The sequence below is a fragment of the Manis pentadactyla genome, chromosome 2, assembly GCF_030020395.1.
Source record: "Manis pentadactyla isolate mManPen7 chromosome 2, mManPen7.hap1, whole genome shotgun sequence".
In the NCBI taxonomy this organism is placed as follows: domain Eukaryota; kingdom Metazoa; phylum Chordata; class Mammalia; order Pholidota; family Manidae; genus Manis; species Manis pentadactyla.
Window position 1 is genome coordinate 92,067,075 of NC_080020.1, and position 288,358 is coordinate 92,355,432.

The 288,358-nt window shown below is 36.5% G+C and overlaps 1 protein-coding gene across 3 annotated transcripts; it reads right to left on the reverse strand.

Moving 5' to 3' along the window:
* Positions 1-9,446: 9,446 nt before the first annotated feature.
* On the reverse strand, positions 9,447-183,460 carry RNF180 (ring finger protein 180). 3 transcript variants are annotated; one of them, XM_036887897.2, is made up of 8 exons: positions 183,273-183,457; positions 155,846-155,976; positions 143,619-143,718; positions 132,935-133,879; positions 130,150-130,185; positions 75,013-75,238; positions 54,185-54,310; positions 9,447-12,766 (listed from the first exon to the last, which is right to left on the reverse strand). In XM_036887897.2, the coding sequence occupies exons 2-8, from the start codon at positions 155,974-155,976 to the stop codon at positions 12,570-12,572; spliced, it is 1,761 nt and encodes a 586-aa protein (XP_036743792.2). In that variant the 5' UTR covers positions 183,273-183,457; the 3' UTR covers positions 9,447-12,569. The 3 variants fall into 3 exon arrangements, with proteins under 3 accessions (XP_036743792.2, XP_057350874.1, XP_057350875.1); XM_057494891.1 differs by having other exon boundaries at positions 155,842-155,976; positions 183,273-183,455; XM_057494892.1 differs by lacking the exon at positions 9,447-12,766 and adding an exon at positions 35,623-36,677 and having other exon boundaries at positions 155,842-155,976; positions 183,273-183,460.
* Positions 183,461-288,358: the final 104,898 nt, after the last annotated feature.

The following is a 288,358-nucleotide window of genomic DNA, read 5'->3' on the forward strand; positions in this document are numbered from 1 at the left end:
GAGAAAAAAGCAGGAGTTGCAGTACTCAAATGAGACAAAATAGACTTCAAAACAAAGAAAGTCACAAGAGACAAAGAAGGACATTACATAATGATTAAGGGGTCAATCCAACAAGAAGATATAACCATTATAAATATCTATGTGCCTAACACAGGAGCACCTACATATGTGAAACAAATACTAACAGAATTAAAAGGGGAAATAGAATATAATTCATTCATTCTAGACTTCAACACTCCACTCTCTCTGAAGGACAGATCAACCAGGCAGAAAATAAGTAAGGAGACAGAGGCACTGAACAACACATTAGAACAATGGACCTAACAGACATCTACAGAACTCTACACCCAAAAGCAGCAGAATACACATTTATCCCAAATGCACATGGAACATTTTCAAGAATAGATCATATACTAGGCCACAAAAAGAGCCTCAGTGAATTCAAAAAGACTGAAATTGTACCAACCAGTTTCTTAGACCACAAAGATATGAAACTAGAAATAAAATATGCAAAAAAAAAGAAAAATCCCACAAACACATGGAGGCTTCACAACATGCTCCTAAATAACCAGTGAATCAATGACCAAATAAAAACAGAGATCAAGCAATATATGGAGGCAAATGACAACAATAATTCAACACCGCAAAATCTGTGACATGCAGCGAAGGCCATGCTAAGAGGAAAGTATATTGCAATACAGGCCTACCTCAGGAAAGAACAATCCCATATGAGCAGTCTTAACTCACAATTAATGAAACTAGAAAAGGAAGAACAAATTAAGCCCAAAGTCAGTAGAAAGAGGTACATAATAAAGATTAGAGCAGAAATAAATAAAATCGAGAAGAATAAAACAATAGAAAGAATCAATGAAAGCAAGAGCTATTTCTTTGAGAAAATAAACAAAATAGATAACCCCCTAGCCAGACTTATCAAGAAAAAAAGAGAGTCTACTCACATAAAGAGAATCAGAAATGAGAAAGGAAAAATCACTATGCACACCACAGAAAAAGAAAGAATTATTAGAGAATACTATGAAAAATGATATGTTAACAAACTGGATAACCTAGAAGAAATGGACAACTTTCTACAAAAATACAACCATCCAAGGTGACCCATAAAGAAGCAGAAAATCTGAACAGACCAATGATCAACAATGAAATTGAACTGGTTATCAAAAAACTACCTAAGAACAAAACCGCTGGACCAGATGGCTTCACCGCTGAATTTTATCAAACATTTAGTGAAGACCTAATACCCGTCCTCCTTAAAGTTTCCAAAGAGAAGAGGGAATACTTCCAAACTCAATCTATGAGGCCAGCATCACTCTCATGCCAAAACCAGGGAAAGACACCACAAAAAAAGAAAATTAGAGACCAATATTGCTGATGAACATAGATGCAAAAATACTCAACAAAATACTAGCAAATCAAATTAAAAAATACATCAAAAAGGTCATCCACCATGATCAAATAGGATTTATTTCTGGGATGCAAAGATGGTACAACATTTGAAAATCCATCAACATCATCCACTAAGTCAACAAAAAGGACAAAAACCACATGATCATCTCCATAGATGCTGAAAAAGCATTTGACAAAATTCAACATCCATTCATGATAAAAACTCTCAACAAAATGGGTATAGAGGGCAAATACCTCAACATAATAAAGGCCATATATGACAACCCCACAGCCAACATTATACTTAACAGCAAGAAGCTGAAAGCTTTTCCTTTAAGATCAGGAACAAGACAAGGATGCCAACTCTTTCTACTTCTATTCAACATAGTACTGGAGGTCCTAGCCATGGCAATCAGACAACACAAAGAAATAAAAGGCACCCAGACTGGTAAGGAAGAACTGTCCCTGTTTGCAGATGACATGATATTGTACATAAAAAACCCTAAGGAATCCACTCCAAAACTACTACATCTAATATCTTAATTCAGCAAAGTTGCAGGATACAAAATTAATACACAGAAATCTGTTGCATTCCTATGCACTAACAATGAACTAGCCAAAAGAGAAATCAGGAAAACCATTCCATTTACAGTTGCATCAAAAAGAATAAAATACCCAGGAATAAACCTAACCAAGGAAGTGAAAGACTTATACTCTGAAAACTACAAGACACTTTTAAGAGAAATTAAAGAGGACACTAACAAATGGAAACTCATTCCATGCTCTTGGCTAGGAAGAATTAATATTGTCAAAATGGCCATCCTGGCTAAAGCAATACACAGATTCAATGCAATTCCTATCAAAATACCAACAGATATTCTTCAGTGAGCTAGAGCAAATCGTTCTAAAATTCATGTGGAACCATAAAATACCCCAAATAGCCAAAGCAATCATAAGAAAGAAGAATAAAGCTGGGGGAATTATGCTCTCCAACTTGAAGCTCTACTACAAAGCCACAGTAAGTAAGACAATTTGGTACTGGCACAAGAACAGACCCATAGACCAATGGAACAGACTAGAGAGTCCTGATATAAACCCAACCATATATGGTCAATTAATATATGATAAAGGAGCTATGGACATACAATTGGGAAATGACAGCCTCTTCAACAGCTGGTGTTGGCAAAACTGGACAGCTACATGCAAGAGAATGAAACTGGATTATTGTGTAACTCTATACACAAAAATAAACTTGAAATGGATCAAGGATCTGAATGTAAGTCATGAAACCATAAAACTCTTAGAAGACAACATAGGCAAAAATCTCCTGACTATAAGGATGAGCAACTTCTTCCTGAATGCATTTCCTTGAGCAAGGGAAACAAAAGCAAAAATGAACAAATTGGACTACATTAAACTAAAAAGTTTCTGTACAGCAAAGGACACCATCAACAGAACAAAAAGGCATCCTACAGTATGGGAGAATATATTTGTAAATGAAATATCCGAAAAGGGGTTAACATCCAGAATATATAAAGAACTCACATGTCTCAACACCAAAAAAGGAAATAACCCAATTTAAAAATGGGCAGTGGATATGAAGAGGCAATTGTTGAAAGAAGAAATTCAGATGGCCAACAGACACATGGAAAGATGCTCCACATCACTAATCATCAGGGAAATGCAAATTAAAACCACAGTGAGATATCACCTCACACCAGTGGATGGCCAGCATCGAAAAGACTAAGAACAACAAATGCTGGTAAGGATGTGGAGAAAACGGAACCCTCATAACACTACGGGTGGGAATGTAAGCTAGTTCAACCATTGTGTAAAGAAATATGGAGGTTCCTCAAAAAGCTAAAAATAGAAATACCATTTGACCTGGAGTCCCACTCTTTAGAATTTACCCAAAGAGTACAACTTCTCAGACTCAAAAAGACTTATGCACCCCTATGTTTATTGCAGCACTATTGAGAATAGCAAAGATATAGAAGCAATTAAGTGTCCATCAGTAGATAAATGGATAAAGAAGAGGTGGTACATATACACAATGGAATACTATTCAGCCATAAGAAAGAAAGAAACCCTACCATTTGCAACAACATGGATGGAACTGGAGGATATTATGCTCAGTGAAATAAGCCAGCCAAAGACAAGTGCCAAATGATTTCCCATATTTGTGGAGTGTAACAATGAAGTAAAACTGAAGGAACAAAATAGCAGGAGACTCACAGACTCCAAGAAGGGACTAGTTTTTACCAAAGGGGAGGGGTGTGGGAGGGTGGGTGGGGAGGGAGATGGGGATTGAGGGGTATTATGTTTAGTACACATGGTGTGGGTGGGTCACGGGGACAACAGTGTAGCACAGAGAAGGCAAACAGTGAATCTGTGGCATCTTACTACACTGATGGACACTGACTGCATTGGGGTATCAGTTGGGACTTAATAATATGGGTAAATGTAGTAACCACACTATTTTTTCATGTGAAACCTTCATAAGAATGTATATCAATAATACCTTAAAAAAACGCATTTCACAGTCTCTGTCTCTTCTTTTGTATTTTTAGAGTATTTGCATCTAATCTATTTATTGACATGTTTGAAGTATGTCTAAAATGTTAGTAGTATTTTGTCTTATGTGTTTGTCATTCCTTTGTTTTGCTTTTCCTGTCTGATTTTTGGTTAGTTAATTTTTTTAGTGTTCTGTTTTCAAGTGTGGTGTCTTCACTGTATCTCTTTATGATTTTTAGTGGTTGCTTTAGGGCTTAATATATGCATATTTAACTTCTTAAAGACAATTTAGAATCAGTATTTTGCCACTTAAAGAGGAATGAAGAAACCTTACCACCCATTTATTACTATATACACTCTCCTGTTAATGTTATAGTTGTCTTATGTATTATATCTAGTTATGAACTAGTTATAAATCTCATCAACATTTTTACAATTTTTGCTTTCAGCTGTTATATATATTTTAAAGAACTCAAGAGGAGAAGAATCGTCTATTTCTCCAGATAGTTTCCATTTCTATTACTTTTCCTTCATTGTTGATATTCCACATTTACATTCTGGTATCATTCCCCTTTTGTCTAGGTAAGTTCTTCTAGCATTCCTTTGAAAGTTTTATGCTGGTAATAAATTCCCTTAGTTTTCCTTATATTTGAGAATGGCTTTATTTTACCTTCATTCCCCAAAAAATAGTTTGGCTGAATATAGAATTCTTAGTTCACAGTTCTTTTCTTTCAGCTCTCTAAAATGTTGTTCCACACTCTTTTGGACTCCAGGGTTTCTGATGAGAAATTCCAGTCTTTCAAATTACTTTTATATGAAGCATTGCTTTTCTCTGGTTGTTTTTCTTTGTATTTTATTTTTAGCCATTTGATTGTGATGTGCATGGACATAATTTTTATGGATTTCTCCGTTTGGGTTTTGTTGAGCTTTTCGATTCTCGCTGTCTTTCATGAAATTTGCGAAGCTTCCAGTCATTATTTCTTTAAAATACTTTTTTTTTTTTTTTTAGCACTACACTCCGCTCTCTTTCTAGAAGTCAGATAACACAAATGTTTGATCTTTTGTTATAGTCTCAGAGGATGCTGGGGGTTCATTCTTTTAAAAAAATGTTTTTCTCTCTTTGTTGTTCAGATTGACTAATTTCTATTGATGTATTTTGTAGTTCACGGACTCATCTTCCTATCATCTATATTCTGCTGTTGAAGCTATCCAGTGAGTTTTACATTTTGATTATTTTGTCTTCAGTGCAAAATTTTCATTTTTTTTGTATTGTTCCAGTGCTGAGACTTCTTATTTTCCCATTGGCTTGAAGATTTGTTTTTATTGTTTCCTGGGTTATTTTTTATTTTTTTTATTTTGGTATCATAAATCTACAACTTCATGAGGAACATTATGTTTACTAGGCTCCCCCCATCACCAAGTTCCCCCACATACCCCATTATAGTCATTGTCCATCAGTGTAGTAAGATGTTGTAGAATCACTACTTGTCTTCTCTGTGTTGTACAGCCCTCCCTGTGCCCACCCCCATATTATACATGCTAATCATAATGCCCCCTTTCTTTTTTCCATCTCCCTTATCCTCCCTTCCCACCCCTCCTCCCCAGTCCCTTTCTCTTTGGTAACTGTTAGTCCATTCTTAGGTTCTGTGAGTCTGCTGCTGTTTTGTTCTTTCAGTTTTTTCTTTGTTCTTACTCTCCACAGATGAGTGAAATCATTTGATACTTGTCTTTCTCCGCCTGGCTTATTTCACTGAGCATAATAGCCTCTAGCTCTGTCCATGTTGTTGCAAATGGTAGGATTTGTTTACTTCTTATGGCTGAATAATATTCCATTGTGTATATATACCACATCTTTATGCATTCATCTACTGATGGACAATTAGGTTGCTTCCATTTCTTGGCTATTGTGAATAGTGCTGTGATAAACATAGGGGTGCATATGTCTTTTTCAAACTGGGCTGCTGCATTCTTAGGGTAAATTCCTAGGAGTGGAATTCCTGGGTCAAATGGTATTTCTATTTTGAGTTTTTTGAGGAACCTCCATACTGCTTTCCACAATGGTTGGACTAATTTACATTCCCACCAGCAGTGTAGAAGGGTTCCCCTTTCTCCACATCCTCGCCAACATTTGTTGTTGTTTGTCTTTTGGATGGTAGCCATCCTTACTGGTGTGAGGTGATATCTCATTGTGGTTTTAATTTGCATTTCTCTGATAACTAGTGATGTGGAGCACCTTTTCATGTGTCTTTTGACCATCTGAATTTCTTCTTTGGAGAAGTGTCTGTTCAGCTCCTCTGACCATTTTTTTATTGGATTATTTGCTTTTTTTTGTTGAGGTGCTTGAGCTCTCTATATATTTTGGATGTCAACCCTTTATTGGATCTGTCATTTATGAATATATTCTCCCATACTGTAGGATGCCTTTTTGTTCTATTGGTGGTGTCCTTTGCTGTACAGAAGCTTTTCAGCTTGATATAGTCCCACTTTTTCATTTCTGCTTTTGTTTCCCTTGCCCAGTGAGATATGTTCATGAAGAAGTCACTCATGTTTATGTCCTAGAGATTTTTGCCTATGTTTTTTTCTAAGAGTTTGATGGTTTCATGACTTCCATTCAGGTCTTTGATCCATTTCGAATTTACTTTTGTGTATGGGGTTAGACAGTGATCCAGTTTCATTCTCTTACATGTAGCTGTCCAGTTTGGCAACACCAGCTGTTGAAGAGGCTCTCATTTCTCCATTGTATGTCTATGGCTCCTTTATCATATATTAATTGACCATATATGTTTGGTTTAATATCTGGACTCTCTATTCTGTTCCACTGGTCTGTGGGTCTGTTCTTGTGCCAGTACCAAATTGTCTTGCTTACTGTGGCTTTGTAGTAGAGCTTGAATTAGGGTACCGAGGTCCCCCCTGCATCCTGGGTTATTTTTACAATACTACTTTAAAATCTTTGACAATTTCAACCTCTTTGTCATCTCTGTATTGGCATCCTTTGAATATCTTTCCCATGCACTTTGAGATTTAGCTAGTTATTCATATTTTTGGCTAGTAGTCTAGACATCTTGAATTTTATCTTAAAAGACTATGTCATTTCAGTTTTGTGGAGAATGTTAATAGTTTTGTTTTAGCAGGTAGTCAACCTGGTTAGGCTCAGGCAGTTGGTTCCAGCTTTCCTCTTTAGGCTGTGCTTTAAACGTCAGTTCATTTCACAGTCTCTGTAGCGCAATGTAGCTTTCCTTCGTGTGTGCCATCCAGTGGCCTGTCTTGGACCTGAGCTCTGCTGTATAGGCTGAGTTTTCACAGTAATCGTTATACTGAATAGGATCAGTTCCACACTGAGCAGGAAGTAGGTGAGCCTTGGAATTCATAAACAACTATGTGGCTTGTCCTGAGCTTCTACCTCTCCACAGTTTCCCTCAGACTTTGCAGTTCCTTGAGGCTCTCCTTCTTAGTTGTCCATTGAGAAAACTAGGACTTTAGTTACCATATATTGCTGTGCACTTCTGCAAGTGCCTCTGCATCTATGGCCAAGAAGCAGAGGAGAGGGGTGTGAGGGAAGAAAATGGCAGTGGGCATTTTCCCATTAAAGCACAGCTCCTCTAAACAGAAAAGACTCCTCTCTCTCAGGATTTTGATTTTCGCATGCTCCTGTTGCTACCACCACTGAATTACATGGGGGCTGGGGGACCAGAGCATACTTTCTGAGCATGAGTTCCCTTTTCACTCCTTGGGCAAGAACTAAAAGGTGTCTCCTGGAACTCACTCTGCCTGTACTCTGGTGTCTACTTCCAGTATATAGAGTTTAGGCTGGGAGATGTTTGAGTTAAAAAATAGTAAACTCACTGCCAGTGTGGCAGTTATTTAAAATTTTGTTTTTTCCCAGAATCTGCCTGCTACCATTTTCAGAGTTTTCAAATACCTGTTCCATTCAATTTGTCCAGGTTTTACTGCTTATTCAATAGGCTAGACAGAGGAGAGTGCTAATATTTACCAGAACTGGAACCTTCTCCCTTAGATTATAGAAATGTACTAGTTGGTATGCCATTGATACATTGAAAATTATGATTGTGTGACCGTGATTGGTCAACCTAAGTTATTTTATGCTGTCAAGGTCTTTTTTTCCTCATTTTTTCCCCCTTCCTTTCTTCTCTCTTTCTTTCCCTTTCCTAATTTCTTCCTTCCCTGCCTTCCTCCCATCTTTCTTTCTTTTCTTGAGTCTGGTTTCTTTTGGTCTCTCTTTTTACATAAACTGGAAGAGGGAAAGTAGAAAGGTATGTGTAGCTTTGTTTCTTCTCTCCACCTTATTGCAGAAGCCCTGTTTTCTTTATTTCTGGCATCCTTCCATTAGGTGAACCTTCTCCTTGTAGTCTCTGTTACCACTGCTGATCCCCACATCATCGCTGCCAGCAGATAGCCGCATAGTCAGTCCTATGTGCCTCTCATTTAATTTTCCCTCTTTTTAAAAAATATCTTCAGACTAATATTGCTTTTATAATACTTCTCTATTTTAATGCAAAATACTACATGCCAGCCTAGTTTTTCCTTTCTGCCAATGTACCAATTACAATGATAAATCAAGTGTAATTTTTTTTTCATTGTATGTGTCGGTTTGTGTCTTTGATCAGGACCATTTGTGGGAAGTGTGTGTATGTGTATATAGTATCAGGGGAATTGGTTACCATGTTAGTGATCTGGAGACATACTGGAGGCCTGAGATTTTGCATAATTTGATTTTTTTTGTTTTTTAAGATAAAAAAAGTATGTATTGCTAGTTTTCTTTCTTTATGTTAGCTAACTTTATGAGTAACTCTATCTTAATCTTGATGCTGGACTTAGAACTTTTCCACTGCATCAAAGCTTAGAAGGAGAGTATTCTGTTATTTAGGAGACCTGTATCTAATCATGGTTTTAGTACTAATTAGATAATGTTGAATACTAATTTTACTATATATTCATTACATTTTATTTATGAATTAAGTAATAATGATGGGCTAATCCTAACTATAAATCTGAGTGCCAAACAGGTCAGGTCTTTTACTCTGAAACCTCAAGGGGAATGGGGAAAGAGAGGAAAACAGACAGCAAGTACTGGAACCAAAGTACAGTCCTTCAGGAAGGTCATGCAAGACTGAGTTGTGAATTTAGAAGGCAAACTCTTAAGGAATAAAACTCATTGTTTTTTCCTTTTCCCATCTTTTCAGCTTTACCTCAAAATTACAAAAAGGCTAAAGGGAATACAGGAAATATCTATAATCAGATTATTGGAGTAAAATGAAAGATTGTTTAGGATTTAGATTTAGAGATGAGAAAGGACTTTTCTCCTCAAGGCCTGGATTTAGTAAAGTTGTTTTTTGCTCTCATAGCACCATGTACTAATTTTTCTCCTAATTTTTATCCCTCTGTGTGGTCATTTCCTATTTAACTATTCTTCAAACTAGATGAAAATATTCTTGATGGTGGAGTTTTAATTTTGTTCATTAGATATTTCTAGTACAAACACAATTCCTGACAAGGAAGGTGCTTGGTGATTATTTTTTTAATAATGTGTTTTAAAGCTATTAAAAAAATAGCAAATTCATCATAAGGAAAGGAAAACTGGTAAAAAAATTTTTATGTATTCTAATTGTGAAAGATTGAATAACACAGGAAATGCTTGTTAAAAATGTGAAAAACTGTATCTTGCCCATACTGTATGTTATTCAGTAGAATATAATACAAATTAAAAAATTTCTGCTGTATTCATTTAAGCACATTATATAGAGTTGCCCATATGAGTTGCAGTTTGATGTTTTTAATTTAACATTCGATTTAGTAGTCTTGTTTGGATGCATTTTTTTTCTCTGCCACCGTGTCTTAAATTTATAATATACCTTAAAATTCCAGCTTCTTATACCTTGGTTACCTTACAATGAATGAGTTTCTTATACTTTGGTTTCAGTTACTCTGGAGAATTTCTGCTTGCCTCTTTTAAATTGCTCTCCTGGAAACCTCCAAAGTAAAATTCACATTTGCTGCAGAGCATATATTTTAAGCCGAATCATCCACTAATGCCCTATATATTTGGTAAAAGTATTTTTAGTTATTTGTTCATGTTGACCTAATAGCCTAGCAGAAGCTAGGTATTGTTTCCATTTCTAGTAAAGTCTGCATAGATAACCAAAGTTGTTAGAAAAGTTTTAAAAAGATTTATACAGTACACTGTCACACACATACAAATAGTCTATTCTACCACTGTATTCTTTTAGGAACTAAGGACGGAAACTAAGATGGTAGAAATCTCAGAGTAGTTGGAAGTTGTAGAATAGAAATTCTTGAAATTCTCTTTGAGTGGAGAAAAATTAGGATAAAATTTACTCTCATTCATTTATTTCTTGAAGACATAGGCCATTTGGACTGGTTTCTATTCATTTTCAGGCTTTATCTAGCTTTTCATGAACTGGTAGCTCTTGGAAATGCTCTACTTATTAATATTATATTTAGCAGCTTTTAGCTAGCTTTATTTGCATGAAGTTTTAAAAATATTTTAAAGTAAAATTAGAAATTTATAATTATTTTCCATATTTACCTTTAATTTTTATATGCCAAATGATGTAATTCTCAGATAGTTATCAATCATGATGCATGTAGTCAATGCATTTAGGATTCTCCAGATTATTCTTTTTTTTAAGGGAATTTTATATTTAAGGGTATTGCCTTTATTTAAGGGTACTATATATCTTTGTATTAAGTTTATAGATAAACATTTATAAACTGATATGTATCACTAGCATAAATATAACTGGGAATCAACTTTATTTCTCAGAAATCTATATCTATAATGCTACTTATTTTACTTTACTTGATGTGTAGTTGTAATCAACTTTTTAAGTAATTTAAAAATGAATGAAGGCATATTTGCTAGAGCTTATTAGCCTGGAGTTGCCTAGGAAATGGCTGCTATTTATTTTAAAGTTCTTAAAATATGCCTCCTCCCATATATGTGTTAATTTTTCAGTCATGGCATATATTTTAGGTGATATTTTACTTATATTATGTTTCCTTTGAGCAATAAATTAGTGATATTTTATTTCTCTAAGGTAATACCAAGCTTTGCTGACAATATTGTTTCACCATGGTATCAGTTACATGTCACTAGACTTCAAGCATAATTTATTTATATATTTTATTATCACATATGAGCAAAAATTTATCTCTGTGCTTCTAAAATGTATTTAGTTTTCTGCTTTCTGGATTTGATGATTTCTATGCTATTGTTTTCCTTTACAGATGTAATTTTAAATACTATAACAACAGTATTAGAATAAAAATCTGTACCATTCTTCCATATTTCTTAGAACACCACATACTGTCAGTTAAGTGTTTTTATTCAAATACAGTCAGAAGTAATTAGGCCAAGTCTGGACTTATCATAGACTGAAATGTTGAAGCCTGATTAATCCCAATTTGTTTAGATGGCGATAAAATTTTTAGTGCCATGAGAGGTTCAGTTAATTTATGAAAAGATATGCCTATTACATTATCAGATATGACATTATAGTGTAGAAATGGATGAATAGTTCATAATCAAAACTTTTGTCGAGTTACACAAAGACCATCTTGAGTGACTGAAATAAATAAGCTTAATTCTCTCTGTTTTAATTTTTTTACTCTTAAAGTTGGGATACCTGGCCCAATTCCTTCCCATTTGAGATAATTCAGATTTCCTATTTTTTTATTAAGATAAAAACTAATTCCAAGGATTACTATAATAATAAACAAAAATTTCATGTTTCCTTTCTGTAAACCATAAGCCTATTTCTTATTCCATGCATTAAATCATTTGATAACAATTAAAAAAATTCAGAAGTCATTCTTTATTGTGCATGTACAATATACTTGATAACCTTGAGTTAAATGAATTACTAAATTAATTACATTTTGGACATGCATTGCTCTTGTTAGACTACTGAAAGTTAGTTAACTTTTTATTTCTTTAGGTGAGTAATCCTGAAGTTCAAAAAGTTTTAATATATTTCTGTATGTGTCTACTGGTGGGGGCTAGTCTCAGTTTTTGTTCTGTATTTACTATTCTGTTCTTATAGTAATTAAAATTATTGCACTAACACAATTATTAGGTCTGTAAAAAAAGGACAGTCAGCTTTCTTGGTAATAGAAGATATAAGTAGAGATAATTAGAAACCAAAACTGAATATACCCTGCTAGATTAATTCCCAGAGAATATTGTTTATCTTTAATGCACATAATTTGCCTGAGAATAAGTGGTAGTTGACTAAATATGTTAGCAATAAAGATACTATATGTTCAGATTATTTCATTTTGTATTTTGACTATTTTTAAGTAGAGGGAAAATCTCAGTCTTTACAATCAAGATAAGCATAAAAGTGATGTAAAATTAGAGCCCACAAATCCTAAACCAAGAACTACGAAATCAGTAGTGCTTTGTTGCCAGGTGCTAGATATATTACCTCTTGAATAGAGTTTAGTTTATTACATTAAAAACATAATAAATAAGTCCATTACTCTCAGACTTTCTATAAACACCACAATTTATATAATGCAACATTATAAAAACTTCAAAGACATTTAGAAAATGTTTAAGTAATGGTTATCTACATCATTTGTGATTGTTCAACTATAGTAAGGTATGAAAATTCCTAAAACGGAAAGAAAAAATAGCAAAGAAAGCAGAAAACAATGAATCCAATGACCCAGTTCACTGAATAAATATAGATGATCACCATATCCATGTCAAACCACCATCCACGGCTATCATCCTCAAAGTGCAGATAATCCATCCTATGTGCACCATGTGGGAACTGCCTTGTAACTGGAGCTGCACGTCTGTGGAAACCTAGAAGATGTATGAACATATTATTTGAAGCTCATTAAATTCAGATACATGCTCAGAAAGGAGGCTTTATTCTGAACACAGGTACCGTGAACACAGTGTATCTTGATTTCACTGAGTAATGTTTTATGTCTGATTGTTTTTTTTTTCAATGATAAGCAACTATCAGAAGTCTCTCTTAGTTAGGAATTTTAAGGACAGAGACAATAAAATTATCAAAGACCATGAGAGACGGAGTCAGGAGACTATCCTTGTTATGTTACTTGCGCCAATTTATTGTCTGTTTGGGACTTAGATGTCTCATCTATGCCATCTGATTACTTAATTAAACATTATGTGGAGATCAAATGTAATTATTTTCAAATGAGAGCATTTTCTAAATTTAAACATTCATGTTTTATTTTTATGACTATTGTTAATAACTACTGTTCATAACTTCTGATTGCCAACTTAACCTTATATCTTATATCTCAAGAAGTTTTTTCAGTTGTTTGAGCAAAATTCTATGAGAAAAATGTCTTATTTTGTTTGAGCACTGAATAAACTAGATAAGGTATTCCTTTGAAAAAAATTTCAAAGCAAGGGCCTACTTAAGGATATTGGTTGGTATGTAAAAAGCAAATCTCCAAAGTAAGAAATTGTCCATTTGTGACTAAATTAATATGACATTAGAGAAATATTACATCTTGTGAAATTCTGTTTTTTTCTTTGAGACACATATGCTAATTATTTAGAGCTTGAGTATAAACTTTCCTGAGGGCAACCCATTTTTGTTGGCTGACCAATGTATAATTTCAAAGACCTCTAAGAAATAAATTTAATTTTCTAAAGACTGATAACCTAATATTAATCTTTGCTTTTTATCTACTGTCTATTTTAAGTATCTGTGTTTATTAGTGTTAGAACAATACAATAAACTGAGCAGAAAAGATGTAATTCTGGTACTTGCTAGTAATTCTAGTGATGAAAATTCTGTGAGGCTCAAGCTTGGAAGCAGATTCTGGTTCAACCATGTCAAAAGTTCAGTAATTTTTGACATTATGCTCTAGATCAGACTGCTATTCTGATGGCAAGGTAATATGCATTCACCTGGATATTAGTATTTTATTTAAAGTCAACTTCTTTGATCAAGAACAATCACAAATTGTGATGTCTCTTTTGTATATATTTAAGGTATAAAACAATGATTTCACGTACATATATATAGTGAGGTGATTATTTCATCAAGCTAATTAACATATCCATCTCAAATAATTACCTTTGTTGTTGTGAGAGTACCTGAGGTCTATTCTCTTAGTAAGTTTCTAGTATTTCTTATCAGATACATGATTTGCATATTTTCCTTTCAGTCTGTGGGTTGTCTTCTCATTTTGTTTCCTTTGCTGTGCTGAAGCTTTTAGTTTGATATAATTCCACTTGTTTATTGCCTGAGCTTTTGTGGTCATTTCCAAAAAATCACTGGCCAGTGTCAAGGAGCTTACCTTTTATGTTTTCTTGTAGAGTATTATGGTTTCAGTTCTTATAGTTAAAACTTTAATCTATATTGAGTAGACTTTTGGGTATGTTGTAAGATAAGGGTCTGATTTCATTTTTTTATATCTAGCAAACCAGTTTTTCCAGTATAATTTATTGTGTATTCTTGGCAATTTTATTGGGAGTTAGTTGATTGTTTATATGTGGGTTTATTTCTGGGCTTTCTATTGTGTTCTGTTGGTCTATGAGTTTGTTTTTATGCTATTTGACACTGATTTGATCACTATGGTTTTGCAGTATAATTTGAAATCAGGAAGTGTGATGTATTCCATTCTGCTCTTTCTCAAAATTCTTTAGCTATTTGGGGTCTTTTGTGGTCCCATATGAAATTTTAGAATTTTTTCTATTTCTGTAAAAAATGCCACTGGTATTTTAGGGATTGCATTGAATCTTTGTATTGCTTTATAATGCTTTTTATTGGACATCTTAACAATATTAATTCTTCTAATCAATGAACATAAAATAGTTTTTTATTTAGTTGTGTCTTCTTCAAATTATTTCATCAATATTTAATATTTTTCAGTGTTTATTTGTAGATTGTTTACTTGTATTATATAGATTTAAAACATGTAAGAAGGATGGGATAAAGATAAAATTTTATTTTAGAACAAACTAGCCACCCATATTTCAAATAGGTTTTTGATGAATTTCTAATGTTTTTGGCTGACTTCCTATACTATTTCCTTTTTTAATTACTGATTTTTATAGCTTACAGAAAGCTTATATTATGATATGTTGGCTCCTCTATTTTTTTGTTTAGTTTTGTTTCCTCTTCAATCTGATTTATTTTTAGATTGTTTAATTAGGTCCCTAGTCTATTTTATACTGGTAGTTTATTTAAAACTAGATAATATAATCCAGAATCTGTTTAACTGGGCTTATGTTAACTTCTGTATATGTCAACATATGGACAAGAAACAAATGAAATCAGTCCTTCTGTATTGTCACATTTCTAGTTTTCCAGCTAACATTACATACCATCTTAACACATAAGAATGCCAGTGTCCAAGTCCTCATTAAATATTAGTAAAGCTTATAAACTTTAATGTTACCTAAACAGAAGAAAATTAATCCCATTTATCTTCCCTCATTCCAATGGACTGCCTGGAACCAAACTTGTGGGCATTCTATTACAGAGAGGATAATAAAAGAATTTCAGTGCCAACAGCTTTTTAAGACTAACTGTCAGTATTTTAAGAGCAAAGGGCCTTTCTGTTTGTATAGGAGAGAAGGGGAAGTGGGAATAATTTTTTTCATGTTCAAATATTACCCTAATATATAAGCACAAATATTCCCAAAAAGAGTTTATATGCCTTTTCAAAAATGTCTTAACAAATATAGACTGGGAATAGGTAAGTTTGTTATTGGAAATAGTTAATATTACTATTTTAAAAATATGTGGGTTATTTTGTTCAAAAGGATTTATTTATTACTTATAGGCCTTAGTTTCTTCAGATTAAAAAATTTCAGTTGTTTGGGTCAAAGAAGTAATGGTATTAACAGCCTAGTTGTAGAAGACAGTAGAGCTGAGAGTACACATGGCACAAAAGATGAAGTATTATGAGCAGGGAGATCATACACACTGGTTTCTCCAGTTCACTCTTGGTGTCCTGATATGATTACTAATAGTGTCCCTTTACTCTAAAAGTGTCCTCATTAATGCTAATTTCCTTTATTGGTGGAAGAATGGAAAAAGACAGCAGTGTAGGAAGATACTGGATTACAAAATTTCTAGCTTTGAACTCCTGAAGGCTATGTTGACGCCAGGTGGCTTAAGAAAGAAGTTTTTATAGGTAAAGTGGATAATGATCATTACTCAATAAGTTAACTTAAAAAACTTTTTTTAAGTGGGGAGGGAATGAATAGATGTTTACAATAAATGGGATGGGATGATTATAATTTCTAATCAAAATCAGATGAAAAATCATCTCACTGATACTGTTACTTGATAAAGTATTAAATAGATTATGCATTAGAAAAACTGACAAATTCCATTGTAAAATGATAATGCAAGTATCTAATTCATTGGGCTTTTATGAGGATTAGATTAATTAATACATGTAAATTACTGGTCTATAGTAAAAGTTTGATAAATATTAGATTCCTTTTTTTAAATTTATTTTTATTTTTTAACTGAAGTATTGTTGATATACAATCCTACATTGGTTTCAATTATACAACACAGTGGTTCAACAGTTACCCATATTATTAGATCCTTACCCCTACTACTGCAGTTACTATCTGTCAACATAGAAATATGATACAGAATCACTGACTGTATTCTCCATGCTGTACTACCATCCCCACAAACAACTTATATTATAATTGAGAAATTTTGTGCTCATTCATCCCCCTTCTCCTTCCTCTCCAACCCCAACCCCTTCTCCATGGTAACCACCAGTCACTTGTCAGTGTCTTGTGAGTCTACTATTTTGTTCATTTTGTTTTGTTTTGTTTTTAGATTACACAAATAAGAGAAATCATATGGTATTTGTCTTTCTCCACCTGGCTTATTCCACTTAGTGTAATACCCTCTAGGTCCATTCATGTCACAAATGGCAGGATTTCTTTCTTTTTATGACTGAATAATATTCCATTGTGTATATGTATCACCTCTTCTTTATCCCTTCACCTATTGATGGGCACTTTAGCTGCTTCCATTCTTTGGCTGTTGTGAATAATGTGGCAATAGACACAGGGGAGCATATATCTTTTCAAATCAGTGCTTTAATTTTCTTCAAGTAAATTCCTAGTTGTATGGTACTTCCACTTTTAGTTTTTTGAGGAACTCCATGCTGCTGTTCATAGTGGCTGCACCAATTTACATTGCCACCAACAGTGTAGGAGGGTTCCCTTTTTCCCACATCCTCATTAACACTTGAAATTTCTTGTCTTTGGATAATGGCTATTCTGACTGGTGTGAGGTGATAACTCATTGTTGTTTGATTTGCCTTTCCCTGATGATTAGCAATATGGCATCTTTTCATGTGCCTGTTGACCAACTGTATTTCTTTCCTGGAAAAATGTCTGTTCAGGTACTACACCCTATTTTTTAATCAGGTTTTTGTTTTGTTGGTGCTGAGGCATATGAGTTCTTTATATATTTTGGATGTTAACCTCTTATTGGATAAATCATTTAAAATATATTCTCCATACTGTAGGTTGCCTTTTGTTTTGCTGATGATGTTCTTTACAGAGGCTTTTTAGTTTGATGTAGTCCAACATGTTCATTTTTGATTTTGCTTCCCTTGCCCAAGGAGATGTGTCCAGGAAAAAAATTGCTTACCCTTATGTTCAACAGATTTTTGCCTACTTTTTTTCTAAGACATTTATGGTTTCATGTCTTATTCATGTGTTTGATCCGTTTGGAGTTTACTTTTGAGTATGGAGTTAGGCAGTAATTCATTTCATTCTCTTGCATGTAGCTGTTCAGTTTTCCCAACACCAGTGGTTGCCTTTTCCCCACTGTATATTCATGGCTCCTTTATAGTATAGTAATTGACCATAAATGCATAGGTTTATATCTGGGCTCTCTCTTCTATTCCATCAATCTATGGGTCTTTCTTGTGCCAGTACTGTACTGTTTCAATTACTGTAGCTCTGTAGTCTACCTTGAAGTCAGGGAGCCTAACACACCCAGCTTTGTTGTTCTGTCTCAGGATTGCTTTGGCTATTTGGGGTCTTTTTGTGGTTCCGTACAAATTTTAGGATTATTTTCTCAAGTTCATTGAAAAATGCTTGGTATTTTGAAAGGGATTTCATTGACTCTGTAAAATGCTTTGCACAGGATGACCATTTTGACAATATTAATTCTTCCTATTCATGAGCATGGGATAGATTTTCATTTACTTGTGTGTTCTTGAATTTCTCTTATGAGTGTCTTATAGTTTCAGAGCACAGGTCTTTCACCTCCTTGGTTAGGTTTATTCCTAGGTATTTTATTCTTTTGGATGCAATTGTAAATGTAATTGTTTTCCTGATTTCTCTTTCTGCTAGTTCATTGTTAGTATATAAGAATGTAACAGATTTCTGTGTATTAATTTTGTATCCTCTAACTTTGCTGAATCTAGTTATTAGTTCTAATAGTTTCTTCGTGGAATCTTCAGGTTTTCTATATATAATATCATGTCATCTGCAAATAGTGACAGTTTAACTTCTTCCTTACTGGTTTGAATGCCTTTTCTCTCTTTATCTTGTCTGACTGCTGTGGCTAAGATTCCAGTACTGTGTTGAACAAAAGTGGTGAGAGTGGGCATCTTTGTCTTATTAAGTATGTTAGCTGTGGGTTTGTTCAGTATGGACTTGATTATGTTGAGGTATGTACCCTCTATACCCATTTTGTTGAGAGTTTTTACTGTGAATGGATGTTGAATTTTGTCAAATGCTTTTTCAGCATCTACTGAGATAGTCATATGGTTTTTATCCTTTTGGTTAATGTGGTGTATGATGTTGACTGACTTATTAATATTGTAGCATCCTTGAATCCCTGGGTTAAACCCTACTTGGTGTGATGGATAATCCTTTTGATGTATTTTTGAATTTGGTTTGCTAATATTTTCTTGAGGATTTTTGTATCTATGTTCATCAGGGATATTGGTCTGTAATTTTCTTTCTTTGTGGTGTCTTTGCCTGATTTTCAGTTTAGAGTGATGCTGGCCTCATAGAATGAGTTTGGAAGTATTCCCTACTCCTCTTTTTGGAATACTTTAAGAAGAATAGGTATTAGGTGTTCTTTAAATGTTTGGTAGAATTCAGTGGTGAAGCCATCTGGTAATGGATTTTGTTTGTTGGGAATTTTTTGACTACCAGTTCAATTTCATTATTGGTAATTGGACTGTTCAGATTTTCTGTTTCTTCCTGGGTCAATCTTGGAAGGTTGTATTTTTCTAGGAATTTGTCCATTTATTTTAGGTTGCCCAATTTATTGGTATATAATTTTTCACAATAGTCTCTTATAATTCTGTGTATTTCTGTGATATCAATTGTGATTCCTTTTTCATTTCTGATTTTATTTGTGTACTCTTTATTTCTTAATAAGTCTGGCTAGGGGTTTGTCTATTTTATTTATTGTCTCAAAGAACTAGCTCTTGTTTTCATTTTTTTCTATTGTTTTTATTCTACTCTATCTTATTTATTTCTATCCTGATCTTTATTATGTCCTTTCTTCTACTAACTTTGGGTTTCATTTGTTCTTTTTTTAGTTTCTTTAATTTTGAGTTGACTATTTGTTTGTGATTGTTCTTGTTTCATAAGTAGGTCTGTATTACTATGTACTTCCCTCATAGAACTGCTTTTGCAGGATCCTACAAATTTCGGACTATTGTATTTTTGTTTTCATTTTTCTCCATGTATTTCCTGATTTCTATTTTGATTTGTTCATTGATCCCTTAATTATGTAGAAGCATATTGTTTAGCTTCTATGTGTTTGTGGGCTTTATTATTTTGTGTAATTTATTTAGTGTCATACCACTGTGGCCTGAGAAATTGTTTGGGACAATTTCAATCTTTTTAAATTTATTGAGGCTCTTCTGTGGCCTTATATGTGATCTATTCTGGAAAATATTCCATGTGGACTTGAGAAAAATGTGTACCCTGCTGCTTTTGAGTGGAGTGTTCTGTAGACATCTGTTAAGTTCCATCTGCTCTAACATGTTTTTCAGTGCCTGTTTACTTATTTATTTTCTGTCTGGTTGATCTGCCTATTGATGTATGTGTTAAGGTCTCCTAAAATGAATGAGTTACTGTCTGTTTCCTCCTTTAATTCTGTTAGTATCTGTTTTATGTATTTAGGTGCTCCTATGTTGGGTACATAGATATTAATAGCTATATTCTCTTGTTGGACTGCTACCTTTATCATTACATAATGTACTTTTACTTTCTTTGTTTTGAAGTCTATTTTGTCTGATATAAGTACTGCTACATATGCTTTTTTTTTCTCCCTATTATTTGCATGAAATATCTCTTTCCATCCTTTCACTTTGAGTGTCTTTAGGTTTGAAATGAGTCTCTTGTAGGCAGCATATTTATGCATCTGGTTTCTTTATTCATTCTGCCACTCTATGGTTTTTGATTGGTGCACTCAGTCCATTTACTCTTAAGGTGATTATTGATATGTATGTACTTATTGCCATTTTATTAATTTTTTTTCTGGTTGTTTTTGTAGTTCCTCTCAGTTGCTTTCTTCCTTTTTTATTCTTGTTACTTGATAGTTTTGTTTGGTGTTGTGACTTGATTTCTCTGTCTTTGTTTTTGTGTATCTATTATAGGATTTCAGTTTGTGGTTACTATAAGGTTCACGCATAGCTTCCTAAGTATATAACAATCTATATTAACTAGATGATTGCTGTATTTTAAACACAGTCTAAAAGTCATTTTTTTCTTCTTCGAATTCCCCCTTTGCACTTTATGTATTAGATGTCATAATCTGCATTTTTTGTGTACCATTTAACTGATTTTGTGTACAGTTGGCTTTATGACTTTATTTTTTTTTTAAACTTTATACTTGCCTGGTAAATAATTGGTCTATTACTTTTACTGTGGTTTATTTTCACCAGTGAAGTCTACATTTGCATCTACAGAAGTCCTTTTTACATGTTCTGTAATGCCATATTAGTGGTTATAAATTCCTTCAGCCTTTATTTATCTGGGAAATGTTTAATCTCTCCTTCAAATTGGAATGATAATCTTGCTGGGTAGAGTATTCTTGGTTCAAGCTCCTTCATTTTCAATACATTAACTATTTCATGCCACTCCTTTCTGGCCTGTAAAGTTTCTGCTGAGAAGTCTGTTGTAGACTGATGGTATTTCTCTTATAAGTAATCTTTTTTCCCTGGCTTCTTTCAATACTCTCTCCTTATCTTTAATCTTTGTCATTTTAATTATTATATGTCTTGGTGTTGTCTTCCTGGGTTGCTTTTCTTAGGGGCTTTCTGTGCTTCCATGACCTGACTGTCTATTTCATTACCCAGATTGGGGAAGTTTTCAACAATTATTACCTCGGAGCAACTTTCTATCCCTTTGTCTCTCTCTTCTACTTTTGATACCCCTATTCTGTGAATACTTTGTTTTTACTTGTGTTATCACATAGCTCTCTTAGCATTCTTTTGTTCCTAGAGATTCTTTCTTCTCTGTTACTCAGTTTCATTTTTTTTCTGTTCTCTAATTTACATCTCATTCATTATCTCTTGCATCACTTTATTATAGATTCTCTCCATTGTATATTTCATTTCAGTTACTATATTTGTCATCTTGGAGTGGCTCTTTTTCAAATCCTCTCTGTTGAAGTCCTCCCTGAGATCATCAATACATTTTGCAAATTAGTGAGCATATTTATGACTGTTACTTTGAAATCTTTATCAAGAAGACTGGTCATCTCCATTTCATTTAACCCTCTTTCTGGTGTCTTGTCCTGTACTTTTGTTTGGAACAAATTCCTCTGCTTCATTTTTCAGGGTTTCTGTGTTTCTTCCTTTGTATTAGATGGATCTGTTATGCTTCTTGATCTAGAGAGTAATGTCTTTATGAAGAAGGCATATGTGGTGCCCAGAAGCTTAAGACTCTTTACTCTCTAGTGCCTGGTTCTCCTTTGTGGTGGAACCCCAGTTGCTTTGGTGCACTATGGGTGGTGTCGTCTTTCTGTCTGTTGCAGTCAGTGGGTATTTCAGTCTCCTCTAGATAGAAGTTTGCTTCAGCCAGCCGTTTGTGAGCAGAGCAGTGGGGCTTCTGCTGGGATTGTTGTGGGTGGGGCTGCCCTCTGACTGCCCTGCAGCAGTGGCAGGGAGCACAGCACCTGGCTGGGCCATACACAAGGAGGAAAGGCCCCTCAGAGCTTGCTCCCACAGGCACCTCCCCAGTTGGGCTGAGAAAGCTGGGAAAGCTTCCTTCTGCCTGGCAGGCAGAAAAGTCTAATGCTTCTGGTCCAAGTGGGTGGGTAGTCAGGGAAGCACCTCAGGGCTGAGCCCCAAGTGAGGGGGATGGAAAGTTTTGGGCTCCCATAAGTGCCAGAACTATTGGGCCATGGGAGTGCTGTGGAAGTGTCCAACTGCCCTTTCTCCTGTGGAGAAAGCTCTGTCCATCCTTCACCTCTCTGGCACTCCCCACTGCCGCTGGCAAGTCTTTCAAACTGCCACCTCTGTGTTGGGTATCAGCAAGACCCACAGAGCATACCTGTTCTCTATTAGCAATGGGAGTTATCAGCCTCTCAGAGTGCTCCAGCTCTTTCTGGTGTCCAGCCCCACTAATCACCAAAGCCTGATGCAATGTGGACTCATTCCCAGAGCAGATCTTCAGGGCCAGATGTGCAGAGTTCCTGGATGCTTATCCCTTCCTTGCTGTGTTCCTGTTTCCTGCTTGTGGAATGGGATGGAGGAAGGCTCAGTCCTGATTGATCATGGCTCTCCCACTTTACCTTTCCCTGTGTGGTCTTCTCTTCTTCACCAGGTATAGGTGGTCTGTTCTGCAAACTTCAGGTCATTTTCACGGTTAGATGTACATGGTTCCTGTCTTAAAAAATTTAGTCTAGAAAAGTGTTTTTCAATCTTTCTTAAAATTATCACCCTCATAAATAGAAAAAATAAGGTTAAATGTATTTTAAATTAAGTATTCTATGCAATAAATTAACTTAAATCTAATTTCTCCCTAGTGAGATAAATTAAATAGCAAGGAATAATATTTTATCAAGTAGGGTTGAGCTTTTGAGAGACACAAACCAATGTATGTGTATATATATAAGATTTTTTGGTGTCCCAAGAACAAATTTTTACCCTCTTTGGAGTCATATTATTCTTTTTCAAATGCATGATCTAGGAGACAGTACACTTAAAACCACTGTGTTAACAGTCACTGTAGATACTGTATTATATATAACCACTTCATTCCAGCAAAGGATTTGTGTTGGAGTTAATGGAGTAAGAATCTTCTGCACCAGAAACTTGCTATTACACAACCACAACCTACTACTGGTAACAAACTGATAATAATTTGTTTGGCATTAGAACATGGTTTAAAGGGTGTCCAATATTAGTAGTATACTTTAGCTATGCTATTTTAACAAAAAGAACACAGTAAAACACAAACCCCATGCTTTTATATATATATATATATATATATATATATATATATATATATATATATATATAGTGAAAAAGAAGTATAGTGCAATGAAAATCATATTCATGAGGGAATCAGAAAATCTGGATTCTTTTACCAATATTAACTATACTCATTATTTGTCAAGTCCAAATAGTTTCTCTGTATCTCTTGAGATGTTCATATGACTTCCTTGTTTGATCCATTAAAATGATTAATTCAAATGGATTTTTAAAAAAGATCAGTTAAAGTGATTAAAGTGATAGATTTTCTGATTTTTTCAGTGTGTTCTAATTTACTTCATACCTAGGATAAATTCCATGAGTTCATGACATTGGTTTTTATATACTGATGAATTCAGCCTTAAATATTTCATGTGGTGTTTTTATGCCTATATTTATAATAAGAATGATCTATAATTTTGTTTTATGCTATTTTTGCCTGGCTTGTATGTCATGATTTTATTGGCTCCATAAAATATGTTGGCAGGTGACAATTCTCTGTGGATCTCTGTGTGTCTGCATATCTTGCAAACAGAGGCACTGATTGCCTTTGTTCTGTACTATTTGTTTAAAAGACATTCCTATAGCAAACAGTCTTAGGAGATAGTCTTCCTGTGGAAAGGCTTGCTTATAGCCTTAGGACATAGCATATTTAATGCCTGTTATAAAAGATTTAAGTTTAGAAAGGTCAGCACTCTCTGTTTAACACACCCCACTGTATGTGTAGATATTATCTGGCCCTACTTTTAGTGCCCTATAAACAATGGGGTTCAGGTATCCACCACAAATGCTGCTGGTCTGGCTACTGCTGTGAGTATTAAACTATCCTTTTGCTTTGACCTAGGAATCTTGTGTCTTCTGCAAGCATCCACAGAACTGGCAGACTGTCAGCTTGCAAATAGGGTAAATCTCAGACCCTTAAGAGTTCTCGATGTTGGCAATCTTGTGTTCTTTTGACTCTCTGAAACAGTTTGTATAAAATTAGAAACCTTGATTATTTGGGTAAATCAAACATATGAAAACTATTTGGGTCTGTTGTCTTTTCAAGTATGGAGGTATATTTTTAAATACAAACTCTTTAATAGTTGCATCACTTTCTTTAATAGGTGTTCGTCTATCCATGTTTTCTAGTTCTTCTTTAGTTTGGTAATTTTTATACAACATTATCCATTCTAACCAAGTTCTCAAAATTGTCGTAGTTGTGGTACATTTAGGGTTCTTCAGAAATATTCTGGTCTACTTCTAAGTACATGGTTTATTTTGTACTTCCCTGCCCTTTAGAAGTTAGACATGGCCATGAGACTTGACTAGTGAAAACGACTAGACAATGCAAATACTCTGTGATGCTTCTGGGTAGAACATTTACAGTCTGAGATGGTGAAGCAGTTTCTTCCTTCTCTACAACAACCAGCAATGTATGGACAGCAGCTATTCTCTCATTGTGGATTCTAAAGCTAAGGATGGTAAAGAGCAGAGTACTAAGGAGTTAAAGGGAAAAAATCTCAGTGTTACTATGAACTCTGACTGAAAATAATGAAATGACTTATGAAACTATTAAAGGGAAGAGTGATAATCACTTAAGTTGAATCTGACTTGTTTTCCTACATGAAAAATAGAGAGAAGGAGTGAGTGAGTGCTGGCTGCTGGAGAAACTCAGTGTGTTAAATCAAAGAGTGAGGAAGAACTGTGAAGATAATCTCCAAGTCACTATCAGGTTTGGAAGGAATAAAGAAGACCCAGCATTCCGGAATCTCAAACAGGGACTTCTGCTTCTTCATAAACTCTATTGTGTAAAAACAGTTTTACCTCAGAAGGATTTCTCTCCTACCCTGGAAAACAAGGCTATGACATATCCCCCACCCCCAGATTATGGTTCAAATTTACATTCACCATCAAAAGCCATAAACTAGGCTCCATTATTTTGAAGATGCTTTCTGAAACAGAAAGATCATCAACAATTATCTCACTCATTTCTGTAGCTTTAGTAACTTGCATAGTGCCTACACTTAGTACTAAATATGTGTTTGAAGTCTATCCTTTTATACAGGCACTCACCCATCCACTCATCAGAGAATAGAATGAACAATTAGCAAATCTTAAACAATGTCCCAAATCAAGCCTCTCAAATGTATTTTCAGCAGGAATTAAATATTATTATGAATATATTTGAGATATAGTTTATAATTCTTATGAAAAAATATCCTTTGGAGGTTAATTTAGAGAGCCCTGAAATCAGTATTAAAAAGGAAGTATGCCTATCCTTCACATATGATGGGTCAGACAAAAGGTTGAAACAGTGTTTTACTGCTTTCTATTCTTCATATTACATAAGAAGTTTGTTGTGTCAAAAAATTGACTGACATAAGTAGGCCTTAGCAGAGGTGGAGTGATATTTTTATAGTAACAAGTAGATACAGAATTACTCTGTTAATGTACTTGAAAAGTTAACATAAAATGGATTTCAAATTCATCTTCATCTCCTATATCTTTAGGATTCTAGGGTATTATTTCTGCTAAATTAATATTTTTATACTAAACAAAGTAAGTTACAGATTACTTATAATTCTGTAACACCTGCTTACTTTTCAATATAGTTTATCAGGCTAAATTACAAAATTTATTAATTTTCTTCTAACCTAATAAGTACCATGTCCTTTAAAAAAGATTTATTGTGATGAAATACGTGTAACATACAGTTTGCCATTTTAACCATTTTTAGTATGCAATTCAGTGGAATTAATTATACTCACAAAGTTGTGCAACTATCAGCACTATTTCCAAAAAATTATTTCACTATCACAAAGACAAACTCTGTAGCTATTAACTAATAGTTTCCCAATTCCTCACTTCCCCCAGTGCCTAGTAATCTACTTTTTGTCTCTATGAATCTGTCTATTCTAGTTATCTTATATAAGTGGGATCATACAATATTCATGCTTTAGTGTCTGGCTTATTTCACTTAATGTTTTCAAGGTTTAGTGACAATTCAGCATGTTATCATAACTTCACTTCTTTTTATGGCTGAATAATTTGACATTACATATTTACATTTTGTTTATCCATTAATTTGTTAGTAGATATATTTGGATTATTTCTATCTTTTGGCTATGGTGAACTATGCTGCAATGAACATTTGCATACAAGTATCTGAGTCAGTTCTTTGGGGTATATGCCCTGGAGCATTGTTAAGTTAAATGGTTTAGATGTAAACATAAATTTCTATGTTTAGCTTTTTTGAGGAAACTCCAAACATTTTCACAGTAGGATGCATCATTTTACATCCCTACCAGCAATGTATGAAGGTTCCAATTTCTCCACATCTTTGCTAACACTTGTTATTAAAAAAATTTTAGTAGGTGTGAAGCTCATTGTGGGCTCCATTCTAATTTCCCTGATGTGATGTTGAACATATTTTCATGTGCCTATTGGTCATTTTGATGTTATCTTTGGAAAATGTCTATTTAATTAGATTGTCTTTTTGTTAAGTTATATGGGCTCTTTAATATTTTTTGGATATTAACACCTTATTTGACATATGGTTGTAAAGTTTTCTCCAATTCTGTAGATTGTCTTTTCACTTTGTTAATTTTCTTTTGCTGTTGAGTTTGATGTAGTCCCATTTGTTGATTTTTGCTTCTGTTGTTTGTGCTTTTGGTGTCCTATCACAAAATCACTGCCTATACCAATGTTGAGGAGCTTCTTCCCTATGATTTCTTCTAGGATTTGTTAATTTTTGTGTGGTATGAGATAGGCATCCAATTTCATTGTTCTGCATGTTTCTCCAGTTTTCCCAGAACCATTTGTTAAAGAGACTGTACTTATCCCATTGGGTGTTTTTGGCTCTTTTGTCAACCATTAGTTGATGACATGTGCTGGTATTTAATTCCAGGCTCTCTATTCTGTTCCATTGGTCTGTGTGTCTTTTTGCGTGTGTGTGCACCAGTACCATAATGTTTTTTATTACTATCATTTTGAAGTAGAGCTTGAAATCAGGAAGCATGGTATCTCTAATTTGTTCTTTTTTTCTTGGGATCACTTTGGCTGTTTTGGGTTTTTTGTGGTTCCACACTAATTTTAAGATTGTTTTATTTCTCTGAAGAATGTATTTGGGTAGTATGGCTACTTTAATATACTAATTCTTCCAATCCGTGAACATAGGATGTCTTCCCACTTGTTTGATAATTCTTTTAGTTTCAATTGTACAGGTCTCTGACTTCCTTGGTTAAATTTATTTCTATTTTTTTGCTTTATTTTTTATTGAAATATATACAATATTACATTGGTTTCAGATAAACAACTTAGTGATTTATCTATACTTCCATCCCTATAACTAAATTATAATTTGAAGTTTGTACCTCTTTATCCCAGTCACCTATTTCACCTGTCCCTGACCCTGAACTCCCATAGTAACCAACTGACCATTCTCTGTGTTTATTAGGCTGTTTTTTTTTTTTTAGATTCCACATGTAAGTAAAATCATATATGGTGTTTGTCTTTCTCTGTCTATTTCATTTAGCATAATAGCCTCTAGGTCCATCCATGTTATTGCAAATGTCAGGACTTCTTTTTTTTATGGCTAAGTAATCTGTTGAATGGATAAAGCATGCATTACATATATATATCAACTGATGGACATTTAGGTTGTTTCTATATTTTGGCCATTGTAAATAATGCTGCAGTATACATAGCAGTTCATATATCTTTTGGGATTAGTGATTTTATTTTCATTAGGTACGTTCTCAGAAGTGGAAATGCTATGTCATATGGTATTTCTAATTTTTTGAGAAACCTCCATACTGATTTTCATAACAGATTAAAACTCTTGAATTTAACCTAATCTCTAATATATTTCAAATAGCTTAAGTTGTGAAACAGTGTATTGAATCATTATAGTTATCAGTAAGTCCTTCATGATAGATATCCCCATTTTACAGATTAACAATACAAAAAAAGTTTGAAGCTTTGACAACATTTAGTTGATTTGCCATGGGTCACATCATAAGTGATGGAGCTGGGTCAGGAAGAGTTTCTTTTTTACGTATCTATTATAGTACATTAAATTTCAGGTATTTCAAAGCTATAAGAGAATGAAAAAATCTCATTATTCTGACATTTTATATTGAAAGTACTTCAAATAACTGCCTTTTGAAAGATAGTTATTTTTTAAAATCATTTTATCTATTTTTGCTGGATATATATAATCTTTTCTTTGACACTGAAAGAATGAGCAACTTGATTCCTTAGATAAGACACTGAGAAGGAGTTAACTAAAATGGAGACATAGAAGGCTCCTAAGCACCTCTCCTCCCACAGAAACACCAATTGTATAGTTATACATGGAGCAACTCATTCTGAAAGAGATCCAGAAACTAGCTGAAGGAGTCCTATTCATCAGATGAATGAGGAAATACCCACATCTAAAAGGGTAGGAAAGGCTGAGACACACTTTTGCCATAAATGCCAATCACAACACAGGGCCATAAAATCATGAGAGAAGATGCAAATCCAAGCTTCTCCCTGGGGAACAAAGAGTTTAGACCCTACATTTAGTACTCCTCCCACCAAAAGAAGTTGCAAAACACATAGCTCAGAAACCCAACAGGGTTTGTGTCTAGAAGACCTACATGACTATAGCAAATAAAGGAAAAGTTCTTAACAGGTGTGTGGGTACTGCCATGGCTATCCACCCAATGGCTTAGCACAGACAGACCAGGCACCAGGGGCTGGTTGTGATCCTCTGCAGAGAACAGGGAAGCTGATAGACACCTCTCTCACCTTCTCTGTGTAACCTGCTCCGAGTCTCCATTACTTCCTTGGAAGGAGCTTGTACATACTACTTTTCCTTAGATTTGGGCTGTCCCCAGTGTATGGGTTCCCAGATCGCTTGGCTCTGATACCAAAGGAGCTTCCATTCACAAGTATCACAGGACTGTAGCAAACAAAGAAGCAGCTCTTAATTGGCTATCCCACCAGGCAGATGGAGCAGGCCAAATTGCCCATATTTGAATGAGGGGTTTATCTGCATACTTTAAAAGGTGCCACAGAAAAATGGGCCCCAGATTACCTGGCTTTAAGTGCCAATGGGCTTGCCTTCACAAATCCCAGAGGACTCTGAAATAAAGTATAGTTCTTAATGGACACAGAAGCACCTCTTCCCCTGTGGCTGTAAACCTGGGCCCAGCACAGAGGTGGTAGAGAAAAAAAATGTCCATTTCCCAGTTTCTCCCTGTAAGTGGCTTATATACTTTCCCAATTGTTGCTGCAAGTCCAGCTTCTAATCAGTGTGCTCACTGTGATCCTCTGCCTGGGACACTGATGGGTTTTGGCATGTCCTCAACTACTGGGAGCCACTAAGAATAAAGAAGAAGGCCTTTGAATCACAAAAGTTTGAGGGAGAATTAGGTACTTTAACTGGGATGATTGACAAGGTTCATTTCATACATGAGACCACTCAGTCAAGACTAAGAGAGGTTGTTATTTCATCTAATGCACAGAAACCAATACAGTCAAGGAAATGAAGAAACAAAGGAATATGTTCCAAGCAAAAGAACAAGATAAATGTACAGAAATAAATCATGAAATGGTGATAAGTGGTTTATTTGATAATGGACATAAAGATGATCACAGAGGTTAGGAAAGCAATGCTTGAACATAGTGAGAATTTCAACAAAGAGAAAGTATCTTTTAAAAGTACCAAACATTAATAGTAGAGCTGAAATCAGTAATTGAACTGGAAAATTCAAGAGGGGTTCAAGCAGACTAGGAAAGTAGAAGAAAGGATCATTAAGCTAGAAGATATGGGGGTGGAAATCATCCAATTAGAGGAGCAAAAAGAAAAAAGAATGAAAAAAAGTGAAGATAAGGGACTTATGGGATACCACCAAATAAACTGATATATACATTATAAGAGTCACAAAAGGAGAAGAGAGAGAGGGGCACAAAGCTTATTCAAGGAAATAATCACTGAAAACTTTCCTAACCTGGGTTAAAAAACACACATTCAGATCCAGGAATCCCAGAAAATTCCAAATAAGGGAAATCCTAAGAAACCCACACTGAAACACATTATAATTAAATTGCCAAAGATTAAAGACAAGGAAACTTTAAAGTTAACCTTAAAAATTATGTCCATTTATTATATACAAATGATCCCCCAGAAGACTATAAGCAGATTTTTCAGCAGAATCTGATATATCACATTACTACTTCCTGGCTTGTAAAGTGCTGAAAGAAAAAAACCCCTGCAAGAATACTCTACCTAGCAAAGGTGTTTTATAGAACTGAAGGGGGAGAAAGACTTTCCCAGACAAAGCTTACAGTTTATAGCCACTAGACCAGCCTTACAGAAATGTTAAAGGGTGTTCTAGCTAAAATGAAAGGGCACTAATTACTAACAGGATAACATATGAAAGTAGAAAACTTACTTGTAACTCCAGTATGAAGGTTAAAAGACAAAAGTATTAAAGTAACTTTAAGTACAGTAACTTGTAAATGGATACACAATATAAAAAGATACAAATTGTGACATCAAAAACAAAATATTTGGGAGGGCTTTTGTATGCATTGGAATTTAAGTTACTATCAGTTTAAACAAACTGTTGTAAACAAAAGATATTCTTTGCAAGCCTCATGGTAACCACAAAACCAAAGCATATGATAGATACACAAAAGAAAAAGACAAAGCAATCAAAGCATACCACTGCAGAAAATTATCAAATTAAAAAGGAAGATAGAAGAGAGGAAAAAGGAATAAAACAGTAACAACACAAACAGAAAACAGAATGGCAATAATATAATAAGTCTGTCCTTAGCAACATTTACTTTAAGTATAAATGGACTAAATTCTTCAATGACAGAGAATGTCTGAATGAATTAAAAAACATGATCCAACTATATGCTACCTACAAGAGGCTCATTTCTGCTTTAAGGACACACATAGGATGAAAATGAAGGGATGGAAAAAGATATTACATGCAAATAAAAAAGAGTAAGCAGGGGTAGCTATATTTACATTAGACTACAAGCCAAAGACTATAAGAGACAAAGTCATTATACAATGATAAAGAGGTTAGTTCATCAAGAGGATATAACATTATTAAGTATTTATATATCCAATATAGGAACACTTAGGTATATACAGCACATATTAGAAGAACTTTAGTGAGAAATAGACAGCAATGCAATAATAACAGGGAACTTTAACACCCAACTTTGAATAATGGATAGATGATACAGACAGAAAATCAATAAGGAAACACTGAATTTACACTACACATTAGACCAGATAGACTTAAGACACACATTATTCTCAAATGCTCATGGAACATTCTCTAGGATAATTCATATGTTAGGTCACAAAAGCATTCTTAATAAACTTAAGACTGAAATCATATAAAGCATCTTTTCATATCATAATGGTATGAATTTAGAAATCAATTACAGGAAGAAAACAGGACAATTCACAAATATGTGGAGATTAAACAACATGCTCTTGAAAAACCAAAGGGTCAAAGAACTCAAAAGAGAAATCAGGTATTTTGAGACAAATGAAAATGGAAACACAACATATCAGAATTTATGGGATGCAACAAAAGGAATTCTAAGAGGGAAGTTTATAGTAAAAAATGCCTACATTAAAAAAAAGAAAGACCTCAAATTAATTATACATCTCAAGGAACTAGAAAAAGAAGAACAAACTAGGCCTAAAGTTAGTAGGAGGAAGGCAGTAACAAAGATTAGAGCAGAAATAAGTGAGACTAAAAAGAAAATAGGAAATATCAGTGAAACTAAGAGCTGGTCTTTAAAAAAAGATAAACAAAATAGATAAACCTTTAGCTAGATTTACCAAGAAAAAAAGACAGGGGACTCACAATGTAAAATTAGAAATGAAAGATAAACATTACAACCGATTGCACACAAACACAAATGATCATAAAAGACTATTATGAATAATTATATTGTTCAAATTGAACAAAATGGGCAACTTAGATAGAATGCATTAATTTCTAGGGACATACAGCCTAGCAAATCTGAATCAATGCAGAAATAGAAAATCTGAATAGCCCAAATAGTAGTAGTAAGAAGATCTCCCATCAAGGAAAAATCTAGAATATATGGCTTCACTGGTGAATTCTAACAAATATTTAAAAGAAAATTAATACCAATCCTTTTCAAACTCTTCCAAAAAGTTGGAGAACACTTCCAAATTCATTGTATAAGGCCAGCATTACTGTGCTTCCGTAAACAAGGACACCACAAGATAAAATATTTGTAAGCCAGTATCCCTGATGAGCACAGATGCAAAAATTATCATCAAAATATTAGGAACCAAATTCAATAACACATTAGAAGGATCACACACCATGACCAAATAGGATTTATTCCAGGTATGAAAGGATGTTTCAACATCTGTAAGTCAATCAGTGTGATGCACATTAACAAGATCAAAGATAAATACATGATCATCTCAAAAGAGGCAGAAAAAACATTTTACAAAATTCAAGATCCCTTTGTGATAAAAAGTCTCAGCAGACTGGGTATAAAGCATCATATTCCATGAACAAAGCAGCAAGGTTTTCCTTTGAGAATTGTAACAAAACAATCATGTCCAATCTCATCACTTTTCACATAGTTTGGAAGTCCTAGCCAGAGCAATTAGGCAAGAAATGAAATAAAAGGCACCCAAATGAGAAAGACAGAAGTAAAAATGTATTTGCAGATGACATGATATTAGATATAGTAAATCCTGAAGACTCAACCAATGAACTGCTAGATCTAATCAACAATTTCAGTAAAGATGTAGGATACAAAACAATATATAAAAAGTAGTATACACCGATGATGAACTATCAGGAAGAAATTAAGAAAACAATCCCATTTACAACTGCATCAAGAGGAATATAATAGGTATAAATTTAAGCAAAGAGATGAAAGATCTGTACACTGAAACTATAAGGCACTGATGAAAGAAACTGAAGAAGATACAAATAAATAGAATGATACTTGGTGTTCATGGATTGGAAAAATTAATATTGTTAAAATGTCTAACCTATCCAAAATTATCTACAGATTCAATATAATCTTTACCAAAATTCCTAAAGCATTTTTCATGGAAAAAGAAAAAGCAATCCTAAAGTTAATTTGGAAACAAAAAAGACCCCAAACAGAAAAAACAATATTGAGAAAGAACAGACTGGAAGGCATCACACTTCCTGATTTCAAAGTATACTGCAAAACCATAGTAATCACATCAGTGTGGTACTGATGTAAGAGTAGACACATAGATCAATGGGACCATAAAGCCCAGAAATAAACCACATATATATGGTCAGTTAATTTTCAACAAAGGATCCAAGAATAAACAATGGCAAAAGGATAGTCTCTTTGGTAAATTATAGTAGGAAAGCTGACTGCCACATGCAAAGGAATGAATCTGGACCCATATCTTATACTATATACAAAAAAATCAATTCAAAATGAATGAAAGACTTGAACATAAGACCAAAAACGATAAAACTCTAGTAGAAAATATAGCGGGTGCAGTAAGCTCCTTGACACATATATTGGCAATGAGTTTTTGGATTTGACACCAAAAGCAAAGGCAGCAAAAGGAAAAAGAAACAAGTGGGATAGTATTAAACTAAAAAGTTGCTGCTCTTCAGAGGAAACTATCAATAAAATGAAAAGGCAACCAATGAACTGGGAGAAGATATTTGCAAACCACATATCTGATAAGGGGTTAATATCCAAAATGTACAAGGAACTGATATAACTCAATAGTAGAATTAAAAGTTGCTCAACATCACTAGTTATCAGAGAACTGCAAATCACCTCACACCTGTTAGTATGGCTATTATTGAAAATATAAGAGATAAGCAGTTCTGGGGAGGATGTGGAGGAAAGGGAACCTGTGTACATTGCCGGTGGGACTGTAAACTGATATAGCCACTGTGGAAAACAGAATGGAGGTTCCTCAAAAAATTAACAATAGAACTACCATATGATCCAGCAGTGATCTTTCTAAAGGAAACAAAATTATCTTAAAGAGATATATGTATTCCCATGTTTGCTATAGCACTGTTCACAATAACCAAGGTGTAGGAATGACCTAAGTGCCATTGACAGATAAATGGATAAAGAAAAGGTTATTTAGCCTCAAAAAAAAAAAAAAAAAGAAAGAAAATCCTTCCATTTGTGACATGGATAAACCTGGAGAGCATTATACTATATGAAATAAGCCAGAGAAAGAAATACTGCATGCTATCAGTTATTCTTGGGACCTAAAAAAAACAAAACAAAACAAAGAAACAGAGTAGAAAAGTGGCTGTCAGGGGCTAAGCAGTGGAGGACATTGGGAGAGGTTGTTAAAGGCTACAACCTTTCCGTTATAAGATGAATGAAGTCTAAAGAACTAATATAAAACATGGTGATGACAGTTGATGACAATGTATTATATAACTGAAATTTGCTTAGAGAGTAGAACTTAAATGTTCTTACCAAAAAAAAGAAAAAAAATGGTTGTGTTAATGTACTGGTGGGGGAGGAAATCCTTTCACAATGTATACATTTATCAAATTATCACATTGTGCAGTTTTTGTTCAGCGATTCTGTCAATAGAACTGGAAAAAGAAAGAACAAAAATTAACCTTCATTAATGTTTGAATCTATATGTAACTTCCATGGGTGATATTGGGAGATATTTAGAAATAAATGGGGGCATTTTTTGTTTATTACAATAAATGGGTGTCTGCTTCTGGTCAGGTATGCTAAATGTTCAGCAGTGCCGGGGTAGACTCATACAATGAATAACTACCCTGGCCTAAAGACCAATAAAAGTACTTTTGAGAAACGCTGTAGGGGCCACTATTTGACAATCTTAATTTTTTGAAACAATAAAGAATTAAGAAAATGATCCATGGGTGGTTAAATTCATAACTAAAGCTTGTTATTATTTAAGCCTACCTCAAAACATGGCTCAGATAGGGCATTATTTAAGTAGCAATATCTGTATTGAACAAAAATTTTTTTCTTATCACTTATAAGGCTACAAATAGCAATTACTGGAATGATTTGGTGAATATAGTCAATTTTATAAATAGGTATGGTCACTTAAGTGAATGAAAATACTTTAAAAATTTTGATTTATATAAAAATATTATGCTACTACTTGTTATATATTTTGAAAATTGTCCTGATAGAAAAAGTTCAAAAAAGTCAGATTCCATTAATGTAATCACAACTCAGTTTAAGAAAAAGTATTTTATTTGCTTGGAAAATTATTTTCCTCTTGAGAGTTAAATAATGCACTATTGCTTCAGAGTCATCTTATCTTTTCAAAGCTCTGCTAGTATTCCTGACAAATCAGCATCCACTTGACCAGAAGTCATATAAAATCAACTTGAAAAGCCTCATATTTGGCCACCAGTTGTTTGTGTAAGCTCTTTTAAAAGTGATGTAGTAACTTGCTTCATTTTTGTTCTATGTGAACTCTTTAAGGCATACCACATCAGCTGTGTAGAATAAAATAACTTGATTTTCATTTTCTCAGACCAAAAAAGTAACAAAAGAAAAAGCAGTACTGTGCCACATATTACTGTTTTCTTTCTTTGCTATTTAAGGAAAGAGGATATTTAAATGTAGTATGGAAGAAAAAATTAATGGGATATAAACTAAGTGTTTTAAGATAGGATATATCTTCAGACTGTACTACAAAATCTATTATGTAGAAACAACCTTGTATATCCAGTCTACCTATACAATATTTCATCCCATCAGAAATGTGGTAGAGCATGTATTTTAGTGATAATGTAACACAGTAGCACCTCTACTGTATTACTCAAATAATACAGTTGTTCACAAAAACAGTAGTACCAAAATTTCTCAACCAAACCTTGAATTATTATAATACAACCTTAGAAAAGTTAAAACATGTAGAGAGTAGGACTTAGTTAACAAAAACCATTTCATTGTCAGCACAGTGATGAAGTTTTTCTGTTTTAAGCTTTAAGCTGCTTTGGTTAATGATAACACAGTTGATACTGGTGAAGGTAAAGATTTGAAGTTTTAAACTGTACAGGTGTTTGCAAGTTTTCAATACCAAATTATAAATCTAGAAACAAAAACATTTCATATTATCGTATTAATTTTAATGAGCTAATACTCTAACAGTTGTTGAGATTTGTGAGTATACACCTCATTTAACATTCATTTTAGTAAGCCCTCCTTAATTTGCACTGTAAAAACGGAAGATGCAGCCATGCTGTGGTGTGGTAAATGATGGCCAGTAGCTCCACCTGTTGGCAAAAAAGGTACGGAACTTTCAGCGCATCAGATTATGAGCCTGCCCCTCATGTCCCGCAAGGAAAGAGACTGGGACTGTCTCTCCTCTCTTCCCTAGAAATTCCTCACCTTTTTGGGGCTGACTTCTTTTCCTTTTCTGAGACTACCTTAATAATCATTTCAACTCACTTTCCTCTTTTAAAAGATTTTTTTTTTACAGATGAACAAACAAGCAAATAGATATAGTGCCTTGAACACAATATGGAAGTACTAAGTGCTTTGCGGTTTTCCAAATCCCATGGCATTTTCCCTAGAGACGTGTTGTTCTGAGCATATTGGCTAAACTCTAATTTGTACAATTACTTGCAGATTTCTTAAATTTGCACTGTAGTTTTAATTGAATTTGGATTTGCTATCCAAAACAGACAATGGCCATGCACTGTTAACATATCACTATACTAGGTCAGAGTTCACTTCACTTCAGTGTGAGACAAACATCTCCTTTATTCATAGAATTGTATTCTGTCTAACTCATTCATTCTTCATAATAATTCACATATGTTACTGCCTGGAAGCCAGAGGGTAAAAGGGGTTTTCAAGGTCACTTTCCATTCTGACTAAACATTCTGTTCTGCTATATAGTCATAAGTTCTAGCAGCCATTAGTGAAATCTATCTTATCCTTGGTACTGTGGTGGCATGCTGGAATCTCCTGAGGAGCTGTAACTACTACTGATATTTGGGACCCATCTCCAGAGATTCCAATTTAATTGGTCTGGGATAGGACCAGGGCATTGGGATTCATTCAGGTAATTGTGTGAAATAACAGAAACTAATACTCAGAACTGTTTTGCTTGCAAAACATAACAAAACCCTGCTGTTCTCTTTGCTCATGCAAAAAAAATATTATTAATTTTTTTTTTCACCTGTCCAAGTTCATTGAGGACCTTGGAATTTTCCAAATGAGATGAAAAGCTGTTTTATAATAATGGTTTTACTTTGTAGTTGCTCTATTTTAGGAAGCCTAATTCCTGAAATTCTAGATTGAGATTGTGAATGCTGAGTTGGGAATTCTTTCTCACTTTATTAATATCATCAAGCTAAATGCTCACTTGATTGAAATGAATCTGAGTAGTTCACATTTTACTTTCCCTAAGGAATAAATGATGAAAATGTAAATTCTCTAAAAGCTAGTTATTTTATGTCATTTTGAAAAATATTTTAACTATGCAAATATAATCATGCTCTGTAAAAAAACCCAAAAAACAAAAAACAAATCCCTTCCATACTTAGATTTTTTTGAGTCTAAAATAAATTTATAAGATTTATGTAAATTAAAAATAATAGCTTTTGAAAAATAGAAGGCTTCTGTTACTAATATGAAAGATAAATATCCAGTCTTTATGAGGAATAGTAAATTGTGTATAATTTGTTCCTTTTTGAATCTGTCATGGCAGGTGTTATGAGTGTTCTTGGCTGGAAGTGACCCAGACTTCAAAGAGAAAGTCTAGTTTTCAAATACTTCATATCTGAACATTGAGGAAAATTTTACTAAGAAATTGCTGACTGTATATTGCATTTCTTCAATCCATCTACAATTCATAAATTTTTAATTCATTTAATGAGCACTTCCTGTTACTTTTATTTTTCTCTTGTTTAAATGCTGGGGTTACAATAGTGCTTTCTGATAAAATTATGCAGGGAGGTATATGTAACAAGTGGCATGAAACACTCTTACGGATAAGTTACCTTTCCCAATGGAAAACCTGTCCTCATGGTCAAGTATCCAGAACTCTAAATGAGGCCTATTTATCAGAAAAGAACCAAGATGCGGAGTGACCATATATGGTCACTTATGCTGTACACTGCGGAATTCCAGAGAGAACCCTTCTACAACACAGCTATATAAAAGGTGCTTCCTGGAGTTGTGCAGTGTGGCACCCCCAACTTCAGAGTGCTCACTGCTTTCCTAACTTGGAAGAGTCTAGGAAGTAAACCCAGGTGGATAATCCTCTATGATGAGGCAGGCTAACTGCCCCTTAAGGGGTTGTATGTTGAGGATGAGTAGTCTATACTTTCAAACATATCATCTAGATTCTGGCAAATTGATCACTAGCCAAATGAGAAACATTGCTTCATTAATACAATCACCAGGTAATTTCAAAGCTCCAAGGTTTGTGGTAAACTGGCTTGAAGAATAAGGGGCTTTTTTCTCTCCTCTAGTCTTCATCTTGGGATGCATATACATACTAAGAGATAAAACTAGTAAGCATGCAGAAAGGACTTTCAGTCCACTTCCTCAATCAGTCCAGCTACATGGATGAAGTAGAACTCAGAGAAGTATGCCAGAGAATGGGAACAGAGGATCGGCTAAAAAGTCTCTGCTTGGATTCTGAGAGAGAAGTGTGAGGGCACCTGCTGTACTTGAGTACAGAAAGTGAAAGTGGGAGGAAAACGGCATATCCCTCCTACACGACTTTCAACAGAGATGCAAGTCACTAATAACGTATGTCCCAGTGATTATCAAGTCCCCCAGTGTCCTTGTTAGTCCTTTAAATAGCTTATATTTTCAACTGACATGGTCCATTCCTTTGTCTGGTTTGCCCATCTTTTTCTCTGTTTTAATTAGCATTTTTTCCCTAATAGTTATTTTTAAGTCCTAGTCAGCTAACTCCAACATCTGGATCATATGGAGATCTGCTATTTTTTGCTTCTCTCTTGGTTATTGGTTATATCTCTCTAACCTTCATAAGTCTCAATTTTTTATTGTATGAATGATCCATGGAGATTGAACTAGATATTATTTCCCTCCAAAGAGGGCTGGCCCTTTGTTATGTCAGGCAGATAGGGTGAGAGGCTTATCACCTCAATCCAATAATTAATAAGTTGTGTGGAGACTGAAGTTATGTTGCAGCTTCTGTTAGACTCAGTCAACCTCTGGTTTGAAAGGCTTAAGGGCATGACCTGTGCTGTATCTGTGGCAGGCTCATCTCCTAAATTCTATGTAGTTCAAATGGGACTACAGATTTATCCTGTTTCTCAGGTCTTGACTTCTCCTTGAGCAGGTCCTCTGGGATTTTTGAGTAAGAGTTTAGTGTGTCTCTCTCTCTAACCTGAAAGTTCACAGGTTTAAAACATGGAAGATGTCTGAAGGAGGACTGTTCCTATGTATATGTTGTAGGCCCCTCTCTATAACATGACTTGATTCTTAAACTCTTTGAGATTGCGGGCGATTTAATTTTTTTGTTTGTTTATTTCATTTTATTTAGCCTCTTGTATTGCCACAGGTGTCAGCAGATCTTTTGCCACTGTATCTCAAATATCTAACAGGTCTACAGTAAAGTGGAGATCTGCTATACTTTTTCACATTTTCTTATCATTTGGGATAAAAGTGTAACACAAAACAAAAAATAACGTGCAGCCATTGCACACATCCAGAATAATCCTTCAGTAGCTTTATACCCCCTGTCTGCCTCTGTATGTTGGGGTGAGTGTTCACCATCACCCATGAGGGTTCACTACAGTTAGACGATAGAATAAAGTGACCACAGGGACTCTCAGAGATGGAGTGAGTTTTCCATTACCCGTCTTAAAGCCTACCCCCTCAATCTTCATTTTTTTTTCTCTAAGATTGACCACAATTTCCCAGGATGATTCACAGTGAATATACATATTGCCCATTGCCTCAACAAAGCAGTCCTACGGTGGTCAAACAGTAGAACATTTGAACATTTCTGAAGTCTTTTAAAAAAAATATAACATGACTTATTAGACATTGGCAGTCCAGTTTGAGTTTGGCTATGCTGAATTCCTTCACTTCTTTTCAAGCCTTTCTTAACCAAAGGTTAAAGAAAATCCAGTGATCAGTAGCAGAGTCATCTTATTACATGTTTCAACATTTTAACTTTGTGTCTCTTCCACAAGATAGTTAGGGAAAGTATTAGGGAAAGCACAGTAAGGCCAAAGTCAGGTGCAGCCATTCTCAGCCACCACGAAAGTTTGTTTTCAGTGCTAATTTCAGAGGTCCTGTGGCTAGAGGGTAGTTTTTAAATGTATGTGCATATGTTGAATTTGTTATAAATGCAAGCGTTTATAAATTAGTTTAGCATTTCCTACCACATTTAACTTCATATAGAATTAGTAAAGCGACTTCTGTATATATGTGAAGTAATGAAAGGGATGGAATTTGTGTGTATGTAAGAGAAAGAATAAACTGGTAGTTTTTAAAATAAGTTACGGAGTGCTGATATTTGAACAAAATGTATAATTTGTATTATAATTAATTTGGATCATAAACTTAATATAGAAGCAAAGCTGTTTTAATTTTTAGTCCATTGTTCAATTTTGAACTATTCAGCCTTAGACAGAGACCATGGATTAGTGACCCAATACTGGAACATAACACTGGTCATATGAAAAGGAATGGAAATATTCTAAGTTCCTGTCATTGCATGTGATAAGCAGTCTTGAAGGCCATCACTGGGTGTGAATGTTGAGGCTGTTCTTATATTACATTATGTATCTAACTCTTTAGAATTCATGATTTTACATTTAGTGGGATTGCATGTAACTACTTGTTTTTAAAGTAGTTTATGATTTATAGGGCTTGTTACTACATGAGATACCGAAAAAAATTTAAATTCATAAGTACATTCTACAGCAAAAACAGCCTGATTTTGCCACTGGAAAATATATAGAAGAAAAATGAAACCTTAGAATTCATGGACTCTTTCAAAATATTATCTTGTGAAAATTGTTTCAGTTTCAGAGGAAATGTAAAGGCTAATGCACTTTCTGCTAAAAGGCAGCACCAAGTCTACAGCATATTTAAAAAATCTCTCTGACTTAAATTGGACTTTCAGAGAAGGCAGACTTCTGGGTTCTATTCAAACTCCTGCTGTTTGAGCATGTACTGCTTTGTTTTCTACTACAGATAAGCATTCCTTTTCATGTGGATATTCCTTAATTTATATTGAGCATGTTTAAACTTGCAGAATCAATCTAACACCTTCAGATAAACTAATGGCCAAGTGAAACAATTTCCCAAGCTGTTAGAAGAAATTGATGGATGTGTCACAAGCATATCTCAGACACCTCCATTTCAGCTGCATATGTTTTTGTTATAGCCAGAAAATTTAGAACATGGAATTTTAAATTATGTCTTTTGTTTAATTTATTTGATTTGAGTATATTTAGAAAAAAAAATCAACAATGTGGAACTTTTTTTTTTGGCAAAAAGATCTTAGTAAAACCTCTTACCTCATTAGCTTTAAATATATATTTGTATAAAATTGGTTTCTTAGTTAACCAGCTAACATGGCATGGCTTACAATCATGTCAGTTGGATACTGATTAAGGATGCAGTGTAAATCATAGATACTTCATGGGAAAGAACTAAGCTTGACAGAGTCATCAGTGCAACTAGTAACAGATAAGATGTAAAATGCTAGCTCACATTTACCTAGAATATTTCTATTCCTTTTCATATTACCCATTTAAACATAAAATATGTTATCCCTATGAAGAAAAATCTAAAATATATCTGCCTACTCATTGATAGCTCCAAGACACTACCTGATAGGGTGAAAGGGAAGAGTTTATTCTAGGTAGTGTGAGCTAGCTTTATGACTGAATATATTTAAGAAGAGTTTACATGAGTTTCATTGGTTAGGAAATGTAAGACTATGTTAAAATGTTCCGTTTTGTTTTTGTGGAAAGAACACTGATTTTGTGTATCCAAAGATGTCTATGGGAATGCCTATTCCTTCCTGTAAAATATCCCTCTCCACCTTACTTTTTCCTGACAATCTCAGAAAATGAAGCTGAAAAGAAACTTTTCTCAGTGAAACAACATGGCATGAATGGCGTGGTTTGTTGAGTAGTGTGGTGTGACTGTGGGAATCACAGATCCCTATTTTCAAATATGATCCTAATTTTTTACAGTTTTATTATTTGTAATCAAGATGATTCAATTAATATCTAATTAAATGTGGCTTATCTATGAAAATTAGAAATGAATAACAAAAATACTACATGTAATGTATAAGATTACTGAGAGAAATTTATGGTCTTAAATGATATATTTAATTAAATTCAATTATAATAAAATATAATTATCACTTTTTCTATTCAAGAAGCCCCAGCTCAGAAAGTATAGCAAGAAAAAAGCATACATCTTAGAGTAAAAGGTATAAAATTATATTTACAAATAAGACAGATATGAAATCTTCATTAAAAGTCTCCCCAAGCTCCATAAATACTGAAGACAACTTAGATTACATTCATATACAATAATTAGAAAATTATTTTTAAAAACCCCAGCATCATTGTGTAACTATTCAGAAAAGTGGGCTTTAATCTGAAGAAAGATAGACATGAACTCTCTGTAACACAACATAAGAGGTGGATTCTAAATAAAGACCTAAATGAGAAGGTAAAACTATGAAGTATAAAAAAAAATCGAAGAGGAAACCTTTGTGACCTGGGAATAGGGAAGCAGTTCTTAAACTTCAAAACACAATAAGGCAAAAATAAGGTGGGTTTAATTACATCAAAATTAAAATTTTTCAATGATGGACACAATGGACAATGTATGGATGATAAAATGGGTAAGAAATTTGTAATGTCTAAAGTTGACAAGAGGTTAATACCTAGAATATATAAGAAATTCTGGAAAATTTATTAGGACAGAAAAACCCCTTAGAAAAATGAGGAAAGCAGTTACAAAAGAAGCATCCAAAAGACTAACAAGCAATTTGAGGGGATCTCAAACTATTAGACATCAGATAAATGCAAATTAAAACAATAATGAGGTTTCCTAATTCCTATTCTCTGCCACCATTTGCCATTTTCTATAGTTCTAATTTTTCCCAGCCCTCATGCTTGTTCCTGGCATCTATATTAGTCACTGGTAGAACTGTTGGCACCATTTAGTCAAGTATATTCGTATTCTATGATCCTGTCATTCTCCTGAGTTTATACACCAAATAAATATTCACATGGTCCACACTAGGATATCCATTAGTTATACAGAATGGGGAGGAGTTAAAGGTATTCTGTATTCCAATCAGTGAATAGATAGATGAAATGTGGTTGATGCACACCTTAGTACAGCCTTAATTTAATGAACCCACAGATTAGTGGTGCACATAGCTACCTGGTTGGATTTAAAAGCCTGGTGCTGGGTGAAAAAGGTAAGAAAGAGAGTGTAGTATATAACACCATTTCCATAAATTAAAAATATATGCATAGAGAACAATAGTATACATTATATAACAACACAAACAAAGAGATACACATCAAATTAACCCAACATAATGGAAAACAGGATATGGGAATAAAAGGAAATAGATGGATGTGTAGACCAGTGATGATGGTATGTCAGAAACTAAGAAGCAGGACTGGTTCAACTCTCTGTACTCAAAGTTCAGGAAAGGAGAAAAGGGGACAACAACATAGCAAGTACAATCTAATCAAAAGATGTGTAAGACTTAAGAAAATTACATAATTATATAAGATATAAAGAAAATTACAAAATTTTAAAGATTTAGATTTCAATAAAAGAAGAGAAAAAACAATTAGTGGATAGGAGAAGTTATTACTGTAAGGTATCAATCCTTCCCAAAGTAGTTGACTTGCACATTGAATAGGACCTCTCTCCCTCAAATACAACATAATTTATCATAGAACTTAAAAAGATGATTCTGAAATTCAAAGGCCAAAAATATAAAAGACAAGACACTCTTACAGTAAAACAAGTTTGAAAAGGGACAGTAACACTTATAATAAAGCTTTAATAATTAACACAGTATGGTATTGGCAAACGGTTAGACAAGTAGACCAATGGAACCAAATAAAGACCTCAGAAATAGACCCACAAACAAAAATTTTAAATATGATGGATTAGAACTGTGGATCAGTGGGGAAATGAATTATTTTCAGTAAATGGTTGGCTGTAAAAAATTAAATAGGAGTACAATACCCAAAGTAATTGTATCACTCTCTACAACACAACACAAAAAAACAAAAATACTCAAATAACCCACAAACCCAGAAAACAACACAAATCAATTCCAAAGACCTTTAAACTATTTGAAAAATACACAGGAAAATATCTTTGTGACACTGGGGATAAAGAAGGATTTGTTAAGGCAGGTAATACCGAAAAGATGATGGAGAAAATGAAGAACTACGATTCATTAAAAGATATCTTAAAGTGAAAAGACAAACCACAACTGGGAGAACATAGATGCCATTTATATAATAGAAGGGGTCACCAGAAAATATTTGAAAACTCTAAAAAGTCAACAAGAAGAGTTTCTCAAGATGGCGGCATGAGTATGGCAGCAGAAATGTCCTTCCCAAACCATACATATTTTGGAAAACACAGCAAATACAACTATTCCTAAAAGAGAGACCAGAAGATACAGTGAAACAGCCAGGCTACATCTACATCTGCAAGAACTCAGCATCTCATGAAAAGGGTAAGATACAAAGCCATGACCCAGCGGGACCCAAGCACTCCCCCCACCGGCAGGAGGAAAACAATCAGAGTGGGGAGGGAGTAGAAGCACAGGACTGCTAATTAACCAACCCTAGTAATCTGCACTGGGAGCACAGACACACAGTGCATGGTGTACTGGATATCAGAGAAATGGAAAAGTAAAATCTGAGACTGAGACTGTGAACAGGTCCCCACAACTGGATGCCCTGGGACAAAAGAAATGCGGTGCTTTAAAAGTCTTAAAGGGACAATGGTTTAACAGGTGGACAAAATTATCCTGGCACACTCAGTCTAGAGGGATGGGAATTTTAAGGAACTTCAGGTGCCCTAACCCCCTGGGTGGCAACGCAGCTCTGAAGCCCCTCACAGTGATAAACAGCCTGCTGTTCATTCCCCCACACTGGCAATGCAAGCAAACTGGCTGACCCACCATTGCTGCGGACCAGCTGGGGAGCAGCCCCACCCACAGTAACCACACAGAGTCTTCTCCCAGCACGCAGCTAACTGGGCCAGACCCAGAGACTTCCCCATGCACACAGCTACCCAGTACAGGCAGGGGAAGCCTGTGCAAAATATGGAAGGTACGAAGGGGTGCTGTTCTCGCAGAAGACACATTGCCTGCCTGCGACCCCCAGCAGTGCTCTAGGCTATCCCAAGGACCACCTGCCCACGGAAGCTTAGGGGATTAATCCAGAGACTACTCACTGTGTGCGGTTAACCAGCACAGGCAGCGGAGAAGGGTAAGGTGACCAGCAAGCAGGAAGGGACTTTGTTCTCCCAGCTGACACATGTGCCACTCACCAGTGATCATCTCTATCGCCCTGAAAAGGCAGAAGAACCTGGTCCAGTCCAAACGCCAGAGATAGGGAAATATAACCAATCTTCCCCAAGAAGAGTTCAAAATAAAAGTCATAACCATGCTGATGGAGCTGCAGAAAAATATGCAAGAGCTAAGGGATGAATTCTGGAGGGAGATAACAGAAATGAAACCAACAATGGAAGGATATAAGAGGAGATTGGATGAGGTGCAAGAAACTATTAATGGAATAGAAATAAGAGAACAGGAATACAGAGAAGCTAAGGCAGAGAGAGATAAAAGGATCTCTAGGACTGAAAGAATATTAAGAGAACTGTGTGACTAATCCAAATGGAAGAATATTTGCATTATAGGGGTACCAGAAGAAGAAGAAGAGAGAAAAAAGGATAGAAAGTGTCTTTGAAGAAATAATTGATGATAACTTCCCCAAGCTGGGGAAGAAAATAGTCTCTCAGACCATGGAGGGCCACAGATCTCTCAACACAAGGTACCCAAGGAGGACAACACTAAGATGTATAATAATTAAAATGGAAAAGATCAAAGACAAGGGTATTAAAAGCAGCCAGAGAGAGGAAAAGATCACTTACAAAGGAAAACCCATCATGCTATCATCAGACTTCTCAACACAAACCTTACAGGCCAGAAGAGAATGGCATGATATCTTAATGCAATGAAACAGAATGGCCTTGAACCAAGAATACTGTATCCATCAAGATTATCATTTAAATTTGAAGGAGGGATCAAACAGTTCCCAGATAAGTAAAAGTTGAGGGAATTTAACTCCCACAAATCACCTATACAGTGTATCTTAAAGGGACTGCTCTAGGTGCAAGTACTCCTAAGGCTAAATAGATGTCACCAGAGAAAATAAAATCAAAGCAAAGAAAGCAGACCAACCGAATACTAACAAAAAGCAAAAAATAAAATCAGTTATCCACAAAAGCAGTCAAGGGAAATACAAAAGAGTACAGAGTAAAAAACCTAACATATAAAGAACGGAAGAGGAAGAATAAGGGAGATAAATAAAGAATCATCAGACTGTGTTTATAATAGGGTAATAAGTGAGTTAAAGTTAGATGGTTAGATAGTAAAGAAGCTACCCTTAAACCATTGGTAAGGGCAAATCCAAAGCCTGCAATGTCAATGAATACATATCTATCGATAATCACCCTAAATGAAAATGGACTGAATGCACCAATCAAAAGACACAGAGTCATAGAATGGATAAAAAATCAAGACCCATCTATATGCTGCTTACAAGAGACTCACCTCAAACCCAAAGACATACAGACTAAAAATAAAGGAATGGAAAAAGATATTTCATGCCAACAATAGGGAGAAAAAAGCAGGTGTTGCAGTACTTGTATCAGACAAAATAGACTTGAAAACAAAGAAAGTAACAAGAGATAAAGAAGGACATTACATAATTATAAAGGGGTCAGTCCAACAAGAGGATATAACCATTATAAATACCTATGCACCCAACACAGGAGCACCAACATATGTGAAAGAAATACTAACAGAATTAAAGGAGGAAATAGAATGCAATGCATTCATTTTAGGAGACTTCAACACACCACTCACTCCAAAGGACAGATCAACCAGACAGAAAATAAGAAAGGACACAGAGGCACTGAATAACACACTAGAACAGATAGACCTAATAGACATCTACAGAACTCTACACCCAAAAGCAGTAGGATACACATTCTTCTCAAGTGCACATGGAACATTTCCCAGAATAGACAACATACGAGGACACAAAAAGAGCCTCAGTAAATTAAAAAAGATTGAAATTCTACCAACCAACTTCTAAGACCATAAAGGTATAAAACTAGAAATAAATTGTAAAAAGAAAAAAATGCTCACAAACACGTGGAGGCTTAACAACATGCTCCTAAATAATTAATGGATCAATGACCAAATTAAAACAGAGATCAAGCAATATATGGAGACAAATGAAACAAACAGCAAACGCCCAACTTCTGTGGGATGCAGTGAAGGCAGCTCTAAGAGGAAAGTATATACCCATCCAGGCATATTTAAAGAAGGAAGAACAATCGCAAATGAATAATCTAAAGTCACAATTATTGAAACTGGAAAAAGAAGAACAAATTGAGGCCCAAAGTCAGCAGAAGGAGGGACATAATAAGATCAGAGAAGAAATAAATGAAATTGAGAAGAATAAAACAATATAAAATATCAATGAAACCAAGAGCTGGTTCTTTGAGAAAATAAACAAAATAGATAAACCCATAGCCAGATTTATTAAGAGAAAAAGAGAATCTATACATGAACAGAATCAGAAATGAGAAAGGAAAAGTCACTATGGACACCACAGAAATACAAAGAACTACTAGAGAATACTATGAAAATCTATATGCTAACAAACTGGATAACCTAGAAGAAATGGACAACTTTCTAGACAAATACAACCTTCCAAGAATGACTAAAGAAGAAACAGAAAATCTAAACAGTCCAATTACCAGCAACAAAACTGAATCAGTAATCAAAAAGTACCAAAGAACAAAATGCCTGGGCTGAATGGATTCACTGCTCAATTTTATCAGACATTTAGAGAAGACATAATATCCATTCTCCTTAAAGTTTTATAAAAACTAGAAGAGGAGGGAATACTCCCAAACTCATTCTATGAAGCCAGCATCACTCTAACACCAAAACCAGGCAAAAACCCCACAAAAAAAATTACAGACCAATATCCCTAATGAATGTAGATGCAAAAATACTCAACAAAATATTAGGAAACCGAATTCAAAAATACATCAAGAAGATCATACACCATGATCAAGTGGGTTTCATCTCAGGGATGCAAGGATGTTACAACATTCGAAAATCCATCATCATCATCCACCACATCAACAAAAAGAAGGATAAAAACCACCTGATCATCTCCACAGATGCTGAAAAGGCATTCGACAAAATTCAACATCCATTCATGATAAAAACTCTCAACAAAATGGGTATAGAGGGCAAGTACCTTAACATAATAAAGGCCATATATGACAAACCCACAGCCAAAATCATACTTAAAAGAGAGAAGCTGAAAGCTTTCCACCTAAGATTGGGAATAAGATAGGGATGCCCACTCTCCCCACTTTTATTGAACATAGTACTGGAGGTCCTAGCCATGGCAATCAGACAAAACAAAGAAATAAAAGGCATCCACATTGGTAAGGAAGAAGTCAAACTGTCACTATTTGCAGATGACATGATATTGTACATAAAAGACCCTAAAGAATCCACTCCAAAACTACTAGAACTAATATCTGAATTCAGCAAAGTTGCAGGAGACAAATTAATACACAGAAATATGTTGCATTCCTATGCTAATGATGAACTAACAGAAAGAGAAATCAGGAAAACAATTCCATTCACAATTGCATCAAGAAGAATAAAATACCTAGGAATAAACCTAACCAAGGAAGTGAAAGACCTATACACTGTAAACTACAAGACACTCTTTAGAGAAATTAAAGAGGACACTAATAAATGGAAATTCATCCCATGCTCTTGGGTAGGAAGAATTAATATTGTCAAAATGGCCATCCTGCCTAAAGTAATCTACAGATTCAATGTAATCCCTATCAAAACACCAACAGAATCCTTCAACGAACTGGAACAAATAGTTCTAAAATTCATATGGAACCACAAAAGACCCTGAATAACCAAAGTAACCCTGAGAAGGAAGAATAAAGCAGGGGCGATCTCACTTCCCAACTTCAAGCTCTACTACAAAGCCACAGTAAGCAAGACAATTTGGTACTGGCACAAGAACAGAGCCACAGACCAGTGGAACAGAATAGAGAGTCCAGACATTAACCCAAACATATAGCATCAATTAATATATGATAAAGGAGCCATGGATATACAATGGGGAAATGACAGCCTCTTCAACAGCTGGTGTTGGCAAAACTGGACAGCTACATGTAAGAGAATGACACTGGATTATTGTCTAACTCCATACACAAATGTAAACTCAAAATGGATCAAAGACCTGAATCTAAGTCATGAAACCATCAAACTCTTAGAAGAAAACACAGGCAAAAATCTCTTGGATATAAACATGAGCAACTTCCTCATGAACATAACTCCCCGGGCAAGGGAAACAAAAGAAAAAAATGAGTAAGCGGGACTATGTCAAGCTGAAAAGCTTCTCTACAGCAAAGGACACCATCAATAGAACAAAAAGGCATCCTACAGTATGAGAGAATATCTTCATAAATTACATATCTGATAAAGGGATGACATCCAAAATATATAAAGAGATCATGCACCTCAAAAACAAAAAGCAAATAATCCAATTAACAAATGGGCAGAGGATCTGAACAGACACTTCTCCAAAGAAGAAATTCAGGTGGCCAACAGGCACATGAAAAGATGCTCCACATTGCTAATCATCAGAGAAATGCAAATTAAAACCACAATGAGATATCACCTTACACTGTAAGGATCGCCACCATCCAAGACAAACAACAACAAATGTTGGCGAGGATGTGGAGAAAGGGGAACCCTCCTACACTCTGGTGGGAATGTAAATTAGTTCAACGATTGTGGAAAGCAGTATGGAGGTTCCTGAAAAAACTAAAAATAGAAGTACCATTTGACCCAGGATTTCCAGTCCTGGGAATTTACCCTAAGAAGGCGGGAGCCCAGTTTGAAAAAGACATGTGCACCCCTATGTTTATCACAGCACTATTTACAATAGCCAAGATAGGGAAGCAACCTAAGTGTCCATCAGTAGATGAATGGATAAAGAAGAGGTAGTAAATACACACAATGGAATATTATTCAGCCATAAGAAGAAAACAAATCCTACCATTTGCAACAACATGGATGGAGCTAGAAGGTATTATGCTCAGTGAAATAAGCCAGGCGGAGAAAGACAAGTACCAAATGATTTCACTCATATGTGGAGTATAAGAACAAAGGAAAAACTGAGGGAGCAAAACAGCAGCAGAATCAGAGAACCCAAGAATGGACTAACAGTTACCAAAGGGAAAGGGTCTTGGGATGATGGGTGGGAAGGGAGGGATTAAGAGGAAAAAGGGGCATTATGATTAGCACAGATAATGTAGGGGGTGGAGGGGCATGGAGAAGGCAGTATAACACAGAGAAGACACGTAGTAATTCTATAGCATCTTACTATGCTGATGGACAGTGACTGTAATGGGGAATGTGGTGGGGACTTTATAATGGGAGGAGTCTAGTAATCATAATGTTGCTCATGTAATTGTACATTCACGATCCCAAAGAAAAAAAAATCACCAAGAAAAGTATAATCAATAAAAAAATGGATTCAATTCATAAAGGAATTTCACAGATGAAGAAACTCAGTGGAAATACATATATAAAGATATGTCTAATCCCTATTAGTAATTAGAGAAATTGCAAATAAAACCCCAATGAAATACCATTTTATATCTATCAGACTGGCAAAATCTAAAGGGCTGAAAATCCCAAATGTGATAGAGAAAGATGGTGATAAATCAGTATAGTCTCTAAGGAAAATGGTTTGGTTTAGGTAATCAAGTAAAAAGTGAGTTTTTCTTATGATCTGGCAGTTTTCTGTTGGCACTTACTCCACAGGAACTCTTATGATCCAAGAGACAATGAAATGAATGTTTATAGCTGCATGGTTATAATAACAAAAACCTGCATAACTCAATTGTTCATCAACAGAGAATGGATAAATTGTACCACATTCACATAGTGAACCAGTGGATTATAGCATAGCAGTAAAAATGAATTAATGTTGCTACATTTACTGAAATGGATGAATTGAAGAAACAATGCTGAGTGACAAAAGAAATGTAGAATAGTATACTGTAAGTTCAAAAACAAACAAGATTAAATAACATTGACTAAATATACACATGTATATTTGTATAAAGAAATAATAAATACAAAATTCAGGGAAACTGGAAGCAAATGAAGATACACAGAAGGTGCTTCAGTAATACTGGTAATTGAGTCTCATTTGTGATTGAAGTTCTATTTGTAGTTTTTTGGGCCTGACCATAGTGGTTATAGGGCTTTACCTGGCAGGCCTTTGCAGGAGAAGCTCCCTCCCCACACCAGACTGGGCATGCAGCCAGCACACTGCAGTCTCTGAAGGAGTTGCCATCAAGGTGTCAGGTGCCCTGGCCAGTGATGCCCCTTCACATATTTACACTTCGAGTCCCAGCCCTGCATCCTAAGTCCTTTACCTGAGGCCTTGGGCAGAGGGCTTCTTCAGTCACCTCTGCTGAGACTTCCTCAGTGAGCAAAGACCCACTCTTAGCCATTTGCTGCCTCCCACCCTGCCAAAAACACACACAAACACAGACACACACCCCTTAGGGCCCATAAAACTCATAAAACTGCCAGCACCTTCTGTTTGGGCTCCCTTGAAAGTGAGATGACACCTACAACTCTGCTGGCCCACCTGACCCTAGACCAGTGTGAGGGAAAGTGGAATGAGGGGAGTTGCCTTTTCCTCTGATTTAGACTCTTGCTTACACCATTGCATCAAGTGATTAAAGACTTAACTCTCAGCTTGGCAGAGCCTGACAGCTCAGCTCCTGCTCAGCTCAGCTGAGCTCAGCTCCTCCTGGTAATATATTTCTTTAGTTAGATTGTAGAATACAATTACTTTGAACCTCTTTTTTTAATAAAAACTTATAAAAAGCTAAGTTCTTTCAAATTCATATGGGGAGGACAAATAAGATGAAATCACAAAGAAGGAAATGTTTAAATTATAGTTTCAGTACCCCAGAATAAAAAAAGATGAAGGAAATTATGGGGTTATCAGAAAGGTGCTTCATTCTTTTAAAAAACTGGGTAGAGGGTAGAAGGTAGGATACAAAGGAATCTTTTAAAGCACATATTTCATATTATGAATTTTCTCTTCTTTGGTATAAGTCCTTTAAGTTAGACTGTCTTATATTTGATTTCATATTATATTTTGGGTGAAATGTAATATATTTAAAATGTATCCATACCAAATCTGTGGAAAATGAGTTTCCATAGTTACTTAACACTTTATAAAATAGAATGTGCTTATATAATGTCCTTAAACTACTTCCTTCATTCAAACTACTGTTTATAAAGTTATATTTGTCCCTACACTATTTTCTTCAAACCCCAGGGATTTTGTAATCAATTTATTTTTAGCCTCAAGCATACAGGCTCTGTTTCTATCTCCTTTTGGTCTACGTCATTGCTGTACTGATCTTATCAGTCTTAAGTAGAAGTCTCTCCTGTTCCTCAAGATCATAGTTCCCATATCTGAACTTTTCCATCCAGATTCGTAATATTCATAAGGGCTAAATACTAAAACTGCACAGTAGTTCATGCTCTAACAGACCATGGTCTTATAAAAAATGTCATTATATTTTATTTCATATTGTATGATCATCATTATACAATAACAAATTCCTAAAGGTGAAAAGGGAATTAGAGAAAATCTTGCCCTTATCTTGATAATTCCTTATGTCTAAACAGTGTAATTAGTTATAAATTAGAATGTGCTTTCACATTGGCTCACTTGATCCTTACAACAGCTGTATTAATTAGATGGGGAGAGAAAATGATTCCCATTTTACAGATCAGAAACAGAAATTAAAAAAGAGGTTTCAATGACATCCCTGAGGTCATACAATAAGTTAGACCTAAACCCAGAAATTAATATTCCTCATCCATTATACACCTCTGAGACACTTTCTACACTATCTTTGACACTTTCTACTTGTTCTAAACTTGAGGGACAATTGTGGTATATTAAAACTAAATAAACTTGGTTGATGATAATGAGTTAGTTACAATCTTTATAAAAATTTCTTTAACAATCTTTATAAAAAAACTACAAAAGCACTACATAATATAAAGTGCTTTTGTCAAATACAGCTTTTGTCAAATCTGTTACTTTTGAGATGAATTTCATTATTTACATATTAAACATTAATATGGCAAAGTAAATTTAATCATTCATTTCAAATTTTGCACTTACTGTACAGTCGTCTCCATTTCCTTCATATATACAACAGTAGCTTCCAGCAAAGGTATACTTAGCAAAATCCTTACTTAAAATTTATACATGCAGAAATATGTTTCAGTTAACATTTCTAAGGGACAAAGAAAAATGCTTTAAAAAGAGACTACAGACAAAGTTATCAAAAAAATTTTTTGCATTAGTTTCCTTACCTCCAAAAAGGTGGAATGCTTTTCTACAGCTTGGTAGGGGCCATTTTGCAGAGCTGGATTTTTGAAAGCTTTGTTTTATTTTCAAATATTCCTTAGTAAAGAATGTTTTTGTGGCATTGTTCAGTTCTAGAGTAAAGCAAAAAAGTATTTTTAAACATTGAATAAAATGGCAAGAACATGAAAAATTATTGTTGTAGTATTTTGATAATAAATTCAGATCTCTTTAAGATGGAAGATAATTTTTTTTTAAACTTGAGCAATTATACCTCCCCCACGTTCACATTTGATCCAATTTGGATATGCCTGCTTACAGAACATATATCCACTAAGTAGCTCCTATGTCAGACACTATAACAAGTATGAAGGATTCAGTGATAAATAGGACATAGACTCTGTCCCCAGAAAGACTGCAGACTAAAAGATGGAAATAAACAGGCAGGCAAAAAAAGGAAAAAATGTGTTATGGGTATAGTAACAGCACAGCTAGAGTGTAATTTTGGCTCAGGGGTGGTAATGAAAAGGAAAAACCCTTTTAAAACATTTTACTTCATAATCTCTTTCTTTCATTCTATATGTGATTTGAACATTTACTTAGTCTAATGCTGCTGATTTGAGGAAGTTTAAAAAAATGTGGAAATAAATTCTCAACCTTTCAGAAACTTGTTATTGAGTAAAAGAAAAAGAAAACATTAATATGAAATAAATGAAGACCAATCAGAGAACACATATGATAATGATATTCACTTTAAATATTAGGAAGTCTCTATATATGAGCCATAGAAAACAAGGCATAATCTGAGTGGAACTGTTTAATGGAGAAGATCTTCTCAGAAAGGCCAGTGGAAGAGTTAGTTAATAACTCAAGAAATAAACTACTCTCTCCATCAATGGTTCCATCTTACTTTCATCCTGCAATTATTCCCCAGTAGTATTTCCTCAGTTTTCATCCTATTTCAAGCTTTGACCTTCTACTCAAAACAGTTACATCAAATATTCTCTATTTTTTCCTAGTAACTTTCTTGGATTGATTCTTACCTAAGAAATTCACAGAGAAAATACTTTAACAACGTTTACATTTAATGACACAAAAAGAACAATACCAAAAACAGACTACTCTGGGCAAGTTAGGTTATGTATTAAACTTGCAACTCCCTTTCACTCCCTTCCCCTTTACAAACCCAAGACTGGGTAATTCAAGCATATAAGTTAGATAAAAATTATTTTCATTATCATTATGTATGCTGGGTTTGTTATGGCTAGTGATTTTTTTATCCATTATGTGTTCAATATGGAAAGGGAAAATTTCACTGGTAAGAACAAACATATACCAGAGGTTGTAGATCACTTAAATGTAGAAGGTCAAAAAGACAAAAGTAGTAAAATAAATTACATCTAAAAATTAGCTAATGGAATCTCTAAATAAAAAGGTAAAAGGCAGCATCATCTACAGAAAAATGGAGGCAGGGGAGGAAAAAATGTAGTGTTGTTAGACTGCATTTGAACTTAAGTGACTATCAACATTATAGGTTGTTATATATGTAGGATGTTACTTGAGTACCCGGTGGTAACCACAAGCCAAAAATTTATAATGGATACACACATGCACACACACACACAAACAAATAGAAGGGACTCCAAACATAACAAAGAAGTCATAATGAGGGGAGAGCAAGAAAGGTAGAAAATACCAGAGAACAACAACAAAAACAACCAGGAAACATTTAACAAAATGGTAATAACTACATACCTATCAATAATTACTTTAAATGTAAATGGACTAAATACTTCAACAAAAAGACATATGGTAATGGAATGGATAAAGGAATAAGATCCATCCATCTGCTTTCTACAGGAGATTCACTTAAGATCTGAAGACACACAGACTGAAACTGAAAGGACACAAAAGGTATTCCATATGAATATGAAATGAAAAAAAGCTGGAGAAGCAACTTATATCAGACAACATAGACTTTAAAACAAATAATTTAATAAGACAAGAGCATAATATAATGATTAATGGCACAATCCATCAAGAAGGTATAACAACTGCAACTACACACCCAACAGAGGAGCATTCTAATATATGAAACAAATACTAACAGATGTGGGGAGAGACTGACAATAATATAATGATAGTAGAAGACTTTTAACATCCCACTTACAGCAATGGATAGATCATCCAGACAGAAAATCAACAGGGAAACTGGATTTGAATGACACATTAGGCCACATGGAATTAAAAGGTACATATATATATATATCCCAAAACAGTAGAATACACATTCTTTTCAAGTGTACATGGAGCATTCTCCAGAATAGATCATGTTAGGCCACAGAGCAGTCTCAATTAATTTGAGAAGATTGAAATAATATGCATCTTTTCCAACCAGAATGGTATGAAACTAGGAATCAATTACAATGAAAAAAATTGAAAAAGCATAACAAACATGCAGATGCTAAACAGCATGCTACTGAATAACCAATGGGTCATCAGAGAAGTTAAAGAAGAAGAAGAAGAAAAAAAACTGGGAGAATAATGAAAATAGAAATGCAACAGTTCAAAAATCTTTGGAATGTAGAAAAAGCTGCCCATAGAAGGAAGTTTAAAACAATACAGGCCTACCTAAAGAAGCAAGAAATTTCTCTAATAAACAATCTAAGTTTACACCTAAAGGAAACAGAAAAAGAACAAAGCCCAAAGTTAATAGAAGAAAGGTAATAATGAAGAATGGGTAAAGATGTGGTACATATAAACAATGAAATATTTTTCAGCCATAAAAAAGAAAGAAATCTTGCCATTTCCAACAACATGGAGGGACTTAGAGGGTGTTATGCTGAGTGAAATAAGTTGGTCAGAGTAAGAATAATACCAGAAGACCAGAAATAAATGAAATAGAGACTAAAAAAACTCACAAAAGATCAATTTTTAAAATAGAGCTGTTTCGTCAACTGCCTATAAAACCCCCTAGACAACGCACCACTACGGACTCCCTTGTCCCCTCCTGGCGTGAGCCTGGAGCTCTGTCCTTTCACTTTATCTCTAAATAAAAGCCTGTACCTTGCTCTCCTACCTCGACTGTTTGTGAAGCTCATTATTCAGCTCCACAAACAACAAGCATGGCATCATCTTTGGGGGCTCATCCGGGATAACTTTGGAGGATTAAAGAAGGCAGCATGAGAGGAGAGACAGAGGCTTCCTCCTAAAACTGGATACAATTAGAAAATTTAATTGGTGCAACTAATCCTGAGAAAGCAACAGGAAAGAGGATGGCATCAGACTGCACACACCTGGTAGAAAAGAGCAGACCTCAGTGAACGGGGTAACGTACCAGAGCTGTGGCTCGGCAGGACCCGAGCCCATCCCCCACCCCAGCTCACTGACAGGAGGAAGACAAACGGAGCAGGGAGGGAGTGGAAGGCTTGGGACTGCTGAATACCTAGCTCCGGAGATCTGCGCTGGGAGCACAAACCTACATTTCATGGTGCTTTCATGAGACTCGCATGACTACTGGGTTGGAAAGTTAATACAGGCAGAGTTCCTGAGGAGACTGGGATTCCAACTGCTTGTGGAAAGCAGGGATCCATATCTGGCTGCTCTGGGAGAAAAATTTATACCTGTGTGACCAGCCTACTGGCACAGGCAGTGGAGACAGGCACAGCAGCCAGGAGGTGGGGAACAGCTCTTTCCTACCCCCAGGCACCAGTACCGCTCTCCTCTGACCCCTGACATTGCTTCAGGGGCTGAGCAGCTCCAGAATAGAGCTTCTGGACACTAGAGGGCGCCATATACAAACATGAAACACCAAAGGAACCTTATCCAGAGTAAAATTAATACAACTCCCGAGAAAGATTTAAATGATATGGATCTCGTGACTCTTCCTGAAAGGGAGTTCAAAATAAAAATCATCAACATCCTAATGGAGGTACAGAAAGACATCCAAGAACTCAGGAATGAATTCAGGTCAGAGATCCAATCGTTAAAGAACACGATGGAGGGTATTAAAAGCAGGTTGGATACAGTGGAGGAGACAATAAATGAAATAGAAACTAGAGAAGAGGAATACAAAGAAGCTGAGGCACAGAGAGAAAAAAGGATCTCTAAAAATGAAAGAATATTGGGAGAACTGTGTGACCAATCCAAGTGGAACAATATTCGCATTATAGGGATACCAGAAGAAGAAGAAGAGAGAGAAAGGGATAGAAAGTGTCTTTGAGGAGGTAGTTGCTGAAAACTTCCCCAATCTGTGGAAGGAGATAGTCTCTCAGGCCATGGAGATCCACAGATACCCCTACACAAGGGACCCAAGGAGGACAACACCAAGACACATAGTAATTAAAATGGGAAAGATCAAGGATAAGGACAGACTGTTAAAAGCAGCCAGAGGCAGAAATAAGATCACATACAAAGGAAAGCCCATCAGGCTAACATCAGACTTCTCAGCAGAAACCTTACAGGCCAGAAGGGAGTGGCATGATGTATTTAATGCCATGAAGCAGAAGGGCCTGGAACCAAGATTACTTTATCCGGTGAGATTATCATTTAAATTTGAAGGAGGGATTAAACAATTTCCAGATAAGCAAAAGATGAGAGAGTTTACCTCCCACAAACCATCTCTGGAGTCTATTTTGGAGGGACTGCTATAGATGGAAGTGTTCCTAGGGGTGGATAGCTGTCACCAGAGGTAGGAAAATTATGATAGGGAGGGTGGAGTAGCTGATTGTGAGACAAATGCAAAACTAAATTGACTATCCCCAAAGTCAATCAAGGGATAGACAAAAAGTACAGAATTTTATACTTAATATATAAAGGATGAAGGAGAAAGAAAAAGGAGGAGAAATAGAAAATAACCTTTAGATTGTGTTTGTAACAGCATACTGAGTTAAATTAGACTCTTAGATAGTAAGGAAAGTAACCTGGAACCTTTGCTAACCATGAATCTAAAGCATGAAATGGCAATAAGTAAGTACCTATCGATAATCACCCTAAATGTATATGGACTGAATGCACCAATCAAAAGACATAGAATCACTGAATGGATAAAAATACAAGACCCATCTATATGCTGCTTACGAGAGACTCACCTCAAACCTAAAGACATGCACAGACTAAAAGTCAAGGGATGGAAAAAGATATTTCATGCAACTAATAGGGAGAAAAAAGCAGGATTTCCAGTACTGGTATCAGACAAAATAGACTTCAAAACAAAGAAAGTAACAAGAGATAAAGAAGGACATTACATAATGATAAAGGGCTCAGTCCAACAAGAGGATATAACCATTATAAATATATATGCACCCAACACAGGAGCACCAGCATATGTGAAACAAATACTAACAGAACTAGAGGAGGAAATAGACTGCAATGCATTCATTTTAGGAGACTTCAACACACCATTCACTCCAAAGGACAGATCCACCAGACAGAAAATAAGTAAGGACACAGAGGCACTGAACAACACACTAGAACATATGGACCTAATAGACATCTATAGAACTCTACACCCAAAAACAACAGGATACACATTCTTCTCAAGTGCACATGGAACATTCTCCAGAATAGACTACATACTTGGCCACAAAAAGAGCCTCAGTAAATTCAAAAAGACTGAAATCCTACCAACCAACTTTTCAGACCACAAAGGTATAAAACTAGAAATAAATTGTACCAAGAAAGGAAAAAGGCTCACAAACACATGGAGGCTTAACAACACACTTCTAAATAGTCAATGGATCAACGACCAAATTAAAATGGAGATCCAGCAATATATAGAAATAAATGACAACAACAACACAAAGCCCCAACTTCTGTGGGACGCAGCAAAAGCAGTCTTAAGAGGAAAGTATATAGCAATCCAGGCATATTTAAAGAAGGAAGAACAAACCCAAATGAATAGTCTAAAGTCAAAATTATCAAAATTGGAAAAAGAAGAACAAATGAGGCCTAAAGTCAGCAGAAGGAGGGACATAATAAAGATGAGAGAAGAAATAAACAAAATTGAGAAGAATAAAACAATAGAAAAAAATCAATGAAACCAAAAGCTGGTTCTTTGAGAAAATAAACAAAGTAGATAAGTCTCTAGCCAGATTTATTAAGAGAAAAAGAGAACCAACACACACCAAAAGAATCAGAAATGAGAAAGGAAACATCACGACAGACCCAACAGAAATACAAAGAATTATTAGAGACTACTATGAAAACCTATATGCTAAGAAGCTGGAAAACCTAGGAGAAATGGACAACTTCCTAGAAAAATACAACCTTCCAAAACTGACCAAGAAAGAAACACAAAATCTAAACAAACCAATTACCAGCAAAGAAATTGAAGCGGTAATCAAAAAACTATCCAAGAAAAAAAACCCCGGGCCAGATGGATTTACCTTGGAATTTTATCAGACATTCAGAGAAGACATAATACCCATTCTCCTTAAAGTTTTCCAAAAAATAGAAGAGGAGGGAATACTCCCAAACTCATTCTATGAAGCCAACATCACCCTAATACCAAAACCAGGCAAAGACCCCACCAAAAAAGAAAACTACAGACCAATATCCCTAATGAATGTAGATGCAAAAATACTCAACAAAATATTAGCAAACCGAATTCAAAAATACATCAAAAGGATCCTATACCATGACCAAGTGGGATTCATCCCAGGGATGCAAGGATGGCACAACATTCGAAAATCCATCAACATCATCCACCACATCAACAAAAAGAAAGACAAAAACCACATGATCATCTCCATAGATGCTGAAAAAGCATTTAACAAAGTTCAACATCCATTCATGATAAAAACTCTCAGCAAAATGGGAATAGAGGGCGAGTACCTCAACATAATAAAGGCCATCTATGAAAAACCCACAGCCAACATTATATTGAACAGCGAGAAGCTGAAAGCTTTTCCTCTGAGATTGGGAACAAGACAGGGATGCCCACTCTCCGCAGTATTATTTAACATAGTACTGGAGGTCCTAGCCACAGCAATCAGACAAAACAAAGAAATACAAGGAATCCAGATTGATAAAGTAAAGTTAAACTGTCACTATTTGCAGATGACATGATACTGTACATAAAAAACCCTAAAGACTCCACCCCAGAACTACTAGAACTGATATCGGAATACAGCAAAGTTGCAGGATACAAATTCAACACACAGAAATCTGTAGCTTTCCTATACACTAACAATGAACCAACAGAAAGAGAAATCAGGAAAACAACTCCATTCACAATTGCATCTAAAAGAATAAAATACCTAGGAATAAACCTAACCAAAGAAGTGAAAGACCTGTACCCTGAAAACTAAAAGACGCTCTTTAGAGAAATTAAGGAGGACACTAACAAATGGAAACTCATCCCATGCTCGTGGCTAGGAAGAATTAATATTGTCAAAATGGCCATCCTGCCCAAAGCAATATACAGATTTGATGCAATCCCTATCAAATTACCAACAACATTCTTCAACGAACTGGAACAAATAGTTCAAAAATTCATATGGAAACACCAAAGACCCTGGATAGCCAAAACAATCCTGAGAAAGAAGAATAAGGTGGCAGGGATCTCACTCCCCAACTTCAATCTCTACTACAAAGCCATAGTAATCAAGACAATTTGGTACTGGCACAAGAACAGAGTCACAGACCAGTGGAACAGATTAGAGACTCCAGACATTAACCCAAACATATATGGTCAATTAATATTTGATAAAGGAGCCATGGACATACAATGGGGAAATGACAGTCTCTTCAACAGATGGTGCTGGCAAAACTGGACAGCTACATGTAAGAGAATGAAACTCGATCACTGTCTAACCCCATACACAAAAGTAAATTTAAAATGGATCAAAGACCTGAATGTAAGTCATGAAACCATAAAACTCTTAGAAAAAAACATAGGCAAAAATCTCTTGGACACAAACATGAGTGACTTCTTCATGAATATATCTCCCTGGGCAAGGAAAACAAAAGCAAAAATGAACAAGTGGGACTATATCAAGCTGAAAATCTTCTGTACAGCAAAGGACACCATCAATAGAACAAAAAGGTACCCTACAGTATGGGAGAATATATTCATAAATGACAGATCCGATAAAGGCTTGACATCCAAAATATATAAAGAGCTCACTCACCTCAACAAACAAAAAGCAAATAATCCAATTAAAAAATGGGCAGAGGAGCTGAACAGACAGTTCTCCAAAGAAGAAATTCAGATGGCCAACAGACACATGAAAAGATGCTCCACATCACTAGTTATCAGAGAAATGCAAATTAAAACCACAATGAGATATCACCTCACACCAGTAAGGATGGCTACCATCCAAAAGACAAACAACAACAAATGTTGGTGAGGTTGTGGAGAAAGGGGAACCCTTCTACACTGCTGGTGGGAATGTAAATTAGTTCAACGATTGTGGAAAGCAGTATGGAGGTTCCTCAAAATGCTCAAAATAGACTTACCATTTGACCCAGGAATTCCACTCCTAGGAATCTGCCCTAAGAATGCAGCACTCCAGTTTGAAAAAGACAGATGCACCCCTATGTTTATCGTAGCACTCTTTACAATAGCCAAGAAATGGAAGCAACCTAAGTGTCCATCAGTAGATGAATGCATAAAGAAGATGTGGTACATATACACAACGGAATATTATTCCACCATAAGAAGAAAACAAATCCTACCATTTGCAACAACATGGATGGAGCTAGAGGGTATTATGCTCAGTGAAATAAGCCAAGTGGAGAAAGACAAATACGAAATGATTTTACTCATCTGTGAACAAAATAAAAACTGAAGAAACAAAACAGCAGGACAATCACAGAACCCAAGAATGGACTAACAGTTACCAAAGGGAAAGAGACTGGGGAGAATGGTAGGGTAGGGAGGGATAAGGGCAGGGAAGAAGAAAGGGGGTATTATGATTAGCATGTTTAATGTGGGGGGTGGGGGAAAGGGGAGGGATTTGCAACACAGAAAAGACAAGCAGTGATTCTACAACATCTTACTATGCTGATGGACAGTGACTGTAATGGGGTTTGTGGGGGAGTCTTGGGGTAGGGGAAAGTCTAGTAAACATAATGTTCTTCATGTAAGTGTAGATTAATGATAACAAAATAAGAAGAAAATAGAGCTGTTTCTTTGAAGGAGAAAAAAAAATTGATAAAACTTTAGCTAGACTCAAGAAAAAGAGGACTCAAATAAACCAGAAATGAAAGAGCAGTTATCACCAAACCAATACCACAGAAATACAAATGATATTAATATTATGAAAAATTATATACCAACAAATTGGACAACTTTGAAGAAATGGATAAGTTCCTAGATCCAGACAATCTTGCAAAACTGAACCAGGAAAAAATAGAAAACTTGAATAGACTAATCACTAATAATGAAATTGATTGGTAACCAAAATCTCCCAATGAACAAAAGTCCAGGATCAGATGGCTTCAAAGGTGAATTCTACAAAACATGTAAAAGGAATTGATACCACTCCTATTCAAACTATTATAAAAAGCTGAAGAGTAAAGCAAGCTTACAAATTTGTCCTGTGAGGCCAGCATTGCCTGGTACCAAAACCAGATAAAGACACTACCAAGAAAAAAAGGAAAAAAAAGACCAATATCCCTAACAATGCAAAAATTCCTAATAAAATATTAACAAACTGAATTAATAAATACATCAAAAGGATCATTCACCATAATCAAATAGGATTTCTCCCAGGGATGCAAGGAAGGCTCAGTATCCTCAAATGAATCAACATGATACACAACAATAAAAAGGGAAGAATAAAAAATGTGACCATCTCAACAGAAACTGAAAAGGCATTGACAAAATTCAACAGCCATTCAGGATAAAAATTTCACAAGTTGTGTATATAGGGCACATATCTCAACATAATAAAGGCCATATATGACAAACCCACAGCTAACATCATACTCAATGGCAGAGCTCAAAGATTTCCCTCTGAGACCACGAACTAGACAAGGCTGCCCACTCTCACTATGTTTATTTAACAAAGTCCTAGAAGTCCTAGCCACAGCGATCAGACAAGAAAAAGGAATAGAAGGCATCCAAATTGGTAAGGAAGAAGTAAAACTGTCACTACTCGCAGATGACAAAATACTATATGTACTCTAAAGACTCCACCAAAAATGTCTTTGAATAAATGGGTTCAGCAAAATTGCAGGATAGAAAATCAATGTACAGAAATCTGTTGCATTTCTATATACAAATGACTAGCAGAAAAGTAAATTATGAAGATACCCTCATTTACAATTACATCAAAAAGAATAAAATACCTAGGAATAAATTTAACCAATGAGGTGAAGGATCTGTACTCTGAAAACTATAAAACATTGATGAAAGAAATGGAAGATAACACAAATAAATGGAAAGTTGCTCCATGCTCATGGATACAAAGTATTAATATGGTTAAAATGGTCATACAACCTAAAGAAATCTACAGATCCAATGCAATCCCTGTGCAAATAACAATGGACTTTTCACTGAACTAGAGCAAATAATCCTAAAATTTGTATGGAACCACAGAAGACCCCAAATAGCAAAGCAATCTTGAGAAAGAAGAACAAAGGTGGAGGTATCACACTCCCTGATTTCAAACTGTACTACAAATCCACAGTAATCAAAACAGTAAATTAAGTGGCACAGGAACAAATAGATACATAGTCCAGCAGAACAGAATAGAGAGACCAGGAATAAACTCATGCCTATATGGTAAATTAATATATATGACAAAGGAGGCAAGAATGTATAATGGAGAAAAGAAGTCTCTTCAATAAAATAAATAGTGTTGGGAAAACTGAATAGGTACATGCAAAAGGATGAAACTGAATCATTATCTTACACCATATGTAAAAATAAACTCAAAAGGGATTAAAGACCTAAATATGACCTGAAACTGTAAAAGTCCTAGAAGAAAACAAAGGCAGTAAACTCTAATGTTGTAGACATTAGATCCTTTTTTCTAGATATGTCTCCCCAGGCTAGGGAAATAAAAGCAAAGATAAACAAGTGGGATTATTTCAAACTTTTAAAAACTTCTTCACTGCGAAGAAAACCATCAACAGAACAAAAAGGCAATCTACTCTATGGGAGAATATATTTGTAAATGATGTATCTAATAAGGGGCTAGTATCCAAAATAAATAAAGAACTCATACAACTCAACATAAAAAAAACCAAATAATCTGATTAAAAAATGGGTAGAGGACCTGAACAGACATTTTTCCAAAGAAGATATACATATGGCCAACAGACACATGAAAAGATGGTCAACATCACTAATCATCAGGGAAATGCAAATCAAAACTGCAATGAGATATCACTTCACCCCAATTAGAATGGCTAGTATCAACAAGATAAGAAATAACAAATGTTGACAAGGAGAAAAGGGAACCCTTGTACTCTGCTGGTGTAAGTGCAAACTGTTGCAGCCACTATGGAAAGCAGTCTGGAGGTTTCTCAGAAAGCTAAAAATAGAAATACCATATGATTTTTCATTTTTTTCTACTTCTGGGAATTACACATGTGAGAATCTATGCAAAGAAAACAAAATCAATCATTTGAAAAGATACATGCACTCCTGTGTTTACTACAGTATTATTTAGGACATCCAAGATATGGAATCAACTGAATGCCCATCAATAGATGAATGGATAAAGATGTGGTACATATATACAATGCAATATTTTTCAGCCATAAAAAAGAAATAAATCTTGCCATTTGCAACAACATGGAGGGACCTACGGGGTGTTATGCCGAGTGAAATAAGTTGGTCAGAGTAAGAATAATTCCATATGGATTCACTTACATGTGGAACCTGAAAACAAAACAAATGAACAAAACAGAAAAAGACTCATAAACACAGTGAAGGGACATTTGGGTACCATGAGTGGAGTGAAATAGGTGAAGGGGATAAAGAGGTACAAACTTCAAATTAAAAAATCATTTAGTTGTAGGGACTGAAGTACAGCATAGGGAATATAGCTCATAATATTGTAATAGCTTTGTATGGTGATGGATGGTAACTGCATTTATGGTGAGCATTTGGTAATGTATATAATTGATGAATCACTGTGTTGTTCATCTGAAGCCAATATATTATTGTATATTGACTATTCAATTAAATATTTCATATGTATGTGTCCATTATTGCACTAACTCTTCATTGATGTATTTTATACACATGCACACACACACACACACACACACACACACACACACACACACATCAATACTGGTAAGTTACCAAAACCATACAGTAATTCTGGATATTTCAAAACGCAAGGAATCCCAAATTGTTCCTTCTTAGGGGCACTTTGTTTTTACCTTTGATCTTACACATAAAATTGAAAATCATCTCTCAAGTTTCACAGAGCAGTCTGTTAGAATTTCTATTGGAATTATATTAATTCCATAGACCAATCTGGAGATAACTAATAGTTACCATATTAATTTTTCCTGCTATTAGCATAATACCATTGATGTATCAAAAATAGCTCAATTTTCTCATAAAAAATTATGACCAGTGAAATTTCTTTATCAAAATGTACAAAATTCAATGGGAGTTGTATCTACAATATTACATTGAATACAAACACCTGTGTCCATGACATAATCTTGTGAGAGAGACAATTTAGAAAGATTTTATTTACTATACTTGATTTGAGGAGAGAAGATCCAGAAACCCTTGTCTCAATATTATTGGGCCAAATAAGAACTGGGTTCTAACATCTCATAACTGTGGGAGGTCTCATAAGTCATTGAACTTACTGTACTCATTTTCTGCTCTATCACCTATAAACATTTATTTTGCACCTGCTATGTGTCTGGCATTTTGCTGGTCTAGCTAGTAATACAGAAATGAATTAAATGTAATTAAACCTGATTCCAAAATGCCTGTTTGCAGCCTGGCTATGCATCAGAATCACCTAGGATACTTGTTAAAAAGTCAAATTTGAGGGCATTGCCCAGATATTAGAGCAGAACTGCTGAAGGTGTGACCTAGGGATCTGTGCTTTCTACAAGTTTTTTTGGTGATTCTGATGAAGTGTCAGATTTGATAAAAACTGGGTAAGATGGTCTTAAATTCTTTTCTGTTCTAAGCTTATCTGAATTTATTTAAATATATTAGATCTTATCTTACTCTGTTATAAACTGTACAAAACTTAACCAAGGATGTTGTTCTTCCTAGAGAACTGTATTGTGCCATTCTAGTGGCATTTGAATTTGGAAATATAGGATTTGGCAATGAATAAAATATTTAACACAACATTTTCCAAAATAATCTGGAAGAAGTACTCAGAAAAATCTGAAGGCAGACCAAGATATAGGGCTAAGAGTAAAAGGTGATGAAAACCACCGTTATCCCCTTTTCTGCCTGACTATGAGAGCACAGATGCTTATTATAATACATATTATAATATACTTAATACAATTAGTATTTCATATTGTTGATATGCTAGAAAACAAAACAAAAACCTGAACATTGTGGAAAGATTCTAAAGTCTATCGAGATGATACAAACAAAACAAAAACCTGAACATTGTGGAAAGATTCTAAAGTCTTATCGAGATGATACATGTGATGGCAGTACCAGTAGAAATGGCAGTATCTGTATGTGATATTATCATTAAAAAAAGTATATGATTGTTAGGATAAAGGAATTCTAGTTGTCTTGATTTGGCTAAGTGTAGGAGTCAATCACCAACTATATAAAAACATAATTCACTTTATTACAGGGTATATTACCATAAGTCTCATTGTTTTGTATCATAAACAATAAAATAAGGATGACCACATACATAGGACAATTTTGAACTACAGGCAGTATCAATAGGGTGATGATGGAACTTTGATTTCCACTTTATGCTTAAGTGTTGGTAATTTTATATTTAAACTATAATTAAGCAAATATTTGTTGGTAATGGTTACAAGCATTCTTCTAAGAGCAAGAGATAAAACTGAAATAGGCATTGTACCTATATTCAATCCTATCTAGTAGAGAGGTAATCATCAAGTTATAATGTAAGTGCTGTGATAGCATGAATTCAGGCCTGAGAGTCTTATTTATATGAGGAGAATATGACAAGAGTATTACAAATATAGGGCACAGTCACTTAGGCAGACCCAGTGGTATTATGTTCAGATTTAAAAGGTTAGGATATATGTGTCCAGCCATCTCATTCCAGATTATTAAAGGCCTTGCTTACCCATTTAAAGTTATTTCTTATTATAATGAAAGCTTATTTTCCCACAATTCCCTTGAGTTCTGTGTTGAAATAAAGGACCATTTGCAAGGAACATACAAGTTTGGGAATCAGAGTCCCAGGTACTGGGCACTTGGTGAAAGGGAGATTTCTAACAGAATAATCTTTACCAGCTGATGTTAAGCCTTCATTTCTTAACATCATGTTTAATTTCATAATCTCTTGTGAGATGACCTTTAGAGTTTATAAATTAGCCTCACCTTACTCTTACCCTTAAATCTGCTGACTTTACTATCTTTCAAGGGTATATAATCTAAAATGCTTTCATTGTATTGTTGGACAACAGCAAGAGTAAAGTTGAGTTAGGATGTTGTGTCAAGGAGATCTGAGATCCTTCCCTTACACAGGAATAGAGAAGGGCTAATATATTTGATGGTTGAGTTCACTTTGTTGTATATCAATAAAAACTCACAAACTGTGTGAAAACTATCTTTAGACTTCAAGGGCAATGTTTACTTTGAACCCCTGCAAGAGGGACAAGAAAATAAGACTTGCAAGGGACCCTCTCTCTCCTGGTGAAACTCATTTGTACCCATGTGAGGCACCCAGAAATGCTCATCTGTGAGGAGAACAACACAAGTTAGAGAAAATTTGGTTTGCTGTTACTGCTTGTATTTAATAGACTATGACTAGTGTGACTCAAAGAAATACCAGTAATATATGTCTCAGAACCAGAAGGTTCTCATTATGGTGCCTACACAGTTGACTAGTAACTGGTTGCTCTAAGGGATTTACATCAACAGCAGCTCTGCATAGTGGAAAAAAAGGGCCAAAAAGGAATATCTCACTGAAAACTGATGAGTATTTATCTATGTATCCTCTGAAAATAAATTTGAATGTGATTTTCAAATCCTTTACTAGTGAACTATTCAAAGTTAAAATCAAGTTTTTGAAGTCCCATTTTCTAATGGAAAATGAGATTTACTTTCCATAGTGTTATTCTTTTTTATGTAAAGTTACAGTTCAAAATAAGGTACGAAATAACAATGACTATTCCACTCCTTTCTATTTCAAGCTCTACTCCCAATCCCCAGGGAATATTTTAAGTGTTCCGGTTTTCAGTTCTTTTTGGAGATTAATCTCTGTAAGTATAGGTCAGTGTTTTTCAAGAGTTGGTTTTCAAAGCACTAGCACTACTGTAAAATAATTTTGGGGAAATTCAGTGAAAATGTTTAAAATTTTCAGTTTCCTATTTATTTTAATATATATTAGAATAAACATTTAAACTGGAGCACCAAATACATAAATTCACAAATACATTGTTAAGGATGAGACTAAAATAAGAAAAAAAAAGTGTGCTGACATGAAGAAAATCCTTAAGTTAAAAAGGATTCAGGTAGTATGTAGATATAGTAAAAATTGTAAAGACAATATGAAAATTAAAGAAGTCTGAAAAGTCCTGCTCTAAATATTTGCTTACTTTGTTTTTTTATTTTTAAAATAAAAAAAATTTTTATTTCCATATATTAAAGCTTAAGACTACACTAGAATACATTATGCCATAGTCAGATAATTCCACTGATAAGGAATGAGTTTTGATTTCAGAGGCAGTGACTACTCTGTAGAAGATGAACAGAAAAATCAAAGAATAGTGGCAGGGATGGACACAAGAACAAAACCTCTATTAGCATAAGAATTAATAGACTGGACTTACCTGTACAGACTAAGAGAAAGTGTCAAATGCCCTAATGGGAACAGGGACAAGAGACCAAAACCAATTATAGACTGTCATGGTAGATGAAAAAGTAAGTATTGTATTCTTTGATGATGAGCTGTATATTCTGGATAAAGCCAAGCAGGACATGAGCAGGTCAGATGGAACACAGGAGAATTCTTCATTGCATGGACTGGCCCGAACACTGCATGATATCTGTAATACTGACCCCACTCACTAGATACCAGTGGCATCCTCCAGTTATTGTGATTGCCTAAATATCCACAGTAAAAAATCATAGTCCTGTTTTATGCTTAAAATCCTACAGTAGCTTAAACATCATTTCCTTACTTAGGGACTTCTATACATGTGCTTGAGACTCATTTCCTTTTCTAGGGGAGCTCACCAGTACCTCTGCTCATCAGCACCTAGTTTCATTAGGTAAAGGCACCAGGGACAGTGGATTTGAGGAGGTGGTCAAAAGGGAGACAGGTGCAGTGTCAACTGTCATTTCACAGTTGAGAGGCGGGTTGCACTGACCCTGTTGCTTCCTTTGCAATACCTGGGACACTCCCATCTTCCATGTGACCATGGGCTGGGATCCCTGGACAATGGATGCTGGGTCTGTGGTAGGATTGCCTATAGGAGTGTCCTCCAAAGTCAGTCCATGATAAGGGGAAGTGACATGTTGGTTTGAAGGCTTCAGTCAGAGAGTCAATTCAAGAAAATATGACTCCTTCCCTCACAACTAAACAAAGATCTTCTTGGCTGAGGGATTTTTCCTCCCTCACCAGGATGCCTTCTACATATCCCCTCCTACTTCAACTTCTCAACTTCTAATGTGTTAATTACTTTATCAATATCATGTCTAATAGTGTTAATTTTAGCAATATCATATAATTAGTGAATGTTATAGTTCAGGTTTAAAGTCATTATTTTGCTAAAGCACATTCTATGTAAGAAATCTGTGAGGAATTTCATTGTATCTCTATCCATTGAGTTACTATAATAGAATTATATTACAAATAACACCTTTTTCATTTGCCAAATATCTTGAGTTCCTTCAGGGAATTACAGCTTTCTCACTTGACGATTTGACAGTAACTGTCCCTTGGCTGGTACACAATTGGTGACATTAGGTAGCTGAGATGATTAATTGACTCTTAATAAATAACTCTCAGGGTTCAGTAAGGTTAATAGGAAAAGTCTAAGATTATTAATAGGAAAGTTAAACTAACTCTCCCAAAATGTCAACAAAAGTAGCTGAATCCAGAAAAGGAAAAAATATCTCATTTATAATAGCTATAACAAAAAATATATAGGCTAAAGCTAATGAGAATTGTGCAGAGCCTTTAGGAAGGAAATTGCGGAAGTTTACTGAGAGGCGATATACCATAATAACACTCATTCAATAGTATAACAATGTCAATCGTCACCAAATAACTTAGAAATTTAATTCATTTGTGACTTATTAAAACATACAAGCTAGAATAATTAATTATAAGAATGAAGAAATGATATAGAAAAAGGCAGAAATACACATGGAAAAGAACAGCTGCCAAGACACACATACATTTTAGCAGTTATTAATTATTACTTTTTAAAGAAGGCAATTCAATAAGCAGAGCGAAAATGAATCATTCAACAAATGTTATTGGGATAAATGCCTACGGACATGGAAGAAAGGTACTCTATCCTTAACCAAACCATGCACATGTAAATGGACTTGAGGAAAATGAGGCGAAATGAGGATAAATTGAAAACTTAAGTAAGGTAAAAGAATGTTTATAAAAATCTGTAATTGATAAGACCTTTTAATACCTAATTTGAAATTAGAAATAATAAAGGCAAAGATTGCTACATGAGACTACATAAAAATATACAGAAGTTCTGCACAGTCATAAAATACAATAAACATAATTAAAGTACAAATGACAAAACAGGAAATTGATTTGCCACATATAACAAAAACTGACACTAATTTAAAAAGTCTTCTTGCTAATAAATGACAAAAAGGATGAACACACCAAAAGAAAAATCAGCAAGGGCATGGCAAGGGATTTTAAAAGGAAAAAAATGATAGCCCAGAGTGTAGAGAAAATAAGCCCTTGAATACTGCTGCTTACAATAGTTTTGCAATATATACAAAACCTTAGAACACATGTAGGCTTTAACTAGCAATTCGACCTCTGGAAATACATTGGAAGGAAATATTCAGAGATGTGTGCAAATATTTATCCACATATATCAGCAAATAAATGATAAATAACTAAATGCTCCATAACAGTGGATAGCATAAGTAGATCATAATATAATCATAAGAATTTTAAATAAAAGAACACAAGTTAAAAGTCTTACATATAATATGATCTCATATTTTTTTGTAAAAATATACTCTGGAAGATTACTCACTAAATGCAGTCTTTAAAAGGTAAGACTATAGAAGATTTTGAGCTTATAATTCTATTTGCATGTTCTGACTTTTCTGTAATGAAACTACTATATAATTTTAAAAGTTATTCTTATAAGAAAACTGGACTATATATTTTTGGCTATTAGCAATATTGCTTTCCCTAATTTATATTCTGATATTTCCTCAGCTTTCACCAAAGAATAAAGTAAGACACATGTTAGAAAGCCTCATACTGCATTTGTTCTGAGGATGTTTTTGAGGACACTGCCTACTCCATCTTCAGTATGGAGAAATAAAGGAGAAATATAAAAAATTCCTTTATCAAAGTGCCAAAAAACTTCTGCCTACCCATAGGAATTGGTATTTTTTTTTATGGGTCTTAAGAAACATTTAACATTAATAAAAAATATATATATACTTTTATTTTTCTTTAGGCACCCAGAATATTTAAAACCAAATACTTCGTCTAATTGTAGTTACTATGTAGGCCCATATGGCTTATGTATCTGCCCATTCAACCTTACCTGGTCTTTATATTTCATTTAAATTAATAAATTCCCAAGGGATTAAGGATGGCCACGTGAGAGGTGAGACAGAGAACTCTTCCCAAAACATATAATAAGAAAATATAGTTAATACAACTAATCCTAAGAAAGCAACAGGAAAAAAAGCTGTGCCAGACTATATACACCTGGAGAACAGAGCAGCCCTCCAAAAAGGAGTGTATATCAATGACACCTTAATAAAAGAAAAAAAAGGCACCCAACTACACACAAAAAATTAATTAATTAATTCCCTTGTCCTGTTATTTCACTGAATATGCCTTTTAATACACCCTTGTTTTGAGGTTGAGTATAAATAATTAAGTAGGATAATTCATTATTATTATCAGCTTCTAAGTGACAGTACACAACTAAATATAGTCTCTCCACTGGAATAAGTATTCCCAATATAATTTATTTTAGAACTGATTTTGAAAATAAAGGAAAATATGACGTTGTTTTGATAAATGAACTAAGAACGACCTGAATGAAAATAAGATGTTAGGAAAGCTATTTTTAAATCCCTATCAGTGTTAAACTAGATCATGAAAGGCAGGGATAGACCCGATCAAATCACTATGTACACTGTCTAGATGTTTCCTTTCAAACAGGCTATGATAAATGCTTTTAGTAAATGCTTTCTTACATAGATGGTCAGACATGAAAAAAAAAAAAAAAGGAAAGAAAGGGTGTCACTGGGGCCTCTCCAAAGCACTCAGCAAATGATCTGGTATTAGAAAATAACTCCCCCCACCCCCACTTTCATATAAGCCAGGGAAGAGTAATTTCCAGTGAACTGTCCTGTCATGGAACTGCTTCCTTCCCTCTCTCCACCCCTTCCTTTTCCCCCTGCAAGGAAGAGCAATCTGCCTGGTGATGTCATTGATCTATTGGGTAGAGTCACCGTGCTTGGCATGTCCTTTTTGTCTCCAGTTAGGTCTAAACAGTGCAATGGTTTTGTGCGTGCAGCAGATCACTGAGGTGTTAGCTATCTGCATGTTGTCTTCATTGATTACTGAGCCTGTCAGCCAGATTTGCAAGTCTTCATGCAGCTGGTTGGGTCAGGGTGCTCAAAGCTTATTTTTATAATCTGATTCTCCCTTGCAGGTGAGTGATTGGATTTTAAGAAAAATGTGTCAAGTGTTTTATTCAGTCTTACTGTTAGCGAAGTGCTTATTTTAATCCTCATTTGGCTCTTTCATGGTTGAGGTAAGAATGTGGACATAGAAATGTATTTCCCCTGATGTTTAACACACTATAGTGAACTCAATAAACATTTTCTGTGCTTATATCCATCATTCTTCCCCTTTTCTCTAGCAGTTCTCTATGTTCATGTTTATTAGTTTTCCCTCTTCTCCACTTGTATGTTTTAAAAACTGCTATATTCCATTTTTACATAATAATTAGGTTAAAGAAATCCTTGCTCTAATTTTACTTTCTTGTCAGGAAGAAAGACCTTAAGAACAATAAAAAGATTGAGAAAATGTGGAGTTTATGGAAAAGGTATAAGAGTTTCCTCAGATATTTACAGATTTATTCTCTGAGACTCCAGAGGAAATAACAAGAGCAAAATAATGAGCAGTAGTGGAAGGCACATATGAGGAATAACTAATCCACAGAGCTGCTTCAAATTTTAGTGGAATGTCCTTGACACTGGAGGTGTACAAGTAAAAACTGAACAACTAGTTAGAATGTTTTAGAAAAGATTTCAGCACAAAGTAAAGGATTAGAGACGAGGACATTTATACTCATCTATAATTTGGATTTCAGCACAGTTCTGTGGGTTGTGCAAGCACTGTTTTATAAACTGGAGAGTAGTAAATTATGCTGTATATGATTTTCATAAACTTTCTCATAAAAAATTTTGAAGTATCTTTAGAACTGGAAAAAAGAGGTAGTCAGAATAATTAGACAATCATGTTAGTGAAAGAGAACAAGTTACCTGTCTGGAAAAAGACTCTGGAAATAATTGTCCGACACAATGGGCAGGGAGTGCCTGCAGGGTTGTCTTTGGCAAGAGTCCGTAAGCAGGGCTCACAGAAGATATGATGGCAAGGGTAACACATGTATGGGTTGAAATAAACATCCAGACACACTGCACAGATGTAGCTTTCCTTTTCTTCTGCATATTCATTGTCATCATCTGTACTCATCTCATTATTCAAAGTCTGCAAAACAAACAAATTTTTCTTAGTTCAGTATGAGATTGGTTTCTTTGGGAGAGACCGATTTTATATTTTGTTAAAATGAATGAAAATTTATGAGAAGCACATAATAGCTGTTTCTGTGACATATGCAAAGTGACAGAAATGTTACCTTGAAAAATGAGAAGAAAACTGAAAACAAACATGAAAAACCGAGAAGTATTAATTCCTCTTAGTATTTTTATATAGTGCTAAATGCTAAAATGTACCTAAACATATTAAGCATACCTGTATCTCTATTTAACCAGCACTAGTTAAGCGTTAGATATACCAGTCCCAGGATTAGATTCGCCATCTATCCCACTCCCACTATAGCAAATAAGCTGAGTGTCACAAGTTTATGGAGCCTTAAACGGGCATCTACACATGATGAAAAGTGAGAACAAGAAGACATACTTCATCTTCATACCATGCATGGAGCATTCTCTATCTACACTTTGTACATTCCTGGACCTCAAAACCAAGAAAAGCCACAGACTAAGGACTGTCAGACAGTAGACAAGGCAAAGGAACTTGCAGTAATCCTGGGAATGACTTTCAGCTGGGAAATAGTATAAGTCCGTCCGCACTTACCAAAATGAATAGTTAAGAAAAAGGCTGTTAAGAGGTAGTTCAGAAAGAGGAAGCTTAAAGGTTAGCAGTAACAGGTCTGGTACAATTCTTGTTACTTAACTTCTCAATTTTCTCATCCGTGAGGATATTGTAAGGATTAAATGAAGTAATACACTGAAAGTGTTTAGCACAGTGACTGGCATACAGTAAATACTCAATAAATGTTAGCCACAGCCCTCCTGCCCTCTCCCTGACCTCTTCCCCTTGCCCTTCACAGGCCCTTAAGTTTTTCTAGAGCCTTGAGAAACACTTCCTCAAACCAAGCCTGGACCCAGTCCACTGAAGCATAATGGTGATCTGCATGGTGTAATCTTTTCTCCATACTTTGATGTTTGTGACAAATGGAGATCAATGATTAAATATTTGAGTGGTCCTTTGGTTAATAAATATTTGTAAGTTACATGAGTAAGTTATATAAATGAAGCAAACACAGCACTTGAGAATCAGAAAAACCTTTCTACTGGATAAATGATCATGGCTTCACATACTATCTGAAAATTGGGAATTCCTATGAAATCTTTTGTAAGCTGAAACGGTGTAAAGAAACTATTACCATTTTGTGAAAGCAAAAATCCTCTTCAGATTTCCTTCAGTTATGCAGACACAGGTATTAATGTAGGTATTTCATAAAAACAAAGTGGCCTAACATGAACTTTTGGATAGCAAGGGAAACCTGTATTTGATTTATCCAAATGGCTTTGCCTCCCTTCTGCAGCCTCCTCCTGCCACCTTCTGGTAATTTCACTTTTTAAAAAGTCCTTATGCCATGTTGTTGAATACACAACAGATAAAATTCTTCCTATCTCTGTATGGGTATCTCTGTATGTATTCCTTCAAGATAGGAAGATTGCTTTTCCAGCCTCTGAATTTGTTATCTGCCAAGTGACTTGGTTAGACCAATGGATGATTAGCAAATGTGATGCAAATGAGGCTTATAAAATGTGTGCTTGCTGCTCTCAGGGACCCTATGTTCACTACCATGTGAGCAGGCCTAGGCTGGCATGCTGTATGATAAATGACATATGAGCATTACCTCCATTGTGACTGCTGATGAGCCAGTCACCAGACATGTGTGAGTGGAGTCAGTGATTATCAGCTAACTGCAAATGTATGAGTCAGCCCAGATAACGCCACATAGATCAACGAAAAGTCATCCCAACTGAGCCCAGCCCAAATTGCTAATCCAGAAAATTGTGAATAGAGCTTGCTTTAAACAACTAAATTTTGGGGTGATATGTTACATAACAAATATTCCTTAACACATCCTTAATACATGGCTAGCTTTACCTCATTCTTAAAATCTTAGTTTAAATATCAACTTCCCCAAAGGATTTCACTGTTCTCTCTAAAGTCATTTTCTGTCACTGCTACTTGTTTCCTTTATAATTCTTATAATAATTTTTATTTTTTATTTCACATTTTTTCCAACTTAACAGAATGTTAAGATACATACATATATATATACCTTTTATATTGCTGAAGGAAGGAATGAATGAATGGATAGGTTGTTCTAGAGCTAATGTTACCACTGAGAATATCTTGATTTTGGTGCTCCTATCCTCAAAATGACCATAGGTTCAGCTTATAAAACATTGTATTGATTTATATCTGCCTGTGGGTGTCTATATTGTGTTTTAAGTATTCTTGTGGGCCTTTTGGATATTTCCAGCCAGATAATAAGCATTCCATGAAATCCCTTATAACATATAAAAAGTTTAACATAGACAGGATATGAAGCAAATGTCCCCCACCAAGAGAAAGCTTGTAGCTATGATTTGAACAATAATGAAGAAAAATATGTTGGGAAGGCGAAGTAAAATAATCTTGCTCACTATTGGCATATGACTATTCTCTCCTGAACTTAAAAGATTCTTGAAAAATGAAAGCTATAAAATTGGATAATTAGTATTGAATTGGTCACCCCAATAAAAAAACATCTTTGGACCTAGATGCTTACTTATCTAAATTTTATTTTGTAGTGCCAGTTCATTCTGTTTGTGTTAGTCTCAGGATTATGCCTTGAAATTTGAACAAATTAACCTCAAAGAAACCCATTGCATAAAAAAGCATACTTTTAGGAACCCCTTAGAGCATACCAAATTGTGGCCTAGATATTTGTGCAGAATTTTATTTGTATGAAGTACTTCATACCTACACACACAATAAAAATGACTAGGCTTAATTAAATGAAATATTTGCATCTTAAGAACACAAAAGTATTTTGAAAATAAATTTGAAGGTTAAAGTTTGAAAACAGAAAATGAGGGGAGGGGAAAAAGGTTTAAAACTCTTCCTACAAACACACCAAGGAAGCAACTACAGCAAATATAACTAACCCTGAAAATGACCTGAAGACTGTAGAACAGACCATTCATACCCAATGAAGAAGAAAAGACCACACAGAACAGGTAAAGTGGCAGAACCACAATCATTTGGGACCCCAACACTTCCCCCATCCCAGACCACAGGTGAGAGAAAGAGGAATGGAGCAGGGAGGGGACAGGTGCTCAGGAAGTCTGCACACTTGGCTCTGGAGGTCTACTCTGGGAACATGAGTCCACAGTGCACTGGGTTTTAGTGATTAGCAGAGCTGGACACCAGAGACAGAGCACTCTGGGAAGCTGGTACTCCAGCTGCTTATGGAGGAAAGGCATGCTCCTGCAGTCCCACTGAGACCAAGAAAGAGGCAGCAATTTGAAAGATTTGCCAGCAGTGGGAGGGGTGCCAGAGGGGCGAGGGTTGGACAGAGCTTTCTCAACAGGAGAAAGGAACAGGTAAATGATACTTTCCCAGCCTTCCCTCTGCTCAAGAAGTTGGGCACTCGTGGGAGCCCCAAACACTCCATCAGACAGAGGGGAGCTTTCCCAGTTTCCTTGGCCCTGTCTCAGCCCAACTAGAAAAGCATTTGCAGGAACCAGCTCTGAGTGCTCCTTCCTCCTCACAGGTAGCTCAGCCCAGTGCCATGCTCCCCTTTTGACACCTTGCAATCATGTGCCTATATGACCACCACACCCACCACATTAGCCCAGTAGTGCCACCATCACTGCAGGGAAGGCAGAGGGCGGCCATGCCCACAATGATTGCACTGCAGGCACTGATACTCAGCTCAAAAAGGGCTGGCTGAGGTGAAATGCCAGCCTTGTGCACTAAGATAGACTACTGCCAGCAGACAGACAGAAAGGCAGCACACCCATACCCACCAACAGCAACTGGGGCTCTACTGAAAAAGAGAACAAGGCACTGGAGAATAAAAGGTCTTGAGCTTTTGGGCACCACAGGACACCTTCTCCAGAAAGCCATTACTCTCCAGATCAGGAAGCATAGCAGATCTAATACAAATGAAGAAACACAGAAACTCTGACAAAATGAGGAGGCAGAGGAATATGTTTCAAACAAAAGAACAGGATAAGACACCAAAAAGAGGGCTAAATGAAATGGAGATCAACAATCTTTTTGATTTCAAAGGAAAAGTGAAGATTTCAAAGTAACAGTCATAAATATGCTCACTGACCTGTGGAAAAGTATTGAAGATCTCAGGGAAGATTTCAACAAAGAGAAAGAAGAGTTGAAAAAGAGCTGAAGAATACAGTAACTGAAATGAAGTATATGATGGAGAGAATGAATAATAGATTGCTGCAAGTAGAGGAAGCAATCAGTGAGATGGAATAGAGAACAGGAAAAAAAATGAAGCTGAGGAACAGAGAGAAAAAAGAATCTTTAGAAAGGAGAAGTTGCTGAGAGAGCTGTGTGACAACTCCAAATGTAACAATATTCACATAAAAGGGGAACCAGAAAAGGAAAGAGACAAAAGAGTAGAAAGTCTCTTTGAAGAAATGATTGCTGAAAAATTCCCTAATCTGGGTAAGGAAACAGACAGTCAGGTCATGGAAGTACAGAGTCCCTAACAAAAGGAACCCTAGCAAGAGGTAACACTAAGACATATAATAATTAAAATGACAAAGATTAAGGATAGGAAAGGGTATTAAAAGTAGCTAGAGAGAGAGAAATGATTACTTTTAAGAGAAACCCCTTAAAGCTATCAGCAGACTTCTCAGCAGAAACTTTACAGGCCAGAAGGAAGTGGCATGAAATATTTAATATATTAAAACACAAGGACCTTCAACCAACAATCCTCTATCCAGAAAGATTATCATTCCAAATTGAAGGAAAAATTAAACAATTCCCAGACAGACAAAGGCTGAAGGAAGTTACAACCACTAAACTAGCATTACAGGGTATCTTAAAGGGACTTCTGTAGAAGGAAATGTTCTTAAGCCTAAATAGTTTTCACTGTTAAATAATTCCCTATGTAACTTTTAAATATTTCACTAAGTAGTTTTCACTAGTGAAAATAAACCCACCGTGAAGGTAGAAGACTAATTACTTACCAAGCAAGTATGAAATTAAAACAAAAGTAGTAAAACCAACTATACACAAAATCAGCCAAGGGATACATAAAAAGTACAGATTATATCTATATAAAGTGTGGAGGAGGAAGAAAAATTTAAAATAAGTACTTTTAGATTGTGTTTGAAATAGAGCTATCACCAACATAATATAGACTGTTATATAGTAAGGAAGCTATCAATGAACTCTTTGGTAACCACAGATCTAAATTCCCTAATAGATATACAAAAAATTAAAAAAGAAATCCATTCACTACACTAAAGAAAACCATCATATACCAAGAGTATGAGAGAGAAAGAAAAGAACAGAGAGGAACTACAAAAACAACCAGAAAACAATGAATAAAATGGTGATAAGTATGCATCTTCCAATAATTACCTTAAATGTAAGTGGACTGAATGCACCACTCAAAAGACACAGGGTGGCAGAATGGATAAAGAAGACCCATATATACTGTGCCTACAGAGACTCATTTCAGACCTAGAGATAAACACAGACTGAAAGTGAAGGGATGGAAAAAAATGTTTCTAGCAAATAATTGGGAGAAAAAAAGCATGAGTAGCAGTATTTATGTCAGACAAAATAGACTTTAAAACAAAGTAACATACACATAACATAAATAGACAAAGGACATTATATAATGATAAAGGGATCAGTCCAACAAGAGGATATAATCATTATAAATATCTATACACCCAACAGAGGAGAACCTAAATATGTAAAACAGATACAAACAAAATTAAAGAGGGAAAAAGACTGCAACTTATTCATAATTACTTTAACACACCACTTACATCAATAGACAGATAAACCAGACAGAAAATAAACAGAGAGAAAAAAGCAGGAGTTGCAGTATTTGTATCAGACAAAATAGACTTCAAAACAAAGAAAGTCACAAGAGACAAAGAAGGACATTACATAATGATAAAGGGGTCAATCCACCAAGAGGATATAACCATTATAAATATACATACACCAAACACAGGAGCACCTATATATGTAAAACAAATACTAACAGAATTAAAAGGGGAAATAGAATGCAATGCATTCATTATAGAAGACTTCATCACTCCACTCACTCCAAAGGACTGACCAGACAGAAAATAAGTAGGTAGACAGAGGCATTGAACAACACATTAGAACAGATGAACCTAACAGACATCTACAGAACTCTACACCCAAAAACACCAGAATACACATTCTTCTCAAGTGCACATGGAACATTTTCAAGAATAGAGCATATACTAGGCCACAAAAAGAGCCTTGGTAAATTCAAAAAGATTGAAATTGTACCAACCAGTTTCTCAGACTACAAAGGTTTGAAACTAGAAATAAATTACGCAAAGAAAATGAAAAATCCCACAAACACACGGAGACTCCACAACATGCTCATAAATAACCAATGGATCAATGATCAAATAAAAACATAGATCAAGCAATGTATGGAGACAAGTCAGAATAATTCAACACTGCAAAATCTGTGGGATGCAGTGAAGGCCGAGCTAAGAGCAAAGTATACTGCAATATAGGCCTACCTCAGGAAAGAAGAACAATCCCATATGAACACTCTAAATTCACAATTAATGAAACTAGAAAAAGAAGAACAAATGAGACCCAAAGTTAGTAGAAGGAGGGACATAATAAAGATGAGAGCAGAAATAAATAAAATCGAGAGGAATAAAACAAGAGAAAGAATCAATGAAAGCAAGAGCTGGTTCTTTTAGAAAATAAACAAAATTGATAAACCCCTAGCCAGACTTATCAAGAAAAAAGAGAGTCTACTCACATAAACAGAATCAGAAATGAGAAAGGAAAAATCACTACAGACACCACAGAAATACAAAGAATTATTAGAGAATACTATGAAAAATGATACGCTAACAAACTGGATAACCTAGAAGAAATGGACAACTTTCTAGAAAAATACAACCATCCAAGGCTGTCCATGTAAGAAAACAGAAAATCTGAATAGATCAATTATCAGCAAGGAAATTGAGTTGGTAATCAAAAAACTATATAGGAACAAAAGCCCTAGAACAGATGGCCTCACTGCTGATTTTTATCAAACATTCAGTGAAGACCTAATACCCATCCTTCTTAAAGTTTTACAAAAATTAGAAGAAGAGGGAATACTTCCAAACTCATTCTATAAGGCCAGCATTACTCTAATACCAAAACCAGGCAAAGACCCCACAAAAAAAGAAAATTACAGACCAATATCCCTGATGAACATAGATGCAAAAATACTCAACAAAATATTAGCAAACCAAATTCAAAAATACATCAAAAGGATCATACACCATGATCAAGTGGGATTCATCTCAGGGATGCAAGAATGGTACAATAGTAGAAAATCCACCAACATCATCCACCACATCAACAAAAAGAAGGACAAAAACCACATGATCATCTCCATAGATGCCGAAAAACCATTTGACAAAATTCAACATCCATTCATGATAAAAGCTCTCAACAAAATGGGTATAGAGAGCAAGTACCTCAACATAATAAAGGCCATATATGACAAACCCACAGTGAACATCATACTTAACAGCAAGAAGCTGAAAGCCTTTCCTTTAAGATCGGGAACAAGACAAGGATGCCCACTCTTTCCACTTTTATTCAACATAGTTCTGGAGGTCTTTACCACAGCAATTAGACAATACAAAGAAATAAAGGTCATCCAGACTGGTAAGGAAGAAGTAGTTAAACTGTCCCTGTTTGCAGATGACATGATACTGTACACAAAAAACCCTAAAGAATCTACTCCAAAACTACTAGATCTAATATCTGAATTCAGCAAAGTTGCAGGATACTAAATTAATAAGCAGAAATCTGTGGCATTCCTATACACTAATGATAAACTAACAGAAAGAGAAATCAGGAAAACAATTCCATTCACAACTGCATCAAAAAGAATGAAATACCTAGGACTAAAACCTAACCAAGGAAGTCAAAGATCTATACCCTGAAAACTACAAGACACTCTTAAGATAAATTAAAGAGGACACTAATAAATGGAAATTCAACCTATGCTCTTGGATAGGAAGAATTAATATTGTCAAAATGGCCATTCTGTCAAAAGCAATCTACAGATTCAATGCAATCCCTATCAAAATACCAACAGCATTCTTCAACAAACTGGAACAAATAGTTCTATAATCCATATGGAACCACAAAAGACCCCAAATAGCCAAAGCAATTCTGAGAAAGAAGAATAAAGCAGGGGGGATCTTGCTTTACAACTTCAAACTCTACTACAAAGCCACAGTAAGCAAGACAATTTGGTACTGGCACAAGAACAGACCCACAGACCAGTGGAACAGAAGAGAGAGTCCAGATATTAACCAAAGCATATATGGTCAATTAATATACAATAAAGGAGCCATGGATATACAATGGGGAAATGACATCCTCTTCAACAGCTGGTGTTGGCAAAACTGGACAGCTACATGTAAGAGAATGAAAGTGGATTACTGTCTAACCCCGTACACAGAATTAAACTTGAAATGGATCAAAGACATGAATGTAAATCATGAAAACATAAAACTCTTAGAAGACAACATAGGCAAAAATCTCCTGAATATAAACATGAGCAACTTCTTCCTGAACGCATCTCCTCTAGCAAGGGGAACAAAGGCAAAAATGAACACATGGGACATCATCAAACTAAAAAGCTCTGTAGGCAAAGGACACCATCAGTAGAACAAAAAGGCATCCTACAGTATGGGACAATATATCTGTAAACGACATATCCGACAAGGGGTTAACATCCAAAATATATAAAGAACTCACACACCTCAACACCCAAAAAGCAAATAACCCAATCAAAAAATGGACAGAGGATATGAAGAGACAATTCTCCAAAGAAGAAATTCAGATGGCCAACAGACACATGAAAAGATGCTCCACATCACTAATCATCAGGGAAATGCAAATTAAAACCACAATGAGATATCACTTCACACAAGTATGGCTGGCCAGCATTGAAAAGACTAAGAACAACAAATGCTGGTGAGGGTGCAGAGAAAGGGGAACCCTCCTACACTGCTGGTGGGAATGTAAGCTAGTTCAACCATTGTGCAAAGCAATATGGAGGTTCCTCAAAAAACTAAAAATAGAAATACCATTTGACCTGGGAATCCCACTCCTTGGAATTTACTCAAAGAATACAAGTTCTCAGATTCACAAAGACATATGCACCCTTATGTTTATCGCAGCACTATTTATAATAGCCAAGATATGGGAGTAACCTAAGTGTCTATCAGTAGATGAATGGATAAAGAAGATGTGGAAAATATACACAATGGAATACTATTCAGCCATAAGACAGAAACAAATCTTCTGTCCCCTAATTCCTACACACCATTTCAGGTAGAAGGAACAGCTTATGTAAAATCCCAAAAGCAGTAAGGAGATTGGTGCAACTGAGCAAGGCAAAAGATAATTTGGTTAAATGAAGATGAAACAGGGAAGAGGACAGAATTTATAGGCAACTGAAAAAATTTTGGACTCATACTCTTATTCATGTACATATATATCCCGTTCTGTTTTGTTAGATACTTGGTGGTGGGAGTGGGCAGTTGTCTTTGTGTCAGGGATTGGGCTCTACACTTTCAAACACACCTAATTGGAAAGCAAGTGTTTAATGACTTAAATTCCAAAGTTCAGTGCACAACTATCTTTTTACAATTTGGCTAGCATATAGTTTGAACTGCATGTATCATAACTTAAGAAAGAAGGACATTTCCTATCCCCAAGAGCCAGGCTAATATTTAGCATTCCTTAGATCAACTACTTGTAATTTCTACCATGAAATTCTTGGTATTTTTAAGTCCAAATGTAATTAAAGCCCATTAAGATCCATTTTACTCACTTATAGCTGTTTACCAAACATATTTCTTATTCTTCCCAAGTTCAATGTATCTAGATTCCCTGTCAGTTAAGTGTGGCAGGAAGAAGTGAATGCCTGAGGGGACTGAGTTCTAACAAAAGAAATTTAAACAGAACCGAGAAAGGCCATTTCCAGGCCTGGCCCATGAAAAACCTCTCCCTGATGATCCTGTACACTCTCATTTTCTGGATTGATATAGATGAACCAAGTAGCTTTGTAAACCACATATTGAAAGATGACAGGGCTAGAAAATGGAGGAAACTTGAATCCATAGATTACCACCCAGAAAAGAACTGTGTGCTGATTAGAACTTGGCATGAGTCTATAGTTTACATTAGAGGTGATTTTATGGTGTTTGGACAAATGTATAGTGACATGTACCCACCAATACAACATCCTACAGAATAGTTTCACCCCCCTAAATTCTCTATGCTATGCAGAGCATAACTCCCACCCCACTAACTCCAGCAATCACTGATCTTGTTACTGTCTTCATAGTTTTGCCTTTTCCAGAATGTTATACAGTTGGAATCACACAGTATACAGCCTTTTGATAGGCTTTTTTCAATTAGTACTGTGCATTCAAGTTTCCTCCATGTTTTTCTATGGGTTGATAGCACATTTCTTTTTAGTGCTGACTGTTTCTGCTTGGTTGTACCACAATTTATTTTTCCATTTACATACTGAAGGACATCTCAGTTGCTTGCAAGTTTTGGTAATTAGGAATAAAGCTGCTGTAAACATCCATGTGCAGGTTTCTGTGTGGACACGTTTTCAACTCCTTTGGATAAAGTACTAAAGTGCTTGATTGCTGGATTGCATGGTAATACTACATTTAGTTTTGTAAGAAAGTGTTAAATTGTCTTCTGAAGTGGCTGTACCATTTTGCATTCCAACCAGCGATGAATGAGATTCCTGTTGCTCCATATTCTCACCAGCATTTGGTGTCAGTGTTTTGGATTTGGCCATTCTAACAAGTTTGTAATGGTATTTCATTTTTGTTTTATTTTGCAATTCCATAACAAGATATTGTGTTGAACCTCTTTTCATATGCTTAGTTGCCATCTATATATCTTCTTGGTGAGGTGTCTGTTAAGGTCTTTTGACCAATTTTTAATCAGGTTATTTATTTTCTTACTGTTGAGCTTTATGAGTTGTCTGTGCATTTTGGATAACAGTCTTTTATCAAATGTCTTTGGCTAGTACTTCCTCTTTTTCTGTGGCTCATCTAATTTTCTTGGTATTTTTTTTGAAGGGCAAAAGTTTTTGATTTAATGAAGTCAAGTTTATCAAGAATTTCTTGAATCTTAACTTTGGTGTTGGATCTAAAATAATCAAGGTCATCTAGGTTCTCTACAATGTTATCTTCTAGGATGTTTTACAGTTTTGTGTTTTGCATTTAGGTCTACTATCCATTTGAGGTTAATTTTTGTGAAAGGTGTAAGGTCTGTGTCTAGGTTTTTTTTTTAAGGATGTGGATAGCCACATGTTCCAGCACCATTTGTTCAAGACTCTTTGCTCCACTGTATTGCCTTTATTCTTTTGTAAAAAAATCAGTTAACTTTTTGTGTGGGTCATTCTCTGGGATCTCTACTGTGATCCATTGATCTATTTGTCAAGTCTTTTGCCACTACACTGTCATTATTACTGTAGCTTTATAGTAAGTCTTGAAGTCAGGCAGTGCCAATCTCCAACTCTGTTCTTCTATTTTACTATTGAGTTGGCTATTCTAGGTATTTTGCCTTTCCATATAAAGTTTAGAATAAATTTGTTGAAATCTATAAAATAACTTGCTGGGATTTTGATTGGAATTGCACTGAATCTGTTTGCAAAAATCAAATTGCAAAAATGATATATGAAAAATATTGAGTCTTCCTAACCATGAACATCTCTTCATTTATTTAGTTCTTCCTTGATATCTTTCATTAGAGATTTGTAGTTTTCATCATATATATATTATATACATTTTATTAGATTTATACCTAAGTATTTCATTTTGGGGGGTAAGGTAGTATGTTTTTAATTTCAAATTCTACTTGTTCATTGCTGTTATATAGGAGGGAAACAATTGACCTTTGTAAATTAACCATATATAATGCAACCCTTCTAATTATATTTTAGTTCCAGGAGATTATTTTTGTCAATGTTTTCAGATTTTCTCCATGGATGATTATGTCTGTGAATAAACACAGTTTAATTTCTTTCTTTCCAACTTGATTACCTTTCATTTCCTTTTCTTGTATTATTGCGTTAGCTAGGACTTCTGGGATTATGTTGAAAAACAGTGGTAATGAGGGGGATATTCTTGCTTTGTTTGTGATCTTTGCAGGAAAGCTTCCATTTTCTCACCATTAAGTATGATGTTAGCTATAGGGCTTTTGTAGATATTGTTTATCGAGTTGAGGAAATTCCTTTGTATTCCTACTTTGCTGACATCATTTTTCATGAATGGGTGTTAGATTTTATCAAATGCCTTTTCTACATCTATTGATAAGATTTTTTTTTTCTTTTTTAGTATACTAATGTGCTGGATTATATTAATTGATTTTCAAATGTTGAACCAGCCTTGCATACCTAGGATAAATTGACACCCACTTGGTCATGGTGTATAATTTTCTTAAAGTATTATTTTATTCAGTTTGCTAATATTTTCAGAATTTCTGCATTTTTGTATGAAGGATATTGACAGATGGTTTCATTGTAATGACTCTGTCTGGCTTTGGTATTAAGGTAATGTTAGCCTCATTGAAAGAGTTAAGAAGTATTCCCTTTGCTTCTATTTTCTAACAGAGATTGTAAAGAATTGGTATAATTTCTTCTTTATATATTTGGTAGAGTTCACCAGTGAACCCATGTGGGCCTGGTGCTTCCTTTTTGAAAGGTAATTATTGATTCAGTTTCCTTAATAGATATAGGTCTATTCAGATTATCTATTTCTTTTTATGTCAGTTTTGGCAGATTGTGTTCTTTCAAGGAATTGGCCCATTTCATCTAGGTTATCAAATTTATCAGCACAGAGTTTTTCAATGTATCCCTTAATTATTTTTTTATGTTCATGGGATCTGTAATGGTATCTCCTCTTTCACCTCTGATAATAGTAATTTGTGTCTTCTTTTTTTCTTAGTTAGCCTGGCTAGCGGCTATTTTTATTAATTAAAGAAACAGCTTTTTGTTTTGTTGATTTTCTCTGGTATCCTGTTTTCAATTTCTCTGATTTCTGTTTTTTATTATTTATTTTCTTAGTTTGGATTTACTTTGTTCTTCTTTTTCTGGTTTCCTAAGGTGGAAGGTTAGATGATTGACTTTTGATATATTTTTTTTCTCATATATTTATTCAATGCTATAACTTTCTAAGCACTACTTTTGCTACATCCCACAAATTTTCATAAGTTATGTTTTCATATTTGTTAAGTTCAAAATAGTTTTAAATTTGACAGTTCTTCTTTCATCCATATTTTCATTAGAAGCATGTTGCTTAAACGAAAGTATTTTGGGATCTTGCAGCTATCTTTCTGTTACTGATTTCTTGTCTAATTCCACTGTGGTTGACAGCAGACACTGCATGATTCCTATTTTAAATATTTTAAGTGTATTTTAGGACTCAGAATATGGCCTATCTTGGTAAATGCTCCATATGAGCTTCAGAAGAAATGTATTCTGCTGTGGTTGGATGACACTGCCTGTAGATGTCAGTTATATTCAATTGATAAACATGAGGGGTGTGAAAGTTCTGTAAACAGTGGAAAGGCTTTTACTATACATAGTCAAACCTCCATTTAAAGAGCAGTACAGAAAATGGTATCTCCAGCTTTCTAGGTAGATAGTACAGGTCTTACAAAGAAGGTGGCAGCAACTCTATGCACTTTCCCAAGAGCCTGGGACAGAAGAACACCAATTGCAAACCCATTGAAATTACATGTGCAGTAATATGTTTATGTCATTGAGTCTTAATCTTTTTCCTTTTTTTCCCCTGGGTCCTTGTGAGATTCTCATGAAAGCTATGGTTTCTGTTTCTAGAAAAAATGACATACTTGATATGTATGTTATTGTGTATGAAATTTCAGGGTATTCACGGATACCTTAAAAAGCTTGACTACTGACTGGGTTAAAAACTTATTTACCACCTGGATAGAATTTTAGTCTTAAATCAACAAAATTTGTAACATTCACCTACTTGAAAAATACTGTAAAGCATCTTTAAGAATATATCCATGAGTTAGCCATACCCAACCATACTGTATTTTGAACTAAACTTGTTTTCTACTCCTCTTGTCTATTTTTTCAGCACGGGAATTGATATGGGAGGAATATCCTGATATGCTAATCCTATTATGCAAGTAGCCCTACTTGAGAAATTGTACTTTCTGTGGACTTAAATGCCCTCAAGATCCCCTCTATAGGACACATACTGTCCGTTTTCAAGTCTCTGTCATTGATATTCTTAAATAGTCTGTGATAACATTACATATAAAGGCCTTTGATCTAAACCTATTACAAATACACCAATATTCATGTTTCTGAAAATACCTATTTTTGCTGAGCAAAGAAATGAAAGAAAGGTAGTAGAAGTGATTAGAAATGGATAATCAACAGTCCTCATAACATTTCTATATAACTTCTCTGCCTATTAAGCAGGATTTACGAGTATTATGTATAGCCATTGTACTCTTATTACTTAGAAGGATGTCTGGCAGATAGAAAATGAATTTGGAGACACTACTAAGATTGGTAAAGAAAAAAAAACACACTACAATAGTAAGAACTTAGAGACTTCAGGTGAACACAAGGAAAAAAACTAAAAATAACCTAAATGTCTACATAAAGGATGCATTCATTGGGGTTCTTGAGGACACAAATATGGCAAAAGTTGATATGCTACTACTTTATTAGGGGGTGAAGGAGTGAGAAAAAAAGGGAGTAACCAGGGAAAGAAGGAGAGCAAATAAGAGGGGATGGATTTCTAAGTAGGCCTTTAATGGGTATCAAGTACAGTCTTCAGTGAGGGTCTATGAACTATTATGTCCCAGCTATTTGTAGTATGATCTATAGTTTGTAGAGAGACGAAGGGAGAAGTTCTTAGAGGTTATCTCCTGGTACCCATCTCCTATTAGTCCAACATCTGTCTCATAGGGCATTAACACCCACTCAGTTCCAGGTCACACACACATGAGAAACAAGTGGGTCTCTCTTCATCTAATGCTTCAGTGGCAATAAACAAGTCCCAAGAGGCAACTGCTATTAATCTGCTTGCTGGAGTAGCTGCTGCACAGAGCCCAAGTTGAATTATTCTCCAAGGCAGTAGTTATGCCAGAACAAGTGATCAAAGGCCAAGAGACAAGTGAGGCTAAGAGGATTTGTGGAAGCACAAATAAACATACTTTAGTATATTCATATACACTAGTCAGTAAAAAAAAAGGCAATGAATTACTTGTATACCAGACACCATGGATGAATCCCCAAAATACGTTTAATGAAAAAAGTCTTAAACCACAGAGTACATAGCATATAGTTCTATTTCTGTAAAATTCTTAAACAAGTGAGATTAACCTATGGTTAAAAAAAAAAATCAGAACAGTGGTTATCTCTTGCAGATGGGACAGAAATTGGCTGGGAGGGGGAATATGGAAACTTTCTGGAGTGATGTTTTATGTCTTGGTGGGGATTGGGTTCACAGATGTGTGCATTTGTTAAAACTCAGTGAATGAACACCTAAGATTTGTGCATTTCATTGTATGTAAAATTCATATAAAAAGAAATAATACAAACAAAAATGTAGTGTAGTCATGCAACAGAATATGATTCAACAGGAGTGAACTATGGTGGCATAATTTAATAGAATGTCATACCACTTTTACAGAAATAACACAGGCAGAACAATGCTCTGTATTTTTTATATATATATATGTATATATATATATATATACACACACACACACATACAAATAAATACACATATTTTTGTTGGTAGGTATATATACATAGTTTTTTCTGTAGAAGAACAGAGGTATATATAATAAACTCCTAATGCTGACTGCTTCTGTGGGAAGTAACAAATGATCAAGATTGGAAGTACTGGTTAAAGGGTCTTTATATTTTTTAAATATTTTTTATATTTTTCCACTTAAAAAATTAAAACATTATAGAAAAATCTTTTAAAAAACCTAAAGACCTTTTAACAATACTTCTGATCTAGATCATTCAGTATACTAATGTACTATATACTAATTCAGTATTTATATTAATCATTTAAAAACAGAAGAGTAAAAACAATACAAGCTTGCTATAACAAATTTTTAAATTACATTAAGGTGTAAGTAGAATCAAATTCAATTAGTATGTGACAATTTGCATCCCAAACTATTTTTACTTCTTTGTCTGAAAGATAGAATTTTAAAATGTCACTGATTAAGAGTGAACAAAGAAATCCCAAAACTTCTGGCAGGTGGTTATAGAAAGGTCTACAATCTTGGAACTCTTTCTACTTATTACTTGCTGTAGTTTTGGAGTATACAGAAGTACATATTGCATACATAGCTACAATCTAATTTTTTAAAATATATTTATTATAAAATGAATATGATCATGCATATTATCAGAACTTTTTTTTAAATGTGCACCTGGTGATTCTGTAGCAGCAGTATTATATTTTAACTTTCTCTCCAACTTATAAACTTTTCAGAAAAAATCAATATGCACCAATATTTAACTGTATTTCATTATTCAAGATAGTGCTCTTTTTGGTGAAAGATATTTGAGTACTTTCTCTGAAATTAAATTGAGAAATAAAGAGCAGAAAATGTGAAAAAAGACAAGTAGATCACCAATAAATCACCAGTGACCCCACTTCCCAAATAAAACATTGCTAATATTTTATATGCTTTTATATTTTAAATAATATTTATAGTAGTAGTTAAAATTACTATTCTATATTCTTATTTGTTATGGTAGATTAAAAATTTTCCCATATTATATCACACAATAAACACTATATTTAAAGTCTGCATAATGTTATAATTGTAGATTTACTATAGTTTGCTTAAATAAACTACAGTTATTAGCTATTTAGAGCACTTGCCTTTTCTTTTTAACTATTCCACATAACTTTGTGCTTGTATTTCCTCCACCTGTCATGTTCTCCCTTGTCTCTGTGAATGGCTACCTCTTTTCTCATTCCTTTAGGTCGGAGCTCAAATATTACCTCAAACAGTCCTTCCCAGAAGAGCCTATCTAAATGACAGCAGTTACCCACCCCCACGTACCACCCACCACCCAACACACACCAAACGTAACTATCACTGGGGTTATAAACAATGGTCAAAACACTTAAGCTCCATCTTCCTTGTATGTAAATTATAAATATTTGTTGTTTTCCTAATCCACTTCTCAGTATACTTATGGCTGCTATAACATCATACGTAATATGTTAACAGGTTTGGTGATCTAAAATTGTTGTACCAGTATAGCATGTTGTTATGATCTTTTTACCGTAGGCAACACACACACACCATCTTGTCCGAAGGAGAACACCTCTAACCCAGGTTTGTTCTTTATTGGCTTAGCTTTTGAGTAAATTCCTGCTCCCAGCAATCAAAAGAGTCTAAGATTCCACTATTAAAAGGATGGTATGATTAGAGCAAAGAAAATAGAAAACCAACAGCTTGGTACAGACTTTATTTCCAAGGAAAAATCTGTACCAACAAAGAAATTTTTGTAATACAATTTAGAAGTCATATTTTATATACTCAATAGTTTAGTTGGTTATTAGCCTTTTACCATAAACATCATAGCCAAATAAACTACAATTTAAATATATGAAATTTAATTTTATACGATTTCTAGGAAGTACTATAAAATTTAACTACATCTACTTTCAGGTTAGCTTAATGGTAAGGTCCTTGAAATGTAGTGGATAATTAAGATGATTAATTCAAAATAATACTCTCATGAGAAATAAAAAGCAGGAGCTATATTTCAATAGGTTATAAAAAGACTTTCAGTCATGTCATTTTCTATCATTTAAAACTAACATGAATATCAATAAACTTTGTAAACATACGTAAATACATACATACTTACTCATGGGGAATGCTCATTTATGGGGGAAAAAAACCCCACAAACTGCCAATTTCCTGAGAAGTTATTATTGCCTGTCAAAGCCTAAAACAGTATGTTTACATAGCTACAACTTTCTCTTCTCCATCTTATACTTTATCAATCTTGTCACATTTATTCATGTTCCAGATTTAATACTTCTTTTCCTTGTGGAGACTTTGTCCTCTCTAGTTACAGATTTGTTTCCCTGAGGGGAAGTGTATCCAGTATAGGTATAGGTGATACTTTCACTTTTTCTTCAGTGTACCTGATAACCCTTATTTTAATTCCACTGGCAAAGAGATTCTTTATCTGGTAAATCACTATGATATTAATTGATATTTAAGTCATAATTTAAAATTAAAGCAAACGTTCTTAGGGATGAATCTCAGAATAACTGAACAGGACCCACAATCATGTTGCTTTTGGAATAAAGATGAGCACAAGAAAGTTGCCTCTGATGCCTTCCTGTATGGCCAGTATTACTCCTGAGGTACTCTGACACTGTGAGACCCCCAAATTTTGCCATGAAGTTTAAACCATATTATTCTGAAATTAGGGCCTATATTTTCCAAGGTATTTAATTTATTTATTATGTTATTTCAAACATTAAATTAACTTCAGATACTGAGAAGTAGTCATATTAACCAGAGACATTGCTCTTGGATATCACAGAAACTGTAGTGAATCCTCTGTCTGACATTGCAGGTCAACTAGATAGTCTGGAAACTGACTAGAAGTAAGCCCATTCTGAGAATTACTAATGGTAGAGGAATTTAGAAAATCACTAATAATAACAATCTTACATTTGGGTTTCCCTTATTTTATTTGACTCTGGTAACCTGGTTTTGCAATTACTAGATTTAACAATATAAAAATGAATTTGGATATTTTTTAGGTTAGCATTTAGGGCTTCCTAACTTCTTGTCCTAATTTCCCTTTTCAGTTGTCTCCTTTACTATTTTCCCACAGGTGATTTACTCTACAATAGGTCCTATATTTTCAAGCCTCTGTAACTCTGCTTGCCACCACTGTTTCTCCTCCAGACCCTCTGTGGCTCTCTGCTGTACCTCCTATGAAGTTCACATTAAGCTTCTCATAAACACACTTATTCCCTTTACAAGGTTGTAAACCAAGAAAGAACAATGCCTTTCTTACTTCCATATTCATTACAAGCCCTCAGAATAGAGTGCTTTGCACATAGTAGGAATTGAGTGTTTACTGAATAAATGAAATGAGACAAATACAGCTTAAACTGAAAAGATGGACAGTCTCAGAACTCCAATTATTTGAAAGATTTAATTTGCCTCAAAAAAGTGGTCAATAGACTCAGTAATAATTCAGGAGTGATTCAATCTTGATTTTTTTCTGTTCCCATACTAGTTCTTCTGGCTTCTCATCTTTCTACTATTTTATGTCTGGAAGTTCCCTTTATCTGTATCTTATCCAAGGATTATACTGCTTTCTCTGTATGGTTATTGTATTGGAAGTAAGGATTTAGACTTTTATAGTTTGTTAGTTCATCAATCATAGAAGTTTCATCTTGAAATCTTCTGTTTCTATGTGCTTTTTTGGTAACTTGTATCTTTGTGTAGCTTATCTCACAGAACAGCAGCTCTATGGCTTCAAGAGCTGAAAGTTCTCTACAGTTCCATTTACTAGGATGTCAAATAAATGATGTTTTCCTAAATACATTCTTGTTAGCCTAAGTGACTACATTATTTAAAAAACTATTTTTGAGGCTGCATATCATCATAGAAATTTTTCTACATTGGAAAATTTCCTAATAGCCTCTTCACTAACAATTATAACACAGTGTTAAGCTATTTAACAACTATTTTCATTTATGAAATGTGGAGTAAGAATGAAGTGACATTTAAGCAACATTTGAGTTCTGATATCTCAAGATTTATTGGTCTATTAGTGTCTATAAGTCTTATTCCATATAAAATTATGCTGTGTAGCCACTTCATTTTAAATACATAGTTGGCTAAGAGCATTTTCACATGTATTTTAAGATTTTATGAATATGAGTGGTAATTACTTCCCTTGGGTGGTTACATCTTTCTTTCTGCTTCTGTACCTGTCTTATGATGTTTGTCATCAGGCTTCTTATCTGGAAACATCTATCATTTTATTTTATGTAGATGTAAAACATTAATTAATGAGCATGTGCAGAGAATAATGCACTTACTACTCATTATTTCCATCTCTGTTATCCAGGTGCAAAGAAGTTATCCAATTTAGTAGAAAGTAGTATTGGAAAGACACTATATGAATCACTGCAATGTAATTAAAATCTTATACTTTTAATCAGACTGCCTTTTCAGAAAATAGAAGACATGTTTCTTGGTGTGAAAATTTATACAATTCAGGTCACTTAAATCCAAACCTTCCAAATGTCTAATGTCTAAAGAAAAAAGGGCAGTTATAGCATTTCAGGGATTCTGTGTGTTTGATGTAAGCCTCTAGAGGCTAGGTAAAAGGGTCTCATACACAGAAAGAAGGGAGGAAAAATGGCCACAAAGTTATTAAGATACCAACTAAGTGGAACAGAGCTCTAGACCAAGCTGAAAAAATGAGTGGAAATCAGAAAGGTCACAGGCTGGGCCAGTTCAACAAAAGACACAGGCCATATTTGGTAGCAGGATAATTTCTGACTGTAAGTTAATGCCTGGCACCTCCTAAATTAAGCTTAGATGGGATTGGTTCAGATATAATGTGAGGCTGAGCTTGGCAAAACGGGGCAGGCAATTATCTACATTACCTATGTTTACACCAAACAGGATTCAAAACAAAAGAGTCTGACTACATATCTTTGATTGTGATTTGGTTTCTCCTGGTATTTTAACATTTCTGAAATTATGTGTCTTTCATTTGAAAATCTTCCCACCTTTTCCCAAAGGCTTTGATTAAATTGACTGTCAATACAGTGTCTTAAAAATTCAGGTAACATGGCTAATTTGCCTTTAAGTCAAAAGGATCAACAACTACTATGTAATAACATTTATGTAGCACTTACTCTGTGCTAAGAATAGTGCTAAGTGCTTCTATTTATCACTTCGAATGTCATTCTCATAACAATCATTACCTGTTCTTTTATGAGCTGAATGTGTCCCTATAAAATTTATATTAAAGCCGTAATGCTCAACGTGATAGTATCTGGAGGTGGGGGCCTTCGGGAGGTAATTAGCTTTAGATAAGGTCATGAGGTGGGACCCTCATAATGGGATTAGCACCCTTATAAGAAAAGGAAGACTAAGAGCATGTAACTCTCTCTGCACAGGCACACACCCTGAGAAAATGCCATGAGAGCACACAGCACGAAGGTGGCTGTCTACAAGCAAAGAAGTGGGACCTCGCCAGGACCAAATCTGGAGCACATTAATCTTGGACTTCCTATTCTCCAGAACTGTGAGAAATAAATGTCTATTGCTTAGGCTACTCAGTTTATGTATGGTATTTTGTTATAGCAGCCTAAGCAGACTAAGATAATCCCCCTGATAAGGAAACTGAACCTCAAATTGATTGAGTACATTTAAGGTCATGAGAATTTATTTAAGCCACAACTCTGTTTGACTTCAAAGCCCAAACTCTGAACAACTTCTCTATACAGCATCCATGAAGTTTAATATTGTGTTTTCAATCATAAATTTCTTTATCAACTTTTTCTATGTTTTTCATACAATACATGCTCATCATCCTGGTCTAAGGCACAATCACCTTTTGCCTAATTTGCTGCAACAGCTTCCTAACAGGTCTCCCTGCTTCTATATGGTAGGCATATTCTCTTTCTTCCTTCCACAGAAACTAGGGGGATCATTTTAATATGTCACATCATGTTACAAAATTGCTCAGATCTACAAGGCTCACAAATCTCCTCAGAGTGAAAGCTGTAAACTTTACAATGCCTATAGTTTCTGCTTAATTTGTCCCAGCCACCCTTACTTCTCTAGTCTCATCTCCTACTATCTACCTCTCACCATATTGGTCCTAATCTGACCTTAGATCCATATTCTTATTACTTTTACATTTACTGTTCTGCCTAGAATGCTTTTTGCAGATCATTTTTTCACCTCCTTCAAGTGTCTGATCAATTCTTGTATTCTCAGTAAGATTTATCTCAACTACTTCTATATAATATCATAGCCTGCCTCCCTACCTTCTGACACTCTTATTTTGCTCTACTTTTTTCCCATGATATTTGTCAACTTCTAACATACACATAATTTTATGTATTATGTTTATTGTTTGACCTCTGTGCTAGAATGTAAGAACCAGGAGAACAAAAACCTTTGTTTTATGCACTGATATAATCACAAGTGCCAGGAATGATGCTTGATGTCGTAGGCACCAGTTAATGGTTGAATGAATGAACTGTAGAATATAGATTGTTACCAGAAGACAGACTATATTTTAGGGGAGATATTGGGAATAGAAGGACTCAGCCAACTCTTCATTAACTCACCAACAGAAGGAAGGAGTACAGATAACTCAAAACAGTATCAAATAGGCTTAAGGTCTCAATAAATATCATGGAAAATTAAAAAATATAAAAAAAGTAAAGTAAAAAAAAATTAAAGGCACCCATTAGCCAAAATTATCACTAATACTACTTATACACACACACACATATAAATAATGTCTTCCCATGTATAAACATACCTTTAAATTTTTCTAAAGAACAAAATTAAGATTATCCCCTCCCTCTCAACATTTTCTTCCCTAAAAGAGATACACATGTATCTCTTCTATTAACAAACCTCTTCTATTAAAGAAAAGAGAAGAACCCCTTCTTGGATGCTATGTTTCCATCCAGCTACAATCACTCCTCTCTCCTTCAGAGTCAAGTTTCTGGAAAGAAAAGAATATAATTTCTATTTTTCTCACTACTAAAATAAAACTGCTCTAGTCAAAAGTCATCTATGACCCAATTGACACATTCAGTAGATTTTTAGTTCTCATTGTACTCCACAATTCTGCATTTAGCACTGTCAGCCAATTTCTTCTCTTAAATTTGTCCTTTTCAAGAATGCCATTTGAATGGAGTCTCCTTTTAATTTCTAACCCTGTTTCTTTTTCTGGCTTTTCTTCCTTCACTCACCCACAAAATTTTGGTATTCTACAGTGCCCAGCTTTGGACCTTTTCTTTTCTAAGTGTACATGTTCTCCTTAAGCAATTTCATCTCTATTTCCTATAGTTTTAGCCACTGCTTGTTATACTGATGACTCAATAATTTCTAGCTGTAGCCCATATTAGTCTCCTGAACACCAAATCCATTAATCAATGGACATTCATTAATCTATATCCATCTCTTTGTGGATTCATCACCCAAATATAGGAAAATGGCATGTTCAAAGGTAAGTTAACTTTTTCCTTAAACCTGTACCTCATCCAAAATCTTAGTGATTATTACAATCCAAATGTTTTTCATCCAAGAAAAAAAATTAGTACTTCAGATTTTTCCCTTATCTTCACTTTCTACATCTCACCAACAATCAACTCATATAGACTGCATTTGTTTAACAGCTTTCTATTTTATATCCCTTCTCTCCTCCCATTGTTACTGCCTCAGTTCAGCCCCCATAATCTCTTGTCTGGACTTAGAATTTCCTTCTCTTTCATGGTTCCTACAGTTCATGCTCTATACTGCTGCCAGACAGACTTTCTAAATGGAACCTATAATACATTGCTGTCTGTGTCTCTTGGAAGGAAAATTCTTACCCTCTTTATCTGTCCAGAGAGACTTACATATAGCCTCAGGTAAAGGATTTATAAGTCAGGTAAATCAGTTTACAGGTAACTGACCAAACCATGATCACTAACTCATGGATGAGATCACTGTGTTAAAAATGCAGGCCCTGCCACCATCTTCTTCTCCTTTCCTTTGTTCACATATTATCATGCTCATAAATCTGACACTTTAAAGCTGAGAAGCTAGCTGGTTGGCTGGTGGCAAGTTTGAATTTGGAGCTTTATTTTCTAACTGTGAAAATAATGCATGCTTATGATACAAATTAAACAATATAATAACTTGCAAAGTAAAAATGTGGCAGACACTATTGGTTGGATAAACCAGTACTTTTCCCAACCTTCTCCTTTATAAGAACTGTTCTCAGTTATAGAACCCAGAAAGCCTAAATTGTTGTTTATCTAGGCTTTCTAGAGCTAGAATTTGCCCAACTTTAACCAATGAGACATAAGAAAAGTATGCTTAAAACTTCTGGGAAAGCTTTGGGTTTCCTGAAGAAAAGGGCAGAAATGGCTTACACTATCCTTTTCCTTTCCTTGAACATAAGGATCCTGATATCTAGATCTGTGTCCACAATCTTGCAACATGAGTCAACATGCATGAGAACAGGAAAATGGAGATAAATTTAGAGTCTGCATCTTTGATTGCAGAAGCTGTCTCTAGATTTATTACAGGTGAAAAATAAACACTGATTGTCAAACTTCTGTCAGTCAAGTTTATTTACAGTTGACATCATAATAACTATCTCTGCTCTGCCTTCTCACTCCCTATCTTCCAGATGCAACCATCCCTGAGGCAACACTGGTGAATCCTTTCATAACTTCTCTTGACTCACACAAAATATAAAAACACATATGCACATAAATACTTTTTTGCCACTTTTTTCATGTACCAGCCATGTCATGAATATCTCTGTAACTTAGTAGATACTTATCTATCTTTCCTCTTACTTTTTAACCTAGATAAACTCATATTTTACATAAATAGGATGATCTCAGATCTGCTTTATAAATTTCAGCTCTTATTTTGCTTGTCTTCCCCCTCCCTGCTCTCTGAGGCTTGCCACCCCCTGACTCTCCCGTTTCATTTATTGACTTCTTGTAGCATTCCATCTTATCATTTCCTCTGTGAGGCCTGATCACTTTCATTTTTGACTCTATGCTCTGTAATGTCCCACATCTTCCTTTATGCCCTTACTATTGTTTGTATACCTTCTACAGTAATTACATTAACTGTCTACATACGTTCCCCTCTGTTACACTTAAAAGACACTTGTGGGAACAGACATTGTTTTATTTATTTTTTTAAATTCCTGGACTTGGAGGGTAAAATAGAAATTGGAATCAAGGAGAGAAGTGGAGAGGAGATTTGAGGAAAGGGGACAACATGGAAAATAATACAATATGTGGAGGCACCTGTCAGTCTGGAGCAGGAGATATTCCTTGGAGAGCTAAGGTGGGTTGGTTGCTATTGGTCAGGAATGAGCAAACGATAGCCTATGGGCCAAAAATTTATTCCCTGCTGACTGTTTTTATAAACAAAATGTCAACAGAACACAACCATGCCCATTTGTCTATGTACTGTGTATGGCTGCTTTGTGTTAGCATGGCAGAAGTAAGTAGCAGTGATAGAGACTGCACAATTAGCACAGCCTGTAGTTATTTGCCAGCCTCAGAAGTTTCATCATGCTCTTGAGTGTAATGTAGCTAGGCTAATATCCACCATAGTCAACAAATGTTTACCAAGTTGTGAAGCATTATTTCAGGCCTTGGGGGATTTCTTTGTTGAGGCTGCAAGGACAGAATGTCACAGACCAGTGGCGGAACAGGCATTTTTTTTCCTCATAGTTCTGGAGGCTGAGAATCCAAGATCAGGGTGCCAACATACTTAAGTTCTGGCGAGGGCTCTCTTCCTGACTTGCAGATGGCTGTGTTCTCACTGGGCACTCAGACGGCCCACCCTCTGTGTGTGCCGAAAGAGAGCTCAAGACCACCATTTCTACGGGATCAGGACTCGACCTTTATAACCTCATTTAGCCTTAATTACCTCCTAAAAACCCTGTCTCCAAATATAGTTACATTGGGTATTAGGACTTCAACACAATTCAGTCCATAGCAGGGATACAAAGGCACTTAGGATGCTGCAGTTAACATATCAATCAAGTAGGAGCTAAATCTTTAAAAAAGAAAAATGTGAAAAGGAGATATTTTCAAGCATATGAGTACTCAGTGGCAGAAAGAGGCAGTAGTTAAGGCACTGGAACCAAGGGCCTGAACCAGAGTGGATGAATTGGGAATTTAGACATTTTGAAACCAAAATCAGCAGGACCTAATTTTCATTTGAGTGGAGAGGATACACTGGTTTTATAATGAATAATTTTGAATTTTTTTTCTTGTAAGCCTTAAAATGATCATGTCCCTTGAATTCATATTTTTATTTTTATTTTCATTCCTTTCTTTCTTTTGGAGATTAAAAAAAAAAGTCAAACATCTTAGTTTCTGACTTCCAGGCAGGTGAGAAGTCCCTTTGGGTTCCACTGAGAGAGAATGCAGCTCTATAACAAAAGACACATTTCAGACTCCACTGACTATCCTTATATCTGTCAATTCCAGATCCATTAAATCCAGATATTTCTAAGCCACAGCATGTCACACATTACTTTAGAAAACAGAGGGCTTTTAGTCTTCTCTTCCTTACTAAACCTCTTGGTTATCTTTTTCTTTATTATTCCTTTCTCTATTTCTGCTGCTTTGTAGCAGAAAAACATTTATATATTATCCAATGCGTTTTTTGTTCCTGGTTCTGGTTATCTGTGAACCCCCTTCTCCATTCAAGTAGAAACAGATGTTTTCCTACCTCAGGGAATGGATGACACAGCAGTATAAACATAACAAAGAAATCAAATTATTAAATTTTTGGTATTTGATTTTCAAAAACCTAGGATTCTAAGTATAAATAATAGGTTTGGAAGACTTTTTCCTGCTCCTCCTATCTTTATCCCCTTACACTCAATATTCTATGGGATTGGAGCAAGAATATGGTGGATCTCTGAGAAGGTCTTCTGCAACACATTCTCCTCAGCTTAAAATTGGTGGGATGATGATGGATAGGATAGAAAATCCCATCAGGTTTGGGTTTTGACAGCAGGAAGGCCTACAACCTCCAATTTCCAGAATAAATTTTGAGGAGAAAGCAAAGTTTCAGAATTCTTTCATGCTTATGGTGAGGGAGCAGCAGACAATGGCACTGGTTTGGCAGAGTAGACAGTAAAGATCTTTCAGAAAATACAAGAAAGAAAGTGACCAGGTAGATAGCTCAGAAGGTATCAACAAGGTCAATATTCATCCCACCTGCCACCTGCTGATACTCAGAAGGACCTAGAAACTTAGGACATAGACCTGGGAGAAAGGAGAGGAGAAAGCCCTGTGCTGTGAATAAGATTTGGTTTCTAGCCTCTAATAGAAAGAAGGGTCAAAATAGAAATTAATTTCACTCACTCATCCATTCATTCAATAAACACCCAATATATATTTATTATGTACAAATAACTTTTAATTGAAAATTAATATTACATTTCTTGAGTATCTAACTTTGTAGACTATGATTCATTCCTAGAATGAATTCTTCCCTCTTCTATCTTTTCATGATGTCATTTAACCTCTTCACATAAATATGAAGTATGCCTACCTTTCTTTAAATCTTATTCTATTACATTTTTCTTATGTCTGACACACAGTCCATGCTATGTCATGGAAAATGTTTAGATATTAAGGTTATCAGAAAATAGCAGGTGATTAAAAGACAACATATGGAAGTTACTGTAAATATATAGACATATACATTATAGAATACTTATTTCTGATAATTAAAGAAATGTAAATTTTTGTAAATGTCATTGTTTTGTCATAACAATCTGTATTTATAGTCTCAGAATAGGATTTAAAATTTGCATAAATCCATATTCCAAATTTAACAGTTTTGGATTTCTAACATATGCTAGCTTCCATATTAGTCATCAAAAATACATTTTAAAAAACAAATGGAAAGTATTTTTTATGTCACCAGAAAAGACTTTTGGTCAATATGGGGAACCAAGCCACTGCAGTAAGCCCTTAACAGTGGTAATTAAATAAAAATACCAGATAAATTCTGAGGATATAGGTTGGAAGTCAAAACACCAGGGTTTATGTATAGCAGTGAACAAAAAGGTTGTTTGGTCTGAGGAATATGGTGCAGAAACCACTAATTTGGACAAAGAATCAGCAGAGGATACTGACACTCTTTGTGAGTAAGTGGTCTGAATTAGCACCACCCAAGATGCTTGGAAACCCTGAATAGAAAAAATAACATCAAAATAAGTCCTGTACCAGAGAAAGTCCTAAGACGATAGCTGAGTCAAACACAAAACTAGTGCCAAGGGCTTTCTTTGCTCCACAATTCAGGGCACCTGTGATTCACAGAGAAACAACTCCCACAGAAAGTAAGCTTACAGTAAAAAATTACAAAGTATGCCAAAAAACAAACTGCCAATGAAAAAATATATGACTGGAAGAATTCATTTTTTAAAAATTATGTGTAACTGAGAAATACATAAGAAATTTTAAAATAAGTGTGCTAAAAGAGATTTTAAGAGAGGAATATAGTCAATAAGGCAAGAACAGGATAGAATAAAAAATAATAAAAATAAAAAGCAAATTTGAAAAAGAACCTAAGTGAGATTTTTAAATATGAAAAAATGTCAAAGTAGATAGAATTAGTAAGCTGAAAAAAGTTGCTCAAGGAAACATGTGGAACAATTGATCTTTAAGATTCTCAGCTTATCACAGAAAGACAAGGTAGAGACTTTGCTGAATTTACACAAGCATGGAATAGGGCTGTAATGAATTTTAGAAAACCATCTAATTCAGCACTAAAATCAAGGCCTTTCTAAAAATCTCTTTCAAATAATATTCTATATATTTTTCTTATAATTAAACCATAGTATACTTTTCTAGATTGGCAGCTCCCAACTCCACTGTCAAGTCTGTGGGAATAATTCTAACATGTTTTTTTTTCCGGCTGACTTATTAAGTCACTGCCTGGCTCTCTGATATGACTTTTTTAAAACCTTTACCATTCACCATTCTTTTCAAATTCTGCCCGGACCTACAACTTCTCTTCAGCAACTTCTTCCAATTAAAAAAACAAAACAATAAAAGTCCACAAAAAAACCCCACAGAATTAGTCTTGTATTTTGTTCCAGCTACCATTCTCCTTCTCTTCTTCCTGTCACAATCAAAATTTTTAAAAGAACTGTCTGCACTTGGTTTCTAACTTTTTTTACTTCTGTAAATTTCTTTAACCCATTTCCAGCTATTACTAGATCCAATAAATATTCTTCAGTTTTCATCTTTCTTGATCTGTGGTTGCATTAGAAACAATTGATAATTCCCTTCTTAAACTTTTTTAAATGTCTTGAAATATTTGTCACTTCCTTTAATTTTTATCATACAACTTTTTTTTTCTTATCTTCCTGTTTGTTCCTCAAGTGCATCTTCCTTTTCCCTCCTATAAAATTGGAGTTCCTTAATGCTTAGTCCTAAGATGTCTTCTCATTTTTTCTTCTCAATCTATACGATTTCTCTAGGCATGAACCTACAGCTTATATATATATGACACTATATATATATTATATATATTATATATAGTGTCTACCTGGTTCTTCTGTTGTGATGTCTTGAAGGCCCCTCAATTCAATATGCTTCAAACTGAACTCACAATCTGTTCTCCATAACTGGGACACTTCTAATTTTCTTGAACCTAACTGAATCCATCCAGCTCCACAACCTAGTAGTCTAGGTGTTCTTGATATTTCTTCCCAATTTATCAGGAAATCTTGTTCATTCTAGTCCTCAAATTTCTCTTGAATCCATTCCTATCTTCCTATCTTTACAACTCTCTTCACCTGGACTACTTCAGTAAACTACTAACTGATCCTTACATCCTTTTTTGCATCTGACAATTTTTGCACATTGCCAAAATAATTTTTTCAAGCTGCTATTCTTATCATGCCACTACATGGTTTAAGAACCTCCAGTGCCTTCCTATTGCTCTCAGGCTAAAGAACCAACATCTGTATTAGTTCCTCCTGCCACACTCCAACTTCACCAACTTCATTCCTCACTACCTATGCTATTGCCCTCTAGCTTTAGCCTTTCCTTCTTTTTACTTTCTTAAATGTACCATCCTCCTTCAGGATATAAATCTGGGTACATGGTGGTTTATTTGGAATAGTGGGCTCTCGTACTCCTTTACCTAGTGAACTCCTACTCATTTATTAGATCTTGGCTAAAAAGATGCTTCTTCAGGAAAGCCTTCTCTGACTCCTTAATCTAAAATAGGTCTCCTACTTATATGCTTTTATAGGAACATGTACTCCTCCTATACAGCGTGATTATGGCTTGAATTTTACATATTTGTACATGAGAGCTTGATTAATGTGCCACCCCCACTGGAGTTTAAGCTCTGTGCCTACTGTGTAGCAGCCACTCAATATCTACTGAATGAACGATGTTATGTTTAATAGATTGCCAATGTTTGCTAATAATTTAGTTTTTAAATTCCTTATTTCTGATCTATTTTATTATCCTTATGATCTAAATCTATTTGCATTCTGGTTTTCTTTCATGATTTGGCGAAAGGGGAAGGGTTATAGCTGGGGATATGTGTAAACCTGAATATGCCCTTACAATGTATGTGAAATTCTCCTTCATTTGTGTCATGTGAGGAACAACATCTGATAACTGCTGCTCTAGATTGCCAACTGATAGCTTATCTTTATTTTTTAAATAAAACCTAAGAGTTCTAGGAGGAATATAAATAATCTTGAGACACATTACACCTCTTTAGGCTAGTCAGCAACATATGAGTAAGGGAAGTCACATTTTATTCACTCTGTTGTATCCACTGTGTGGTGTCCTAGTCTTAACCTCCCCTTTGGGAATAAGCAAGGTTTTTGATAAATAACTATCACAGAAAGTAGAAGAATCCAGTTCTTCGAAACTGTGCTTCAAGTTTAGGGGATATTATGTTCCTTATACTGGTGATTACCATAAAAAAAAATATTAGGTACATGCTTTATTCCAGTTTCATGGATATCAATAAAAATTTAGTTCATTACACATAATACTTACTTCAGCCTTTCAAGCACAATGCTGTATATGATATTCTAAACTGAATTTTAAAATGTTGCTCTGTCTTTGGAGATTATTGTATGTTATGGACTGAATTTGTCTCCTCAAAATTCTTATGTTGAAATGAAAACTCACAGTGTGATGGTATTGGTAGGTGGGGCCTTTGGGAGGTGCTTAATCCATGAGGGTGGAGCCCTCATCAATGGGATAGCTTCCAATGAAAGAGACCCAAAAAGCTTCCTTGTCCCTTCCACATCTGAGGACACAATAAAAAGATGGCCGTCTCTGAACCAGTCTCTCACCAGACATGGAATCTGCTGGTGCTTTGATCTTAGACTTCCTAACTTCCAGAACTGTGAGAAATATATGTCTGTTTAATCCACCTGTCTATGGTATTTTCTGTATAGTTATAGAAGCCTGAACATACTAAGACATTCTCCCATTTAAATGGCTAAGCACCATATAGAGCACATTATTATTCTGATTAAAAGGGTAATAAATGCAAGAAAAATAAATAAAATTCCAAATCACACTTTATCCTGATACCCAACTACTGTTAATATTTTATGTTATTTGAACCTTGTTTTTGGTGTTTGCTTGATTTTTTATAAAAATTAGATCATGGTATATGTATTTTCCCATTGTGAACATTTTACAAACCTGTATTATTTTCTATCCTTCATGATGGATGCAAAATATTCAAGGGCATTGGTTCCCAATGGGGGTGACTTTGGCCCAAGGGGACATTGGATGATGTCTGAAGACATTTTTTATTCTCATAACTGGCTGAATGGGGGACGCAGGAGTGCTGTCAGTGCCTGTGCATCTCGTGTGTGGGAGCAGGAAGGCCATTCAACATCCTCTAATGCATATGCAGCCCCCCTAACAAAATCATCCAGTCCAAAATGTCCATAGTGACAAAGTTGAGAAATCCTGTTTTAGAGCACAGTGAATTTTAAATGCTGCAGTCAGTGGAAGATGAAATCAAATCTTATACCGCATTGTCATTGAAATCTGAAGATAAATCTTCACTATATTTTTTCAATAGGGATGCATAAAATCCCTTTTCATATTCCTAAAATTCTTTGTCATATATTCCTATTAGGTACCTTTGAAAAACAGAAAAATTCTGGTGCCTAATCCCTAAAAATACAGTTATAAAAATGTAATTCTTAACTTAGCATTATACAATTCTCACAGCACTTTCTCTTCTTCCTAGAATTTATCACTAAAATCACATGTAATTTTACACTAATTTATGTGTCTCTTCTACTGAATTATAACTTCCAACAAAGGCAAGGATCATGTCTGTCTTTTATTACTGTTATGTTATTTCTCTAGCACAAGGCCTTGCACATAGTAAGCACTTGAATATTTATTAAATGAATGAGTAACACCACTAACCAGTGTAATGAAGTAATTATTTATACTTTGGTCTCAAAAAACAAAGAAACACAAATATAAAGAAAATTAAAGTGATGTGTATTAATTGCAATTAATATACAAAAGCAACATACATTATATTAAATGTTCAACATTAAAAGGAGGGTCCAGCATAGTTAAAATGGCAGAAAATACCAACAGCATGTATTCATACACCATACACTTTGTGATATTTTTTTCATAAAAGATGTAACACAATAATCTGGTGATTAACTTGTAATAGTTTTAAAAAATTTCTCCATGCACTAATTCATGTATTAATTCCATTTACTCCTTATTTCACATTAATACACAGGTGTAGAAGACAAAAGCACATGAAATAGCTGATTCCTTCAAATTAAGTATTTTATTGCCCAGTATTGTTTGGTCTCTTTAGATGGATGAGAAGGGAAATGAATATTGCATTTGTTTAGTTAAGTTCCCTTTTCCTTACCCAGGTAGTTACTGTCAAACTAAAGAAAGAAAGATGTAGACTAACACTGCTCTGTAGTGTAAAACCCAGCACTACTCAAGCCTGCCATTTAATCTCTGCAGTTGGGCAGGGTTAGTTATCCATAACAACACTCCCCTCTAAAATGTGATAAATACAGACAATACGAATACGTTGGTTTACCCATTTATTCCACAGACATCTTTTTATGTTTTCCTGTGAAATATACTAGTTTCTTAAAAAACACATCAAAATTGCCTTTTGTTTTTGTGTCTTTATTAGGATGGGAAGGGGAGAGAGGAGGACCTTTATCTTCATGTTATTATGATGGGTAGAGTTTACCTGGCCCAAAGGTTTCAGCCAGACAGTGAATGCCTATAATAAATGAAAATTGATGGGTGCCTCAAAGTTCCAAACTAAAGTTTCAAAGTAGGTAATTACTTCACATATATGACAAAACAGTTCATGCTCCATTGAAAAATCAACTTTATTTCAAAACTAGGCTTTGAAGTTAGAAAATAGTCATAAGTGAGCAATTGTAGCACTAATCAGTTTCCAAAGACACATGTGATTTACTCTCATTAGCTGAACAGTGGCTTATTAGAAGAACAGCTTACCTCAGACGAACTCATCAGGGCCTTTAGAAAGGTGTTTTTGAAAATCATTTTCACTTCTACTTAGAAAAGAACAAACAAATAATTTTCAGGCTTTTACCTGGACACAGAGGAATACTAAAAAGAGACTGCAATGCTCTATGAGGCACAAGGAAACAGAAGAGATAGCTCCAATTTGCCGCATGTGGGCTGCCACTGGCTATGACATCCCATCATGGGAAATTTTAGGAGAACAAAACTACCATGCATTTCCTCCTTAAAATTATGTGAGATATATGATAATTTTCAATGGGGTGATATATAAATAAAAACACCATAAAAATAATAAAGGCATGTCTAAAAAGTGGCTAGAGAAGGATGGGGTTAGTTTAACAATATGTCATTGGTTGGGTTTTTTGAAATTACCCATCAAAGGAAATAAAACATATTAACTATTAAAGAAAGGAGAGAACAGGCACATGAGACATAGGAATGATATGAACAAGGCTATGGACATGGCAATTTGCAATTTGGATGTAGGTATGCAACAGATAATAGAGTTATGAGAGGAAATAATAATAGATAAATGCGGGCTGGTAGTTCCCTGACAGAGGATTTTGATGATGTATGTTTCAGGGAATGGTTCCTGTGATAAAGGGGAGTGTTTAAGGAATAGCTGGAAGCTCTGCATATAACTGGCAGAAGTTAAGAGGGAAAGCCACATCACCTTCCCCTAGACTGCTGCTGCAGCCTGAACAGATGACAAGTGGCTGGACTAAATTTTGGGCTGTAGCATTATAAATGAAATGGGCAATGGCAGATAATAAATTTTTCTTAGGAAGGAAATTAGAATGTATTGGTGCTTTTGGAATCAAATGGTTCTGAGAAGTTGAATATTTCAAAATTTTACTTTGGTGTGCTCTTCTCCTTCATGTATATGATGCACTTTGATTTAAAAGTTTAAAATTCACGTAGATGGTAGAATCAGAAATGTCAATGTTGAAATATCAGCAGAGATATATAGATAGGATTTTGTCCCATCCATGCAAATTCTCTCCACCTAAGACATTTGGAACTTTATTATAGGAAAAGAAAAAAAATGGAAAAAAAAATAGTGGAATGTAATTACACTAAAAAAAGGAGCAAAGACTTGAATACAAATATGTCACTGCTTCCTAATTTATGATGTGGCTGGAAGAGGATAAACTCTAACAACTAGTACTATAGTTAGAATTCAATCTATAAGTAACACTCAGATGCTTTGCCAATTATGTAATAAAACTCAAAATAAGGTAGGACCTGTTTCAAATCATGCTAGCTTAAAGTAAAGCTGTGTGATTTGAACTCCAGCTTCATCACCTTATGAACCTAAGTGAATCAACATTAGAAACCAATAAGGAAGATAGATAAATTTGTAGTGAATATTATCTGTAACCACGGTTTCTTAAACTATGATCTATGGATAGGATGTGGGACAGGGGAATCTATGAAGGGAACTAGGATGACAAAATGAATCACATACCTATTTTCTCTAAACTCTATTTGAAATTTGTTATTTCCTTCAATGATGAACATAAGAGGAAAAAACTTCACCAGTACTAGCAGTACCTGTGACCCTGTTAACAACAGAAATCAAAGATATTTTCACATATCACAGTTATTGCATATATCCCCAAGTATTTACACTCATCACTGCAATGACTTTACAGTGACAACTCGGTCCACTGCTAGGTCCTGTTATTCACTGCTTTAATAAAGAAACACATATATTACTAGATTACAGATCTTTATTATTTTTATAACTTTTTCAACATAATCATTTTCTTGTCCATGCATTTTCTTTTATGCATTTAATTTTTTTTAAAAAAAATAAAGTGTCTATAATGTTTGTCAATGAGGTCTATGGCACAAAAAAGGTTAAGAACCCATGGCCTAAATATTTAAAAACTGCAATTTGTTTATGCAGTTCACAGTCTGTTAATAGAACCCTAGGAACATATATGTTTCAAAATTCAGAATTTAAAAAGTTTCAGATAGGTGAAGAAGCTGCATATACTGTAATGCCCCAGCACAGTCTGGGGCAGCATCCTGGAATCAAACATACTAATACTTCTTCAGCAAAACACATGAAAATACATACAAATAAATAAAAGTTTCTTTCTTTTATAAATAGCCATCATAACTATTTCCCAGTTTTACATCTTGTTGGGACTCTCATAGCATAGGATATTTGAGCTAGAAGCTTCTACAGAATCACTTATTTTGCAGTGAGAGTAAAGATATAAAGATATCACTGTCAGTGTATCACAAACAATCCTTTGGGGAACATGGAGAAGATTAGAAGGAAAATAAAATGTACCTGCTGTTCATGAAATGTTGGAGGACCCTTTTTAGGGGCTTTTGTGCTCAAAAAACATCCCTTAAGGCTCAAATGAACTTATTATATGACATGTATGAACTAAAAATCCTTTGCTACTCATGAAAAGGTCTCTAAAATGAGTATATCTTATTCATCAGTGCCATTGTGTTTCTGAAAATTAATGTGACATAAATATTTCCCTATTTAAGAAATATGAAGAACTGAGATTTTGCTCATGGCTAAACAAATTTGTTACTAGTAAACTATTATTTTAAAATTCATGTTAATTGATTGTTTGGACTCTGTGCTAAGGTAATACGAATGGGTCATCAATTTCTGCAAACCCTTAGCAGGATGGTGATGCCAGTGGTGCTATTCAATTCTGAAACATGAAAAGAACAATATATAAGTTGGTATACTTAAGGCATCCAGCACACAGGATGTGATTTCCCCAGATTGCTTTTATTTAGTCATGTATGTAGCAAAGGGAAGAGGTAATCTTAAAGAATGGATAACTCAACAGCCTTATATTTAGCTTTGAAATACATGTATTATTTTTTCCCTGTTATTTGCCTATTTATTTGAATAAAATAGTTTGTATCCCCCTAAATTACCACTGTAAGTAAAGGATGATCACAGTGAGTAACACTACTAGATATATAAAAGCTGCCAAAGGTAATCTAAATGTAGGAAAATGTTTGGTAGATAAATACTAAAAGGACAATTCAAAAGAAGGCCTTAAGAACAGAGATAAAATTGGCTATCAAGTCAATAACAGTACAGCTTTGCTTTCTGTTTAGTAAGACTCTCAATTATATCAACTAAGCAGTGTAGTCCTGTTGTCAAGCAATATAAATATGCCAAGATAAAAAGAACCAAGGTTCCAGGGGTCAAATTTTGGTTCTGTTACTACCAGATGCGCAATCTTAGACAATGACTTAACTTCTCTGTGCTTGTGTTTTCTCATTTACAAAAGAGGAAAACTTAAAGTATCTTCCATCATAGGACTGTTAGGAGGTTAAATTAGCTAAAATTCATATAGTGTTTATATTAATGCCTAGAAATCAGTAAAAACTACATTATTTTTATTACTTATCACATTGCATATTGATATTTATAGTATTACCTTAATTTGGCAAGAAAATGTTAATCATGACATGCTTAATTAAAATGTCCTTTAATTTTTGTCATTCACTATATGTACCTGGCCACTAACCTCTATGAAAAATATTAAAAAGTTGTGTTAATATACACATTAATGGAATATATATTTTAATAATCTGTATTTTACATTAACAATATTGAAAATATATCTAAAATACTACTTATAGTATAAAGTAACAAGAACTTATTAACCATTCTGCATGTCTTCATTTCTTTCCCTTAAGTATGTTGCTGTGGAATATCTGTAGTACTTTCATGTTTGAAAGAGTAGTTGGCAGACTAAATATGCACATGGACAATGGCCAGACTATATATAAAACTAGAATTCTGATCCATAATCTGTAGTAACCAGTCTAGGACCAGCCCATTATCTACAGTAACCAGTCTAGGAAGTCAGACTACTGTCTCTAGCAACCAATCCTTCATACATAACCATACATATAAAATCAACTATTGAATATATCTGTCTGTATATTCCACTTACATGTCATTCTCAACCTATCTACTTCGTCCTTACCTCACTTTCCTCCCACTTGCTCTTTAACCTGCATTTATGATTCAAGGGAATAGCATCCTCAATTCATCAACCAAAAAACCTTCTTTAACTCCCTCTTTAACCATCACATTTAATTAGTTCCCAAGTACTGTTGGCACTCAGTCTCTCTCAAATTTGTCAATTTCTAGTGTCATTTAAAACTCTCTTACCAGAATTTCTATAATAATCTCCTAAATAGTCTGATTACCCTCTAATTCTTATCTACCTCCCTTTTCCCATTCACCTTCTACACTTCTGCTATATTGACTTCAAAAACATGACCTTATCAGATTACTCTTTATCTTGTTTTAAATTTCCTAGCAAGGCATACGAAGGTCTTTTAGTTCTGGCCTCTACATACTTTTCTACCTTGGCCCCCGTTTCACATCTTTCTACCAATGTTACCATTCTCTTGTAGTTAGTCCCTGAATAGGCCTTGTGCTCTCTCCTTTTGCTCTTGTCTGCCTCACCTAGTCAATTTCTCACTGTTCTACATGACTTCATGCAAGCATTCCCAGGAGAAAATGCCTCTGACCCTTCCCCTTCCCTATGTGAGCTGCCCACTTCTTCAATATCCTGTACATCCTTCTTTTATGATACTTGCCACAACTATGATGTCATCACTGCCTTTACATCTATCTCAGCTACTAGATCATGAGCTTCTAGGCGGCAAGCACTCACTGTCTTCTTCTTTATTTCCTTAGCCCTGAGGAAAGTACCTTGCTTACAGAAACTGTTCAGTAAGTGCTAAATAAATGAAATACACCAAGAATTTTGAAGCTTTATCCACTCTCAACCTTTTTTACTTTTTAGATGGATAGTTTATAAGGATTAAAAGAAAATAAGGATTGATAATTCAACTAATGGATTTGGTTAATTTTTTTGAGAAATGCTTAAAAAATTTTAGTTCAAAGCAACTGTGATATTTCTTTAGAAATATGGAAAGTATGATTTATTTATGGAAAATTGTAATAAAAGCTGACTTCTGAGATTGTAGTTCTCCTTCCTTAAACATCCTTCAAGATATTAGTTATCATTGCAGATGACTCAGATGTATTTACCAAATGACTTTCTAAGGTCCGTCATGAATCTATGAATCCAGGATAGGCCATATATTAAAGGTGGGAGAAAAACATAGAAATTAACGTTTTCTTTACTATTGTTCTGTACATTTTCTTAGGCATTCTGTTTTACCCTTGAGGCTTGCCATCTCTATAATTAGCTGTCCATTATGCTATACAGTAACTAAACAAAAAGATTATATAAAAAGAATGGATAATCTTGAGAGACTGTCCTATATTTTCACTATGGTCTGCTCCATGACTGTGTCATTACAAAACCCAGTTTTATCTGATGAGTCCATCTGTAAATTCACTTTCCTCCAGCTCAAACTCTCCTAAATGCTTTTTTCAACATTACACAGTACAAAAAGCATGTTGCAAAATGCCAGAGGTATCCTGACGTCCCCAAGACATAGAATACTTTATTGTTATTTAAACAAAAGGGAAATAAACTAAACAATTCCCATTTGAAGAGCCATTTGTTACCAGAAACAAGGCAAAATTATGGTTCTGTCAGTACGCATGGAAGAGGAATCATTAGAGGAAACACCACTTCCAGTTTTCAACTTCACCCTCTCATTGAGTCCATTCATCACCCTTCTGACACTGCTTTTTAAATAGAAATTTCTTAGAAAATAGCTAAAGGTGGGCTTCAAAAAGTTTTAACTTTCCAAATACTCTGGCTAAGGTATTAGCTCTCTTTCAGCTTAAAAGTGACTACCCTTCATAATCTTGATTTTTTTGACCATTTATATAACTGAATAGAATTTCAAAATATCTCCCACTTATCCAAGGTGAAGTAGTAGAAATGGACCTAGTTTCCAGGCTCAGAATACCAAAGTATTCAATTTTATTTACCTTTTAGGATTCACATTACCTTTCAGTTTAAACGTTAAGAATATGTGAAGGTCTAGGAAGAGTGGATCCACCCCTAGTAAAGGCAAATTTAATTTAAATTTAATAATAATACCTAGTATTTATCAAATGCTTACCATATGCAAGGTACTGTTCTAAAATTAAAATGCATTATCTCATTTAATAACTACAATAATCATAAGAGATGGACACTATTATACCCAATTTATAGCCAAGGATACTGAAGCCCAGAGACAAAGTTACTTGACAGTAACTGGAAGAGCATGGACTCAACAGAACTGTTCTGACACCACAGCTCAAATTCTGAGCTGGCATTATGCTAAGCTGCTTATTAACCTCTTCAATTCTTAACCATGTGATTAGGAAACACAATGGGTGAAGGTAGTCAAAGGTACAAACTTCTGGTTAAAATAAGTTCAGTTCTGGGGATGTAATGTACAGCATGTTGACTATAGTTAATAATACTGTATAGTATATTTGAAAACTGCTAAGAGAATAGATCTTAAAAGTCCTCATTATAAGAAAAACTATAGTGATGGATGTTGACTAGAGTTGATGTGGTGATCATTTCACAATATATATATATAAATATTGCATCATATTATACACCTGAAACTAATATAATGTTTTTATGTGAATTATATCTCAATTAAAAAAAAATCAATCTTGGCACTCAATACCTTGTAATAATTGTTTATGGCTTTGCCTTTTGTCTATGAACTCCTTCAAAAGAGAGATCCAGTCTTAATTTTCTTTGTGTTCCTAGGATTAAGTGCAGAGCTCTGCACATTTAGGCACTCGGTGTTTTCATTCATTCACTGATTTGTCTGGCAGATAGTTACTGAACACCTAATATATGTCAGCCCTGGGAGAGGTGCTAGAGACATGACTGTGAGCAAAACCAGACACAGCCACTGCTCTCATGTAGCTTACAGCCTAGTGGGGCAGCAGACATTAATCAAATAATCCAATTGATGAAGGTTTAGTTATAGATTGAGATAAATGTCCTGAAGTAGAAAAATAAGTTCACTGAAGCAAATGACAAAGGAACCTGAGCTAATCTGGAGAGTGTAGGAAGATTTCCAAGGGATTCTTAGCTGACATATGAAGGATGAACAGGATTAAAATGCAAAGTGGGGAAGGAAGATGGGAGGGAGGGGTGCAGAGCTTGCACAGGCCCTGAGAAGAATGAGGGGCAGAGTGCAGCATGATGATGCTAAGGAGACAAATGGGAGTCGACCAGGCTGGGCTTGTCAGGCCATGTTAGAATGTTGATATTTATTCTAAGAGTAAGCACAGATGGTTTCTGAGAGGAGAGATGATGTCTATGTTTTGTAAAAATCACTGGCTGCAGTATGGAGAAATGGTTGGTAGGCCAGGAGGTTTCCCAGGTAATTGTTCTGTGCTCACTAGTGTGCTAGGCTATGAAAAAAAGATTGAGATTTACAAAGCAGATACATAGCTTTTTAAATAACCAATAGACTTTTGCTTAATGCTTTTAAAGTGTTTTGACTTATAAATAGTAATTCACATATTGTTTTCTTTTCAACCACATGCACAGAACTCACTCACTCAACTAATATTTATTAGGCCAGGCACTATAATGTGCCAGGCACAGTTGTAAATACTAGGGTCACAAGAGTAAAAAAGATAAAACACTCCACTATGGAACTTACTTTCTAATGGAAGCAAGAGATAATATATGAGTAAACAAAATGGAAAAATAAGATAATTGCAAGTAAGGAGATAGGTGAGAGCTATGAGTGGTCAGAAAAGGCCTTTCTATGAAGATAGCATTTGATCAAAAACCAGAACAGCCAGCCATGCAGAGAATGGGGGATGAGCAGAGGCAAAGTCTGAGGGTGGGACTATATTTGAATAAAACTGTCAAAGAGCAAGAAGGCTGAGTGTACTCAAAATGAAGAAAGCAAGGGGTAGAATGGTGGAGGAATGCTCAAGAATGCAGGCTGGAGTAGGAGCACATTATTAGGGTCTTCAGAATATGGTAAGGCATTTATATTTTATTCTATGGAAGATTAATTACATGGCAATGGGAAGCCATAGGACATTCTGATACAGGGGATAACATGATTTGATTTACTTGGCTACTATGTGGTTGGATTAGCTGGATGGTCAGGGGCAGGAACAGTAGCAGGAAGATAAACTGAGTTGGTGCAGTGGTCTAGGCAAGTGACAATGGTGATGTGTACCAGTGGAAGATAAACACAAATGGATTCTGGACATATTGTGGAGACATAACCAACTATCATTGACAGAAAATGTCTGTTTTCAGTAGATTATAGAAGTTTGTTGTTTCAAGGAAACCTAAGGCAAATACTTTTGCAAAAGAAGGAATATGTCCTTGTTGCAGCCATAATATAAATTCACACTTTGACACAGCAGGTTTGTTTAAAAATAGAATGTGTCCGTATTATTTTAACTCAAGAGTTTTTCCTTACCTTTATATAGATGGACACAGGGGTTACAAAGAGGGAACTTCCCTTACCATAACTAAGATAAAGACTGGAGAGAAAAATGAAATTTCCTCTGTTATTAACTATATCTTTTACTCTGAGATCTTACACATCTTCAGTTTTCCTCGTACTCCTAGGAGTCCATTGTATATACCAGATTCATGGAATAAATGAAACACAATAGAGTCCCAATCAGAGATCATTTTTAAAGACTGAAAAATTTCAACCTCAATAATATTTTGGTAACAAAATATTAAACCACAGGGGATCACATTTTAATCTTAACTATGTCTTCAGAACTAGAAGCTACTTGTGAAATTTTTAAGGTTTAAATTTTGTCTTTTAAGAAAAAGAAATGTTAGCATTCCATTAATTTACAGAGAATACTTCAGTTATGATGAGTAAATGACAAGAGGGATATAAATTACATGAAAAAATTCATAGAAATTGAAATCTCAACTGACAAATTTCTCATAAAATATTCTATAGGAAGCATAAACTTCACTGACAACCTTTTAAACTCTTGGAATTAAGAAAGAATGACTTGAGGAATGGAAGTCTTTAGCTTTATAAATGTTTATAGTCTAGCAAATTTCAAAGTCACCAAACTCAGATGTGCAACAATGTAATGGTTTCACAAGAAGTCACTCTAACTTAACTACTTAGCTCTCATTTCATCTGTGTAGACTAGGACAACAATCTTCATGGCTAACGACTTGCTTCCAGTTTAAAGCCCAGTTTCTGTGTGGCAAATAGGATTCTCCTTCCATCCTCCCATCCTTGAACCCTAAGAGGACTTGGGGAGGCACAGAGCTTACATGAATCAGGGCATCTGAGGTGGGAGGGTGGAGAGTGAATGGTCCACAGGTATCATCTGTCAGTACTGGCTCTGGGGAGACATATTGGATCTTCCTTTTGTAAGAGAAAGGTTTTTATCAGCTAAGTGCAAAAAAAAGTTTCTACATCAATCAATTTGCTTTCCTTTTCAATCAATTGTTTATGGCATAAAGTTCATGTTTAACTCCTTCAGGACTTTGTATCCTCTCGTTTTCTTCTGTCAAAAAGCCCAGTTCTTACAAATTAAAATAATTTACTTTCAAGAGTATCATTTTACAGAGAAGTAAAGACGTTATCACCACCCACAACAAAATAAACAAGCAAACAAAAAACTCAGCTTTACTTCACTGATTCCTTTTTCTTAACTGTATATACCCTCTACTTGTAGACAATGCATAAATAGAAGGTTGTGAGCTGAATGGAGGAGGAAAGCAAGCAGGGGCGGGCACACACAGAGGGAAACCCTCAGTTAATAGTTCATAAGATCACCTGCTGCAATGAGACTTTGTGCTTCTTAAATGATTTAACTGCTAACCAGGGCTCTAGGAAAGTTAAGATAATTTTTTACACCAATTTAGAATGTAGTAGAACACTGAAAATTCAAAACATCAAGTTCATTAGGTTGCTTTTAAAAAATATTTAGAATGTTATAATTTCTCACTCCTTAACATGCAAAGACATAAATTAATAGTTGGCTGCAATATAAGAATCATCTACTGTGTGTAAAGTACTAAGCTTACCCTTCTTATACAGATTTTTATATGATTTAAGAAAGCTTTTAAATGCCATAAACAGAATAACTGATTATATGTAATTTAAACAATCAGGGGTTTGTTTTCTCATTCACTAAGAAGTCTGAAATTTTTGTGGGTTACAAGATGGCTCCCAAAGCTTTAGACAATGTGTTCTTGTTCAAGACAGGAAGGAGAAGTGTCTGGACCAGTCAAATCTGACCCTTTTGCACAGAAGAAAAACCTTTCAGAAAGTTCTGGGAGATTTCTGCTTATTTCTTATTGACCTGAATTATGCTACACAATTAGTCCTAGCTAAAAGGAAGACTGGCAAAGTTTACTTCTAGGGTTTGTTTGCTTTGTTTTATCTTGGGGATGGGCGTAGTTCCATAGTAAAGGCAGGCAAGGAAGGAGGAGGCTGGAAATGGGTGCTAAGTTAGTGAATTAACATTGTTTGTCACAATTGCATTTGATACAGTTCCAAAATTATGTATATAATGTTCAAAATACAACTGGGAGAGGCCCAAATAGAAATCTGTTTCTATATACATAACAAAATGTTTGCCATTTGCTTATTCTTATTGAGTTCCTATGTGTACAGCAGTAAACACAACCTAAAAAGACCTTTTTCTTGTTAAGTTTATAGTCTACTGGGGATAGACAAACAATAAAACAAGAAATGTATTTGGTGGCAATAAATACCGTGAAGAAAAATAAGCTGTAAGGAAATAGAGAATGTATGTGTGGGGTTGGCAGGTCACTTGATAGGATAGTCAAATGAGGTCTCTCTAAGGAAGTGATTTTAGTAGAGATGTAAATGAGGTAAGAGACGCAAGTGTATATCAGGGCAGATCCTTAGAGGCAGAAGGAGCAGTAAGTGCTTGGTGTGCTGCAAGAGAATGAGACCAATGTACACCCAAAGATGTTTTAGTATAGCATTTTGAATTAAAAAATTTGCAAATGATCTAAAAAAAATTTAATGATAATCTTACAGGATAGAGTATTCTTGGTTCAAGGCCCTCCTGTTTCATTGCATTGAATATATCATGCCACGCTCTTCTGGCCTGTAAGTTTTCTGCTGAGAAGTCTGATGTTAACCTGATGGGCTTTCCTTTGTAGGTGATCTTTTTCTCTCTCTGGCTACTTTTAATACTTTGTCCTTGTCCTTGATCTTTGACATTTTAATTATTATATGTGTTGGTGTTGTCCCCCTTGGGTTCCTTGTGTTGGGAGATTGTGGACTTCCATGGCCTGAGAGACTATCTCCTTCCCCAGACTGGGGAAGTTTTCAGCAATTATTTCTTCAAAAATAATTGCTATGCCTTTTTTTCTTCTTCTTCTGGTACTCCTATGATGTGAATATTATTCATTTGGATTGGTCACACAGTTCTTTTAATATTCTTTCACTCATAGATATCCTTTTTTTCTCTCTGCCTCAGCTTCTCTGTATTCCTTTTCTCTAATTTCTATTCCATTTACTGTCTCCTCTATCTCATCTAATCTGATTTTGAATCCCTTCATTGTTGATTTCATTTCAGTTATCTCCCTCCTGAATTCATCCCTTAGCTCTTGAATATTTTTCTGTAGCTCTATAAGCATACTTATGACTTTTATTTTGAATTCTTTTTCAAGAAGATTGGTGATTTCAGTCTCATTGAGCCCTCTTTCTGGTGTTTGAGGGATTTGGGATTGAACAAGGTTCTTCTGTCTTTTCATAGTCCTGGAATGATGTGAGTGTTGCTGGTGAGTGACGTGAGTGTCAGCCAGGAGTACAAAGTCCCTTCCTGCTTGCCAGTCTCAGTGCCTGTCTCACTCTGTGTGCTTGTCAACTGTGCACAGGGGCAGCCTCTGGGTTAATCCCCAAGCTGCCATGGATGGGGCTGCCCTCCTGCTGGCCTAGTCAATGGCAGGGGTTGCAGGCGAGCAGCACAGGTATTTGCAGGGAGGGCAAAGTACTTTCATGCTTCCCAGTCACTATGCCTGTCTCTGCTGTCTGTGCCAGTTAACTGCACACAGAGAGCAGCCTCTGGGTTAATCCCCTAAGCTCCCATGGGTGGGGTGGCCCTCAGGATGGCCTAGAGTAATGGAAGGGGTCATTGGCATGTGGTGCAGGTGTTTGCATGGAGGGCAAACCCTTTCATGCTTCCCAGTCACTATACCTGTCTCCGCTGTCTGGGCCTGTTAGCTGCATGCAGAGAGAAGCCTCTGTGTTAAGCAGTGTTGTTGCTGTAGGCGGGGCTGCCCTTCAGCTGTCCTGCAGCAATGGTGGTGACAGCAGTTTTGCATGCAGGTGTCAGTGGGGAGGAAGGAACAACAGGCTGCTTATTGCAGTAAGGGGCCTTCGAGCTGTGTTGCCAACCAGGGGGATAGGGTGCCTGAAGCTCCTGAAAGTTCCCAACCTGCTGGGATGAGTATGCCAGGACAGTTTTGTCCACTTGTTCCTTCTCCTAAACCCTTGCTCCTTTAGCAGCTTTCTGATTGTTGAGAATTATTTTAAAGTGCCTGCTTTTCTTTTGTCCCAGGGCAGATAGCTATGGGAATCTGTTGGCGGTCTTAGTCTCTGACTTTGGTTTTAAGCCCCTCTAATCTCCAGAGCACCATGCAATGTGTGTCTGTGCTCTCAGGGCAGATTACTAGGGCTGGTTATTTAGCAGTCCTGTGCTTCCACTCCCTCCCCACTCTGATTCTTTTCCTCCTGCCCGTGAGCTGGGGTTGGGGGAGTGCTTGCGTCTGCCGTAGGATCACAGCTTTGTATCTTAACATTTTCTGTGATATGTTAACTTCTCCCAGATGTAGACTGGCTGGTGTACTCTTACTTCTGGTCATTCTTTTAGGAATAGTTGTATTTGCTATATTTTCAGAATGTATGTGGTTTTGGGAGGAGATTTCTGCCACACTTCTCATGCTGCCCTTTTTTCTCTATCCAGGATCTCTTTGACATATCACAATGTATGCTATTCCCCAAACTATTCCTAAGTAATTCTAGATTCTATATTTAGCATAATGGTTAAGGACCTAGATAATTAACAAGTTAAATGTAAGAGAACTGACTTTATCAAACTCAGCAAGTTTGTGGCATTTATTTCTTATTTAATTTACACCATCTGTGAAGAAATTAAGTATCTTTCATATAAAAACGTAGTTTTTAAAAAATAACATAAAAATTAACATTAGGAAAGCTAGTCTTTTAGGGTACTTAGTACAAAAAACTAACATGGACACCGTAAATGAAAGCTATCATTTTTATCATCAATACACCTGTGGTCTGTGACTATTTCTATGGATTGAAATGTACCCTACTAGTCTGATGGTCTTGGTATAGCCATCCAGGCAACACTATAAGGTAGGTCAATATTATCTTCAGTACCATACCTTTTACCTAAGTACCCCTCACTCTCAAGCTGCTTTCTCTGTCCAGGGCCCACTAAACTTTTTCAAACAACACCTTCTGCCTCTTACCTTCCCTAATCCAGCTTGCCCATACAAACTTAATTCTCTTTACCCAATTTAGGGAAGATCAGATGGACTAATCTAATCATTCAAATTATAATACTAATGCCGGATATAGAATTAGGATACATAATTCATTTTCAGAACCCCCAAAAAACTATAGAAGTATAGAAGTAATGTAGAAATTTCAGGGAATGTCAGAGAAAAGACTCATTTTCCTGAAGCTATGAGTAGACCTATTGAGTAGCTACCTCTTCTCTCAAAGTTGGCTTAACTCTCACAGATTCTACTGAAACCATCTGTGGTAGGTAGAATAACCTCCTCCTAGCCCTTTCCCCCTTCTCCAAAAGATGCTCAAATCCTAATCCCTGAATCCTGTGAATATGTTACGTTAAATGGCAAGGGGAAGATCATAGGTAGAATTAAGGTTGTTAATCAAATGACCTTAAAATAAGGAAATTATCCTTATTAATTGGGTGGTCCCAATGCAATCACCAGGGCCCTTAAGTGGGGAAAAGGGAAGCAAAAAGGTCAGGACCAAAGAAATGCGTCATAAGAAAAACTCAACTAGCTACTGCTGGCTTTGAAGATGGAAGGTGGACATGAGCCAAGAACTGCACAGACTCTAGTAGCTAGAAAAGGTAAGAAAATGGATTCTCTCTTGCAGGTTCCAGAAAAGAATGCAATCCTGCCCACATCTTGATTTCAGCCCAGTGAGACCAATTTCATACTTCTGGATCCCCAGAGCTATAATAAATTTATGTTGCTTTAAGCAACTAAGTATGGTGTAATTTGTTATGGCAACATTAGGAAACTAATACACCATCAAAATGCACAGAGGAAGCTAGCACCTTGATTTCTTTAAAATATATGCTTCGTATTTTTCCTACTGCCTAGATTTAGATGATCAATTGTTGTGCTTGGAGATAAAATGGAAAAAGGAAGATCCAAAAACTAATTTGATGTACATTATAGAAATACCTTTAAATGTTCAACTGTACAAAAACATACAATTAGTGAAAAGAAGTCATTGGCTAGTGCAAACTTGTTCCAAAAACTCTTTTATTCAAGAATGCAGGAAGGATGTTTAACAAATGCAAGTTAATAAAAATTTTGATAAACATCAAGGTATGAATGGTTCACTGTGATTTATGAGCTTACATCATTTCACTCCCTCTGCCAGCTCCCCACTCCACACTGAAGTACATTTGCCATTGATTTTATCCTGAATTTAGGGGACATGCTTATTTTCAGAAAACTGCACATGACACCTGAAACTTAAAACCAGAATAGATGGAGTATCTATAGCTTCTTCAAAATACTTTATCCCAAGAATTATCCCAGAGTAGCTATCTTATTCCCTCTAACAAACAAATGATAGATAACAGTGACAAGGTAGCTTAGTAAAAGCAGTGATAGATTTTTAGCTGATGGAAGCAAGAGAAAGCCTTGTTATTACTCTATAAACTCTTTCACACAAAGCACTAATTCCGTTGTTTTTTTTACTTGTCAAGAGACTAAAAATATGCCATTCCATATTACATCCCAGCATATGAAATTCTCTGATAAAAGGAAAGAATTTTGATTGTTTTGCTGCAAGAGGAAATTTGGTGCCCTCTGGTGTTGGAAAACAAGATGATCCATGTCACCTTTACAAAACAGCATTCAGAGGTCATAAAAACACAGAATTTTAGAATTAAGTAGCTTTGCAGTACAGAAAAATAATTACTTTTCAAAGTGGAAAAATTTATCCTTGGATGATTAAACATTCAATTTTTATTCTGATGGAGTATTAGACAAGCAGTATAAAATACTGAGACTCTAGGTGAAAGGATATTGGCCTCTGTTATATTTTGGAGCCTCTAGCTTCATACAAAGGGGAACAAAGTGAATAATATAAGATTCTGCAGCAAAAATAATGACTAAAAAAAGGAATAGAGTATTGTGATTTATAAGTTATTCTTAAATGTATTATAAAAATATTGGAGACATATAAAGTAGAATAAAACAGAAGATATAGCACCTGTGAAATACTACCATGTTAAGAAGTAAGACATAACTAATGGAGTTGGAGCCCCCTAGATAGTACCTCAGATCACATTCCCTCTCTTGTTCATAGGTAACTATTAAATTTGTTTAAGTGATTGATTTGTATATATATTTTTCAGTTTTCTGCATGCTTGCCAACGCTGTTTTCTTGCTTCTAAAATTAAAAACTAATTTTAAAATAAAAGAAAGCCCACATGACAGCAGTTACAATGAGTCAGGGAGAGGATTCTAGCTAACTCTCCAGTATGGGGACATGTGAAAGCTGATACCATGAGGTTCCCATGCATGAGAAGAATGGGTGGGACTTCCTCCTATCTCAGCATTGGACAGTTTTAAGGAGGTATGAACATCAGAAGGAGGCAATGCCATCGAGTGATTTTTAAAATGTGTAAGAATAGAAATGGGGCAATGAAGGACAACAGGTGGACAGGACAGTGTATGCCTTGGTTGATGTGGTAAATGAAGCCAAGTGAAGAGATTTAGAATGAAAACCAGGGACCTTCTTCCCAGTGCACACAAGGCCAAAGAGCTGAAGGCATACCCTACTTCTATTCGTCAAACAGCTAGTACTAAGATCAGTCCTACGTGAGAAGCCCCAATTTTCTGGTAGTATCACTCTGGGACTAGCTTATTGATGATTTCTCTCTTCCAAAAACAAGTTGGAATTACACAAAATTTGGGAAAGGAAACAGCATGCATCTTTGTTGTTCTACTTCCCAACTGCCTTTTTCCCTCACAGCCTGAGGAAGTAGTGCCTTCATGCTCCTCTATAGTGTCCAGAGCCTGTTTCTCTCAAAGCTTCCCCATGATCCAGCAAACTAATAGCTCATGGAAATCAGGTGATATACATAAAACAACTCGTGCTGTTCCTGGCATACACTAAAGCTCAATAAATGTTAACTGCTGCTATCATCACACTCTTTCAATTCCACAACCTCCCCATTCCATTCCTGCCCTCCCCCCTGCACCTAGTCAAACCTCTCATTCTCTTTGTACCAGGCTAAGAAAATCTATCTGAATATACTAAATGCCTCTTGGACATAAGCATTTATACTAGTCTTTTACTACATGCCAGGAGCTGTACTAGGTGTCAGAAAGTACGAGATCAGAGTATCTTGTCTTCTCCAGTGTGGTTCATCTAAGTTCTCCTCAGCTTGGCTCTAGCCAGCTGTCCTTCCTCTGCAACATCCACCAGAATAAATTCTCATTGTTTTTGTCAATAAGTCCTTTGTCAAGGACTCTACCAGCTCACTTCTAAGCCACTCTTAATTCCTTTTTGTTGATCCCTTTTCTTTCCAATAGTTCTCAATCCTGACTACACATTGGAATCGCTTGAAAATTGAAATATATATATATATTTAAATATTCACAAACACATAGTGATGTCTAGTCTCGAATAACTAAGCATAACTTGATAAAGCCCAGGCAATTGCATTTCTAAAAGTTAATGAGAGGATTCCAACTTCCTGCCAAGGTTAAGAATCACTGTCAGCCTCTACCCTTAAACCATTTTTCGTGCCTGAGACATTGGGTACCTCATCTATTTGTTCAATTCATCCACTCAGCAACTTTTTACTAAGCTGCTATATGAACCTAGCTTGGAACTATTTAGAACTTTTCAGCAGCTACATAGCACTCTCATAATCAAACATAAGTTTCTGACTACTGCATAAAAGTTCTGCATCACCTGACCATTACTCCTCTCTTCTCTGCTATCAATCTTCCTACCTGCACCCAATCAAGCTTGCTTCTTTGTGACTGCTCTGTGATTACCAGTTGCATCTCAGAGCATTGACCAAAGCAATCCTAGACAAATTAAACTATTGGTCTAAATTCACTATGACTTGGCATTTCTGCATAAGAAAAGGATCACTGATGTTTTCATGTGTGTTCCCCATCCACTCAAAGGTCCCTGGGGAGAGGGATATTTCATTCATTGCTGTGTCTTCAATACTTAGCATGATTTCTTGCAAAGAGTGAATTACCCAACAGACATTAGTTAAATGAAGAAAAGGATAAATGAAGAATAATAGTATATGATAATAAAATGTTTTCTAAATCATCAAATAATGGTAAAGTATGTGAGTAAAAAACCTTTTTGAGAGGCTGTGGTATACTAGTTAAGAGCATGGACTCTGTCACATACGAGGTCTGTGGCTCTAGGTAAGTTATTTGACCTCACTGACCCTCAGTTTCTCCATCCATAAAATGGTGATAATAATAGAACTTACCTCAAAAATATGGTGCAGGATTAAATGAAGTAAAGAACTCAGAAAATATTTATCATATAGTTAAGATATAGGTAGGCAGAATAATGGCTCCTCAAAGATGTCTATGTCCTAATCCCTAATTTATGAATATAAATAGCAAAAGGGACTTTGCAATTGTGATTAAGTTAAGGACCTTAAAATGGAAAGATTACTTTGGATATTCTAGGTGGGCCTAATGTAATCATAGGGTACTTAAATAGGTCAAAGAGAAGAGGTGACAAATGAAGCAGAGATTGGACTGGTGCCATTACTGGAAGGAGCCCACAAGCCAAAGAATGACATACCCTAGAAGCTAGAAAAAGCAAGGAACATGTAAGAGCCTCCAGAAGGAATGCAGCCTTGCCAAAATCTGGATTTTAGTTCTAAACACCCATTTCCACACTGTGACCTTCAGAACTATAATATAATAGAAATCTGTGTTGTTTTAAGCCACTATGTTTGTAGTAATTTGTTACCCATGACACACAACCCATAACCCCAGTCTAATCATGAGAAAAGCATCAGACAACCTTAATTAAGGTACATTTTACAAAATACCTAAACAGCATTCTTTAAAACTGCCAATGTCATCAAAAACAGGGAAAGTCTGAGAAACCGTCACAGCCAAGAAGAACCTAATGAGATATGACAACTAAATAAAATGGTGTCCTGGAACAGAAAAAGAACATTAGGTAAAAACTAAGGAAATCTAAATAAAGTATAAATTTTAATTAATAGTAATATATCAATATTATAACAAATATACCATACTAATGTAATAATAGGGGAAACTGGGTGTGGGCATATGGGAACTCTATTAGCTTCACAAGTTTTCTATAAACATAAAACTTCTAAAATAAAAAAACCCTTTCATTTAAAAAAATTTCTGCTTATATATATTACATAGAGTATTATGCTTAGCATTAGAAAACTTAGATCCATGTAATTACTTAAGGTAAAGGCATTACCAGTTCTATGTAATTTTATTCACCCACACTGATTTATCTACATTTTGAAATCAATTGAAATGGCAGGAAAACAATGTTATTTAGTTATGTTTACTTAAACTGACTGCATATTTATATCTTACTATTTTACAGTATGGTGATTTCCTGGAAAGTAGAAGTAAATTACAAGTATCAATCTATTTAGCAATTCCTAAATATTTTTACATTAATTTACATACTAATGAAATACAATAAAAATAAATTTACTGAAATAAAATATAATAAACTGAAGAGAGTGATAAACTTAAACTGAAACAATAATGACATGAAGTAGAGAAGACAACCATTTATATGTATTGGGAATATGATTTGTGCAGGATTTGAAGATTATGAATGAAGTGATAAAAGATTAATTGGACTCCTTTAAAATCTGTGAAAAATTCATAATGATTCCTATGTGCAAATCATTCTTACGTGCAAAATGAAGCTTTGTACCTTTGTGAAAACTGTATCTTTCCTAGATAAACCTGAATAAGCAGGTCTTTAATATAACTTACTTGCTTCTATTCTCCCTATATCACACCCTTGTTAATAATACAAGTAGTCTTAAGTCATTTAGTTCACTGAGCACAATGTAATATAATCACTGTAGATGGTTCAGTGATTTATTACAAACCATGATATTTGGTTGATTACCTTATATTCCCATGCACAACACTCCAAAGAAACATGAGAAAAACTCTTTTTACAACAGCTTCCTGTAAGCTTTAAAGAGACATTTTCTTTTTTTTCATATTAAATAGACCCAAGGTTAAGAAATGCAAATACAACAGAATGAAATGTCATTTAACAGAATTCTTTAAAATATCATGCAGCTACACCAGTAACAGCTTTACTTTTTCTCTCAATCCAGAAGCAGAAATATTTTGCCCTAGGATGACATTTTTTATTAATTTCCATAAAATTCTGGTATTTCAGCTTTTTCAAGGTAATACTAATCACTTTGACAAACTAGGTGGCCCAAAGGAAGTCTCAAAGGAAATTAGAAAATAGTCTGAACTGAAACAAAATAAAATATAACATAAGTCATAGAATGTAGCTAATGCAGTAATTAAAGGGAAATTTATAGCATTAAATGCTTTGATGAGAAAAAGAAAGATTTCAAAATAGTAATATAAGTTTCTATCATAAAAAATTTTTAGAAGAAAAAGAAAAATGAGGTCAAAGAAAGCAGAATAAAGTTAAAGCAAGCAAAAGGAAGTAAAGTGAGAGCAGAAATCAATGACTTCAAAAATAGAAAACAATAGAGAAAAATAATTGAAACTAAAAGCTGGTTCTTTGAAAAGATCAGGAAAACTGATAAACATCTAGAAAAGCTTAAAAAAAACAACAACACAAATTTCTATTATCAGGATTGAAAAGGGGATATCATTACAACCCAACAGACATTAAAAGGACAATGAAGGAATACTATGAACAATGCTACATACATAATTTCAACTGAGATAATTCATTTAAAACAACAAACTACCAAAATTTACCCAATATGGATAGATAACCTGATTTGTCCTGTAACTATTTAAAAAACTGAATTCATAGTTAAAAACCTTCCAAAAAAGACAGCTCCTAGCCCAGATAGTTGCATGCCAAATACTGAGGGAAAAAAATAACATCAATTCTTCATAATATTTTCCAGAAAACAGTTGAGGAAAGAATACTTTCTAATTCATTTTATAAGCCATCATTAACTTGATATCAACACCAGACCAAGACACTGGAAAAATGAACACAGCAAAGATTTCAGTTCTCCTCAAATTCATCTTTAGATTTAATATAATTACAATCAAAATCCCAACAGGGTTTTTTGTAAATAAAAATGCACTGATTGTGAATTTTATATGGAAAGGCAAGGAGACTAGAATAACTAAAACAATTCTTAAAAAAGAACAATAAAGTTGGAAGAATCACAGTACTCTATTGCATGGCTTACTGTAAGTCTACAATAATCAACAAAAAGGGCTATTGGCAAAGGGAGACACACAAAATGAACTGAACAGAATAGAGTTCAGAAAAAGACCCATGAAGCCAATTTATTTTTGATGAAGCTGCAATAGCATTTCATTGGAGAAAGGACAATGTTTTCAACAAATGGTCCTAGCATCTCTATGCAAAACAAGGACCTCAACCTACACCTCACACTTATTTTTAAAAAAAAGCTCAAAATGAATTATAATTCCCCATGTAAAACAAAACTACAAAACTTTTACAAGAAACCACAGAAAGAAATCTCCATAACCTAGTGTTAGACAAAGAGTTCTTAGATATGACACCAAAAGCACAACCTTTAAGAAAAAAAAAATTGAGAAACTGGAATTCATCAAAATTAAACATGTTTGTAAGAAAAGATATTAAGACAATAAAAGGACAAGCTACAGACTGGGAGAAAATCCTTACAAATCACATATCCAATGAAGGACTTATATCCAAAATACATAAAAAACTGTCACAACTCAAAGAAAACAACCCAATTAAAAATTGATCAAAAGATCTGAACAGACACTTCACTGTAGAATATATACAAATGGCAAAATAGAAAAATGTTCAACATCATTAGGGAAATGATGCATATGTGAGGATGCATAGCAAATGGAATGCTCACACATTACTGCTTGGAATGCAAAATGGCATAGACATTCTGGAAAATAGTTTGACAGTTTCTTATAAAGTTAAGTACATACTTATACTTACCATATGATCCAGCAATCTCACTCCTGGGTATTTACCCTAGACAAATGAAAACTTAGGTTCACACAAAAATCTTTATGATGTTTATCAGCTCTATTCATAATTGCCAAAACCAAGAACAACCCACCTGTCCTCAACAGGTGAATAGATTAACTGTGGTTCATTCATACAATGAAATACTATTGAGCAATAAAAAAGAAATAAACTTGGATTAATAGCACAGGCAATTGTGCTGACTAAAAGAGGCAGTCTCAAAAGGTAATACACCATATGATTCTAATTTTATAACAATACATAATTATTTTATAACATCAAAAAAACAAAGTGATGGGTAATAGATCAGAGGTTTTCAGGGTTAGAGATGGGACAAGATTGTAATTTTTATAAAGATATAATCAAGGCATAATTATAAAGGCATAAGGGAGACTCTTGGGGTGGTGAAGCTGTTATGTATCCTCACTGTGGTGGTTGTGATATGAATCTATACATGTGTTTAAAATCATAGAGCTGTATGCTAAGAAGAGATCCATTTTATTCCATTAAAAAAAAGCCATGCTGAATAAAAAAGGTTTGCTCAGCACTGTTTGAGCAAAGTAGATAATTAATGTTTGCTGAACAAAATTACTGAAAACTGGGTGTAGTTTCTGCTTTAATATCAATTTCATTTACATCCCTAAGCTTCAAATATTTAACTTTCTGAAGGTAGTGTCATTAACCATTTTCTATCATGGTATCTGCCACAAAAAGATGTCTAGTTTGCATGCAAAAAAAACCACATTGAAATGATCAAAAGAAAGTTAGAAATCTAGATTTCCCAACCAATTATTTTAAGCTTTAAAAAAAAAAAAGGGCAGGATCTATACTGAAGTCACTACTGAAGGGCATGGCATACCAAACAGGTATTTGGAATGTTAACAGAATTAACTAACTTTTACTAAACATAATGAGCTGAACAGCTGACCCATGAATTTATCTCAATTATTAACTCTTCTTAGGATTTTTTTTTTTGCTTGAATTAACAAGATTGACTATTAGAAATTCTTCTTTCTGGCTCTAACCATGCATGCTGTGCCCTCACATCACTAACTCATGTCATTTCTATGCTTTTATGTGCTTTTAAATTTTCTTTGCTAAGGAGACATTGGGCATTTGTTTGTCTGCAGCTCCTGGGCAACCAACCAAACCTGTTAACATCCTGTGTGTCACTCCCTATGCTGACCTGTCACAGGCCTAAGACTCATTCATTCTGATCAGTTAGCTACACAGGTGGGTTAAACCACATATATATGAATAAATAAAGGTGACTTCATTTAAAGAAACATTAATTTTGATATTGCCTTGCTTTAAACCGTAAAATAGAGCACTCCTAAGCTGGAAAATGGTTAACAATTCAGCTGAGGTTTTCAGAAGTACCCAGCCCAAGAATTAAACACATTTTTAAAATTGCAAAGATGTTACCTGCATTTACTTACAGTAAGAGCAAGTATAACTTTCATACTTCTTTAAAGTTCTATTTGTTAGAGAATTATTTTAGAGCCCTCCACATTGTTTTTACAGTAGTCTTTATGAATATTCACTTAGCATATGATCATCTCCAATATATCTACAGTTTAAGTCAAATTTTCAATAAAAATTTTGAATTTTACAGCTTCAATAAATTAAACTATGAACTATATCACATATTATGTAATATTCATGTAATATATGAGGTATAATATATAAGTATATAACATAAGGATATATAATGAAGTATATAAAATAGTACTCAAATATTCATTTTTTATAACCTATATGTTTTTATGACACATTATACCATCACTTGCAAAAAAAACAAACTAGAATGCTCTTGTCAGCAAAGAATCAAAATTTTAATAAACAATTACCTATAGTTATACTACCCAACCAAAAGATGAAAAATACCTAACCTGATTGAAGCATTCAAAGCAGTAATTTTATTTTATTCAGTATGACTAGGATCATAAGCAATAATTAACTCACTTAATTGTTTTCAAAAGAATGAACTATCTTGTAAAGTTGCAGCTTTCCATACCTTAGCTCTGGGGTTCTTAATATTCAAAATACTGATTAATAATACTATTATGAACAAGTGATAATTTTGTCAATTTCAAGAAAAATTTATATAGAAATATACTAGTCCTCAAACTCCCAAATTTTCATGAGCACCTCATTCACTGGCTTTCATTGGTTTGATCAGCATCTAACATTTACTGTTTGGTCCCTTCACACCCCTCATCCTTGAACACATTATGGGATATAGGGATTTAAAACACAGAGAAGCACATTCTCCTAGAAAATTAAAGTAAGGGTTGATAATCATTTAGATAATTTTCTACGATTCAGCACAGTTAACCATAACTGGATCATGTGTGTGCATAATTAAATAAGGTTCCTTGAAAAAAATCCATTTAAACTAAATGGGATGAAAGTGAATTTATCACTAGATTGGATTTACTTAGAGAAATGTTTTTGTTTCAATTTAACCTGCAATAAGATCACTGCAAAACAATCCTAACATGAATGAATTTAAAATGTATATGACAATCTAGTCTCAAAATCATGAGATTAATGTTCCTATAAAATATTAGCAGCTTGGAAAAACCTCACAAAGGACATTGACTAAAGTGTGAGCACAGAGACACCTAGAAAAAAATGTTATTTCAAAAACCATTAACCAAATTTTTATGATACAGGTATTTTAAGTTAGCTATTTTCCCCAAACACCAACATTTACAATACAGAATTTTTTGTAAACTCTTAAAAAAACTACCTGCTTTTGCAGCCATCTTTCATGCCTTTGGTGTTTCCTTCTCAGGTTCAACTTGCTTCTTTCTCTTTTATTAAGCCTCTGATTAATAGCACCCAATGAAAAGTTGCCTGAGTGCAGTAGGTCCAGAGGAGAGGGGTGCTCTTCCTGGTCCAAGGAGGTGGCCTCCAGCATGCTCCTGCCAGCTGAGGGCAGGTCCATCAGAAAAGTCAGGTTGTTAGAACTAGCATGGTCAGAGTACACTGCAGAAGCTTCCAGACCACACTGAAATTCTCCTCCTCTTTGTGTCTGGGTATCACGGGGAGCCACTGAAAATTTTTGCAGCAGCATATTAGGATCAAAACTGGATGAAATGTGAAAAGAGCAGTTATTTTTACTAGATTCTAAAGGCAAGCCCGAAAGGTGAATAGGCTGTGTTTCATTTAGCCTGGGATAGGCAGTAGTCTTACTATGTATTTCATATAAAGTGGGTAATAAAGTCAGTTTCTCATTGATGTTCAGATCCAAGCTATGTGATTTTCTATGAAAAGATCTTGTAGTGCATCTGCCACTCACAAGCTGGGGAACAAAAAGCTGGTATTTTGGATCTGATGCTTTAAAAAGCAGTTTTCCATTCTTCATCTCAAAATATGTTGACCGTACCTCCAAGCAGAGTGCTTCTGTTAATCTTCCAGGACCACCATTATTTTGGGCCATGTTTAAAAGCCTGTGATTTCTGTTTTTGGAGGCACCACCTGTCAGCAGAGTTTCCTTGTCACAACCTGACTGAACTCTAGGATGTGTGCTCATTAGTTGGCCTGTCCGTGTTGGCTGATAATCGGTCCGGCTCTTGGAGAGATGTACAGCTGCAAGCTGGCCACAGGAACATTTTGGAGTGCTGACAAAATTAAAGCCCCCTAAATGGGCCCCACAGAAAGGGCAATTCAGTTTTCCGACTGTCCACTGGGCCTACGGGTAATAAAGGAAGATAAAGACCATGCTCTCATTGTAAGGTAACCAGATAATTTTTTTTTTAAAGCAGACCACGTGAAATTTTCTATGCCACAGAAAAGGCTAGCTTTCTGTTTTCTGATTAGTAGACAGAACAGTAAATGGAAAAAAGCCTCTAATAAATAGAGATAAGCAGCTCCAAAGTTCTAGAATGATAACATATTGCACATCAGCCCCATCTTAACAATCCTCCTAAGAATTCTGAATAAGTCTCTTACACAATAGGTTGAATATGGATACAGTGTGAACTAATGAAAAGCAAAATACACACTATAGAACCAGGAAGCAAATCAGTCTACAGAGCTTAATTTGCAAGTAAAATCTCACAGAAAAGTGTCTGTTTTGATACACTTCATGCATACCAAACATTGTGGGAGGGAATTCTACCCAACTAACAGAATAAAGCTCTTGCTGCCTTTCTACATACATACAACCAAAAGTTACTGGTTGCATACATCAGGTAGTATATTTTCTATACTTAGATTGGAAATTAATAATGAACTGACTGAAAATGATCTTTTCAGCAGAGATGGTGGAACATCTGCAGTGTTTTAACACATTTTGCAAAGTTTAGAACACTTATGAGCAGCACATTGGTAATTTCCCAGGAAAGCGTTACAATGTGAGAATGGACACAAGCGATAGCTGTCAAATGTTACTTTTTAACATTAACAAAAAAAATCCAGTCAGAGGAGAAAGCAACTATATTTTCCCAAAAAGCATATTACTTATAATTTTCTGATAATTAGGTGTTTTTGGATTGTGAGAAATGACAATACCAAACTGTTAATGAGGTGAATTCTTGCTCTTATAGTTCATTAAGAATCCTTAGAATTACATTATTTGATTTTGACTGTGATAGTAAGAGTCATACTTACCTAGTTTATTTTATACACATGCACATACATGAATGATACATACAGGAAGTTTCATTCACTCAACATGGACTCTTCTAGGTGCTGGGAATATAGTAATGAACAAAATATAAAAACATTTTTTAAACATTCAAAAAGTACTCTAGTAGGGGAGCTAGGCAGTTAAACTCAGTAAGCCATATGTGTGTGTTTGAGGGTGTGTGTGGATATGTGTGTGTGTAATAATATATATATTTATGTATGTCATATATACTTATGCATATTTACAAGTACTTATTGTGGGTGTGCATGCATGTGTACATAAAATATACTTAAGTATATAAAGCAGAGAAGGAAGAAAGTGTGAGCAGTGATAATAGGGAGGAGGGGCAGTTGATAGGTTGGCCAGGCAATACCTCACCGTGAATAAAGACCAATGAAAATGAGGGAACAGGTGATCATCTGTGTAAAAAGCATTCAGGAAAAGGAGGGGTGGAAGATGGCGGCATGAGTAGAGCAGCGGAAATCTCCTCCCAAAACAACATATATCTATGAAAATATAACAAAGACAACCCTTCCTAGAATAAAGACCAGAGGACACAGGACAATATCCAGACCACATCCGCACCTGAGAGAACCCAGCGCCTCGCGAAGGGGGTAAGATACAAGCCCCGGCCCCGCGGGAGCCGAGCGCCCCTCCCCCCAGCTCCCGGCGGGAGAAGAGCAGGCAGAGCGGGAGGGAGACGGAGCCCAGGACTGCCGAACACCCAGCCCCAGCCATCCGGGCCAGAGTGCAGGGCCCTGGATACTAGGAAAACAGGGCAGCAAGAACAGTGAGTGGGCACCGGAGGCTGGGCGCCAGAGGACATAAGAAAAGCGTGCGACCATTATTTTTTGTGCTTTTTTGCTGTTTTCTTTTGGCGAGCGCTTTTTGGAAGTCTTAAAGGGATAGGGACCCCAATACTAGGGAAACAGGGCAGAAAGACCGGTGAGCAGAGGCCTGAAGCTGGCACCGGAGAATAAAGAAAAACGAACGACCACCTTTTTTTTTTTTTTAAATTAAAAACTTTTTTTTTTTTTTTAAATTTAAGAATTTTTTCTTTTTTTTTTTTTTTTTGGTGGTCGTTGTTTTGTTTTGGCGGGTGCTTTTTGGAAGTCTTAAAGGGGCAGGCAGGTCACTTAATCCAGAGGTAGGGAATCCGGGGAGCTCTGGGCACCCTAACCCCTGGGCTGCAGGGAGCAGGGAGGCCCCTTACGGAGATAAATAGCCTCCCAGCAGCTCCTGCTCCAACGCGACTCCACCACTTTGGTGTAGCTGCCCGAGCCAGGCCACGCCCACAGCAACAGCGGAGATTAAGTCCATAGCAGCCGGGCAGGAAGCAGAAACCCTCTCTGCGTGCAGCTGCGCAGCACAAGCCACTAGAGGTCGCTGTTTTCCCAGGAGAGGAGGGCCACAAACCAACAAGAAAGGAAGTCCTTCCAGCCGTCACTCGTCCCAGTTCTGCAGACTATTCCTATCACCATGAAAAGGCAAAGCTACAGGCAGACAAAGATCACAGAGACAACACCAGAAAAGGAGACAGACCTAACCAGTCTTCCTGAAAAAGAATTCAAAATAAGAATCATAAACATGCTGACAGAGATGCAGAGAAATACGCAAGAGAAATGGGATGAAGTCCGGAAGGAGATCACAGATGCCAGAAAGGAGATCGCAGAAATGAAACAAACTCTGGAAGGGTTTATAAGCAGAATGGATAGAATGCAAGAGGCCATTGATGGAATTGAAATCAGAGAACAGGAACGCATAGAAGCTGACATAGAGAGAGACAAAAGGATCTCCAGGAATGAAACAATATTAAGAGAACTGTGTGACCAATCCAAAAGGAACAATATCCGTATTATAGGGGTCCCAGAAGAAGAAGAGAGAGGAAAAGAGATGGAAAGTATCTTAGAAGAAATAATTGCTGAAAACTTCCCCACACTGGGGGAGGAAGTAATCGAACAGACCACGGAAATACACAGAACCCCCAACAGAAAGGATCCAAGAAGGACAACACCAAGACACATAATAATTAAAATGGCAAAGATCAAGGACAAGGAAAGAGTGTTAAAGGCAGCTAGAGAGAAAAAGATCACCTATAAAGGGAAACCCATCAGGCTAACGTCAGATTTCTCAACAGAAACCCTACAGGCCAGAAGAGAATGGCATGATATATTTAATACAATGAAACAGAAGGGCCTTGAACCAAGGATACTGTATCCAGCACGACTATCATTCAAATATGATGGTGGGATTAAACAATTCCCAGACAAACAAAAGCTGAGGGAATTTGCTTTCCACAAACCACCTCTACAGAACATCTTACAGGGACTGCTCTAGAAGGGAGCACTCCTAGAAAGAGCACAGCACAAAACACCCAACATATGAAGAATCGAGGAGGAGGAACAAGAAGGGAGAGAAGAAAAGAATCTCCAGACAGTGTATATAACAGCTCAATAAGCGAGCTAAGTTAGGCAGTAAGATACTAAAGAGGCTAACCTTGAACCTTTGGTAACCACGAATTTAAAGCCTGCAATGGCAATAAGTACATATCTTTCAATAGTCACCCTAAATGTTAATGGGTTGAATGCACCAATCAAAAGACACAGAGTAACAGAATGGATAAAAAAGCAAGACCCATCTATATGCTGCTTACAAGAGACTCACCTCAAACCCAAAGACATGTACAGACTAAAAGTCAAGGGATGGAAAAACATATTTGAAGCAAACAACAGTGAGAAGAAAGCAGGGGTTGCAGTACTAATATCAGACAAAATAGACTTCAAAACAAAGAAAGTAACAAGAGATAAAGAAGGACACTACAGAATGATAAAGGGCTCAGTCAAACAAGAGGATATAACCATTCTAAATATATATGCACCCAACACAGGAGCACCAGCATATGTGAAACAAATACTAACAGAACTAAAGGGGGATATAGACTGCAATGCATTCATTCTAGGAGACTTCAACACAGCACACACCCCAAAGGATAGATCCACTGGGCAGAAAATAAGTAAGGACACGGAAGCAATGAACAACACAGTAGAACAGATGGACCTAATAGACATCTATAGAACTCTACATCCAAAAGCAGCAGGATATACATTCTTCTCAAGTGCACATGGAACATTCTCCAGAATAGACCACATACTAGGCCACAAAAAGAGCCTCAGAAAATTCCAAAAGATTGAAATCCTACCAACCAACTTTTCAGACCACAAAGGCATAAAACTAGAAATAAACTGTACAAAGAAAGCAAAGAGGCTCACAAACATATGGAGGATTAACAACACGCTCCTAAATAATCAATGGATCAATGACCAAATCAAAATGGAGATCCAGCAATATATGGAAACAAATGACAACAACAACACTAAGCCCCAACTTCTGTGGGACAAAGCAAAAGCAGTCTTAAGAGGAAAGTATATAGCAATCCAAGCATATTTAAAAAAGGAAGAGCAATCCCAAATGAATGGTCTAATATCACAATTATCGAAATTGGAAAAAGAAGAACAGATGAGGCCTAAGGTCAGCAGAAGGAGGGACATAATAAAGATCAGAGAAGAAATAAATAAAATTGAGAAGAATAAAACAATAGCAAAAATCAATGAAACCAAGAGCTGGTTCTTTGAGAAAATAAACAAAATAGATAAGCCTCTAGCCAGACTTATTAAGAAGAAAAGAGAGTCAACACAAATCAACAGTATCAGAAATGAGAAAGGAAAAATCACGACGGACCCCACGGAAATGCAAAGAATTATTGGAGAATACTATGAAAACCTATATGCTAACAAGCTGGGAAACCTAGGAGAAATGGACAACTTCCTAGAAAAATACAACCTTCCAAGATTGACCCAGGAAGAAACAGAAAATCTAAACAGACCAATTACCAGCAACGAAATTGAAGCGGTAATCAAAAAACTACCAAAGAACAAAACCCCTGGGCCAGATGGATTTACCTCGGAATTTTATCAGACATACAGGGAAGACATAATACCCATTCTTCTTAAAGTTTTCCAAAAAATAGAGGAGGAGGGGATACTCCCAAACTCATTCTATGAAGCTAACATCACCCTAATACCAAAACCAGGCAAAGACCCCACCAAAAAAGAAAACTACAGACCAATATCCCTGATGAACGTAGATGCAAAAATACTCAACAAAATATTAGCAAACCGAATTCAAAAATACATCAAAAGGATCGTACACCATGACCAAGTGGGATTCATCCCAGGGATGCAAGGATGGTACAACATTCAAAAGTCCATCAACATCATCCACCATATCAACAAAAAGAAAGACAAAAACCACATGATCATCTCCATAGATGCTGAAAAAGCATTTGACAAAGTTCAACATCCATTCATGTTAAAAACTCTCAGCAAAATGGGAATAGAGGGCAAGTACCTCAACATAATAAAGGCCATCTATGATAAACCGACAGCCAACATTATATTGAACAGCGAGAAGCTGAAAGTATTTCCTCTGAGATTGGGAACTAGACAGGGATGCCCACTCTCTCCACTGTTATTTAACATTGTACTGGAGGTCCTAGCCACGGCAATCAGACAAAATAAAGAAATACAAGGAATCCAGATTGGTAAAGAAGAAGTTAAACTGTCACTATTTGCAGATGACATGATACTGTACATAAAAAACCCTAAAGCCTCCACCCCAAAACTACTAGAACTGATATCAGAATACAGCAAAGTTGCAGGATACAAAATCAACACACAGAAATCTGTGGCTTTCCTATATACTAACAATGAACCAACAGAAAGAGAAATCAGGAAAACAACTCCATTCACAATTGCATCCAAAAAAATAAAATACCTAGGAATAAACCTAACCAAAGAAGTGAAAGACTTATACTCTGAAAACTACAAGTCACTCTTAAGAGAAATTAAAGGGGACACTAACAGATGGAAACTCATCCCATGCTCGTGGCTAGGAAGAATTAATATCGTCAAAATGGCCATCCTGCCCAAAGCAATATACAGATTTGATGCAATCCCTATGAAACTACCAGCAACATTCTTCAATGAACTGGAACAAATAATTCAAAAATTCATATGGAAACACCAAAGACCCCGAATAGCCAAAGCAATCCTGAGAAAGAAGAATAAAGTAGGGGGGATCTCACTCCCCAACTTCAAGCTCTACTATAAAGCCATAGTAATCAAGACAATTTGGTACTGGCACAAGAGCAGAGCCACAGACCAATGGAACAGACTAGAGACTCCAGACATTAACCCAGACATATATGGTCAATTAATATTTGATAAAGGAGCCATGGACATACAATGGCGAAATGACAGTCTCTTCAACAGGTGGTGCTGGCAAAACTGGACAGCTACATGTAGGAGAATGAAACTGGACCATTGTCTAACCCCATATACAAAAGTAAACTCAAAATGGATCAAAGACCTGAATATAAGTCATGAAACCATTAAACTCGTGGAAAAAAACATAGGCGAAAACCTCTTAGACATAAACATGAGTGACCTCTTCTTGAACATATCTCCCCGGGCAAGGAAAACAACAGCAAAAATGAGTAAGTGGGACTATATTAAGCTGAAAAGCTTCTGTACAGCAAAAGACACCATCAATAGAACAAAAAGGATCCCTACAGTATGGGAGAATATATTTGAAAATGACACATCCGATAAAGGCTTGACATTCAGAATATATAAAGAGCTCACATGCCTCAACAAACAAAAAACAAATAACCCAATTAAAAAATGGGCAGAGGAACTGAACAGACAGTTCTCCAAGAAAGAAATACAGATGGCCAACAGACACATGAAAAGATGCTCCACATCGCTAATTATCAGAGAAATGCAAATTAAAACTACAATGAGGTATCACCTCACACCAGTAAGGATGGCTGCCATCCAAAAGACAAACAACAACAAATGTTGGCGAGGCTGTGGAGAAAGGGGAACCCTCCTACACTGCTGGTGGGAATGTAAGTTAGTTCAACCATTGTGGAAAGCAGTATGGAGGTACATCAAAATGCTCAAAACAGACTTACCATTTGACCCAGGAATTCCACTCCTAGGAATTTACCCTAAGAACGCAGCAATCAAGTTTGAGAAAGACAGATGCACCCCTATGTTTATTGCAGCACTATTTACAATAGCCAAGAATTGGAAGCAACCTAAATGTCCATCGATAGATGAATGGATAAAGAAGATGTGGTACATATACACAATGGAATACTACTCAGCCATAAGAAAAGGGCAAATCCAATCATTTGCAGCAACATGGATGGAGCTGGAGGGTATTATGCTCAGTGAAACAAGCCAAGCGGAGAAATAGAAATACCAAATGATTTCACTCATCTGTGGAATATAAGAACAAAGGAAAAACTGATGGAACAAAACAGCAACAGAATCACAGAACTCAAGAATGGACTAACAGGTACCAAAGGGAAAGGGACTGGGGAGGATGGGTGGGTAGGGAGGGATAAGGGGGGGGAGAAGTAGGGGGGTATTAAGATTAACATGCATGGGGGTTCAGGAGAAAAGGGAGGGCTGTACAACACAGAGAAGGCAAGTAGGGATTCTACAACATTTTGCTATGCTGATGGACAGTGACTGTAAAGGGGTTTATAGGGGAGACCTGGTATACGGGAGAGCCTAGTAAACATAATATTTGTCATGTAAGTGTAGATTAGTGATACCAAAAACAAAGAAAAAAAAAAAAAGGGCAGTTCCTGTGTGGTAACCTCCAATGAGTTCTACACAAGGGTATAAAGGGTATATAAAAGTGTAGGCAAAGGGTCTGTTTGCGCCTATACAGAAGATCAAAGCCTAATTGGGCTATCCCGAAAATGAACTAAGATACGATATGAAAAAGAACTTCCAACATCAGCACTCTCTGGAAGACTAATGCCAGAAGATGATCATCAAAAAATCCCAACAAAGATCCACGCACTGCTACAGCTGTAGATGCACTCATCCCACCAGCTCCTGGACTTGCCATGGGAATGAGGAAGGAGATATCTAAGCTGGCCTGTGCATACAGTAAAACAACAAATTTGACTGGATCTATACTGTTGGAACTCAACCAAGAATTAGGAGAAGTGCAAATTGTAGCGCTCCAAAATCTTACAACTACAGACTATTTACTGTTAAAAGAACATATGGCATGTGAACAGTCCCCAGGAATGGGTTGTTTTAATTTGTCTGATTTCTCTCAGACTGTTCAAGTTCAGTTGGACAATATCCACCATATCATAGATAAGTTTTCACAAATGCCTAAGGTGCCTAACTGGTTTTCTTGGTTTCACTGGAGATGGCTGGTAATTACAGATATGCTTTGGTTATGTAACTATACTCCTATTATGTTAATGTGTGTGCGCAATATAAGTAGTAGCTTAAAACCTATACATGCTGAAGTTACTCTACAAGAAGATATGTCAAAGAAATAATCAATCTTCCCATGTTTTCTTCTGCCTGCTACTTCTATAGCTTTTCTTCTTCCTTCCTAATTACAACCCTTAAATAGAATTCGTGCCTCATATCAAATTTACCGAGTATCATAATTCTTCCAAGTGGTAAAGATACCTCAAGACAAATGCTGGGCATAGAAGCCACAGGGCATAAATATGCAAAGAAGTAAAAAGCTAACCTTTCCAAACAATAAGGCTTCCCTCTCACTTACCAACTTCACATTTCCCTGTATGGCCCTGGAAGATGACTGGTTAGCCAGAGACGGGTAAGATTCCTCAAGGGAGGAACAACCTAAGACAGGCACAGTCGGAGGGGGGCCATCAGGTGAGAAATTGGGGATCAACAGAGGTGAGGCTTAGAACCTCACCCCCCCTGTTCTGAGAGAAATCTTCTGCATCCATGGATGTTTTATTGCCCTTGTCTAGCTTGGATTAACACATAGTCTACAGGCACACACCTGATCATCTACATTTGCTCTCTTACAACACTAAACTATGTTTTCTACCTTTATCTTGTATCTACCTACCACTTCAGCATTTTATTAAAAATAATAATAATAATAAAGAGAGAAATGTGGTATCCACATATAAATCAAGTATAAAAACCAAATGAGTATTCATATTTGAACTGTTTATAGTTCATAATGCATGAGCAAAACCGAAAGTTTCTGTGATGACTGCCCTTGTACTGTTCACTATGTAACTTATTCATTATGTAAGAATTTGTTCTACATGTAAGAACTTGTTTGTTATGCCTCAGAAGATTGGAGACTGAAGAAAATTAGCCTTGGGGTGGATTAATGATTGTGCATTGAGCACTGACTCCCCTATACAGAATTTTATTGTCGTTAACAATCATTTGATCAAGAAATATGAGAGATGCCCTCACAAAAAAAAAAAAAAAAAAGGACAGACTTCCAATAGTAAAATAAATAAGTAACCGGGATGTAATGTATAGCATAAGGAATATAGTCAAGATATTGTAACAGCTTGGTAGGGTGATAGCTGGAACCTAGAATTATGTATATAAATGTTTTATCACTGTGTTGTACACTTGAAACTAATGTAATGTAATACTGTATGTCAACTACCCTTCAATAAAAAATAATTATTTAAAAAAAAAAAAAAGCATTCAGGAAAGGGGAAATACTGAATGCAAAGTCTGAGGCAGAAAGGACTCAGAGCACTCCAGTCATAATGAAGAAGCCAATAAGTGTACTCAAGTGTTACACACCCTTTCACGTCTCTTGAAACAATGCATCCAAGGGCAATAGCTCTAAAATGAGGACAAATTATTCTCCCAGTAGTATATTCCTAATTTCACTTAGAAATTAAGGAACTTACTTTTTCTATTATGCAGTTCACACATTCCGGAAGTGTTTCTGCATTCATGTGCCACACATGACAAATGTTTTGACCATTAATTAGCTGAATCATATTGATCCTGTTATGTCAAAATGCATGATATTGGTCATTACCAGTTCAAAATTTCACAAATTTCGTATTTGAGTAGAACACAAAAATATAAATTCAGTTTTAGCTAAGAAGGAAATATACATTATTCTCTTTACTCCCACCCCCAAAAAAAATAAAACTACAAAAAAAATTTTTTTTTCAGGGAATAATCATTCATGCATTTTTTTAAAAGCCCTTTATTTCACTGAGTTCATCAAATCAAATTTAAAATTTAGCAGTAATTCACTGAAGAGTCAAATCTGGTACCATTATTATTTTTTCCATGTGTGAGAAAAAAACAGCACCATTTATGGCAATTTTCCCTAGCCTTCAGTCTCAATTCTATCTGGATTCTACTAATGACAGAATAAAGGAGTTATTGTTTTCTCTATAGAGATGCTCAAGAAAAGTACAAGAAGATGGGGGAAAGGAACAATCGTGCAGGCAGCTGGAAAAGCCACAAATGAACTTCAGCTACGTAACAACAAAAATTCCAACGAGAAACACTTTTGGCCTTGTGAAGTATGTTTGTAGAAACAAATGCAATATATATAGTTGGTAGAATAGGGCTTCCCAAACATGTCAGAAAACATGCAGGGCAGGCCAGAGTGGAGATACGTGGTTTTTTACTACCTGTGCGACCTTATGCCAGCTGCTTTGCTTCTCTGATTTAAAGTTTCTTTACAGCTTTACAGTTTCTTTACCTGTAAGACACTGCTATAATTAAATCTCTCTCTGCCTGAATCTTCTTGGTCTATGTTTCACTCTATGAAATGACAGACAAGAGTTGATGGAGAAAATCAGGGAAAGGGTAAGGGTCCTGTAGATATACCCATTCCCAGAATCAGATTTTACAGAGAGGTAGCTCTGCAAGTTGCCAAAGCACAATTCATTTTTAGATTTACGAAGCAGTTGTACTAATAGTTACTATAATCAGGTTAACAAGATGACAAGGAAATTATTAAATGAGATGTAAGTTTGTATTCACACTGATATGAACTAAATGGGACTGAAATCTCTTTAAGAACCTTTCATTAAATAATTTACATTAGTTTGTGATTTGGAGCCAGGATCACACTAGAATTTCTAGGTTTAATTTCCCTGTAACCTTGTCTCTTCCATTACTTTTCCACCAATATATATTAAGATACTAAATGGTGGCCTAGTGTAAACAAAAAGTTTCAGCGTGATTTATTTATATATTGGAAAGATATATAAAGATTTTTAAAGAAGCTATCCTAATCTAATTTCTGTCAGGCTCCCAAGAAAGTCATAATATATATTAAATTAAAAGGGGAAAGGGACTTGGGCTACTGTTGTATATTAGATAACATTTCATTATTTTGTAAAACTATTCAGTGTTGTATATCATAAACAATAATCAGTACTAAACCAAATTCAATGTTATAATGGTGAAGGAAAACTTTTGTTAAAAGGCTTGACATTTTTGCAATTCTAATATTTTAAAAATCTACAACATAGGTTGAAAATATTTCCATGGCAAATAGAAAATCTGTTGGGAAGCGCTTATAGTTGTCCAAAGTGAAATTGTCATTTTATTCATGATACATTAACTTTAATTCTGGTTAACAAAATGAAACCTTCCTTGTCAATAATGAAAATAATCAAAGAGGGTCAGGCAAGTGTATGGCAATATGAAGATATTACTGAATGGATGCAAAGTTAGGATAGGAAGAGGAGATGCTAGAATAGTCTCTAGCTTAGTGATCTTACTGTCCCTAATACACGTCTCCTCACAAAAGTGTTGGGTAAACATACAAAGATTTTATTCTAGAGTCTCATAAAATGATAGAAGATTCAGGCAGAGAGGGATTTAATTATTGGTTTCAAGATGGCAAAGCGAGTTACACATTCCAGTCTCTCCTAACAAACCAAAGAACCTATAAAAGATATTTGTTAAAAAAAAGAAATCAATAGCTAAACTAGAAAATACAGACTTCAATGAACTACAAATTGTGAGGAACCTCTGAAAGATGAATGAAGGAAACCTCACACCATATCTAAATACATAATAGATGAGAACAACAAAAAGAATGGGCCATGTCAAAGTGGTGGAAACTAGAAGCAAAAAGGGCCCTGGAAAATTATTCAGGTGGAGTTGAAGTCTGTCTGCCTCCCGGCAAGAGTAGTAGTTGGGGCAGAGATTAACAAGGCAATATCCCACGGTGGTTGGAGAGGCCTGGAAAAAATGGAAGGCATCTGAGCAAGTCCAGGAGATGAGCTACTGAGGACTAATCTCCATTCTTACTGAAAACAGTACTATAATGTACAAAAGTGTGTGATTTAGAATTGTTACTAATAAGATACATCTCTGATACATATCATTTATTTTTGTTTTTTTTAAAAAAATAACATCAAAGATAAATAAATATACTCTGAAAAGCATATACAACCGAAAACAAGCAGTATTATATTTTTTCTATGGAAACGTACATAAGTAAATGGATAGAAAAAATACCTAAAAGGCCGTGTGGCCAAGGTGATAACACTGAAGTAGAGTTACTAAAAGGAAACTTTAACTTTTTCATAATTGTTTTAATGGAAGGATATATTAAATTAAACTTACATAATTAAAAGTTTATTTAGAAAACTGATTCAAATAAAAATAAAATATATTGATTACTTCTGATTCTGATAATGCTTGAGTAAATGGTAGTAAATATGTTCTGGGTAAAAGAAAACACAGGACTGTGATCTCTTAGAGAAGGAAAATAATTGAGGTGCACCAAAAAATCATCGTTTCTGCCTGGGGGAACTTTCAGAGCCTTGGTACAGCAGTAAGAGCCCAAGCAGAGCACAGAAACTTCTAACACATGCTTCTCAAAGGCTTAACTGCAAGGCCTGTTCACCACAGTGTTAGCTCACTGCATTAAGACACATCCACAGAGAACAGCTTTCTTCAAGAACTTGCAGAGCCTTGGTACGGGAGGCAGAGCCCAAGCAGAGACCATATCCATAGCACTTGAGATTCCATAAGGTTAAAAAGCTAGAATTTATCTGCCACTGAACTAGCAAGGAAAAACCTATAGATAGAAAAAGGTTCAAGAAATCTGTATAGAGATTCCTGTAAATCTTTAGTTGAATACCAATATGGACACATGTAGGATGAGATACCAGAGAACTGAATTAAGAAAACTTACCAAGTGAAACACATCTACTAGTGAGCTATAAACATAAATATTCACACAGGGCTCAAGGAAAGGCTAGGGTGATGATTAAGCTCCAACCAGCCAGAGTAGAATGATCTTAATGAACATCTGGAATATTTAGGAGAGATTCCAGAAAAGTCCTGCTTTAAGAGTAGGGCTAAATTAGCCTTAGAGTAAAGGCTACTAAAAATCCACCCTAAGAAAGCTTAAAATAGCCTGCAAGAATGAAGTTCAATCACAAGTAATTTACATGACTGCTAAAACATTCTTTAAAGGAAGACAATAATATCTAGAAGTTAAATCTAGATGTCCAGCTTACAAGAAAAATTACTAGATATGTACAAAGAAAACAACAGTGACCCATAACCAGAAGAAAAATTATCAGTAGAAATATACCCAGAAAAAGATGAAGATGATTGAATAATCAGATAAAGTGAGCTATTAAGAAAGATATCATAAATATGTTTAAGTATTAAAAGGAAAGCATGAATGTAATGAAGAGAAAATAAATCTTAAAGTATACTAAATGAATGGTATATCTAGAGACAAAACTGTATCTGAAATGAAAAACTTCACTTAACAGTAAATCAGATACTGCAGAATATGAACATACAGAAATAAAAATTATGAAAAAAATCAAGCATATAGAGGAAAAAAGTAAAAAAAAAAAATGGGCAAAACATCAGTGGCTTGTGGGAAACATCAGTCTAACACACATGTAAATGGAGGAAAGGCAGGACAATAGAAAAACTCATGGTTAAATTTTCCAGAAGTCCATAGATCCAAGAAGCTCAGGGATTCCCAAATAGTATAAACACAAAAGAAACAGCACCAGGGAACTTAATAATCAAATTGTTGAAATTCAGCAATAAATGAAAGCATTAAGAGAAAACAGTCTTCTTACAAACAGAAGAAAGAAGATAACAATAATTTTTGGAATTCCACTTTGGGCCATCAAGGAATAAGAGTTCAGAATTAACTTCCTGCCCCAGTGAGGAAACTGCACAAAATGTAAGAAACAACTATTTTCAGAAAGTAGGACAACAGGCAGTGAAGTCTATGATTTCTGAGAGAAATAAAACAAACAAATTGAGCCTACAATCATTCAGACTTTCTTCCTGAAGATAATTAACAGTACAGTACATATGAAGAAAGAATCCCCACAGACTTGGCCAACTTTCTGAGTTGAGGAAACAGAAATCAGATTTTATAGAGTTGATGGCAAGCTAAAATTTGTAGGACACAGTACCCTATAGAAAGGAAAGGAAAAAAGGAGTCCCCAAAATCTGTATATGGGTTCCCTTTAGTCCTTGATTAAATTCCAATATGATCATGCTTAGAGTCAAACTCTAGGAGAGTGTGCTAAGAGCACCTACAGAGGAAAGAATAATTATAGGGGAGCTATAAGCTGAACAATGGCAAGAGCTCACACTGGGTCAGGAGTCATAATTCCAACAAGCATGATGGAAAGGGACTCATCAAATAATGAAGCATTAAGTAAGACCCAAAGGACCACACCACAAAAGTGGGGCTAAATTAACCTTAAGATAAAGACTACACTAAACCTGCCCTAAAGAGCCTAAAAACAAGCTTCTAAATTATCAAACTTATTCACAAATAACTTCTAGGCAGGACAAAACAGACAAGTCTTGAAAGGAAAAAAGCAAAATATAATATTCAATAACATGAAATTTACAGTGCTTGGTTTCCAATAAAAAATCCAGTGGAGTACAGACCTAGAGGAGAAAAGCAGCCACACTGAGAGAAAGGAACAAAATTCTGTCCACATTCCTTTTCCCCTGTCTCTCCAATATAATATAAGTAACTCTTATAACTTTCCTAGGTCATATGGTACTGAGCAAAGCAAGGATTTCCATCCAGGCAGTCTGGCTTCAGAACTCATGTCCTCATTCACTAAGTTCCCACTGGTATTTTCCATATCAAATAAATATTATTATTTTTAGGGCAACCAATTTACTTACATCTTTAGCTCAAGTATGCTTTTAAGGCATGATACTGCTATTACTCGCTAGGCTTACAAAAAACAAAACAAACAAAAACCTGAGGCATAACTTAAAGAATTTAAAGCCTTTAAAGTTGTGGCATGAGAGGTTATCTCCTTGGGAAAAAATTAAACTAAAAATTAGAAAAACTGTATCATTAGGATTTAAAAAACCTTACTAGACAGATTTTTCACATATTAAATCTATCATGTAGGGGAAAGAGGAAGCAATGAAGGAGAAACTTAAAAGCCTATTTCACTTAATGCTGTCAGAAAAATGTTGACAAAATAGTTTGTAAGTTAAATAATTTGTTCAAGCAGCAGAGGGAGCTAATGCATTGTTATTTTTTCATTAATGGTAGGGAATGTTTTCAATTGCTGTTAAGAACTCATTTATCCTAATTACAAATTTTACTCATTATCTTTTTATCATTTAAAGATCTTTCAGAGTTTTAATAAAACAGAACAGGTTAAAAGTAAAAAATTTACAAATGACTTATTATTATTATATAATATTTTGAAAGATGTTTAACACATGGTCCTTACAATGTTAGCAATAACATTCCCTTGCTAATTTGTTAAAAGTGAGGCAACTATATTATTTAACTACTGCAACTATAAGCACTACAGGGAAAATATTAGGTAACAAAAATGTCAGTTACATTAAATGTTCAAAGTGTTACAAAAGCCAAGGAACCAAATTCTATTGGACTGCCTGGTTCTTACATCTGTACTTTGAGAAAGTACTTCAAAGGTGAAAACATTTTACTCAGAAGGTCAAAATGAATGAAAAAAAAAAATAATAATTGAAATGTTCACTTAAGGGCAGACAGACTCCCTGAATCCATTCCTTGCCAACTTTCTCACTCACTCTTCACACAATAACCAAAATGACCTATTGAAAATTCAGTGGTCATGTCACTTCTTTTCAGGGACTTCCCAGCTCTTAGGATACCTAAGAACAAAGTCCTTAATTTGGTTTACAACACCATAAATAATATACCAATACCCATCTTTCTATTTCTAGCGTCAAATCTTGCCAAACTCCCTGTTGATCTCTGAACTGTAAACATGAAAATCTAGTTCCTCTAATACACTACATTCTTCCTACCACAGGGCCTTTGAACATGGTAGTCCCAAGCTTGGAACGGTCTTCCTTTGTACTGCCCTTGCTATTCATCTACCATATCCCCATACAAGTTATTTCCTTTGAAGAGCCTTACCCTTACAACTAGGGCCAATCCCCTACTTATATGCTAATTCTAAGGCTCCCTATACTTTTCCTTTTTGACACTTACCCAGCTAATAATTTAATATTTATGGTTGACCACTCTCCTGGAAGTTTCACAAGGACAGAACATCTCTCTTCTGCTCTTTGACTTTCCAATGCCTATTACAGGACCTGTCCTGTTTTAATGGGCTCAGGCTGCCATCACAAAATGCCACATGCTGGGTGGTTTAAACAACAGACATTTATTCCTCAAAATTTTGCAGGCTACAAATCTGATATCAAAGTGCCAAAATGTTCAGGTACTGGTGACAGTTCTTAGCAGGCAAATGGCTACCTTCTCGCTGTGTGAGAGCTCATTCTCCTCTCTCTCTTCCTCTTTTTAATAAGACCACAGTCTTATCAGATTAGGGCTCCATCCTTATAACTTCATTTCATCTTAATTACCTCCTAAAGACCTATCTCCAGAAACAGTCACATTGAGGGTTAAGACTTCAACATATGAATTTGTACAATTCAGTCCATAGCATGTGGTAAGACTAACTTTATGCTGCCACTAAGAAAAAAGGAATATAAAAATATTTAAAACCTAATAAGCAATAAAATATGACTTACTTCAATATTACAGTCATTGAATGAAAGATACCATCAGCATAAGAAAGCCAGAGAGAAAATGAGCAAAATACCTAGCCAAAAAAGGTGAAAGAAGAGATATATAACCCAATAATGAATTCAATATTCATGAATATTTATGGCCACCACTGTATTGGCAATACTGTTATAAAGCCTGGTAGCAGAATCAAAGCCCAATATTATAATGCTTTTTAGTAGGTGTTGGACCTTTCTTTGCTCAGTCCTCATTTCCCTCAACTCAGTGCAACCTGGTACCTGTCCCTACAACTATCACAACTACAATGAACATTGACCAAAGATCTCTTCACCAAAGCCAAGGCACACTTTTAATTCTCATCCAGGGTCTCTACACATGGCCACATAGTTCTGTACAAATCTGGGGATCACCTTTCACAGACTAGCACCCTCTAGAACTGGGCAGTGTACAACCTGCACACTGAAGGCAGTGTCTGGTCTTCTGCATCTCCCCATGATATTCAATAAAACTAATCAATTCCTCCTGTAAGATGTTTTTTCCTTGACTTCGGTAACACTGTATGCTGTTTTCAGTCCATTCTTGCTACTCTCTTTTTCCTACTTCGTGAGCTCCCTTTTTTCCTGTCTGTCCTTTAAACATTCCTATGCCCTCCTTCTTTCTTACTCCATTTACATTCTACATAGTAATTTAATCTACTCTTACAGCTTCACTCACCACTTAGACGCTGAAGATTCCAAAATCCACATTTTTAGTATGGATTTCTGTTCTGAATCCCATATCCATAAAACCAATAGCCTCCTAGAAATATTTATTTGAATGTTCTATAGGACACATAAACTTGACATGCCCAAACTATATCAAAACTGTCTAAAAACTACTATAACTGTAGAAACAATTTCCCCTGCCACCACCAACATCATTTCTGTTATTTTATTTTTGTGTTCTTGGGATTTTCATTGTTATTTGGTTTTGCTTTTGGTTCCTGTCCAAATTTCATGTGTCCTAGGCCTGAAGGTGGGATAGGAGTCCTCTTTTCTCCCTGTTGGGTTTAGATTGCTTCAAAATTCCATTCTAAATTCCCTCATGCCTTACTACATGCCAGTGGCTATAAAACTAAAGCTCAAATGTCCCAGATTCCCTTACAGCTCAAGTTCCACACATGACCTACTTCCACTAAGGTGATACACCTTTTCAATATTATGAAAGCAGAAGTGATAACTGTATCTGCCTGTTTCTTCTAGCAAGCTTGGTTCCAGAGGTACTCTGCAGGAAAAGTGAGGGATCCAGTGTCCATTTCTTAGTTTTGTGGGGGACTGAGAGGCAGAATGTGAGACTTCCATTTCCTAGCATTGGTTAGGGCTAAAAATGTGTGGTCCAGGAGCCAACAGTGATAGGTGCTGTTACCCCAGTTTCCTGACACTTTATGTTGTTCTGAGGGCCATTTCATGTCTGCATGGGGTGTGGAAGACAAGAGACAAAGTCTAGGGTTTGCTAAGGATACAGAAACCCTAAGGGGTAACCCCAATATAGAGCTGGGCTGTCATCTCAGTATTAGGGTGAAAGAGAAAAAAGCCTGTTACTCGGATGAACACAGAAGGAAACTTGCTTATCACAACTTTGGTAATCAGGAGCAGAAAAGGGAAGAAGTCTTCCTCTCACAATATAGAGAGATTTCTTAAACAAAAAAAAAAACACAAAGATGATGATTAATAAATTCATCTACATTCTATTTTGAGCTTCTGTTCATCAGAAGATACCACAAAGAGTGAAATACAAGTTATAGAAACTGAAAAAGGTATTTGTAATAAAAATAATCAACAAAGGATTAGTATTTAGAATACAAAAAAAACTTCTAAAAATAAAAACAAAACTCCCTAATCAAAACACAGGCAAGAAAAAAAGACATTTCACAGAAAACACAAATGGTTTCAGAGAATGAAAAGATGTTAAATATTGGCAACGATGTGGAATCACAATGCTCAACCAATGCTCAAGGCACTGTCATTTGAAAACAGCTTACCACTGCCCACTAAAGTTGAATATGCACATACCCTACACCACACTATAACTCTACTTCTAGTAATACACTCCTACCCAAGTGGGTCAAGATATGTACAGGACAGTTCACAGCAGTACTGTTTGTAAGAGCAAAGCAACCACACATAGCTCAAGTGTACAGACGTTTAGTAGAAGGAATTATAAACTGTGACATATTAATATACTGGTTTACACAAAAGTGAAAATAAATGAACTGCACTAAATACGGTGATATTAAGTAAAAGCAATTTACATAAGAACACCTACCCATGGTTCAATCTCATTTATAGGAAATACACAAACAAAACACATTAAGAAACAAGTTATTTTATACACATATATTTTTTAACTGTACTGTTGTTTTAATAAATAATAATTAGGATAACTTGATAGGTGGTAAATTTAGCATTCTTTCAGCATAGTATCTGATAAAGTTACTTTTAGATCCCAATATTTTATTTGAGTTCTCTTTAATTGAAACAGATCCCATTTTGTTCATCTTTAATATGTTTATGAAATGTATACATTTGCAAAATGTAGAACATGTTGGTATAAAGAAAGGTTTAAAGAAAAGTAAATACCAAGGTATCTACTACCTAGCTTAATAAGTACATGATACTGCTTTAGAGGCACTCTCAGGATCCCTCTATGATTGCATACTCTTCCTTTCCCCCTAATAACAATCATATTGAATTATTCCTTAGCCTGGTTTTTAAAAGGTTTTATAGATGTATCTCTTATTTTATATACATATAATATATATTTAATATAAATATATTTAGCAAAATTATATATTTTATATAAATATTTTATATAAGATAGTTTCAAGAGTTTTATATATTTATTATGTATGTACATATACTTTTTATTTTATATATAAAGCTTTAAAGACAAAAAGCAGATGAGTGGTTGCCTGGGGCTGGGCATGAGTACAAGGCAAAGGGACGTAAGGAAGTTTTCTAGGGTAAAGGAAAGGTTTTAAAACTGTATTGTAGTGGTGTTTGCACAACTCAAAACTTTATCATTGAATTCTTTCAATTTTGAGTTTTATGCTTTACAAATTATACTTTAGAAGCTACTACGTATCTATGCATATATATTTTTCCTCTTCCTCCCCTGCCCCTCCTCCCCTTCCTCTGCACCACCCCACTCCTGCTGTTTCTACTCTTGTCTTCTTCTGGGAAGCTTCTGTGACTAGCCCAGGTGGCACTCTTCTACTGTTTGCATTCTTCTGTTGCAGTGCTTATCAAACTAGACTGCAAGGCCGGCCTGTTTTTGGAGGGATGGGATGGAATGTGTCTCTGACTCTGTATCACTCTTCCACATCCCATCCCAGTACATTCTAGGGCAGCACTGGAAATGTTCTTGCTCATCAAATATTTGTTAAATAAATTAGTGAGTGGTAGTTCTTCAGATAAATAAAAGGAACATGTACTCTATTGAGAATGTATGAAACCGCATGATATCCTGAGGGAGGAACAAAGCAGCAAAGAGAATATGGGTTAAGAGAACTGGCTCTGGACCCTCCACCATTGTGTCCAATTGTAGTTGTACCACTTAGTAAAAGTGTGATCTGGGGCAAATTATTTAATCTTCTGTGCCTCAGTTTCCTTCTCTATGAAGAAAATCTCCTTCAAGAGAATCTGTCCCTATACTGTAAGGTACAAATAACATAAAACATTTGAAACAATGCCTAGCCAATAAACACATAAGAAAATAATTAACATTAGTCACTAGGGAAGTGCAAATTAAACTACAATGATATACCACTATACATCTACCAGCATGGCTAAAACCAGAGACTGAAAACACCAAATGTTAGCCAAGATATAGAGCAACTGGAATTCTCATCATTGCTGTTGGAAATGAACATTCACTTTGGAATACTACCAGAAGTTTCTAAAAAAATGAAAATATACCTATTCTAAGACCCCCAAAATTCATTCCTATGTCTATATCAAAAAGAAATAACTAAACACAAACACAGAAAGTCTCTTATGAGAATACTGATAGCAGTTTTATTCATAACCCAAAACAGGAATTTTAAATGTCTATCAGCAGAAAAAAACTGATAAATTGCCATATAGTCATATATGACATACTACTCAGTAAAAAAAGAAACTATAAATACACACAAAACATAAATGAATCTCTAAAACATTATGCTGAGCAAAATAAGTAAGGTACTAAAGAGAACTTCCTGTGATTTGATTTGAATGAAGGTTATAAACAGGCAAAACTCGCCTATGCGGATAGGTATCAGTGGTCTTAGGGAGACTAATGCCTAGAAAAGAGGAAGGCAACTTTCTGGGATAAGGAAATGTGTATCTTGATTTGTTTAGAGCATGGCTGAAAAAATTTATCAAGCTATATGCTTACCAATTTTTTCTCTTTGTAAATTATACTCAGAACACTCTAAGAATGAAAAGATTTTTTTCCCAATTAAAATGTTCTGTCAGTTTTTAAAAAGTATCTCACATGTGGTAAGTATGCAAACAAAGTTATTTACTATTATCAGTTTGAGCTGGCTAATTTGTTAGAGTGAAGATCAAATGTGGCTGAGACAAAAAACAAAACAAAACAAAAAACTGAGTGTCTCTCAAAGAAGCAAAAGAAAATAGTAACAGGTGATTACAGCCACTCTCTTTAAATTGAGACCTCCTTATAAAGTCCATGGATTAAATCTAGTTTGTAACTCTTTGAAATATCCATTTATATACATATAAATAGATTTTCCACTTCTTAACACGATTTTGAATTTGATTGTGCTATAATGACTAAGGTTCACTCAATGACAGGGACTGAAATAAACATGGACCTTTATCTCCAACTTACATGTATGACACTACACTTAAAACTTTAAGGTCATATTAACATTAGCAGCTAAAGGTAAATTTAATGGTAACTGTGGAAGGTGGGATGCCTTTTGAATACCATTTTGAAATGTTTTCAGTGGGTCAAGATATGGTGAAAGCTGAGTCAGGTGTGGAGGGATATGTGTGCACCTGTGGGTGTGCCCAACACCATTCCTATAGTAAGAAGTTGAAGATAAGAGTTAGCAGTACTCACCTTACTTGATTCTCAAGGTATTTCATGAAACAACCAGAACTTGCTATACATTTTCTACATTTCCAACAATGAAGAATACTTATGTCTTCTTGATTGTGATTTTTTGTTATCAACTTTTCACTTCTTTTCATCTGTGGGAAAATTAATGCATTTTTAGAATGTTAAACTGTGCCAGATTAAATATGACTTTCTAAACCCTTACCACAGCATTAGCTACATGTGGAACAGAAGGAAGAGAATTATCATTTGTTGAGGTACCTACCAGTTACCATGTTCTAGGCTAGAGGCACTGTATAATCTATGTCCAGGATTGAAAATTCCATTTAATTGTGATGATGACGCATTATATTGTAATGTAGTAAGTATGCAAATGAAGCTATTTACTTTATTTATATATATTTAAAACAATATAAAATTATTTTATTTTGCATAACATTTTATGTCTATTTCTTCCCATCTTTCAATAAAAGTAGAAAAAGGCAACTGTTGAAGAGTTAAATAAGTTTTCATAGTAGCTTTGTCATAAAAAACTACAAATATTCCTGTAAATAGGATGTTTTGAATAGCCATAGCATTAAATTTTAAATATAATAGGATTTATTGAGTTGTACTTAATTCTGTGAAAACTGGAAGTACTTACTTTAACGGCAAAAATCCTTTATTCTGAATGCAATAATATCTCTTGTGTATTATACTCAGTAGAACAGTTTGCTCTACTACATTTTGTCATATGCATAGTCAAATACAAAGAGTTAGAGACTAGCCCTACCGATTGTGTAGTCTATTTTTATGCCTGAGATTTTATGTCAATACTGTGATTTAGACCAGTTTGGGAAAACAGTTATTACACCAATAAGTAAGGATTCTGAAATAGGCGCAGCATGTTTAATAACTGTAAGAAAGCAAATGTTGGAGTTCTGGGAAGATGGTGGCATAGAGAGCTTGAACCCACCTCCTCCCGTGTTCATACTGGATCTACACCTATTCACAGAGCAGTTCACCTTGAGGAAGAGCTAAGGACTGAATGAGCACCTCTGCACAATGAGGGATAGAAGAAGCACATAAAAAAATGGCAAGAGACAGGAAGATATGGTAACAGAGGGAACCCCACCCCCAGTGCGATGATCCACAGTGGGGAGGGATATTGCTGACAGAGCAAGATGGAGATTCCCTGTCCAGAGGTATGGAAAAAAGCCACATTTCAAAATACAACTAAAATATAAGTGAGAAAAACAGACTTACAGAATGAAAGTACCCACCATTTGGCGAGGGCAGAGCTGGAACTCTCTCCAGATCTAAGGTCTGGCAAGCACTGTTGTTTGCACTCCTTCCCTACATTGATAGAGACATGGGAAGCAGGAACACACACTAATTTCAGTCTTGGTTTAAACGTCTTCCCAGGCCCTGCCCACACCTAGACACATCAGTCAAAGAGCACATTTACACTGTGGCTGTCCAGAGGGCACAGAGCCAGTCACCACTGACTCCTGGAGAATGTACCCTGGGCACCAACCCAATAGCTGTGGGGTTCCCTCAAGCCAGTTCTCATGGCACATCCAAGCTGCTGCTGAACCATGGACTGGGAGTCAGTAGCTACAGAGCTAGGGCTTTCCTGGGGCCACACCTGGCACTGGGACAGCACCATGGTGCAAAGTGAGTCACTGACAACCATGGGAGAGTGTATCTGGGCTGTTGCTCCATGACAGGTGCAGAACCTGTCACTGCCCACCACTGGAAAACCTGTCGAAGCCATTGCTGCATGGTAGGCATGGCCCCAGTAGCTGTGGAGCCAGGGCTTCCCAGAGAATGCACCTGGACATGTTGTTTCCTCACCAGTATGGGCTCCACTGTTATCCACCCAGGAGCTGTTCTGATTGTGGCCCTCCAAATGGGCCCCTCCAACCATACCCTTGGAGCCCTGACACCAGGACACCCCAGCTCATGCTCACTAGGCTTCCAGCTTGTCAGCTAAAACCTCCAAGCACACACAGTCTACCTAGGGGACATTACCTATACAAGGCCAGTCCTTCAAGACTGGAAAAGGTAGCCCTTTTTGCTAATTCATAGAATCAAGCAGAGAAAGTCAAAAAAATGAGACAGAGGAATATGCTTGAAACAAAAGGACGTGACAAAACTTTAGAAAAAGAACTAAATGAAACAGAGTTAAACAATCTGCCAGATAAAGAGGAGAGTGGAGGAACTCAGTGAGAACCTCTACAAAGAGATAGAAAATATAAAACAGAACCATTTAGAGATGAAGAATACAATAAATGAAATGAAAAATACAGTAGAGGGAATCAATAGCAGATTATAGAGGATGCAGAAGAATGGACCAGCAAATTTGGAAGACAGAGTAATGGAAAGCATTTGAGCTGAACAGCAGAAAGAAAAAAGAATAAAAAGAAATGAAGATAGATTAAGGGAGTTCTGAGACAATATCAAATGTCCAAACATTCTCATTATAGGCAGAGGGAAAAGACAGAAAGGAGTAGAAAATTATTTGAAGAAATAATAGAGGAAAAATTCCCTAACCTAAGGAAAGAAGCAGACACCCAGGTCCAGAAAGCACAGAGAGCCCCAAACAAGATAAACCGAAGGAGGTCCACACCAAGATACATCATAATTAAAATGTCAAAGATTAAAGACAAAGAGAAAATTAAAAACAGCAAGAGAAAAGCAATGAGCTACATACAAAGGAAACCCCATACACGGATCAGCTCATTTTTCAGCAGAAACTCTACAGGCCAGAAGGGAGTGGAATGATATATTCCAAGTGCTGAAAGAGAAAGACCTACAACCAGGAATAAATAGTCTACCCAGAAATGTTATCATTCATAATGGAAGGGGAGATAAAAAGCTTCACAGGTAACATGAGTTAACAGTTCATCACCACTAAACCAGCCTTAGAAGAAATATTAAAGAACCTTATTTAAGAGGAAAAGATCCTAAATAGAAGAAAAATGTATAAAGGGAAAATTTCACTCATAAAAGCAAACATATCATCATCAATCACTTAAAAGCGAGTAGGAAGGTCAAGAAACAAAAATAATAAAAATCAATTACATTTTTAAAAATTAGTTAAGGGCATCATCAAATAAAAATGTGTAAAAGAAGGCATCATACACATAAAATTCCCTTAGAAGAGAAAGAGTAAAAAATGCAGTGTTATTACAATGTGTTCAAACTTAAGTGACCATCAACTTATCATATTTTGCTATATATGTTATGTAGCATGTCATAAAAGAACCCCATGGTAACCACAAGCCAAATCCTAAAATGAATACACATAAAAACAAAGAGAAGGGTATCCAAACATAACATTAAGTTGTAGTGCACAAGGGGAGTTCAAGAGAGGAAGAAAGGTTCAGCAAAAAACAACAGAACCAGGAAACATTTAATAAAATGGCAATAACTACATACCTATCAATAATTACTTTAAATAAAAATGGACTAAATGCTCCAATCAAAAGACATAGGGTGACTGAAGGGTACTTGATAAAGAAACAAGACCCATGTATATACAGACTGAAAGTGAAGGAATGGCAAAAGATATTCCATGCATGTGGAAGCAAAAAAAAAAGCCAGAGAAGCAATACTTACATCAGATAAAACAGACTTCAAAACAAAGTTTGTAACAAGAGACATGGGCATTACATAATGCTAAAGTGATCAATCCAACAAGAGGGTATAACAATTGCAAATAATATGCACCCACAATGAGCACCTAAACATATAAAGCAATATTAACAGACATAAAGAAATTAACAGTACTATAATGATACTGTAGGGGACTTTAACACCCAAGATATAAAGCTATGCTTATACGTATCTGTGAGCTTGAAAAGAGAACTGGAGGTTACCCAATAGTGAAATATTTGTAGGAGAGCCGAGATTTCTTCTATCAGACAATTTATGCTAAAAGAAGGGATCAAACATGGTGAATGAATCTATTCACAAAATGGTAGTCTTTTTTCTTGCTGTACTTGACTACCTATCCTGATACTCCTTTCAATTTCTGCTATTTCCTCAGTGCACTCAGCGTTTGGAAAATAATGTTTTGCTGATTTATGCATAACTCCCCAATATTGACACACTTCATTATAAAATATCAAAAAAGCTACATTTGTTAATATTACCACCAACCTCAACCAAAAATTATTTAATTATTGGACAGTAGTCAAGCTCACTGTGGTGGGTTCAAGTTTTCTAAAGTATTATTTTTGTTGAAAGCTCAAACGTTATCACTTGCAATAAATAATGCCAAATATCCATGTCTGAATAACCAATCTGTCAATCATCAAGTAAAAATGTTGTACCATGGAAAGGTTCAACTCTCAACTAAAACAGATGAAACGAGGACTTTTCCTTGAGACAACCATCCATCGGCTTTCAGTGTAATGCAAAAGTGCTTTATGCATTCTTCTCTTTTTCTTCATAGAGAATATTAAAAAGGTATATGTTTAAGAGTGAAGATTTAATAAAATCAGTAATACTTACTGCTTCAACAAACGGTTTTATAACTGCATGTATATGGTGAAAAAGAAAAGTACTACTAGTACAGTTTTTTACCACTGTCTTGATTCTGTTAAGGGACCAGCAATTTTACTCACTATTGCTTTTGCATTATTAATGAAAACAATAACACAGTAAAAAAAAAAGCAAATAGTATCTTAGTATTACCAAGACAATAATTTGACCTGATTCTCTGAAAAGTCTTAGAGACACCATGGCCATGCACCACATTTTTGAGAACTGTTATTTAATGTAAAATAGCTGTCCCAAAGAAAATCTTATTTCTCACCAATATCCCATAAAGAGGATAGATGAGTCTCTGTGGAGAAATGTACTTAGACAGATTAGCCAACCCCTGGAATTATGACCTCCATAATAAAGTTTCATCCCTTTATCTCTTTTTTTGCTATTTACATTTTTATGCTAAAATATCCATGTTTTGCACAGGTCTAATTTCATGCTCCTGGGTCTCCAAAGTTTGCTCACCTTCTTCTCTGTTATTCATGGATTTAAACTTGAGATGAAAGGGACAAAATTATAAATTATTAAAATTAACCTAAAATTAGAAGATATGAATAAACCAAAACAACTTTAAAAATTGAAATAAAACTCAAATATCTTTTCCAGAACCCATAAAAAACAGGGAGGGGGCAGCCAGGCAAAAATAATGTAATTGGCACATTTTACCAATCCTTTAAGAAATGGATAATCCTTTAAACTTATATATAACTATGGTCCAAAAACCATAAAAGGAATACTAGCTCTGCAAATATAACATAACCTTGACATAATTAGAAAAGTAAATATAAAACTAGATGACTATATGAAAGCTATATACCAATTTATTCATGAACAGAGACACTAAAATCACAAATATTAGCCAACAAAATCCATCAGTGAATTAAAATAATAATACATTTTGACCTAATAATATTACTTTCAGGAATTCAAGGATGGTTCAAAATGAGAAAAAAAAAACTAGTCAATTTATCCAGCAAACTAAAATATTAAAAGAAAAAATCACATGACCATCTTAAGAGATGCAAAATAAAACTTTTGGTGAAATTCAACACTTAGTCATTATTAAAAAACAAAAGTACTTAGCATCCTAGAAATAGAAGGAAATTTGCTTAAGCTGATAAAGAGGGTACTGAAAACATAAGCAATTATAGTATGTGATGGTGAAAACTTTAAAAGTATTCCATGAATATCAGGAAGAAGGCAAGAAGATAACAATGATGCTGTTTGCTGAATTATTCAACTTTGTACCAACTACTAGCTAACATAATGGAAGAAAAGTAAATAAAAAATATAAGGATTGGAAAGAGTTAGTACATGCAAAAGAAACTAAGTGCCAGTTACAATACATGACACCATTTTTCTTTTTTGGGCTGCAGATGTTTTTATCTTCTTAGAACAATATAAATCACAATGGTTAGCAAGTTTGTTCCCTGACACTGAGGATAAAACATGTACGGATAAACAATGCTGCTATTATATTACCCACACACACATGCACACATCTTTGATTTGGTATTTCCTTGTTCTCTAACTGCACTGCTCACTCTGTTGATTTTCATTATCAACTGCATCATTTTCATTTACTTGGTATACAGAACTTTCATATATTAGTGTATGTATTTGGTTTAAAATGTTTAAATTCACATTCTAGAATTCAATACTTCCAGTATTTCTTATGAGGAAAAAGATACCCCATCCCCAATATGTACATTTCTCACTAACTTCAATGGTAAGAATGAAATAATGGAAAATATTTTCCAATACTATTTTCCTTATTTGAAGGAGATATTGTACTGCTTCAAGAAATCTGCTGGTACACAATGTCAAATTAAGAAATAAGCTAATGTGGTATTTGGTATGCTGTGGTACTAGTGATGCCTAATTTCTAACGTACATTTAGTTTCCCAGTCAGGGTACTCGTTATATGCATGCACTCACTTTGTGAAGAGTCATCAAGCTGTACACTTGTGATCTTTTAATTTTTCTATATATGTCTTATTTCAATATAAAAATTACTTAAACTTGAAGTGACTTCAGTCTCTTGCTCTCTTTTATCAATATAACCCCATACTTGCCTGTTTGAGAACACAGAAAAAGAACGCTCAATATGGAATAATGTCTACAGTGACAACTTTCACCATCTAGTCCTGGTTACAAGGTCAGTATTTTAAGATAGATGGAAATCAAGGAATTCCAATGGGACAAGAAATCAGAGATGTACTTTTTCCTACCTCTGCATATAGTGGTATTACCTATCCATCTCCAAGGAAAAACTGGAGAATGAGGAAGATGTAGGAATCAGTCCCTGCTGCTCTCTAAATTATAAAAGTGAAAAAATAAATAAAAGTGAAAGGATCAGTTTTATGTGGGCCAACAGTCTCAGTCCCTGTCACCACCAAAAAACTAAAGACTAAAGACAACTTTGGAATCCAAACCCTGAGCAATTGGGAATGGGCCAAGATAGGTAGTCTAATGTGAAGACCTCTCACATAGGGACAACAGTCTTGTGATGTGCTATTCTTTACATTGACTGATGTGTTAATCTTTAAGTCAGACAACAGAAAAGACATCTTTGTATTTCATGCATAGAACTTTGAATGTGACATTTTCTAACTTTTCTATCAGAATAGTAAAGAAAGAATGTTAAACTAGTGTTTTCCAGCAGTTTCATCATCTTTATATATTAATATCTAATTATTAGGGAGAGAGAGGGATGAATAGGTAGAACACAGGAGAATTTTAGGGTAGTGAAACTATGGATTATAATACTATGATGGTGGATACATGACATTTTACATTTTTTAAAACCTACAGAATTTTATATAGTACAAAGAGTAAACCCTGACATTAACTATGGACTTTGATTAAAAATAACACAACAATATTCATTCCTCATTTGTAACAAGTATATCACCCTAACACAAGATGTTAATAGGACAAACTGTGCAGAGGGAGAGGGAATATGAGAGCTTTCTATACTTTCTGCTCTTTGTAAAGCTGAAATTGCTCTAAAAATAAACTCTATTAGTTAAAAAAAATGTGGTTATCTAATAATAGTTTTACTTACTCAAAGTTACTAGTATTAACAGAAAAAGTGGTTTGTCTTGGCTATTTAGATAATTAAAAGTGGCCTTTCCTTTGAAATCTGAAATCAATATTGGTTTTCCAAATATAAGAAAAAATTCTACCTTGTATGATACCTGTACTATTTTACTTTAGCTGCCATAACAGAATACCACAAATTGGATAGCTTGAACAACAAAAATTTATTTTCTCACAGATTTAGAATCTGGAAACCAAAATCAGGGTGCCAGAAATTTGGGGTTTTAGTGAAGGCTCTCCTCCTAGCCTGCAGACAGCCACCTTCTCACTGTGTGCATATGTACTTCTGGTGTCTCTTCCTCTTCTTATACAGACAACAGTCCTTTGGATTAGGGTCACGCACTTATGACCTAATTTAACCTCAATTACCTCGAAGGCCCTACCTTCATATACCATCGTATTGGGGATTAGGGCTTCAACATAGGGATTTTAGAGGAACACAGTTCAGTTCATAACATTCCTTCCTCCGATCCCCAAATCGATGTCCTTCTCATGTGCGAAATGCATTCATCCTACCCTAACAGCCGCCAAAGTCTTAACCCAATCCAGAACCAACTCCAAGTCCAAAGTATCACCTAAATCAAGTATGGGTAAGACTTGAAGCATGTATTGATCCTGAAGGAAAATTCTTCTATAGCTGTGAACCTGTGAAACCAGAAAAAGTACATGCTTCTAAAATAAAATGGTGGGACAGGCATAGGATAAATATTCCAGAAGGAGAAATCTGAAAGATGAAAGAGGTGACAGGACCCAAGCAAGTCCAAAACATAGCGAGGCAAATTCCATTAGACCTTAAAGCTCAACAATAATTCTCTTTGGTTCTATGTTTTGCCTTCCAGGACCCACTATGATAGTGGCTTTGTCTTTTGTCCACTGGCACAGGCTCCACACACTGGGCCATGGGAGGCAGCCTTGCCCCTGAGGCCATGGGCAGGGAGGGACAGCCTGGCCAGTTGAAACTAAGGAGGTAGTCTCACATTCTCAAAATCAGTGGACAGTAGTATTGCCTTCTGGGACAATGAGCTCTGGGCCCAGAGGCAATGGCAGTACTGCTTATCTCTGAGTTACCCTCAAGGTCATTCTTCCCCACCTTGAAGGAGAAGGCATGTTTGTAATTTGGAGAGCTCTACTGTCTTCCTTTGTAGGACCCTAGAAATCTGAAAGCCTTTATTTCCTCTGTCTCCTTTAGTTCAAACTGGCAGTGTCTCTGCTGGTATAACCCCTTACCTATTCTTGGCTTCTGTTGAGAAGGGTGATTAGATCCAGGGGCTTAAGGGGAAAGCAGTCCTCTAGGGATTAGTATTCCACCCTTATGACCGCCTTTAAACCTTGATGGCCTCCTTAAAGGCCCTATCTCTAAATACAGTTAGGTTGGGGGTTAGGGCTTCAACATATGGATTTGGGGAGGGACAAAATTTAGTCCCTAGCAGTACCTGTAAAACCTGAGCCAGTCTTCTCAATTTTGACATTATTAGAATATTTATGCTTTATTGTGTGTCTTTCTTATTATAGAACACATAGAATAAAAGTACCAGCATAAAAGAGAAAAATATTAAGCTCATAATTTCTCAAAAGGTAAATAAAGGTCATCTGTTAGTGAAAAGAAAGAAAAATCAAAAAGTGAAATGGCCAAAGAATTTAGAGCTCCCTTATCAATTATCTGTATATTTCTTAATACTAGAATAAGATGAAGACAAGATAAAAAAAAACAAGGGAGGTAACATTGGTAATAGTTGAAAGGAATAATGCATATCATATTAGAAAATAAAACACTAAACTGATTTAGCTAATTCAAACCATCTCAGAGCATGTATTTCTTAAAAAAACTTTTTTAAGAAAAGCTAATGCAAATGTACTACAGTTAAGGGTTAATATCAACCTTGACTGTCAGTATCTTGTTCTAACACCCAAATGATGAAGCATTTATATCTCTACATATGCTAAAGACTGGCTCAAAAGCAGGAGATCTATGGATAAATATGCCAATGGGAGCACATCTGATGCTGATGAGATGGGATTCCTCTTTAATGTACAACCAAACCAGTCTTAGCTCTTATAAAGGAGTAAGACTTTCTAGAGAAAAATAAATACAGACTGTTGGTCTTACTCTGTTGCAATGACAGCAGTAAAAAATTAGAACTATTTAAGGAAATTTGAGCATTTCTTTTATGTAGAGCATTTCTTTCCTGTACACATAAGGTTAACAAAAATGTACTAATATCTGGCAGGAGTTTTTTGGGAAGGACAATGAAAATCAAAGAGAAAATGACTTGCAGAATAGGAATATTCTATTACTGATCGAAACTGCCTGTGCCCTTGGGGAGCTTAAATTAAACATGGTATGTACTGTTTTGCTTATAAGCACCATGGTGTATTTCTAGCCATTAGACTGAGGCATAATAAGTCACCTAAAGGTTGTATACTGGAAGTGCTTGGAATGTTATGTCTCTGTGAAATGAGAAGTATTCCTTTTGTAATATAAATAAATAGCATATTCCTAATGTGAGAGAAATTTCATCATTATATAGGCCACAGTAATCCCAGAAATAATCCACAACTGTTTTGCATAAGCAAGCTTCAGAACCAACAACTATTCACATGAGCAGAACATTATATGTAATTACTCTTTTGGGAATAAACTGTACAGATATTGATTATTTTGTAAAACTGATACCATGTCAGCTTCCCCTGCTGATGTTGGATCTTCTTGATGTATGAGTATTATGAACACAGAAGAACTGGAATAAAATGTGCTCAAATCCAAGCAGTCCACAGAAAAGAAGTATTAATAACACTATTAACTACTGGTCTGTAAAAAATTGAAAAAATATAAATGACTAAGTTTTCAAAGCAAGAGTCACTACATTTGTTTGTGAACTATATAAAAGCACACCAGGACCCCCAAAATAATCTTATGTTAAACAGAAATTAAAACAGGGTCTTATAGATATGGCTAGATTCCTATGGAATTTATATGTCTTAGTTGTTCAGCAGATCTTTCTAGAACATGTATTACTTGGTGAAAGCTGACCCCTAACTCAGGACTCAGGTTCCCTCTTACATCAGTTTTCCATTTTTCTCAACAGTATCAGTACTTAACACATACAAATAGGAGATTGGGTGAGGTGATTTCTAAAGTGTAAATTCTGTCATTCTAAACTTGGTAGCTGCGATAACTAAAAAATGGCAATTGAAGCCTCCAAATGGTAAGAGTCTAAATCATGAATTACAGAGAGAGACCTTAGTTGTCTTCAATAATTGATGTTACACACTTTGCAGTTTGAACATTATAAAGTTAACTTCAACAACTTTAACTGTTTAAATGGTAGTCATATCCAAAAATATTTTTCTTGGAAAACACTGAACTTTTGTTGATATCAAAGCATTCAATAGTTCAAACTACCTTATTACGATCTAGGCATCTCTCACCCATCTTCTCTCTACTTCTCTTCTACCTTCCCTTGGCTTGCTGAATTCTTAGGCATGACGCAATGCATATTCAATCTTAGGAGAAAAGGTAATATGAATCTGATACTGTTGTAAATATCAGATACTTCCTGTATTCTCTCTTAGCTCCTTAAGCTACACACAACACTCAGTCTCAGCTGAACACTACCTCTTTTATCATTTAAATTTCTCCTTCCTTTCTTTTTCTCACAAACATACCTCGGACACTCGGTCTTGAATGCTCAGTTATATAGTCTTTCAATACAAGTCACACCTTTAAGAACTGTAAAAAAGTCATTGAAGTAATTCAGACATTTTACAACTTCTATATTTTGATTAATTTGGTCCATTTTAACTGCTAACACTCTGATAAAAGAAGGAAAAAATTCTAAAGATGAATGAAAGTAATAGTGTGTAGGACTTATATATTAACTTCTCACATACTACTTTCTTAGGCAGAAAATGTAAGAGAAGGTAGAAATCACAAACAGAATTAATAGAATTGTGAGGAAAATTGAAATATACTTTTCAAAGTGGTGTGTGTACATTTATATTCAGATACAAATCTTAGGCATCATCATACTATGAGTTTGCAAGTTTTTGTTCCAAATAATAGGTTAGTCATTTTTGGAGATTTTTGAGCAATCTAGGATATATCTAAACATATTTAAAATAAAAAGGCCAGTAATATTTCTTATTGAGCCACAAAGAGACAGCAGCAAGAAGAAAATATAGTCAGTGATTTTTTGAAAATTAATTTTAAGTTGTTTTCATGCTACTGATATTCATTTATCAGTAAATATTTGCCAAGCACCTACTATTCTGTCAGGGAACACAGTAACAAATCCATGTACCGTGAAAGCATGAGAGAACCTGAGAAGGGTTATAAGCCAGTTGGGTAGGAGAAATGAGGCAAAAGTGTCAGGGTCCTTATAAGGAAACATCTAAGTAAAGAGCCTGAGGGCAAATGCAGGCTTCTCTCCCCAAATATTTCTCAGGCTGATTTCTTAGAAGGGTAAATAAGGACTAAAACATCCTTACTTTATGTGAAATATATTAAAATGATACAAAACATTCATGGCCTTAATAGAAAGTTGACCATTAGCAGTTATCTAACTTGCCATGCTTTTACTGGATGGCTAGAGTCTTCGATGGGTCAAGTATCAATAATCAAGAAAGGATTCAGATGAGAGAGTGGCAGCAAAGATGAGCACACTGACCTCACTTCAAAATCCTTTTTTCTTCCAGGTAGCAGAGAGACTTTTTAGGCAGCTATACTAGGTTACTACAGAAGATTGCTAGATAAGAGACAAAAAAGAAGTACATATCTCCTAGTATGTAAAGCACTGACCTGGAAGCCAAAGTCTTGGGCTTCCTTATTTTATTTATTTACCCAATCACCTTCCCCCCAAAGGGATTTAAAACTCCTGGCATTTTTATTATTTGTTCTGTTTTTCCTGAACAGCCTTTGTCTCTAGATAGTTAAACTATTACCTAATCTTCTGGCTATCCATGCCACTGTGCCACCAGGTATTATACTGATGTGTACATTTGTTTCTTCCTCTAAATTCTAAGCTCCAGAGAAAGGACATAGCAGTGTCTCCAGTCTTTACAGTGCTTCACAATACCACAAGATGCCTGGTACATGACTACTTGTGCTGTTGAACTGAATTAGAGGTAACTAGAGCCTACTGCTCTCTGCCTTTGGGCATTGAAAGGAAATTCTAACAGATCAAGTCTAAACCACATTCTTAATTTAAATTCACCTATGAGCCAAACCTCTGACCAAGTACATTATAAAGCATTACATGGGGGAAAAGCCCAATTCAGAGACTAAATTATGATGTACATTCTCATATGATCCTGGTTGAACTGAAATGCTTGTCCTAGCATATATTGTGCTTCCAAAAGATTCTGCCCCCTCCCTAGTAAATTCTTGCTTATTTATAATTAACATTAGAGAAGAAAAATGGCATAAGGTAGCACTTTTTAAACGACTTACTAGATTTAGTATGAAATAAAATCTTATTATAAAGCAAAATGTGGCTATGAAAACTACCAATTAACTCTTCTTCCAGATATGATATTGGAATGGCATGTTGTATTATAATGGAAAAACACTGCTGCAGTATCCAGCCAAAAGGTAAGGCCCAGATCACGGTGATAGCTGTGCTGGTGGTAAGTAATGGTCAAATTTTCTATATATATTGAAGTACAGCCAACAGGATTTCCAGAAAAAATTGAATCTAGGGTCTAAGCGATGAAGGAATGAAAATATGGCTCTAATTTTTTTGACATGAGCAACTGTGAGATGGAACTGCCATTGACTGATATGAGGAAAGATGCAGGGGAACAAGAGGGGCAGATCAGGAGTTTAGCTTTGGATATATGAAGTTTGAGATGTCTACTCACCTTTCAAATAGAACTATTATGTAACAAAGTGGGATTCAAGAATCTGGAGTTCTGAAGAGTATCTGAGCAGATTTAAATGTGGGAAGAAGACTAAGATGGACTGAAGTCAGAAGCTTCTTTGCTGACTCTTTTGAAAAGGGAGAATGAGACAGAATCTCTCCAACAGACCAAGGAAGAACTATGAGAGGAGGAAGATATTTCATCCTATATACTCAATAAACAATAAGCAAATGAACGACCTCAAAAGTTTTGGGCCAAAAATAGTTCGTCATCAAGGTTTTACTTTATGACAACTTGAAGCATTTTATTCTCCATACTGAAGGAGGGTCCTTGTTGAAAATGCAAAGCAAATTATTAGAGAAACACCTCAGAACAGTTATCCATGACTCAGACTCAGTAAATCCTACATCCATAGCTTCACGATGAAAATTTTAGTAATTAGTAAGCTCTCTCCTAATGAAGTTGATCTAATTTGTAAAATTTCTTTAAAGTTCAATATTTTGAGAACTATTTAAGAAAGCAGCAATTGCACTTTTCCCCTCATACAAAATCTTATAAGAAATCCTAAAATATCACCCTGACAAAATCAATGAAGTAGTTACACATTTCACTATCTGCAGAACCAGAGGCACAAACTGATCACTATGGATTCATAAAGCAGAGCATTTGTGCAACTACTACTTACCAAATCTTTGAAATTATTGTTATATGATACTTCCTTTCACTAATAAATCTTCCTTTGTTCTGTAGTATTTCAGAGTTTCACCTTAAAGTTGCTTTATTTCTTTTTCTTCCTATACATTTCAATCATGGAGAGATGTGCCTAAACTTTGTGTTAAATAGCCAAGGTGAGGAACTTTTCTCTGGTCACTCTTCTGCCTACCTGCTCAGATCTATGGTGGCAGAGCTTGCTAAAATACAAAGCACTCAGTCTAGTTTCCCTATCTATAATAGGCTCTCACCGTCTAGTTTTCTGTTCTCTATTCTGTTCTTCAGAGAGGGCATCTTGCACTACCTTTTATAGCTTGTTTCCCTGGGAGAGGAACTGACATGACCCATAAAGCGACTGTAACAATATTTGCTGCTACATTTTATAACTGGGGCTCTTCATGTCGCAGGTCTCCAAATGTTCTGTGGCAACCACCACAAACTCCCTACCCATTCTACCTACTGGCTTCCTGGAATTTGCTTAGAACACAGAAAGTGACAGAATATCCAGTAGTTTCTGCCTCTGAAAGCAGTATGTCTTTCCAGTTTGCTAGTTGGTAAAGGACCTAAGTATCTAGGCAAATTGACTGGAGGGGCAGAAAGGACCTTCTGAGCCTGTATTTACCAGGCAGTCTTTATCAAGAGGTAATGGTGGGATAGGGAATGCAGGTGCTTTTATACAGAAATTCTTCTCAACCAAAGACAATCTGTCTCTTAATAAGGTCACTGCCTCCTGGTTTTTGTGTTTTTGCTTTTTGCTTTTGTGGTAAATCTTCATTTTATCTACATCTTTATAGGAACTTAATGAAAAATGAGAAAAAGCTACACTGGAGGCTGCTATTTAGATGCCATTTTCAAATTGGAAAATGCTTACACAAATTATGAATAGCTTTATGTATACTCCAGTGATTAACTGTTTGGCATATTTATTTATTTATTTATTTGTATACTTCCTTAACTAGAAAGAATTCATGAAAGCAAGGTAAAAAGCTGCAAACCTTAGGAAGATCAAGATTGTGACTACATGCTGAGTTATAAAGCTGTTCCAAAAGACAGTAGAAAATATTGATAAACTTAAAATACTCATATTTCAAACTTCACTATAAGAAAATAAAAACCAAATTAAGAGACAACCCATGGGCAGGAAGAAATCTGCATATGTAAGCAAATTATTAATACCTACACTTCTACAACACAAATTTTAAAAAAAGACAAATATCCAATAGAAAAATGAACAAAGAATATGAAGGCACAATTCCCAGAAGAAACCCAAATGGCCAATAATCATATAAAAAGTGTTCAACTTCATCAGAAATCAGGAAAGGTAAAATTAAAATGAGATACCATTTGTGCCCACCACAATGGGAAAAATTTGAAAGTGTGACAATACCATGTATGAAAATGATATGGAGTAACAAAAAGAATCTCATAAACTGCTATGGAGAGGCATAACTAGGCACAACCATTCTGGAAAGCAATTTGGCCAGATCTGATAAGACAGAACCTGTATCTATGGATTTGCAGTTCTACTCCCAGGTCTATATATGCATAAGGAAATACATTATAAAGGAACATTCATTTTAGCAACACTGTGCAGTAGAAGCAAAAAATTGGAAAACTATGTGCTCAATAGATTTAATGAATATACTTTTGTTCATTGATATAATAGACTACTATATAGCAAAATAAATTAATAAACTACATGTATCTAGAAAAAATTCCAAATTATGTTAAACAAAGAAAAAAACCTGCAGAAATATACACATTAAAGAATAGTACACATAGCATAGTAACAGTTATAAAAGCTCTTAAAGCATGTGCTACAATGTTATATTTTATTTCTTGATACATGCATACGTAGCAAAATATAAAACATGAAGGGGAATGACAGACATCAAGTTTAGGATAATGGAAACTCTAGGAAAGGATCTAAGGGGCTTACATTTTAACTTTAACATCTTTTTTTTTAATGAGAAAAAAGGTAAAATGTTAATATTTTATGAGACTAAGTGGTGGTAATATGAGCATTTATTATTTTATATATTGTATATTTGAATACTTTATATTTTTTAAAAGTTTTTAAATTTATTTGTCTTATTAACATGGAAACCAGATATTTTGCATCCTATATCATAAACATTTATCAATGTGAAGAATCTAAAACATTTATTTTGCTTTGAAGAGTACATAAAGCAGCATTAGACTTCCATTTCACCCTTAATTACTAGAGCACTATAAACACATTGAGGGGGAAAAATGGGCTCCAACCAAAACTTTTGGGTCAAAATGACAACCTGTCCTAGTGGTTCTCACATATTGTACATCTGAAATATCTGAAAGCTTTTAAAAGAGCAGATGCTCAAGCCTTATCCTAAACTTGCATGAGTCAGAATGTCTGCGTTGAGAACCACATATACCAAGATGAAAAACACTGATCCATGAAAATGGCACAAGGAAAACAGCAGTCCAGATTGATCCAGATAAATTATGTGGTTGGAATTACAAAGGACAGTTTTGCTAGCGGCAGACAGTTCTGTCTCCTACCTGTGCACTGTAAAAGCAAAACTTAAAATATGAAAAAATAAATCACTGAGGAGTATGTTTAACATTACCATTCCAGCTAACCACAAAAGGGAGTAGTGGGTCATATGAAATGCATCAATCATAAATAATGTTCTTGAATGTTAGTAACTGAATTAGACTAAAAAAAAAAAAGGAAGTATTTTTTGAAATAAAAGGTATACATAACTGTAACTGAAACATTCTCCATTTGTAATACAAAAAGGTATATATAACTGTAACTGAAACATTCTCCATTTGATGAGTATAACACAATATTCTTTGCACCCCGCCTCCAGATGTAGTCTCCACCTCTTCTAACTTGCTCTTAATTTCCAGGAGGCTGACTTTTGGCTTGCAACAGCAGGGCTCCCTTTCCTTCTGGCTTCCAGTTGGATTTAGCAATGGGAAGCACCAGCAGGGAATAAGAGGGCTGGAAGAGAGTGAAGGTGGGATATTTATTCCCCCAGCTCTCCTCCTTGTCAGACCACAGAAATGCCACAGCTGTAGTCAAGCAGCCTCCCTCGCGTGGCTACCCTCATTGGGATTCTATGGTAACAGTCCCCTTACCTTTAATATGATAATAAAAGAAGTTCCCTTCTCTCACCACTTCAGGCCCAGCTATAAGATGATTGACACTATTGCTAGTCCTGGGATGCTTCACCATCTATTGCTGGTTTGTTTTAACCTGGGTACACCTTTTTATATTAAACTCTTTCCGGTTACCCTATTTGAGCCTGCTATCTATTTTCTATGAGAATAGTGACTTACATAATTATGAAACATGATGAAATCTTACCTGAGTATTTGAGTAACAAATTTCTTCTGTAGATCTAACTTTATAAGCTGACATGTCTAGCTATTATCCAGTGTTCTAGGTGTTAAATAAATTTAAGGAAAAAAATGTATTTAAGGTATAACTTGTATCTTTGAAGGAAAAAAATCTAGGTGGACAAGTTCAAGACTAAAATAAATGAAATAATCAAAACCACAAAAGTAATCTACAAATAGAACTATATGGCAAACTAAAAACAAGAACTAGGGAGTCATGGAAGGCTCTGTGGAAAAAGAGTGGTATTCCAGCTGGTTTTAAAGAATACAAAAGACTTGGATAGCACTAGTCAAGTGGAATGGAAGGGAATGGGTTTCTTGAGCAAGGAAAATAATATAAGCCAAAACACTAAATTGGAGTAGGGTATGGTTGTTTGGTGAGAAAAATATAATGCCTGACTAGAGTAGAGGAAGCTTTAAGACTCTACAGCCTTAGCTAGTTCTAAATTCTAATACTTGAAACAGATATCCTCATTCCCTCCTGGAGACTCCTTCCCTCTTGAGCCAATTACCGTCTGCCTATAAAGGTGGCAATCAAAGATGAAGAAGGTCAATGATTAGAAGGACAGAGGCAAGGTACAAATCATGGATGGGAGGAGATGGGCATGGACCATTATCTGGGAGACAAACCGTGTATAAACTATATGCATATGTTTATATGCATGTTTATGACAGTTACCATCACACTTGCTCATCTTAGGGCCACTCTAGGGGAGAACTTCTGCTTGCCTGATGATAATTTAGTTGTAATTTCAACAGTCTGTCTCTTAAAATCTGTGATTTCTCTCAAAATTACTATTCATTCTCAGTTAAAAAGAGATTTAGCTTGCTAAATAATGGAACTTTTTTCTATTTGAATATCAAAAGTATAGAACTCCTTTTTATATGCTCCTGATTATGCATTTTTTATGCAGTATAATGGAGAATTTTTTGCAGCCATATCATTATCTCTGTTCTAAAGCTATGGAGTGTATAGAAAATTCCCTACTTCTAACTGTTACTTCAGAAAATGATTTAACACATTTATCACAAAACTCCTTGATGATTTTTTGGAGCAACAAGTCAATACATCCTTAACTGCTAATATAGTTACAACAGATTTCTGACACTTATAATACATACAGTACTGTTATAAAATGTTCGAACAACCCAGAAATGAGGAAAAGAAATATATCTGGTAATGGGTATGATCAGGAAAATGTTTTGCATACACAACTTGCTAATAATCTTTTTGAAAATGGTAATTTTATACTTCAATGAGGCCATTTTGACCCAGCTGCATTATACTCAAAACATAATGTGGAGGCAACTTTACAATTCTAAATCATTATATTTATCCTTGTGTTTATGTGATGTTAAAACTTTTATATAACATACCCACTTAGATTAAAGATGGCGACATGAGAGGTGAGACAGAGGCTTCCTACTAAAACTGCATTTAGTGTGAAAATATAATTAAAACAACTAATCCTGAAAGAGTAACAGGAAAAAGGACTACACCAGACAGCATACACCTGAAGAAAAGAATAAACCTCACGGAACAGGGTAACGTACCAAAGCTGTGGCCTGGCAGGACCCAAGCCCTTCCCGCACCCCAGTTCACCAGCAGGAGGAAGAGAAATGGAGTGGGGAGGGAGTGGAGGCCTGGGACTACTGAATACCTAACTTTGGAGATCTGCCCTGGGAGCACAAACCTACATTTCATGGTACTTTCATGGCACTCTCGTGATTAGGGGGTTGGAAAGCTAAGACAGGCAGAATTCCTGGAGAGACTTAGGTTCCACCTGCTTGTGGAAAGCAGGGATCCATATCCGGCAGCTCTGGGACAAAAGAAAGGCAGGCAGTCTGAGAGACTTCCTAACAAGGAAGCCCTTAGCAAGAGGGCTGCTAAAGGGGCAAGGATTGCACAGACCTTACTGCTCAGGAGAAAGGACAGATAGACAAAATTGTCCAAGTGCACTCTTTCCAGAAGGTTGGGAGCTTTCATGATCTTTAGGGGCTCCAGCTCCCTGGCTCTGCTACACAGCTCCAAGGACCATATCTGTGATATACAGCCTACTGTGCCTTTCTCCCGGCCAAGACAACCTGGCTGGCAAACCAGCAAAACTTACCTTGGAGTTAGGACAGCCAGAGGAAAGATCTGCCTACAGCAACTACAAACGCAAAGCATAGAGACTTATACCTGGGTGCTTGGCACAATGGTTCAGGCACTGGAAACAGGAATAGCAGCCGGGAAGCAGGAAACAGCTCTTTCCTCCTCCCAGGCACCAACACCACGCCTTTGCAACCCCCAACATTGCTTCAGGGGCTGAGCGGCTCCAGACAGAGGAGCTTCTGGACACTAGAAGGCGCAAATACAAATATGAAATGCCAAAGGAACCTGGTTCAAAGTAAAATTATGAATAAAACACCTGAGAAGGATTTAAATGACATCAACATCATGAATCTTCCTGAAAGGGGAGTTCAAAATAAAAATCATTAACATGCTCATGGAGGTATGGAAAGATATTGAAGGACTCAGGAATGAATTCTGGTCAGAGATCCAATTGTTGAAGAGCACGATGGAGGGTATTAAAAGTAGATTAGATACAGTGGAGGTGATGATAAATGAAATAGAAACTAGAGAAGAGGAATACAAAGAAGCTGAGGCACAGAGAGAAAAAAGGATCTCTAAGAATGAAAGAATATTGAGAGAACTATGTGACCAATCCAAATGGAACAATATTCACATTATAGGGGTAGGAGAAGAAGAAGAGAGAGAAAAAGGGATAGGAAGTTATCTTTGAGGAGGTAATTGCTGAAAACTTCCCCAATCTGGGGAAGGAAATAGTCTCTCAGGCCATGGAGATGCACAGATCTCCCAACACAGGGGACCCAAGGAAGACAACACCAAGACATATAGTAATTAAAATGGCAAAGATCAAGGATAAGGACAGACTATTAAAAGCAGCCAGAGAGAGAAATAAGATCACATACAAAGGAAAGCCCATCAGGCTTTCATCAGACTTCTCAGCAGAAACCTTACAGGCCAGAAGGGAGTGGCATGATGTATTTAATGTGATAAACCAAGATTACTTTATCTGGCAAGATTATCATTTAAATTTGAAGGAGTGATAAAACAATTTCCCAATAAGCAAAAGCTGAGAGAATTTATCTCCCACAAAACATCTCTATAGTGTATTTTGGAGGGACTGCCATAGATGGAAGTGTTCCTAAGGTTTAATAGCCATCACCAGAGGTAATAAAACCATAGTAAAGAAGGCAGAACAGCTAATTACTAAGCAAATGCAAAATTAAATCAGCTATCCCTAAAATCAATCAAGGGATACACAAAGAGTACAGAATATGATACCTAATATATAAAGAATAGAGGAGGAAGAAAAAGGAGGAAAAAAAAAAAAAAGAACCTTTAGATTGTGTTTGTAATAGCCTATGATGTGAGTTAAGTTAGACTCTTAGATAGTAAGGAAGTTAACCTTGAACCTTTGGTAACCATGACTCTAAAGCCTGCAATGGCAATAAGTACATACCTACTGATATTTACTCTAAATGTAAATGTACTGAATGTACCAATCAAAAGACACAGAGTCACTTAATGGATAAAAAAACAAGACCAATCTATATGCAGCCTACAAGAGACTCACTTTAAACCCAAAGACATACACAGACTAAAAGTGAAAGGATGGAAAAAGATATTTTATGCAACTAATAGGGAGAAAAAAGCAGGATTTCCAGTACTGGTATCAGACAAAATAGACTTCAAAACAAAGAAAGTCACAAGAGACAAAGAAGGACATTACATAATGATAAAGGGGTCAATCCAACAAAAAGATATAACCATTATAAATATCTATGCACCCAACACAGGAGCACCTACATATGTGAAACAAATACAAACTGAATCAAAAGGGGAAATAGAATGCAATGCATTAATTCTAGGAGACTTCAACACTCCACACACTCCAAAGGACAGAAAAACCAGACAGAAAATAGGTAAGGAGACAGAGGCACTGAACAACACATTACAACAGATGGACCTAACAGACATCTACAGAACTCTACAACCAAAAGCAGCAGAATACACATTCTTCTCAAGTGCACATGGAACATTTTCAAGGCTAGATCATATACAAGGCCACAAAAAGAGCCTTGTAAATTCAAAATGATTGAAATTGTATCAACCAGTTTCTCAGACCACAAAGGTATGAAACTAGAAATAAATTACAAAAAGAAAATGAAATATCCCACAAACACATGGAGGCTCTACAATGTGCTCCTAAATAACCAATGGATCAATGACCAAATAAAAACAGAGATCAAGCAATATATGGAGACAAATGACAACAATAATTCAACTCCACAAAAACTGTGGGAGGCAGCAAACACCGTGCTAAGAGGAAATTATATTGCAATACAGGCCTACCTCAGGAAAGAAGAACAATCCCATATGAACAACTCTAAACTCACAATTAACAAAACTAGAAAAAAGAAGAACATATGAGGCCCAAAGTCAATAGAAGGAAGGACATAATAAAGAATTAGAGCAGAAATAAATTATGTGGAGAAGAATAAAACAATAGAAAGAATCAATGAAAGCAAGAGCTGGTTTTTCAAGAAAATAAACAAAATAGATAAACCCCTAGCCAGACTTATCAAGAAAAAAAGAGAGTCTATTCACATAAAAATAATCAGAAATAAGAAAGGAAAAATCACTACAGATACCACAGAAATAAAAGAATAATTATTTGAGAATACTATGAAAATTATATGCTAACAAACTGCTGGATAACCTAGAATGGACAACTTTCTAGAAAAATACAACCTTCCAAGGCTGACCCAGCAAGAAACAGAAAATCTGAACAGACCAATTACCAACAACGAAATTGAACTGGTAATCAAAAACTACTGAAGAACAAAACCGCTGGAAAGATGGCTTCACTGCTGAATTTTATCAAACATTTAGTGAAGGCCTAATACTCATTCTCCTTAAAGTTTTCCAAAGAGTAGAAGAAGAGGGAATACTTCCAAACTCATTCTGTGAAGCAGGCATCACTCTCATACCAAAACCAGGCAAATACACCACAAAAAAAGAAAATTACAGACCAATATCCCTGATGAACATAGATGCAAAAATACTCAACAAAATATTAAAAAACGTAATTCAAAAATACATTAAAAAAGATCATCCATCATGATCAAGCAGTATTTATTCCAGGGATGCCAGGATGGTACAAAATTTGAAAATCCATCAACATCATACACCACATCAACAAAAAAAAGGACAAAAACCACATGATCATCTCCACAGATGCTGAAAAAGCATTCGACAAAATTCAACATACATTCCTGATAAAAACTTCAACAAAATGGGTATAGAGGGCAAGTACATCAAAATAATAAAGGCCATATATGACAAACCCACAGCCAACATTATATTTAACAGCGAGAAGCTGAAAGCTTTTCCTTTAAGATCGGGAACAAGACAAGGATGCCCACTCTCCCCACTTCTATTCAACATAGTACTGGAGGTCCTAGCCAAGGCAATCAGACAACACAAAGAAATAAAAGGCATCCAGATTGGCAAGGAAGAAGTTAAACTGTACTTGTTTGCAGATAACATGATACTGTACATTAAAAACCCTAAAGAATCCACTCCAAAACTACTAGATCTAATATCTGAATTCAGTAAAGATGCAGGATACAAAATTAATATGCAGAAATCTGTGGCACTCCTATATACTAACAATGAACTAGCAGAGAGAAATCAGGAAAATAATTCCATTCACAATTGCATCAAAAAGAATAAAATAGCTAGGAATAAACCTAACCAAGGAACTGAAAGCCCTAAATTCTGAAAACTACAAGACAGTTTCATAAGAGAAATTAAAGAAGATACCAATAAATGGAAATACATCCTGTGCTCATGGATATGAAGAATTAATATTGTCAAATGGCCATCCTGCCTAAAGCAATCTAAAGATTCAATGCAATTCCTATCTAAATAGCAACTGTATTCTTCAATGAACTAGAGAAAATCGTTCTAAAATTCATATGGAACCACAAATGACTTCGAATAGCCAAAGCAATCCTGAGAAGAAAGAATAAAGCTGGAGGGATTATGCTCCCCAACTTCAAGTTCTACTACAAAGCCACCATAATCAAGACAATTTGGTACTGGCACAAGAACAGACCCATAGACCAATGGAACAGACTGAAGATCCCTGATATAAACCCAACCATACACGGTCAATTAATATACAATAAGGAGCCATGGACATACAATGGGGAAATGACAGCCTCTTCAACAGCTGGTGTTGGCAAAACTGGACAGCTACGTGCAAGAGAATGAAACTGGATTATTGTCTAACCCCATATGTAAAAGTAAACTAAAAATGGATCAAAGACCTGAATGTAAGTCATGAAACCATAAAACTCTTAGGAGAAAACATAGGCAAAAATCTCTTTAATACAAAGATGAGCAACTTTTTCCTGAATGCATCTCCTTGGGCAAGAGAAACAAAACAAAAAATGAACAAATGGCACTACATCAAGCTAAAAAGCTTCTATACAGCAAAGGACACCATCAACAGAACAAAAAGGCATCCTACAGTATGGGAGAATATATTTGTAAATGACATATCCGACAAGGGGTTAACATTCAAAATCTATAAAGAACTCACATCCCTCAACACCGAAAAAGCAAATAACCCTATTAAAGAATGGGAGAGGATATGAAGAGACAATTGTCCAAAGGATAAATTCAAATGGCCAACAGACAGTTGAAAAGATGCTGCACATCACTAATCATCAGGGAAATACAAATTAAAACCACAATGAGATATCACCTCACACCAGTAAGGATGGCCAGCATCAAAAAGACTAAGAACAACAAATGCTGGTGAGGATGCGGAGAAAGGGGAACCCTCCTACCCTGCTGGTGGGAATATAATCTAGTTCAATCATTGTGGAAAACAATATGGAGGTTCCTCAAAAAACTAAAAATAGAAATACCATTCGACTCAGGAATCCCACTCCTTGGAATTTACCCAAAGAATACAAGGTCTCAGATTCAAAAAGACATATGCACCCCTATGTTTATCGCAGCACTATTTACAATAGCCAAGATATGGAAGCAACCTAAGTGTCCATCAGCAGATGAATGGATAAAGAAGAGGTGGTACATATACACAATGGAATACTATTCAACCATAAGAAACAATAAAATCGTACCATTTGCAACAACATGGATGGAGCTAGAGGGTATTATGCTCAGTGAAATAAGTCAGGCAGAGAAAGACAAATACCAAATGATTTCCCTCATTTTTGGAATATAACAACAGAGCAAAACTGAAGGAACAAAATAGCATTCTCACAGACTCCATGAAGGGACTGGTGGTTACTAAAGGGTAGGGGTGGGCAAGGGCAGGTGGGCAGGGAGGGAGAAGGAGATTGTGGGGTATCATGATTGGTGCACACGGTGTGTGTGGTGTCACAGGGAAGGCAGTGCCACTCAGAGAAGACAAATAGGGACTCTGTGGTACCTTAGTACACTGATGGACAGTAACTGCAAATGGGTATGGGGGGGACTCGATAATAAGGTTGAAGGTAATAACCACATTGTTTTTCTTGTGAAACCTTCATAAGAGTGTCTATCAATGATTCCTTAATTTAAAAAATCATGCAAAATTACTCTGCCATAGCAAATAAAACAGGTGTTCAAACCAAGTTACACAGTTTTGTTGTTGATTAAAAAACAAACAAAAGCAAGTGCTTATAAAAGTGATTCTAAATCATGTTTTTGTTGCTTATAAATTGACTAGAAATTTCAGAAGATTCAAAACATTTGTGAATAGCAGCAGCACTTTTGGGATAAGTTTTTAGCATTCTAAGTGACTACTTGAAATGACCACTCTCTTTAAAAACATAATTGACAGTGTGTTTGGGGGAGGGCCAGTGTTTCATGATACTCTAGTCACACTTGTGGCAAAGCAGCTTTCTTCCACAAATTCAAAATTATTTACAGATATTACTTCACTAATTCCCCCAATATCCCATAAGAGAGAAAGGACTGATTACATTCTTTTTTCAGATGACTGAGTGAAGGTTGTGTAAGGGAAAGAGAATTTTACGTGTTTATCCCATGAGTAAATAATTAAGTCTAGGTAAACTGTGCCCGAAAATTTGTGCTATATAGTCAGCAAAATTAAAGTCACTTTTTTTAAGCTTTATGCTGCTTGATAAAAAGGCATGAGGTAGGTGTACCATAAAAAATTATAGAGATCTATTAAAATGATTATTAATTCATTCCATACTTGCTTGGAAGAATTCTTGATGTATGAGAGTTACTTGTTAAAGAGGCTTGTTTGTATCCTCAGATACATTCATGAAAGTTCTACTTAAGTCTATTTTACCAAAAAAGAACTTAAAAAAGAAAAACCTCTTCCTTGAGTTTGAGAAGAAAAATATCTTCACTTTAAAAAACCAATATTATAAATGAGAGAAAGAAAAATGGAAGAATGGAAGAATGAAAGATCCATTGGCAAAATCATTTAAGTGCAAACCCTAGAAAAATGGGTAAGTTGATAGTTCTTGAGAGATAAAAAAGCACAACATAAGTACATGACTATAATTTTCATTGAAATTATTAAAATGACTATTCTAAATTTTTAATTATTTTTGTATGAGTAAAGAGAACTTGCCCAGTATTCAGGGACACCTAGGAGTTTGCCTCCTCCATTGAATTTACTCATTAAATAAATATTTAGAGTCTCTGCTATGATAATCACTAAGTTTCTCTGGGCTCCCAGCGGCACCACACTTGGAGGAAGTTTAAGATTTGACCAACGGAAGACAAAGGAATTTAGTCCTTACTATGACTCCAGTGTTCCCATTCAACAGCTGAAATGATTCTGAGATCATTTTTAAGGGTACTAGTCCAGAAGTCTGAAAGGATTTTTTTAAAGAAATATTTTAGTAGTTAATGAGTTAAATAAAAATATGAGCATTAGGTGGGCACTGTGAGAGCGCAATATTGAGGTTGAGTACTGCATTTACGCAAATACAACTCTTAGACAAGTTCTGATCACAGCTCCCACGGGGCTGACTGCTTCGTTTTGAAATTAATCACTTTTACTTGTGGGTGTCTCAGCTGGTCTGGTCTACAAAACGGGTTAATTTAATAGTAACCTGCCCACACAATGCTCCTTTGAAGTTAACTAATGAATGCTCTCCCAGGTGCACCTGAAACTATTAGACGCTACCTAAATATTGAGTGCGATCTCGAAAAGACCTCCGTAACATACACTTCAGCGCTAATTACGGCACCTGTAATAACCCCCGCGCCCCCAGGATCTCTGTGCCCTCCGCCGGCCGCGCGGGGCTCCCTCGACCCCTTCCCAGCAGACGTCCGCACTCTCCGCCAAGGCCGCGACGGCAGCAGCTGAGCCGCCGACACCGAGATGGGCCAGACAAAAGAAAGCGGATCTGTGCGAAGGGAACCGGCCGCGACAGGGGGCGTGTGCCGGCTCGAGCAGCGATCTGAGACCTCGCAGGACGCCGTCTCTCGGCTCCGATCGGGAGGGACCCCGCGCCCGGGCTCCCGAGTCCGGACTCGCGTCATTCCACCCTCAGCCGGGCCGCGCCCGGAGGCCGCTGCGAGCGCCTCAGGTGCAAAAGTTAAACCGCGCCGCGTCCCCTGAGGCCGGGGCGCGAGGCGCCCCAGCCCAGCCCTCGGCGCAGGCGGCCTCGCTGGGCGCGCTTGCGGGCCCGGGCCACCGTGGCCGGGCCGGGACGAAGCCAGACCCTTCGGGAGGCGCGCCCCGCCGCCCGTCCGTACCTGCGTCGGCGCCTCAGAACCGCCGGCTCCGCGCCCCCTCCAGGCGTCCCTGGCCGTCCGCAGCCCGGCCCCGAGGACTCGTGGCGGCTCGGGCGGCGGCGGTGCGGGTTCGGCGAGACGGGAAGCGACAGGAGCCAAACCCCGCGGAAAGCGCTCGAGCTGCGCCTGGTCTCGGCGCCCCGGCGCTCCCGCCGCCGCCGCCGGCTCCCTGTCCTCTGCGGCTCCCGCCCGAGCGCCTCGTGGGCGGCGCCCCACCCTGCTCCGCGCCGGCCGGCAGGCCCAGCGGGAACTGTCGCCTCCTGCTTAGCTTACCAGAGCAACAGGAGTGCCGGTGCCTCTTCTCCAGGAGCTGCAAGCTCCGGCCCACCCGGGTCTGCTCCCTGCCAAATCCACTCGCGTGCCCGAGTCCCAGCTCCACGCCCAAGACTCTTCCTAAGGCAGCACCAGTCACGGGAGTGAGTCTCTTACCTTCTTGTGCCCAAGGTTACACCTATGTGCAACTGGGATTCACAAAGTGTTCTTGACTCCGCTCCTCACAAAGTACAGCTGGTAAGTGAGTTGATGACCAGAAGTAAATCAAAAGTGTTTATTCAGGGAGAGGGCCCCTTGTTGGCTTGCCAGCACGCCATAAACTCTGGAAGCAGAGCAATGAAAATAAATGATCAAAAGACTATAAATAAGTTTGTGCATATGAAAAGCAAGTTTTACTAGTTGTCTTGAGGCAGGGGAAAGAAACTAGGGAAGAACTCTAAAGACTGTATAGCTCTCTCTGCACAACACAGAAATCTCCATTTGCCTTAAGAGGCATAATTGGAGACTTGTCCCAAGACTAGGGCTGTATGCAATGATCTCCCACCTGAGAATCCACTGAAATCAGTAACAAAACCAGACAACTCCATCACAGGGGAAAAAAAACTATAAATCAATATACCTTATGATCATTACTACAAAATTCCACAACAAAAAACTAGCAAATGAAATCCTGCAACATAGAAAAAGCATTTTACAATGTGACCAAGAAGGATTCATCTAAGGAAACAAGGACAGTTTCACATACAAAATTATCAATGTGAAACAGTCTTAGAATAAGGATAAAAATCACAGGATCATCTCAATAGATGAACAAAAAGGACTTGATAAAATCTAGCATACTAAATGATGAAAGAATAAATACTTTCACCTGAGATCAGGAATAAAACAAGGATGTCCAGTCTTGCTACTTCTCGTCAACATTGTACTGCAGTTTTTAGCTATGGCATTTAGGCTACAAATGGTCAAATATCTAATAGTGAGTAGACAAATAGAAGAAAGGGAATTATTGAAGAAAACCAGGACAACAGTTCTCAGAACTGAAAAGTAATATGGCACAAACTCTCAACTCAATGGTTAAAATTACTTATACCAAAGTGTATAGTTGTGAAATTTCAAAGTACATGAGTGTCTTGCCAATGGATTTCAGCCCCAAGCAAGTTCACTGTGGATTCAGTGAGACAAAGGAATGACAACGGAACGTTCTTAGTGTAAAAGGGTTTATCACCAGGCTTGTTCTCCTGGCAGGAGGTCAAGCACTAGAATTATGTCTGCATCCAACAGTCTGCAGGTCTGTAATCCTCCTTGTCTCTACCTCCACACAGTGCTGGTCAGAGCTCTTTATATAGTGACTCAGTCAATAATAACTTACTGCCTATGGGTGTGGAAGCAGTAGCCTAGCAGTAAGCCAGTTACATCATCAAGTAGTTTAGGGACAGGTGAGGATCCTGGCCATAGGAACCTCCATTTTCTCCACAATGGGTCAGAGAGAAGATCTCAATAACTCTCAAGGGGAAAAAAATAGATCATTTATGAAGATTCAGAAATTAGAATGACATTGGACTTTCTGACAGAAACATAAATAAAAAATAAGTTCTGAGAGAAAATTATTTCCAATCTAGAAACGAATATAGTATGAGATTTAAAAAGTTTCTGATATGCAAAGTTTTAAATATTCTTCTCATGCATCTTTTCTCAGAAAACAATTGGAGTATGTGCTCCACTACAACAAAGTTGTTAGTTAGGTTGAGGGTCCATGTCTTGCCAATGAGTTTCAGCCCCAGGCAAGTTCTCTATGGATTCAGTGTGACCAAAGAAATGACAGTAGAACGTTCTTGGGGTGAAAGGGTTATACCCAACTTTATTTCCATGGTGGTAGGTCAGTCACTAAAATCCTGTTCACTCAGAGCAAGTCTGCGTGCAGCAAGCCAGTCTCTGCCTCTGGGCCTCTCTGCCTGCACAGTTGTCCCGCACAGCCATCCTCTGGGCCTCTGTCCACAGCGCTGCCACCATTCCAGCCTCTGCTCTGCTCTGCAGCCTTGCAGCGGTGCCACCATGTTGCCCAGACCACTGGGCGGAGCTCTTTATATAGTGTCAATAGCAAGTATTGCCCGCACGTATGAAGTGAGCTAGCCAGTCAGGGCTAGGTGAGAATCCTGGCCACAGGAACTTTCATTTTATCCACAGTCAGATAGAAGAGAGGTGAAATTTATACCCAAGAAAACTGTGACAGGCAGAGCAGCCCACAAAAGTTGTCCACATCTTAGTTCTTGGAACCTGTGAAAAAGTTATGTTACATAGCAAAAGGGATTTTGTTGATGTAATTAGAGTCATGAACACAAAAATGAGATTATCCTGGAATATTCAGGTGATACAATCACATGATCCTTTAGAAGCACAAAATGTTCTGCAACTGGAATCAGAAAGATGAGACAGAAAATACCAGATTTAAAGCCTAAGAGTGGCTTGACCTTCCACTGCTGAAGGAGCTTCTTGGAAAACACAAGGAAGAATGTGGGGAGCTTGTAGAAGCAAAGGCCTGGCTGAATTTACAGTGCTTTTTTCTTTTAGAAATGAATTTTTAGAGGCACAAGGTTTATTACAAAAAGGCCTGAAAAAATAGAAAGACAAGACAAAAAGTCCTAGCACTTTCTGATATGAATGTAATTTCACCTCTTATTTCCCATGATACACAGAATAAAGTCAGAAATGATAGGGTTGACAAAGTTGGCAAATAAAAACACAGGATACCCAGTTAAAATTGGATTTGGGATAAAATTTTAATATAAAAATTCTATACTAAGAAATATTTTGTTGCTAGAAATAAGTGGACTATTTTGTATTTACATAGCAACCTAGAAAGTGAATCCTCAGAACAGTGGTTCTCAAACATTGACAGCACACTGGAATTTCCCAAAGAGCTTGTGGAAATACCAATGTCCCATTGTCACCCTGATACAACTGCATCAGAATTTCTTAGGGTAGAACTTCAGGTCCAATGCATGGGCAGGGTTGAGAACCACTGCCCTAGAGAGGAATTAATTTGCACAAGTTTGGTCAACTAAAATGACCTAACCTGTCAGTGTATAATCTGAAGTGAAGAAACACAGTTTTCTGTAATAAACAAATATTCATCACCTCAAAGTTACAAATGAAGAGTATGATTTTCAGTATTTCAGGGAAGAGCTTTCACTTTTATAAAAGGGCAAAAACTCAAATTCATGATTATGAGATAACAAGTACTGATTTATTTTAACTACTAGGTAATTAACATCTGAATGTTTATTAACATTATCTCTCTTCTCACTAGATGAAATTGCTAGCTGAATATGTAGTTATCTCAAAGTACCCATGTCAATAGTCTTTTGCATTACCTGATAGCTGAGTATTATGACCTCTGGCTTCAGTTATAATTTCCAGCAAGCCTAAAATAAATAATATGGGAATTCCAACTTTTTCTGACAAATCCAAAATGGTATGTCACACAACTCATGCCATTTGAAGTCTGAGCAAGATATTTAGGTCATTTGGAGGCTGGCAGTTAGAAATAAAAGGCTTGAGTTGATGGCATTATTTGCACAGAGGTGGTATTTGAAGTTATGAGATCACCTAGGGAAGAGTAGAGAGTCCTTAGGAAAATTCTAGATTTAGGAGGCAGGGCAAAAGAAGAGCTAAAGAAGTGCCTGTAAGGACTGGCAAAAAACTAAGATTACCATGTTGTGGAAAGCAAAGGCTTTCCATGAGAATGTGGAGAACAAGTGGATAGTGTTGAATGCTGCAAAGAGGCTAATGTAGATGAGGACAGGCCACTGGGTTTGCTGATTCATGAGGCAAAACAGAATGGAATAGGTGAGGGCTTCTGGAACCAGACACCCTGGCTTGAACATCAACTCTACTATTTCTAATTATAAAACCTTAGAACAATTTTCTTAATCTCTTTGCACCTCAGTTTCTTCATCTGTAAATAGGATAATGATAATAACAGTTATTATAAGGTTTTAATTATTTTACCTATGTAAAGTGCTTACAGCAATATCTGGAACTCAGTAAATATCAACTGTTAATAGCAGCAGACCCACAGAAACCCAAGAATGGACTAAAAGGTACCAAAGAGAAAGGTACTGGGAAGGATGGGTGCGAAGGGAGGGATAAGGTGGGGGGAAGAAAGGGGGCATTATGATTAGCATGTATAAAAGGGGACATTATGATTATCATGTATAATGAGGGGGGCACCGGGAGGGCTGTGCAACACAGAGAAGACAAGTAGTGACCCTATAGCATCTTACTATGCTGATGGTCAGAGACTGTAATGGGGGATGTGGGGGGGGGACTTGGTGATGGGGGGAGTCTAGTAAACATAATGTTCCTCATGTAATTGTAGATTAATGATACCAAAATAAAAAAATATATATCAACTGTTATTCTATTATTGACAACCTTTAAGAACACAGTTTCTGCAGAGTAGTACATTAGCACTCATTTCTGTGAAACAGAAGAAACCCAACTCAAACTGGCTCAAGGAAAATACTAATTAGTTCATAGGAATACGTCTATCATAGTTTTATACATATTTGGGTCTAAGTGCTTGAATGATGCTATTAGCAGGATATCTCCATCTTGTGGCCCTATTTTCCTCTGTACTGGCTTTATTTTTCAACAGGATCAGCCCATGCAGTGGCAAGATTGGCCAACAATAGCTCCATGCTTAAATTCAACCAGAGTAGCAACCACAATGGAGAAAGAAAACTTCTTTCCCAATAGTTGCTTTCAGTATACAGACTTGGATTGCAGGCCCATTCCCATCACTTTCAGAGGCTAGAAGATACCCAAGGGTGACCAGTTGAGCATCATTTACTCACTTCTAAAACTGTGCGGGTGGGTGTGGGTGAGGGTGTTGGAGGGAATTGGCCTCCCTGGCTCAGACCACATAGGTTGAGAGTAGGAGAGGCATGTTTCCCCAAAGTAATATCAAGTACTATCATCAGATCATGGAAATGGTGTTTGGACAGGCAAAAATAAAAGATGTTCATTATAAGTAGTGAATGTATGTGTCATTAGTCAAGTACAGATCCCTGAACATCAGAGAGCCCAGTTAAGGCTGAATGATAGTAGAAATATTTATGTAGGTTTTGAGACTTTCTTTAAAATGTTCAGCATCCCAGGAAGAGAAACAAAGACAATACAATGATGTGATTTACATGAAGCACAGGTTTGAGACAGTGAACATGGCCAAAGGAATGAAAGTACCATAAAAGAAGTGCTGGGCAATCATGAGGCCCAGACTGGGCAGGGATCCAATAAGCTCAGATATTGACAAAGTAATCGCTGCATATCTATATGTTCCTTTAGTAGAACTAAAACTTTTGAGAAAGGCAATGCTTCTGAAGATTTGTAAGTAACAAAAATAGAGATGGGAAGACACTTCAGGAAAAGGTAGTTATTTTTACTTTTAACTCTCTCCCTTCAGGATGTATAAGACTAAATAGACATATTCTAAATTGAAGTGAGGTTAAATGAAATCTGAAAAAGCTGAAGAAATCTGACTTTGTATTTGCAGTTAACCAAAACATGCTAATTGGTATTTTATTACTGCTGGAATGCAATGAGATTACATTCAAAACACTCTAAAGAATGAGTAAATCAAGAGTTCATTAATTAACACAATGTTATTTATTTGTTTGTTTATTTTTTCAGATGGTAAATTTTAGTTTTTGTAAATTTCATCACAATAAAAAAATGAAGAAGAAAAATGTTGCCATCACTCAAAAGTCAAGACATCACACTCACAAATCCTGGTTTCCCCTCTCCTCTTCTTTTTATTTATTTTTTATTTTTTATTAAGGTATTATTGATATACATTCTTCTGAAGGTTTCACATGAAAAAACAATGTGGTTCCTACATTTACCCATATTATCAAGTCCTCACCCATACCTCACTGCAGTCACTGTCCATCAGTGTAGTAAGATGCCACAGATTCACTATTTGCTTTCTCTGCTACACTGTTTTCCTGTGACCCCTCACACCATGTGTAGTAAAGATAATACCCCTTATTCCCCATCTCCCTCCCCACCCGACCTCCCACACCCCTCCCCTTTTGGTAACCACTAGTCCCTTCTGGAGTCTGTGAGTCTGCTACCGTTTTGTTCCTTCAGTTTTGCTTCATTGTTATACTCCACAAATGAGAGAAATGATTTGGTACTTGTCTTTCTCCACCTGACTTATTTCTGTGAGCATAATATCCTCCAGCTCCATCCATGTTGTTGCAAATAGTAGGATTTGTTTCTTTCTTATGGCTGAATAGTATTCCATTGTGTATATGTACCACCTCTTCTTTATCCATTCATCTACTGATGGATACTTAGGAGGTGTCCATTTCTTGGCTATTGTAAATAGTGTTGCAATAAACATAGGAGTGCATATGTCTTTGTGAATCTGAGAACTTGTAATCTTTGGGTGAATTCCAAGGGGTGGGATTCCCAGGTCAAATGGTATTTCTATTTTTAGTTTTTTGAGGAACCTCCATATTGTTTTCCACAATGGTTGAACTAGCTTACCCTCCCACCAGCAGTGTAAGAGGGTTCCCCTGTCTCCGCATCCTCGCCAGCATTTGTTGTTGTTAGTCTTTTCGATGCTGGCCATCCATACTAGTGTGAGATGATATCTCATTGTGGTTTTAATTTGCATTTCCCTGGTGATTAGTGATATGGAGAATCTTTTCATGTGTTTGTTGGCAATCTGAATTTCTTCTTGGAAGAATTGTCTCTTCATATCCTTCACCTACTTTTTAATCATGTTATTTTCTTTTTGGATGTTGAGGCATGTGAGTTCTTTATAGATTTTGTATGTTAACCCCTTGTCAGATATGTCATTTACAAATATATTCTCCCATACTGTAGGATGCCTTTTTGTTCTGTTGATGGTGTCCTTTGCCGTACAGAAACTTTTTAGTTTGATGTAGACCCATGTGTTCATTTTTGCTTTTGTTTCCCTTGCTCTAGGAGATGCGTTCAGGAAGAAGTTGCTCCTCCTTATATTCAAGAGATTTTTGCCTATGTTTTCTTCTAAGAGTTTTATGGTTTCATGACTTACATTCAGGTCCTCGATCCATTTTGAGTTTACTTTTGTTTATGAGGTTATACAATAATCCAGTTTCATTCTCTTGCATGTAGCTGTCCAGTTTTGCCAACACCAGTTGTTGAAGAGGCTGTCATTTCCCTATTGTATGTCCATGGCTCCTTTATTGTATATTAATTGACCATATATGCTTGGGTTTATATCAGGGCTCTCTGGTCTGTTCCATTGGACTATGGATCTGTTCTTGTGCCAGTAGCAAATTGTTTTGATTACTGTGGCTTTGTAGTAGAACTTGAAGTTGGGGAGCATAATCCCCCCAGCTTTATTTTTCCTTCTCAGGATTGCTTTGGCTATTTGGGGTCTTTTGTGGTTCCATATGAATTTTACAACAATTTTCTCTAGTTCATTGAAGAATGCTGTTGGTATTTTGATAGGAATTGCATTGCATCTGTAGATTGCTTTAGGCAGGATGGCCATTTTAACAATATTAATTCTTCATATCCATGAGCACAGAATGTGTTTCCATTTATTGGTATATTCTTTAATTTTTCTCATGAGAGTGTCTTGTAGTTTTCAGAGTATAGGTCTTTCAGTTCCTTGGTTAGGTTTATTCCTAGCTATTTTATTCTTTTTGATGCAACTGTGAATGGAATTGTTTTCCTGATTTCTCTTTCTGCTAGTTCATTGTTAGTACATAGGAATGCCACAGATTTCTGCATATTAATTTTGTATCTTGCAACTTTGCTGAATTGAGATATTAGGTCTAGTAGTTTTGGAATGGATTCTTTAGGGGTTTTTTATGTACAATATCATGTCATCTGCAAACAGGGACAGTTTACCTTCTTCCTTGCCAATCTGGATGCCTTTTATTTCTTTGTGTTGTCTGATTGCCATGGCTAGGACCTCCGGTACTGTGTTGAAAATAAGTGGGTAGAGTGTGCATCCTTTTCTTATTCCCAATCTTAAGGGAAAAGCTTTCAGTTTCTCACTGTTAAGTATAACGTTGGCTATGGGTTTGTCATATATGGCCTTTATTATTTTGAGGTACATGCCCTCTATACCCATTTTGCTGAGAGCTTTTATCATGAATGAATGTTTAATTTTACCAAATTCTTTTTCAGCATCTATGGAGATGATCATGTGGTTTTTGTCCTTTTTTTTGTTGATGTGGTGTATGATGTTGATGGATTTTCAAATGTTGTACCATCCTTGCATCCCTGAAATAAATCGTGCTTGATCATGATGGATGATCTTTTTTATTTATTTTTGAATTTGATTTGTTAATATTTTGTTGAGTATTTTTGCATATGTGTTCATCAGCGATATTGGTCTGTAATTTTCTTTTTTTGTGGTGGCTTTGCCTGGTTTTGTTAGTAGAGTGGTGCCTGTCTCATAGAATGAGTTTGGAAGTATTCCCTCTTCTTCTACTCTTTGGAAAACTTTAAGGAGAATGAGTATTAGGTCTTCACTAAATGTTTGATAAAATTCAGCAGTTAAGCTATCTGGTCCACAGTTTTGTTCTTAGGTAGTTTTTTGATTACCAATTCAATTTTGTTGCTGGTAATTTGTCTGTTCAGATTTTCTGTTTCTTGCTGGGTCAGCCTTGGAAGGTTATATTTTTCTAGAAAGTTGTCTATTTCTTCTAGGTTATCCAGTTTGTTAGCATATAATTTTTCATAGTATTCTCTTGTAATTCTTTGTATTTCTGTGGTGCCCATACTGATTTTCCTTTCTCATTTCTGATTCTGTTTATGTGTGTAGACTCTCTTTTTTACTTAATAAGTCTGGTTAGGAGTTCATCTATTTTGTTTATTTTTCTCAAGGAACCAGATTTTGCTTTCATTGATTCTTCCTATTGTTTTATTCTTCTTGATTTTATTTATTTATGCTCTGATTCTATTATGTCCCTCCTTCTACTGACTTTGGGCTTCATTTGTTCCTCTTTTTCTAGTTTCGTTAATTATGAGTTTAGAGTGTTCATATGGGATTGTTCTTCTTTCCTGAGGTAGGCCTGTATGGCAATATACTTTCCTCTTAGCATGGCCTTTGCTGAGTGCCACAGATTTTGTGGTGTTGAATTATTGTTGTCATTTGTTTCCATATATTGCTTGATCTCTGTTTTTATTTGGTCATTTATCCATTGGTTATTTTAGAACATATTGTGAAGCCTCCATGTGTTTGTGGGATTTTTCATTTTCTTTGCATAATTTATTTCTAGTTTTATACCTTTGTGGTCTGAGAAACTGGTTGGTACAATTTCAATCTTTTTGAATTTACCAAGGCTCTTTTTGTGGCCTAATATATGATCTATTCTTGAAAATGTTCCATGTGCACTTGAGAAGAATGTGTATTCTGCTGCTTTTGGTTGTAGAGTTCTGTAGATGTCTGTTAGGTCCATCTGTTCTAATGTGTTGTTCAGTGTCTCTGTCTCCTTACTTATATTCTGTCTGGCTGATCTGTCATTTGGAGTGAGTAGAGTTTTGAAGTTTCCTAGAATGAATGCATTGCTTTCTATTTCCCCTTTTAATTCAGTTTGTATTTGTTTCACATATGTAGGTGCTCCTGTGTTTCGTACATGTATATTTATAATGGTTATATCTTCTTGTTGGATTAACCCCTTTATCATTATGTAATGTCCTTCTTTGTCTCTTGTGACTTTCTTTGTTTTGAAGTCTATTTTGTCTGATACCAGTACTGGAAATCCTGCTTTTTTCTCCCTATTAGTTGCATAAAATATCTTTTTCCATCCTTTCACTTTTAGTCTGTGTATGTCTTTGGATTTAAAGTGAGTCTCTTGTAGGCAGTGTATAGATGGGTCTTGTTTTTTTATCCATGTTCAGTGAGTCTATGTCTTTTAATTGGTGCATTCAGACCATTTACATTTAGGGTGATTATTGATAGATATGTACTTATTGCCATTGCAGACTTTAGATTTGTGGTACCAAAGGTTTACGTTAACTTCCTTACTGTCTAAGAATGTAACTTAACTAACTTATTATGCTATTACAAACACAGTCTAAAGGTTCTTTTTTTCACCTCCTTTTTCTTCCTCCTCCATTCTTTATATATTAGGTATCATATTCTGTACTTTTTGTCTATCCCTTGATTTACTTTGGGGATAGTTGATTTAATTTTGCTTAGTAATTAACTGTTCTACTTTCTTTACTGTGGTTTTATTACCTCTGGTGATAAAAATCTTACCTCTAGTGATAAACCTTAGGAACACTTCCATCTATAGCAGTCCCTCCAAAATAGACTGTAGAGATGATTTATGGGAGGTAAATTCTCTCAGCTTTTGCTTATCTGGGAATGGTTTAATCCCTCCTTCAAATTTAAATGATAATCTTGCCAGATAAAGTATTCTTGGTTCAAGGCCCTACTGCTTCATTGCATTAAATACATCATGCCACTCCCTCTGGCCTGTAAGGTTTCTGCTGAGAAGTCAGATGATAGCCTGATGGGCTTTCCTTTGTATGTGATCTTATTTCTCTCTCTGGCTGCTTTTAATAGTCTGACCTTATCCTTGATCTTTGCCATTTTAATTACTATATATCTTGGTATTATCTTCCTTGGTTCCTGTGTGTTGGGAGATCTGTGCACCTCCATGTCCTGAAAGACTATCTCCTTCCTCAGATTGGGGAATTTTTCAGCAATTACCTCCTCAAAGACACTTTCTATCCCTTTTTCTCTCTCTCCTCCTTCTGGTACCCCTATAATACGAATATTGTTCTGTTTGGATTGTTCACACAGTTCTCTCAATATTCTTTCATTCTTAGAGATCCTTTTTTCTCTCTGTGCCTCAGCTTCTTTGTATTCCTCTTCTCTAATTTCTATTTCATTTATCGTCTCTGCCACTGTATCTAATCTGGTTTTAAAACTTTCCATTTTATGTTTCATTTCTGATATGTGTTCTACAATGATTGGATCTCTGACCGGAATTCAGTCCTGAGTTCTTGAATGTTTTTCTATACCTCTATGAGCATGTTAATGATTTTTATTTTGAAATCCCTTTCAGGAAGATTCATGACATCAATTTCATTTGAATCTTTCTCAGGTGTTGTATTCATAATTTTACTTTGAACCAGGTTCCTTTGGTGTTTCATATTTGTATATGGCACTCTCTAGTGCCCAGAAGCTCTACTGTCTGGAGCTGCTCAGCCCCTGAAGCAATGTTGGGGGTCACAGTGCCTGGGGTGAGGATAGAGCTGTTTCCTGCTTCCCGGCTGCTATGCTTGTCTCCCCTGCCTGAACCAGTGGGCCAAACACACAGGTATAAGACTCTATGCTTTGAGTTTGTGGTTGCTGTAGATGAGGTGTCCCTCTGGTTGGCCCAATGCCAGTGTAGGGTTTGCCGGTTTGGGAGCCAGGTTGTGCTGGCCAGGAGAAAGGCACAGTAGACTGGGTATCACGGAGGGGGTCCTTGGAGCTTTGTAGCCAGCCAGGGAGCTGGAGCACCTGAAGATCATGAAAGTTCCCAACCAGCTGGGCAGAGTGCACCTGGACAATTTTTTCTACCTATCCTTTCTCCTGAACAGTAAGTGCTGTGCAATCCTTGCCCCTTTAGCCACCATCTTGCTGTTAGGAAGTCTCTCAGACTGCCCGCCTTTCTTTTGTCCCAGAGCTGCTGGATATGGATCCCTGCTTTCCACAAGCAGCTAGAATCTCAGTCTCTCCAGGAATTCTACCTGTCTTAGCTTTCCAACCCCCTAATCACGAGAGTACCATGTAAGTACCATGAAATGGAGGTTTGTGCTCCCAGAGCAGATCTCCAGAGTTAGGTGTTCAGCAGTCCCAGGCCTCCAGTCTGTTCCCACCCCATTTCTCTTTCTTCTATCAGTGAGCTGGGGTGGGGGAAGGGCTTGGGTCTTGCTGGACCATGGCTTTGGTATGTTACCCTGTTCCATGAGGTTTATTCTTTTCTCCAGGTGTATGCAGTTTGGCGCAGTCCACTTTCCTGTTGTTCTTTCAGAATTAGTTGTATTAATTATATTTTCATATTGTATGTGGTTTTAGGAGGAAGCCTCTGTCTCACCTCTCATGCTACCATCTTTAATCCTCTCTATATTAATTATTATTATATTAAAATTTATATATAGTTAAAGAATGTAACATGTGTTTTATAGGAATAAATTAGTATTAGTATTAATAAAATTAAGCCAGAATTTTCTTTTAAACCAGGTATGGTCATTCCCCAATTCTTAAAACATGTAGAAAAAACCTTCCATCAAGGAAAAGCATGATAATGTAAAAACACCAAAGAAGACTTGTGATTCATGATTATTCAGCCACGTGATCTTGGGCAATTCAAATAACTTAAACTCCTCAACTGTAAAAATGGTTTTACCTTAGATAGTATGTCTTAGTTATGATTATCAAATGAGAATGGTATGTGAATGTCTTGCAAAGAATCATTTAAACATGCCATTTTTATTAAGAATTATTTTATAACTTAGATAACTACTACAATAATCATTAGGTGGAATTGACATTAATTTCTAAACTATTTGTAAGGATACATATTTTTAGCATTAACTTTCATTAGGTAGTTTCTTACAGATTATTGAGGTAACTTCCCAATCAGTTTGAGTCTGCTGCCCCAAACTTAGAGCTCTGTTTTCTAAGTTACTAATTCAAAGCAATCTTGTACAACCAATTCATTTATCTAACACTGAGAATATTAGTCATTTCAAATAGATTATATATCCCTCCCATCTTCCAATGTTGTTATGGGAACCACTCCAAATATTAGTTGTTGGGTTTCAGAATTGTAGTGAAATTAGTTTGTGGAAGCAGTTGTTATTTATCAGGGAATAAAAAAGAGGAAGAGAAGGGACAAAGAAAAAACTGTGATTATATATATGCTGTCTTTCCAAAATAATCCAAGCAAATGTAACCTCTTAAATATTGTGACACTTTTCACTCTAGCTCATTCACTGGCAGCAGTAAGGTCTGAATCTGTTAAAACAGTCCATTGCTTCCCCTGCAAAAGGCTGAACTTGCAGTGTGCCCTAATATTTAAGTTTATGGCCTTAGGCGTTGTGGACATGAAATTCACAAATTTACCAAAAATAGCATCGTTTACACTGGTGCATATCATTTCACATATCTCTCTGTCCCATATCCTTTAATATTCAGAGTGGCTGTCACTTCTATCCTTTACTGAAGGGATTATAAGTTTGCAGTCTGATGATTTCATTTGCTAACTTTATCATTGGCTACCCAGTAAGATGCTCATGTGAGTAATCCTTCAAAAAGGGAAGGGGTGGGGTGGGAAAGGAGGGGAGGGGAGAAGAGGGGAGGAAAAGGAAAAAGAAAGATTTTGGTTTGAGACTTGCTTTTATAGAGTATTAGGACAAAGTTCTATATTCTAGACACATTCCATCCATGGAAGTGGACATTTTAATTATATGTTTAATGCCTTTTTGCTTTGGAGTACATACAATGGAAGAGAATAAATGCCACTCTGACGCAAAACCTGAGTCTGGCTCTTCCACTACCTGCACTACTTCTGCTCAAACCATTAAACCTGACTGAACCTCACTTTCGTTATCTGTAAAATAACAGAACTACAGGATTTTAGGAAAGGAAGGCATCCTGAAAACCAGGGATTCACAGACATGCAGCCCTGCTTTATCCAGCCAGAGTCTGGCAGATTCAGCCTTATCTTCAGCCTCAGTGTTTGGAGGGCCAAAGGGCCACATGCTGACTAGAGCATTATTTCTGATACTATAGAAACATCTTTTTTATTTTGTAAACCAATTATATTACTTTTTGTTGCATTACTAGATCCAAGGTGTAGGGAAAAAAATTTCTTTCAAGGGACTGTGAGAAAAATAAAAAGGAGTACCTGAAAGAAACAACAACAAATAATGTAAGAGCAACTGTATTAAATCCCTTTCAGGAAGCTCTCTGTTCAGCCAGAGCACACTACTTCGGGGTTTGGGATTGTCAGTGAAACTGCATCCAAGAACCTTTGGGCTCAGAAAGCCAACAGGAGATAAGCTAAGAGAATTAAGAGAGTATTACCTTAGTTGGCTACCATTAGAAAGGAAGAAAAGACTAGTAACGTGGTGGCTGTGTCCTGTACTGGCCAACCTTGTATCGCCACCAACCTCAGGAGAAGGTGAGCATTTAGTATCGCAAATGTGTAGTGAAGTGACCATGTGAGCAGTCTAGCAGCTGTGCTAAGCAATGATTAATGATCATATTATAATACTAAATATTCAAAATAATTATTATAATTTAATACCAACATTATAGCAGTATTTTAAATTAAATTTGAGCTTTACTCTGCTATCCAAAGAGTTCATTCTATAATGGTGATAATTCAGTTTTGACCATGACTTTGGCCAAATACTGGTATAAACCTTCAGTTATTTGACCAAAATTTATATTTGGTGCACTTCTGTGGGGAATATAGTTCAATTTTCTAGCCAACTCTGCAATTACATTCACAATATCCTAGAAGACAGCCATATAATTATGTTAGGGTCTTCCAATGATGTGTAATTTACTTTTGAAAAAGTAAAATTTCTGCTTGTCTTGTTAGTAAACAGCTCTAATTAATCAAATATGCTTCATTATATTGAACTGAAATCTTCTCACTTAATAGCTTTATATCCACTGCCCTTAACTCTGTCCTCTGATGGAACATATTAGTAGAATGGGGCTAAACTTTGAAGGTTAGCCTTTTACAAATTTGAAAGCAATCTTTTGCCATTTCTTTTCTAAGCTAAGTATGATCAAGTCCTTCAGCCATTAAGCATATGTTTTTTTCTGTTTGCCCTTCTAGATCTACTCTCTTCTCTTACCCTCCTACCATCCATCTCAGAAAGCTGATGTATGGAGTGATCAATGGTTCCTGTGCCATCTGGCTTCCTGGTGTGTTAACTACCGGGGATAGTGAGGTCAGGTTATTTATTTGCTTGACTTTTCTTTAGTGACAACTCTCAGGTTGACTGTGTCCCTCAGTTAAAAGTTATGATTCCTCCCAAGGCTTGGCTTTACAAGACTCTCTCCCTCTAGTTCCAATAACCACTCCCTCCTGACTTGTTCCTTTAGGCCTACGGTTGGTGAGTCTAGGTTACTGCATTATCCTCTGTGGTTTCTTTACATCCCAACTTTGAAAATAGTCTCTTTGTTCCTAAGCCTTCCTTGAAGTATTCTATTTCAAGTATGCTGTTTCCTTTTGGGGCCCCGACAGATGCAGTGATATTTGAGCAAAGATATGAAAGGGATAAGGTTAGCTGTGTGGATACATGAGGACATGAGCATTCTAGGAGCAGCAGGTACAAAGGCATATTACTGCAGACATAGTCTGGCAGTGCAGAGTACAAAAGAGCTTCCATTCTGCTTAACCACAACATCATATGTCCATTAGCATTGCCAAAGATTGCAATAGCTCTCTAGTGGAAGTCATACCATTTGTTTTTAATGGACTTGTCATAAACTCAAATCCAATTCCTCTGATTCATTAATGTTTTAGAGCAAAATATAGGATTTTACATTTACTTTTATTAGTTATCTTCTTATCATTAAACAGGTATTTAATAGGCAGCTACTATGTGTCAAATATTGTGCTTCATACTGGAAATCCAATGGTAAATACAAGAAGAATAATTTCTACTCTTCTGCAAATTTTGGCCTAGTGTAGGAGACAGTCAAATAATAACACAAATAAAATGAAAATGAAAATGAAAAGTGCTACATAAGGCAAGTACAAGGTAGTATGAGATAATATACCCACAGGATCTGACTAAGCCTGAGAGCTCAGGGAAGCTTCTCTGAGGAAGTGATGATTAAGATGAATATGAAAAAAAAAATAGTGGGCAGTTTGGTGAAAGGGGAAATTAAAGGCATTCTAGAAGACAGGAAGAGCCTGTGCAAAGGCTCTGGGCTGAACCAAGAACTGTCGAGTCAAGAAATTAGAAAGAAGCTTTAGGGCTGGTACACAACCAGAGAGCAAAACTGTAATATAAAATGAAGCTAGCAAGATAAAAAAAAAAAAAAAGAGGGTAAAGTGGATCATGCAGGCTTTCACCGACTATGGTAAATATTTTGTCTTTATTTCCAAAGCAATGAGGACCCACTGAAGAGTTCAAAGAACTGGGTGAATTGGTAAGATTTATGTTTGAAAATATCAGTCTGGCAACAGTGTGGAGAATGAATTGGAGGGAGTTAAGAGTAGGCTCAGGAAGACCAATGGAGGCTACTACAATAGTCTTGAGGAAAAATGTTGGGATTATGGCAAAAATGGGGTAACTTTCATATTTGTGAGCTCATGAGGTAAAATTGGCAGATAAAGGTAGTCAGTGCCTATCATGACTATACTATATTATTTGAAAAATTGGCTAAATGGTAGTAGCACTTAAATTATATGAAAACAGTTGAAAGAGAAACATGTAGAAAGGAAAATCAAGAATCTGGTTTTGGATATATGAAACCTAAGATCCCCATATGCTCTCCAAGAAGAGAGGTCAAGTGGACAGATGGAAATATGGGTCTGGAGCTCAAAAGACAGGTCTCTAAATAACTAGCAATCTATATAACTCGTAATCATCATGTTGGCTTTGTTTTATGATACAATCTACCAATATTTCAAATATCTTGATTGTATAATTCGGTGTGCTAGCTACTGTTTCTACTTCTGAGCCCTCTGAAATTTGGTAATGTGCTTTCCATGTATTCATCTAAACTGGTGACCATTAAACTGGACAGTGCTAAATCCTGATCAAGAGCTCAGTTTGGAAACTTTGACTAATAAGTGGATACTGGCTGTGATTTGAAACAGCACTTTCTAAGCTGTGACTGTTCTCTATGCTATTACCATATATTTTATATTTTTGGCTGCCCTTGTTATGCCTTTTTATTTTCTTTCTTCTTGGTATATGTATCTTTCCTGTTTCTTCTGTGCTTCTTCTGTGTGATAAACCTGAAAGATAGAAATGGGTAGTGGAAAAAGTAAAAAAAAAAAGAAATAACAAAATTTTAAGGTACCAAATTCTTTAAGTGCTTTCTTGCAAAATGACTAAGGGAAGAACGTTGTGCAGCAACCATATCTATTCATTGCCTTTTGGCAAATCTAGGAAACTCTTGTTATTGATTCATTGTATGTCTGCCCTAGTACCTAGTATGAAGGTAGGAAGAATAGCTAGCAGTAGCTCTGGTATATGCAGAATATGACTCTTTCTCCTCCATTGTCCTATACAATGTTCCAAATCTCAATCCTTCAGATACAGAGCTGGACTCTAAGGAAACATTTTTATATAGTCCAGAGGTCAACTCTTGTCTCTGTTTCCACAAGAAATCCAACCACACCAAGCATATTGCAGTCTTTGCAGTTTTGCGGATCTCAGAAGGATCACATTGCATTTCACACAGCTTGTCACTTTGAACACCTCACTTTGAAGTCCCTTCCTGAGTCTCTGCTCCTGGCCACACAATTTCTGGATTCCCCTGTCGGCCCTCCCCACCTTACAGGTCTCAGCTCAGCTTCCCTGGTTTCCTTGTTCCTACCCTTTCTTCAAGTATTTCAATCTCTCCTCTCTCTGTTCCTTCTGCAGAGCAATTTAGTGTTTTTCTAGTTTCCATCACTAAACTTTCACACCCTACAGGGCACCAACAAAAGTGAGCTACAGCCCATTCTCCTAGACCAGTGGGAGATTATAATGACTACTTTTACTGTGGAATTTTTGCAACACTTTCTTATGCCTTCCATGTAGAAGGAAAACCAGGCTATTTTCTCAGTGTCTCAATGCCACCCCAGCAGAGCAGTATTGGGATGGACAAAAAATTGGATTTAACATGGAGGCTGTTTCCTAAAACACTCAAGGATCAGGCTGGAGGGGAAAATTAAAAAGCTGGGAAATTAAGAGGGGTAGAGGGGATTAATTAGTTGGAGAGGTTGTAAGTAAGGTAGACATTTTTCTACCCTGAATATGTTTCATTGTATAATAACTTATGTGTTATTTGAAAAGAGTTAATGAAAGGCAATCTAGTAATTAGTAAGGGCTATTAATCTGAAAGTAGAAAAATAATGTGATAAATGTTTATTAGTTTTAGTTTATACTCTAGGACAATTGGTTAATGGCTGAAACAATTAGTAAGGAATCTATATCCCGGAGATGCTTAGCTAGTCTTTGAAAGACGAACCAGAATGACTAGCTTTATCATTGATCCACACCAAAAGATTTGATAATTAGTATATGGATATTAGAAATTATATTCATTCATGTTGTCATTGGTGTTCAAACTATACAGATTGGGGGGGAAAAAAACTCCAGTTATCTCCACAGTTGCATGAATAGGTAATAAGAATCTACTATTTCCAGAAGGCTATGCTATTGAGCCTGACCCTAGATCTAAGGACTCTTTCGGGTCACATGTACAGACATTTTTGGAGCTGTGTGTTATCTGATCTTTCAAAAAGATTGGCAGAATCCCACATCTAGAATTTGTTGCATCTGCCTTGAGTGAATCTTTCTTGCAAAGTGCCTGAAAGGACAAAGAGCAAGGGTGTCATTGAGTTTAAGGAATAGTTAATCACCTTTCTTCCTTCCTAATTTTTTCAGTGTACAGTTCAGTGGTATTAAATACATTCGTAATGTTGTGTATTATCACCACTATCCATCTCCAGAACCCTTCCATCTTATAAAACTGAAACTGTGTACCCATGAAATAATAATTCCCTGTATCTTCTCCCCCTTGAAGTCACCATTCTACTTTCTGTCTCTATGAATCTGTCTCCTCAAAGTACCTTACATAAATAGAATCATACCATATTTAGATTTTTATGACTGGCTTATGTCATTCACATAGTTTCCTCCAGCTTCATCTAAGTTGTAGCATCTATCAGAGAATTTCCTTTCTTTTAAAGGCTGAATAATATTCTGTTGTCACTTTTTTTGCCCACTTACTTGTTCTCTGGTATTTGTAGCTGTGGCAAATTTTGGTTTTGATTTCATTGTAATATTCCATCTGGAAGCAAGAGTTTGGTGGGGAATACCTGTAGTCCTTAATATATCTCTTGAACTAGGCTATTACTATTTACCAAAAAGTATCTAATCATTATGAATGATCAAATTGCCTTAAGTCCAATAGTCTTAGTTATCAATATTCAGTTTATAATCTTTATCATCAACATCTTTAAGTGCTTATGTTAAATCTCAGGATTATAAACTAATTCTCAGAAAAATAGCTGTATTTAGTGAACAGTTTTATATTAAAGTAGGCAAATTTCCAGCATTAAAAATCCTTATTAAATTATTTGATTATTCATTTTATTCATTCATTTGAAAGCTTTTTACCAAATAAAGATATTCTAAATAATTCTTTAGAGCCTGAGCTTTAATTTCTAAATGGAGTCAGAGTTGGATTCAATCATTTAGAAATCTGGCTGGCAAACATTTTTTGCCTTCAAATTAATCTTTTGCAGATGTTCTCTTATCTTTAGGCATGGGTACAAAGGAAAAATTCCCTTATAAATGTTGTGCATGTTCCTAAAATAGGAACATTTCATTTCTGTATTATCAGTGCAATTGAAAAAGAACCCAGGGAAGAGGAGTTAAGAACAACAAGGGGAGAATTAAAAGGAATCAAACAGAAAATTTTGCCCACAGGAAACAAACATGATAAGAATTGGAAATAAAAGAAACGATCAAGATTAGACTGATGAAATAGATTCATGCCCACTGTAAAATGTCTGTTTGGTCTAGGTATGAAATAAATTGGAATTTTGAAAATGTAAATTAAATAATTTCAATTGTTAGTATTGGAAAAATTAATGCCTTTCCCTGATAAAAGATAAAAATAACATATATTGAGTGAATTTATTAGGCATTATCATGTTCTAGGCCCTTTCAACAAATAATACTTTATTTTTAATTTCTTACTGTTCAGTTGAATGCTAAAGAAATATGACTTGGTTGTTATGCATGCAAGTTCACCTTAATAGGGGAGGGGTTTTGACTCGTGGAAAGATAAAATGGGCACATTTAGAGGATGTACATTTTCTTAAGAAGTAAAGAAAAGAATGTAGAAAAATATACATAACACAGAGCCCTTCCAGAAGGAGCAACAGCTTACCACAGCACCAGAGATCCCCTTGGAGACTCGAGCTGTGGATGATGCCAGTGGTACAGCATAAGGATTCCTCTTTGCTTCCTAGTGTTCCTTGCCTGTCTGCCCACCAGGTGAAGGTAACTGGTGGAAAACAACATAAACACATTCCTAAGTACTTGTTGCTAACATAACATTAAGGTCAGTCTCCCAAGAGCATCCTTCAGTAAGACAGGTTTGTGTTTGAGGTCACTTCTGTAATGTGCTAGAGAAAACAGAGCTTTTACATACTTAGAAATCCTCAATGGCAAAATTAAAGGACCTCAGGGAGGCCTGAGGTATGTAAGGCTACAGAAAACATAAAGAGTTGATTGTATATGTATAATATGCATGTAAATATACTATGTCACTATATGTGCATGTTATTTTTAGATAGCCAGAGTTTTTCATTTTAAATGTCAGAACTAGAGCTATCTTTCCTGGGTCTCCATACCACCATTCCGAAAATACAACCTTCAGTCCCACCTCAAATCCGTACTACCTGTTAGAAACAGATAATTACTTTGAGGTTAAATATGAAATTGGAAATGTTAAGATCCTAAAGAATTCAATTGGTCAATGGAATTAACCATATTTTAAAACTTTATTGTGTTTATCTCCATCTTCCCCTAGTGAATTCCAAAGTAGCAAGTTGAGATCCAAAAGCCATTTTTATATACCCAATATATCCATATCCATATTATCATTTCACAATGCAATCAATATAAAAATTGAAATATTTTATGTATTTTTTGCATTGAGTCTTCAAAATTGATGTATATTTTATACTTTAGAACAGATGCTAAGTTTTCATTTAAATACATATATTTCATAACATTTACAGTTGGAAGTTACTTGTTCCAAATGTACTTTAAAGTTTCCCAATAACTGAATTAAAGTATAAACTTTTAAATACAGATGAATTAAAATTGAATAAAATTTAAGATTCAGTTCTCAGTTGCACTAGCCGTATTTCAAATGATTAAAAGCCACATGTGGTCAGTGGTTTAACAAGAGCAGCTCTGATTCATGCAAAAAAGAAGAATGCTGAGTGGAGCAAGAGGCAAAAAAAACTTGTGAAGTCACTTGGAGAGGATTGAAAGGACTAGGGTATCCTTCTTTTCTTTAGTTTAAAGAATGATGACTTAGTAGGGAGTAAATGACAGCGTCTGAGTGAATAATGGAAAAAGCCCCTGTCTTTTTCTGACCATTTGTGGCTGCTATTATTTTCACTTGTTTTGATAATGCAAAGGCAACAATATCTGTTTTATTTCTGCAGCAACCTGGACCTAAGTACTTGCCATCTTTGTTTTCACTTAAAGTATTAGATGTGGAACATTTCAGGGGTTAAAAGTTACATGGCCCTCAGAGAATAGGTACCATACTTGGGTCAGGCATAATTCGCCATCTGTGTTCTTAGAGGTGGGTATATTTTAACTCTAAACTCTGGCTAAAAAGATAAATAGGCTTGCGTTTGAGAGGGGAACTGCCCTGTGGCCACTACCACCAGGTTTACCTGACTTTGTTGGGATAATTTGCCTAATTCTCTGGCACCTGCTTAGGTTCCCTGTTAACCCATGTGTTCGTTACATAGACTCCCCAGTTGGGTCTCACTTTGTTGAAAAAGCCTTTAATTCTCTCTTCTTGCCTCACTCCCTTCTTCTTGATGGGGACACAACTCTAACCAGCTCTCTGGCCTCACCCTCTTCAGTTCAGACTGCTAGGGTGAGCTTGGTCTGCTTCATCTTCAGTTAGTTGTCCCTTCTGAATTGTGGAAACAGAATGGTGGCTAGTTTCTGAACCGGTGAAGCTTTGCTGCCCCCTTCTGGTTTTAATGCTCAGTAAATGTTTAGTGAGTTCTGGAAATGTAAGTGCATGCTTTCCCAAATGCTAGTGCTTAATGAAAGGTGCATAATTTGAAAAAAAGCTTAAATACAATTTCTTGAGCAGCTTCTTTGTTCTAGAGACATTAGGCACTGGAGATACAGCAGTGAATGAAAGAAAAATCTGTGCCCTCATGGGACAATCAGGGGGACATAGACAAGAAACATATAAACAAATAAATTATGTGGTAAATCAGAAATTGTACAAAAATAAATCTGTAAAGGAAGATAGGGAGTGGGGGGCATTTAAATTTTATATAGACCAGGGTAAGTATTCCTCAGACCTAAAGAACATGGGAATTAGCAAAGAAAACAACAAACAACTGAAGCAGGAGACTGGTATGTTTGAGGCACATCAAGGAGGTCGAGAGTGGTTGAAAGATTAGAGCAAAGTGACTGGGGGGAGTAGCAGGACATAGGGCAAGAGCTACGTGTGTCAGGGCAGGAGGGAAAAGGTTGCACAGGGACCTGCAGGCAATTATATACACACATACAAATATAAATATATGCATATAATATAGACACACTATAAAAAACATACACACAAACAACATATTACTCTGAATCAGATGGAAGCTAATGAGAGTTTTGAATAGAAGGCAGAGATGACATGACATATTTAAATAAAGCACACTAAGGGTTATATGATGAATAGACAGCAGTGATGGCAAGGGACAACCAGGGAGAGACTTGTTAGGAGGCAAGGACTAATAATGACTCAGACCACCATGGTAGAATGGAGGTAGTGAGAGACCGTCAAGTTCTGGGTGTATTTTGAAGGTAGAGTATTTTGTTATGGATTGAATGATGTGTATGAAAGAGAGAACTCATGGATGATTGAATGGCTGAGAAAACTGTTGGATGGCTGGAGTTGCCATTTGTTGAGATGGAGAAGCCTGGGGGAAGGCAGGATGGAGGGATGAAGGTAGAGAGAAGAACAGGACTTTTTATTTGGAAATGTTTGGCTTGAGATGCCTATTGAACATATACCAAATTGGAGATCAGAGGATAAATCTAGGGTAATGATTATATTTTCTTTGGAGATATAACCCATAGATAGTATCTAGAACTGTAAGACTATATAAAAACAAAGTAAGAACATTAAATATGCAGAAGTTGTTGCTAAAACTAAATTATCATGTGTAATGTGAACATGGTTCTGACTTCAATGGTGTACCATCATTTGAGATTTATATGTCCGTTTTAGGGGATATGTGGGATATGTGATGACTTTTATTCTCCTATTTTCTCTGTTTGATACTATGGTTCATATTAGCTCACTCTAGTCATTCGGTCTTCACATGGCATGATTATATATTTTATGAATTAATCCCACCTCTGACTTTTTTCCTTATCACAATTAAAATATCTGCTTGCACTTCACCTACCACATTAGCAAAAAAGGAAAACAAAACACTTGATCATCTCAATAGATGCTGAAAAAGCATTTGACAAAATTCAACATCCATTCATGATAAAAACTCTCAATAAAATGAGTATAGAATCAGCATAATAATAAAGCCATATACAACAAACCCACAGCTAACATCATACTCAATGGCAAAAGCTGAAAGTTTTTCTTCTAAGATCAGGAAGAAGACAAGGATTCCCACTCTCACCACTTTTATTCATTATAGTACTGTAGGTCCTAGCCACAAGAATCAGACAATACAAAGAGATAAAGGGCATCCAAATTGGTAAGAAGACATTAAACTATCACTATTTGCAGATGACATGATACTATACATAGAAAACACTAAAGACTCCACCAAAAAAAAATAGTAGAACTAATAACTAGATTCAGCAAAGTTACAGGATAAAAAATTAATACACAGAGATCTATTGCATTCCTATATACTAACAACAAACTAGCAGAAAGAGAAATCAGGAAGACAATTCCATTTACAATTGCATCAGAAAGAATAAAATACCTAGGAATAAACCTAACCAAGGAAGTGAAAGACTTGTGCTCTGAAAACTATAAGACACTCATAAGAGAAATTAAAGAAGACACAGGTAAATGAAAATCTATCCCATGCTCATGAATAGGAAGAATTAATATTGCCAAAATGGCCATCATACCCAAAGCATTTTACAGATTCAGTGGAACCCCTATCAAAATACCAATGGCATTTTTTGATGAACTAGAACAAATAATCCTAAAATTTGTATGGAACCACAAAAGACTCCAAGTAACCAAAGCAATCCTGAGAAAGAACAAAACTTGGGCAATTACACTCCCTGACTTCAAGCTCTACTACAAAGCCATAGTAATCAAAACAATTTGGTACTGGGACAAGGACAGACCCATAGGTCAATGAAACACAATACAGAGCCTCGACATAAACACACACATATATGTTCAATTAACATATAGTAAAGGATCCATGAATATACAATGTGGAAAAGATAGCCTCTTCAATAACTTGTGCAGGGAAAACTGGATAGCTATATGCAAAACATGAAACAATTACAGTCTAATTCCATATACAAAAGTAAACTCGAAATAGATCAAAGGCCTAAATGTAAGACATGAAACCATAAAACTCTTAGAAGAAAACACAGGCAAAAATGTCTTGAACAGAAGCATGAGCAATTTTTTCCTGGACACATCTCCTTGGGTAAGGGAAACAAAATTAAAAATGAACATTTGGGACTACATCAAACTAAAAAGCTTCTGTACAGCAAAGGACACCATCAGCAGAACAAAAAGGCAACCTACAAGATGGGAGAATATATTCATAAATGATTTATCTGATAAGAGGTTAACATCCAAAATATATAAAGAACTCATAAACCTCAACACCACAAAACAAATAACCTGATTAAAAAATGGGCAGAGGACCTGAACAGACATTTCTCCAAAGAAGAAATACAGATGACAAACAGGCACATGAAAAGATGCCCCACATTGGTAATCATCAGGGAAATACAAATCAAAACCACAGTGAGATATCACCACATCAGTTAGAATGGTCACTATCCAAAAGATGAGAAATAGCAAGTGTTGGTGAGGATGTGGAGAAAAGGGAACTCTGGTACACTGCTGGTGGGAATGTAATTTGGTACAACCACTGTGGAAAGCGGTATGGAGGCTCCTCGAAAAACCAAAAACAGAAATACCATTCAGCCCAGCAATTCCATTTCTAGGAATTTCCCCAAAGGAAAAAAAAAACCTTCATTCAAAAAGATATATGCACCCCTACGTTTACAGACATTAAGAAGTGACTGGTGTTTACCATGGGAGAAGGGTTGGGGCAGGCCACTGGGGAGAGTTAGGGGAATACACGAGCACAGAAATTCTCAAGCATAAGATAAGTTGATCGTGGGGAAAGTCATACAGCATAGAGAATATAGCCAATGATTCTGTAACATTGTCCTATGTTGACAGGTAGTAACCATACTAGAGGGTGTGAGGATTTAATAATATGGGCAACTGTTGAACCACTGTGTTGTATGCTTGAAACCAATGTAAGATTGTATATCAGTGATACTTTAATGAAAAAAAGAACCTAAAGTATATGAGTGCAATAACAGGATTGTGAACACAAGTTCAAATACTGGAGGTGTTATGGAGTGCCTGCCATGCCTTCTCCACTCCCAAATCCTCTTATTCAACTAGAAAATTTATGCAAATCTCTAAGACTCGGTTTCTGTGTTATCCCCACTGCAAAGCCCTTCTGGATGTCTCTGGGCCATACCTGCTGCTCCCTTTTCTGTGTGTTCATCACAATTCTTTTTATGGCTTAGAGCTTCTGCCGCATAACTAATCATTATCCTTCTGCCAGGCGATTATTATTCCTTGGAGGGCATAAACTGTACTTTATTCAACTTCTGTATGCTTGATGACAGTTACTATTATATAGTAAGTGCTCAATAAATAATAAATGAGTAAATAAATACTTATTTTCATGCTAAACAAAATGATGGTTTATTTATTTTGGACACTTTCATGTTGAATAAATTATCATATAATTTCAAAAACTATTCAATGTTAGATGCCTTCCAATAAAGGAGGAAAAGAGCTCTCTATTCCTCTCTAGGATGTATAAATAGCTGCCTAGGTTTTTATTTGAATTGACATGAATTCCATTGGCCAAAGCAGAGTCTGTTTGAGGAGCTGTCAGACTTCATTCTTCACTGCTGCTCTTTGCAAGTCTCACATCAAAGGGCTGTATAGAAATTCATTCATGTAGAGGTTTTCTGGCTTCTCATACTAATTTGGAAGGAGGATCCATTTGGGAGATTAACTGTGTGGTTCCCTAGTGTTGGCTGAATCTTTTCACCAAGAATTACTGCCTTGGTTTTCCTTGGCTTAACACCATGGCTATTTCTAGGTAAATGTTAGTCTGGAAGTTTTGGTCCTTTCTGAATTTTGTTCTAATTCAGTTTAAGTTTTCTTCCTGTTATCTGTTTATGTTACAAATCTTTATCTACCTATTAAATAATTTTCCATTAGGAAAGTGGTTTTTAAATGCTCCCTATTCCAAGAAGTTTATATTGAAAACAGCAGCCAAACTTGTACGCAAGCAAACAATCTTTAAACAAGTATCTCTTGATTACTTCTGTGCCAGCAATTACTCTGAGTTACAGAGACACAGCAGTGACTAAACCAAATGAAGGTCCTTACTCTCAGGGCACATACTTTCCAACGGACGAATGATACATAGTAACAAACATGGATACCCCTTAACTTCATAGCATATCATTACTGGACCATTACTTAGGCTCTCCACCATAAGGCTCCTGGATGGGTTCTGGAAACATTGGCTGCTGATCAGAGAGGGGGAAAAAAGTAAGTTGAGATATTTACTTCCTTCTTTCCCTCCATAACTAGCAGCATGGTTCTGGCACCCTGCATTACTGTACAGCCACAGCTCCTGTCTGATGGCATATTTTCCATAGGTCCAGTTCTTGCCTTCTCCAGTAACACTGATCATTTCTTTGCCACTTTAAGCCTAAGGGTGGCCAAGCCTTTCCTGTAATAATCACAATGTACACACCTCTATAAATAGACCTTCCCTTAAATCTCTTCACTTAAACTCTTTTGTATATGCCTTCTGTTTCCAGTTAAAACCATGAATAATATACTAGGAATGTTAGAGAATAATCAACCACATAAGTAGGTATCCCTTCTATCCCTTTCTATGGAGAAAGAATATTCTATCACTGTATCTTACAAATTAGAAATAGCTAAATATATTCTGTTATTGATGATGAAAAATCTCAGAAAAAATCTAGGGGCCCAGAACCACTGGAAAATAGGATCACAATATCTAATCCAATCTTTGAGGTTGCTCTCTCCCTATAATTTGGTTTCTATATTTAGAAGTAACATATAATTATGTACTACATTTATTCAGGTGATACTGGATAAACTTAATCAAAGTTTTATTCTCCAAGAGATTGGAAACCTCTTCATATTAAATGGGGAATTGGTATTTTGGGGGAAATAGAGGTTTACTGATTTAAACAATGTGATTATTGTAACTCTCAATGGTGAAAGTGTATGTGGCATATGATTTACAGAGTGAGGTAAGAGTATGTCAAAGTTATTCTTTCCAATCATGCTAAACTCTGGCTCACTTCTATGGCTATAGAGAATTAAATGCTCCAATGTCAAGAACTTAAAAGTAATCTAACACAGTTCTGAATAATGAAACATGAATTTCTATCATAAAGTCTCTAATAAATGGTTTTCTAGTTTTTGCCAGAATATTTTCAGTTTGACAGATCTCATTGTTTTACTGTATAGGGTAATCTACTCCATTTGTGATACCTCTAAGTATTTCTAAGTATTAGAAAGCTTTTCCTGACAATGACCTCAAGCCATTATCCCTATAATTTCCTTTTATTGATCCTAGTGCTACCTTCTCACACTAGTGCAAATTACTCAAGACTGGAGTAAAATGAAATTTTAAAAATCTATCTGGATGGATTAGAGATTATAGTGCCACCAGGAATAATTCCTGTTCCCATCAGCCAGACTAGAAAACCTCCAGATATAGAAGACAATGGGTGGAGTACATAGAAGGGTTTTGCTTTGGTGATGGGGAATAATCAGTCCTAAACTAAATAGTGCCCCCTCCAACAAGATAAATCTTAAGTAAAGTAAGACTTGAAGAGAGCAAATTGTTTTCAAGTAACTTAACTGAATCCCAGGGGAAAAAGAATCCTGAAGAACATTTATTACAGTACAAAAATATCCAGCACCTAACAAGACAAAATTCATAATATTTGGCATAATGTCAAAGTTACCTGGAATGTAAAGAAGCAGGAAAACACAGCCCTTGGTGAAGAGATAAATTAATTTGTCAGGACTAACACAGATGTTAGAATTAGCAAACAAATACACTAAAATATTTATTATAACTGTATTCTGAATGTTTGAAAAGTTAAATAAAAACATGAAAAAGATAAAAAACCCAAATCTAACTGCTAGAAATGAAAACTATAATGTATGAGGTGAAAAATATACTACATGGTATTATATAAATTATACATTGCACAAAGAAAAAATTAGAGAGGTATAAGAAATAACCATAGAATCTATAGAAAATGATAAACACAGAAGACAATTTTTTAAATATTTCAACTTACAGTAATATCGATAAACCCACATAACAAAAGCTATTTTTAAAAATCTAAATGAGTCCTAAGACCAAAAAGTTCTAGAAATTATTGCTACAAAGAAATGAAAATAAACAGGCTACAACCACAAGCAACATGGGTCAATCAAAACATAATATTGAAAAAAGTCAGATATAAAAGAGTACATACTGTATGACTCCACCAAATAAAGTTCAAAATCAGGCAAAACTAATCCACAGTACTAGAAGTCAGAATAGTGGCTACCACTGTGAGGATGGTGGGATTCCCTCCTGAAAGAAGACAATTAAAAAAAAAAAGAACAGACTATCCTTAAGCTGTGTGATAACTCTAAGCAATTTAATGTACAGGTATCTGGAAAAACTATTTGAAGAAATAATGACTCAGATTTTTCTAAATATAATGAAAACTATAAAACCACAGATACAAGAAGGTCAGTGAATCTCAAGCACAAGAAATAGTGAGAAAACTATACCAGTGCATATCATAATCAAACTGCTGAAAGCCAATAGTCAAGAGAAAAATGTAAGAACAGCAAGAGTGGCCAAAAGCCAACAAAGCAGATAAGAATCATGAAAGATACTCAGTAATACAAAAGAAGGCAGAAAAACAGGGAAAGGAGAATAAAGAACAGATGAGACAGAGAAAAAATAGCAAGATAATAAATTCAAACCTAATTATACCAATAGTAACAATATAAATGTTCTAAAAACTCCAATCAAAAGGCAGACATTGCCAGATTTTAGCCACATATATGCTGACTACAAGAAACATACTTCCATATAAGGATGCAAATAGGTTAAAAAGTAGGATGATGGAAAGAGATATACCATTAAAAACTAAGTGAACGCGAAAAAGATGGTGGCTTGAGAGGAGAGACAGAGGCTTCCTCCTAAAACTGGATACAGTTAGAAAATTTAATTGGTGCAACTAATCCTGAGAGAGCAACAGGAAATAAGACAACATAAGACTGCACACACCTGGAGAAGAGAGCAGACCTCACCGAATGGGGTAAAGTACCAGAGCTGTGGCTCCGTGGGACATGAGCCCATCTCCCACCCCAGCTCACAGGCGGGAGGAAGACAAACGGAGCAGGGAGGGAGTGGAAGGCTTGGGACTGCTGAATACCTAGCTCCGGAGATCTGTGCTGGGAGCACAAACCTACATTTCATGGTGCTTTCATGAGACTCGCATGGCTACTGGGTTGGAAAGTTAATACAGGCAGAGTTCCTGGAGAGACTGGGATTCCAGCTGCTTGTGGAAAGCAAGGATACATATCCAGCTACTCTGGGACAAAAACTTATACTTGTGTGACTGGCCCACTGGCGCAGGCAGTGGAGACAGGCACAGCAGCCAGGAGGTGGGGAACAGCTCTTTCTTACCCCCAGGCACCAGTACCACTCCCCTGCGACCTCTGACTGACATTGCTTCAGGGGCTGAGCAGCTCCAGAATAGAGCTTCTGGACACCAGAGGGCACCATATACAAACATGAAATGCGAAAGGAACCTTGTCCAGAGTAAAATTGTTAATACAATGCCCGAGAAAGATTTAAATGATATGGACCTCATGACTCTTCCTGAAAGGGAGTTCAAAATAAAAATCATCAACATCCTAATGGAGGTACAGAAAGACATCCAAGAACTCAGGAATGAATTCAGGTCAGAGATCCAATCGTTAAAGAACATGATGGAGGGTATTAAAAGCAGGTTGGATACGGTGGAGGAGACAATAAATGAAATAGACTTATACATATAAATGAATAAGAAACTAGAGAATAGGAATACAAAGAAACTTTACAATAAATGAAATAGAAACTAGAGAAGAGGAATACAAAGAAGCTAAGGCAGAGAGAGAAAAAAGGATCTCTAAAAATGAAAGAATATTGAGAGAACTGTGTGACCAATCCAAGCGGAACAATATTTGCATTAAAGGGATACCAGGAGAAGAGAGAGAGAGAAAGGGATAGAAAGTGTCTTTGAGGAGGTAGTTGCTGAAAACTTCCCCAATATGTGGAAGGACATAGTCTGTCAGGCCATGGAGATCCACAGATCCCCCAACAAAAGGGACCCAAGGAAGACAACAGCAAGACACATAGTAATTAAAATGGGAAAGATAAAGGATAAGGACAGACTGTTAAAAGCAGCCAGAGGCAGAAATAAGATCACATACAAAGGAAAGCCCATCAGACTAACATCAGACTTCTCAGCAGAAACCTTACAGGTCAGAAGGGAGTGGCATGATGTATTTAATGCCATGAAGCAGAAGGGCCTGGAACCAAGATTACTTTATCTGGCAAGATTATAATTTAAATTTGAGAGAGGGATTAAACAATTTCCAGATAAGCAAAATCTGAGACAGTTTACCTCCCACAAACAATCTCTGCAGTCTATTTTGGAGGGACTGCTATAGATGGAAGTGTTCCTAGGGTTGGATAGCTGTCACCAGAGGTAGTAAAATCAAGGTAGGGAGGGTGGAGCAGATGATTGTGAGACAAATGCAAAACTAAATTGACTATCCCCAAAGTCAATCAAGGGATAGACAAAAAGTACAGAATTTTATACTTAATATATAAAGGATGAAGGAGAAAGAAAAAGGAGGAGAAATAGAAAATAACCTTTAGATTGTGTTTGTAACAGCATACTGAGTTAAATTAGACTCTTAGATAGTAAGGAAAGTAACCTGGAACCTTTGCTAACCATGAATCTAAAGCATGAAATGGCAATAAGTAAGTACCTATCGATAATCACCCTAAATGTATATGGACTGAATGCACCAATCAAAAGACATAGAATCACTGAATGGATAAAAATACAAGACCCATCTATATGCTGCTTACGAGAGACTCACCTCAAACCTAAAGACATGCACAGACTAAAAGTCAAGGGATGGAAAAAGATATTTCATGCAACTAATAGGGAGAAAAAAGCAGGAGTTGCAGTACTGGTATCAGAACAAATAGGCTTCAAAACAAAGAAAGTAACAAGAGATAAAGAAGGACACTACATAATGATAAAGGGCTCAGTCCAACAAGAGCATATAACCATTATAAATATATATGCACCCAACACAGGAGCACCAGCATATGTGAAACAAATACTAACAGAACTAAAGGATGAAATAGACTGCAATGCATTCATTTTAGGAGACTTCAACACACCATTCACTCCAAAGGACAGATCCACCAGACAGAAAATAAGTAAGGACACAGAGGCACTGAACAACACACTAGAACATATGGACCTAATAGACATCTACAGAACTCTACATCCAAAAACAACAGGATACACATCCTTCTCAAGTGCACATGGAACATTCTCCAGAACAGACCACATACTAGGCCACAAAAAGAGCCTCAGTAAATTCAAAAAGATTGAAATCCTACCAACCAACTTTTCAGACCACAAAGATATAAAACTAGAAATAAATTGTACCAAGAAAGCAAAAAGGCTCACAAACACATGGAGGCTTAACAACACGCTTCTAAATAGTCAATAGATCAATGACCAAATTAAAATGGAGATCCATCAATGTATGGAAATAAATGACAACAACAACACAAAGCCCCAACTTCTGTGGGATGCAGCAAAAGCAGTCTTAAGAGGAAAGTATATAGCAATCCAGGCATATTTAAAGAAGGAAGAACAAATCCAAATAAATAGTCTACTGTCACAATTATCAAAATTGGAAAAAGAGGAACAAATGAGGCCTAAAGTCAGCAGAAGGAGGACATAATAAAGATCAGAAAAGAAATAAATAAAATTGAGAAGAATAAAACAATAGAAAAAAATCAATGAAACCAAGAGCTGGTTCTTTGAGAAAATAAAGTAGATAAGCCTCTAGCCAGACTTAAGAGAAAAAGGGAATCAACACACATCAACAGAATCAGAAATGAGAAAGGAAACATCATGACGGACCCAACAGAAATACAAAGAATTATTAGAGACTACTATGAAAACCTATATGCTAAGAAGCTGGAAAACCTAGAAGAAATGGGCAACTTCCTAGAAAAATACAACCTTCCAAAACTGACCAAGGAAGAAACACAAAATCTAAAGAAACCAATTACCAGCAAAGAAATTGAAGCGGTGATCAAAAAACTACCCAACAGAAAAAACACACGGGCCAGATGGATTTACCTCGGAATTTTATCAGACATACAGAGAAGATAAATATCCATTCTCCTTAAAGTTTTACAAAAAATAGAAGAGGAGGGAATACTCCCAAACTCATTCTATGAAGCCAACTTCACCCTAATACCAAAACCAGGCAAAGACCCCACCAAAAAAGAAAATTACAGATCAATATCCCTGATGAATGTAGATGCAAAAATACTCAATAAAATATTAGCAAACCAAATTAAAAAATATATCAAAAAGATCATATACCATGAACAAGTGGGATTCATCCCAGGGATGCAAGGACAGTACAACATTCAAAAATCCATCAACATCATCCACCACATAAACAAAAAGAAAGACAAAAACCACATGATCATCTCCATAGATGCTGGAAAAGCATTCGATAAAATTCAACATCCATTCATGATAAATACTCTCAACAAAATGGTATAGAGGGAAAGTACCTCAACATAGTAAAGGCCATATATGATAAACCCACAGCCAACATCATACTGAACAACGAGAAGCTGAAAGCTTTTCCTCTGCAATCAGGAACAAGACAGGGATTCCCACTATCCCCACTGTTATTCAACATAGTACGGGAGGTCCTAGCCATGGCAATTAGACAAAACAAAGAAATACAAGGAATCCAGATTGGTAAAGAAGAAGTTAAACTGTCACTATTTGCAGATGACATGATATTGTACATAAAAAGCCCGAAAGGCTCCACTCCAAAACTACTAGAACTGATATCAGAATACAGCAGAATTGCAGGATACAAAATTAACACACAGAAATCTGTGGCTTTCCTATACACTAACAATGAACCAACAGAAAGAGAAATCAGGAAAACAACTCCATTCACAATTGCATCAAAAAGAATAAAATACCTAGGAATAAACCTAACCAAAGAAGTGAAAGACTTATACTCTGAAAACTACAAGTCACTCTTAAGAGAAATTAAAGGGGACACTAACAAATGGAAACTCATCCCATGCTCTTGGCTAGGAAGAATTAATATCGTCAAAATGGCCATCCTGCCCAAAGCAATATACAGATTTGATGCAATCCCTATCAAACTACCAGCATTGTTCATTGTTCAATGAACTGGAACAAATAATTCAAAAATTCATATGGAAACACCAAAGACCCTGAATAGCCAAAGCAATCCTGAGAAAGAAGAATAAAGTAGGGGGGATCTCACTCCCCAACATCAAGCTCTACTATACAGCCATAGTAATCAAGACAATTTGGTACTGGCACAAGAACAGAGCCACAGACCAGTGGAACAGACTAGAGACTCCAGACATTAACCCAGACATATATGGTCAATTAATATTTGATAAAGGAGCCATGGACCTACAATGGCAAAATGACAGTCTCTTCAACAGATGGGGCTGGCAAAACTGAACAGCTACATGTAGGAGAATGAAACTGGACCATTGTCTAACCCCATATACAAAAGTAAACTCAAAATGGATCAAAGACCTGAATATAAGTCATGAAACCATTAAACTCGTGGAAAAAAACATAGGCAAAAACCTCTTAGACATAAACATGAGTGACCTCTTCTTGAACATATCTCCCCGGGCAAGGAAAACAACAGCATAAATGAACAAGTGGGACTATATTAAGCTGAAAAGCTTCTGTACAGCAAAAGACACCATCAATAGAACAAAAAGGAACCCTACAGTATGGGAGAATATATTTGTAAATGACAGATCCGATAAAGGCTTGACGTCCAGAATATATAAAGAGCTCACACGCCTCAACAAACAAAAAACAAATAACCCAATTAAAAACTGGGCAGAGGAACTGAACAGACAGTTCTCCAAAAAAGAAATACAGATGGCCAACAGACTTATGAAAAGATGCTCCACATCGCTAATTATCAGAGAAATGCAAATTAAAACTACAATGAGGTATCACCTCACACCAGTAAGGATGGCTGCCATCCAAAAGACAAACAACAACAAATGTTGGCGAGGCTGTGGAGAAAGGGAACCCTCCTACACTGCTGGTGGGAATGTAAATTAGTTCAACCATTGTGGAAAGCAGTATGGAGGTTCATCAAAATGCTCAAAACAGACTTACCATTTGACCCAGGAATTCCACTCCTAGGAATTTACCCTGAGAACACAGCAATAAAGTTTGAGAAAGACAGATGCACCCCTATGTTTATCGCTGCACTATTTACAATAGCCAAGAATTGGAAGCAACCTAAATGTCCATCGATAGATGAATGGATAAAGAAGATGTGGTACATATACACAGTGGAATACTACTCAGCCATAAGAAGAGGGCAAATCCTACCATTTGCAGCAACATGGATGGAGCTGCAGGGTATTATGCTCAGTGAAATAAGCCAAGCGGAGAAAGAGAAATACCAAATGATTTCACTCATCTGTGGAGTATAAGAACAAAGGAAAAACTGAAGGAACAAAACAGCAGTGGAATCACAGAACCCAAGAATGGACTAACAGGTACCAAAGGGAAAGGGACTGGGGAGGATGGGTGGGTAGGAAGGGATAAGGGGGGGGAAGAAGAAGGGGGACATCAAGATTAGCATGCATAATGGGGGGCAGAAATGGGAGGGATGTAGAACACAGAGAAGACAAGTAGTGATTCTACAACATTTTGCTACGCTGATGGACAGTGACTGTAAAGGGGTTTATGGGGGGACCTGGTATAGGGGAGAGCCTAGTAAACATAATATTCTTCATGTAAGTGTAGATTAATGATAAAAAAAAAGAAAGAAAGAAAGAAAAGGGGGGTTACTCCCTGATAGGATAAAACTAACTGTAAATCAATGGTTAATGTATGCTTTAAATATCCTTAACTTTGATCACTTAAAGGGTGTCAGATGATTGGCTATGGAGGTACACTTTTCTGATAATATTCCTTTCTCTTAAAAAAAAAAAAAGCAGTTCCTGTGTGGTGACCTCCAAGGAGTTCTACACAATGGTATAAAGGGTGTATCAAAGTGTAGGCAAAGGGTCTGTTTGTGTTTATACAGAGGGTCAAAGCCTAATTTTGCTACCAGAAAATGAACTAAGATATGATATGAGGAAGAACTTCCAGCATCAGCACTCTCTGGAAGACTCATACCAGAAGATGATCATCAAAAAACCCCAACAAAGATCCACGCACTGCTACAGCTGTAGATGCACTCATCCCACCAGTTCCTGGACTTGCCATGGGAATGAAGAAGGAGATATCTAAGCTGGCTTGTGCATACAGTAAAACAACAAATTTGACTGGATCTATACTGTTGGAACTCAACCAAGAATTAGGAGAACTGCAAATTGTAACGCTCCAAAATCTTACAACTACAGACTATTTACTGTTAAAAGAACATATGGGATGTGAACAGTCCCCAGGAATGGGTTGTTTTAATTTGTCTGTTTCTCTCAGACTGTTCAAGTTCAGTTGGACAATATCCACCATATCATAGATAAGTTTTCACAAATGCCTAAGGTGCCTAACTGGTTTTCTTGGTTTCACTGGAGATGGCTGGTAATTACAGGTATGCTTTGGTTACATAACTGTGCTCCTATTATGTTAATGTGTGCGCACAATTTAATTAGTAGTTTAAAACCTATCCATACTGAAGTTACTCTACAAGAAGATATGTCAAAGAAATAATCAATCTTCCCAGGTTTTCTTCTGCCTGCTACTTCTGTAGCTTTTCTTCTTCCTACCTAATTACAACCCTTAAATAGAATTCGTGCCACATGTCGAATTTACCAAGTATCATAATTCTTCCAAGTGGTAAAGACACCTCAAGACAAATGCTGGGCATAGAAGCCACAGGGCATAAATATGCAAAGAAGTAAAAAGCTAACCTTTTCAAACAATAAGGCTTCTCTCTCACTTACCAACTTAACATTTCCCTGTATGGCCCCGGAAGATGACTGGTTAGCCAGAGACGGGTAAGATTCCTCAAGGGAGGAACAACCTAAGACAGGCACAGTCGCAGGGGGCCATCAGGTGAGAGAATGGGGATCAGCAGAGGTGAGGCTTAGAACCTCCCCCCTCATGTTCTGAGAGAAATCTTCTGCATACGTGGATGTTTTGTTGCCCTTGTCTAGCTCGGATTAACACATAGTCTACAGGCACACACCTGATCATCTACATTTGCTCTCTTACAACACTAAACTATGTTTTCTACCTTTATCTTGCATCTACCTACCACCTCAGCATTTTATTAAAAAAAAATAAAAAAAAATAATAGTAATAATAAATGGAGAAATGTGGTATCCACATATAAATCAAGTATAAAAATCAAATGAATATTCATATTTGAACTGATTGTTTATAGTTCATAATGCATGATCAAAACCGAAGGTTTCTGTGATGACTGCCCTTGTATGTTTCACCATGTAAGAACTTATTCACTATGTAAGAATTTGTTCACCATGTAAGAACTTGTTCATTATGCTTCAGAAGATTGGAGACTGATGAAAATTTGGCTTGGGGTAAATTAATGATTGTACATTGAGCATTGACTCCCCTATACAGAACTTTATTGTTGTTAACAACCATTTGATCAATAAATATGAGAGATGCCCTCTCAAAAAAAAAAAAAAGAATAAAATACCTAGGAATAAACCTAACCAAAGAAGTTAAAGACCTATACCCTGAAAACTATATGACACTCTTAAGAGAAATTAAAGGGGATGCTAACAAATGGAAACTCATCCCATGCTCTTGGCTAGGAAGAATTAATATATCAAAATGGCCATCCTGCCCAAAGCAATAAACAGATTTGATGCAATCCCTATCAAATTACCAACAACATTCTTCAACTAACTGGAACAAATAGTTCAAAAATTCATATGGAAACACCAAAGACCCTGAATAGCTAAAGCAATCCTGAGAAAGAAGAATAAAGTGATGGGGATCTCACTCCCCAACTTCAAGCTCTACTACAAAGCCATAGTAATCAAGACAATTTGGTACTGGCACAAGAACAGAGCCACCGACCAGTGGAACAGATTAGAGACTCCAGACATTAACCCAAACATATATGGTCAACTAATATTCAATAAAGGAGCCATGGTCATACAATAGGGAAATGACAGTCTCTTCAACAGATGGTGCTGACAAACCTGGACAGCTACATGTAAGAGAATGAAACTCAATCACTGTTTAACCCCATACACAAAAGTAAATTCAAAATGGATCAAAGACCTAAATGTAAGTCATGAAACCATAAAACTCTTAGTAAAAAACATAGGCAAAAATCTCTTGGACATAAACATTAGCGACTTCTTCATGAGCATATCTCCCCAGGCAAGGAAAACAAAAGCAAAAATGAACAAATGGGACTATATCAAGCTGAAAATCTTCTGTACAGCAAAGGACACCATCAAAAGAACAAAAAGTTACCCTACAGTATGGGAGAATATATTCGTTAATGACAGATCCGATAAAGGATTGACATCCAAAATATATAAAGAGCTCATGCACCTCAACAAACAAAAAGCAAATAATCCAATTAAAAAATGGGCAGAGGAGCTGAATAGACAGTTCTCCAAAGAAGAAATTCAGATGGCCAACAGACACATGAAAAGATGCTCCACATCGCTAGTTATCAGAGAAATGCAAATTAAAACCACAATGAGATATCACCTCACACAAGTAAGGATGGCTACCATCCAAAAGACAAACAACAACAAATGTTGGCGAGGATGTGGAGAAAGGGGAACCTTCTACACTGCTGGTAGGAATGTAAATTTGTCCAACCATTGTGGAAAGCAGTATGGAGGTTCCTCAAAATGTTCAAAATAGACTTACCATTTGACCCAGGAATTCCACTTCTAGGAATTTACCCTAAGGATGCAGCACTCCAGTTTGAAAAAGACAGATGCACCCCTATGTTTATCACAGCACTATTTACAATAGCCAAGAAATGGAAGCAACCTAAGTGTCCATCAGTAGATGAATGGATAAAGAAGATGTGGTACATATAACAATGGAATATTATTCAGCCAAAAGTAGAAAAGAAATCCTACAATTTGCAACAACATGGATGGAGCTAGAGGGTATTATGCTCAGTGAAATAAGCCAAGTGGAGAAAGACAAATACCAAATGATTTCACTCATCTGTGGAGTATAAGAACAAAGGAAAAACTGAAGGAACAAAACAGCAGCAGAATCACAGAACCCAAGAATGGACTAACAGTTACCAAAGGGAAAGGGACTGGGGAAAATGGGAAGGTAGGGAGGGATAAGGGTGGGGAAGAAGAAAGGGGGTATTACGATTAGCATGTATAATGTGGGTGGGGAAAGGGGAGGGCTGTGTAACACAGAGAAGACAAGTAGTGATTCTACAACATCTTACCACGCTGATGGACAATGACTGTAATGGGGTTTGTCGGGGGGACTTGGTGAAGGGGGGAGCCTAGTAAAAATAATGTTCTTCATGTAATTGTAGATTAATGATAACAAAATAAAAAAAAAAAAGAAGAAGTGCGGCTTGATACTATTCTTTATGGTTTATATCAAGTACTCTTACTTTGGCCTGGCCTACTTCTTTCTTTGACATTAAAAATAGATGATCAAGCTGAAAAGGTTAAAATAAAATAAAAACAAAAACTAAGTGAATGTAAGCTGGCCTTTCTTCAGTATTTTCAGAAAAAGTGTATTTCAGAGCAAAGAATATTATTAGGATAACAAAGATAACTTCATAATGATTAAAGAGTCATTTAATGAAGAGCACATAAAAATCCTACACAGTTATGTATGCATTTGCTAATCGGTTGCAAAATAATGCAGCAAAAATGGAAAGAACTGTAATGACAAACACATACACAACAAGAGTCAGACATTTCTATACTTCTCTCCATAACTGTCAGAACAATTAGACAGTAGGGATGCAGAAGACATTAGCCAACTTTACCCAAATGACATTTATAGATCATTCTACCCACAAAAGGAAAATGAATGTTCCTTTTAAGTGTTAAAAGCAAATTTATTACAATAAACCTTATTCTGATCCATAAAACATGTCTCAAAATTGAAAAGGATTAAAGTTACACAAATTATGTTTTCCATCCAAAATGGGATTAAATTAGAAATCAAAAACAAAAATATCTGGAAAATATTATTTAGTAACTAAATAATACATGTCTAAATCACCCATGGGTCAAAAAATAAAAGACTAATTAGAAGGTATTTTGAACTGAATAAAAATGAAAACACATGTCATATTTTGTGGAGTGTTTTTAAAACACAATTAGGAGGAAGTTTATAGCACTAAAAATCTATATTAGAAGAGAAGAAAGGTCTCAAAATGAATGACTTCAGTTACCATCATGAGAAAGTATAATTATCCCATTAGGATGGCTACTATAAAAGCACATACAGAGAAAGTAACAAGTGTTGGTGACAATGTGCAGAAATTGGAACCCTTGTGCACTGTTGGGATTGTAAACTGGTGCAACCACTATGGAAAACAGTGTAGCAGTTCCTCAAAAACTTAAAAAGGAATACCGTGATTCAGCAATCCCACTTCTGGGCATACATCCAAAAGAATTAAAAACAAGGTCTCCAGAGATATTTGCACAACAATTCAAGCAGCACTATTCACAATAGCCAAGAGGTAGAAGCAACCTAAATGTCCATCAGTGGAAGAATGGACAAACAAAACGTGGCATGTACATACAACAGAATATTATACAACCTTAAAAAGAAAGTACATCTTGTCACAAACTACAATACCTATGAACCTTGAGGATATTATGCTAATTGAAATGAGCCAACAAAAATACAAGTATTGTGTGATTCCACTTACATGAGGTATCTGAAGTAGTCAAATTCATAGAAACAGAAAGTAGAATGGTGTTTAGCAAAAGCTGAGGAAAGAGGGGAAAAGACACATAGGGTTTTCATTTACAAGATACTTAATGAATATAGGGTTTCGGCATACAAGATGAAAACATTCTGGAGATCTGTTTCACGACAATGTGAATATATTTAACACTATTGTATACTTTAAAACCCCAAATTAAATATAGTGTGGGATTCTGAAATAAATAGTGGAATAGAGAAAGAATATTTGTAGGAAAATGAGGAAATTTAGAGAAGTCTCTCAGTGTAGTTAATAGTATTGTATTAATGTTACTTACCTGGTTTTGATCATTGGGTTATGGTTATGAAAGGTGTTAACATTAAGGGAAGTTGGGTAAAAGGTATAGAGGAGCCCTGCATACTATTTTTGCAACTTTGACTAAAATTATTTCAAAATGCAAAATGATTAAAAATTTTAAGAAAAGCAAGTATAAGTGTAAATTAATCCCAAATTAAACCAAATAAAGGAAATAATAAAGATCAGAGCAGAAATCAGTGAAACAGCAAAAAAGTATAGAAAATCAATGAAACCAAGAATTGGTTTCTTGAGGAAAACAAAACTGATAAACTTGTAGCCAAACTGATCATGCAAAATAAGAGAGAGACAGAATTTACTAATATCAGGAGTGAGAGAAATGATACCACTAAAGATTCCATAGATATTGAAAGGACTATAAGGAGATATTATAAATAACTTTATACTAAAAAACTTGACAACATGAAACAAATTCCTCGAGAGACATGAAGTACCAAAGCTTACACAGGTAAAAGAGCCTGAATAGCCCTATATTTATTATAGAAATTGAATTGTTAGATAAAAACATTGAAACAAAAGAACTCCAGGTTTGGATGGCTTTACTGGTGAATTCTACTAAATATTTATGAAAGAAATTCTATACAAACTCTTCAAAAACATTGAAGAGGAGGGAATATGTCCTAAGTTATTCTGTGAGGTCAGCATTATCCTATACCAATATCAAACAAGATACTAAGTGAATACTAAAGAATGAAGATTAAGATGGCCCATTTAAAAAGAAAAAGTTAGTAATAGTGAACTATTTTAATGTTATAGAGCATGAATGGCATTATGGGATTGCTATTAATAACATACTGGTGAAATGAGAGCATATCTTCAGCAGGTTATATGCAGTTCTTCATATTGGATCATTAAAAGGTGGTTTGGAATGATTTGTCTTTTTATAGGATGATCTATTAATATCAGTTTTGTGAACTAGAAAGAAAATTACATTCACAGAGCCTCCTGAACAAATTTTGCTCCATTCTGTTGGTCAAGAAACAATTATTTAGAAATGCATGGATATTTACACCCAGAAAGTAATAGGAAGGTCATAAGCAAGAAACAGAAAAGCAATTTGAAAGAACAGAACACAATTTGTAAGAGGCTGGTAAGGAGACAGCCTAGGGTGTGACACCAGGCAACAGAAATAAAACTTAACAGCCATAAGGTATTTTAAGGTCTTTAGCCTCAGGACTACCATTAATAATTGACTATCTGATCTCAGTGTTGAACATGTCAAAGAAAAGAATGTACAGTTGGTCTTCATTATCCTTGGGTTCAGTAGTCTGTCAGCATCTCCTAAAGCAGTCAGTCATCAATTCCCTGAGTCTTCTCCTCTCTGTTGTTTTTAGTTGGTATTTTTATTAATAGCAAGATACCGTCTGCAGTTTTAACATAAAAATCTGGCTACAAATTGAAGCATCAAATCTATACATACACCACTAGCCGTAGTCTTTCTTAAAGTTCTTTGCATATTAAGGGATATACCATGTTTAAAAATATTCTGCCGTTTCTAGGTCGGCATTCATTTTTAATATGCTCTTCCAAAAATACATCTAGTATACTAATCTTGGGATGGGAACATGCAATCTGCTTGCCTATCCAGAGTCTTCTAGAAACTTGGATGCAGACATCATTCATTTTGCTGGAGCAGGACTTTGAACACTCAAGCCCTTGAGTTCATTTAGGGATTATGAAATGTCCTCGTTGAGTGCAGGGATCTGATTCTGTGTCCTTCTTTAGGGCAAAGTAAGAAGCTGGTAAGGAGACAGCCTAGGGTGTGATACCAGGCATATTTTATGGCTGGCTTTTCTAATGCAATTCTTGGGCACCCTGAGCAAATTCGTTGAAAGAGTTATGTGGCACTGTTGCTGCCAGCACAGAACAGTTCCACAGTGAACACCCTCTGGATTTCCCTCTGGGAAAGTTTCACTGAGCTGTGCATCTGTGAAAGGAACTGGAGGCTGTTCTGGGAGAAGACTCAAAACTGTTGACAGGAATCGCTACTGAAAGCTGCTGCCCCTCAGAGTTGCCAGCTTGAAGCCCGTCCTTTGGGAGCTATCACTAGGGGGTTGCCACGGGCTTTCCATAGGAAGCTCTGCCCAGGGTAAGGCTGGTTATCTGTCAATACAAACGAGGGCCAGAACAACTGATCATGGCCAATATCTGCTCTGACTGGCTGGCATCCTTGGGATGGTTTGTTATACTGCAGTGGTAATTAGAACAGTAGTGGAAGCATTGTTTTGTCTGCTTGGGAAAATATCCTTCTCATTTGACTTCTCCAGTACACCCAGGAAGCTACCAAGCAAAAGATACTTCCCCTTTGGACGCTTAACCAGTGTAAGGATAGGGTGTGGCCCAGAGCAGGCCAATCATAATACAACATCCCTTTGCTAAAGTGATTGGACCAGGAGATGGTACATAACCTGGCTGGGGACAGTCTGGGTCCATACCTGTACACTTATTAGAGCTGGAGAGGAAAACTCTTTTGCCTATTAGGCCAGCAAGTAGTCTCTGGCTGTGTTCCTCAGTACGGAGACAGCCCTCCTGCAGTGGAAGAGAATGAAGCTGCACACCCACAGCCCAGGGAGGAGAGGAAGGGAGAGAGAACTGATCAGCTTGGAGCCTCTGGTTCTAGTCACATTTATCTGAGTTTCTCTGGACCTGCAGCTCTTCCTTTCTTTCTGAGGACTGTCCTGGCATCCTTTTAATAAATTATTCTATTTTCTGTAACTTAGCTTCAGATAGGATTCTGTCATTTATAATCTGTAAGAACCTCCACAGTTTGAATTTTACACTCAGCATCACAGACCCTTCAAAGTGTGTGATTTCAAAAAAGCAGGCCATTTTGTGCCAAAGGGAAAATAACAAGGGTACATTGAGGGAAAGCCTTTGAAGAAACAAAGAAAATAATTCTTGTTAAATAATAGAGTCAAGTTAAAGACAGGTACACATGACAGCCAGAAGAGATTAATTAACAAGACTATTTCACTGATGGAAAAGTAGACTCCTCCTTAAGCGGAAAATGCTATTTCCTGAGTTACTGCTTCCCATATGCTTCCCCCACTCCCTCCCAACCTTGTTTTTAGCCCATTATTAATTTCATCCAATTTTAGGGCTATGACAAAGTTAATATTATTTGTTTGGAATCTTGCTGAAAATTTACATAGAAGGAGTTAATAGGACAGAAAATCAATACCCATAGGGAAAACACTGAAAATTATTTAATTTCCAATACCTAATCAATAAGAAATAAAAGTGTAATAAAGTAATAATCTGATAGTCCTAAAAGACCAATTGAAAAAAATGAAACTAAAGCAAAAAAAAGAAAGAACATTGGAATTATGTAAAATCTTAGACTTTTTAAATGTGCTTTTGGAAAGAAAATGATGCAATCATGAATATCATGAAGACTTTGGACATTGTTTACTGTTTGTGTGGTGCTTTGAAATTTTTCTCACCCTGGGAATCTTAACTAGTAAGATGGAATTTATGGTAAAGAAGGATAGTTTGGAGACTCCCCAAACCCCACAGGCCACAGAACAACCTTATGTAACTGACCCCCTCTACCCTACAACCACATCTCTCTCCTTTCAACTGCTCCCTCAGCTTTTGGCTGCAACAGTTCCAATCTTTATGTTGCCTTTCCTCTATTTTTCTTGTGCCGGGAATGCTATTTCTCTCTATTCACCTGACTCACCTCCTTTATGAATCAGACTAGAGGCCCAGGATTTTTAGGAAGCCTTCTCTGACTTCCTCCCAGGATAGTTTCTATGTCACTTCATATGTTTTTATGATATTCTATGTATATGACATCACTGAGAGATGAAAATATGTAGGTATTAACTAGATTAAGGAGGACAAAATAACTGTGCAGCACAAGACAATGGGTTGTACAAAGGTCCTGTGCTGGGAATGATCATGGCACAAACAAGGGGCTAAAAGGGGGCCTGTTTGGAATGGAGAGAATGAGAAGGAGTTGTGTGGTACAAAATGAGGTTGTAGAGATGGGTAGAAGCCAAATCATGCAGTAGGCAACAATAAGGAGCTTTGTCTTTATCCGGAGACCAATAGAAAGATATGGTTGTTTCGAGGAAAGAGTGAATGTAGTAAGATTTGCATTTTAAGAGGATCATTTGGCCACTGTTTGTGGACAGCAAGAGTAGATGTTAGGTGACCACTCAGGTAATCACTGCAGTAGTGCGAAGAAGAAATGATGGTAGCTAGGACCTCGCATGGGTAGTGGAAACAGAGAGAAGGGGGTGGATTCATGAGATTTTTAAGACTTAGATCTAACTGAATAGGAGGGATGAAGGAGAGAGTCAAGGAGGAGGGTCCAGGATGATTCCAAGCCTTTTTTTTTTTTTTTTTTTTTTTGTGTAACTAGTGTACTTAGTCATTAATTTTGGGGATACTGGAAAAAGACCAGGTTTTGGGAGAGAGGTTATAGACTTCAGGAATTTGAGGCAATGTCTAGGTTAGTAGTCAAACTCAGAGGGAGGTCAGGGATGAATAAAAATTTGGGGTCATCTGCTCAAAGGTGATCCTCATGAAACAGATTTTATTGGATTAGTAGGATGCAAGGCAGATTGCAATGGGTTGAATAATGACTGGGAAGTGAAAAAGTAGAATAATTAAGTTTTGTTAAGTATCTTAAGACATGAGAATGTGAAAGAAAAAAGATTGATAGGTAATCTCTAAAATTGGGAATGTAGACAAATAAGTGCTTTTATATGTTTTTAGAGAGTTGGATGCATTTAAAAACTGATGAAAAAGACTTAGTTGAGGGGAAGAGGATGAATATGTAAAGAGGAAAAGTAACAATTGGTTGTGAGGTTCTTGAGAGAGCAGGAAGTGATAGAATCTGAAGCTTCAGTTAGGGAATTAACTTCAAGAAAAGGTTGGCTCAAATCCTCTATTACTACATTGTCCCGGGTAGGTTTGCAAGTCTGGTAAGAAAAAGTTTGGGGAATTCCATCTAAACACTTCCATTTGCTCATAAACTTAAGGGCTAGATCATATGCTGAGTCTGAGGGCTCATTCTGCTGGGTAGTATTATGGGGATCACTTCAGGAGTCCCCTCTATTATTAAGAGATGCCTGGCATGCAAAATGATGTAGTCAGAAGAACATGGGATTTGACCTCAATGGATCTGAGTTCAAATTTCATCTCTACACATAAGAACACCTGGACCTTGATCAGCTTATTTTACTCAGTTGCATTTCCTTACAAATAAATTGGAGAGGCCAACTCGTTTCTCACACGTTTGTTATAAGGCGTCAGTATAAATGATAAAACTGCACAAACATTAGTTATTTTAGTACAATGGTATCTATGACCATGGAATTTTAGAGCTTGCAGTTTGCTTATAGATCCTTAGAATAACATCAATTCTGTTAATGGGCATGAAGGAACTGAGGCCCAGAGCAGCGGGGTTAGGATGGAAATGAAATTTCCTGTGCCTTGTGTCCTTTCCATTATTTCTTGTTGTTTAGTGTAGACTCTGGCAGAACTGGCATATGTGGCTACTTTTGTTATGTCTTGCTAACCCTTTTCTTTATTTATTTTCTATCATATCTATTATTCCCAAAACTGGACTTAAGGTAACTGATAATAAACATACTTGTTTTCTTTTATTCTGGGTAAGTGTAGGTTTTAAGTCAGTATCTAGTAACTCAGTAGTGCTGATATTGGCTCTATTGTTTATACCTCCATATTTATACTCCCAAATAAGGAGAACAGTACCACTTAAATGCTCTGAACAAATACAAAGGTATCTAAGCACTAGGTAGTCTCAAAGCATGGCCAGTTTATTGTGGGCAGTTAATGTCCAAGCATCTTTTCAAGACTATCTTTAAGAAGGTGGTAAATAAAACCAGATTTACTGTTAATCTCCTTTTCTTCCCACTATACAACCACTGGTATCAATGGAGAGCAGTCATTTAATTTATTCTGTTAATTCTCCTGAATTATTTCTGCAGCATTTGTTCCAGATATCACCCCTCTCATCTTTTGTTCCCATCAATGTTGCTTGTTGTGCTTATGAATATTTTATACATCGTATCTTTTACTTCACATTGAGGTTTAATGATCCTTTTTCTCCTTCACTGTCCTTTTGATATATTATTCTCATTAGAGTGGAAGGGTAAGGGTTGAATAGATTTTTTGAGCCAATTCTGAGATTTGTAAGACTTGTAAAATTGTCTGCTTTATCAGGATTCGTGATAAAAAGAATCTGGCTGGGAGTTTTGAGAGAGTTGTATTTATGGGAAAGAAACCAATTTGAGGTGAATAACACTTTTGTTTGGGTAGTATATAAAAATAACACACCTTAACATTTGAAAAGGTCTTGGATTCTGCATTAAATAGTTAAGTAAAATGAGCCTTCCAATTTCTGCAATTTTAGAAGACTGACAAAAAAAGAAAAAAGATAAGCAATTTCTTATGAGACCAAGACATTGATTGACCTGTATATTCTTTTTTTTTCTGATAAGTATAAGAAACATAGTTATCTGCAATAGTTACTGGATAAATGCTTGATGGTCCTCTGAACACATTAAGGAGATATTATAGTTGAAGCTTGTCAAGAAAATGAGTTAGCTGAAATGAATGCTGTGAAATAGGATCTAGGTATCTGATAAGAACCATTTTCATTTTCAAAGGATTTAGCAGCAATTCCTAGTAGGGACTCTACTTGCATCAGTAGATGTTTCCAGTGGAAGAACACTGGAATCATCCTCCAGTTGTGTGTCATGACATTGCTTTAGAGATAAGACCCTCTTATAGTGAGATACTTTCGATTTGTCGATAACCAAGCACTCTTCGGATGGGGTATAAGACAGACTGGCTTCTTAATGACAATGATCCAGTAGTGAACAATTTTGGAAAGAGTTCACTCTATTTGTATTTGACAGATGAACAAATAACTTTCCAGAATTTCTTAATGAAATAAAAGCAAATTGTTAGCAGAATGCAGGCCAGGACACATCTGATCAAGGTCTGGGATCTGATTTAGGTATCTCTGGCCTTCAGTAAAGGATAAAACCACCCATAGTTCATGAGAATTGCTTCTGTTTCCACAGTCCTTCAGGTAGCCCATTTAAATGTGTAACAATAAATGCTCTGAAAATTTCCTGAATTCTATTCTCTGGAAAAGGATTAGTTTGGTCAACCACTTTCTTTTTACTTATTGATGTTAAAAAGCATTTATTGGTATCTCTTTTCTCAGCTGAACAATCCAAATTCACGTGCCTTTTCACACAGGATTTGATTTTCTCAAAGGATTTGGATTACCCTGATGACCTCCCTGAAATTTTCTCCAGGTTCTTCCTGCCTTTGGATGTAATAAATGAATGAGGTTATCCTGATACCGCAAGCTCTTTAGTCCCCAGAACTCATCCTACCCCTTATCTTGCAGCCTCCTATTGCTCACCTTCCTAATACTGTTGCTCTCAGATCTCCATTCTCACCCATACCTGTACATACAACAATCCCAAGTAGAGCTGCCTTAAGAGTAGGGACAGAGATGTGATTTCAGAGTTAACAAGAAGGCCATTATTTCCTATTTCCTCCCTGGAGGCTACTGTTCCTTCAATAGAGGGCAAGGCCTTAAATCCACAATCATATAAAGATTATGATGCAAATATATTCCAAGAGAGAGAATGTAACAACTTAATTTTACTTCCATAAAATTATAGATGCCTAACATAAGAACCAGAGAAAATGCTACGTAATGATTGGATGTAAGTGCCAAATTTGATTTAGCTTACTCCATTCTACTATAACCTAGGATTAGAAGTGGTAATGATGGTTCCATCCCTGAAATTACTGGGTAGTGAAGAGATGCCTTCTTGAGCTTTCAATGAGAGAAGAGCCATCCCCTGCTTACACCTAGCTCTGAGTGTATTCTTGACCTTTCTTCAAGCTTATTGATTCTTTCCTTGGCCATACCCAGTCTACTAATGATCCCATCGAAGGAATTATTCATTTGCCTTCTTCATTTGTGTTTTTAATTTCTAGCATTTCCTTTTGATTTTTTCATAGGGTTTCCATCTCTGCTTACATTACCCACTTGTTCTTGCATATTTTCTACTGTTTCTATTACAGACTTATATATATTACTTAATAGTTATTTTAAATTACCTTTCTGATAACTCCAACATCTGTGTCATATCTGAGTCTGGGTTTTATGATTGCTTTGTCTCTTCAGATTGCATTTTTTCCTTGCCTTTTGGCATACCATGGAGCATTTTTGTTGAAATCTAAACATGTTTGTATGTATCAGGTTAGGAAAGGTGATAAATAAGCTTTTAGTATGAGGATTTGTGATAATCAGGATAGAAATGAGGTTGTGTTTGCTGGAGCTGCAGGTGCCAGTATCTTCAGATTCCTCTAGTGTCCTTGATTTTTCTCTCCTCTTGACTCTGGGTCTTCCCTAAGTAATCCTCCTCAGAGAGTCTGTGTCTTGCAGCTCTTTGAGTTATGATCCATCGTAATTATACTGGAGCCCTGTTGGTGTGGTGATGTATTCTGTAATATTAGTGGTCCTGTGTCTCAGGTCTGCAACCTTCAAAATTATTTTTCTGTGATATAGCTTGTTTCCCCCTAAGGTAAGACAGGAAGGCTAAAGAGCAGGGGGTAAGAAATGTCCTTCTTTCAGCTGGATAAGGCTCTAGTAAAGTCTTTTGCCTTACTCAGTAGGCCTTTGTTATAGAGAACACTCTGGGCTTATTTCACAGTGATTGGTCTTTCTCAGATCTTTACTGTGAGAACATGGTAAGGTTGCTGGAGATAACCCATCAAAGTGCTTAAAACCTGTACTCCCCAAACCTGTGACCTCCAGGAGTTTCCCATTCTCATGTTAGTCCATATTCAGCCTCCATCAAGTCATCAAAATTACCACTTAAGTGTTCCTACCAAATTATGGATATAGTAGCTTCTGCTTCAGGTAAGCACATCTTGGCTATGACTTACCGTACTCATTTCTGTCTATAGACTTTGGGGTGGTGGCTTGTCCTACAACTTCTGTTCTCCAATGATTCCAAGAAAAGGAGTGTCAAACTCTTTTCAGTTTGTTCAACTGTTTCTTGTAAAGACAGGAATGATTACTTCTAAGTTCTTTATATGTCAGAGCTGAAACTGGCAGTCTATATTACCTTATGCAAATTTCATTTTGTGTTATTTCTTCCAGTGCATTTCTCCTGAGGCACCATGACTGTAGTTATATTCACATTTACATGTAAATCAAGTCTGACATTAGAGGAGCTGAAATGATAAAACAAGATGACTTACAAAGATAGAGCATTAGAATGGATCTTAAGTTCTACTAATGGGACCCTAAGAATATAGAAATCACCTCCCCACAATACAACCGCTCCTCCCTGATAAAATGTTATGTCAAGGATACTTGACATGGGCCTCAGGCTGATATAGTCTAAATGTTTGAAAACAAACTATCCTTAAATGTCTCATTTTTATAACTGATTCTTTGAGATCAGAGTAGGGCTGTTTTCATTTTTAATTTACCACACATACAATGAACTTGCAAATATTCTACTAATTTTTTATAAGTCAAATCATATGTCATATTCTATATTAAGCCTCCTCTGATTACCTCAAGTAACTTCTCCCACCTTTTCTTTAATTATTTCAACAGTATGTTGGAGACAGTTCATACTGGCTCATGAGTGCTGAATTCAGTGACATCATATTGGTATGCTGAAATCGGCTTTGGTGGGAACACTAAATCCATTGAAATTGGCAAACTCTACAAAGCAGGGATTTTTTTTCTAGAAAGCCAGTTAAACATTTCCCATCACAATGCTATGTGTGTACATGTGTATTGATAGATGATAGGTAGGTAGGTAGATATAGATAGATAGATAGATAGATAGATAGATAGATAGATAGATAGATAGACAGACAGATAGGTAGAAGATAGATAGATAGATAGATAGATAGATAGATAGATAGATAGATAGATAGATAATAGATAGATCTACAAGAGTGAGAAAAAGGGTGAAAGAGAGAAACCTAGTAGTGGTTTATGTACCTATGTCTATAGTTTCTTGGGAATAGATGAAGTGGGCTGTTGTGATTTTTACTCCTCTGTATCCACTCCCTCTTTTAACTGGGGAACCAAAGATCCTCTATTTAATTCTTGGTCATTTGGGTGGGGTTTAGTTCTCTCTTGGTTCTAGGGATAGGCATGATCTTGACAAGTCAGTATATTGGTTCTCTCTGGCCACAGTGATTGGTTCAAGGCTAGTCACATGAAATAAACTAGGTTAATCCAAGTCAATGAACAGCAGCCATGAGACTTTAGTTGGAACTTTTGGAAAAGCACCCTCTTTTTGCTGAGGTCCTAAGTTGATACACATTATTAAGTTTGGAACTTCTGGTGGCCATTTAGTTAATGCAATGGTAGATCTGTCTAAGAATAAAGTTAACAAAGAGAAATGAAGAACCAAGAGATGAAGGGAGAAGATTCCTAAAAATAATGAGCTGGGTCTGTACTGAAGTTGCATGCTTTTTCAAGCATGAGAGTCAAGAGTTTTTAAAATATTGACTAGTGTGAATTGGATTGCTGTCACTGGCAACCAAAAGAGCCCTAATATAGTCAATAAAATCTTTAAATAAAATCATTGTAGCCCCACACCAACACAATGCCCTTTCTTCAAAAAGACTCAATAATTATTCATTGAATTAAAAAAAGAATCTGATGTAAAATACAAATGCAAAGCTTGCTTCAATGTGAGATATCTTTATTTTCTCCTGAAAACCTTATTAAATATTTGGTGGCTTTTTCATGGAAAGAGGAAGAAACTGTGTCTTATTTCTTGACCTTTATTCCCTCTTTGCTGACTGACTTTTACTTATATGGTTTTTGAAGAAATAATTTCTTCAATGAATGAGTAATAGTAAGTACTATGTCTTGGGTCCTTTAAAGTTAAGTTTACATTCTTTAAAACAAACAATGAAATATAAAAACCCATATCATTCAATAAATGAGTTATTTTGAAATAATTTTTAGGCATAAATGAGAATATTAATCTAGAGTGATAAACTGCAATAAAGTAATCATATTAAAAAATCTGATCAATACTAATGATGCCACAAAGTATAGAAAAAGTAAAATATTTATTATTAACTTCCTAAAATCTATATAATAATTCTTTTTTTCAATTTAAATACTCTATGATAGCCTCATTTTATGGCAACAAATTTTTAATATCATTTTCTATAGAGAAAATAGAAAGATAATCCAGTCTTTCCTCTTCTTAGATTCTCCTTTTTGAGGTCATTTCAATAGAAATTTCCTACATTAATCCAAACAAAACATGTGCCTTTCATTGGTTGGTATTTCCCTCTTCTATGCCCTACCATTTTTCTTTTTTTTTTCTAAATATGTTGGACTTTTAAACAACTAAAGAGGAAAAATTTTCATTCTTGGCCCTAAGTGCAGCTCAGATAGGCAGAGGCCTTTTTCTTTCCTAAGTAGCTAAAGGAAATTCAGTATTAAGAAAACAGAAGTGGCCATTCATTTATTTTATTTTTAAGAGTTTGAAAAATTAAGGGAGGATGATGAGAACAGTTTTCTCTTCACTACTTTATATTACTTGGATTCAGCCTGCCTTCTTTATACTATCAAGGTCTTAATTGTTTTACTGAGTAAATGGGTAGAGATCTAACTTTCTCTTATCTCATTTTCCCTTTTCAGTGATCAATTGCTGTTTCAGAAAGTAATAGAAGACCCCAAGGGAAGACATTCCAGTCAGAGTTATGGTCTATAAGATGTGACCCAAGTGTATATAAGTGCCCAGAATCCAAGGACAGCCATGGAAACTGAACCAGGTAGTGGACTTAGCATTGTATTTCATGTCATCCAATATTTTACCCTATTGGTTGAATCAATGGACCATGGAGGAGACTGCCCTTGCTGTATTCTTATTTTAAAACAGGTAGAAATGTATACACAGAGAAAGGTATGAAAATACCAATATTACATAATCTCTGGTGTTTATGCCTTTACTCAATCTGAAAAATAAAAGTTAAAAGATGCTTTAGAACCTAAATGGAACTAGTGAAAAGCACTGCCATGTGGGCAGTGTTGGACTGACTATGCTAAAGCAATGAATTAAGGTAATGCCAAAAATCAGTAACCTAAAGCCCTTAATAGTTTACTTTGTTTTCTTACTTATACTTGTTAGCATTTCATACTTAACTACTCAAAGGTGACCTTTCTCTTCTTGCACATAAAATGGGATGAGATAGTGCTTGCTTCAAATTTTATTTGGGTTAAGGTCCTTAAATTTTAGTAACATGACTTTTTTTGGTATCTCGACATTGTGTGATCACAGAGGTAGGGAGTGTCAGGATCGTCAAGGCCCCAAGACTAAAACTGAGGTCTTTGTTAAAGTAAGCTCCTGGGAATGACAGTGCAGATGCTGCTGTCTCTGTTCTCTACCTTCCTGGGGACATTGGCACAGCAGAGAAAGTCAACTGGCTTGGGGACATGCTGTGGAAGGCCTCAAGATTTACTGGGAAGGAGGTTTTACTTCATGTGACTGCATCTGTGGATAGCAGAGATTACTACTGAGATGAACTTCAAAGGCAAAGATAAAGAAACCTAGCCTCCTTTGGGAACTGCAGGCTGCCTCCTGATCCTACTTCCAACTCTAGCTCCATAGTTTAGTTTATTTTTTCTTATCTCAAACTATCAGTGAACTAGAGACATCTTTAGTGGCCACTACATTTGGGTGCTATGTCAAACACCATGTGGGGCATACATATGTTCCCCATAGAACATAGCATATGGATCCTGCTTTCAATAAATCTAGAGCCAAGTCTTTTTGCAAATGACAGAGAGTGGTAAGTATCTGATGTGAGGTACTAACCAAATGCCATGGCAACCCAGAGGAGGGAGGGAGTGCATTCATCTGCAGAATCAAGGTTGAAGAAAAGAGGACCCTTCCCCCTTGGTAGAAAATAGACATAGAATACCTCAAGAGAGTACTGAGGAGCTTCTATATTCCTCTATGGATTACTAAGAAATAACCAAACAAACTGAGACTCTCATCACTTCTCCCTCCTCAAGTGATGATGGATGCTATGGAATTCCCCCTTCCTTATTGAGAGTCAGGGAAAAAGGAGGGTGTCATGGACCAAACTGCATTCCTCCAAAATTCACATATTGAAGCCCTGACCCCCAATGTGAATGTATTTTGGGATAAGGCTTTAAAGGAGATAATTAAAGTGAAATGAGATCATGAATGGGGCCCTAATCCAATAGAATGGGTGTCCCGATGAGAAGAGAAATAGATACCAGGGACGTATGTGCACAGAGGAAATGCCACACAACGACACAGTAAGAAGACAGTTGTCTGCCAGCCAAGGAGAAACCAAGCCTTCCAGTACCTTGATTTTGGACTTCCAGCCTAGAGGAAAACAAATTTCAGTCTATGAGAAAATGAATTTCTATTATTTAAGCTACTCAGTCTGTGCTATTTTGTTACGGCAGTCATGGCAAACTAACCTAGATGGGTTTCCAATTAAGAAGGTCTTAAGGAAACTTCTTGTAGGGGGTGAGAATGGCTATCAGAAGAGGTGACTGATCACCCATCCCCAGTATTTGTTGGTGTACATGAAACTACAGACGGCATGAAGTTGGCTTTGATTTTGATTGATTTTTTTTTATACCTAAAGGTGAACTATCCTCACTCAAATGGGAATATGCTTGAGAAGTCATTATGTAGCATGGAAGGCAGATCTCATAGATCATGTTGGGAAAGAGAGTTGTGAAAAAACAAAACTGTTTCATGTTCAGATTGCTCAATAAACTGGTTACATATGGTAAACTGGGACCCTCTGCATTACAAATACCTATGGGTCACTAATCTCATTGAGTATGCCCTATCGCAAGTGATGGTTTTATTTTTATAGCATTAATATTGTTTTAAAATGGCTTAGTTTTTAGTTCAGAATATAGTCCTCATTACTAGGAAAGTAATGTAGTAATGTAGTATAATAAAAATTGTCTATGTTTCCATTTTGACTTTCTTCTCTAAGACTAGAAAAGGGCAGGACTTTCTAAATTCTTTCATTTGTTACTTTTTGTGTTGCTTTTTTTGGCAGATCAAATCATGGCCATTGCTCCTCTTTCTCTCCCTCTCATACACACACACACACACACACACACACACACACAAACACACACAGGATGTATAAATGTGATAATTATATTTCAAAATCAACTTTTTAAACTAATGTAAGTATTTAATGGATTATATGGATGGCTCAGCAGAGGGAGCTAATGATCAGTTTATTCTTGGCTCAGATATTGTACAATTTCAATTAATGGTGATTGAATTTACATGCATAACATCTGATAAAAACCAATTACCAATGTTAATAGAATTGGGTATTTTAGTGCATTTGCCAGCAAACACCATATCACCTACCAATACTATTGGCAAATTTAGTTGGCATCTCACTTAACTAGTTTTTACTTTTCTTAGTGTGAGAATATGAGTTATGAGTTTTTCCTATGAGATCTTCTTCAGAGAATGCAGAGTAAGAAGCTCACATTGTTTTAAGTACCAGGAACAGTGAAGAGAAAAAGAATCAGAATTAAAGTGAAATAAATAAGCAAACTATTGATGGTAATTATATGAGAAGGATGATCAAAAGTCAGAGAATGGCTAAATACTTACTAATTTATAGTCAGTGTAAGCAGTTTGCCAGGGAATTCCAAAGTGAATAACAAAAAGTCATCTTTTATTGTTTGACAAAGTTAATCTTGTTAGTATCTATGAAATCCTTGATTGGGCTCAATCGGAATGAATTCACAAATATTATTCAGCCTACATTTATCTTAGACTAATATGTGTAGTCAGTGATCTTAACAACTGAACAGAAGGCAAACAACCAAGAGTGTCCCACATTTGGTCATCAATTTTATGAAAAGAACTCACACTGCAGCATAAACTACCATCTGTTTTTGAAACTGTATGCAATGAACTGATTCACTTACTTGATAATTATAAGCTTTATTTACCTACCCTGTCTGTAACCTTAGGGTGATAGGGAATCCTTTTACTGCTCCCTTCCCGTAATGATTGTGATAGTCAAAAAAATTCCCCCCAGAAGATATCCATGTTGAATCTCTGGAACCTGAGAATATTACCTGAGAAAGAGTTTTTGCACATATATTTAAGTTAAGGATCTTGAGATGAGGAGATAATCCTGGATGGTCTGGGTAGAGAAAGCCATCGTGTCACACAGAGAAGACACACGTGTGGGGGAGAAGGCAACACAAAGACAGAGGCAGAGGTTGGAGTGATACAGGCACACGCCAAAGAAATCAAAGAATGCTGAGAGCCGCCCGAGCTGGAAGAGGCGAGGAAGGGCGCTCCTCTAGAAGCTTTACAGGAAGTGTATCTCTGTCGACAGACACCTTGATTTCAGATGTATGGCCTCCAGAAAGGTGAGAGAATACAGTTCTGTTGGTTTAAGCCACTAGGTTTGTGGTGACTTGTTATGGCAACCCTAGTGAACTAATATTCCAACCAATGCACACACACACACACACACACACACACACACACACACACACACACACAATCACTTTTACACAGTGTTTGGACTAATAATAAGTTAATTTGCCCTTAATCTTAAAGTTGTTTGGACCTATTGTATGTTTTTCAAAAAGTTACCATTGAAATAGCTCAAATCAGTTTGAGGAAAGTAAAACAGATGATCCTTCACAGGATTTGGTTCCATTTAACCTAGTATTCTGGTAATCTCTCAGAGTTTAACAAATCATCCCAAACCTTAAAGGCTTAAAACCAAGTGCTCTTTCCTCTCATGGTTCTGTGGGTTGCCTGAGCTCAAGTGTGTGATCCTCACTTCGGGGCTCTCCTGTTAACTGAGGTCATGGCTGTTGGGGCGCGTGTGATCTGAAAGTTCTGCTGGGCTGGGACTGCAGGTGACGCACTCTTATGGTGATAGCTGGTTCTGGCTGTCTCCTGGGAGCTCAGCTGGGGTTGTCACCTTGGGGCACCAGCGTGGCCTCTCCTTGTAGCTTGGGCTTCTCATAAGATGGCAGCTAATTTCCCAGAGAGTATCCCAAGGAAAAGTTTCCAAAAGACAAGAAGTGGAAGTGCTCTGTGCCTTAACAGTGTCCATTCTGCTGTATTTTATTGTTCAAGGACAAGTCTTGCCCAGATATAAGAGGGTGGAAAAATCAACTCCATTTCTTGATGAAGGAATATGAAGATCACATTGCAGAAGAGCATCTGACATGCAAAATATTTTTGTGGCCATCTTTGGAAAATACAACCTGCTATGCACAGTACTTAAGTTCAAAAATAACACCAAATCAAAAAAAATTATCTGTCCTTGAATAAAAAGGATTAAAAGGATTGAAGGCACTTTGAGAAGCTAGGCTTCCATAGGAAAGACTTGTTTAATACAGAATCTTTAGCAGCCTCAGTTATTGCCTCTCTCCATTTCTCCCAACTTCCCACCAGAAGAAAAAGGGTAAACACACATGACCTCCATGAAAAATATCATATTAAGAGTTATTATCATGGCATATCAGGACTCTGATTCATGAGATAGAGTACACCTGAAAGAATCAGTAGGAACACCTTTCCTAGCATTAGTATTGTCTTTTCACAGTCTCAGAGCCCTAGGATTTACATCACTCAGAATATTAGGCAGTTGTCTCGGTCACAGTGTTGCTGAATCACCTGCTTCCTTGTTCCACCCTCAACCTTCAAATATTAGTACTTCCAACCAAGTTACTCCTCCTATCACAGATATTTCTACCAGAAAATAACTGGGCAAGTACTGGCGAGAAGTGGCTCAGAACTGGTGATGATATGTAGCCTTTGGGCATTATAACCGTAAAAAGTAAAGTATATTAGGGGACAGTTGTGATAGCAGGGGCTCATTTTGGAGTTGAGGTTCAAAGCAACACAGCTCCGAGTAGTGAGGGTGGGCAGTGCTGCTGCTCCAGGAGAGAGAGTCGAGTTGAGCCAAGGAAAAGCCTATAAGAAGCTGAGTTCAACCCGTAAGGATGCATGTCATTCTGCCCTCCAGCTAAAAATCTGAGAAGGGGAATGAAACCTCACCTGAGCAGGCAGGGCACAGGCCACATCAAAGGTCTGTGGACAAACATTACTTCTAAACAGAACTTGTCTTGTTCAAACAGAACAACAAGGTCCTAAGAATCACCACTAAAAATATCTATGACAAAGTATAAAAAGATTTATGTTCAAGAAGTTGCAAAATATTCTCATCACAGTTCAAAAACATACAACTTTCATAACATGGGAGTAGAAAGAGAAAGAAAAATGAGAGATCAAAGAGAGATAGACAAGATAAAAAAAAAATGGCAAGAAAATTTCCTTCCCTGAAATTTCCAGGCTAAATGAAAAAGTTAAGTACACTTTCCTCAAGGACAAAATCAATGTCTAAAATTAAGAGAAACAAAAACAAATAAAATACTCAGTTATAAAATGGGAAATAACTGCTGGGACTAATAATAGCATTAAAAAAACCTATGACCTTGTATTTTTAGAGTTTTATTACTAAATCAAGTATGTCAGCAAGAGTACAGATTTAAGAATATGAAAATATACCCTGCCATATGTTTTTATTGATCAGATCCAGCTAATTCAATATATAACATGGATATTTTGATAAAAGTTGGAAAAAAAATAATAAAAGATGAAAGTAGTTCGAGATATTTAATCCAGAGAATGTTAAATTAATCATTGTTAAGCATCAAGTGAGTAACCACAGAGCAGTTCTGGGGTGGAAATGTGCAGATTTCCCATTATATCTAGGAAATCTGGCCTGGGAAGAAGTATGGTACCAGAGTAGAAAGGGGGAGAAAGCACAGCCTCACCCCCTTGGGACTGAAAACTCATGGGCAGCAATGGCAACTGATGCCAGGTGCATTCAGGGGAGACATGGAGCCTGCAGGCAGCTGCTGAATGCCAGAACTTTAGGGCTTGGGGAACAAGAAGAGAACAAAAATGGCAGAGAAAAAAAGAAAAGGACTTGTTAGTGGGGGAATAGAGCTTTGAATTTCATCAATAAACACACCTAGAAGGGGGTTAAATTCAGTTACGGCTTAAGGCATGAGGGCAATTCATATTCTATAATTCACAGGAAAATGTTTTGGTGAAGGCAATCTTGTAACATACAGGAAACATGTGTTGACTGGTTACTGTTTTGAAAGGGCATCTACATTGCTGGAGCCATACAGACATGGATACCTCATTGTTAGAAGCACACAGGCTCAGTAGCTATATGCATCAGGGCCATTTCTTTTTCTTTATAATATTTTTAATATCTTGCTTAATGACACAAAGCTTTGTTTTCATTCCTAGCCATTTTCCTAACCAGAAGCATTAATTTAATTTTAAAACAAGATAATTTCAGCTTCAGAGAAATTACCAAGAAGTCTAAAAATTTTAGAATCTATTAGCATTTTTTAATGGTTTCTCACTTCCAGTGTGAGGTAATCCTCCACCATTATCTACCTGCTCTTCTGAAGAAGTCCTATAGGCTGAATGAACCTGTAGAAAAAAAATGCTAACTCAGGGACATATCCTATACTATTTTTATTAATTTGTGTAATGAAAATACATTTACTTTCCTCTTATACCTCCTTGATTCCATTCAGAAATGTGCTTTCAAACTTTAAAATATGTGAAGTGGACCCTAATGATGAGTAGTGGTAACAAATCAAGCCTCCTCGGGAGTCCAGGAGGGAAAGCAGCGCTCATTAGTCTGTGCCAGCTGGAAGTGTTCAAAAACGTCCTGTGATAACCACACATTACTGCCAGATTTCACTGTAGCAATTAGCTCCAACTTTCTCTTTCCTTTTCTCATGTGTTTTACAGGAATATTGGAGTTAGTATAGGATTCAGAGTACATTTTTGAAGTTAATCATGTGTTCTAGGGATCACTTAGTGTTCCTGGTAGGTTTTAGTTCTTTCAAAAATCTGGTGGGAACTAGGGAGCATCTTCTCCCAGCAAAAGATAATAGATAACAATTTTGTACACAAAGTTTTAGAGAGTTCAGAGATCCCTCTCCCTGTCACAGAATCGTTTCATATCTAGTCCAATTCCTTATTATGTGTTTAGAAAACAGTTAAGCATATGAAAAAGGTCTATTCAAAAGGGAGCTTATTAACAATAATGTTAGTTTCAATTTCCATTAAAGCTATTTTTTTCTTTTGTGCAGATGACTTTTGAACCATTTAGACAATTGATTAGACTCAGCTTTGTTTTCATTCCTAGCTGTTTTCCTAACCAGAAGCATTAATTTAATTTTTAAAAAAGATAAATTCAATGTCAATATGTGTGTTTGACCGAGGCAGACTCACTGCCCTCCCCTTGCCCCTCGCCCCAGTTGGATGGGGACTTCGTGTACATGGGAAGGAATCAACTTCTTTTCATGTAGCACCATCCAAGCCATCATGTCTATATTTCTAAATGGATCCTGATGTTTTCAATTCATTTAAATACTCATTTAACTGGAAATAAATGCTATTTATGAATCAATGTTAAAAAAAAACCTTGCTTACTGATTCAAGCAACTTCTTCCTTATATGACCACTAACCTTAATCTTGCACCAGTACTTCTTCCTTCCTTTTGTTTAGATAAGCATTTTAACTTGAAATTTCTGTCATACTTTGTGGCTATATATCCCATTCTGAGTTTGCTTCTTCAAGTGATGGATCAACTACACTGCTCTTCTGGAATTGTTTATGAACAACTATAAACTTTCTTTATTTGCAGCAATTATTGTTTAAAAACTCACCAATTACTGTTTAAAAACTAGCCAATCACTATCCAGTCCTTTTTGCTATGTCCCTTTCTCCATTTTCCATTACAATAGAAGAGCTGATCAAAAATTTGTTACCAGTCTTCTTATAAGCCAGAGGCCTTTCAGAAATACCAGTACAGTTTAAAGGAGTTACTGAAAGGACAACAACAGGTGATTTTCAGCTAGAATGTATATGGAGTATATCTTAGAGTTGGAAAAAGCCTTAGACTTCATCTACTTCTCCTTTCTACCAATTCAGAAAATCCCCTGCATGCCATTACTTGCAGTGGCCATCTAACTCTGACCTGGAAACTTCCCATGATAGAACAGCCTCTCTTTTTGGTGCAGTCTATTCATTGTTGACAAATTTAATGATTATAAAGGTCTTTCTTATGTTGATGAGAAATAGTCTTCCCAGTTATTTCTATACATTTGTTCTTGCTATGCCAAGTGAGACTTCACAAAATAAACTGGGTTTACTTTAATTTGTCAGACATTCAAATATTTAAAGACAGGTATTATGGAAGTGATCATCTTTATTTTTGCCTGCCTAGGACCCCTTTCTCTTTCTTCTCATAATGATCAGTTTCCAATGGGAAATTATCTTCATCCTGTTCTCCACTTGATGTGGCCTACTATGGGGAGAAATCTTTCTTTCCCCCACCCTCTAGCATGTGCACATAGCAGAGACCCTCTCATTCAGCATATCCCATTTCCCTGGTCACAGTGTTCATTTTAGTACTAGGCTAGTGATCCAAACCGGTCCAGTGGAATTCTATGCCAGGACTTCTATGGAAAATAATGGAGAAGAGAAGTGCTCCATTTTTCAGAGCTGCTAAGATGCTAGAATGAGCTTGGAGCATGTGTAGAGGCTGCTTGAGATTGAGGGTGATCCAAAGAAAGCAGAGCCTTGAGATACAAATAGATCCCAGACCACACTGCTGAGCACCTAGAGGCAGCCCATACCTTAAGCTACATTACTTCTTGACCTTTTAGATACATGAACCAAAAAATTATGATGAAGCCAGCTTGAGTTGAGTTTCTGTTAATTGCCCCTTATGAGTCTTGAATAATACAATTATTTTTTGTGAGAGTTATCTTTTCTTAACTAAAATTCTATGGCATGGTTCTCAGACCTTTTCATCTCTGAGTATACTATATGGTATTTGTGCTCTCAGTTGTCAATGTCTCCATGGCAACTGGGGTACATAGGACTGAGCACAGTACTCTAAATGAGAATAGACTGTACTAGAGTAGAATACAGTCAAACATTTTCCTTCCTGGTTTATGCCCCCTTGTCCTAAATTTTCACTGACAGAGGCCGAGATTGCCTCAAACCTTTCTCCCTGCTTTTCTGTTCTTAACATCTTGTTGGCTTATTCAACATCTGAACTTCTCAGGCCTTTTTCATGTAGAAGCATGTGAAGGTATGCCCCACCTCTCACCTCTCCACTCTTCAACTTTACTTCCAGCCCTTTCCCAAGTTACATAGACATTTATTCACATGTCTGGTCTGCTGAAATACCTTTGAATTTTGAGCTTGAAAAAGTAACTCGATCTCTTAGAGCTTGAGAGCTTGTAAAAAATTGTAAAATTTTGTGATATTGCTTAGGATGCTTTTGACAGCAGATATTAGAAATTAAAAATTTGATTAGAAATTAAAATGGCTAATCAATAAGAAGACGTATTATCCATAACAGGAAGTCTAGAGATAAGACAATTTTAGTTTTGGTAAATTTGGTGTCTAAGTGACATCATCAAGATCCAGGCTCCTTCCCTCTTCCTTTTTTGTTACTTCAGTGTGTTTTCCCCAAGCTAAGGCATCTCCTCATTGCTTCAAGATGGCTGCCACAGTTCCATGCATCACAGAAAATGTCCACCAGCCAAAGATGGACTCTTCTTCCCAAAGGGGTTCTTTTTAAGAAAGGAGAAAAAGTTTCCTAGAAGCCCATCAGATTTCCCTCACCTCTCATTGACCAGGTTCTATCATATAACTATGTTTATATCAGTCCCTGCCAAGGGGTATGGGATGATCAGATTGTTTTACAGTGGTGATCTCACAGTAGCTATGTATCACAATCACTGGAGAACTTGTTAAAACACTGGTTTCTTGGCTCCATCCCTAGAGTTTCTGATTCAGTAGGTCTGATATGGGGCCTAGCAATTTCTTTTTCTAACAAATTCCCCAATGATACCAATGTTGTTGGTTAAGACCACAGTTAGATAAGCACTGGCTTAGATGTGATACACCCTTGGGACTGAAGCTGAGGTCGGGACCCATACGGGGCAGGTGGTTTCCCTCAGGAAAGGCATGTCATCACAAGTGTCCTGCCAGGGAAACCTATAATACCACATTCAAAGGATCATCCTGTGGGTTATAGATAATACATATAAATTTCCCCCCACAGTACACTTAATAGGTGAAACTCCTACTATTATTGTTATTGTTATTATTGATTCTTTTATTAAATATTATCAAAATACTTATGATTTGGCACTTATTGATTTCACTTCATTAGACTGACACTTTTGATTTCAAATCAAAATACTTATGATTTTGCACTTATTGATTTCACTTCATTAGACTGTCATTTAGCTTATTTTACATACATATTATATTTATAGAACTTCAGTTTTACTTGAAAGTTTGATAAGTATGCTTTTCCATCTCTATGCAGATCTTTGATAATATATTGAATAGTCCAGGGGCAGATGGATAATTCCAAAAATTACAGTAGAGATTTCCCTGATCACCAACTCAATAATCAAAATACTTATGATTTGGCACTTATTGATTTCACTTCATTAGACTGTCATTTAGCTTATTTTTTCCACCTTAACCTAAATATATTTGTGAGACTAACAAATAATTGTTTTCAAATTTGCATATACATCTCTCTAGAAAAAACATAGAGTAAGTTATATGTTCTGGCATTTTAATAATATTATTAATGTTTTTATAGAGAGGTTATACTGTGTCAGATCCTGTTCAAATTGTTTTACATGTGTGGGTACTATTATTATCCCTACTTTGCAGAGCAGGAAACTGAGGTAGAGGTAGAAGAAAGTTAAATGGCTTGCTCAGGACCATGCAACTGGCAAATGGAGATAATGGGATTCTGATCTATTCTAATGTAATCTCTGCTAATAGGCACCATCACATGTAAACATACAATCACAGGAAATGGCTGTGATTATAATCCAGTAACAGCTCTCTCACACACATATACACATACATGTCTGTCTTATTTACTACAGCTTTTAAATGTATATATTTTAGTACATTCTAGTCTTTGAAAGTTGTTCAACAAGCCAGTGTATATGGGAGAGGCTTTATCAGTGTTTAGTGAACCACTATACTGAATGGGGTTATCAGGATGGATTACAGAGCTATTGTATGTGGAAAAGTTTACTTTTTATTCCCTATTTAATATTTTTAATGAACATGGAGAGTAGAAATATCTGTAAATGCTTGCAACTTTGCAGAGTTTCACAATGGATTGGAATTGGAGCAAAATAGCAATGGATGGCAACTGTGAGAACAGGAATTGGCATTATACTAATTAAATTCAGCATCTAAACACTCCGTCATTATTCTGTCCTATTTGTTATAAACAAGTAAGTTCTGATGTTTAAGTGACTAAAAACACCAACTAAGTAAAAAGCTCTTTATTTGAAGGTAGGTACAGCTCTTAATGTATTTTGGGTCCCTTGGCTCTGTTTTGATGACTTTTATGTGTCTGGCCTTCAAATGGACTTATTTTATCTCCTGATCACTAGTTTTTCTTTGCAACTTGGCAGGAAGCCTCACATCCCCAGGGAGGAAACTACTCAGCACGTTGTGAACTCCCCAGACCTACCTGGCCATGAATTTTAGCAAATCTAGGACACCTTGGCAGAGGGGATAGGCATGGCTTGCTCGGCTGGTGTTTCTGTTTCTCTGTCACATTGTGTCAGGTCTGTTGCACCAGCAGGTGTCATACTGAGCTGCACTTTCCCACAGCAACACATCAAGTAAAAACTCAGAATCCATTTCCTGTTCTATAAACTCTGAAAATAGAATACTAGCCTCAAGCATTCTACTGTACGGAAGCAGTAAGTTGTGCTATATTAATTATGAATGTGTCAAATATGAAGTCCTTATTCCCGTCCCAGGTCTCTCATGGAAAATACAAATAGCATCAGGATTCTTAATCTGCCTTCTTTAAAGGGGTCAAGGAATAGAGGGATGCAGTGAACCTCCCTTCGCTGTGCTAGGGCTGAGGTTGCTCCAAAGGGAGCATACATGTAACTCAGTGGTTTTCGGTCTTGGATGTTGTCTTGCCAATGGCTTTCAGCCCTGGGCAAGTTCATTATGGATTCAATGTGACCAAAGAAAATGACAACAAAATGTTCTTGGGATGAAAGGGTTATATCCAACTTTATTTCCAGGTGGCAGGTCAGTCACTAGAATTCCATTCACTCAGAGTGAGTCTGTATGCAGCAAGCATTCACTACCTCTGGGCCCCTCTGTCCGCACAGCCATCCTGCACAGCCATCCTCTGGGCCCCTCTGCACAGTCGTCCCACACAGCCATCCTCTGGTCCTCTGTCCTCAGTACTGCCACCACTCTAGCCTCTGCTCTGCTCTCCCGCAGCCTTGCAGCCCTGCCACAGTGTTGCGCCCAGAGCATTGGGCAGAGCTCTTTATATATGATGGTATGGTGTCAGATTGCACATTGCAACTACCCTTTAAGAAACTACTACTTACACACTTCTGATGTAGAGGAGAATATCCACAAATGTTTGAAAAACCTATTGAGAGACTCCTCCTTTATCCAGCCACCTATCTGTGTGAGGCTAGATTTTCTTCAAAACTTCAACCAAACAACATATCACAGCATACTGTTGACATAGAGTCAACAGCCATGTATTGCCCACAGGTGTGCAGTGAGCTAGACAACCAGGACCAGGTGAGAATCCTGGCCACAGGAACTGTCATTTTATCCACAGATGTGTATCAGAATATCTGGTAGGGCTAGTTAAATCCTTTATTTTCACTTGGCAGACTTACCAGTTGGATGTATAGATCTGTCCTATTTCCTCCTCCATTTAGAAATGCCCAGCATCTGCAGCTTTGGTGAGTAGCTACATTAGGAAGACTCTCTTAAAAATAAGGGCATGGGATAAAGGGTCACACTTCAGATATTCTGTTACATCTTAAAGTTTTTGGATGCAAGTAACAGAAATTATTTTAGCTAACTTAGTGTAGCAGTCACTGTGGGACTCCCAGTCAGATCCCCTTTCCAATCAACAAACATATTTCCTAACAGCTGCAAGTACTGTGGATAATAGCTTATAGCTGTGACCTTTTCAGTGAATTGCCTTTGATTAGTGAGAGCTACTTCTACCAGAGATGTCTAGAAATTTTAACATCCACCTCCCCCTGTAGGGATGGTAACTAACTGACTGGTATGGGGTACCAAAATCCCTTGATTCAAGGTAGGACAACTCTGTGGTGCAATTTATGCCCTTGAGCTGCACTGCCCAGTAAAGTTCTAGCTATATGTGGTGATGGAGCCTTTGAAATGTGGCTACCTGGAATTGAGAAGTGGTGGAAGTGTAATTTTGAATACTTACTAAGAAAGAATAAAGAATGTAAAATGTCTCATTAATGACTTAAATATTGATTACATGTTGAAATAGCAATATTGTATGTACTTGAGGTTCAATAAAGTGTATTAAAATAATTTCACTTGTTTCTTTTTATACATTTGGCTCACATTATATTTCCATCAGGCCACACTGCATGGGTCAGGCCAAGACTAGACTGTACTTGAGATCATAGGTATCTCTGGGAGAAATCAATATTGGATGAGAAGGCTGAGGTCAGCTGCCCAATGTAAAGGCATGATCCCTCAGCCAGTTTCTGTGTCTGAACAAGTTCTCCCATTCAGAATCCATCAACCAAAGGACAGGCTGGGTCTCCACGAGGAAGAATCCTACAACACTATGGCAAAAGTAATGTATACATTTAATTCTCACAGTTCCTCCTCAAAAGTAACTTGCAGCAATTTCCTAGGGTAAAAATAAACTAGGGAAAAGAGATTACCCACACCTTTTGAAGGCAGTTCAGTTTGAACTACACTAATTCCAGGGAACTCCAAGCAGCATCACTGACCCATGTTAGAATAGGGGTATATCATGGTCCAGTAATAAATAGAGTTCCAACCCACATCCTTCTCACAGTAGTTGCATTAGGTCCATGTCTCCAGTTCCTAAATGTATATTCATAATGGAACTCTCACATTTGTTCTTTGACCCATTAAATCCAAGCTATTTTAGCAGGAATTTCCAAGTAGAAGCCCTGAAGAAGTGCCCTTCCCTAACCCTGCCAATACAGTAAGTCTGATAATAATTCATGCCTGGGAAAATTACAGAGATTGGTACCACACTCGAAGACAAAGGATGGGAAGATGGTGATTTCAGTCATATCTCCATTTAAATTACTGCTCTGACACTTGAAAAACCTTGATGGAACATGACATAGGTCAGTGGATTACCATATACCTAGCCAAGTAATAGTCTCAAGTGAAATCTTTGCATAGTTTGTAGGTATTGATATTGTGAATGTATTCTTTCCATACCCAAAAGGAAGAATAAGAAGTGATTTGCCTTTACACTTAACAGCCAGCACGGTCTGTCTCCAGATCAGTATTAACTTTTCTACCTGCTGGACAGTATAATCTGAAAGGAACTGAGCAGGCTGGACATTCTCTGGGACATTACTTTCATCTAGTATGTTGATGTTGATGGCAATATTATAAATAGTCCTGATGAGCAAGAAACTATAACTCCTCAGAATGCCTTAGTAAAACATTTATAAACCAAATGTTGGGAGTAACTTCCAAAAAACTCAGGATGCTACTACATTGGTGAAGATGTTAGGGATCCAGTGAACTGAAATATGTTGAGATATCCTCTCCAAAGGAAGGGACAAGATGTTATACCTTGTACTTCCCACCATTAAAAGAGATGCAAAATGCTTGGTGATAATCCTCTGTTTTTGAAGTAGCAGTGGGAATACTGCTACAACCACTTACCGGGTGAGACAAACATTTGCTACTTTTGAGTGGGGTCTGGAACAAGGAGAGACTCTAGCAGGTCCAGGCTGAACTACACACAGCAGTGCCACTTGAATCCCATGCCAGGTTGTTAGAGGTATCTGTGTTAGAAAAACCCAAGTGGAGAAAATGCAAGGGCAGAACCCTCAAATTCTGACATGGCTGTTCAATTTCTGCTAAGTTTACATACTTCATAAGGCAGCTCTTGGAATCCCCCTGGGACATGGAGGGGACTGAGCATCTGGGCATGGGATATTAAGTGACCATATAGTCAGAGTTATCCATAATGAGATGGGAGATTGTCAAACTCTTCTATCCACAAGGTTAGGAGGTCCCAGCAGCAATGTACTGTAAGGTTCTAAGATCCATTGTAAGATGGAAGCAGGACATTCAAGAACCTGAGCAACACTAAAGGTGTAAATAAGCTGCAGGAAGAAGCAGTGTGCACCCCATTGTATCTACCAGTGTTGCTCAGGTACTTATTCCTTAGCTCACACCTAAGAATTCATGGTGCATACTGCCTAGGGCCAGCTGCCAGCTTTCCAGAGGAAGGAATAAAAACAGTGCTTCATTCATGCATTGGATGACTTGCTATGGTTGTGCAAGCACAAAATGGACTGATTTTAAATTACAGCTGCTCTCAGGGATGCACCGAAACACTGTGGTGAGGAGGAAACCCCCCAGAAGGCAGAGCCTTGGTTAGTATACTCCGCCATCTTTATGCAAAGAAAGAAGAGGCCCAAGATAGGACAAATATGCAGTGGCAAATGGCTTAGCAGGTTGGCAGTGGCCTGGAATGGGAAGATCAGAGTTAAGGAAATAAAGACAAGAACCATATGGATAGACCTATGGGAAGGGGCACAGTATATGAAAATTTTGTATGCACACCAGGGAATATCCATTGTTAAAGAGCCACTAAAAATACACATGGACAAGATAGTTTAGAAAAGATGAGTTTATTTTTGAAAACTAAATGGACTATACATGCAATGCTTAAACTATTTTGATAGTTTTTCTAATTTAGGCAGTACAGTGGGGGGAAGTGTGCAGTGATTAGAATGTAGATACTAGAAAATAGGATTTCAGACTTCTCATTACAATAAAATTAGCAGTGTGAATTTCATTGTTTTAAGAACCAAATTGGGATAAGACTAAAGAATTGCTAATCAGTTTTCATCTTTAATAGTGGAAACCTCAAGAGGTGTTTAGGATGACTTTTCTGGCTTTTAAGTACTGAGGGTACTTCAAAAAATATAATATTCTTAAAATATTACTTTATGCTGTTTTGCAAAATAGTGTCAGCCTTGTTGAAAGGGGATTTCAAAATCTTTCTTCATAATCCCTTCTAATCCTTGTAAATTTTGAGCCTAGGAGGAAACCCCAGAGATGTGAATTAGTCTTCACTGAAAGTAACAGGCAGAATAATGGCTCCTCCCAAAATGTGAATGCCCTAATCCCAGAACATGTGTATATGACCTAACATGGCAAAAGGGACTTTGAGAATGTGATTAAGATTATAGATCTTTAGACAGGAAGAGTAGCCTGGATCCTCCAGGAAATCCCAATCTAATAAAATGGACCTTAAAAGCAAAGAATGTTTCCTAACTGTGGTTAGACAGACAGTAGAAGGAAGAGGGATTACAGGTGTGAAAAGACAAATACACTGTTGCTGGCATTGAAGATGGAGGGGGGCACCATGAGCCAAGGAGTGTGACTGGCTTTCAAGGCAACACCTTGATCTTAGCCTGGTGAGACTCTGTTGGACTTGTGACCTACAGAAATGTAAAATAATACATTTGTATCATTTAGACCATGAAGGTTATGATAATTTGTTATTGCAGCCCACAGAAAACTAACACACTAGACTTCGCTGGCCTTTATCTCATCTTCAAAATAGGGATAGTTCTATCATCCTCTCCCACTGGACAAAATGACATGCTATGTGGGACAGTGCCTTGAAAGCCTGACAATGCTGAGCAAAAAATAGACGTTATTAGATTTAGGACCAATTGATGTAATAGTCTCCAGCAAGATGTTGTTGGTGCAAATAGCCACTGACTTTCTAATGCTTGAAAATGCAATAAAGGAAATAAATTATTCCAAATTTTGTTTTGGTATGTTAACTGACAATATGTGTACCTAATAAGGTCACAAGAGTGAACACAGAAAGTCTTGTTAGTGAAGATTATATACATGTCACAACAGGAGTAGAAGACAGAAGAACAGAAGTATTGCTATTTTAATATAATTTTTGGTCTGACAGAAGGAAAAGTTACTTAGCATGTACTACCTAAAAACCAAAGATCAGATTCCATCTCCATTTTAGTTTATTGAGTTTGATTTGATAATGCTGATTCTCGAACATCAGTAGCTATTTAGTATTTATCAATCTCTGGCCCTGATTTCTTAATCAGCAAAGTAATGCAAAATAGCTGCTTATCTTTTGCACACAGTTAATTATGTTGGGTCGATTACTTTGGAAGGAACTACAGAGCTTTCTTAGGTAGATGGATGGGCCACATCTTTGCTTTTGGGAATAATAATTTCCACAGCAACCTTTAAGGTTTAGGCCAGTTTATTCTAATTATTTTAAAGAACAATCAAACCTAGGTCGTTGAACGTCTTAGTCAGGGGGTACTTATTTATTCCAAGGAAGCTATTCAAGCTAGTTCCAGTGAAGGGAGATTAATTTTAAGGATTCCACAGGCAACCTTAGGGGTATAAAAACTGAAATATAGGTAGGCTTGTAAAACTAGAATTGGGAAAACAGAAACCATGGATTATTCACCCACCTTTTAATGGAGATTTTGCTCTTCTGCTGCTTTTCTCTAATGCTTGCTCTACCTTCTTGCGAATTTCCTCTGCTTAGTTTCAGCATGCATATAGCTAAAAATGACTGTCAGGCCAGCCTCTCTGTATCCTGAATTCAATTGCACATATCACTTTTTCCCCTATAGCACCTCTTAGTTTAGCATAGTTTAGAGAATATGAGTGATTCACTAGCTGGTTGGAGAATCGGATGCATTATTCTAGTTTAATGAGTTGTGGCATTGAGGTCACATGGCACAAAGTTGGCTGCAGTGATCTGCAACTTCTAACAGCCCAGAGAAAAGGCCTGTGGCGAGGTAGATAATGCAACACATGCCTGTTTAAGTCACACGTAAAGCTTTAGTTCCTCATACCTGAGTTAATTTACTATTAGTTTTATGCCCTTGACCAAAGTTTTTCACTTTTGAACTGCAAAGCATTACATATGGCCTCCTTTGATATACAGCTAATGAATAAAGTGAGTATGGTATCTTATATACAGCAGACATATCACAAATATTGTTGAAAGCAACAAATTTTTTGTCCTTTGTGAGTTCATAATCACAATCTTTCTCCAGTTATTTCCATTAAAGCTAGGAATAATATGTGTTCATAGCTGGGATTATACCAAGGTTATTTGGTTTTCCTTAAGAAAGGACTGAGATAATGCATACCATCTTAAGCTATCTTGAAGACTGTGTGGAAGTATTTTTCTGCTTTTGGAGGGAAGTTTTTGGAACACATGTCTTCTTCAAATACATATTGATTTATAACTAGTGAATCAAGGAAAGGACTTGCAATTTAACCATGCATATCTAAGTTCACAGAGTCTAAAAATTAATGCCAAAGCAAAAAGCTAAATTCGCCCATTATAGGGGGAACTTCATTTTGTTTTATCTGTGGTGTTTCATTAAAAGGAACATAAACGTTATTATGAGCAGTGCAAGTAGAAATTTTATGTACCTGATAATACCGTGTAAAGTATCTCTAAGGTTGTTTAAGTTCTAGAAGTCTTATTAATTTGAAGTTTGTGGAGAAATTGATTAAAAAGGACATAGTGATATAATTTTGAGCCTGAATATTTAGACATTACCATAAAGGACTGGTCAAGGATAGAAGACTGACAAAAATGACATCAGTTTCCCTGAAATTGCTCCCACTATGGTTTATATCTGGACCAGCAAACAGGATGAGTGACATCATGGACACAAATGACTGAGTTGATGCAGCTCCTTAAAATGTCTCTAGTTTTTCATGGAGGCGACTCTGATGTTTAGTACTCATAGTAGGCTGCATGAACTGAACTGTCCACAAGGTCAGAAAACAGAAACTTTGTGCTGCTATCTGTTTTGTACTTTTTGGCTTGGGAAGAGACTAAAATAAGTTATTGCTTGCTGAAACTGTGGTTATGTAAGTAACATTATGTTCTACTTCTTTGTCACCAGGCATACAGTACACCCACCCATGGCTTACCACATTACACTCATACATTTTTTTTTCATTTTAACTTCAGGAAATTGAGGTCATTAAAAAAAAATGATCCCCAAACACTACTGCCAAACTCTCCATTAGAATACACACTCTCTGGAGCCAGAGAGAATGAATTCAGATTCTGGCTCTGCCAAGCTGTAGGATCTTTGGCAAGTTATGTAATCTCTTTTTGTCTCAGTTTATTCAATTTTAAAATTGAGATAAAAGACTTTCGATTCCAAATACGATCTAATATTGGGTATTAAGACAGATCCTCTCACAATAAGTAACCATAATACTGGGAAAATGTATAAAGCATTAGACAACAGACAGTGGAATGCTGTGGTCTTTGAGTGAAGGAAAACACATGAGATGTTTTACTCCAGCTTTCTTCTTGGGGGAATTATCCAAACTGTGGTCCTTGTAAGTGGAACCCAAAGAGAGACCAATAGTCTAGCTGTGCAAAAGAAACAGAGGTAGGGATTGGGACTGCTGAGGTGAGTGGAATTAGAGTAGAAGGTGCTAGAAGACAAAAAGATATACATTTTCAGAGGGATCCCCTTGAATATTTGGCTGAATACTCAGCTGGGTGAGGTCCAAGCAAGACTCAGTGAGAGCTGAAAAAAGGCAGCTATTGGAGCTGAACATAGATTCTAGATATTACCTTGTTCTGGGAGACACTGGGATTGGAACCAGTGTAGAGACTTCACTGAAAACACAAGACATTCCATTGTTATCACAGAAAAGCCGTACTATAGGAGTTGGGATAATCTAGTCTAAGAGTCAGAAATACTCTAAATCCTCTAACAAAGCCTAAAATCATGTTTCAACAGGATCAAGTTGATCCATCCATATATTAACTACATGACAGAAGAAATCTCAATACTCTGTACAGTAAGATAAATCCAAACTCTCAAAAATTTGATATTCAAAATGTTTGGCACACAATAAAAAGCAAGAATATGTAACATACAATGAGGAGAATAAATAATTAACAGAGATAGCTGTTGAAATTAGCATACAAGTACTATAAAACCACTATTAAAATATGTCTGAGGATTTATAAGAAAATGTGGACATAACATAGAGAATCCCATTCAAGAAATGGAAACTGTAAAATATGGTAAATGAATATTATTGGAATAAAAATACAATATCTGAAATGAAAAATCTCCTGAATGTACTTGCAGTGGTACATTAGATACTTCAGAAGAAAGGATCAAGAAACTTGCACACAGGTTAATAGAAACTATTCAAACTGAACACAGAACAAAACAAAACTAAAAGGACAAAAAAAAATGAAAAGAGGCAGTGACCTGAGGGGCAATATTAGGTGGTCTTATTTCCATGAAACTTGAAGCCCAGAAAGAGGGGAGAGAGAGAGACTGAGACTGAAAGAAACAGTAATCACAATTCTCCAAATTTGATGAAAACTATGAACCCACAAATCCAAGACACTTAACAAATCCCAAGCAAGTTAAACAGAAGAAAAACCACACCTAGGCACATCATAGGCAAATTACTGAAAATCAAAGATAAAAGAGAAACTTTTAAAGAACCTAGAGAAAAAGATACATTACATGTAGGAGAACAACAATAAAGGTGATATCTTCTTCCCATCAGAAATAATGTAAGCCAGAAGACAATGGAACTACATTGTTAAATTTCTGAAAGAAAGAATAAGTGTCAATGTACAATGAAAGAAGACAAATGGATGGGTGGAACAGAATACAAATTTTGAAATAAACCCATACTGGCAGTTAGTCTTTGACAAAGCATGGAAGCAATTTAATAGGGGAATGGGCAAGTCTTGTTGTTTTCTCTGAATGATACTAGCACAACTGAACCTCTGCATGGAAAAAAGTGAAACTACTTGATACTGTACTTAAAAAAAAGAAAAAAAACTTGAAGTGAATCAGAAATCAAAACATAAAAGTCAAATCTATAAATTTTCTTAAACATTGCTGAATATCTTCACTACCTTGGTGTAGGAAAAGTTTTCTTATACAGAAAACCATAAATATTCACTCTGAAAGAAAAAAAAATGACAAATTGGGACTCATTAAAATTTAAAACTTCTACTCATTTTAAATATTCCATTAGATTAATAAATAGCAAAGCCACACCAGGAAAAAAATATTTGCATTATATCTCTGACAAAGGAATTGTAGCCATAATATACAAAAAACTCTAATCATTCAGTAAAAAGAATACAGACAAGTCCAGTTAAAACAGGCAAAGGACATTACCAACAGACACTTCACAGTAGAAGAACACAAATGGTCAGTAAGCAAATAAAAATATGTTCAACATCAGTATTTATCAGGGAGATAAACATTAAGAGCAAAATGAGATACCACTACACATCATAAGCATGGATAAATTTCAAGAGGTGACAACACTAAATATTGGTGAGAAAGTGGAATAACTGGAATTCTCATATGCTGCTGGTGGGAATGTGAAATGATTTAACCACTTTGGAAAAATATCTGGCAATCTCTTATAAAATGAAACAAACATATAACCTATGGCTCAACAAATCTAATCCTAGTCCAAGAGAACTAAAATCACATGTTCACAAAAGGTACTGTACAGGAGTATTGACAGCAGCTTTATTCATAATAACTCGAAACTGGAAATAACGCTGTGGGGAAAATGGAAGTTCCTATGACCAGGATCCTCACCTGACCCTAAACTAGTTGATGATGTAACTGGCTTGCTGCTAGACTACTGCTTCTGCACCTGTAGGCAATAAGCTATTATTGAATGAGTCACTATATAAAGAGCTCTGCCCAGTGGTTTGGGCTGAGGGAGAGATGAAGGAGGATTACAGACCTGCAGACTGTTGGATGCAGACATAATTCTAGTGTTTGACCTATCACTGGGAGAACAAGACAGGTAATAAACCCTTTTTCCCTAAGAACATTCTATTGTCATTTCTTGGTCTCACTGAATCCATAATGAACTTGCCTGGGGCTGAACCCCACTGGCAAGACAAACACAAATATTCATCACTAGGAAAATGGGAAACATGGTATAGTCACATAATGGCTTACTATTGATATATGTTTTAAAAGTGAATGAATCTCAAAAACATTAATCTGAGCAAAATAAGTCAGACACAAAAGAACACATACTGTATATTCCTTTTACATGTAGCTCTAGAATAGGGTAAAGTATGGCAATAGAAATCAGAACAGTGATTGTCTCTGGAGTTCAGGAAAGGGGACTTTGCTAGGAAGGGCCAAGAGGGGAATTTTGGGGATGATGAACTGTTCTCTATCCTGTATGCATTTGTCTAAACTCATTTCTCTGTATGTACATTATACTTCAATTTTAAAAAGAAAAGAAATTGAGGTAACAATAGTAACTGCTTTATAAGAGTGTTGTGGGAATTCAGTAAGCAAATATATATAAAATATTTACAATAGTGCCTAATAAGTCATAAGTAATATACAAGCATTAGAAATGACTTTTATAATTCATATTGTTATTTCTAATGCTCCACTCATTTAATGTATGACTAGTGGTTCTGCAAAAATAGTCAAACCATGGAATATATTTCAGAATGTTAGAGATAATACCTCACAATGTGTAGAATGAGACTTTTCTGGTATTATTCAGTTCTGCTGTTTAAAAGGCACTGCAGCTGTTTCTACTCATGAGACCTCTTGACACTCCCCAATTCTCCCATCCACGGTTTCTCTGACAGCTGACTTTTGAATGGCTGCATTTTCCTTTCCATTCAATTATCTAGATTTTTAAACACAATTAATCCCTTGATCAAATATATAGAATTAGACTGCTTTGATTGTTCCTTCCCCTCAAGAGATCTTAAATTTCCACAGAATATTACATTTAAAGCACATTTAAACAGAACACAAGGTGATTTAGAAAAGGTTTTGTGGTGATACTCTCAAAATCCATAGCCCAAAGCATTCATCCAATGAAATCAAATCAAAATGATCTTTTGCATGAATTCTGTAGGGAATTGCTTTATTCACACAGTGCAGAAGTGCCATTTCAGCTAAATGATAGGGCAAAAATACTGAAGAGTTACCTTTAAGTGACAAATAGAAAGCATATATTAAGGTGGTGATGATTCTGAATACAATGGGTAATTTATTTTTTAAAAGGAATTTCACTGTATACCCTCTTTGGCTTGGAAAGAAAATATTCATTGACAGGAACTGGTGAGTGAAATGTCAGTGGTAAAATTACAGAGTTGAAGATGACTTTTCCACCTATCACTGACAGTGGGAATCAGCTGAACATCATTTCTTGGGTCTGATCTGTTTTCATAGAGATGTTAGTGTTGAAAACATTCTATCCCCCATGTGGTGCAGGTACAATTTCTGGGACAGTGCATCTAAAGCAGGCAGTCGCCTGGAACAAAGATCATGGGAGTCTAAAAGACCAAAATACTTTATTAGAGTAGCAAAAAGGAAGTTACATTCTGAGTCTAATTTGCTTTGCTATAATAACTCCACTTTCTTTAATGTAATAAAACGTCCACCAGTTGGCTGGCAGTAGCCTCATTACACCAATTCCACATAAAGCTGTGTTTGATCAAGGAAAGCTAAACAACAGCTAGCCCAGAATATTAGGCTGTGCTCCCATTTTAAGTAAAGAAGTTTTGCAGGGCACACATTGTTTTTCCCTCCACTGCCTGGAACATAGGCAGTGTTCCATACTCTATTGTCAAAGACCTTTTGAAGTTAGACTCCACATTGGACAAACCATCATGCTATGAAAGAGACTTGTCAAGAGGCAAGGTTAGCATGACTTTCCACAATTGTACCTTTTAGCACTTGGAATTGCTCCTCTTAAAGAAGTGATTTAGTTAAAAAAAAAAATTCTTTTTTCATAATAGATCTAATGGTTGAACAAAATCTTGCATCTCTTAACTTTCCCTGGAACTGCTTTTCATGGGAAAACACACAATGAGAAGGCCTGACATCCACACATAAGGATCCAGTTCTCAAGAAGGCTAGGTTTAGAAATATTAAACAGCAGATGTTTACTGCTTCTTCAAAATGAAGGGGGATATTGGAAAATTAATTCATAAAGATAATTTTATATTACAAATATTGTATCTGCACATTTTTTATTCACTAAAAAGTCTTTGTTTTGTTTCAGTTTTCTGCTTTGTTTTCATATGCACTTGCTGGTAAATTGCTTTTTCACAGAGAACATCATTTCTGACATATAATTTACCAGATCCTTTTTACCAGACACTTTATTCATTCAGTTAGAGTAGCTTTTGAAATTCTTCCTTCAAAATGCTACTTTACAAATTGGATCATTTAAAATATCCAGAGACTGATTTCAGGAAAACCCAGAGACTGATTTCAGGAAAAATCAACATACTAGCACCCAAACATGCACCCATCCAACCAACAGCCAATAAAACTGTTTCTAATCATCAGCTCTTTGAACTTTTACAAGGCCAATTACAGCTATGCCTAATACTCAGTTAAATAAGAACTATTTAGGTAAGATAACACATATGTAACAAAATTAAATTAACCAGACCAAAAAAAAAATCCCTCTAAAACAAATACCATGTTAATATAAATGCCAAACATTGCCAAGTCATCCATTTCAAAGACCTCCATCTCCAGCAAATATACAGCCTGCAGTTTGATGCAGCCACTAGTAAAAGTGGATAAGAAACCAGGCTGCTCCCAGCTGTGAAGGTTTTCTTTTTAGAAAGCCCTGGGTAAGGAAACCGGCTGCTTGAGTGACCATGCTTTTCCCTCCCCATACCCTAATTCCCGCTCTTATGTTGTAAATTGGTGGATTAAGAGTGAACCCCCAAAACCCCAGGGCCGCATCATTGTCCCTCCATAAAGGCACAGCCTCAGGTCTGCACGTTCCCTCCCTCCCTCCCTCCCTCTCACTTTGACCTCCCTGTGTGTCCCTTGGTGTGCTGTACATCCTTCAGTGCTGGTGAGTAATACATCTTTTTTCAAAGATCCCTGGTGGGAGTTGCAGGGGTTGCATCTTGCAGTCATAATGAGAACCACAAGGGCTAGTCAAGCCACACCTCGGGCTCTGGTGGAAATGTCTGTGGAGGCTTGTCACAAGTAGTAGGGCTCAGGTGAGTGCTCCAAGCACTCCAGAGGACAGCGGTCACTACCATAGGATGGGATCCACAGGAAACACACACCTAAAGAAGTTTGTTTCTATTGTTTTCTCTAAAAATCAAAGCAAAGAAGAAAGCTTTTATAAGGGACAACTAAATTTTATACAAAAACTCAACACAAAAATAAAACTACCTTGTATGTCTTTAGTGTTTTCAAATAATTTTAATAGAGAAGTTGTATAATTTAATAGATTCTGTAATTTTAACAGAAAACTTTTCATTGCTTGCTAAAGGAGTTAACTTATCTAACAAATTTATAAATGCCATAGGTCTATAAACACATCCTAATACCACAGATTAGAAATACCATCATGACCAGAATTTGCCTTAAAATGTATTTTCATTTTTTTTTCAAGATACAGAAGAGTCCTTTACTTTTCCAGTCAATAACCATCCCTCTCCACATAGATTAGTTTCACCTGTTTAAGAACAGAATCTGCTTTTTTAAGAATGCCTATTGTTTTTTTGTTTTTTTTTGTGTGTGTTTTTTTAAATTTTATTTTGGTATCATTAATCTACAATTACATGAAGGACATTATGTTTACTAGGCTCCCCCCTTCACCAAGTCCCCCCCACATCCCCATTCATAGTCATTGTCCATCAACATAGTAAGATGCTGTAAAATCACTACTGTCTTCTCTGTGTTGCACAGCTCTCCCCGTGCCCCCCCAACACTATACATGCTAATCGTAATGCCCCCTTTCTTTTCTTCCCGCCCTTATCCCTCCCTTCCCACCCATCCTCCCCAGTCCCTTTCCCTTTGGTAACTATTAGTCCATTCTTGGGTTCTGTACTTCTGCTGCTGTTTTGTTCCTTCAGTTTTCTTTTGTTCTTATACTTCACATATGAGTGAACAATCATTTGGTACTTGTCTTTCTCCGCTTGGCTTATTTCACTGAGCATAATACCCTCTAGCTCCATCCATGTTGTTGCGAATGGTAGGATTTGTTTTTTTCTTATGGCTGTGTAATATTCCATTGTGTATATGTACCATGTCTTCTTTATCCATTCATCTACTGATGGACATTTACGTTGCTTCCATATCTTGGCTATTGTAAATAGTGCAGCGATAAACATAGGGGTGCATCTGTCTTTTTCAAACTGGAGTGCTGCATTCTTAGGGTAAATTCCTAGAAGTGGAATTCCTGGGTCAAATGGTATTTCTATTTTGAGCATTTTGAGGAACCTCCATACTGCTTTCCACAATGGTTGAACTAATTTACATTCCCACCAGCAGTGTAGGAGGGTTCCCGTTTCTCCACAACCTCGCCAACATTTGTTGTTGTTTGTCTTTTGGATGGTAGCCATCCTTACTGGTGTGAGATGATATCTCATTGTGGTTTTAATTTGCATTTCTCTGATGACAAGCGATGTTGAGCATCTTTTCATGTGTCTGTTGGCCATCTGGATTTCTTCTTTAGAGAACTGTCTATTCAGCTCCTCTGCCCATTTTTTAATTGGATTATTTGCTTTTTGTTTATTGAGGTGTGTGAGCTCTTTATATACTTTGGATGTCAACCCTTTATTGGATCTGTCATTTTTGAATATATTCTCCCATACTGTAGGATACCTTTTTGTTCTATTGATGGTGTCCTTTGCTGTACAGAAGCTTTTCAGCTTGATAGAGTCCCATTTGTTCATTTTTGCTTTTGTTTCCCTTGCCCAGGGAGATATGTTCAAGAAGAGGTCCCTCATGTTTATGTCTAAGAGATTTTTGCCTATGTTATTTTCTAAGAGTTTTATGGTTTCATGACTTACATTCAAGTCTTTGATCCATTTCGAATTTACTTTTGTGTATGGGGTTAGACAGTGATCCAGTTTCATTCTCTTACATGTAGCTGTCCAGTTTTGCCAGCACCATCTGTTGAAGAGACTGTCATATCCCCATTGTAGGTCCATGGCCTCTTTATTGAATATTAGTTGACCATATATGTTTGGGTTAATGTTTGGAGTCTCTATTCTGTTACATTGGTCTGTGGCTCTGTTCTTGTGCCAGTACCAAATTGTCTAGATTACTGTGGCTTTGTAGTAGAGCTTGAAGTTGGGGAGTGAGATTCCCCCCCACTTTATTCTTCCTTCTCAGGATTGCTTTAGCTATTCGGGGTCTTTGGTGTTTCCATATGAATTTTTGAACTATTTGTTCCAGTTAGTTGAAGAAAGCTGTTGGTAATTTGATAGGGATTGCATCGAATCTGTATATTGCTTTGGGCAGGATGGCCATTTTGACGATATTAATTCTTCCTAGCCAAGAGCATGGGATGAGTTTCCATTTGTTAGTGAACTCTTTAATTTCTCTTAAGAGTGTCTTGTAGTTTTCAGGGTATAGGTCTTTCACTTCCTTGGTTAGGTTTATTCCTAGGTATTTTATACTTTTTGTTGCTATTGTGAATGGAATTGTCTTTCTGATTTCTCTCTCTATTAGTTTATTGTTAGTGTATAGGAAAGCCACAGATTTCTGTGTGTTAATTTTGTATCCTGCAACTTTGCTGAATTCTGGTATTAGCTCTAGTAGTTTCAGAGTGGAGTCTTTAGGGTTTTTTATGTACAATATCATGTCATCTGCAAATAGTGACAGTTTAACTTCTTCTTTACCAATCTGGATTCCTTGTATTTCTTTGTTTTGTCTAATTGCCATGGCTAGGACCTCCAGTACTATGTTGAATAACAGTGGGGATAGTGGGCATCCCTGTCTTGTTCCCGATTGCAGAGGAAAAGCTTTCAGCTTCTCGCTGTTCAGTATGATGTTGGCTGTGGGTTTATCATATATGGCCTTTACTATGTTGAGGTACTTGCCCTCTATACCATTTTGTTGAGAGTATCATGAATGGATGTTGAATTTTATCGAATGCTTTTTCAGCATCTATGGAGATGATCATGTGGTTTTTTTCTTTCTTTTTGTTGATGTGGTGGATGATGTTGATGTATTTTTGAATGTTGTACCATCCTTGCATCCCTGGGATGAATCCCACTTGGTCATGGTGTACGATCCTTTTGATGTATTTTTGAATTCGGTTTGCTAATATTTTGTTGAGTATTTTTGCATCTACATTCATCAGGGATATTGGTCTGTAGTTTCCTTTTTTGGTGGGGTCTTTGCCTGGTTTTGGTACTAGGGTGATGCTGGCTTCATAGAATGAGTTTGGGAGTATTCCCTCCTCTTCTATTTTTTGGAAAACTTTAAGGAGAATGGGTATTATGTCTTCTCTGTATGTATGATAAAATTCCAAGGTAAATCCATCTGGTCCGGGGTTTTGTTCTTTGGTAGTTTTTTGATTACCACTTCAATTTCGTTGCTGGTAATTGGTCTGTTTAGATTTTATGTTTCTTTCTGGGTCAGTCTTGGAAGGTTGTATTTTTCTAGGAAGTTGTCCATTTCTCCTAGGTTTCCCAGCTTGTTAGCATATAGGTTTTCATAGTACTCTCTAATAATTTGTATTTCTGTGGGGTCCGTCGTGATTTTTCCTTTCTCGTTTCTGATTCTGTTGATTTGTGTTGACTCTCTTTTCCTCTTAATAAGTCTGGCTAGAGGCTTATCTATTTTGTTTATTTTCTCAAAGAATCAGCTCTTGGTTTCATTGATTTTTGCTATTGTCTTATTCTTCTCAATTTTATTTATTTCTTCTCTGATCTTTATTATGTCCCTCCTTCTGCTGACCTTAGGCCTCATTTGTTCTTCTTTTTCCAATTTCGATAATTGTGACATTAGACCATTCATTTGGGATTGTTCTTCCTTCTTTAAATATGCCTGGATTGCTATATACTTTCCTCTTAAGACTGCTTTTGCTGTATCCCACAGTAGTTGGGGCTTTGTGTTGTTGTTCTCGTTTCTTTCCATATATTGTTGGATCTCCATTTTGATTTGGTCATTGATCCATTGATTATTTAGGAGAGTGTTGTTAAGCTTCCATGTGTTTGTGAGCCTTTTTGCTTTCTTTGTACAGTTTATTTCTAGTTTTATGCCTTTGTGGTCTGAAAAATTGGTTGGTAGGATTTCAGTCTTTTGGAATTTACTGAGGCTCTTTTTGTGGCCTAGTATGTGGTCTATTCTGGAGAATGTTCCATGTGCACTTGAGAAGAATGTGTATCCTGTTGCTTTTGGATGTAGAGTTCTGTAGATGTCTATTAGGTCCATCTGTTCTAGTGTGTTGTTCAGTGCCTCTGTGTCCTTACTTATTTTCTGTCTGGTGGATCTGTCCTTTGGAGTGAGTGGTGTGTTGAAGTCTCCCAGAATGAATGCATTGCATTCTATTTCCTCCTTTAATTCTGTTAGTATTTGTTTCACATATGTTGGTGCTCCTGTATTGGGTGCATATATATATTTATAATGGTTATATCCTCTTGTTGGACTGAGCCCTTTATCATTATGTAATGTCCTTCTTTGTCTTTTGTTACTTTCTTTATTTTGAAGTCTGTTTTGTCTGATACTAGTATTGCAACACCTGCTTTTTTCTCTCTGTTGTTTGCATGAAATATCTTTTTCCATCCCTTGACTTTAAGTCTGTGCATGTCTTTAGGTTTGAGGTGAGTCTCTTGTAAGCAGCATATGGATGGGTCTTGCTTTTTTATCCATTCTATTACTCTGTGTCTTTTGATTGGTGCATTCAGTCCATTTACATTTAGGGTGATTATTGAAAGGTATGTACTTATTGCCATTGCAGGCTTTAAGTTTGTGGTTACCAAAGGTTCAGGGTTAGCTTCTTTAGTATCTTACTGTCTAACTTAACTCACTTATTGAGCTATTATAAACACGGTCTGATGATTCTTTATTTCTCTCCCTTCTTATTCCTTCTCCTCCCTTCTTCATATGTCGGGTGTTTTGTTCTGTGCTCTTTTTAGAAGTGCTCCCATCTAGAGCAGTCTCTGTAAGATGCCCTGTAGAGGTGGTTTGTGGGAGGCAAATTCCCTCAACTTTTGCTTGTCTGGGAATTGTTTAATCCCTCCTTCATATTTAAATGATAATCGTGCTGGATACAGTAATCTTGGCTCGAGGACCTTCTGTTTCATTGCATTAAGTATATCATGCCATTCTCTTCTGGCCTGTAGGGTTTCTGTTGAGAAGTCTGATGACAGTCTGATGGGTTTTCCTTTGTAGGTGACCTTTTTTTTCTCTCTCGCTGCCTTTAATACTTTGTCCTTGTCTTTGATCTTTGCCATTTTAATTATTATGTGTCTTGGTGTTGCCCTCCTTGGATCCCTTGTCATGGGAGTTCTGTGTACCTCTGTGGTCTGAGAGGCCATTTCTTCCCCTAGCTTGGGGAAGTTTTCGGCAATTATTTCTTCGAAGACACTTTCTATCCCTTTTTCTGTCTCTTCTCCTTCTGGTATTCCTATAATGCGTATATTATTCCTTTTTCATTGGTCACTCAGCTCTCTTAAAATTCTTTCATTCCTGGAGATCCTTTTATCTCTCTCTGCATCAGCTTCTCTGCATTCCTGTTCTCTGTTTTCTAGTCCATTAATGGTCTCTTGCATCTCGTCCATTCTGTTTTGAAGTCCTTCCAGAGCTTGTTTTATTTCTGTATTCTCCTTCCTTAGTTCTTGCGTATTTCTCTGCAAGTCCATCAGCATGTTTATGACTTTTGTTTTGAATTCTTTTTCAGGAAGACTGGTTAAATCTATCTCCCCAGGTTCCTTCTCAGGGGAAGATGTAGCAGATGCCGAAGCTGTCTGGGTTAGTCTTGTCTGGATCAAATTTTTTTGCCTTTTCATGTTGATAGGTGTAGTGGAGTGCTATTGACGCATCTATCAGCTGGGAGAGTCAGGCCTCTTTCCACTTGGCTCCTGGCCTTTCTTTATTGGGACAACTGCGACCCCTAGTGGCTTGTGTTGGGCAATTGTGATCTTGCCTGGCCAGTGTGGAGGAAGCCCCCTTGATGTGGGCGTGGACAGCCTCAGGCTGCTGCTCTGCTATGGCAGGGCCCCGGATGGTAATGGACGGGGGGCCGATTGGCTATTTACCTCTGTGAGGGGTCTCAGAGCTGTTGCCCAGGGGGTTAGTGCACCTGGATTTCCCTGGAATTTCCAACTGCTGGTCTGTGACCTGGGATGTTTCCGTCCAGCTGTTAAGTCCCTTTAAGACTTTCAAAAAGCACTCGCTTTTCTTTGGCACAGGGGCACCGGCTTTGGGACCCACTCAGAGGTCTTGCTGCCCTTTTTCCCTAGTTTCCAGCCCTCCACGCAGGCACTGTGTCTGCGCTCTGGTGCAGATAGCTAGGGCTGGGTGTTTAGCAGTCCTGAGATCCCTCTCCCTCCCCACTCTGACTCTTCTCCTCCTGCCGGGAGCTGGGGGGAGGGGCCTCGGGTCCTGCTGGGCTGCGGCTTGTATCTTACCCCTTTCACCAGGCACTGGGCTCTCACAGGTGTGGATGTAGTCTGGCTATTGTCCTGTGTCTTCTGGTCTCTCTTTTAGGATTAGTTGTATTTGTTGTATTTTCAAACATATGTATGTTTTTGGGAGGAGATTCCCACTGTCCTACTCACGCTGCCATTTTGGCTCCACCCCAAGAATCTGTATTTTCATTTTTAACTAATTCCTAAAATATAGTGTGTTTGGATGTCTCATTGCATTTCTACTTTTTTTGTTTATCTATTTATTATTAATCATAAAAACAGCATAATCAAGTTTCAAAAATTTGGGATGAAGAGAAAAAAACCCATATTCATGATAATTCAGTTTAATATAATCATTGTATCTCATTTCCAGAAAGAAAGAAAGAAAGAAAGAAAGAAAGAAAGAAAGAAAGAAAGAAAGGGGAGGTGAGGTGAGGCGAGGGGAGGTCTCTTCTGCTGGGTAAGTGAGGAGGGGCCTCTTCTCTGGAGCACACTTGTTGGTACCTTCCTATGGCACCACATAGCAAACCTTTTAATATGTCACTCCTACCATGGATGACAAGCCACCCTTCCAACAGCCATCTTCTTTTGTACTGTTATCCCCACCTGCTGGCACCATGGGATATTGACTCCATAGCCTCTGAAAGCAGGAAGCACCATGTTGTGTTTTCACAACTGCTAGTTTAAATTGTAAACTATTTCTACTTGGCTCCAGGAAACGTAGTCACACAGGACGCTACTGAAACCTGATAGCCTTTATTCTTTTATTTTATGCATTTTTTAGTATTTCCCTGTACTTTTCAGCCCGTTTCTGTCACTTTTGAATGTTCATCATTTTGCTTTCTGCCCTTCCTTAAAACTGAAACTCCTTGAGAAAAAGTATGTAATTTTTTTTGTACTTAATAAATACCCTTGGCTGTGTCACTGGTCCAAATAATAATATGTTAAGCAACATAAAAGGAACACTAATATTTCACCTCAAAATATTGATATGCCTCTTTAGAGCTGAATATTCCCTATCACCTCTCTGTGACTTTGTTTCCTCATATATAAAGGCAGTCATCAAATGGATCTACCAGCAAAATTACAAACTTAACTAGCCTCTTACAGTCAGCACCTAGCTGCTCTTCCTCCTTGTTAAAACTGAACCTGCTGCTGGGTTTCCCTCCCTTTCACCCCCTTCTACCACAGTGATCTGATTTCTTTCTCCACTGTTTCACTAAACCTGCTCTTGCCAGAGCAACTAGCCAATGCCTTCTTGCTAAATCCAACAAGCACTATTCAATCCTTATTTAATGTGACCTCTTGGAAACACTGTACCTCTGGGAAACACTCTGTACTGTTCCCCCCTTCCCGGAACACCTCATGTCTGGCTTTCACTGCAGAGTACTCTAGCAGTTTTCCTCTGACCTCCTGACACTCTTTTCCTCATGTCTTCTAAGTCTCCTTCCCAGCCCAGGTGTTCTTTAGGGTTATTTCCTATGTTTTCTGACCTCACCCACAGCCCCAGCACTTTATATATTTTTCCTGGGACATATAATTTACTACCAGCCCTTTGTATACTGATTTTTACAAATATGAGCCTGTAGCTCAGTTTTCCTCTGGAATTACAGACACGTTCACTTCTATTTCTCATTGGCAAATGAAATTCACCACACCCAAAATGAAATACAGTATCTCCTCTCCAAACTATCTTCTGTAGTCCCCATCTCAGTGAATGGTTTCATTCTCCATTCTTATGCCCAAGCCAGAATCCTGACCTCCACACCTTCCTTTTCCATATGCTCCCATTCAATTATCAAAGCAGCTCTATTTTCCAAACCTATCTCCAGTCTGCTCAGCATTTTCTGTCCTTATTACTACTTCCAAGTTCCAGCATGATCCTCTCTGCCTGGATTACTGTTTGCAAACTTGTTCCTTCTAATCCATCCTTGCACCATTGACAGGATCATCTTCTAAAACAAAAGCACAACTATATCACTACCTTATTTAAGATCCTTTGAAGCATTATGTGGTCCTCAGGATCAAGTATAAAATATTAAACACAGTTTACAAAGTCCTGCATACTCTCCAGCCTTAATGCTCCATTTCTTCCAGCACACATTGTTCCCACCATACCATGAAAGGGCATTCTTGTGAATGTATGCTCTATATCCTCTAGCAGTTAGTTGCATGTGCTGACCCTGTTGCTGGAATACACTTGCCCTCAATGTCTTCTATTCACTTGCTTATCTCCATATTTTTGAGTTTCTGGCTAGATGTTACTTCCTTCAGGGGACCCCTTTTCTAAAAATCCCCTGCCTGGCTGTTCTTCTACATCTTAACTGTTTTGATCCTTACCATAGTTATATCCTAAACCCCAAGCATAATGCCTGACATAAGGGACATATGTCATATAGTTGTATCCAGTTGAACTAAACCGTAAGATAATCAATTTTTAAGATAATTTTTATTCATAACTTTCTATGATGGTGAACAATAGAACTAGTGTTTCGATGATGACTTTTTTGAAGATCTTTTCTTTTTCTTATGTAAACTTTAAGATGAAGGTTTACAAAGGCATGTTTCATGTAGAGTTTCTTAAACTTTCAAAGCAAGCCACCAAGAATCTTTGTTTCTGGAAACAACTATTCTTGAATATAAACAAGAAAATCCATTGATTATATCTCTCAAAGGTACTGAAATATACTCGTAATTGCATTAGCCAGGAATAAAGGTTTAATTGTTATATGAGTTTACTAGGGCTGCCAGTAACAATGTATCACAGACTGGGTGGCTTAAAACAACAGAAATTAATTTTCTTACTGTTCTGGAGGCTGGAAGTTTAGAATCAAGGTGTTGGCAGGGTTATTTCCTCTGAGGGCTCAGAGGGAGTCAGTTCCAGGTCTTTCCTACAGCTCTGATGATGCTGGGAATCCTTGGCTTGTAGATGCATTGCTCCAATCTCTGCCTCCATATTCACTGGTCAGTCTCTCTGTGTCTCTGTCTTCACATGGCATCTTCTCTAGGATGCCAGTCATATTAGATGAAGAGCACAATTATGTCTGTAATGACCTTATTTCCAATAAGGTCTGTCATATTCTGAGGTACTAGGGATTAGGACTTCAACATATAATTTTGGGGGACACGATTCAACCCATAACACCCATTTTAGGGAACAAATGCATGGTGAAGAAATCCCTTTAGCTTTTCTTCAGGAGACAAAATTATCTGACAAAACCTTATTACATTGGTAACAAGGGCAGTCAATCCAGAATTCATTTTTAAATCTCAACAGTAACATGTTCATTGAGGGAAATAAAAACAATTTAAAGATGTATAAATAACAGATCACCTTTTGTGCCCTCTATCGCACCTCTCGCTGTAGTACTTTGAAGACTTTGATGTAAACAGTATGGTTTGTCACCTTCCTGATCTTTCCTGAACACATATACAATATTTGCAGAATTTACTTCCTTTTTTTAAAACAATGGGAACAATCTATAGATCTTACTCTAAAACCTGACCTTTTTTCTCCCAATTTTATACACTTTTTAGCTGTTGCATAGTATTATATGATATGGAGGTCCTGAAACATCCCTATTAGCAATCACATTGGTTCCAGTTTTTACCAATGTGAACAACACTGCAATTGATATGTACTTATCTTCTAACACACCTCTTTACATGGATCTTTTAAGTGATAAAGGTTTCTAAAAGTGAGTATGCTTGGTCAAAGGGTTTTATGTATGTTAAATTTTAATGGATTTTTCCAGATTACTTTCCAAAAAGAAAAGATGAAGCATTTCACCTCCACCAGCAATTTTGGGAATGTTCATTGCCTCACCAACACTAAATGATTTTGCACTCTTCAGTTAGGGCTAATTGGGGCATAGGGAACAAAAAATGTATCTCATCTCTTCAATTTTCATTCCAGATATCTAGTTTTGGTTGAGATTTCTTATTCCATATAGGGATTTGTTTTCTCAGCTAGAAGAATTTCAGAGTAGTTAGTCCAAAGCTGATAGGGTAGCTTCATGATATCCTGATGGTATCATGACAAAAAGAAAAGGGTAATGGGAACAGTACAGAGTGTTTCCCAGAGGTACAGTGTTTCCAAGAGGTCACATTAAATAAGGATTGAATAGTGCTCATTGGATTTAGCAAGAGGCATTGGCTAGTTGCCCTGGCAAGAGCAGGTTTAGTGAAACTTAAGTTTAAGTTTTGCTTTTCAATTAATTACCCTCAGCTATCTGTCTCCAGTTAAATATATGTATACAAATTCCATTCAGAAATTTCCAATTGCATTTTAACTGACCAGATAGATTTTAGTCACTTGGCCATTTCTATCTGAAAGAGATGAAGGAAAATGTATGTTTTCAGCCCTGTGAGGGATTCCGAGGTTTTCTCAGATCTTTTCTATGAATACACCCATTCCACCCTTCTTATTCCCTCTTGAGAGGGAATTCTTTCTGTTGATATGCCCGAAAACCATGATGACAGCTTCCCTCTTGCTTTTCCTTGGTTGGGGCTGGGGTGTGGGGAAGGTGCGTCCGCAGAGGTGTGGTCTGGCTTTCTGCGAGCACTCGTTAGCTGTGCGCAAAGGCTCCCTTGCGCTGCCCTTGGAGATGAGGGGGAGCACAAGGAGTGGCTGCAGAATGCGGGTGTTGGGGCGAGGCCCGCGGGGTTGTTGAACATAAGCTGGCATCCTCAGGGGCTCACTGGTGGGCTACCTGATGGAGTCCGCAAAGTGGTTGATAGGTTCTGAATCTCTTTAATGCTAACCAGAGTGGGTCCTGATGGCGGTTCTACCTCCCACTTACTGTAGCTCCGCAGACATGCAGCTTACTACTCAGTATTCTGGATGGGGTGCGAGAGACATGGGCTTCTTGGCAGGGTCCCACACAGCTGCAGAAGCTGGTGCTCACTCAGGGTCCCACTTTTTCACTGCAGCAGAAATCACGCTAAGCTCGCCCTGGTCCAGAGCTGCGGGAGCTGTGATGGGGCTACAATGGTCCTGTGACTCTTACCCACTTTGGTGCCTCCAATCTCAGATTTTTTTTTGTTGGCGCTTCTCCTGGTAGACTCCCAGACTTCCACAAAGGCCCCCTTTGTCCACAGTGATTGTCATGATTGGTGTTCTTTGAAGGAAAGAAGGTAGAAAACTATTATTTTGTACTGTCAATGACATCATTCACAGGGCTTCTAATGTCCTCTTGATGGATGTTTATGTGGTGTCCAGTATTGCACCATTATAAATAATACTGTAAAATACAGTATTGCTTTCTTTTGGCATAAGCCTAAGTATTTCTGTAGGATATATTACTGGGAGTTGAATCTTCAGCTGTGTACCTCTCTTACTTCACTAGAAATTGCTAAGTTGCTGTCCAAATTGACATATACACCAGTATATGAGGGTTCCTGTTCTTCCACATCCGGTATGTTCAGCTCTTCTAATTTTTACCAATCAGAAATAGCATCTCATTTTGGTTTTAAATTGCATTTCCCTGACTACAAGGCAGATTGCATTTAGATTTCCTCTTGAGTTTTCCATTCATATTTACTTTTTCCACTGTGTTGCTTCCTTTTTCTTACTGATTTGAAGTTACTTTTTATTCTGAATAGTAGTATATTTGATTCTGTATGATGCAAATATCTTCTGTTAATTAGTGACTTGTCTTTTCATTTTGTTTATGATAGCTCTGGTTTAAGAGTTTTAGTTTTAATGTAGTCAATGTAATATTCTTTTCCTTTCTTGTGTAAGATTTTTCTATCTTATTTCAAACTCTGAGGTAGTAAAATAGTCTTTATGTTCTTTAAAAATGTTTAAATTTTGCTTTTTACAATTAAATCATTAATCCATTTAGTATGTGTTGAGGTAATGGTGTTATTGTTATTATCATGGTGGTTGTTATTGTTTGGATAACCTTTTATTTTGGCACTATTACTGACTGGTTCGTTCTTCCCTATTGATTTGTAATTCTTTGAAACATGTAAACATCGAATTTCCACATAGGCATGTATCTTTTTCTGGATTTTCTCTTTAGTTGCATTAACTAATTTATTTATGTCTGCACTGATATCACACTTTTACAATCACCATTTCTTATAAACTTTGATATCTGTTAGGTAAGTGGTCTATCTCATCATTCTTCAAACTCGTGTGGTTTATACCCTGCTCTTAGTTCTTCCACAGATATTTTAGAATCAGCTTACTAAAGTTGATGAAAAGACCTAGTGGTAATTTGATTTGAATTAATATAGATTGACTGTATAGATTAATTGAGGGAGAAGTGATATCTTTATGATAGTGAATCTTCCCATATAGGAACATTGTATGCCCTTCAAATTCTAGAGGTCTTCTGTATTATTTTTTAATAAAATTTAAAACATTTTTTCATAAATGTGTTGGTAAAATTGCAATATTTCCAGAATCTCTCACCTGGCCGGGGAAGGAGGGGGCGGGGCTGCCGGTAGCCGGTCGGGGCCCCACGTTCACACTCCTCCCGCGTTTCGGCACCATATGTAAGATAAATTCTAGCTGGAATAAGCAGGCAAAGAGAGGCAACAAAGGGCCAGGTAATTTATTTAAATACCCCCGGGTGATGTTCTCGCGGCCTGGGTACTACAAGCTGGAGAAGTCACACTCGGTTAGGGAGGTGGGGCGCTTATAAGGGATTAGGAGGGGGAGGGTGGGAAAACTATCTTAGGGGGGTGTTGAGAGGTATGATTGTCTAAAGGTGACATAACAGTCAACTAGAAACTTTTTTCCTTCCAAGAGGGAGGAGGCTGACATCTGGGTCTTAGTTGGCACATCAGGATGGAATGCAGGGAGAGCTGTCCCCTTTCCATATACAGCATGGACTTTGGGGTCTGATCTGTTCTCCCCCTATGGCATCTCTCTGTTCTGTTTGCATGTCCTTGTTTTTCCTTTCTCCAGCCTAACACTCTGAAAAGTAAATTATCACAAGCAGATTAGACTGAAAATGAAAATACAAAGAATACCAAGATGGCAGAGATTTTTCTGGGCTTTTTTCTTTTCTCCCTCCTATGCCTCCAGGCACAGACTCTTAGAGCAGCCAGAATTCTGGAACCTCAGAGGATGCGGATAGAAAAAAACTCCTAGAGAAACTTTTTCTGGCCTGAGGACCTTGAGGTAGGTTGAGGGGGGTGGGAGGGCACTTTCAGATGGATGCCCTGGGAAGAGCTCCTAGGTTGCCCCCAACATTTTAATTATCCAATTTCTGCCTCAGCCAAGCCTCAATCATGAAGTTACAAGCAGCATGCCACACAAATACCTATCTTTCTCTCTACCTAATCCCTCCGGAATTTAAAAACTCTCAGTGACTATTTTTATGTTTCATGGCAGTATGTTTATTTGCATAAGTTCAATAAGAACCTGCTTTCCTTGTAAGAGGACCAATTAAAAACACTGGTTATACTACCAAGGCTTTGACTGGAACGTCATACCTGAGAGACATGTGTGTAAACTCAGATATGAACAGACAGCTTTAAGGAACTAAAATTGACTTTAGCCAACAAAGCCCCTTGGAAAAACTGGTTTGGTACCTTGCTTACAGAGTTCCCAGCAGCCTTACCAGGTGAGTAAAGAAGGTCACTTCCTGGCAGGTGCAGGAACCTCAAGAAGAGAGGAATTCACCCAAATCTACAGGTACTGTAGGCACAACCTGATGGCAAGTCTGGCTTGGCATTCTAGCCTCAAGAAGCCCTTAAAAGTTCAATCTGAAATTCCTTACAAAAAGTTCCAGCAAATCGTACTTAAAAGAGCCCATGTAATCAATTGCTCTTCTTGCTGCACTTATGCAAATAATCAATCCAACTGTTAATTATTTTCTTAATCTAACTACTTCTAATAAAAATAAGGGTGATTTTAGAGAAAAGTATTGTTTCAATAATGCAGTCTTATCTATACTAAATCCTAATACTACTCATTGAGATGTAAACTCAATCCAGAATTCCAGTCCCCCATAATAGCCTGGCTAATGCCCCTACTGGGCCCCTTAATAACAGTTTGTGGTTTACTCTTAGTTGCCCTTTGTGTCCTCAGGTTCCTCCAACAGCAGCTAACCCAGATGACCCGAGTCACCACCAACCAGATGTTACTTCACCGTTACACACCTCCTCCCACTGAACCCCCTCCTTTGGCCTAATACCAGCCTCAAACCCCCACGACGCCCCTTGTCAGCCAGAAGTAGCCAGATTGAGTCATCACCAATTATGACCAAAAGTCCGGAATGTTAGGCTGGAGGAAGGAAAAACAAGAACATGCAAACAGAACAGAGAGATGCCACAGGGGGAGAACAGACCAGACCCCAAAGTCCGTGCCGTATATGGAAAGGGGACAGCTCTCCCTGAATTCCATCCTGATGTGCCAACTAAGACCCGGATGTCAACCTCCTCCCTCTTGGAAGGAAAAAAGTTTCTAATTGACTGTTATGTCACCTTTAGACAATCATACCTCTCAACACCCCCCTAAGATAGTTTGCCCACTTCTCCCCCTCCTAATCCCTTATAAGCACCCCACCTCCCTAACCGAGTGTGACTTCTCCAGCTTGTAGTACCCAGGCCGTGAGAACATCACCCGGGGGTATTTGAATAATTTACCTGGCCCTTTGTTGCCTCTCTTTGCCTGCTTATTCCGGCTAGAATTTATCTTACACAGAGTGCTCAGATAGTTGCCGTAGGCATCCTGTTCAGGGGTTTTTGTTGAGATCAGTGAGATGGAGAGGGTAGAGTTAGTTTGCTCCATCCAAGCTGGAAGCAGAGTCTGCAGTTGAAATCCCTTCTCATGATGGAGAGGGGCCAGCTCTGCTCTGGTATGGACTGTTTATTTATTTATTTATCTAATTATTACTTCCCCATCAATTCTCTTTTCACCTTCTGGATCTTCCATTACTATATCATTGCCTTTCCTGTATCTTGTATTTTCCTTCAAAATTTACATACCTATGTGTTTGTTATATATTGGGAGATATTTTTTTTCCACTTCATCTTCCGGAATACAAATTTGGTTCTTATCAGTAAATGTCCTCTTTAATTTATCTGTTTACTTTTAAAGTTAAAAAAAAATCATACTTTCAATTTTTAGAAAATCTTCTTTGTGTTCTAAATTATCTCTCTAACTTTTTTTTTGAAAGCTCTCATTTGTCTTTTCTATCAGTTCTTTTCAGTGGGATTCACCTCTTTCTGATGGTTAGCTTGGTCTTTGCCTTCATGTTCTGACTACTATATCAAAACACCACAGATTGGATGATGTAACTCTAGGGAGAGGAAATCCCAGAACAAAATACTTCTAAAACCAAAATCAGTTAAAGGGAGAAATAAAGTTTAAAACTGTTTATTGCTTCCAAACAGCTCTCTGGCATCTGTCTCTCTCCCATGCTATGGCAGAAGTGAACTTACCCCCAACTCTCAGGTTCAGATAAGCTCTCAGTTGCCCAGGTAATTTCCCATTGAAGTGGAGATGAACTACTTCTCTTTGGCCCTTAAAAACTTTTGATTTGGAGATGTACTAAAGTCAGGTGAGATATTCTGGAAATACTGCAATTTACCCACAGGCCACCCCTCCAGAAATCTTGCCTTACAATCTACTTGTTCCCCCTCTTCTGCAATGGTCCCTGGGTTAGAAAACTGGAGCATTGTAACCAGATTAATGATATACAATAAGAACAGCAATAAAATACTGATAATCCTCAAGCTGGAGGATTCAGTAGGTTCAAAGTCTTTTGCAAATTAAGTCCATAGCTTGCCCATTCTACAGGCATACAGTAACTGAAGGGTAGAGAGTTCAGAGCAATCATCACATGGTAACTGCAGCCAGGGGGTGCATCCAGGACACAAGGACTATAGAAGAAGAATATAACCTTAAGGGTGACAAGATACATGTTTTAATGACACCAGCATAAGCAAATCTTGTCCATCGGGTAGAATAAATGCAAGAGAGTAGTCCTGTGATAGAACAGTGATAGAAATGGATCTTGCCCTGATCTAGTATACCAGACTTTCACCCCCTCCCTGTGGGAGTTATGGTTGGGATAATATATAGGGTTATGGAAGGTACATGCACTGGTCATAAAGACAAAACAAATCTCCATGTAAGATGCTGTTACCTCCTGAACGTTTTGGGTATAGTACTATGATCTTTGGGAGTCACTCTACTGTTACTCCAGGAATACACAGGAGGCCAGCTTCCAGGCCTTTTCCCCAAGGTGCCAGAAGGGCTAACCATTACTGGTCCCATGTATCAAAATATCCAGGGCCACGTACACTCAACAGAGTCTCCAGAGTTTAATGCAGTTTGTACTGGCAGCAGGATGTTGCTCTGCTGGTCATATCCTGGTTTCAATAACTCCTCTTTGGTTTGCACATACAGTTGTATAGGAGTGGCAGCAAGGTGTGTAAGCATATCCACAGGCCTCAAGGCTCCTTTTCAGGGCTTCTCATTCAAACACCATAATACTGTCCATAAGAGAACTGACCAACTCCTTAGACTATTGGCGTATAGTTTCAGGCCATATTTCAACAAACTATTGTACCTCTATATCATGCCTGCCCCTGTAGGGTTATATGGTACATGAAACTTCCACTTTATTCCTAATTGCTGCACTTATTTCTGTAACGCATGTCCAGTCAAGTGGGTGCCTTTATTGCTTTCAATCACCTGCATCCAGCCATAGGCTGCAAAGAGATGCTCTAGGCCCCTCTTGGTGGTTTGCCGATCTGCATGACATACAGGAAAAACAATCAATAGTCCAGAGCTGTGTCCACACAAGTCATGACATACTGATATCCTGATATGGGCAGAGGCCCAATATGGTCTATCTGCCACCTGACAAGGGGTATCAGCCCCTTTACTATTGTCCCATGTTGCTGTGGGACTTGGTGTAAGTCTCTCTTAGAGCACACAGGGAACTCCTTCCAGACTTGGCTGAGTTCTTTAAAGGTCAATGGCAAGCCTGGGGGTGAGGGCCCAGGCAAATCCTGAGTACTGTCCCCCAGAAAGTTTTGCAGAGATATAGGCTGGGCATGTGGCCTTGCCTCGGTTTCCGTATTCTAGACTTCAGTGGCTGGAACTGATGCTCTAGCTTTAATTGGTGCCACAGTTCTAACAAGATTCTATTGGGCTGCCCATCAAGTTTTTCTATCACTACCCTGGCCTTTATCAAATCAATCCACATCTGGGTCCTCAAGAGCTTCACAGGGCTTTTTGCACTTCTCCTTTCAGTTGTAGCCTGTACTTCCTTCCAAGCTCTTATTGTTTCAACCTCCCCCAGATCTGCTAAAGTACGAGTAGCCTCACTTATGGGTTGCCCTATGTGGGGGACAAGACTAGCCACTAGGGACCCAAAGAGAGATATGGGAGGTGTACGCAACACCAGATTTCTCATTTCTATGGTGAACAACTCCTCATCAGGGCCCTGGGGGTCCATGTTATAGATGATATTGTTCATGCCCAATTCCTGCAATACCTGTTGGAGCTCTACATACGTTTTCCAGCTAGTGGGTAAATATGGTAAATCACCCTGATGAGTCCATATTACCCTGATGGCAACTATCAGCCAATTCAGAAGTGTCTGATTTCCTGAGGCATGATGGGCATTTTGGAACTGCTGCCAGAAGGAAGGGTGAGTCATCAGGGAAGCAGTATACTCATCTCAGTACCTGACATAACAATGTTTTCCACCCCCATATCCCAGAGATGTAAAAGCCATGTAGGCAGAGATTCCGAAGGCTTCTGCATATACTGGATGCTCATGTCCACCAGCTCATTCTGGGTATAGGGGAGGAGCATGGAGTGCTCCACAACCTGGGGAGGGGCAGCTGTTTGTTTCATTTTAATTTTTTAAATTATAGCTGGGCAAGCCTTTAATACAGGAGAGGCTGGTACTTTGGGTGAGGCCTCAGCAGCAAATCAGCCCATGGCTCCACCTCCTCATCTTCTTCCCACGGCTCCTCCTCCATCTCTGGGGCTGAAGGCACCACTCCGCCTCCCCCATGGCCTCCTGCAACGCGGCTTCTCCTGTTTCCTCCCCCCTCACTGCTGCTAAGGAATTTTCCAGGAGCACAATCTGTTTTCTCAATAATTGTCTCCCTTTCTTGAGGGCATTCCATAGGTCATTGCCCTGCTCCTCCAAGCAATGCCAAAGTGTGTCCCTCTCCTGCCATAGTCCCTCTTTGTCCTTGATAACCCTGTCAATAACCCTCTCTTTCTCCTTGATATCATTTTCCACTATCTCAAGGAAAAGAGATCCTATAATACCAACTGCTACATGGCTACTCAGGGCCTCTAAGCAGTCTTCTATCTCAGGGAGCACTAATGCTGCAGCTTCTGGTGTCTCCACCCTTCCCCAGTTCTGGGGAAGGCCCACTCCCTCTAGGAGGTGCTTTACTCTAGACCAATTCCCCACTAGGGGCTCCCGAATAGGAAGTTCCACAGATAGGGGGCTCCCAGGTGAAGCTGCACTCTCTGCCACTGCAGCCACTGAGGCCTCCCCATTATCCACAGGGAAGGGTGGAGGGAACCCTGGGTATCTCCCCATCATGTCTAGGGGCAGCTCACCGAAAAATCATGCCTATTGGGCATATTTGGGGTTCAGAGGTCCTGCTGACTACCACCAGATATAACTCTGGGGAGAGGATATCCCGGGGAAAAATACCTCTAAAAGTGAAATCAGTCAAAGGGAGAAATAAAGTTTAGAACCCATTTATTGCTTACAAACAGCTGTCCAACATCTGTCTCTCTCCCCTGCTGTGGCAGAAGCGAAGGAAACCTCCCCCCAACCTCTCAGGTTCAGATAACCCTTGGTTGCCCCGGTAATTACCCACTGATATGGAGATGAACTACTTTTCTCTGCATCTTAGAAAAGCCCGTTGATCTAGAGAACCACTAAAGCCAGGTGAGAGATTCTGGAAATACTGTAATTTTACCCACAGGTGGTTTTTAAACAGAAACTTCTCACAGTTCAAAGCTGGAAGCTTGATATCAGGGTGCCAGCATGGTCAGATGAGGGCCCTCTTCCTGGTTCATAGCTGGTGCTTTTCACTGTGTCTTCACCTGGTGGAAGGGGTAAGGGAGCTCTGTGGGATATCTTATAAGAACACTAAGCCCATTTATGAGGGTTCCACCCTCATGACCTAAGTGCCTCCCAAAGGCCCCACCTCCTAATACCATCACCTTTGGTGGGTTAGTATTCAAGAAAAGCACTTTGTGGGACACAAACATTCAAACCATAGCAGTCTTTGTCCAGATTTTGTTTTCTTCAGGGAGTTTTAATTTTAATTACCTATGATTTTCTGTAAGTAGTTTAGGCTGGTTGGGTCTCTAGAGCCAGGAAAACCACATCTGAGTGAAGAGTATATGTGGAGGGAAGGCAACTGTCAACCTTCTCCATGGACCTGAGCCTGAGAGCAATTCCACCCACCACTGCAGGTATCCTTCAGGTCCACTGGGCCTGGCTTCCCAAAGCAGGGCACAAGCAGCCACAGGTAGACGTGCAGCTTCTCTTTGTCGGGACTCACAGGCTCCTACCACCGAATGGTGCAAAGGAACTGCAAATACTTTTTTCTTCCATTGCCACTTTCCTCTCCTGCTCCTCCTCTGCTCTCACCATTTCCCATGCCTGCTCTCCCCTAGAGATTATGACCAACTACCTTTTCTCCAGGTGGCCTTTCTAGGCCCCACTAGCTTTGCTGTTCTCGTTTTTGTGCTAGTTCATAGAGGGGGTGAGAGGAAGAGTCATGGGTGTGCACCAAAGACTCCCTCTTCCCCATGTGCTCCATATTGCACTTGCTTGACTTAAACCCCAGGTGTAAACCATTAAATGTCCTGTGAATTTTGTTAGCACTCAAAGTTAACAACCTTGGTTTATCTCACTTTCCAAGATTATCTTATCTCAGTTACTTTCTGTATTTGTATCAAGGTGTTTCATTAAGGAGTAATAAAGTGTTGACTCTTAGAACTTTTGTTCCAATTCTCTGAATAGATCATTTAAAACATGTAAATGGGGATGTGCTCATTTTTATTTTCATATGTACAGGTTTCTTGTACTTTTCTGCTTATTAGAGTGTGTTAGGAAGATCCAAAATGAGACAAGTTTCTGAAAAATAATTTCCTAAAATTCCAGACCCATTCCTGTAAATCTGATAGTTTCCTATTCCAAATAATCAGTGACTAAGGACAATTGGTCATTTTCCTCTCTGAAGGCTGTGGGAAGCAAAACTTTTACTTTATAGATGAGACTCTGAGGCCATGGAAGTACAATAAATTGTTTGGTCAGACCATTACACAAGGGTAAGGCTGGGACCCAGACTCCCATATTGTTCTTTACACCACCATCTACACTGGAGCATTGAAATGATTTAGGGACAGACACAGTTGATGTTGGCCTCAAACAATAGAGGGAGAGATAGAGAAAGAGGTCAGAGAAAATGTGAGCCACCTTCCATTTTAGTAAGCCTCTTAGGTGACCCAATCCTTCGCTCTACTGACAGGTGTTTTGAAGAACATGGTGCTGCTTGTATGTGCCCATCTGGTTTGCACATCTTCCCAGGAAAGGGAATGTTAAGAGCCAGCATAGCTGAAAGTATGCCTGAAAAGGTCAGTCTCTCACTTCAGATACAGACTACTTAGCATACAGGAACAAAAGAGTTTTAAGGCATGAGGACAAAGAAAAATTTTACATATTAAGAATAAGTGAAATCAATGAAGTTTATCCGCATCTCAGGTCTCCTCTTGGGTGTTTAAAATAACATTCCCTTGAACTTGTACTTATAAAGTAGCTTACATTCATTATCTTATTTGATTTTTCCCCTCTCTCTTGTCTTTTAGCAATTCACTTCCACTAGTAGTCAGGATCACATATCTGGAATGTTCCCAGTGGTTGACTTTATTCCTCAACTTCTTTTGGCACCAGAACAACCCGTCTTCTTACTTTTCTAACAACAATGACAATGATAACCACAATGACAATGACAGCAGAATATTCCATAGAGAAAGTAAGTGGAGAGAATGAAGAACTCCTTATATTCTCTTCACTATCAACACATGTTCAAAGGAAAAGATTTGACACCAGGCATTACTTTTGTGAATTTAAGGTAACATGTCAGTCTTCTGAGGATATTTGCAAAGAAACTTTATGCTTAATTGTGGAAGAAAGGATTTGTCTCTATTAATGGAATTTATACCTAATAGTAAGTGGCTGTGGAAGCCAATAAATGGAGCAGTTATTTTGAGGAACACCTAGTGGATTGATTATATTCTGCCCTACTTTTAATAGCTCAGAGGAAAGAGAGTCGATGCCTGGATATATCATTACATTTGTACTTTCTTAAGTGCAGAGTCCTTGTAAACTCATGCTATGATTCTTAAATGACCACTGAATATTGAATGACATCATCTTTTATAATTAGATACGTGAGTCAATTTTGCAGTTTGTTAACAGTGTGAATCAAATGTTTATAAGAATGGCTGCCATTATGGTAAAAGGCTGTGCTCATGGAAAGTGCATAGTCTTATTTGACTGAGGTGCTGTAACTACCTTTGCCTGTGGTTGTGCTTTAGGGCCAATTTAATGCTTCATTGTAAACATGCTGCCTGTAGTTGCTCATAAAATATACCAACCCTGGCATCTGAGCTGACTGGGAACTTACTAGAATTGAACTAGCTGGGTGGTTTGTATTTCATGCCAGTCATAATTCAAGGACTGTGTAATACAGATTTATTTTCAACTGGTTGGGCAAATATTCATGTCCTCACACAGGTGTTCTTTCTAATAATGGTTTCTCTTATTGGTACAAATCAGACGTAAACATATCAATATCCCAGCCTGGTTTCAAAAATGTTTGCCTCCAGGCAGGTTTGAAGAACAGTGAGGAGGCCAGTGGTTCTTTTTCAAGGTGTTCAGTTGTTGAACCATTATTTCTAGATGGTTTCATACCAAGCTAGAAGTGCTTCCACTGTGGACTTGTCAGCTGTAGCTGGCTATGCTATTTACTCATTTTCTCAACAAATATTTGTTGAGTGGATGCTATGTGCTGAGCTCTATTCTGGTTCCTGAAGATAAAGTAGTGAACAAAGCAGACAAAATCCCTGTTATTTTGGAGCCTATTTTTAGCAGGGAGAAAGATTATAAACTAGGTAAATAACATGTTAGATCCTGATCAAGTGCTAAGGAGAAAAATAAAACTGCACAATCTTGGGAAAGGGATTACAACTTATATAAGGGGACCAGAAATAACTTACAAAGAAGGTGACATTTGCACAAGGACCTGATGAAAGTGAGAAGTAAGCCATGTGGGTAGTGAGGGGAGGATTATTCCTGGCAGAGGGAACAACAAGTAAAAAGACTTAAGGCAGGAACATGAATTGATGTTACGTAGGAACAGTGAAGATGAGACCAGGGGTGCTAACACTAAGTAAATAAGAGGAACAGGAGTATATGGTGAGGCAATGAAGGGGTAAGAGAGCAGAACAGGTATGGCCTTATAGGCAATAGTTCCACCTCTCTTTTTAATTCAAGAGAAACAGTACCTGGGCCAAGTAGGGACCTCAACTTCTACTTTCAAAGACATGACTGATGCTAGGAACATTTCCTGGGTATTAGGAGCCAAGACTTACTTCCTCCCATTAGCACTATAGGATACCTTGTTTTTCTTTTCTTAATGGAAACAAAGACTAATGTTTACTTGGTGTTGTGTCTAAATTTCCTAATAGAGATTGATTCTTCAGTAGTTATAATTTACTTGGTTCTCTACTGTTTCTTTCAAGTCCAAAGGCAGAAAGCCTTTCCCTCTGCCTTGGTATTACTATTCAAGAAGTTATTATTACTATTCCTCTATTATGTTATCTATTTGAAATATCAAATAACTGCCTGAGATGCAAGTTTTAAAGCTTTGGCTAACTTAATCTCAGTTCCATATTTTATATCATTCACATAGTAAGCACTCAAAATGTTACAAGACACTGAACGGAATTCATTTAATCCTGAGTATAGGTGACTTGATCCTCCTCGACCTAATCCTTCATTTAACTTGAAGACCATATAGATGGTAGCTTTTCAAGCAGTTCCTATAATGTATGAATGTCTGGGGAGGATGTGTCTGAAATGAAAAGCTGGAGCTCAGGGAAATAGATTCTAACCGCTAAGTCTCTCTCTCTCTCTCTCTTTAAGATGGCCAGCTGCTTCTTCTGACTCCTTTCCACTATCATGTAATTACATATTGCTTAAGGGTGGGGTTTTTCTACTGAAGCATGAATACCACAATTAAAAGGAATCCTGTTTCAAACCATTCTAATCCCAGTGCTTGTCATTCCAGGTTTACTTTAGGCACTCAAACTACTTATTGAATGAGTGAATTCATGAATTTAAATACAATACATTCTGTTTCTATTCTTCTGACCTCCCTCCAGAATTTCCACCCAGGAACCCAGTTCAGGATATTTTGCTTCTTGAGGAAATTAGGTAACTCTTAAAGCAGTATAAGCCTGGAATAAGTAAGGAATTGACAAGCATTAATGCCTTCAACATATGGGCTTTGGGTGTGGTTTCTTGAGAAATCCCATGGAGAGAGTTGATGTAGACTCCTGATCCAGACTGATCTCTTACCAGGGCTTGGGAAAAAGCCAAGAAACAGAAATCAACAGTAATGATAATAATAACTAGTAAGGACCTTTTGATTTAGAATATTAATGCATTTTTGATGCCTAAATCTCTCTTTCTGTGATTCTAATGCCCAAATCTCTCTTTCCATTATTCTCACATCAGAGGTCCCATTTTGCCCATTCCTCCTTCACTGCTTAGTATAGATATGATAAGAAGCAGCATGGATTAGTGTCAAGTGGAGCCAGGAGTGAATCCGTGATTCTCAACTATGCCACAGTTTATTCATCTATGAAAATGAGATCAAGAGTCCCTAACTCACAGGTTTTAAGATTAAGTGTAATAAGACATGTCAGGTGCCAGCTTAGAGTTTGGTGGCCTTTGAAATCACTGCTTCTCTCTCCCTTCAAATGGCTTCCCAGAGGTCATTGGTAGATTCTGTTCCTTATTTTCTACCATTCCCTGGGCCTTGTGTACCTTTGGACATTTAGGTTTGAAAGGCTCAGAGTTATATATAGAAATAAGGTGGGACATGGGGGTGGGGAGGAAATAAAGAGAGAAGGACTAAGGGATAGAGACAAAGAATCAAGAACAAAGAGAAAAAAGACAGAAAGGTAAGTAAGTCACGGTTCAGGTCTGAAATATGATTTCAAGAACTTAAATGACTTTTTGCTACTAGTATTTTATCTTCCTAGTTCACTCTGCAACCAGAGTTATTTTCTTCATTGGCTTATGCCATTTCCTCAACTCTCACGCCCATCCCAAATCCATCCTTCCATCCCTCTCACAGTCCTGTGTTGTGTGCTCTAACTGTACAGGATTGCTCACTATTCCCTAAAAATGAACTTTTCTGCCTTTATTCATTAGAGAATGCCTTTGCCTTGTTGAGGTCCTACTCACTCTTTCGGTCTTAGCTCAGCATACAAGCTTCCTCAGGAAGCAGGGGCAATTCTTCCAGGATTATTCCTATAGAACTTGGTGTAAACTGTAGTTGTTATATTTATCTTTTCTGCCTTATAGTAATATAGAAAGCATGATTATTAATCATCTTAATATCTAAAGCTATGACTCTATAAGAAGACATGGAAATAGTCACTAATTAGCTGAAAACTTACAATATTAGCAATATTGCTTCTCCCCATTTATCATAAGTAATATCAGTCCAGCACCATATCTTTACATTTTTCTTCTGTTTAGTGGATGCTGTAAACATCTCACAATGCAAGTCAGTATAAGGTGCATAGATTGCTATGAAACTTCAAGAACTACAAAAAAGATACAAAATCATGAAGTCTAGGTACATGCTAAAATCACTCACAGAACTACTGACAAGATAAAAAATGGAGAGACAATTGACAAGAATGATGACAAGAGCATCAAAGGGGAATAATATGCATACTCAAGAAATTGATGAAGCTACCTAACATTTTTACAAAGAAGGCCCTTTTTATGAGTGTTACAAAAATTCAAATGGGAAGTGAAGATTGTCATGCTGTACATTTTGTAGAAAAAATTACACACAAAATCCAACACATGATTTATTCTTTGTTGCATTTATAACCTCATTTTGTTAAATATAACATAAAATAAATATTTTTTTATGACTTTGACTTTCACTTTTTAAAGACTAAATCCAGGCCAAAAACTTCTTTTTTGAACTGTACTAACTTACCATGAACTTTTGTTCCCTGCATGAGGAGGCCTTTTTCCTGATACCAATTACCCTGGGAAAATGAGAGCTCTTCTGCACTTAGTTATTTATAAACCTTTGGAAGCCATTAGAATGTCACCTCTATGAAAACAAGTACCGTGTTTTCACCAGTTGACAAAATGCCTTGCACATAAATACTAATATACCGTTTACTGTGAGCCAAATACTGATCTCATCACTTTACAAATATGAACTCGTTTAATATCAATACAATCTTTCAAAGTAGGTATTATCTTCATTTTAAAGACAAGAAAACTAAAGCATGGAGAAGTTCAGTAAATGTCTAAGAGCACACATTTTTAAGTGGTAGAGCGGGAAATCAAACCCAGGCTGTCTGGTTCCAGAATTCATGCTACCAGCCAATACACAATGTAGTCTCTACTCTTTTAGAGTGCCTCCAGATGTCTGTGAAATGAACTGAGATTTGAATAGTCTATATGAGTATGATAATGTAGTCTGAAGATCAGATGCAAATGACACTCTGAGAAAGAGGGGACCATTAAGGAGGTTTATGGTATCTTAGGTTATGAAAAATATTAGAAGAAAAATGCAAACATGAAGACAGAAACAAACAAAACTCCCAAAGCTCTTCCAATGGAATTAAGACTGGCCTCTTTCAATATATTCTGTTATGTCATTGATAGCCTCATTATGTTTTGATCATACACAACATATAAACAATACAGAAAAATCCTATGCATATTTCACCAACTGTTTTTTTCTATCATGTATAGATACATCTTACAATATAGTCCCAACTGCTTTGCTGTATATATATGTCCACTATTGACAGTACTGCTTGCCTGTACAACAGGAATACCTGTAGGCTAA

Excerpts from the sequence above, each read along its gene's own strand:
- RNF180 (XM_036887897.2), bottom strand. The coding sequence starts at position 155,976 with ATGAAAAGAAGTGAAAAGTTGATAACAAAAAATCACAATCAAGAAGAC. Across the intron at positions 130,186-132,934 it reads AAAGATGGCTGCAAAAGCAG|GGTAAATACCCAGGAGTGAG; the intron begins GTAGTTTTTTTA and ends TCATTTGTCTAG. Across the intron at positions 54,311-75,012 it reads CAGAGTCTTTTTCCAGACAG|AACTGAACAATGCCACAAAA; the intron begins GTAACTTGTTCT and ends GCTTTACTCTAG.